Below are 288,358 nucleotides of genomic sequence, written 5' to 3'. Positions count from 1 at the left end.
AATAAATAAATAAACATGACTGGAAGTACAAATCATATTTCAATTGTAACCTTAAATGTTAATGGCCTAAACTCACCAATCAAGAGAAATAGGCTAGTAACCTGGATCAAAAAAACAAATCCAACAATATGCTGCCTTCGGGAGACTCATATGATAGGAAAAGACATACACAGGCTGAAGGTGAAAGGTTGGGAAAAATCATACCACTCACATGGCCCTCGGAAGCAAGCAGGAGTGGCCATACTCATATCGAATAAAATCAACTTCAAACCTAAGTTAATCAAAAGGGATAAAGAAGGACACTATATCCTGTTAAAAGGAACCATCCACCAACAAGACATAACAATTATCAATTTGTATGCACCAAACAATGGTGCGGAAACGTTCATAAAACAAACTCTCCTCAAGTTCAAGAGTCAAATAGACCACAACACAATAATTATGGGTGACTTCAACACACCGCTCTCGCCATTAGACAGGTCCTCCAGACAAAAGCTGAATAAAGAAACTATAGAACTCAATGACACAATCAATAACCTAGACTTAACCGACATATATAGAATATATCAACCATCATCAAGTGGATACACGTTCTTCTCAGCAGCACATGGATCTTACTCAAAGATAGATCATATATTATGCCATAGGGCAACTCTTAGTAAATATAAAGGTGTGGAGATAATACCATGCACCATATCTGATCATAATGGAATGAAACTGGAAATCAATAATAAAAGAAGGAAGGAAAAATTCTGCATCACATGGAAAATAAACAATATGTTACTGAATGATCAATGGGTTACAGAAGATATAAAGGAGGAAATCAAAAAATTCTTAGAGATAAATGACAATTCAGACACAACATACCAGAATCTATGGGACACAATGAAAGCAGTTTTAAGAGGGAAATTCATTTCCTGGAGTTCATTCCTCAAAAAAAGAAAAAACCAACAAATAAATGAACTCACACTACATCTCAAAACCCTAGAAAAGGAAGAGCAAAACAACAGCAAATATAGCAGAAGACAAGAAATAATTAAAATCAAAGTGGAAATCAACGAAATTGAAACAAAAAAAAACATTGAAAAAATTGATAAAACTAAAAGTTGGTTCTTTGAAAAAATAAATAAGATCGACAGACCCTTAGCCATGCTAACGAAAAGAAGAAGAGAGAAAACTCAAATTACTAACATACAGGATGAAAAAGGCAATATCACAAGAGACACTACAGAAATACAGAAGATAATTAGAAAGTATTTTGAAACCCTATATTCTAATAAAATAGAAGACAGTGAAGATATCGATAAATTTCTTAAGTCATATGATCTGCCCAGATTGAGTCAGGAAGACACACACAATTTAAACAGACCAATAACAAAGGAAGAAATAGAAGAAGACATCAAAAGACTACCAACCAAGAAAAGCCCTGGACTGGATGGGTATACAGTGGAGTTTTACAAAACCTTCAAAGAAGAATTAATACCAATAATTTTCAAGCTATTTCAAGAAATAGAAAAAGAAGGAGCTCTTCCAAATTCATTCTATCAGGCCAACATCACCCTGATCCCGAAAGCAGACAAAGACACTTCAAAGAAAGAAAACTACAGGCCAATATCTCTAATGAACATAGATGCAAAAATTCTCAATAAAATCCTGGCGAATTGAATACAAAAGTATATCAAAATAGTTGTGCACCATGATCAAGTAGGATTCATCCCTGGGATGCAAGGCTGGTTCAATATATGGAAATCAATAAATGTTATTCACCACATCAATAGACTTAAAGATAAGGACCATATGATCCTCTCGATAGATGCAGAAAAAGCATTCAACAAAGTACAGCATCCCTTTATGTTCAAAACACTAGAAAAACTAGGGATAACAGGAACTTACCTCAACATTGTAAAAGCTATATATCCTAAGCCTCAGGCTAGCATCATTCTAAATGGAGAAAAACTGAAGGCATTCCCGCTAAAATCTGGAACAAGACAGGGATGCCCTCTCTCACCACTTCTATTTAATTTAGTCCTTGAAATACTAGCAAGAGCAATTAGACAGACAAAAGAAATTAAAGGCATAAAAATAGGAAAAGAAGAACTTAAAATATCACTATTTGCGGAAGACATGATCCTATACCTAGAAGACCCAAAAGGGTCCACAAAGAAACTACTAGAATGTGATTCTGCAATCTGTATATGGGGTAAAAATGGGAGCTCATAACCCACTTGAATCAAATTGTGAAATATGATATATCAAGAACTATGTAATGTTTTGAACAGCCAACAATAAAAAATTAAAAAAAAAAGAAACTACTAGAACTAATAAATGAATTCAGCAAAGTGGCAGGATATAAAATCAACACGCGTAAATTAAAGGCATTCCTGTATATCAGCAAGAAAACTTCTGAAATGGAAATGAGGAAAACCACCCCATTCACAATATCCTCAAAAAAAAAAAAATACTTGGGAATCAACCTAACAAAAAAGGTGAAAGATTTATACAATGAAAACTACAGAACCCTAGAGAGAGAGATAGAAGAAGATCTTAGAAGATGGAAAAATGTACCCTGTTCATGGATAGGCAGAACCAACATCATCAAAATGGCGATATTACCCAAAGTTCTCTACAGGTTCAACGCAATGCCAATCAAAATCCCAATGGCATTTCTTGTAGAAATAGAGAAAGCTATCATGAAATTCATATGGAAAAATAAAAGACCCAGAATAGCAAAAGCAATTCTAAGTAGGAAGTGTGAATCGGGAGGTATAGCGATACCAGATTTCAAACTGTACTACAGAGCAATAGTAACAAAAACAGCATGGTAATGGTACCAAAACAGGCAGGTGGTCCAATGGTACAGAATAGAGGACACAGAGACCAATCCACAAAATTACAACTTTCTTATATTTGATAAAGGGGCTAAAAGCATGCAATGGAGGAAGGATAGCATCTTCAACAAATGGTGCTGGGAAAACTGGAAATCCATATGCAACAAAATGAAGCTGAACCCCTTTCTCTCGCCATGCACAAAAGTTAATTCAAAATGGATCAAAGAGCTTGATATCAAATCAGAGACTCTGCGCCTGATAGAAGAAAAAGTTGGCTGTGATCTACATATTGTGGGGTCGGGCTCCAAATTCCTTAATAGGATGCCCATAGCCCAAGAGTTAAATACAAGAATAAACAAATGGGACTTACTCAAACTAAAAAGTTTTTTCTCAGCAAGAGAAACAATAAGAGAGGTAAATAGGGAACCTACATCCTGGGAACAAATTTTTACTCATCACACTTCAGATAGAGCCCTAATATCCAGAATATACAAAGAACTCAAAAAATTAAACAATAAGATAACAAATAAACCTATCAACAAATGGGCCAAAGACCTGAACAGACACTTCTCAAAGGAGGACATACAATCAATCAATAAGTACATGAAAAACTGCTCACCATCTCTAGCAGTCAGAGAAATGCAAATCAAAACCACCCTAAGATACCATCTCACTCCAGTAAGATTGGCAGCCATTATGAAGTCAAACAACAACAAGTGCTGGTGAGGATGTGGGGAAAAGGGTACACTTGTACATTGCTGGTGGGACTGCAAATTGGTGCAGCCAATTTGGAAAGCAGTATGGAGATTTCTTGGAAAGCTGGGAATGGAACCACCATTTGACCCAGCTATCGCCCTTCTCGGTCTATTCCCTGAGGACCTTAAAAGAGCATACTATAGGGATACTGCCACATCAATGATCATAGCAGCACAATTCACAATAGCTAGACTCTGGAATCAACCTAGATGCCCTTCAATAGATAAATGGATAAAAAAAATATGGCATTTATACACAATGGAGTATTATGCAGCACTAAAAAACGACAAAATCATGGATTTTGCAGGGAAATGGATGGCATTAGAGCAGATTATGCTAAGTGAAGCTAGCCAATCCTTAAAAAACAAATGCCAAATGTCTTCTTTGATATAAAGAGAGCAACTAAGAACAGAACAGGGAAGAAGAGCATGAGGAAAAGTTAACATTAAACAGAGATGAGTGGGGGGAGAGAAAGGGAGAGAGAAGGGAAACTGTATGGAAATGGAAGGAGACCCTCATTGTTACACAAAATTACATATAAGAGTTTGTGAGGGGAAAGGAGAAAAAAAACAAGGGAGAGAATTAAACAACAGCAGATGGTGTAGAGAGGGAAGATGAGAGGGAAGGGGAGGGGGGATAGTAGGGGATAGGAAAGGTAGCAGAATACAACAGTCATTAATATGGTATTATGTAAAAATGTGGATGTGTAACCAATGTGATTCTGCAACTTATATTTGGGGCAAAAATGGGAGTTCATAACCCACTTGAATCAAATGTATGAAAGATGATATGTCATGAGCTTTTTAATGTTTTGAACAACCAATAAAAAAAAAAAAGAATTGGCTCCCCCTCCATATGAGTGGAACCCAGGGGAATCTAGGGGTAGAGGCTTCCAGCATGGACTATCCAGTAGTGGGTGCTACAGGTTTACTGATATAAAATCTCCAGACCAAGCATTCAACTAGAGGCTGGAGCCCACCCAAGCCTAAACCCTACCAGGAATTACACCTACAGAATTTCCTCTCTCACTCCAGCAATCCAGAGGGTGGAGCATTACACTCCAGAAGATCCCACCTAAAACTGCTGAGAAACTGAGAATATTTTGAATTCCAGCATAAAGAATTCTTCAACTTTTCATTATTTTTTTTTCATTTTTTTCTTTTAAATTCTTTTTCACTGTTTAACTGTGACCTTAATGGTACATGAACATTTATACAATTTTCTTTTTCTTTTTATTCTCATCTCTATCATTTTTGAAGTCAGTTATTTTTCATGGATACATTTTGTGTAAACTAGGATGTTTGATTAGTATATTTTACTTTTGTTGTGTATTGTTTTTTTTTATTTTAATTTTTGCTTTACACATATTTTTTTCTTCTACCTGTTTCTCTTGATTCTCTTCTCTTCTGCTAATAGCCAATTGCTATTGTTTTCTCTTTCACTCTTCCTTTAATGTTTTACTCTCCTCCTCCCTCAGAATCAGCACATCGTATATCACTTCGGTTCTCTCCTGGTCTACCATTGGAAATTTGTAAACCCTTTTGCAAACTTGCTGTTTTTATTGTAGGTAATAACTGATCATATAATTTCTGATTATTGTGAAAATTAATATTATAAATGTCATAGTAGAAACTATTTGGTTTAATGCTGTATATTGTTTGCATTGGTTGTTATTATTTGTCTCCCCCTAAATAGTGAGGTAGTAGAAACCTTCAGGGACACTATAAGTCCACAGCGTAGAAACCACTGACTCAGATCCATAGTGTTAGATAGGTAGGCACACAAACAACATGAAAAGGCAAGGGAACAAATCACTCCAAGCAAATCAGGTTACTCCAATAACAGAATTCATCAACACTACAGTGGAAGAAATGTCAGAGAATGAGTTCAGAATGTGCATAGTTAAATTGACTTGTGAAGTAAAGGATGTTATAAGAGCACACATACAGGTAGCAAATGATCACTTCAATAAAGAGATAGAGATTCTGAAAAACAAATAAACAAACACTTGAAATAAACCAAATTAAAAATGCAATGGAAAGTATCACCGACAAGACCACTTGGAAGACAGAACCTCAGGCAATGAAGACAAAATATATAATCATGAAAATAGAGTTGACCACAGAGAAAGGATGCTAAGAAACCATGAACAGAACTTCCAGGAACTATGGGATAACATGAAAAGACCAAATTTAAGATATATTGGATGGATGAATGCAGAGATACAAACCAAAGGAATCTTTTCAATGAAATAATATCAAAAAATTTCCCAAACTTGAAGAATAAAATGGAAAATCAAATACAAGAGGCTTACAAGACACCAAATATGCAAAATTACAACAGATCCATACCAAGGGACAAAATAATTAAAATGCCTAACAAACAGAATGAGGATAGAATTTTAAAGGACATGAGAGAAAAGTATCAAAAGTATCAAAAAGTTTCCCACATATAGTGGGAAACCAATTTGGATCTCAGCTGATTTCTTAACCCAGACCCTCAAAGCTAGGAGGTCCAAGAACAATACATATCAAGCTCATAAAGAAAACAGATGCCAAACAAGAATCCTATGTTCAGCAACATTAAACTTCAGATTTGAAGATGAAATAAAAATCTTACATGATAACCAAAAGTTAAAAGAATTTGCAACCAGAAGGCGTGCACTACAAAACATTCCCAACAAAATATTCCATGAAGATGAAATGAAAAAAAAAAGTGAAAATCAACAAAGGAAGGGACTACACTAAAGAAATAGTCTATCAAAGAAGAAACTAATTCAAATAAAAAACTAGAAATAAACCAAAATGACCAGGAAAATAAATGACATTTCAACAATAATCTTGAATATTATTAGCCTAAACTCATCAATCAAAAGACATAGACTGGGCTGGGCATAGTGGCACACACCTGTAATCTCAGAGGTTTGGGAGGATGAGGCAGGAGGATTGCGACTTCAAAACCAGCCTCAGCAATGGTGAGATGCTACGTATGCAACTCAGTGAAACCCTGTCTCTAAATAAAATACAAACTAGGGCTGGGGATGTGGCTCAGTGGTCAACTGCCCCTGAGTTCAATCCCCTGTACCAAAAAAGAAAAAAAGAAGAAAAAGACATAGATTGGCACATTGGATTAAAAAGCAAGACCCAATAATATGCTGTCTCCAAGAGATTCTTTGCTAAAATAGACCATATCTTATGCCATAAAGCAACTCTTAGCAAATACAAAAAGTACCCTGCATCCTATCAGATCATAATAAAGTTAGAAATAAGTGATAGAATAAAAATAAAAGCTACTCTAAGACTGGAAACTAAATAATATGCTATTGAATGATGAATGGATATCAGAAGAAATCAGAGATGAAATAAAAAAAATACTTAGAGGTAAACAAGAATAGTGACGTGACAAAACAAAGAAATCAAAGAAGACCTTAGAAGATGGAAAGATCTACCTTGCTCTTCGATAGGCAGAACTAATATTATCGAAATGACCATACTACCAAAAGCACTATACAGATTTAATGCAATTCCAATCAAAATTCCAATGGCATTCCTCATAGAAATAGAAAAAGCAATCATGAAATTCATCTGGAAAAACAGGAGACCCAGAGTAGCTAGCACAATCCTTAGGAGGAAGAGTGAAGCAAGTGGCATCACTAAACCAGATCTTAAACAATACTACAGAAAAAATAGTAACAAAAACATCATGATATTGGTGAAGCCAGATTTAAAGTTAGGTAGTCAGTGTAGTTAGGTAAATTGGGTCTAATACCAAGTGAAATCTAAAATGGAAGCCATGCTGGCAATGATTCCGGGAAACACAGGACAGCTCATGGAATGTTAATGAAGTCCCGAAAAGGCCCTAGGCCAAAGTCCACCTCAAAGAAATGTTAATGAACAGCCCCCAGCAAAAAGGTGCTGACTCAGAAGTCCTTCCTGACCAGATTACTTCTTTGGCCCACCTGTGTCCCACCCCTCGGTCCTTCCCACCTACATTCCATCACTGAAAGAACTATAAAAAGGGGAGACAACATCCCTTCCATGGATTCCACCTCTTGGGTCCCCTTCTTCCTCCGGGAGAAGTCTTTTCTGCTGTCCTTTAATAAACTCCTAATTTCTACTCTGACCTTGCCTCGGCGGGCTTCTTTGGTGTTATTCTTCAACATTGGGGAAGCAAGAACTCGTCACCGGTCAACAGCGGTAACATTGGCACCGAAACAGACTGGCTGACCAATGATACAGAATAGAGGACACAGAGACTAACCCACAAAATTACAATTATCTTATATTAGACAAAGTTTCCAAAAACATGCATTGGAGAAAAGACAGAATCTTTGACAAATAGTGCTGGGGAAACTGGAAATCCATATGCAACCAAATGAAATTAAACCCCTATCTCTCATCATGCACAAAACTCAACTCAAAGTGGATCAAGGACCTAGGAATTAAACCACAGACTCTGTGCCTAATAAAAGAAAATGTAGGCCCTAATCTTCATGTGGGATTAGGCCCCAACTTCCTTAATAAGACTCCTATAGCACAAGAATTAAAACCAAGAATCAACCAATGGGATGGAATCAAACTAAAATGTTTCTTCTCAGCAAAAGAAACAATCTTTGAGGTAAATAGAGAGCCTAAATCCTGGGAGCAAATTTTTACCCCTCACACATCAGATAGAGCACTAATCTCTAGAGTATATAAAGAACTCAAAAGGCTAAGCACCAAAAAAAACAAATAACCCAATCAACATGTGGGCCAAGGATCTGAGCAGACACTTCTCAGAAGAGGATATACAATCATCAACAAATATATGAAAAAATGTGCAATGTCTTTAGCAATCAGAGAAATGCAAATCAAAACCACTCTAAGATTTTATCTCACTCCAGTCAGAATGGCAGCCATTATGAAGGCAAACAACATTAAGTGTTGGCGAGGATGTGGGGGAAAAGGTACACTCATACACTGCTGGTGGGACTGCAAACTGGTGCCACCAATATGAAAAATAGTATGGAGATTCCTTGGAAATCTGGGAATGGAACCACCATTTGACCCAGCTATCCCTCTCCTCAGTGTACACCCAAAAGACTTAAAAACAGCATACTACAGGAACACAGCAAAATCAATGTTTAAAGCAGCACAATTCAAAATAGCTAAACTGTGGAGACAGCCTAGATGCCCTTCAGTGGATGAATGGTTAAAAAAAAAAATGTGGCATATATATAAACAATGGAATATTACTCATCAATAAAAAAAAGAATAAAATCATGGCATTTGCAGGTAAATAGATGGTGTTGGAGAAGATAATGCTAAGTGAAGTTAGCCAATCCCCAAAAAAACAAATGCCAAACGTTTTCTCTTATATAAGGAGGTTGACTCATAGTGAGGTAGGGAGGGGGAACATGGGAGGAATAGATGAATTCTAGATAGGGAAGAGGGGTGGGAGGGGAAGGAAAGAGGTAGAGGATTAGCAAGGATGATGGAATATGATATACATCATTATCCAAAGTACATGTATGTATGAAAACACAAATTGGGTGTCAACATACTTTATATCAAACAGAGATATGAAAATTGTGCTCTATATGTGTAATAAGAATTTTAAAGCATTCTACTGTCATTTATTTTTAAAAAAAATCAATTAAAAAAAGAATAGTGACAAAACATACCAAAATCTTGGGACACCATGAACAGTGCTAATAGGAAAGTTTGCTGCATTGAGCTCATTCATTATAAGAATAAAAACTCATTGAATGAAAGACCTAACATTACATTTCAAAACCCTAGAAAAAGAAGAGCAAATCAACAGGAAAAGTAGTAGAAGACAGGAAAAAATTGAAATCAGAGCTGAAATCAATGACACTGAAACAAAAGAAGCAATTCAAAAAATTGTCAAAACAGAAAATTGGTTATTTGAAAAATTAAATAAAATGTATAAACTCTTAGCCATGCTAATGAAGAGAAAGAGAAAACCTAAAATTTGTGATGAAAAAGAAAGTATCACCACAGACACTAGTAAAATATAGAAGATAATTTGAAACTATTTTGAAAATTTATACTCCAATAAAATAGAAAAGCTTGAAGACATCAACAAATTTCTAGAAACATATGACCTACCCAATCTAAACCAGGAAGACATACACAATTCGAACAGACCAATCTCAAGCAATGAAATTGAAGATGTAATCAAAAGCCTACCAACTAACAAAAGCCAGGACCAGACAGATTCTAGCCAAGCTGTACAAAACCTTCAAAAAAGAAGTAAAACCAAGACTTCTCAAATTATGCCATGAAATAGAAAAAGAGGGAACCCTTCCAATCTCATTCTATGAAGCTAATATCACTCTGATACCAAAATGAAACAAAGACACATCAAGGAAAGAAAACTTCAGACCAATGTCCTGATGAACATAGATGTAAAAATTCTCAACAAAATTCTGGCAAATAGTACACAGACATATGAAAAAGATAGTGCACCATGATCAAATGGAGTTCATCTCAGGGATGCAAGTTTGGTTCAACATATGGAAACCAATAAACGTAGTTCATCAATCAATAAACTTGAAGACAATGATCATATGATCATCTCAATAGATGCAGAAAAAGCATTGGAGAAAATAAAGTGTCCTTTCATGTTCAAAACACTAGAAAAACTAGGTATAGTAGGAACATACCTCACCATTGTAAAGGTATATATACTAAACCCAAGGCCAACATAATTCTAAATGAGAAAAATTGGAAGCATTTCCTTTAAAACAGGAACAAGACAAGGATGCCCTCTTTCACCATTTCTATTCGACACTGTCCTTGAAACTCTAGCCAAAGCAACTAGGAGAAAAAAATTAAAGGGATATGAATAAGAAAAGAAGAACTCAAACTATCACTATTTGCTGACATGATTCTATAATCAGAAGATCCAGAAAGTTCCACCAGAAATATATAGAACTAATAAATGAATTTAGCACAGTAGCAGAATATAAAATTAATACCCATAAATCAAATTTGTTCTTATACATCAGTGATGAACCCACTGAAAGAGAAATTAGGAAAACCATCCCATTCACAATAGCCTCAAAAAAATTAAATAACTTGGGAATCTAACAAAAGAGCAGAAAGACTTCTTCAATGAAAACTACAAAACACTAAAGAAAGAAATGGAAGAAGACCTTAGAAGATGAAAGGATCTCCCATGTTCCTGGATAGGTAGAACTAACATTGTCAAAATGGTCATAAAGCACTATATATATTTAACTCAATTCCTACTAAAATTCTAATGACATTGTTCATAGAAATAGAACAAGCAATCATGAAATTCATCTGGAAAAATAAGAGACCCAGAATAGCCAAAGTAATCCTTAGCAAGAAAAGTGAAGCAAAGGGCACAATACCAGACCTTAAACTATATTACAGAACCATAGTAACAAAAATGGCATGGTATTGGGACTAAAACAGACATGTAGACCAATGGTACAGAATAGAAGACACAGAAACAAACCCACATAAATCCAGTTATCTCATATCAGAAAAAGGCACCAAAAACATACATTGGAGAAAAGATAGTCTCTTCAACAAAAGGTACTGGGAAAACTGGAAATCCATATGTTGCAAAATGAAATTAAACCCCTATCTCTCACCCCACACAAAAGTCAACTCAAAGTGAATCAAAGACTTAAGCACTAGAACAGAAACTCTGTGCCTAATAGAAGAAAAAAATAGGCCACAATCTCCACAATGTGGGCTTAGGATCTGACATCCTTAACAAGATACCTGAAGCACAAGAAGTAAAATCAAGAATCAATAAATGGGAGCCAGGTGCCACAGCACATGCCTGCAATCCCAGCAGTTTGGGAGCCTGAGGCAGGAAGATCCTGTGTTCAATGCCAGCCTCACCAAAAGTAAGGTACTAAGCAACTCAGTGAGACCCTGTCTCTAAATAAAATTCAAAATAGGGCTGGGGATGTGGCTCAGTGGTGAATGCCCTTGAGTTCAATCCCCAGTACCAAAAAAAAAAAAAAAAAAAAGCTTGGGGGGGGGGGGTGATTGGCATCAAATTAAAAAGCTTCTTCCCAGAAAAGAAAACAGTAATGTGAACAAAGAGCCTACAGAATGGGAGAAAATTTTTTATCACATGCACCTCAGATAGAGCATTAATCTCCAGGATATGTAAAGAACTCATAAAACTTAACACCAAAGAAAACAAATAACCCAATCAACAAATGAGCTAAGGAACTGAACAGACACTTCACAGAAGAAATACAATCAATCAGCAAATATATAAAAAAATGTTAAACATCTCTAACAATTAGAGAAATGTGAATTTAAACTACCCTCAGATTCCATGTCACTCCAGTCAGAATGGCAATTATCAAGAATACAAGCAAAAATAAATTTTTACAAGGATGTATGGTGAAAGGTGCACTCATACATTACTGGTAGGACTACAAATTGGTGTAACCACTATGGAAACCAGTATAGAGATTCCTCAGAAAACTTGGAATGGAACCATCATTTTATCCCACTTATCCCACTTTTTTTTTAATCCCACTTATACCCAATTATCCCACTCCTTGGTTTATACCCAAAGGACTTAAAATTAGCACACTACAGTGATGCAGCCACACTAATGTTTATATCAGCTCAACTCACCATAGCTAAACTATGGAACCAATTTAGGTGCCTTTCAACAGATGAATGGATAAAGAAAATGTGGTATATATCTACAATGGAATATTGTTCAGCCTTAACGAATGAAACTATGGCATTTGCAGGTAGATAGATGGAAGTGGAGAATATTATGCTAAGTGAAATAAACCAATCCCAAATATCCAAAAACCAAATGTTTTCTCTGATGCATAGATGCTAATTCACAACAAGCATTGGTGGAGAATAGTGGTATTTTAAACTAAATAGAGCGGAGGAAAGGGAGGAAAGGGGTTTGTCAGGGGCTAGAAGGAAATTCTCTTTCAAAGAATAGCCTGACAGCCCCCTGGGAGACATCCTGCAGCTACCTATCTCCCTGGAACATCCTGCAGTTATCAGGATCATCAGACATCTTGCAGCTGGCAGTTTTACCACCCACATCCAGCAATTGCTGATTAGAGAGCTTCCCCATCCCCAGCATATAAATACCCCTGTGTGAACAATAAAAGTTTGCAGCTTGATCAGAACTCCTGTCTTGCTGTCATCTCTCGTGTCTCTTGTCCCTTCATTCCTCCCCACCTAGGTTCGCCACCCACGTTGATGTGTCCTGCCGGACGGGACAGGGGTTACCAGGGTAGGAATGATAGAAGAATGAATTGGACATTATTACCCCATGTGCATGTATGATTACATAACCAGAGTAATTCTACACCATGTAAAACCAGACAAATGAGAAGTTATACTCCATTTAAGTATCATGTGTCAAAATGCATTCTATTATGTATAATTAAAACAAATATGTTTAATTAATTAATTAAAAGAAAATATCTTGGCAAGCCAAATGGAGTATTCTGCAAAAGAAAACAGCCATGTCTGCTAAGCTCAGATACTAGGTGAGTTGTACCCAGAGATAACATAGCATTGCCTAAGATTCTGTGGGAAATTCTGAAGATGTCATAGCTCAAGTACTGTGTCATAGTAAATTCCCTCTCAAAAAGAGATCTGAACAGAGCTCAAACAGAGATCTGAACATGGCTCCACAGAAGAGTGACTATTCATTTTATTTGTCATGAGTTGACTATAGAGTTGCTAATGCTTCTGTCTCGTCAGATTGATAAAAGTACTCGTCTTTCATGGATGCCTTTGTAAATTCACCAGAGACCATCATGATGGTATGACTCATCAGCACTTGGTTTGGTTCAAATAAAAGCATTTCCATATGACCAGTTCCAACTCCTTCCTCAGGTGTTAGGTATCTGGTAGCACCCCTCCAGCTTCTTTCTGTTAGTGAAAGTTGCCAATTAGACTAAGATCTCCCAAGGCCAGTTCACTACTTTCTTTCACACTGTCCACAGCTAGTGGTCAGAAAGCATTCCCTCACAGTGTGCTCTGGTGACTCTTAGAAGGACAACTATTTTTACTCTTGAGTAACAGTAGAAAGTCAGCCCATGTTTGTACCTAAGCTCCTGGTTGTGTACAAGTTCTTTGAGACATACTACTTAGGTTCCTCCTTGAAAAAGAAAAGCTCCCTGTTTTACCCACGATAGGAGTGTGAACATTTACAAGTGCTCTGCTCCCAAAATAAGTCATCTTCTAATCTCCAGCTCTCTCTCATGCTTTACTCATCTCTTTTATAAGACAAAGATGGGTGACAATCTAAAAGTCCAGCCATGTGGTCCTCTTCTTCATATTCCCTGATTATCTATTGTTAGTTTAACCCAAGCCTAGATGGCAAAAATCTTACTTTTTAACATCTTCTTATAAACTATATTTTGTATAACCAGAAATTTCACTTATGAAAAAAGTGTATCTGAAGAGTGTTAGTAAAGCGTTGTATAAATGTAATGGAGATAAACCAAACATCCATGAACATGGAGTGAATAAAAAAAGTATTATGTTAGAACAGTATATATACCCATGGTTCTCAGTCTTTGACATTTCCATGTCAGAATGGCCTGGAGGCTTATCAAAATTCAACTGGTTGGACCTACTCCTGGAGTTTCCAATTTAGTAGGTCTAGAGTGGCACTCAAGAATCTGAATCTCTATGCAAATCAAAACTACACTGAGATTTTATCTCACACCATCAGATTGTAGTCATCAAGAATATAAGTAATAGGCCCACCGCCTGCGCCTGCAAGATATGCAGACCTGCGACCGACCAGCAGAACAGGACTAGAGGCCCACCAGCGTGGTAGACACGTCACCCCAATTAGAGGAGGGGCAGAGCAGAGCCGCCGCCCCGCCGCCCATGCCTGAAAGGAAGGCAGACCTGCGACCGACCAGCAGAACAGGCCCAGTGGCCCGCCAGCGTGCTAGACACATCACCCCAATTGGAGGAGGGGCAGAGCTGCCGATCAGACAATGAAGACAAAGTATTTCAACTTGAAAAGAACATAGACAGCTCAGCAAGACTGTTAAGAAACCATGAGAAGAACATCCAAGAAATATGGGAAAACATCAAGAGACCAAATTTAAGAGTCATTGGGATACAGGAAGGGACAGAGTTTCAAACCAAAGGAATGAGCAATCTATTCAATGAAATAATATGAGAAAACTTCCCAGACTTGAAGAATGAGACAGAATCCCAAATCCTAGAAGCCTACAGGACGCCGAATGTGCAAAATCATAAGAGATCCACACTTAGACACATTATAATGAAGATGCCCAACATACAGAATAAGGAGAGATTTTGAAAAGCTTCAAGAGAAAGGAAGCAGATTACATTTGGGGGAAAACCAATCAGAATAACAGCTGATCTTTCAACACAGACTCTGAAAGCTAGAAGATCCTGGAACAACATATTTCAAACGCTGAAAGAAAATGGGTTCCAACCAAGAATTGTGTATCCAGCGAAATTAAGCTTCAGGATGGAAGATGAAATTAAAACCTTCCACGATAAATAAAAGCTAAAAGAATTTGCAGCTAGAAAACCATCTCTTCAAAACATCCTCAGCAAAACATTACAGGAAGAGGAAATGGAAAATAACAATGAAAACCAACAGTGAGAGGTAGTATAGTAAAGGGAAAAAATACTCAAAGAGGAAAAACAAACCATGTTAAGTAACATAAATAAACAAATATGGCTGGAAGAACAATTCATATCTCAATAATAACCCTAAATGTTAATAGCTAAAACTCACCAATTAAGAGACACAGGCTAGTAGAGTGGATCAAAAAAAAAAAGGATCCAACAATATGCTGCCTACAGGAGACGCATTTGATAGGAAAAGACATACATAGACTGAAGGTGAAAGGTTGGGAAAAATCATATCACTCATATGGTCTTCGGAAACAAGCAGGAGTGTCCATACTTATATCAAATAAAATAGATTTCAAGCCAAGGTTAATCAAAAGGGATAAAGAAGGACACTACATACTGCTCAAGGGAACAATACACCAACAAGCCATAACAATCATAAATATATATATGCTCCAAATAATGGTGCAGCTATGTTCATCAAACAAACTCTTCTCAAGTTCAAGAGTCTAATAGACCACCATACAATAATTATGGGCGAATTCAAAACACCTCTCTCACCACTGGACAGATCCTCCAAACAAAAGTTGAATAAAGAAACTATAGAACTCAACAATACAATTAATAACCTAGACTTAATTGACATATATAGAATATACCACCCAACATCAAGCAGTTACACTTTTTTTTTCTCAGCAGCACATGGATCCTTCTCAAAAATAGATCATATATTATGTCACAGGGCAACCCTTAGACATTATAAAGGAGTAGAGATAATACCATGCATCTTATCTGATCATAATGGAATGAAACTGGAAATCAACGATAAAAGAAGGAAGGAAAAATCATGCATCACTTGGAGAATGAACAATAGGTTACTGAATGATCAATGGGTTATAGAAGACATCAAGGAGGAAATTAAAAAATTCTTAGAGATAAATGAAAACACAGACACAACATATTGGAACCTATGGGACACAATGAAAGCAGTTCTAAGAGGAAAATTCATTGCCTGGAATTCATTCCTTAAAAAAAGGAAAAACCAACAAATAAATGATCTCACACTTCATCTCAAAATCCTAGAAAAAGAAGAGCAAAACAACAGCAAAAGAAGTAGAAGGCAAGAAATAATTAAAGTCAGAGCTGAAATTAATGAAATCGAAACAAAAGAAACAATTTAAAAAATTGACAAAACTAAAAGTTGGTTCTTTGAAAAAATAAATAAGATCGACAGACCATTAGCCATGCTAAAGAAGAGAAGAAGAGAGAGAACTCAAATTACTAGCATATGGGATGAAAAAGGCAATATCACAAAAGACACTTCTGAAATACAGAAGATAATTAGAAATTATTTTGAATCCTTATACTCCAATAAAATATAAGATAGTGAAGGCATCGATAAATTTCTTAAGTCATATGATCTACACAGATTGAGTCAGGAGGATATAGACAACCTAAACAGACCAATATCAATTGAGGAAATAGATGAAGCCATCAAGAGACTACCAACTAAGAAAAGCCCAGGACCGGATGGGTATACAGCAGAGTTTTACAAAACCTTTAAAGAAGAACCAATACCAATACTTTTCAAGCTATTCCAGGAAATAGAAAAAGAGGGAGAACTTCCAAATTCATTCTACGAGGCCAACATCACCCTTATTCCTAAACCAGACAAAGCTACTTCAAAGAAAAAAAACTACACACCAATATCTCTAATGAATGTAGATGCAAAAATCCTCAATAAAATTCTGGCAACTCGAATACAAAAACATATCAAAAAAATTGTGCACCATGATCAAGTAGGATTCATCCCTGGGATGCAAGGCTGTTTCAATATACGGAAATCAATAAATGTTATTCACCACATCAATAGACTTAAAGATAAGAACCATATGATCATCTCGATAGATGCAGAAAAAGCATGCGACAAAGTACAGCATCCCTTTATTTTCAAAACTCTAGAAAAACTAGGGATAACAGGAACATACCTCAATATTGTAAAAGCAATCTATGCTAAGCCTCAGGCTAGCATTATTCTGAACGGAGAAAAATTGAAGGCATTCCCTCTAAATTCTGGAACAAGACAGGGATGCCCTCTGTCACCACTTCTGTTCAACATAGTTCTCGAAACACTGGCCAGAGCAATTAGACAGACGAAAGAAATTAAAGGCATAAAAATAGGAAAAGAAGAACTTAGATTATCACTATGTGCAGATGACATGATTCTATACCTAGCGGACCCAAAAGGGTCTACAAAGAAACTATTAGAGCTAATAAATGAACTCAGCAAAGTGGCAGGATATAAAATCAACACGCATAAATCAAAGGCATTCCTGTTTATCAGCGACAAATCCTCTGAAATGGAAATGAGGACAACCACTCCATTCACAATATCCTCAAAAAAATAAAATACTTGGGAATCAACCTAACAAAAGAGGAGAATGACTTATACAATGAAAACTACAGAACCCTAAAGAGAGAAATAGAAGAAGATCTTAGAAGATGGAAAAATATTCCCTGTTCATGGATAGGCAGAACTAACATCATCAAAATGGCGATATTACCAAAAGTTCTCTATAGGTTTAATGCAATGCCAATCAAAATCCCAACGGCATTTCTTGTAGAAATAGAGAAAGCAATCATGAAATTCATATGGAAAAATAAAAGACCCAGAATAGCAAAAACAATGCTAAGCAGGAATTGTGAATCAGGCGGTATAGCGATACCAGACTTCAAACTATACTACAGAGCAATAGTAACAAAAACAGCATGGTACTGCTACCAAAACAGGCGGGTGGACCAATGGTACAGAATAGAGGACACAGAAACCAATCCACAAAACTACAACTATCTTATATTTGATAAAGGGGCTAAAAGCATGCAATGGAGGAAGGATAGCATCTTCAACAAATGGTGCTGGGAAAACTGGAAATCCATATGCAACAAAATGAAACTGAATCCCTTTCTCTCGCCATGCACAAAAGTTAATTCAAAATGGATCAAGGAGCTTGATATCAAATCAGAGACACGGCGTCTGATAGAAGAAAAAGTTGGCTATGATCTACATACTGTGGGGTCAGGCTCCAAATTCCTCAATAGGACACCCATAGCACAAGAGTTAATAACTAGAATCAACAAATGGGACTTACTCAAACTAAAAAGGTTTTTCTCAGCAAAAGAAACAATAAGAGAGGTAAATAGGGAGCCTACATCCTGGGAACAAATCTTTACTCCTCACACTTCAGATAGAGCCCTAATATCCAGAGTATACAAAGAACTCCAAAAATTAGACAATAAGAGAACAAATAACCCAATCAACAAATGGGCCAAGGACCTGAACAGACACTTCTCAGAGGACGACATACAATCAATCAACAAGTACATGAAAAAATGCTCACCATCTCTAGCAGTCAGAGAAATGCAAATCAAAACCACCCTAAGATACCATCTCACTCCAGTAAGATTGGCAGCCATTATGAAGTCAAACAACAACAAGTGCTGGCGAGGATGTAGTGAAAAGAGTACACTTGTACATTGCTGGTGGGACTGCAAATTGGTACGGCCAATCTGGAAAGCAGTATGGAGATTCCTGGGAAAGCTGGGAATGGAACCATTTGACCCAGCTGTTGCCCTTCTCAGACTATTCCCTGAAGAACTTAGAAGAGCGAACTACAGGGATACAGCCACATCGATATTCATAGAAACACAATTCACAATAGCTAGACTGTGGAACCAACCCAGATGCCCTTCAATAGATGAATGGATAAAAAAAAATGTGGCATTTATATACAATGGAGTATTACGCAGCACTAAAAAATGACAAAATCATGGAATTTGCAGGGAAATAGATTGCACTAGAGCAGATTATGCTAAGTGATGCTAGCCAATCCCTAAAAAACAAATGCCAAATGTCTTCTTTGATATAATGAGAGCAACTAAGTACAGAGCAGGGAGGAAGAGCAGGAGGAAATGATTAACATTAATCAGAGACATGAGGTGGGAGGGAAAGGTAGATAAAAGGGAAATTGCATGGAAATGGAAGGAGACCCTCATTGTTATACAAAATTACATATAAGAGGTCATGAGGGGAATGGGAAAAAAAACAAGGAGAGAAATGAATTACAGTAGATGGGGTAGAGAGAGAAGATGGGAGGTGAGGGGATGGGGGGATAGTAGAGTAGAGGAAAGGTACTGGGACTGCAAATTGGTGCGGCCAATTTGGAAAGCAGTATGGAGATTTCTTGGAAAGCTGGGAATGGAGCCACCATTTGACCCAGCTATTCCCCTTCTCAGTCTATTCCCTAAAGACCTAAAAAGAGCATGCTAGAGGGACACCGCTACATCGATGTTCATAGCAGCTCAATTCACAATAGCAAGACTGTGGAACCAACCTAGATGCCCTTCAATAGACGAATGGATAAAAAAAATGTGGCATTTATACACAATGGAGCATTTCTCTGCATTAAAAAATGACAAAATCATAGAATTTGCAGGGAAATGGATGGCATTAGAGCAGATTATGCTAAGTGAAGCTAGCCAATCCCTAAAAAACAAATGCCAAATGTCTTCTTTGATATAAGGAGAGTAACTAAGTACAGAGTAGGGACGAAGAGCAGGAGAAGAAGATTAACATTAAACAGGGGTGAGAGGTGGGAGGGAAAGGGAGAGAGAAGGGAAATTGCATGGAAATGGAAGGAGACCCTCAGGGTTATACAAAATTACATACAAGAGGAAGTGAGGAGAAAGGGAAAAAAAAACAAGGGGGAGAAATGAATGACAGTAGAGGGGGTAGAGAGAGAAGAGGGGAGGGGAGGGGGGATAGTAGAGGATACGAAAGGCAGCAGAATACAACAGACACTAGTATGGCAATATGTAAATCAATGGATGTGTAACTGATGTGATTCTGCAATCTGTATATGGGGTAAAAATGGGAGTTCATAACCCACTTGAATCAAAGTGTGAAATATGATATATCAAGAACTATGTAATGTTTTGAACAACCAACAATAAAAATTTAAAAAAAAAGAATATAAGTAATAATAAATGCTGGAAAAGATGCAGAAAACAAGGGATACTTTTACACTGTTGGGAGGAATGTAAATTAATATAACCACTATGGATATCAGCATGGAGCTTCCTCAAAAGGCCAGGCATTGAACCACCATATGACCAGCTATACCAGTCCTAGTTATTTATCCTAAAGAATTAAAGTCATCTTACTATAGTGATACATGCACCCATGTTTGTAGCAGTATAATTCACAGTAGCCAAATTATGGAATCAGTCTCAGTGTCCATCAATGGATGAATGGGTAAGGAAAATGTGGTATATATGCCCAATGGAGTTTTATTCAACCTAAAGAAAAATGAAATTACGTCATTTTCTGAAAAATGGGTGGAACTAGAGACCATTATATTAAGTAAAACCAGTGAAACTCAAGGTCAAAGGTCTATGTTTTCTCTCATATGCAGAAGCTAAAGAGGAAAAAGGCAAAGAAAAATGGAAGTGGGGTACGGATCTCATGAAAATCAAAGAGAACTCAGTAGTGGAAAGGGACCAAGGAGCAGAAGGTGAGGAAGGAGGGGGAAAGTGCTGAGGAGTAATATTGGCCAAATTATATTGTTCTATTGTGTAATGTGTGTATGTTCAAATATATATAACAACAAATTTTATTACCATGTACAATTACAATGCAGCAATTTAAAAAAATGTGGGGGAAAAAGAATTTGCATTTCCAAACAAGTTCCCAGGTACCATCAATGTTGCTAGCTCAGGATTCACACTTTCAGAACAAATGTTACAAGACAACTAAATTGAAAAAACTAAAGATACTATCTGATTTACAGTGATGTTAGGGTCCAATAAATGCAACATAAGATGAAAATATCATGAGTTGAAGATGCATTTAATACACCTAGAGCTGAGCAACACAGCACACTGTATGCAGAGTATAAGTTGTTTTCCCTTGGGATACGTGACTGATCAGGAGCTGCCATTCACTACTGCTGACCAGCATCAACAGAGTACTATAGCACACATTGCTAACTCCAGAAAAAGATCAAAATTCCAAATTCCTTAAGTAGCATTATAAATAAATCTTGAAAACAATATTGAGCCCATTAAGCAAGTTACAGAATGATGCATATGGTCTAAAAAACAATACACAACATAGTACTATGGGCACACAAGTATGCAGTAAAATACAAAATATAGTCAAGAGGACACATGCCAATTTCATGGTAGTAATTAATTAAAAGTGAAGGTAGTTTGAATAGGAATAAATTGAAGACTATCTGTAGCTGATATGGCAAAGATTGATATTTTCCAATACTTTTAGGAAATTTTTGGTGTAGTACTGGTGATTGAGCATGTTATCACTGAGTAACATCCCTAGTGCTTTTATTTTTTATTTTGAGACAGTATTTCACTAAGTTCCTGAGGTTGGCCTTAAATTGGACAATCCCCCACCCCCCACCCCCACCCCCGCCCGCATCTTCCCCATTCACTGGGTTTGCAGGCTTGCACCACTGGGCCCAGTTGACATTTGCTGATACTGAGTACAAAAGAGTTTGTCACATTCCTTCTCTGTAGCTTGCTCCACATTTTAAATGGGTCCTTACAATTAACTTAAAATATGTTAATTTCCCCTAATATATTTAAGGAAGCTAATACATAACAAAAGTATATTAACAACAAGGATGATCATATTTGGTCAAATGAGTAATTACAGATTAACTAAAATCTTAACCATTTTTGAGGTAAAATCAATAAAACAGACGAAATTGATAGTTTTTGACAATTTTCTCAACAGTAGCTATTTCTATTGCATCATGATGATCTACTTTGAGAATTATTTATGCCTATATGTAAATATTGAAAATAATGTGAACATTACCATTAGTAATAATATTTCTTCTAATTAGTTATTGTTTTAAATCTATTTCATGGAGTTGGAAGAGAGAGGAAGCAAGTGTCACAGGTGGAATGTCTGTTTCAGATTATAAATTCAAAGACAAGCTTAAAGAGGATTTTTTAAATGTGAAATTATTTACAGATTCCTTAAGTTATTCAACTTAACTATCAATTTATGGAGCTGAAACTCTGACAGTAGATAATTCAAACTTTAAATCATTGACACACACTCATCTGCTACATAGTAACTTTTCAATGATGGACCTCATATGATCACTACTTGTAGGAATCCTAGACGATTATATGTCCCCGTGATGTCATTGCCATTTGAGATTATGTAAGAATACTTTGTGATGTTCACACACATTTTGACAAAATCACCTAACAATGCATTCCTCAAAACATATTAAAAAGCACATATTTGTCCAATAATTGGTGGGAAACCTGCATGCTATAGATCCAAGTACGTTGATGGTAAATAAAATTTTTTGTTTTAAAAGCTTTGCTGAATTCTTGCCTTAATGTTGCAGATGGTAAGAAGGAAAGGAGTCCAGACTGTTGAAGAGAGGGTAAAGTTGCAAATTTTGTTAATGATCTTCAAGTCTTTAATGTTTCTTAGAAGAGATTAGACATGAAAACCCCCTCTTACTAGTATCTTGTATCTTAGGAAACTAATTAGATCAATTCAGTAATGTCTGTGACATTAATAAACAGGTCTGTTATTCACAAATAAGAACTTAATAATTTTCTCAATTATAGCTGTTTCTATTGCACCATGCTGATCTACTTTGAGGATTCAATTTAGTAAACTGTTATAGACTGGCAAAATTAACGGTTCACCCCATTTGCTTAATGATTCTATTAAACAATGTGTTTACTGGCATCCTGGAGACCTGGTCAACTAGAGATTTTTCCAATGCTAGGGATCTACTTTTTCCACAATAAGAAAAAAAGTTCTTAATAGACATGTCATTTAAATTAAAATATACTAAGTACAAATTCCTTCTAACAGAAACAAAATTTTCATTTTAAAAAATCTTTATTAAATGATGACTTCTCATTCAGCTTTAGGTAAAGCCAAGTACAGCTACTAATCACAAAATCAGTTAACTTTATTAGTTACTATTTCCCTTCATATTATATTCTAAACCAATGATTCTAATTTGTTTTGTTTTCAACAGCTATGACTCTATTGATAACATTCATCAACTGAATTTTTCCAGCATTTTCCACTATTAATCATTACCCTCCTCTTTTTTTTCCCCCATCCTCAAATTACTAGGATGTTTCTTGCTTTTGCATTTCATACCAACACTAACTCAGAAAACAAGGCAGATGCACAATGGAGTATTTAATTCACGCTGGGGATAGAGGTGGGAGGGGAGTTTGGATTGAAAGTAAAAAAAAAAAAAAAAAAACGTGAAATCGTTCAATTGATTGTGCATCTAACAACTGCATTAATTAAAATCAGACAATTTCTATAAATTTGTTTCCTCATTGCAAGTGGCAGAGATACTATCAGACAGAAACTGGTGTAAATCCCATGCAAATGATTTTTATTGAACATGTACTGCTCACATTTTAGGGACTGTATTCTACCTAAATAATGCAGGAGCGTGTGATGCCTGCCAAATCCCACACAATGTTAAAACCTCAGTTACCGTTTTATCTTTAAAGAGAGAGCTCTGCATCCTTTTGGCAGCTGATGAGTTCAGATAGAAAACATGCCAGGAGTGTGGACCGATGCATTATCATGCACACCCCCCTGCCGCATAGCTGTGCCTCGTCATATGCCATAACATTGGCAAGCAGAGCCCAGAGCTCTTTAAGAACAAGAAGAAGCTCATAAATAATGGTTGAATCACACAAGGGATAATTAAATGAGACAACTGAATGCCAATGGACTCCCCAGCAGAAAATACTCCTCACTGAGGATCCTTCCTGCCGCTGGTTTACTTTTTTTTCCTTTCTCAGTTTTAGTTCTGACTAGCAGTTCATTACTGCGGATACTTTTCAAATGGGAGTGTTTAAAAAATTGTCAAACTCTGCAAAACATTTTGAGACGTTTTCATATGTAGCAACACTTCTTTAAATGTATATAAACATATAGACATCTTCTTATTTTAAAATATTTAAGCTTTAACCTCGTTATTCTAATGACATACCTTTTTTGACAAACCAACCACAGATAACACTCCCAAAAAGCAAAAGGAGAAAATTCCAGAATGTGCAAAATCTCAGAGTTGTGTGTCCTACAATTGAGTGAAATTCATTCATTCTTTTCATTTAGGATAAATATGCATCAATGTTATAGCTGCCTCCTCATTCTTAAAAAATGAGATTCACAATGAATTTCAATGTTTCTCCACCAACCTCCTCCGAATTCTTTTTCAGAAATGCTTAATGTTTCTGGCTTGACAGCTTTGTGCTCAAGGTTGACAGGCTATTTTTAGTATCCCAAGTATTTTAAAGGCTTGAACAAAAAAAAAAAAAGCTCTGGTTTGCTTGTTTATGAAATACATTTAGCAGACAATTACAGTTCATTTAATATGCATTCATTGCTGTCTAAGAAAAAAATGCCTTTGGCTTTTTTGGCAAAATGAAGAGAAATATGTATTTTCTCACACTAAGGCCATTCAGAATAGGGCAGATTCACTTGATCACTGAAAACTGTGCACTTATAGCAGTAAAAGGAAGAGGCTGAAGAAGGAGGTTATCCTAGTTCAGCTCTACTTTTGGATTAAGGAGGAAGGGCCTTTGGTCCCCATCCTGGCTTATTTTAATTTAGTAGCAACAAGATGACTCTACATATCTATGAAACTGCACCTTGAATTCAGGCAGGTTTCTGAAAACTTAGGTAAAAATCTATATTGTAATCTGAGTCAAATACTCACCTAGCACTTATGCCCACTGGGACGTATAACATGCCAGGCCCTGTGGTCAGCTCAGGAGCTAAAACTGCAAAGAGGACAGGCTGGTCACTGCCCTGCTGGTAGTCATTACCTACTTCGAAGAAAAAGACATAAAGAAAGGTGTGTAGCATAAGGTAAATTTAAATTGAATCCTATTAATCAGTATGAGTATATTTTGGTAAATATAGTTATGTCAAAATAAATCTTTAAAAAGAAATAAAAAATTAATGAAATGCCTAGCACAATGCAATATCACTTATGCATTATTTTGACTTGAAATGCAGAACATAAACCTTACTATAATGAAACATCAGAAAAAAAACTGAAAAAAAAAATTCTCTTTAAATGAAAAAGGGGGTCTTACTCTACAAAAACATCAATTTCTTGAAAAACAAAATGTCATGGAAATTTTCTGAACTAAAGGAAACTAAAGAGACAAGATAATTAAATGATTTAGACTGCATCCTGTATTATTTTTTAATAGCTACAAAAGGTCATTGGTATATGAATTAATGAAATGGTTTATAGGTGATACTTACATAAAAGTTGTATCAATGTATCAATGCTAGGTTTACTGGCACAGTAACTCCACAGTGCTTATGAAACAGAATGTCACTCCTCTTAGATCATACACAACTGAAGTATTTAGGAAGAAAAAGTTTTGATGTATGCAATTGGCACTTAAATGGTTCAGAAAATTATATTATATGTATTTATGTTTTCTATGAGACTGAGGGGGAGAGAGGATGCAAATGATGAAAGTGTCGGTATAAATATTAACAACAGGTGAATCTGATTAAGGGTATTCTATTTACTGTTCGTGCAATTTATCTGTAAGTTTGAAATTATGAACTTACAATTAAATTTTTTAAACATGTTTTTGGTTGTAGACGGACACAATACCTTTATTTTTATGTGGTGCTGAGGATTGAACCCAGGGACTTCCACATGCGAGGCGAGCACTCTACCACTGAGCTACAATCCCAGCCCCAATTTTTTTTAAAATATATTTTTTGCAAAGGAGTTGTATGGTATGCTATGGAACCTGGGAGGGCAAGGAGGGATATATCTTGGTCTCCAAGGAGATTTGCCTCAGAAAGCAACGCTTAGGATAAAACCTGAAAGGTAAAGAAGAGGTCTGGGATAAAATGAGGACTGTGAGGTATGAGAAAAATATCCTTAGCCCAAACATTTGTGTACCTCAGCCTTGAGTGTCCAAACCAGGAAAATCCAATATAGCTATAGCACAGAAGTGGCAGAGAAAAAGGACTGAAAGGACACAGCAAAGGGCTTCAGGGGCCTAATTACATGTGGTCCCATCCATCAAGTCCTAAGATCTGGTAAGCCTGAATGACCTGGTAAGTCATGTAATGTCATTCAAGGTAGAGGAAAGACACAAAACATTTCTTTTAACATGACAAAAACTGGAAGGAAAAAAGATCTTCAAAGGGTAAAGGTTTATTTTTAGAGTGAATTAAACCTGAGATCCCAAATGGTAAAGCTTCACCCACGCTCCCCTCTTCTTCTCTCAGAACCCAAAAGACTCAATTCCATTTCCATCCCATCCACTAATGAAGGTTAAAATAAGAAGAATCCCCATGTCAGAGAGGGTTGGAAGAAGCATCCAAGGAGGGGGATGCAAATGCATAATGGGAGCCAATGGGCCAAGGAAGAGAGAGGGTCAGCGAGAAGCCACGTGTTCCCAACAAGCCTCCATGGGATATTCTCAGAGAATAGAGATTTATGGCTTAAGGTCTCAGGCCCAGAGATTTATTTTAGAGAAAAGTCAAAGAGAATAATAAATCTTTCTCTTCTATTTCTGTGACACTGTTTGACTCTGATTCCATCTCGGAGTTTTAAGTGAAGGCCAATAGCACTCTTGCTAGTGTTCCTGTGAGTTTTGCTACCTAGAGGTAAGAGCTCTTTGCATGTCACCCTTTCTCCCATTATAACAAGCTTAGCCTGAAATTACAAATATGTTACAAAGATCTCTTGATCCTGGTGAAGGAAATGCATTGTGGTGTGGACTTGGAGAATGAAAGGGGAAGAATTGTGACTACAAGACAAATTAGAAGGCTGTTGGATTATCCAAATGACAACTATCAGGGCACTCCAGAAAACAGAACCAACAGAATATGTATAAATATAAGAGGGGATTTATTAAATTGACTCCCATGATCAGGACTAAATATTCCCACAATGACCATCAAAAGGACAGCCAGGTATACGGGTTGCTGCTCAGTTCAAGAAGCTGGAACCTCAAGTTCAAGAAGCTGGAACCATCACTGGGACCAGTGATGCAGCCCCAGTCCAAAGCTGAAGGCCTGGAAGCTCCCTGGAGAGGCACTGGTACAAATCTGGTTTAAAGTCTGAAGAATCTAAAATCTGAATCCACTTGTGACAGAAGCAGAAGCAGCAAAAAATAAATAAATAAATAAACAATTCACTTGCTCAAGAAGGGTTGAGCTTGCTCCAGGTCCTTGTCCCTTCTTCCCCTGTTTCATTCCATCTGGGACCCCAGCCTACTGGGTGGTGCTACCCACATTCAGAACACTCCAGTCTTCTCTGGAAACACCCTCACAGAAACACAGAAAAGTATGGCTTCATAATTTCTTGGAATTCCTCCTTCCAGTCAAGTTGGTAACCAGAATTAGTCATCATGACAACTATCCATAGATACCCAGATTGCATCCATAAAGGTGGTGATATTCTATTGTGATTTCTTTATGTCTTATCTATGTAAATATTTGGGAAGAAAATCTGTTCTCATATTCCAAATCTGCTTCAAATAAGATGTACATATTAATTAGCAACCTAACCCCTTGGAATTTAAAAGCCTGAAACACATTTACTTAGGTACAATGTTTTTGTTTTCTGCACAAAAACATACTTGTTTATTCACTAATTTCTGAAACTATCAAGCACTTTCACCATGCTAAACCTTGCGCCTTCTGTCTCACTCCTCCTTACAACAATCTATTCATCTTTCAACAACCACTAAAAATGTCACTTCCTTTGTAAAGCAAAGAACTACATAACAGTAAAAAAATCTCAGTTCCTCACCCCTTCCTGGATACTCATGCTTTCCCATGTAATCATGCAGTGTACTCACATTCTGCTTCTGGATCTGGCCATGAGATTTTATATATATATATGGCAGGTGAAAGCATTACAATTCTCATTACACATATAGAGCACAACTTTTCATATCTCTGGTTGTATACAAAGTATATTCACACCAATTCGTGTCTTCATACATTTACTTTGGATAATAATGACCATCACATTCCACCATCATTTCTAAACCCATCCCCTCCCTTCCCCTCTAACCCCTCTGTCCTATTTAGAGTCTATTCCTCCCATGATCCTTGGGTCTATTCCTCCCATGCTCCCTCTCCCTGTCCACTATCAATCAGCCTCCTTACCTGGATTCCTAAAGTATTCTGCTAACTAGGAGAAATTTTGCCCCTAGTGGAGACCAAAATGAAAAACCTGAACCACCTAAGCAACCAACCAGAGTGCCTCCAAGAACACCTACTTAACACATTTGCTGCTTTCCTTAAGGATACAGAAGAGACTTCAAGGTGAAGAAGTTGGCGTGGAGTGTCTAGGAACTGAGATAATCCTGACATCTTTTATATTTGCTTTGTATTCCACCAGGTACTGGCTCTAGAGGCAGCTCATTAAACTGAAAATATGTGCTAGATTGACAGTCTCTTTCTTTGAATTCCTTTGTAGAATTTAAGAGGATGTTTTATTTATCTATGGAAAAATTGTTTCTTTTAAAATGATAAGTTTTGATTCCTCAAACCAAAGAAACAATACCTAAATGTTAAGTCAAAATTTGATTCCTCAAACCAAAGAAACAATACCTAAATGTTAAGTCAAAATTAATGATTAAGCCATGAGTTAAAGGAACTTCCCTATGTTCTTAGAAATTGAATTTAAGAATTTAACTAGATTTTCCACAGTTTTTATCAGAAGTATGAAAACATGAGCATAATTTGGATATTATTAATTGCATACATGATTCACTAGGAATCACACGTTTAATCAGCATTGGAAGCCGAAACAAACACATAAATTATCCATGAATCTTTATGTGTGTTGTTTTTCCAGTTGCTTACCCCTAAATCACCATCAAAGATACATTAAGTAAGAAGAATGCAGGTGAAAACCTATATCTGGAGGTCAAGGATTTTTTTCTAAGAAACTTCAAATGGACTGAAAATTGTTTAATTCATCTGCACCACTTGCTTTTGAGACAGAAAAAATGTGAAAAGTGACTAATAGATGTCACAATGTGATAGTGAAACTGGAGACAGGGTAGCAGATCACTGTCTGAACTAAGATTAAACCTGGTTCTCATTTTCCTATGCGATTTCTGTCCATTGAACTTTGATTGCACACACATGCAGTAGTATCACTTTTAAAACCTGAACCTCTGCTCTTGGGTCATACCATATCTATCACATGAAGACTTTTGGCCCTGTCCCACCCTAGATCACCAGGTTCTGAGCCCTTCCATTGGAAACTCTTGAGCTTCTTCATTCAAGTGCTCCTGAGAGTTAGCCTCTATCTGGAAAAGTCAACTCTGCCCTGTGTAATCCAGATAACCTGAAGATAGTCAGCAACTCTAGGCCAGACATAAAGGGCTAACTGCTGGTGCCACAAGATGTGCATCCCTTTGGAGAGGACAGTCTTATTTAAAGTATCCTAAATAATTCAGGGAAATTACTGGTTCATGCAACTGAATATTCTGTAGGAGGGTTGGCTTCAGTTAATAGACCCAAGACTGTTCCTCAAAGCTCTCTGCCCTGCCATCTGTGGCTCTGCCTTCACTTTTAGATTCCAGAGACTACTCCCATAGCTCAGAAATTCCACCATCAAGTCCAGATCTCACAGTAATGATTGTGTTAGTTTCAATGTCTTCCATAACAAAGTACCAGAATGGGTGACTTAAAGAACATATTTTTGTTTCTTCAAAATTCTGGAGGCTGGGAAGTTCCAAGATCAAAGTATCAGGAGGTCTCATTCTGAGACCTCTCTCCTTGGCTAGTAGCATGTCCATTTTCTCCTTGGGTCTTCATATGGTCTCTGCCCTGTGTGTTTATATTCTTTTTTTTTTTTTTTTTGGCTCCAGGAATTGAACCCAGGATGCTTAACCACTGAGCCACAGCCCTTTTTTATGTTTTGTTTTGTTTTGAGATAGGGTCTTGCTAAATTGCTTAGGCCTGGCTAAGTTGCTGAGGCTGGCTTTGAATTTTCGATCCTCCTGCCTCAGTGCACCTAAATTGCTGGGATTACAGGCGTCAGCCACTGTGCCTGACATCTAATCCCTTTTTTATACAAGCACCAGTCAGATTGGATTAAGACCCACCCTGATTACCTTATTCAATCTTAATTACCTCTTTAAAGGCCCATCTACCAAATCTAAGGTTCTAGGGTTTTAGACATCAACATATGGATTTTGTAAGGACACAAGTCAACCCATAACCACTGTATTTGATGGGTGGTCAGTCAGGCCATTAAAATGTATGAATCTTCTGAGAAAGAGTGATGGTTCCCTCTGGTACCTCCTATGGCAGTGAGAATGTGACTTTTGCAGAAGTCTCAGCAAACCTATTGCCACTCATCACAAACCATAAAAACGATTGCCCTGCCAAAGATGGATGGATGGATGGATGGATGGATGGATGGATGGATAGATTAGATAGATTTAATTGTAGCCAGTTGCTATGGTTTGGATATGAGGTGTCCCCAAAAAACTCCTGTTAATGTAGGAATATTCTAAGGTAAAGTGATTGGATTGGGATAGCTGTAACCTAATCAGTCCATTCTAGTTTAAATGACTGGGTGGTAACCGTAGGCAGGTGTGGCAAGGCTTGAGAAGTGGTCACTAGGGGCATGCCCTGGATGGGTTCATTTTCCCTGTGGCAGCTTCCTCACTTCTTTCTCTCTCTACTCCCTGGCCCTTCTGCATCGTGATGTTCTGCCTCACCTTGGGCCCAGAGCCGTGGATTCAGCTGATCATGGAAAAGACTTCTCTGAAATAATGAGCCCCAGATAAACTTTTCCTCCTGTAAGTTGTTCTAGACTGGCATTTGAGTCACAGCAATGAAAAGCTGATTAACATACCACCTTAACCCAAATCAGCAGACTAGCAATCTATGACACATGGAAATCATAATCTCACTTAAACAGTCTTTCTGCCAAAAAAAAAAATATAATAATAATAATGTTTAACTTGGATCTAACTAAAAGTGAGGAATGGATTCAAAATGAGGGATATTTTTTAACCCAACTAGCCAGATGTTTTTTAAAAATGCCAATATCATGAAAAACACAAAAGAATGGAAAACTACTAGATTAAGGAGAACAAAGAAACATGAAAAAATAAAATGTAATACATGTCTTTGTTGGATCTTGAATCAAAAAAAAAAAACAGTAAAAGAAGTCATAAAAAATACTATTGTGACAATTGTGGAAATTTGGATAGTAACTATATATAAAATGACAGGATTGATGATGGTAAATTTGTATAATATAATAATTTATTTTGCTTATATAGGAGAATATTCTTGCTATAAGGCAATCCATGCTGAAATAGATGAGTGTGTATTTGAACAGTAAAAATCTCCTGTGTCCTAGTATTGGCTTACTCTTAGGAAGTAAAATAGATGCCATTCCATCAAAAATAATAAAGGCTTTGAGGTTTATTTTCTTGAAATTTTCAGTCTTTTACGATGTCAAATAGCTATTGATATACCTTTGGTTCCTTGAATTTTTCTTCTGCTTAAAAATAAGAATGTAAAGTATGAAGGATCTGTCACGGCTAAAATGTGCACAGCTTTTACAACATAGAGAATGAAAATTGCAAGAACCTTAGAACAAAACTCAGTATTTCTTTATGCAAAAGGAAGCTGTGGCAGTGAGGGAAACTGGAGCATCTATGCAAGTCTATCTAAGATATTTTTAAATGCTAAAGACCCAGCATATTTTTATTGCTTATCACCTTGTTCTGTTTTGTTTTGTTGTACTTGATTCTTTCCTTCTCCTCTAAAAAAAATTAAAAAATTCTCTGACCTCTTATATCAATTTTTCTATTGGCATTAATTACTGAATATCCTTGTGACTTCACAAGAATTTTTTTTCTATTTCCATGAGAAAATAACCAAGAGGAAAATGACTGAAATTGATGAATGATGATACTATACATTTAGCTATCAGATTGCTACAAAATGTAGTACATTCTGTACTTCTTGAAGAAAAATATAATTACTCTCATTCTCTAAACAGTTGCTTTATTTATGAACAATGGGGCAGAGTTTTAACTAAATAATTGCCTACTTTATTTTAAAATTCTATAAACATGATAATTTATAAATATTAAGACATTGACATGTTTCTTGAACTTAAAGAGGTGCTTTGTTTTTGAAAAAAAATAATAAAAAATAGGGACTCAAAGCCATAGCTAAGCTTCACAATGCACAATATCCACCCATGCTCACTTCTGAGTTTATAATATGTTCCTGATAACCTAACTCATAAATTGTGCTTGCTTTCTTATTAGAAAATATGCTAATTTGAACAAGTTTTAAGAAAAAGAAATATTCATTTGTTACAAGTCTATGCTTACATAATAGCTGCATTACAGAGAAGCCAGGCTATTTTCAATTCAAAATCATTCCAAGGGTTTCCATCCTTTCACTGCAGTCCACCTAATTTTTATTTACCCTCTCCTTCTTGAATCTGTATTTGCTTCTTTTTTTCTTAATATATGAAGGAGTGACAGAAACTCATCCAGGCAATCACCATTATATCTGATCACTATTTTTGAAGTCATATATATATTAATTCACTCAATTCTTGAATGCTAGTATTGTTTTGGTAATCTATAAAATACTACAAACCATGTTAAACTTTGTGGTTTTCAACACAAGCAACTTTTAATTCTTTGGCTCCATGTGGGATCAGTTGAGGATGCAGTTATGTTCAACCGGACAGAGAAGCCTGAGATGACCATTCAAGTGACTGGCAGCCAGTGCCTGCTATGGATGGAAATACCAGCTAGGGTTGTGTACTGATGTGCCTTCATCCTCCTCCACTTAGCCTCCCACACAGCTTGGATTTGAGGCACAGCGGTGACTGGCCCCGACCTTGAATGTTACACAACTTCAATTTGTCTCATTCTATTAGTCACAAGGATAGCTTAGATTAGAAGAAAAAATGGGAACAAAAAGCATAGTAGTTGCAATTACTATTATAGCTTTTGGGTTTACTGGAAAATACACAAGAATCACATTTAAGAAGTAGGGAAGGAAATTAACATAATTTAAGCATTTTGTGTCCTCTCATTGTGTGTTCACCCAAACAAAGGTTTAAAATCAATGAGCTAAGCACTCATAACTTTTTTAAAAAATCAGTAAATTATACTCAAAAGAAGTAAACACAAATAAAAAATACAGGTCAGACAGTAAGAAAAAAAGAAATATAATATATATATATATATGTATGTATGTATATATATATATATATATATATATATATTAACAAAATAAAAGCTAATTTATTTAAAAAATTAAATTAATAAATTTCTCAAGATATAAAAAGTGAACAAATGAACCAAAAAATTTAACACAAACAACCAAAATTACAAAGGGGCAAAAAAGCTATATCTCTTAAAGATGATCATAATATCTTTGTGTAATATATTTTAAAATTTAGATTGTAGAACCATATTCCTAGAAAAGCCAACTAAAATTGACACCCAAAATAGAAAATCTGAATAATTGTTCTAAGTTTGTTAAAGTTCTCGAATCTGTTTTGATAATTCTCCTATGCTCATGCAAATACACAAAACCTTCAGAGCTGTATGGTCACACTAGTAAATATTGAATATGTCATATATAAAATAAAAGAATTGATACCAAGTGATAAAAATGCTTTTAGAGAATTTTAAAAATTAGAAATAGTGTCTATCTCCTTTTACAAGAACAAAATAATCATAAAACAAAACATGACGAGGACCTTATAATAAAGAAAAATTACAGGTTAATCTCATTTGTGATATAGATTCAAACAATAAAAGTACTAATATACTACTTTAGAGTAAATATTTAACATGTAGCACCTGTGGTGTGCATAATAATTTTTTAAAGCCTTGTTTATGTCAGAAGTACAAGAATACAAGATAGGTTTAACTTTAGAAAATTAATCAGTATATTTCACTATATTAATAGAATAAAGTAAAACATATTTTGACCATAATAACAGAATAAACATAAAATCCAGTACTGTATAAATTTTCACATCACTTCGTGAGTAAAACTCTTAGTGACCAAAAAAAAGAAAGAAAATTGTTTGATCTGATGAAGGTTATCTATCTTTTTAAAAAAAAAACAACAACAACAACATAAAAAAACAAATGCTAATAGGTAAAGGGTACGAGATCCCTCTCTCAGCCTGGATACAACCCAAAGATATTTACTTTTACCTCCTCTATTTAATATAAGAGTGAATTTCTAGCCAGTGAAATAAGGCTAAATAAAGACATGACAAAGAGAATTGGGGATGAAGATTTGCAATGTTTTCAAATGATATGATTATTAATGCAAAATATTTATAGAAATATACGGAAAAAATTTTAGAATTAATTATGAATTTAGCGAGGCTCCAGGATGCAACAATACCAAATCTCAATTTTATTTGTATATAACAGTCAAATTTTTTTTAAAGAGAGAGAAGAGAGAGAGAGAGAAATTTTTAATATTTATTTTTTAAGTGGACACAACATCTTTATTTTATTTTTATGTGGTGCTGAGGATCGAACCCAGCACTCCATGCATGCCAGGTGAGGGTGTTACCACTTGAGCCACATCCCCAGCCCAACAGTCAAATTTTTTAAAATGAGATGTTTTGGTTATACCATTTATAATAACATCAAAATACTAAATATCTAGATGTGAATATAACAAACATATAAATACCTCTAACAAAATCATAAAACATGATTGAGATAAGCTAAAGAAGAGCCAAAAACCTGGAGAAATATATCATGTTAAAGTTTGGAAAACAATATTGTAAAATTTTTAGTTCTTATCTAACCGAATTGTAAATTCAATTCAATCACAATCAAAATGGTAGTAGTGTTTCTATGTGTCTTGATGTATCTGCAAATGTGTGTGCATGTATGTGCATGTGGTAAATGGCAAATGAATCCTAATTTTTTTTAATAGAAAAAGTCAAAAATAGATAAATTAAACTTAAAGAAGAAGAAATTCTAGGAAAGTATTGCTGTACCAGGCATCAACTTATTTTCAAAGCTATAGCAATTAAGACAGTGTGTACTATGTGTAAGAACAGCTAAACCAACAAAAAATAGGAAATAGAGACCAGAAACAGATACACATGCAAGAACCCTTGAATTGCAATAAATGTGGCTCTGGAGAGTGATAGGGAAGGACAGTCTCTTCCTTAAATAGTGCTGGGTCAATGAGATATACAAGTGGGGAAAGAGAAATTTGACCCCCAATTTATGCCATAGACAAAAGTCAACTTCAAGTAAATAGAATTAAAAGTAAAAGACAAGCAATAAAGCATCTGGAAAATAACTTATTGCAAAAGCTTCATGATCTTGAGATGTGAGAGTTTTTTCAAAATGATATTATAATCAGTATAGCTAAAGAAAACTCGAAGAATTGAATCTTATTAAGATTATGAACGTCGGGTTATCAAAATCACAAAATGATAGACAATAGATACAAGATAGTACTTGCAGGATATATAACCAAGAATATGTTTGTATCTACAATAAAATGAACCCGCAAATCCTTCAGTAATACAATTCAAAGCCTTGATGAGGCACTTCACAAAAGAAGTTATAAAAATGACTTATAAACATTTGTAAGGATACTTATCTTTACTAGTCATTAAGGAAGTGCAAATCAAAGCCAGTGAATGAATGAATGAATGAATGAATGAATGAATTAAATAGTAGAGCACAAACAGAAAAGCTAAAGTTAAGAGGACTAACAATGCCAAGTACTGGTAAAGAGACACAATGAACTATCACAAAAGGCTGTTAGTTAAATTGACACAACCACTTGGGAAATTGTTCAACAATATATTCTGAAGTTAAATGTAACACATCCTATGACTACTAGTTTCAATCCTAAAATATAACCATGTTAAAGCAAAATAAGCAGGAAGCTATTGGCCGGAGTCTGTCTCCATATTTTTAGTTATTACATAAGGAACCATAACCTAAGTTAGTACATTAAACAATAAGAACAACAAAAACCTGGTAGCTTACTTAATTGAATAGTTGTAACAAATAGCAGTGTTGCAGCCAATCACTAACAGCTGAGCTTCAGCCAATCACAGTCAGCCAATTGATCACCCAGTCTACATAAGGCAGATGTCCAACTGTAGCCAATGAGGTGATTTTCCTACCTTGTTTCCATGTTAAACCTATACAAAATCACTCCTCATAGAACAAGGCAGAGCTCTCTCACTGTGTTCTGGTTCTGAGTGTGCAGGATTCATGTATCATTCTTTGGCCAAATAAACTCTGTTAAATGTATTCCATCTAAAGATTTTCTTTTAACAGTCCTATAAATGCACATGTGCATCCACTAAGAGACATGTACAAAAATTTTATAGCTGCATAATTCACAACAGCCCCAAATAGGAAACAATCCTAATGTCCATCAACAATAGCATTGTCAGAAAAATTGTGGCATATTCATTTTGTGGAATATTATATAGCAAAGTAAATGGGCAAATATCACCACAACATGGTGAGTTTTGTGATGAATAGGACCACCAATAGAGCTGTCATGAATAATGAATGAGATTATTCTCATGAAGAGCATATTACTTAGACTCTTCAAAGTTCCTCATCTTCCAGCCACACTTTATTGCACAAGTATATCTTGGTTACATTTCTCTTACTTCTTTAGTGAAAGGTCCTCTTTGATGCTGTCTTGTGTAATTTCTTTGTCATTAACAGATGGCCTTTTGAATTGGCCTTGACCAAAGTGGTCTCCACAAAAGAAAAGGGACCCTGTGAACTTGATATGGTGCAGCTCTGAGTTAAGTTCTTCTGAAGCATCTGCAGTCTAAGACCAACCAAAGGGCAGAGACTGCTCCTTGGAAACTGTGGTTGTACTGCAGAATGATCTAACCACCAAAGAGTTAAAGGACACAAGGTATTAGATAGAAAGAGATGACGGAGCTGTATGGATAACACAGAGGCAGCCCACACTGAACATAGTCCAGAACTTTGAGGGAGGAACATGCTGTCCACACATGACATGTTTTCCTAGCTTTTAGTCTTGGAAAGGGAGTCACAGATAAGTTCTGGGAAATGTGCAGACAGTTGGGAAAGCACAGCTTTTCCACACACAGTGGGTTTGTATGGTGTATCAACAGCTTCTTTAAATGTGATTCTGACTATGGGTGACAAGTCTAAATGTTCTTTAATCCACAACTGGGGAAGTAAGATTCTAATGCAGGTAATCTCTAATACTTAGTCTGTTAAATGTTTTTTAATTAAAAATATAATTCAATAGGTGAGGCTTTATACTTTGGAGTCTAGAGTTGCATTTTGTCAGTGTTAGCTGTGATTTGGCTAAGTTAATGAATCTTTCTGAGGTCAAAATTTATCATTCTAAAATTAGTATCATAGTATCTATCAAACAGGATTATCATAAACACTATAAGGTAATGTACATAAATTACCTTGCATACTCTTTAGTAAAAATAATTGCTACTAAATAATGTCAAGCATGACATCACACACACACACACACACACACACACACACACACACACCACACACTCCAGTAGCTCCCTAAATCTAATAGGAAATATTAGACAGATTTGTCATCTTACCAAATCTAGAGACTGACTGGCCAGCCAGGAAGAAACTGTCATATTGAAGAGAATGGACATTTTGTGATTCAGAGACAATATATGCTAGAAAATAATAAATGCTATTTAATATCATAATGCTTTCCAAATGTGTTATGACAATTCACAATGTCATCAGCAATTTATAAGTATACAAGTTTCATAAAAATCATGGTTATATAAGGTGTTATCACTTTCAATGTTTGGACTATTTTTCAGATTTCCAGAAGATGTTAATTTTCAAAAATTTGGGAACTAATTGTTCCATGCTTTTTAGGAGATATTTAACTCGAAAGCAATGTGGAGTGGTTTGAGCAAATCAGTTTTCATCACTAGCGTGGACTGACAAGGCTTACTTAACAAAAAGTGTGAGAAAGTGTAAGAAAGGTTTGTTGCTCTCAAAATGATACATATTTAATCCAGAAACTCATGCAGGTTCAACGTCTTTGCAGAGCATTTGCAATTATCCACAAAATGTGCTTCCCAAGGGCATTTTGAAAACTCAAAATTGGGGGTTATTTTCACACTTCCCAATATTTTCAAGCTTTCACTGGTTTTTAAATTAATAGAAAAAGTGTGACAAACAAACAGAATTTTTCCTTTTAAGAACCTGTTTGAATGCCCATTGTGCTTTTTGAAAGTAAACACCAGGTAGGAGATTCAAGGATTTTTTGATGTCAGCACACACAATTCTTATTTACTCTTAGGAGTAATTGGTTAAGAAGCTTCTTTATTTGTAGCAATGAAATATGTCTAATCATCTCAAAAGCAGAATAATCATTATAAGAGACAATTATCTGACAAAAATAGATTAGGCCTTAAGAAATAAGAAAGCTGAGTTTAAATAGCTTGCTATAGACTTCTTGCTGAAGTTACAATGACTATATACTGAAATATGTTTGTGTGTATGCACATCTACATGTACATGCACATGTATGCATATATGTATATATGTATAGATACAATATATTGTATATTACATAATACATCTATAGTGACTGCTGTCATTGCTGGTCATAGCATCTATGATTATGGCTTTGATATCACAGATGTCTATCATCATATCATGATAGCATTTTCCATTACTTCTAATATGTGAAGTGTTCTAACAAGGACCCTCTATGTAACTGATAGCTTCCCAGAATCCGGAGTAGCTCACCACAATACTGAATCACTCTCTCATTTTTTACTTAAAAGGGGAGAAGAAAAAAGAAATAGTACATGAAGTATATCATCATGCCCTCTAAAATTTGTGTGAAACAGCTCAATACAATTGTCACCTGAATAATGTGTAACTCTCTCTGTTATTCCTGGAATGAGGCTATTTATTATACAGTTGTTTCTATGCTGGGATAACTTACCTATCATTCTGAAAAAGGTATCCCAGAGGATAGCTTTGGGTTTTAAAATAATGTCTCTTCCATACTTTGTTGTTGAGGATGATATCTGCTGTATCAAACAGAATCCTCCTAGTGAAGATATCTTAGAAAAATATCTTTCAAGCCTTGTGTCAAGAATAATGGGGCTTCTGGATAGTAACCTGCTTATTTTCATCTTATGAATATGGGTTTTACTCTAAGTAAAAGCTTGTGTTTCTTTCTTTGGCTTGGATCCCCACCAACTTTGTGGCCCACGTCTGGCAAATTACACTAGACCACACTACATGGTTGCTATGAATCAAACTTACATATGGATTTACTTTATTTTTCTTTACTTTAGTATTATTTTCTTTTTGAAATTGTAGTGTAAAATTGTCAAGCTCTCTTCAGTCCTTTTGGCAATGCATAGTAGGCACCAATAGAATAGAGCCATTGGATACACTGCAGATGTATTCCATTTGTGAATTCATATTGACAGGTCATCTACCTTCCCCAAAGAATTGTGAGAGATATCAAGAGGAATAAATACAGCTTCTTCCCAAGTTTGGAAAGAGAAACAAAACCAACACATAAATAAGCATAATTAAAGAGAAGTAGATAAGTGTATAAGTAACATTTTATGGGGATTGGGTAAAAAAAAGATATTAACTATCCTTGATGGAAAGAAAGGGGTAGGGAAAAGGTGGTAAAACATGATCAATGCTGCTCCTTACTAGCTGAATGAACTTGGACAAGTTGCTCACCTCCTTTCAGCATTAATATTCTCATGTAAAATGGGAATAATAATATCCTGTTATATTAAATCAGACAACATGATTAAATTAGATAATTCACTGAGCACAGAATCTAGCATAAACTAAATTCTGAATCTATTTTAGCTGATATTGATAAGCTTTTGTTCATAGTATAATAGAGACTATATTAGAGCTGGACTTTTATGGATAAGTATAATTTGGATATTTTGATATAGGAAGAAAAATGCCCAATATTATAAAAAATATAAAGTGAAAAGGTATGCAAGAGAAGAATTTGACTACATCTATGACCCTCAAAGAAAGTCAGTTGGTTTGCATTTATGTGATGGCTAAAGGTGTTGAACATTTGTTTCATCTAATCATTAGCCATTTATTTTTCTTTTAAGAAGTGTCTGTTAAGTTTATTTGCCCATTTATTCTTTGAGTTCATTTTTAGCAAGTTTTTTTAGTTCTTCATATATTCTGAATATTAATCCTCTGTCAAAGTAGTTAGAAAAAATTTTCTTTCATTCTAAAGACTCTTCACTCTGTTGTTACCTTTGCTGATCAGAAGCTTTTTTATTTGCTACATTCCCATTTGTCAATTCTTGCAATTATTTCCTAAGTTATTGGAGTCCTATTGAGGAAGTTGTTGCCTGTGCATATATCTTGAAGTATTTTCCTCATGTGTTCTTCTAACGGTTTCAAAGTTACTGATCTTGTATTTAACTCTTTGATAAATTTTGAGTTTATTTTTTACAGGGTGAGATAGAGGGATCTAGTTTTAATTTTCTGCATACGAATATCCTGTTTTCCCAGCACCATTTTTGAAAGAGGCTATTTTTTCTCCAATCATATTGCTTTGGTGTGGGAGAGATACTGAGGATTGACCCTCGGGGAGATATACCAGTGGGCTACATCTCCAGCCCATTCTATTTTCTTATTTCTTTTTAAGAACAGGGTCTTGCTGAGTTGCCAAGGCTAAACTTAAACTTATGATCTTCCTGCCTTGGTCTTCCAAGTGTCTGGGAATACAGGTATGTGCACTGTCACTGACTCTCCAATCTGTGTTTTTGGCAGGGTTTTCATGAATTAGATGGTCGTAGCTGCCTGGGTATTATTTCTGTGCACTCTATATTCTTCCACTATGTGTGTTCTATGTGTTCATGTTTATGCAAGTATCATGCTGGGTTTTTGTTTTTGTTTTACTATGGCTCTGCAGGATATTTTGAAATCAGGTATTGTGATACCGTCAGCTTTGCTGTTTTAGTACAGTCACTGTGGAAATCATTATGGAATTTTCTCAAAAAACTATAAATAGAACAATCATATGATCCAGCTTTGTCACTCCTTGGTATATATCTGAACAAATTAACGTCAGCGTACCACAGAGATACTTGTGTGCTTACATTTATGGCCTCACAGTTCACAAATAGCTAAGTTTTGGAATCAGCCTAGGTGCCTGTCAATAGATGAACAGATAAAAGTTGTGTATACACACAAAGGAGCTTTATTCAGTCATAAAAAAGAACAAAATCTCATGTCATTTGCAGGAAAATTTATGAAACTGGAGATCATTATGTTAAGCAAAATAAGTCAGACCCCAAAAGAGAAGCGCTATATATTTTCTCTCATGTGGATTCTAAAAAATTAGACAACATGAAAGTTGTTTGGAGACTATTAGGAATAAGGGGAAAAGAGAGGGCCAGGGAAGAGAGGAAAATGGGTGGTTGGCTATGATCAAAGTAAGTGTTATGCCTGTACGACTTTGCCATAATGAAACCCATTATTCTATATAATTAATAAGCACTAGTAGAAAAAGAAAGTCAGTTAGAAATAGGTTTGGCATTGTAGGTCTTGATGAAAAGTTTTGAATGGCAGATAATGAATTTGGGCTTTATTAGGGAGAAATTGGGAAAACTTTGAGGTTGTAAACAATGGTGTATTATGATCAAATTAATTCTAGGACACCAAATGAGTTATTTTAAGAAATAAATTTGAATAAAAAATGCTGACCAGTGAGATGACTGGTAACCTCTGAATTAAGGTATTTGCAGAAAGATGAGAAAGGACAGAATATTTGCAAAATTTTCATAAGCTACAAATGCCTCTGAACTTGGCAACCTTTTGGTTGGATGCCCCCCACCCCAAAAAATGGAAGTCAAACTGTGACTTTAAGTGTAGTTGGTAATCAATGCCTTCAAAAAAAATATATAAAGTTAAGGAAAAAAAGAAAAGAGGAGAGTGAACTGATTGACTTAGATTTGAATGGTTGGTGTTTGGGATGCTAATGGTATAAGACAGCTGAGGTATCAATAAAATTGGAAAAGGAAGCACTTGGAAGAGGCATAGAAGTAAAGAGAGTCATCTTCATTGTTAAGCTATTGAGCTAGAAAAGATTCATCAAAGAGGAAAAAAAGAGAAGATAAAAGAGATAAGGATATGTCTTTCAAGAGCAATATATTTAGGGCTGAAGGGCATAAAAGCACTAAGGCTATGTGTATCTTGAAGGATAATTACAGAAAAAACATTCCTTAGGTGGTCTTGTGCTCTAGGATTCTCAAAGTGAAGTTCAAAGGAGTTTATAATTCTACAACTCTGAGTCTGAGCTGGGCTTGCTAACTCCTGTGATGCCCCCAAGTGGTCCTTCCTGTTGTCCAGTGCAAAGTACTTGCACAGTGAGATGGGAGCCAGGGACAGAATGCTACAGTATGAGTCTGTAATGTCCCTAAAGGCTCATGTGCTCAAGACGTGGACATTGACTCTGCACTAATGAGAGGTGGTGGAATACTTAGTAGGTGGGTCCCAGTGGAAGAAAGTTAGATCACTGCACATACCCTGAAGGGGTGAACCCCGGCCCCTTTGTCTCCCAACCACCTAAGATAAGCTATGTCCTCTACTATGTGCTCCTGACACACTATACTGCCTCACCACAGGCCCCAAAGCAAGGGGGGGCCAACCAACCAAGGTCTAAAAATCTCTAGAAACTGTGAGTTAAAAAACCTTTTTGTCTTTATAAGTTAATTATTGCAGGTATTATAGTGGCAGAAAGCTAATACAGAAGCTTTATATCCTCTTGACTATAATCCCATCAAAAATCAGAGGTAATTCTGAGAAGATTGTGTCTAGATGTAATCACTTGCTTCCTTTTTCAGCCAACTTACAGCTGAGGGGACTCAAGCAGTAATAAGCATGAAGGGCATTTGGGGAAGAGATGTATGAGCATGTGGATTACATGTAATGCCTGAAAGGTCTGCAAACATCTGATCCCCTGGTTTCAACAGCAACCATGTGAGATTTGTAGGGCATCCTATGTTCTATGACACAATGAGAAACCAACAGAAGAAATCTGGTTTTAGCAAAGCATAGGGCAGAGAACTTCAGTCCTGAGGTTTTCTATGGGTTCCAACAGATTGATATGAGGATCCATCCTTTCATAGGAAAAGTATCCCAGCCATCTTATTTCGTAATCCTAGAAAGAGACTACTAAAAAAATACCCACCAGCTAATTGGAAAATAAACTGTTTCCTTTTTGCTCCACTGCCTACTAGCATAGCATGATTCAAGATGCTGAGTATAATCGCTCTAAATTACATAGATTGATGAAGAAAAATAAAACATAAATTATGTAAGGAAGTTGTGTTATTTAATTTTTTAAAGAGTAAATTTTGGTTATTTGATAAAATGTCAAAACTAAGTTCTCCTGTTTGCAAATATAAATGCATTTCACAGTTTTACCATTTGCTCTTTCAGTTTGCTTTCTCTGAGACTATTTACATAATCCAGATTGAGAGCTGATTTAACTTTGTTGACCGTATTTACAGTGGTCCACTTGGATAGTACTGTAGAGTAAGGTCAAATCTAGTCCAAATTGTGCATAGTCAAAAATTTTTTTTCCACCTCTTTGCTATGCAACTCTCTAAATTCTGGTATCTCTAGTGCTGTCCCTTCACTTGCCAAGGCATAGCTGTGGATGCCAGACCAACTCTTAGCAACAAGGCCCATTGACAACACTAAGCCAGTTCCTGGCTGCCAGGGCCCCTTTTCCCTAAAGGAGACAGCTAACTGACATTCACCATTGGCTCCTGGGTCCCTGCCTTCCACTTCTTCATGATGAGTTTTAAGCAGTGGAGAAAATATCTTGGGGTATCCAGGGAAAAAGCCTGAGGACCAAAACCATATTCTACAGATGCCTGAGGAAGGAACAAAAGGCCCCTGTGGAATCATGAAAATACTCTGCTGGCCTAAGTACCTCTGACCTTCTTTTACTGTAAAAGATGAACTCCATATTTGGTTCATTCACAGGTGAACTGGTCTTCCTGAGATTCATGAACATCATCCTCACTTATTTAGTGGAAATTCATAGAGATGGGGTAGAACTGGGCCAGATAGCAAGGTGGGAAGGGAAGACTGTGTGGATCTCTTGTAACTCATGTTGCAGAAGCAGTTAGTTCAGGAGTTCTTTCTCCCATCAGGGGAGAATAAGTGGGAATAGATTTCTTTTTCCTTTCCCTCCTTCCTGCAATATTCCTTAAAAAGAGCCATGAAAGAAATCCCAACAGGAATATGCAGTAATGTGCATATGCTATTTTGTCTGCCAAGCTCAATTTGTTTTGGGAACATTCTCTGGCCACATAATTCCAACAGGGATGACCTCCTCAAAGATCTCCAAGAACTTCCTCCATACCTACTGATTGAACCTACAATAACTGATTCAAGATAAGAATGTGATATGACAAGCTACATGACATCAGATATGAGACTTTTGCTATACTAGTATTAGAAATATTTTATTTGCATGAAGTTCATTCAGGTGGAAGAATGTAAGCTTGAACATCTGGGCCCCTGAGAAGGAAGTCAATCCAGAGAAAGGCAGAGTTGGAAGAAGGGAAGTGACAAAACTGATGATATTGTATGAGATCACCATCTGAGGGTGATAATTCTGGCCATAAATCAACAAATTCCCTGTTTTTTGTTTGTTTGGTTTGGTTTTGAGCTGGTGATTTTTTTTCTTATATGAGTAGTATTTAGACTATAACCCACAGGATTCTGACCATGCAGATATATCAGTGAGGATCCATTTTTGACAATTAGAATATCAGTAAACTATGAACAGGAAGAATAGATGAGGGCAGTTGTACAAAAAAAAATTAAGGTTCAATAATAATAATTGAATGCCAGAGGCTTTCACATATGATAGATAACTTGTGTCCTGTTGGGCAAAACAATGAATAATCTGATTTTAAAATGGGCAAATTAGCTGAATACACATTTTTAAAAAGATACACAAATGGCTAATAAGAATACATAAAAGTGGTCAACATAATTAATCATTAAAGAAATGCAAATCAAAACTACAATGTTATCTCACCCCATTTAAAATGACTCTAAGCAAAAAGTAAATAATAGGAGTTGCGGAGGATAAGGAAAAAGTAGAACACCTGTTGGCAGGAATTTAAGTTAGTACTGTCATTATGGTAAACAGTATGGAAGGTCCTTAAAAAAATAACAATATAGCTACCATATGATCCAACAATCAATCACACTAATGGGTTTATATCCAATGGAAATGAGTAAGTGTATAAAGAAGTAGCTATATGAACTCTTAGGATTATTGAATCACTGTTCACCACAGCCAAGATAAAGAATCAACCAATGAACCTATCAAAGGGTAAATGCATAAAGAAAAGGTGATATATGTACATCACAGAATATTATTTAGCCATAAAAGATAAACAAAATCCTGTGGTTTGCTGCAACATGTATAGAAATGAACACATATGGTAAGTAAAATAAGCCAGATAAAGACAAATACCACATGTTCTCATTTGTAGTGGAGGCTAAAACAATTGATTTCATAGATGTGGACATTTGAAGAGTGATCACTGGAGGTTAGGAAACAGAGGGAGTTTGGATAATGGATTTCAAAATACAGGTACATCAGAGGAACAAGTTCTCATGTAACATAGTCCAGTGGAGTGACTAGTTTACAACAACTTCTTATACAGTTAAGAATTAGAAGTCAGGAGTTTGAAGGTTGCCAACACAAAGAAATGATAAATGTTTAAGGGAGTAGAAAAGCTAATTACCCTGAGGTAATCATTATAATTATATACATGCATCAATTTGTGACAGTGTTTTCCATAAATACAAACTATTATTACTATTATTTTGTTTAAAAAGTGAATTTAAAGTGTCCTTTTGTATTGATGCTCCAGATGAGGAACAGGAAGAAGTTAATGACTTACTTCTGACTTTAAATCTTCACTCTTTCCTTGTCGAATTCTTCCTCTGGCTCAGAGACCTGCATCCTGCTACCGTATTAAAGTGATTGCAGAGCTTCCTACCAGTGCAGATTGAAATAAATTGTGAGAAATGTTAGGTTTTAATTAAAAATGTCAAGATCACAGAGGACATATTAAAACTTCCAATGCTCAAAACTGGGCCACTACTTCTCAAAAGAATGGCTGGTGGTGGAACCCCTGGATAGGCATGGTCATACCACTAGGTCATACCCTTCCCTATCCTCTCATTTTTGTACAACCATCAGTTGAAATATCATATGTTGGAGACTCCACCAGGGCAAAACCTTGTCAACATTTTATTACATGTTAAAATCATCTCTGTCTATTGAGCTATGATCTCTTATTGTTATCAAGAGGTCTTGTGTCCCTGGTTTTATAAGAAATAAGTTCCATTCCAAAATATCTTCTATATAGTAATCTCTACAAATAATTATGAATTTTAGACATAGATCATTTTATTTATTTTTTATTAGTTGCTCAAGACAATACAATGATCTTGAAATATCATACATTTGATTCAAATAGGGTATGAATTCTTGTATTTCCACGGAAAAAAAAAGAGAGATAAGTTTCACAGTAGAATGGGTAGAGAATAGTGACATAGATCATTTTAATCTGAAGTGTTTAGCAGCATTTACCTCTTTCAACTAAAAATAAACCTATAAGTTTATTTTCTTAAAAGAAACTTTTTAAAACATTGCATGACAAATGTAATTAACCTAAATTTCCAATAGAGGGAAATAAGTACACAAACTGTAATTCATCTACTTATTTACAGTAAGTTATATTAATAATTATATAAGATGTTATATTATTTTTAAAAAGGAACATATAAAATGGTATCTGAGCAATGACAATTATGTAAAATCCATATGCACTTGAACACAAAGAAAAAATATTTAAAGGAAAAACAAAAATAACATTAAGTGTGTCATGAAAAATATTTTTATTTTTTCTAAGCTTTATCTGTTGACCATTATATGTGTTTTATAGATTTAAAATGATCACATTGGGGCAAAAGAACTGAAACAGAAATCACACCAGTGAAAATTCATATGAATGGCAAATAAGCATATGAAAAGATACTCAAAAAGTTATTAGAGAATTACAAAGTAAAATAGGAATAAGATATCACTACACACCTATTAAATGGCCAAATCCAGAATGGTGACAACTGGTGAGAATGTGAAGCAATGAGAACTCTCAGTCCTTGCTGGTGGGATGCAAATGGCACAGCTACGTTGGAAGACAATTTGGTGATTTCTTACAAACTAAACATACTTGTACCATATAATCCAGCCATCACAGATTTTACAGCATTTACTCAACAAGATGAAAATTACATACACACAGAAATCTGCACATGGATGTTTACAGTAGCATTATTCATAACCACCCAAACTTGGAAGTAACCAACATGTCCTTAATTGAGAAATAAACTATGTTATATCCAGGCAATGAAATATTATTCAGCACTAAAAAGACATGAGTTATCAAACCAGGGGAGAATATGGAGGAAACTTAAATGCATATTACTAAGTGGAAGCAGTCTTTCTGAAAAGGCTCCATGCCATATGATTAGAACAAAAAGATGTTCAGGAAAAGGAAGAATGATGAAGACAGTAAAAGGATCAGTGGTTGACAGGGGTTAGGGCATGGAAAGAATGAACAGGATAAGCAAAGAGGATTTTTAAGGCACTGAAACTACTCTCTATCTGTGTGATACCACATTGGTAGATACATGTCATCATATATTTGCCAAAACCCATAAAATGTCCAACACAGAGTGAAACCTAATGTAAATTATAAATATTGGTTAATCGTGGTATCTTAATATTAGTTCTTTAATTTTAAAAACTCATCATACTAGAGCAAGTTGTTATTTTTTTTTAATATTTATTCTTAAGTTTAGGTGGATACAACATCTTTATTTTACATCTATGTGGTGCTGAGGACCGAACCCAGTGCCTTGTGCATGCCAGGCGAGCACTCTACCACTGAGCCACAACCCCAGTAAGTTGTTATTAATAGAGGAAACTGTTATGAAAGTGAAGGTGGTGTAGGGTAGATGTCAACCCTAAACTTCCTGCCTAATTTTTCTGTAAACTTAAAACTGCTCTAAAAAACAAGTGTATTAAAAATTCTCATTTAAATGTAATTCATGGTCAATTTTTCAAGATGGTGGAATAGAGGAGGTCGCTTTCTTGGCTGATCTGTAAAGTGAAACCAAGAAAACAGGCAGCTTCTCTGCAAGGTAGGTGAACAAAAAAAAAAAGGGGAAGAGGGATTTACTAGAATTTGAAGCTGGACATTCGAACCAGAATGGGGACACAGGAAGTTGGATATAATAAAATAAGGGGAAAATCCCCAGCAGCAAAGCCTGCTGCAGTGGCCAGGCTGGAAGCTCCAGTCAGAGCAGTTTCTCTGTGAGCAAGAGTGATAAGAGAATTAAAGGAACCCACATTTTTTAGAGGCCCAAGGTGTGTCTGGGTACTAAGCGTTTAGAGACCAGGGACATTGCCCAACAAACCTGAAAAATGCAATGCATAATACCCATGTTCAGGGAAAGAAGCTGCCATCTCTCCAGGTTGCATGCAGAGGACAAAAGAAGGAAACATTTCCCTTCTGTGGCACAGGGACCAGCAGCTGAAGAAGCCAATTCCTTGCAAACCTGAGTTTGGCCCAAAATACAGGCCCAGTAAACACACACTGTACAACATAGAGTGTGCTTAAGTGACCAGGATAAAAATCAAACGTGGAGAGGGTTTATACAGGGGACAACTGGTCATAGTAACCCACCCAGCACTACCCCTTTCCCTCCATTCCAACTGCTTGCAGGACTGGCTGGGAAAGATGCATCTGGCTAGGAACTCAGAAGGGCAGGAGTGGGAGAGATGGTTTGGAAACTGAACCCGAGACCAGGAAACATGGGGTCTTCAGGTGACGAATTGGTTCACCTATCATACAAGTGGAACCTAGGGGATATCCCTGGGCTACAGTCTTCCTGTGTGGAACAGCAAGTCCTGGGTGGTAGGGGTACGCAGATTTAAAATCTGTAGACCAATTAGCTTTCGACAAAGGGCGTGGAGCCCACCTAAAACTAAACCATGCCTCCAGGAACTCCACCTACTTAGGATCACCTCGCTCAATCCAGCAATCCAGAGGGTGGAGCATCACACTCCAGATAACCTCACCTAAAACAGCTGAGAAAAGAAGCTGAAAATAAATTAAATTACAAAAGAAAGAATTCTTTAAATTTTCATCAATTTTTTTTCTTTTCCTTTTTTTTTTTTAATTTTCTCTGTTTAATTGTGACCTTAATGGTACATGGCCATTTATACATTTTCATATTTTTTCTCATTTCTAGCACTTTTGACACCAGTTATTTTTCATGGATTAGTATTTTATGAACTAAGATATTTGATTAGTATATTTTAGTTTTGTTTTGTATTCTTTAATTTTTATATTTTTAATTTTCTAAAAATTTTTTTTGTTTCAATTAGTTATATGTGGCAGTAGACTGCGCTTTGATACATCATATATAATGAAGTATAATCTCTCATTCTTCTGGTTGTACATGATGCACAATCACACAAGTCATATAATTATATATGTACATAGCAAAAATATCTAATTCATTCTACTATCCTTCCTACCCTTATATCCCCTCCCTTTCCCTCATTCCCCTCTACCTAATCTAAAGTAACTGTATTCTTCCCTAGTTCGCCCATTGTGAATTAGTATTGGCATTCTTTTTAATTTTTTACTTTAGATGTATTTTTTCTGTTTTCCTTAATTCTCTCTTTTCTTCCAGTAACAGCTAATCTCTATTGTTTTCTCTTCATACAGCCTTTAATTTTTACTTCTCTCTCCTCCTACCTCATAATCATCATATCCTGTATCATTTCTTTTCTCTCCCTGTCCACCATTTGAAATTGTAAACCCATTTGCAAACTTGTTGTTTTTATTGTAAGCTATAACTGATCATATAATTTCTGTTATCATGATAACTAACATTGCAGGCATCACAGTAGGAACTATTGGGTTTAATGCTGTATATTGTTTGCATTGGTTGTTCTTATTATTTGTCTTCCCCTAAACAGTGAGGTACTGGAAACCTTCAAAGACACTATAAGTCCAAAAGGTAGAAATTCTACTGCCTCAGATCCATAGTGTTAGATGGGGAGACATATAAACAACATGAAAAAGCAAGGGAAAAAATCACCCCAAATGAACCATGATACTCCAATAATAGCATCCCTCAACATCACAGTGGAAGAAATGTCAGAGAAAGAGTTGAGAATATACATAGTTAAACTGATCTGTGAAGTAGAGGACAGTATAAGGAATAAAATCAGAGAGAAAATATAAAAGATCACTTCAGTAAAGAGGCAGACATTCTGAAAAATAAAAGCAAGCAGAAATCCTTGAAATGAAGAAAACAATAAGCCAAATTAAAAATTCATTAGAAAGTATCCCCCAACAAACCAGACCACTTGGAAGACAAAAGCTCAGGCTATGAAGATAAAATATATAATCTTGGAAATAGAATTGACCACAGAGAGAAGATGTTAACAAACCATCAACAGAACTGCCAAGAATTATGGGATAACATGAAAAGACTAAATTTAAGATTTAATGGATAGATGAAGTCACAAAGACATAAATCAAAGAAATGCACAATCTTTTTAGTGAAATAATACCACAAAATTTCCCATTTCATGGAAAACCAAATACAAGAGGCTTACAGAACCCCCAAATATACAAAATTACAAAAGACCCACACCAAGACACATTATAATGAAAATGTCTAGCAAATAGAAAAAGGATGGAATTTTAAAGGCCGCAAAAGAAAAGTAAAACATTACAAATAGAGGGAGATCAACTTTCAAAGCTAGGAGGTCCTGGAACAACATATATCAAATTTTTAAAGAAAATGAAAGTCAGTCAAGAATTTTATATCCAGTAAAATTAAGCTTCAGATTTGAAGATGGAAAAAAAAAACCCTTCCATGATAAACAGAAGTTAAAAGAATTTGTAACTAGAAAGGCTGCATTACAGAACATTCTCAACAAAATGTTCCATGAAGAAGAAAGAAAAAGTGAAAAACAGCAAAGAAACTATACCAAAGGAATGGTTAATCAAAGGAGAAACTAATTTAAATTAAAAACTAGAAATAAACCAAATGACCAGGAATACAGATCATATTTCAATATAACCGTGAACATTAATGACCTAAACTTGTCAATCAAAAGATATAAACTAGCAAATTAGATTAAAAAACAAGACCCAACAATATACTGTCTCCAATAGACTCACCTCATAAGCAAAGATATCCACAGACTGAAGGTGAAAGAATGTGAAAACACATATCACTCACCTGGATCACATAAACAAGCAAGGGTTTATATCCTCATATCAGATAAAGGGGACTTAAAACCAAAGTTAGTCAAGAGGGACAAAGAAGAACATTTTAAATAACTTAAAGGAATTACACATTAACAAGACATAACAATGGTAAATACTTATGCACCAAACAATGGAGCATCTAAGTACATCAAAACTTTCTAAACTTAAGAAATCAATTGGACCCCAACACCATAATATTTAGTGATTTTAACAAACATCTCTCACTACTGGATCTTTCAAACAAAAGGTAAACAAAGAAATAACAGAACTGAGTAATACAATCAATAATTTAGACTTAATGGGCATATATAGGATATTTCATCCATTAACAATTGAAAACACTTTCTTCTAGCATCAAATAGATCCTTCTTTAAAATAGACCATATCTTATACAACAAAGCAATTCTTAGCAAATACATACAAAAAAGTAGAGATACTACCTTGCATTCCATCAGATCATAATGGAATGAAATTAGAAATCAACAATGAAATAAAAATGGCAAACTACTCCAACACCAGGACACTAAATAATATGCTACTGAATGACAAATGTAGAGCAGAAGAAATCAAAGATGAAATAAAAAAATACTTAGAGGTAAATTAAAACACTGATACAACATATCAAAATCTCTGGGACACCATGAAGGCAGTGCTAAGAGAAAAGTTCATTGCATTGAGCTCATTCCTTAAAAGAATAGAAAGTCAATAAATAAATGACCTAACATTATATCTCAAAGCCCTAGAAAAAGAAGAACAAATCAACACCAAAAGTAGTAGAAAACAGGAAATAATTAAAACCCTAGCTGAAATCAACAAAATTGAAACAAAATAAAGAAACCAAAAATTGACAAAAATGAAAAGTTGGTTCTTTGAGAAAATAAATAAAATTAATAAGCCCTTAGCCATGCTAACAGAGAAAGCAAAAAACATTCAAATTACTAAAATTTGTGATGAAAGAGGAAATATAATGGACACTACTAAAATACAGAAGATAATCAGAAACTATTTTAAAAATTTATACTCCAATAAAATAGAAAATCTTGAAGACATCAACAAATTTCTAGAGACATATGACCAACCCAAACTGAACTAGGAAGACATACACAATTTGAACAGACCAATCTCAAGCAATAAAAATTCAAGACACCATCAAAAGCCTACCAACTAAGAAAAGCTCAGGATGAGATAGATTCTCAGCCAAGCTCTACAAGACCTTAAAAGAAGAAGTAAAATTAAGTCTTCTCAAATTATATCATAAAAGAGAAAAAGAAGGAGCCCTTCCAAACTCATTCTATGAAACTAGTATCACTCTAATATCAAAACGAAACAAAGACACATCAAGGAAAGAAAACTTCAGACCAATGTCTCTGATGAACATAGATAAAAAAAATTCCCAAGCAATTCTAGGAAATAACATACAAACAAAAACATATTTAAAATTACTGCACCATGATCAAGTGGGGTTCATCTCAGTGATGCAAGGTGGGTTCAACATGTGGAAATCAATAAATGTAAATAATCACATAAATAGATTTAAAGACAAGGATCATAGGAATATCTCAATAGATGCAGGAAAAGAATTTGACAAAATAAAGTGCCCTTTCATGTTCAAAACATTAGAAAAACTAGCGGTAATAGAAACATATCTCAACATTGTAAAAACTATGTTTGCTAAACCCAAAACCAACATCATTCTAAGTGGAAAAAAATTAAAAGCATTCCCTCTAAAAATATGAACAAGACAAGGATGCCCTCTTTCACCATATCTACTCAACATTGTCCTTGAAACTCTAAGCAGAGCAATTAGACAGGAGGAAAAAATTAAAGGGATACAAATAGGAAAAGAAGAATTCAAGCAATCATTATTTGATGAAGACATGATTCTATATTTAGAAGATCAAAAAAATTCCACCAGAAACTTTATAGAACTAATAACTGAACTCATCAAAGTAGCATGATATAAAATTAACACCCATAAATCGAATGTGTTCCTATACATCAGTGATGAAACTGAAATTAGAAAAACCACTCCATTCACACATACACACACACAAAAAAAAAACAAAAACAAAAACAAAAACAAAACCTTGGGAATCAATCTAACAAAAGAGGAGAAAGCCCTCTAAAAGGAAAACTAAAGAAAGAAATGGAATAAGACCTTAGAAAGTGGAAAGATCTCCCATGGTCTTGGATAGGCAAAATTAATATTGTCAAAATGGCCATACTACCAAAAGCACTTTACATATTTAATGCAATTCCTACTAAAATCCCAATGACATTGTTCATAGAAATAGAAAAAGCAATCATGAAATTCATTTGGAAAAATAAGAGGCCCAGAATAGCCAAAGCATCCTTAGTAAGAAAAGTGAAGCAGGAAGCACAATACCAGACCTTAAACTATACTACGAACCATAGTAACAAAAATGGCATGGTATTGGCACCACAGCAGACATGAAGACCAATGATACAGAATAGAGGACACAGAGACTAAACCCACATAAATATGGTTACCTCAAACTAGACAAAGTTGCAAAAAAAAAAAACATATTGGAGAAAAGATAGCCTTTTCAACAAATGTTGCTGGGAAACCTGGAAATCCAACATGTAGCAAAATGAAATTAAAAACCCTCTAACCCCACAAAAAACATCAACTCAAATTTGATCAAGGACTTAAGCACTAGAACAGAGACCCTGTGCCTTATAGTAATAAAAATAGCTCCTAATCTCCATCATGTCATCTTAGGAACTGACTTCCTTAACAAGATATCTAAAGCGCAAGAAGTAAAATCAAGTATCAATAGATGGGATGGAATCAAACTAAAAAGCTTCTTCACAGCAGAGGAAACAATCAAATGTGAACAGAGAGCCTACAGAATGGGAGAAAATCTTTACCACATGCAAAAACTCAGATTAAAGCATTAATCTCTAGGATATATAAAGAACTCAAATACTTAATACCAAAGAAAACAAATAACCTAAGCAATAAATGGGCTAAGGAACTGAACAGACACTTCACAGAAAAAGATATACAATCAATCAACAAATCTATGAAAAAATGTCCAACATCTCCAGCAATTACAGAAATGCAAATCAAAACTACTCTGAGATTTCATCACACTCCAGTCAGAATGGCAATTATCAAGAATACAAGAGACAATAAATGTTGGCAATAAATGGGGGGAAAGGTACACTCATACATTGCTGGTGGGACTGGAAAGCAACATGGAGATTCCTCCAAAAACTTGGAATGGAACCACCATTTGACCGAGTAGTTCCACTCCTCGGTTTATACCCAAAGGATTTAAAATCAGCATACTGCAGTGACAAAGCCACACCAATGTTTATAGAAGATCAATTCACAGTAGCTAAACTATGGAACCAAACTAGGTGCCCTTCAACAGATGAATAGATAAAGAAAATGGAATATTATCCAGCCTTTAAAAAGAATGAAATTATGGCATTTGCAGGTAAATGGATGGAACTGGAGAATACCCTACTGAGCAAAATAAGCCAATCTCAAAGAACCAAAGGCTGAATGTTTTCTTCTATTTGGATTCTAATACACAGTAAGGTGGAGGGCTAGGGAAGAAACAGAGTTAGTTTGGATTAGACAGAGGGGAGTAAAGGGAGGGAAGGGGGTATGGGGTTAGAAATGATAGTAGAATGAATCAGACATTATTACCCTATGTGCTCATATGGTTACATGACAGGTGTAATGCTACATCATGTATGTCCAGAAGAATGAGAAATTATACTCCATATACTAGAATTGTCATGTATGACTAGAACAAATTAGAAAAAGTTAAAAATAAAAATTAAAAAATGTAAATCATAAAATCACATTAGTGAATTCTAGTTTTGTATTTTATTTTGTTTTCTTATATTTTTGTTGTGGTCTATTTTCATTTGTAAGATTCTTGTAAACTTTTTTACACAAATTGTAAAGCAAAATTATAGGGCAATTTTTTTGTTTACCCGCTTATATGTATCTTATAATATTTCCATAATGATGGAAGGATTTATATTTAAATATATATGTAGTTGCTTCTGGTTGTTAACAATTTCCATTGTCTTTGTAACAGAATTTACTCAAGTTTTGACCTCTGTTGAAATGTTTGAGCATTGAAAGGGTAAATTTCACTTAAAAGCAAAAAAAAAAAAAAAAAAAAAATATATATATATATATATATATATATATATAATATCTAAGTATACTTACTAAATATATATACTTAAGTATATATATATATGTATATATACACATACATACATATATATATATATATATATTAATTTTTTAAAACAATGAAAAGCCCATCTGTAAATATAGTGATAACTTCATAAAATATTTTAAGCCATACTTTTTAAAAACAATTCCCTTTTTCCTCCCTTACGTTTCCTCTCAATCATTTGTAACTAAATCTTCCACATTTTTCTCTTAAGTTCAAGATGATTGCACCGGTAGTGAACTGGCCCACTCACTGCAGTCCATGGGGTGAAAATCTGCTTTCCTTTTCCTTAGGTATTTTAATGTTTCCATCACTGTCTTTTTGTTATTGCCAAGTTCTTTTAGACCTTTAGGGGAAAAATATTTCCCTTTTGGAGATTGTGGAGCATTCCAACAGCTCATATAAGGATCTATTATTCCACAGGAGAGGTAGTATTCCAAGATTATGATAATAATAAAAAGACCAATATGCAGCCAGGTTCCTAAAGACTCAGCTATTTCAACATTTAAATGAAACATGAATTTCGGGGGGTGGTGGGTGTGGAAAATATATGGAAAAAATATATGACACAATGTAGCAAGATACTCTTGGTTGAGGGAAATGTTCAGACAATGGCTTATCTTCATTTCCCTGATAGCTCCTTATTCATATATGCTTTACTTCAATAAAAACAAAATAAAACAACCCATAAGGCAGATGAGTATGGGTCATTACATCTGATTTTGAACTTAAATAGCTTAAAGTTAAAATTTTGACTTGAGGGTCTACAATTAGCTCCCCAGGTAATGGGAGAGTGCAAGCTGGTCCCTTTTATTGCCATCACTTCTGTTTGATTAAGTTCTCTGGCTCCTTCGAAGACAATGGATTTAACTGGTTGCTAACCAGTTCCTGCTACCAGCACTGCGCCCTCTGCTGGCGCTTCTCTTGCATTTTCAAATCGGTTTGAACATTAGGCAATTGCTCCGTTGGAGTAGAACAGAGAACACTGTGTCTATTGTCCCATATCCCTCCACTTACCCATTTCATTTATATCCTACCAGTATCCCCAGAAGCAAAGAAAGCAGATATAGGTATTCTAGGCAAGTCTCTACAACTCGTCATCAACTTACTCTCAAGTTTAAATACATGAAATAGCATCATTAGCCTTCTCTGGGGACCTATCTGCACATAAGTTAAAGTATGACACTACCAATCATTTTCAAAGCCTTATGTTTCTGTTTGGCCTTTGATTACATAACAGAGACTTGTGGGTCCCCAAAATGAATTATTTTAGAAAATGCTTTTATTCCTATGCCTGGTGCACTTTGAGAACAACAAACCTATATAGAAAGAGAGAGACAGAGAAAGGAATGAAAAGAAAGAAGACTCAGCTGTGTATGGTGGTGCACACCTGTAATCCCAGTGTCTCAGGAGGCTGACGATGCAGAAGGACAGAAAATTCAAAGCCAGCCTCAGCAACTTAGTGAGGCCCTAAGTAATGTAGTGAGACCCTGTCTCAAAATAAAAATAAAAAAGGCTGGGGATGCTGCTCACTGTTTAAGCACCCCTGGGTTCAATCCCTGGTAGAAGAAGAAGAAGGAGAAGGAAGGAGGAGAAGGAGAAAAGGGAGAGGGAGAAGAAGAAAAGAAAGTGGAAGGGGAGGAAGTTGGGAAATGAGAAGGGGAAGGGGAAGAAAAAGACTCAATTGAATGTATTATATCTTGTACCTTCTGTCAACTCACTAGTACTTGGAAAGAATATTTTTTCCTTTGGAGCATACAGCTAATATTAATCACATAGAACTAATTTTTATTATTTAATCTCCAAATAAGAAATATTAGTTTTGTCAAAATATTTTTTTGAAAAATACTCATAAAACAGATTAGTTCATGACCATATATTCATGTCACCATAGAGAAAATAAAGTTCTTCCTGAATCTTTTATTGGAGGACTAGAAATAGTGCTCTGTACTATTGGTTTCATACTTACATAATCTGCATTGATTTAATCCAAGTGGAAAAGGTCATTGCTCCCTTTCCTCATGATAGACCACTGTGGTTAAAAGACAAGGATGGTAGTTTAGAGGTGTGATTGTGAGAATACCCAGCAGACACAATCGCTCCAAATACAAAGAAACAAACAAAACCCAGGTACTGCCGCAGTCCGGCTGCAGCAAAATAACCGGGGGTTGATGAGCAACTTGTGTACATTGATGCAGCAGGAGTGAGAGCTGTTTATTGTAGGACAGGAGGGGTATATATACATTCCACACAGCTTATCTTAGTTAACATAAACTAGATACAGCAGTCAACCAATAAGGAATCTCCACACTTAATGGCTCACTGGTGTTACTTCACAAACCACTCCCTCTGCCAAATGCCAGGCGCCATCCTGACTTGTTTACAGACCCTAACATTGTACCACCCTCCTCAAAGAATCAGACAATCAAGTCTAGTCTTCAGTGATTAACTGCCCCTTGCAGAAGCCAATAAGCACAACTGAAGTTCCCCTGCCCCTTTGCCCTCTTCTCTTCTTCTTTGCCACCCTCCATTTTTATGCTCCAGCCACACTGTAACTCATTCATCAGTGATTAAGCTGAAATATGTCCCACTAATATACAATGCAAATCAGCTACCAACCCATTAAAGACATAGGAGTACTTTCCCTCTCTCAAGCCTTTTTAAATCTCTTCTCATTCCTTTTCCCATACTTTATTCCCACTTTTGGTCTCACTCTTATGTTTTGTTTGTTTGTTCCTTTTTTCTTTTCCCCCACCCCTTCAGCTTCTTATCCTGGCTATTGGTTTAACAGAATTTATATTCACACAAAACTTTTTTCATATTTACATAAAACTTTTTCTCCACATTTGACACCAGATAACTGAGATTATGAGTGTCCAATAGGGAATTTATATGTACATGCTAAATTTTGTTTGTTTGTTTAAAAAGCTTGATGATTTTATACCTTTACTTTCAGTGTCCCTTCAAAGAAGAGGATGAACTCCTCCAAAATTGGTTTAGATTGATAAAGTACTTGGCCCTCATTTAAAGAGTGAATCTTAAATCAACCTCTTTCCTTTCACTGAATGAATTCTGTAGGCCTCCTCATCGGCCTTGTCTGCTTCAATCCAGAAAATCAATTAACACAAATGCTTTCAATTAACACAAACATCTCCTGTCTCTGCCAATGCAATTGAAAATTTTCAAATTATGTATGTAAGTCGTCTATCAAAATGCTGTCTGGCCTCAGGTATGCCAAGCATTCAACTGGGCAATCCATGGATTCATTCTAGGGGAAGACATGCTGGTTGTAGTCTTGGTTCTTAAAGTGAGTTCACTTAGCTGTATATTCTTTCTGTTAACAGAATAAATGTGCTATTAAGTTCCAAGGATGAGATCTCACAACATCCTAGAATCTCAAGGGAAAATGCAGACCCTATTGCCCCTTTGAGCAATAGAGAAAATGAAAATAACATTTTGTACTAATAAATTATCTGATTTGGGTGAGTTGAGGACAGAGTAATATTTTTAGTGATTTTATATACATGCAATAATATACCAGTAACAATTTTGATGACTGGGAAATGGAATCACATAGGAAGTTCTTTAATCTTAATGGAAAATGCGAAGTAAATTTTGGTGCACATATACATGCCTTTCAACAATTTGTTTTCAAATTCAAATCTCCAAATATTTCTTTCCCTGTTTTCTTTGCCCATTCCACTCTTCCCTGAAACAGAAGGATAAATACTACTTGTGTGATCTGGATATGATTTGTCCCCTCAAAGTTCGTGTGCTGAAAGTCTGGTGTGTAGAGGATCTTTAAGAGATGAGAGAACATGGAGCACCACCAGTGGAGGAGAATAATGTTATTCTTGTGAGAGCAGGTTAGTTCCTGCAAGGGTGGGTTGCTTCCTTACTTATTCTGCATGTAGCCAGTTACCTTTTTGCTTCTCCCACGTGTTGTAATGCAGACAGATGGTGGCACCGTGCTATTTGGACTTTCTAGCTCCCAAAATTATGAGCCAAATAAACCTTTTTACTTCATATACTACCCAATATCAGATACTCTGATATAGTAACCTAAATGTACTAAACACTATTGTGAAAAGTACCATTTAGATCACCTAGAGATTTTTAAAAAATTTTTGCAACCTACATCCATAATCAATAGAAATTCTGGAGAACAAACAAACAATACAAAAAAAAAACAGATGACCTGGATATTGCAATTATCAAACATGAACTTTAAAGTTACTACAAATTTATGTGTTCAGGAAAATAGATGACCAAACGGAGGGTTTTTCCAGACAAAAATTAGAATGTACATAGAAGAACCAAATGGAAATTCAAGCATTGAAAATATAATCACTGAAATTAAAGTTTTGAGGGAGAGGATTAACAACAAAGAGGATGACTAGACAAAGTTGAGGAAAGGATTAGGAAACTAGAATTCAGGTAAGTGTGGAATATTCTGTTGTATTCTGGAAAGGAAGAAGGATGGAAACTGCATAGAAGAGAGAAAAAGACAGTGGGACATGGTGAGAGCATCTCACATCCTGCAAGACTCTCTCTCTCCAGAAGGGAAAGAGACAGGTGAGGGCTGTGCTTAACAGCGAACATCAAGAACACTCCACTTGATGAAAGGTAGCAAGCCATAGGATACAAGAAGCGCTCCAACTCTAGACAGTAAATTAAAAAGAAAACCACACCCAAGAACACCACAGTAAAAATGCTGAAAAACAAAGACAAAGAAAGAAAATCACAAAAATAGCCAAAAAGGAAGATGCATTATTTTCAAAGGAGCAGACTTACCAGTGACAGCTAACTCAAACAGAAATGACATGAGACAAAAGACAGTAGGCGGACATGAACAATGTATGAAAAAATGAAATCAGTGTGCAGTGGAAACATCTTTCCAAATGGAGCACCATAAATACTTCTAGACCATCAAAGACCAAGCATATTTAGCAGCAGTAACTTAGATAACAGGGCAACTATATCATTAAAGGTAGTTCTTCCAAAAGAAGGAAAATAATATTGAAGAAAAACACAAAATGCAGGAAAATTAGAAAAAATAATTTATCTAATGTTAGCCTATCCAAACTATTTTAGTCTATCTAACCTGGAGCAAATCTGAAGGAATACTGGATATACAAAATAAAAAATAATAGTAATAGTAATGACATCTTAAGGGGGTTAAGATATATGTTGAGTTAAAATGCATGACAATAGTAACTCTACAGGCACCGAGCGGGTTGGAGAAGGTTAATGGAATTGGATGTTTGAAGTCTTGGCATTGACTAGAATGTAGTATAAGTAATAATTTATATTATTCCTAGTAATCCACAGACACATATTTGGTCTCTAGCTGAATTCCTATAAGAATAGTGAAAAAGGTGTAAAACCAGCATGCCAATAGAAGGGAAATAAGTGAAATAATGACAATTGATCAATTAAAATAAGAAAGTGAAAAAATTGTTTTATAAATTGAGAAAAATCAAACTGAGAACTGATGTGGTAAATATTAAATTAGTTTATATTCTTTGCACTCACTGTTTACTTAGAAGTGTGACCAACAAGCAAAGTCTAATTGACCTGAATTGGAAAATTTGCTGCTGCTAATTCATGAAACAGATTTTCCCAAGCAAATAATAACAATGACCAGTAGCTAATAATATTTGCTTTAATCATAATACCCTGAGCAATATATAATATATTGGTAGATCTGATTTCATCCCTTTGAGTTTATTCTTATCTTTCCCTCCCTTCCTCTCCTCCTTCTCTCTCTCTCTCTCTCTCTCTCTCTCTCTCTCTCTCTCTCTCACACACACACACACACACACACACACACTGAAATTCAAACAGTGTCTCAGTATACTCAGTTTACTGCAACAAAATGCCAGAGACAAGATGTCTTTAACAATATTTATTTCTTACAGTTTTGAAGGCTGAGAAGTCCGAGATCCAGGTACTGAGCAACTCCATGTCTGTTGAAGGCCATCTTCCTATCTTGATGGCACCTTCATGCTGTATCATCATGAGTGGAAAGAGAAAACTCTGGTGTCTCCTCTTCTTATCAGGAACCATGAGAGCTCCACCCTATGACTTCATCTAAACTACATCTCCTCTCAAAGGCCCCATCTCTTGGTACCATCACACTGGGGATTAGAACTTCAACACATAAATTTAAATGGGATGCAAACATGTAGACAGTAAACACTAGAAGCTATGTTACAGATCACAGAGCTGAGAACTAAATAGAGTTTTTATTTGTGTTGATTTCACCTTACTCCCATATATCTGTCAATTGCCTTGAAAAGAAAGTATCAGTATTCTACCCATTTTTTTAATGTGGCCATGATATACAAATAAGTCATAGCAAATATGTGAAATGGGTTTCAAAAATAAAAAAGAAAGATTATCCACTTGAATCAAAGTGTGAAATATGATATATCAAGAAATTTGTAATGTTTTGAACAACCAACAATAAAAAATTTAAAAAAAAAAGAAAGATTATTTAATTCCTTCAATAGTAATAATTAGTCCAAGATAGCAATTCATTCAACAAATTTTTTGAAGCATGAACTAAGATATCATTGATCATACTAGGCACTGATAATAGAGTACAAAACAAGAAAAAAGTGGTCCTCACTTTGTGCAGTTAATATTAATTATAAATTTATTCATTCCCTTGATTAGATAGTAATAAAAGAAAATAAATAAATGATTATAAATTCTGATATCTGGTATAAAAGAAACATATTATGATAAAGAATTATAAGTGAGTATTTTTGAGGGTGGCATGATAAACTTCTTTGAGAAGATAACATTTCTGCCAGCAGAGTTTCATAATTAGGGTAGCTCTATCCTCTATTGCCCAAAGTAGAACACACTAGAAAATGAAGAGGCACTTTTAAGTATTTAGGATTTCAAGGCAAAATATAATATGTATTCACCCAATTTCCAAAACAAGATAAGGAGTACAAGTACAGATGAGTTTCTTTCTTTCTTTCTTTCTTTCTTTTCCTTTCTTTTTTGGTATCAGGGATTGAACCTAAGGGCACTTAACCACTGAGCCACATCCCCAGCTCTTTTAATTCTTTTATTTTAAGACAGAGTCTCACTAAGTTGTGTAGAGTTTTGGTAAATTGCTGAGAGTGGCTTCAAACTTGCAATCCTCCTGCCTCAGCCTCCAGAGTTGCTGGAATTACAGGCATGCACGCCTGGAATGAGTTTCTTAAAGCAATAGGAAGACTCTAAAGTGTTTTAGCCGGAGTGGGTGGGGGGGGGAGGGGTGTACTTGTTATCTGACTTACACTCTTAAAGATCTCTCCAACTACCAATTGGAAAGTTGATGGAGTAAAGAGCAAGAATGGAGATAGACAGATTTGAGAATAGTATACTCATCTAGGGAAAAGAATAGGAGCTTAAAAATGATGATACAGTAAAGACAGAGAAACTAGCCAATTCAAGATAAATTTCAGAGAATAATCAGCCACAACAGCAAAGGTATACAAAATATTGCAAATACATTTTAATTCATATTTTAACAAATATGAAAAAATTATGTTAAAGTTTTATCGAGTGGTCTGAAAAGAAACTACAAATATGAAAAATTGTTCACCTGTAGCAAGTACAATAAAGAGAAAATTTATCCACTAAATTATCTCCAATTTCTTCTCACTGACCTCAATTTTTTGATAGTTTTTGTTTAAGTCTTTGTTTGATTTTAAAGTTTGCATGTATTTGTTTATAAAGAATCTTAAACTTTTGTCTGTCAAGTGTGCAACAAATATTTTCTCCAGTGTGTTGACTTTGTTTTGGGGTCTTTTGTCATTCAAAATATTTACTTTTTAACCTATGTAAAGAAAAATATATCTAAATTTTTTATAGTGTCTGCTTTCCTGATTTAGAAAAGTTTCTCACTATCCACAGTTATATAAATACACACAAAATATAATCCTATTTTTATTAGCCTATTTATTTGCATTTAAATCTCATATTATTTCTCTTCTCTTTAGTGTTTTTGAATGTCTCATAAATCATTACTCTTGCTTCTAACCAATTTCAATCTCCAGTTCAGTATATGCAGCTCTCTGCTGTACCTTATCACTGATATATACCAAAACTGAAAATTAATCTCAATATTTCTCCCCATTTAAAGAATCAATTCCACTTTACTTATTTCTATAAATAGGATGTTTATTATTACTCTATGCTATAAAGAAAACAAAGAGAAGCTCTGATAAAGAGCTGTGAATGTATTCACTCATAAAGCTTTGGTTTGACATCCCCCTAACTTTTACCAACACATTCCACACAACCCCATGTATCATTCACTGAACACTGTAGCTTCTGTAGGCAAAATGTGTCCTGAGACTTTTTTTTTTTTCATTTTTACTGGTGCCAATTTAATTCAGGCTCACATTATCTATGACATGAAATATTTGTTACAAAAGTATTTTCCTAAACTTCATGATGGACCAAATCAGGCTAATATTCATTTCATAAATTTTCACAGTAACCTTTCATATCTGAAGTCAAAATTCACTGTTCTTTACTTAATGTCACTTGGTGCCTAGATTGTAGGTATGTAGTACTTCTCAATGGAATAGGGTTCAAATGTATTAAAGTCTTCTTTCACACACATACTTTAAACACCTACTTTTTACCTGGCAAGATTCTAGATTCTGTCAATTCCGCACAGAAATAAATAAAATCAAAAACATCCCTGCACTTATAAAATTTATATTTTAGTAGTTATATCTTGGTTTGAGTCCTGGACCCAGCATCTTGAGATTTCTGATCTCAGACAAGTGATTTAACTGTTCCAAGCCTCTGTCCCTTTATCTGGGAGTAAAAGTGATGGGGTGGGAAGGCCGGGGAGGACATATAATGTGTAACCTGTATGCTCTTGAAAGAAATAAAAATTAGACTGATTGACCACAGTTTCCTCCTGCATATTCGGCCCCTTTCCTGAGGTGGACCTTACTCATGTCTGTCCCATAAAATGAGGTTAACTTATGTTGGGCCCATGATACTTTTTCCAGTTTATTACATACAGTACAGACCACAGATTTTTAATATTTTCTTTTTTCATTTGGAACACTTGTTTAGCTTGTATTTACATTTTAAAATGAACCCAAACTAAAGTACCAATAGATTATGAAGACTCTCTACTTATGAATAAAGTTGAGAATAGCAATTAATATGAATGAAACTAAATTTAGCTTTCTTTTATAATTATGTAACCAATCTCAACAATTATTTTTGCTCCCCCTTTATTTCTCTCTCTCCTATTTTTCAGAAACGAAGACAGAAAACATCTTATTCAGATATTTGCCCCAATTTGTGGTTCAGTTCCCGCAGAAAAGTCAGTAGGAAGCTTTCTATCCATCAGTAATGGTCAAGTACCTATCAAGTACCAACCAGGAGCTCTTTGAAGCTCTGGAAATCCTTGCTCCTGCTCTCAGGGAGCTGACCTCCTCAAGTAGGAAGAAAAATTCTGGTATAGCTGCTGAGGCAGTGGTAACTTCCTAAAGGTAAATATATCTAGAGATACAATTTCTTATCTACTACAAAAAATCTATACTACAGAATTTGTTACTAATATCTTCAGCAACAGAGAGCTCAGTATTTTACTCCTTCCATTTCTAATAGGCTCAAATGTCAAAAATTCTGTCCTTCCCAATATTTAAAGGTAGCTTTATATCACTTTCTCAATTTTCACAACCACACAGCCTGCTAAACTAGACTAACTACACTCAAATCTTTCAGTCATTCCCAGTGTAGTACTGTTATCGTTATTGCCAATATCTCTCCAAGATTCACAATTATTTAAGATACTCCTCTATGTATAGATGGACCATCTCAGAATATAATGAATCAGGACTTACTCTTGGGCTTCAAATAATTGAAATAATCCTAAATACCACGAACACCCTACCTGGTTGGCTCATGTTAAAGCTTTGTCTCCTTGATGATAGTTCTTATCATTATACATGGCTTTGCAGCTAGACTGAGCAGAAGCAGGCAACACTTAGTTGAAATTACATCAATTCTTGAGATTGAGCACAGCCCTGTGTGACTGAAATGGACATTGAAATTAATCAGAATTCAACTACCAGCTTTGAACATTCTTCAGGTCCAGAGACAAAAGTGAAGTTTCAAGTTTACAGGAAATTATTCAAGTAAAATTAATGATTCTATAGGTTATGGCTTGGAATGACGTGTTCACCAGAAGCTCCTATGTTAATATAGAAATGTTTAGCCGTAAAGTGATTGGGTTGTGAAAGCTGTAACCTAGTCAGTCCACCTCAGTTTGAGTGGACTAAATGGGTGGTAACTGGGGTCAGATGTGGCTGAAAAGAGATGGATCACTGGGAGTGTCCCCTGGAAGGGTTCCTCTTCCCTGACGGACCTTCCCCTTTCTCTCTGTGTTTCCTCACCATCATGGACAAATCATCTCTCCTCACCATGTCCATCCTTCATGATGTTCTGCCACATCTTGGGCCCAGAACAATAAAGTCAGCCCACCACAGACCAAATCTCTGAAAGAGTAAGCTCAAAATAAACTTTTTATCCTCAAAGTTGTTCTTGTCAGGTAATTTGGTCACAGTGATGAAAATATGACTAATACATTGTCCTCATGTGAACAAAGATATTATATTATTATTACACCACTTGAAAATGAATATTTGCTCACAAGTAATAAAACAACCAGATGACATGAAAGTATTTTGTGATTTCTTAGAAAATGATGACTTCTTTCATTTAAATACTGAATATTTGCTTTACATAAATGTGAGTTGAAATAAATGTGAGATTTATTAGAAAAAAATGAACAACTCAGTTTTAAATTTTTAGGAAGATCCAAATGTCGTAGATAATCACATCTAAACCCCTGATCATTCTAAAAGAGAAAATATTTTCATATCACCATATATAATGCAATTTTGAAAAATTAAAAACAAATTATTTCTCATTTCTCATTAACAACTTCTTTTTAAAATGTTCAGAAGGAATCAAGAAGTATGCTCTAAACAAAAAATATTCTTTGTTGAATTCACAAAACAAAGGGCATATAAAAATGTGTAAGGGGTAAGTACTCTTCAGATATACTTACTATCATTTTCAAAGATAATAGATACTTCAGTTGTAAAAGCAAATTTTAGAATTCAATAAACAGCAACTCAAGAGGACGCAAAAGAGTTAAAATTTTTGAATTTTGAAATTTCTCTTTACTGTAATGAGAAATAGAAATCTAAAAATATTAACAATAATAATTACAATGTTTACAAAGGCTTTGAAATTTTTAATATTCCTGTGTCTCTGCTTGAAGCACATAAAATTAAAATGATATAGTCACAATTTGTTTCCTGACTATTTTATATGCAGTAATTTTTAATGAAGCAACTAAATTAGGCATAACTTAGTGCAGCTTTAATGTAGTTATGATGAATATATTTTACTTGATTAAAAATGATAAAACCAGGGAGCCTTAAATATTATCTTAAAAGATTAACTACTGTGTCAATTACAAATCTAGGAGAAAGGTATTTATAAGGGAATAACTATTCTGAACAGTAACTTCCTTTTGTTCACTTTATTTAATTAATGACTCAATCAACTTTCACTCTTAATACTAAAATTGTCTTAATTTACACAATGGCTTGCAAATGGAAGGGCACGCAGCAAGGTTGTGTCAATATAACAAGGGTAAAGATTCAGCAAGAAACCCATTTTTCATTTAATCAGGAGGGAAAAACTACTTAGCAGTGTAGAGTTATGTAATTACATCATATTTTGTGTTAGTTGACACGTTATGAATACAGGTAAGAATAAATTATCTGAGTACCTAAATTATGATGGAACCTGCCTAAAGGTACACTAATAAGTATATGTCTCAGTGCCTTAAAATTGAGTAAATCTGACAATTTTTTTCCATCTCCCTGTCTTTTAGGGTGACCAACTAACCAAAGTATTTAAGAAATTCCCTATTGTAGGGAAGGAAGTAGATGTAATCATTTAAAGGATGTGTTTATTTTGTCCACAGAAAGGGAAAGACTTGCAAAGGAACAGTTTTGATATATACATTAGATTTTTATCAGAATACAAATGAAGGGTCATAGATGACAAATTTTACCTATGGAATACAAATAACTTACCTATGTTTTATTGTCCTCTAAATAGGTAAACGTCTTCAGGGAGAACTAAAATCAACAGCTTCTTCCTCTTAAGTCCTGACACCTTCATCCACTAAAAAGAACACAATCCTACCTTTGCTAGGTGGCTCCATCACTAAGGGGACCACACTGCCAATATAGGCCTTTATCCTGGAGTCCAGTAGCCCACTACCATGGGATTCTTCAAATGCTAATAAAAAACAATTTCCTCGTCAAAAGCACCCTCCCCCCCCCTCTCTCTCTCTCTCTCTCTCTCTCTCTCTCTGAAAAATTCTTTCTTTCTTTCCTTCATTCAAATCTTTTTAAGGAAAAGGGAAGCAAGGAGCAGCTGAACAGTGTTTTAAAGAAAACTGATGACTACCTGCATGGAATTGCATTATAGTTATGCTAAAAGTGAGAAAAAAATGATTTTGAGTTCTTCTACCACTTAAATTGAAGCGTCCCGCCATGGAAATCCCTATCAAAAAAATGCGTTTATCCAAAAAGAACTCTGCAAAGCACTGCCTTAAATTCAAAACTAACTATGCGGGGCCACAGACATCTCGCAAGGGAGGGAAGGTGGGATCTGGAGAGTACCGAGTCTCTTTCCTCGGAAGGACTGCCCAGTGTCCCCTTCCATACTACAGGAGTCGGAAATGAATGTCACCTGCAGATCTGCCTGACCTTCTCAGTCGCTCCTTCTCCTCTACCCAGTCCGGATAGTCTCTAATTCCCAGTTGCTGCCCCGGCGGCCTGCGACTCCACTGAGTGTCACTAACTCCCGCCCTCTGCCTCTGGTCGCGTCCCCTCCCCCGAGGTCCCAGCCTCTCCAAACGCTGCCGGGAGCTGATTGGCGTCAGCGCTGACAGGAGGCGGGGCCTGGAAGTCGCGGCCAAACCCGCCCTCGCGTATAAGCCCCTTCTCAGCTCCCTCTCTCCATCTCTCTCCTCTTTCTCTCTCGCTCCCTTCCTCTCGGTAACTGAACAGTGAAAATTCACATTGTGGATCCGCTAACAGGCACAGATGTCATGTGAAAACGCACATGCTCTGCCATCCACACCGCCTTTCTTTTCTTTCTGTTTCTTTTTTTTCCCCTTGCTCCTTCTCCCTCTTCTTTGTAACTAACAAAACCACCACCAACTCCTCCTCCTCCTGCTGCCCTTCCTCCTCCTCCTCAGTCCAAGTGATCACAAAAGAAATCTTCTGAGCCGGAGGCGGTGGCATTTTTAAAAAGCAAGCACACTGGAGAGAAAGAAATAAGAAAAACAAAAGCAAAACAAAAACCCAGACACCAGCAGCCAGGACATTTTTTTCACCCTTCCCGAAAACAAACAAACAAACAAACAACCATCAAAACAGTCACCGTCACCAACACCAAAACTGTTAACACTGCGACGACGGCGGCGGCAGCAAACGTCACCCTGAGGCCACAGCGTCCTCCTAAAGGGATGGTTTCCTCGGCAGCGCAGCTCTTCGCCGACCACCTTCACTCGTGCTGAGCGGGATTTTTGGGCTCTCTGGGGTTCGGGCTGGGAGCAGCTTCATGACTACGCGGAGCGGGGGAGCGGCCACACCATGCGAGGTAAGCGAGCCTGCGGGCGCCCTGGGTCACCCGTCCGGCCAACTCTAACCAGATGGGGAGATGGGGGAGGGGAGGGCACCCAGCCCAAGGGGAGAGAAGTTGGCGAGGTGCAGTTTCCCGAGTTCGCGTTCGCAGGTGGGGTTGCAAATGGCCTGGGCGTAGAAAGTTGTGGGAAGAATTCGATGCCTCTCGGGAGTTCTGGAGGAACGCGGGAGGGCGCTTTTTTGGAGAAGGGAACAGCTCTAGTTGCTTCCTCGGGTTCTTGAGTTACTACCGGTAATCTTTTTTGCGTGTTGCTTGCGGGTGCGGAAACTGAGGCAGGATGGAGGGCGAGCCGGGAAAGAGATGTTTGGGGGTAGAGGTAACTGAAAGCGCACCGCACGCAGTGGTCGCCGGCCGAAAGTGGGCGTGCAGGGCGTTAGGGCGAACACGCTGGGGCACATTCACTTGACAGGTTACAAGGCCCACTAGCGTCCCAGCCAGCTGACGCTTCCCTTCCCAGGAGTGGTAGAGGGGTGGCGTAGCCGAACTGGACGCGGATGCAGGACGCTCCTTCGCGTCGCCGCTGCGCCCTGGCCAGTGCTGCCCAGGAACAAGAGTGACTCCCCGTACCGCCCCCCACCCCCACCCCACCCCCCCAAAAAAAAGTTGTACTGAGAAAGTTCCGGAGATTAGAGACCGCACTGCCCGCGGCGGTAGAGGAACCCGGAGCTTTCTCTTCGCTTTAGGAGGTGGTGCTGTGCGAGCCCTCCTGCCAAGACCCGGGTGGTCAGTGGCGGCGGCGGTGGGACCCCGGGGCAAACTGGCGGTTGTGGGGCAGCATGCGGGGACAGAGGCCGGACACCTGCTCTGACTGCACCCTGGACTACCAGAGAAGCTGACCAGGGGAGTTGGGGAGTCAGTTTGTCCGTTTCCTTTCCTGTAGTACCAGGGACCTCCAGGTTTCCTGTGTTCTGTGCCCTGGCCCCTTCTCCCTCACTTTCTGGTTAGCCACAACTTCACACTTTCTTGAAGAAGCGGCCAGGTGCCCGCCTGATATGGGGATCGGAGCACCTTTGGGAACCCATCCCTACTGCCGAGTCTGTCCTCCTGGCTACCCTGTGGTTCTTTGGGGGTCCTTCTCTCCCCCTTCACAAGTCCCTCCGAATCCTGACAACAAAAAGTGGGAAATGGTCTGCTCCGGACCTTCCTGTATCCTGAACCCAGAGAGACGTAGTCTAGGCAGGAAGCCTTTAGGAGAATGGGCTGCAAATACTTGCACCTCCCATCAGGCAATATTCCACTCCCACTCCAGACTTCAAGCTTCTCGAGAAGCGTCTCAAGGAGGCAGTGGGCATTACCTGCACCCAGTCTGTCCGCGGTGAGCCCCGAGTCTGACCCCAAAGGCACACACAGGGATTGTGGACTTGATGTGGCAGAAAAGGGGAAGAGGAAAAGGGACAGAGAAAGGCTGCCCATGGGATGCTAGGGGAAAAGTGTAGATGAGGGACAAGGATATTCTGGTGGGATGATCTTGATTGACCTGCGCGCTCTAAGTATGGGATCAACCTGTGTGTGCGCACTGGCTCCAGCTAATTGTCCCAGTTGGAGATTGGGCAGAGGCTCCACTATCCAGATTCTTTCAAGAAACTGTACTTGGGCAAATGCTGCGAAGAAAGCTTTTACTTAGTGAGAGACACCCCAGTCTTTGTTTTTCTTTTTGGGTCCTGTCTCACCATCCCATCCATTTTCCTTTCAGTTCCTCTTTGCATAGTCTGAAGCTGCCAGTTGGTCCTTCCCGATTTTTTTTCCCCTTAACAACATGCCCCCTACAGCTGGGTGAAGGTCTGAAACCACGTGCCACCTCAGTTGATACCAGGCAGTAGGACCTCAAGCATAAAAACTGCTCACTCTTCATACACTGTAGAATGGAGAGTGGCACAGGGCAGGTGTGGGTTGTACCTTGATCCCTTAGCTCCTGAAGGAGTAGTTTGCTGGGTACAGTCTGCTGTTCACTGCGGTGGTTGCTTCAGGGACGCCAGGAGTTTGAAATATTGAAAGCCAGGGCTAGTCCTCATGCTTACCTTGGGAAATACAGTGTGAGGCCATAACCTTGTTCCAGAGGGCACCAGCTTCACCAGGCTGGCAGGACAACTTATCAATGCTAATTTGAGAGGATTCCTTGGAGGAAGCCTGGAAAGAACTTTATGGAGAAAAAGTAAGAGCTAAATCTTTCTGGCACCCTCCCTGGCTGTGCTTTCTGGACCTCTTACTGTCTCTCCTCCACTGTCTTTTCACATTTCTAATGCCCTGCCCCACCATCAGGAGATGTTTGTTAAGGACAGAATGGGAACCAACCAGACTCCTCATGGGATTTGGGGTTAAACTTCAGTTTGAACTTGAGAGGTACAAGAGGTAAAAGGAATCACCTTTCCCTAATGCAGGGCTACTAAACTTTGGGGGGAGGGGCGGGTTTTGAACTTAGCCTTACAGCGTACCCACTCCATTTCTCCCATACACCCCTGCCTCCGACATAATCGTGCGCTGAAAACACACACACACACACACACACACACACACACACGCTCGCGCGCGCGTGTCCTCCCCATCCCCAGGTGGTCTGGTGGTTGCTTTGGCTCTACAGTTTGCAGCTGGCAACTGTCCTGAGTCAGGGCACTTAGTGCTACTCAAACGTGGTTCCCGATTGAGTAATTCCCCCTCCGGGCCAATCCAGCAAACCTACCCGGACCCCAGTTCCCCCTCACCCTGCCCCCGCTTCCGCCTAGGTGATTTAAGACTTTATTCCCTGGGAAGCTCCCTGGTAAGAGGTTAAGAGGCTCTGTTCTTTGAGTTCTTGTCCTGCCCCACCGCTGAACTGTGTTCAGGACGCAGAGCGTGGCTTACCCTGGCCTGGGGCGGAGGAGGTTGTACTTGGTGGCGCACAAAGCATTTCACCCTTTGTCTGCGAGAGTGTACCGTATGAGTTCTAGAGATGCTTCTTTGTATATGGCATTATCGAAAGAAATAACTTCTGAAGGCGAAAGGAAGGACTTTTAATTATATTCATCCCTAGGTAAGAAAGGAGTGAGCACAGGCAGGTGTGGGTTTCCAGGCTTCTTCCTGAAAAATCTGCCAGTTGTATATTACACAGAGCACGGGAATGGTCGGATTTTTCAGTCCTTCCTCCGCAGAAAACCCTGCTTCCAAAAACAGGGGCACAGATGTCGTCGCAATCAATAGGTGATTGTCGCTTGGGCGGATTAGAAATCTGGTTTTATGCTTGTTGTAAACAAGGATGGGGCTTGGCTTTTCTAGAGTCCAGTTTTCATCTATTATTTCAAGTAGTTTAATTTTTATTAACTGCAAAACTTTAGAAAAGAGGCAGTTTGCTCTGAAAGGTATGGCCATCCTTCAAAAGTATGGAGCTCTGAATGTCCTGCTAGGGGGCCTTTAGAAAAAAAATATATATATATGTATATATATATACATATATATATATATATATTTTTTCTTGAACAAGTTCTTGCTCTTAATTTCCTCCACAAATTCCAATTAAATATTTCCAATTAAATATTTCCAACCAACATTCCACCTCCCACAATTAGAAAACACTGCTGGAAGGACATCTCAGCAGTCCATTAATAATTACTCATTAAGTAATCATCAGTAAACTGTCTTTACTCCAAGAAAAGTAATCATTCAATCAGTTTAAAGAAAAAAAATGTAAAGCTGTATTTCAAGTATTGTTGAAAAACTACATAGCCAGAAAGATAAAATCTTTTCTTAAATGGTTACATCTAGTGACTTCCCCCACCCCTTCACTGGATATCCTGGGTGAGTTTCTACCAAGTACTGGGAAGCAGAGGTTCTTGACAACCCTGGGCTTCTGGACAGCCAGTAGACAGCCATGGCTTTTCTTTTTCTCAATTTGTAGAGACTCAGGAATTGAGCAACCAGGATTGAAATGTAAAGGAAGAAATGTTGAGCAGCAGCCTTCATAAACAAGGGACATAGACTTAAAACTCCTTTGTTAGTATTCATTTAAAACTTACAAGTCCTTAGATATTCCACCAACAGGAGTATAGCTTTTGATCATTAGAGAATCCTTTAAAGATGATTATTTTTTACAACATTATTAAAGTGGTTTTATGTGACAGTTTAACATTAATGTCAATTACTCATTAGTTCATACTCATAGCCAAATACAAATATTAACATTTACTTATGTTGGTAACAGTTTGCTAAATAGCAAACTATTAACAGCCTTAAAAGCTATTATTCATGTGTACATTTGCATAGATTGTACTTTAAGTGTTTCAAAGTCTTAAAACCTATTTTTACAGCAACGAAGGTTCTACCGCAACAAGAAATTATGAAGTTTTACTGTTGGATGTTTTGAAAATAATATTTGAATCCTGTAAAATATCTTCTTTTTTCCAAAAGTAACATTAACAGAAATGACCCTGGGATTTTAATACAGGAAGTTTTTCTATGCAAAAAGACAAGTAAAATGCTTTTTTTAAAGCTATTGCTTCACATTTTATTAACTTGTATTTACCTTTGAGGAATATCAAACGACCTGTATAATTTTTATACTTTTGCTACAATAGTTTTAAGAAGTAAAAGTGTGAATCACAGGATATTAAACAGATTTTTTTCACTGCAATTAACAATGGCCCTCAAATTTTAAAAGCATATTATAACATTTAATTGATAGTTTAAAATTATTCTAGTAATTTATTATTAAAATTATATATATATATATATATATATATATATATGAGTCACTGTGATTCTGCAAAATTGAGGTTTAAAATCAGAGCCTAGTCATGCATTGGTGAAGCCTAAGATTTACAATTAAATGTATTGTGAAATAAGAAAATTAATGCCAAAGTCATATTTTGTCCAAATCAAAATGAGCTTGGTTTAAAGGTACATGCACATATGTTATGAATGTAAAAATTATGAGCAACTGAAGTGACTTAAAATAATATTTTTATTCTAGTACTATAACAAGAATTTCTTAAGGATAAACTATTTCAATCTTTATTCCACAAAAACAAAAACAAGTAAAGACTTTTAATTATGTTGGCATCAATTTAATTGATATTAATACATCATGTTATGCTGCTAAATTACATAGGACAGTAAATATAAAAAAAGGAAATTATGCTTAATAATTAATACAAGGTTTTCGTTCCAGGTGTGGTTCTACTATTCCATCCACTCCTATCCAAAGGATAGAAATTAAACAGACTAATGAAACAGGTCTTTTTGTGAGGTAATGAATGATGACCTTTGATAAAATGAGCACACTCTACCTAAAAGTATTATTCCTATAATTTTATAATCGTCTTCCACTTTCAGCTTCTTGCAAATATTTATCTTACTTTGAATAGAATCTCTGACTTAACAGAATCCCTAGCAGATAATAGCAGTCTTTGGAGGCGTCTGTTGATACACACTGATACGCAATATGTATATGTATATGCCTAAAACCACCCACTCAGACAAAAAGAATGAATATTTGAGAGAGAAAATCATTCTTATCTTTGCTTTCACAATCCAGTCTTCCAAACTCAAACATATTTAGAGAGACAGAAGCAACTTTCCAGAGTGTTCAGAGGGAAGATATGAATACATGTGGTACTTGAGTTGAATAAAAAAGGGACTGTTAATAGCATCTATTTATAAATAATCTACACAAAACTCCATTATACTACCTAATGATAATTAGAGGGGAAGGGAATCAAAGAATTCAGAACTGCCAAATAAATAAAATATTCTCTCTCAAATTAAGCAACAAATTCATAGATAACAAGGCTTATGCCATGAATTTGAAGGATGTCTCCTTTGTAGCCCAAGACAAAGGGAGCATAGAGGAATAAATATTGATTGAACTAATCATCTGATGAATAGAAATGAGATTTACCAGTGCACCAATATAATAGGCTATGTTAACTAGTTCTTTCATGGCGCATATGCTGCCCTTTCAACCCCTGACCCCGTCCATTCAATTCTTAATGAGGGAAACCACAGGTGTTATAACGGCATTTATAGTGAATCAAGCTAAATATAATAACCATGTGGTTAACTAATGGCATTGTGTGCAGAGTCTTATAAAAGGAAATATTGTGTCCATAGTGTCACAAAATTATTGTATATTTCAAATCACTTGGAATTTTGGCTTGCTCAGGTAACCTTTAAAATATATGCTTGTGGTCACTGATATTTCAAGTCCAAGGTTTGGTCACATTACAGTAAGTGCAAATTTATTAATGTTTACCTAAGAAGCTAAAATGCGTTAGTCAATATATATATTTACCCATATTCTTGTACACCTTACAGAGTACACATTTTAAAATAACAGGAGGCATAGTATTCTATACTTAATATAGAAGGCATCTTTCTTGGTTAGTGGTTATTTTATAAATATCGGAAATAGATTATAGCTTTATAATGATAACTAGATAATAAATTTTATTTTAAAATAAAATTAGGATGTCCTTGATATAGGTATGTTCTTACAAAAGCCAAAATGAACGTGTCACTTTTTGCTAAAATATGGGACTAAAAATTTATTCAAAAGCATGCTTTTATAAAAGAGCAAAAGTAATTTGCTTTGACTTGAGTGTCTTCATCACTGCATAGTGAATATTTTATTAACTGGCTGGGTATGCTGACTTTGTAAATTACTTTATTAGAATGGGCATTCATTAATGTCACTTTTTATGTGATTATTTATCATGTTATGTGGTCCTGGGTTATATTTCTCTAATTGAAAGGAATCATTGACATCGGCAAAGAAAGAACACATTAATCTGGATATTTACCGTATTATGTTTTTTGTTACTAGCCTACTTACTACTGTATGTTCATGTAAACCAACACCCTGGCACCGTGGTGCACGTGAAAGACTTGGGATGTTTAAGGAAAAAAAAAAAAACCTATGAGATAGATTTTACCTCATAGTAAGTCTTTTTTCAAAATTAATGCAATGAGTACATTTTCAATTTTATTTAAAATTTTTATAAAATCTCCAATAAAGCATCCTTCTTTTAAACTGGTACACCATTACCTGAATTGCTTAGACTATGTTACAGTCATGTGACAACAGCAGATATGCAATATTTTAATATTGAATCAGAAGTCTGAACAGTGCTTTCTGAATTTTGGCATAAAATTATCCTTAAAAATGAAAGAGCAGTAGCTTTTCGAAAAGGCCTTGGCATTTATAACAAGAACTTGGAATGAACTAAATGAGTATTATTAGCTGGAAAAAAAAAGTAAGTAGATTCTCATCTTAATTTTTAGACCAACTTTAAAATACTTATTTTCAAATACAATTCCTTATTTAGCAATACCTAAGCTTGCCTCTCTCCTGATGTGAAAACTTCAAACTCATTGATCAACTCATTTCTAGGAACCTAAGTTAAATTTTAGTCTCATATATAAGAACGAGATCATCTTGCCGGAGCTTTTCCATTTCAGCTGTAATTTTAAAAGGTATAGGCTCAAAAATGTCATCATTTACATCAGTATACATAGTAATGGAAATACAAGTAAGTCACACATTTATTTAAAAATAATTGAGCATCCACCCTAAAGTAAGGTACAGCATGGAATCCCAATGATGCTCACGTTGCTAAAGCAGGGTCCACTGGTGCAGTAGAAGCCAGAACAAACTAGATTATAAAAGGGATGCTATCCGAAGTCAGAGTAGCTCTCACAGCCGAAGCAATACTTGATATAGGTCTCAAAGGATGAGTGAAGTCCCTTTTTCAGTTAACTTGTTCACCATAAATGAGGTCTTTTAAATTATTGTTAGTTGTATCCCTCAGTTGCCTTATATTGTTGGTACTATGTATAATTGAGTTTATTAAAGCAGAGCTATCCAGAAAAGAAAATAACCTGATGTAGAACAAGTACTTTTCTCAAATATGCTCAAGTAAAAATTAAAAATAAAAACAATAGCTGCAAGTCTAAGGCAATTCTTAGTTACAGTTAAAAAAAAATTCTAGAGACAACTGCTAGTATGAGGAAGAGTATAAATTTTTATTTTTAAAAAAGCATCATCAAGAAGAAATATGAAATACTTTAAAATATCCTTATATATTTGTTTTGTAAGGGAAATTCTTATTTTTAAAGTAAGGAAGTGGCTGATATATATTGATTTTATGTTGCTCCCTGCAACAATTTTCTTTAATGTTTAATCTATTATCTGAAAGTAGCAATATCTACTCTAGGGAGTATCTTAGATTACCAGATATCAGGGAGAATAAAATCCCTTGGAGTAATAGAGTATGTAGGCAGTGTCTGAGGCCCACAGTGATATCCTGCAAACTCTTCCATCCCAAGAACTTGGATGTAATATGGTACTCTGAAAATTAAGCTATAAAATCAATACACAGTGGTCTCACTGACATTTGAGCTATTCTCTCTCTTAAGCATATTTAAAAGGAAAATTCTGAAGACTCAATAATAAAAACCTGAGTGTGAGAGGTAAATATTGGCCAGGTCCATCCCAGCACTGTTTATGGGTAAATTGCTGACCAGGCTGAAACAAATGTCAGTACACTGCTCCTCATTTTGAAATAATAATTTGTCGTTCTGGTCATACTTATTCGCTCTTCTGAGCTTAGTTAACGTGGGTCCTCATGTTGATGTCTAATCCACTCTGAAACACTGGTGAGGTCAAGTTTCAAAGCTGAAAAAAAGACTGAGCTGAGGAGAATTCACAGAAGTAAATGCCACTATTTGAAACTTCCAGGCAGCCTAATTGTCACTGCTAGCCATAACCCTGTGCTTTAGCATGAGTCACGGTGAACAAGATCACAGTCATACTTTTTCAGTCCTGAAAAACTGATTCTTTTCTTTAATGCTGTTTATTAACTAGAATTTATTAGACTAAGTAATTGCACTCCCCTGTTATAACAACATTTCAATAACATACTAACTATGGTACTTGATCTCTTTATTTCTTGGAACTGGAAGGATTCAAGAAGTGGCTGAATGATCACATTTCTTGGGGCTTTTCTAAAAAGGCAAAAGAGTAGAAGGCCCCTATTGCTTTTATTAGCTTTGACTGAACAGTCATTTAATAAGACAATTGGTTTTTTGGACACGCCCAAGTAGTTTTACTTGAACTGTTACATGTAACATAAGTCTAGCTTTTAGAGAAATATGACTAGTACTTAGTAAACATTAAACCTCTATTTTGATCTTTTCATTAAAGAGACTATTTAAAAGCAATCTTATTAAATAGGATCAGAATGCATTGTTGCCTGTAATTAACTCTGAGAACATCAAATTCAGACAGCCGTGCTATTTTTATTTACCTAAACAGTGTAATGATAATAAGTGAAACCAGTTATTTGATAAGCTACATTTAAAATGTTTCATTTCACCTATTCAAGGCATGGATCACAAAAGTGCTTCATATGGGTTTTATAATTCTGCATTAGCATGAAAGCCCATACTCTAAACTTCCCAAGTAAAAATTTCATTATATAGCCTGAGCCCAGAATAAGCACTCCAATCATATTTTCCATCCAGAAGCTGTTGGTTTCTAGATTTCAGAATCAAACAATAACACACAAGTTTAAAGAACTTGGACATGCTGAGTTTCTAATGAATAATTGGCTATCATGATTATTGTCAGGTCAAATAATAACAGGAAAGGTTCTGTGTAATCATTTTAACTTGTACATAAGTTGTGCCTGGCACATGCAAAGGAATTAAACACTTTTAAAGAAAGGAGAAGAAACCTTGTTCCAAATTTCCACAGTTGTTGAATATGAGCAAATGCCACACAGTCTGGTAGAAAAGAGGAACATTTGCTCAGGAAAAACACATGGTATCATTAAGGTACGGTGCTTCCTGGCAAAAATTTGTTTAAAAAAAACAACAAAATATTTTAAATAAATTATTTAGAAAATTTAGGATCTCAATCTATTAGTTGGTTTGCTCTAACATTAAATTTAAAACAAACAGTATCCTATTCTGGGTTTTACTCCCTTTTAATGCTGACTACTTTTTAATAGATTGAATTCTAAGCACTTTCATTCCTTACACATGTATTTTCATTCTTATTATTAAAAAAAATGTTAAGTATCAAAGGAAAAAGGCTTTTGGAATAAATCTTTCCAAAGACAGCTAAAACTTTTAAATACTGAGAACACTAATAAGGTAGCATTAATATCCTTCTGTTGTGTTTTTGTTTTGTTTACTACTATAACTGAAGATTGGTCTGACTGCCACCCATGTCAGAATCTATTTAAATTAATATTATTGGTTTTGAAAAGTATTCTTTGATAATGAAATAAACTGATTCTGAATTTCTTTCTTCCAAAATTTTGTTGTATCCTTGTTTTCATTAATGATTTTTGAAAGGTTATCTAACATAGATGATGTGAAGGTTGAACTGGAGTCAGTCAAAGATTGACCTTTTTTTCTCATAATACAACAATTAAAAAGTGAAATTAAATATATGACAAAATTATAAGTGACACCTTCAATATTGGGTCAGATTTAAATATGACTCAACAAATCTTGATTACTGAGTGCTTACAATGTGCCCTATATGGTAATAATCTCAAGCACACACACACAAAAAAAAAAAACAACTGGTTTTCTTATAAAAATCCTAAAGAATTCCTTAGATAATATTTATTTCACATGAATTTTTCAGATGTCAAATATGGATCATGTGCCTATTTCTTAAATGAGACAAATAGATGACTTGACCATAATTATTTGTTGATACCTGAACTTGACTTGAAACAAGGGTTTTAGACTCAGTCCAGTTGTATTTTCAGTCATCTATGCTCTCTCCTAGTCCACGCCACTTTTTGCCATAGTTGACATTCTTACTCAATCATGGCATTGATCACTTGCAAAGTCCAGATGCAACCTTCACTACAATTTGGCTATTATTGACCCTTAAGATGAAACTTTTCACTCACACTCCCATGAGTGTTTTGACCATATTAAGAATAAAAAAGATATAATAAAACTATTAATTTAATCAAGCTGTATATTCATCCAAATATATGGACAAACAGAGTTCTCTTCAGTGTTTACTCCCCAAATAGCAATGATAGTGTTTACCAATCTCAGGAAAAGTTAAAGTAGGAATTATAGAAAAATCTACAGATTCTGAATAGGTACTACCCTGCCAAAGTCATATCTAATCCAAAGCCTAAATAGTAAAATTGTCTTACCATAAATATTTCCTTGAAGGTTCCACAATTTTAATTTCATAAACTTAAATTTGTCTTCTTTTATATATATTTCAAATTTTTGGTAAAGTTGCATATTTCCAGACTCTCCCCACGATTAGTTATCTGCATCTACTCTAAGGAAGCAATTTTATGGGAGATAGTTCTGAAGCCTATTGATGATTAAATACAAAATTATTCTTGATTCAATAACCAACATGCACTTTAGGTCTGTGATGTGAAGGCACTCATTTATCACTGCAACTTGCCCTTTCTTTCCTCTGGTTTTTATCAAGGGGAGGGCCATATATCTTTGATCATATGCATTTCAAGAAATGGGATGGGTGGGATAGCCAGCATACCACATTTACCCACCTGACTTTAATAATTGTGTTGAATTGACTGGGTTTGGAACTCTTGTCAGCACACTATTTATATCAAAGGCCTATAAACATCTTTCTGTGTTTTGTACAAGTATATTTTCTTATGGACAGAAAACTGACAACATTAAGAAGGTACCATGTCTAATTGTGCCCAGATTTATAAAGGAAAAAAAAATGAAATTTAACATTAATTCTCAAAAAATACAGAGTTCCACTCCTCCTTAACAACATTGCAGTTTAATTTGTTTTGCATTTTGGCTGAAACATAATATTCCTCACATTGAGCTATCATTTATATGGCTAATTTTTATGCTTTTAAAAATTAAGTCTATTTGCATTTCTTTAAAAGCATAATTATTATTAGCCCACTGTTATTGAATTTTCAGGCCTCTTCAGTGTAAGCTGTGCTGTACAAAACAGCATTAAATGCTGATACCACCCTGTCATTTATTTCCCGGTACTCAAATTGATCATATATAATGGTCCTGACTCCTGTTGGTCACTAAAATTTGACCACAGTTACTATCTGCAAGGAAATTAACTGCATTGGATGTTCCTCAACTCATATTTATATCCACTGTGTTTAATAATATCAGGTTGGAAAAGATCGTAAACCTATTTCAGATGATCCTCTTTGTTTTTCTTCATGTAAAACCCCCTCCACTCTTGCTCTATGGTGGAAATAATGGTCTGTTTCCACACATTTTCTGTCTGTCCTTGTACTGAAGTCGTCTTTGTACTTAAGGATAATTCTGAAAACATTTAAGAAAGGAAATATGGAAACCTTAGAGGAGCTAACAGATGCAGTCTCATCTCTTTACAAATGTATGAGCGGGAAACTTTTATTTTAATGCTTTTCCCATGTTCTGTGTTCTACAGTTCTCAGTGAGCTTATGTAGTCACCAGGCCCCATCTCGATCCACGCAGCAATCTTGTGAGATACACAGAACACGTGTGAGTAGGAATGGGCTCAGCTAAAGAAAACCCCCAAGTATAAATGGGGTGATTTTAAAAATGGTTTGAACTTGCAGTTTCTACATTTCAAAAGCATAAACATTTGGTTTATAAAAAATAACGAAATACAAATGACTGATAATAATTTGGTGGAAAACAGTCCAACCTCACTTAATAAAGAATTAAAACAATATGAGTGATGTTTTCACCTGTCAAATGTACTGCAAGTGTGATGAATTGGAACATAATATTCTGAGCCTCATGTGGAAGTGGATGCCTGTAAGTCCAGCAACTTGGGAGACTGAGGCAGGAGGACCTCTTGAACTCAGGAGTTGAGTTCAGCTTGGGAAATTTAGTGAGAGCTCATCTGGATGGATGGATAGATGGATGGATGGATAGATGGATGAATGGATGGATAGATAGATACATACATACACAGATATTCTCATATTCTACAGTAGGAGCTTATATTGGCATAATTTTTGAACATGTACCCTTAAAAATAATACTCTTTGGCCCAGTAATTCATTTTTTTTGGAATCTTTCCAAAGGAAATAATGACTGTGACTGTACCCTCATTGTGAGGTTTTTGATAATACAAGAGAAAGTTTTGCAGAAATGCTTTTCATAACACATTTTCATTTCATGTGTATTGCATAAGTATTTGCCACATGTTCAATATATCTCACCAACATTGTGTGTACATTTACCTAATACTATGTTTTAGGAACTGGAGCTAGAATGGTAAGCAATAAAATGTTATCCTTGACCTAACAAGAAAAACTAGAATGCAAAACTGTACACTATGATCTAAATAACATAAAATTACAAAAAGAAATTGAGGAAAACATAAAAATGTTAAAAGTCATCTCTGGATATTAAGATTTTAGATAATTATTTTCAATTTTCTTTTCTTTTCTTTCCAAATTTCCTACTCAGTCTTTGTAGATTAGTTTTAAGCATCAAAGTGAATGCTCATTTACTCTGGCATAGTAGTAAGACTGTATTTTATGACTCATTGTATTTTTGCTTAGCCACTTGCCTGAGCTCATCTAGTCTGCTGATAGGATGAAAGTTTAAAGTTTAATGGCTCATTGAGAAAATTAGCTTACTTGATGTTTGCACAACTACTTCTTCATTCATCCCTAAACATTTATTAAGGACTTGCTATGCACCAAGAACTAGCCTAAGAGTTGAAGATACAAGGTGAACAGGATTCATTCCCGTGTTCTAAAGAGCTGAAAGTCAAAGCTTCTAAAGACCACATGCTGTAATTCATAAGAAGCACTGGAAATAGCTGTAATAGGGAGGAGCCAGAGGAGAGGAGGAAGAAGAGAAGGAGGACGAGAATCTTGAAACACTTTGTGTATCACTGGGAGAAGCAACTTTCTGCCTTATTAAGTCCTTATTATGTCTGTGTTAATTCCACCCTTTTTGTCTCTGAAGTCTCACACTCATTTGGGAGAGGTATTATTTCAAGTGCTGGAGCAAAGAGCAGGATACTCATATAGAAAAGTTACTTAGTTTGCCTTCATTTTCCCTCTATACATGTAGCCCCTAACAAAAATAGTTTTGTCTATCCCCTGACAAAACTGGGAGGCTTTGCAATTCCTAGGGATGTTAAAGAATACCAACACTGACATACTCAGGTCTGAAAATAAAAGAATCTGGAAGATGAATTGATTCCTATTGGTGGAGTCATGGGAATATTTTAAATATTCTGATGCTTTGAGGTAGATGAGGAATCACAATTCTCCCTTAAGATAGTTGGAAACTCAACAGTATTTAGCATTTAGGGTCAAATTCAATATGATGTTCCCTGCAAAGGCACTGAACATACGTGGACACTCATACCCCCAGGACGGTGGTTTAGAATTGGTGATGATTTTGACCCCTGGCCCCAGAGATATTACTGGCATCCCATAGGTAGAAGTCAGGAATGCCACGTTAAATCCTATGAGACAGCCCACAAAGACAAGAACTGTGCTGTCCCAAAAAGGCACGGTGCAGACACTGAGAAACACAGCTGCAGGAGTTTACGAAGGGTTTCTCAATGGAATTGTGTACTGAACTTTCACTCATTTCAAAGCTCGATGTGTTTGTGGTTCCCCAAATGTAAAGACTTCCATTGCACCAAAACAGGAGGCAATTTGATTTTGATGCTGAGGAAATGAGTGATTTTAATAAATAAACAAAACATCCTTTTTCAAGTCAGATAATTACCATTTCTTTAATTTCAACAAAATTCAAGAAAATCCATTAATATTTCAGTTATAGAAAATTAAAAGAGTTTTTGGTAACAGGATGCTATGTGATTTGAAGCATAGGTTTCAGAAGGAATTTAAAGAAATAAATTCAATTGCTGTGATAAAATTAGTTCCATTTTCCTCTACATATTTATATGAATAAGTTTTTCAACACATGTTTCTAAAAACAAAAATAAAAATAGAATTGATGCTAAGCCCCATTTTATTCTAGTACCAAGATAATTAGTCAAAAATAAGTAGCACAATTAAGGGCGAGGGGCCATCATACTTAAGAGAAAAATTTCCTTTAAGTATTTATTTATTAAATATAAAATTTGTAGCATATCTGTTTCATTTTTATCAATTGTGTTTAATATTAATAATAATAATATTTCAAGAGAAATTTTATCTCAGAAACTATGTTCACAGAGAAAAAAGGTTAAATTTAATACACATTATTGTTGCAGAGAAGTACAACTTGGTGATTAATAAACGACTTTCAAACATGAAAATTTTGACCATAGAATAGAATTTTGTTGTGAAAATAAAAGTATGAATTCCAGGAGAAAATCAGGTACTGTAAAATTCCTTCTAAAGAAGAGTTTGTTTGTGCATTTTTCTTTTCAAATGTTTGACATGGCTATCAAAACATTTTGAGATTCAGATTCCATTAGTATATTTACAGAACAATCCGTCAGTTTTATTTTAAAATATTGAATTAAAAATGTCTCAGAAATTACATCATTTGCGGACATAGCATCCGCACTATAAAGTCAGCTTGTGCAATAGTTCCAGGAGGGAAGAGAAAGCCATAGGTAGCGCCCATGACTCCTTTCCCATGCTGGTCTCCCATATTATTTCGGGTTCATATTAACCTAGTATCCTAGTTGCTTTAGAACTGTATTAGTTGAGTACCTGGGCAACAACTATTTCACATTCTGAATAATAACTTATTCTTCACAAACTTTTCTTAGATGACAAGGCACACTCACATCTGAGAGATTTTGGACAATATACAGCTGCTTATTTTCACTCAGGTGTTTCAGGTTCAGTTTCTCTGTAGAAATGGTGCCTACCATTTCTCAAAATCGGCAACCCTGAGGAAGACACAACATGCTCCCCCGAAAAGAGTCTCCAGTACATTCAACTAGCCCAGGTGTCTCTAAACTTTTTTTTTTTTTTTGTAAAAGCTCAGATAGTGAATATTTTAATTATATGTTCCATGTGATATCTGTCACTTCAACTGTAGCACAAAATGTCTGAGTTGCACAAAAGCAGCCTGGTCAGTGTGTAAATGAAGGACCATGGCTATGTTCCAAAGGGGCTTTATTTACAAAAACAGGCAGTGAGCTAGATTTAGGTGGCTGGAAGTTTGCTGACCCCCACACTGGACTGTGAAATCCATGAGGACAGGATGTATGTCTTAATGCACTTAGTATTCTCATCATCTAGCACAAAACCTGACTCTCGATAAATGAGTGAGAGTATTCAAGCCTTAAGAGAATAAGAGTATATTTAAAATATGCTGAATTATAATGAAGGATAGAGAAAAAGAGGGAGAAATGTAAACCTAATAGAGCTTAGGAATTAGGCAAGGAGTCCTATTTCTAGAAAATACCGAGTAGCCTGGCCACAGTTAATGGGATGAGGCTGCAGTATATTATTTATGCACATCCCTATATTGAATAACTAATTAATATTCAAGTAAAACATCTCATATATTTGTTTTCATTATATTTTGAGCTCTTTTGAGATCAGACATCTTTGAATCCCCAATCAAATCTGTAGATTATTGCTAATAAGCAAAGAAATTACCTACGGATGAAGAAAGATAAATTAAAAAATAACCAACTTAACTAACAAATTAACAAATATTTGAGTGGTCTAGTTTGACTTCAGCTTTACATAGTTGTTGGAGGATAGTCAATGATGAAAAAGTATTTATTACACAAATTAAACTGTATAGCACTTAATATGTGTCATATTCTGACCTAATTCCTAACAAATATTAACTCAGTTAATCTTCACAGCAAATGTGTGGTAAATGAGTGTCATTTTTTAGGTTCCTTCCATAGATGAGGAAGCCAAGATACTGAAATGTGGGGAGCTGCTTTGAGTCAAGTAACTTGTCCAAAGTCACACATCTAATCAATGCAGGACTGGAATTTAGATCCAGATCTGTTACCTTATAGTGTATGTTCTTGCCCATTACAAAATGCTGTCCCTTTTCTTGAAAAAAATGAAACTCTAAGGCTTTAAAATGACAGATATAAACTGTTAACCAAGAGTACAACCCAATATGGCACTGCCAACTGACACCTGTGACCCATAAAAACTTGATGAGTTCAGATGGGAGGTATTACAGAGATTAAGAAAGATGTCATGGGAAGTCACTTAAACCTTCAAATTATATAGAATTTTATTGACAAAATATCATGGAGAAACCTTTCAGGTGGAAGGACAGAGTAGACAAAAGCTTGGGGGAGAAATTTTGTGTTTATACCACTCCAAGTGTAAGAGACAAAACCAACCTTTATCCTGACCCTATGTCAGATGCTGCATTTGGTTCTCCAGCCCCTAAGGGGCATTGAACGAGGCAGTCCAATCTCTAATACCCACTCTACTATTTCCTGGGTTATTGAACTTCTCTGAGCCTCAGATGTTTGTAAAATGGAGATAAATAATACCTGCATTGTAGGGTAATAATACCTGCATCATAGTTAATATTATAAAGTGCTTAGCCTAGTGCCTGGTTTTCAAGCCCTCCTTAGTTTATTGTTGTTCTTGAATTTTTATCGTCACACACAAAATGTTTTGTGTTGTACCTTCATATTGTCCATGAGAAAGCTGAGGCTCCAAAGTCACAGATTAATGTCTACAATATGTGCATCATTTTTCTAAGTACACTAGGCTTCTAAGGGAGTTCTCACTGGGATGTAGAGGTGTGGCTAAAGAATTGGAAGATGCTGGAATGACAAAGTAGGAGTTTTGTTGTATCGAAATACATTGAGAACCTTGGGGAGCTACCGTTTGATCTTTTGATTAAAAGAGGAAATAAATGACTGTTCCTGTTCTTGTTCCTGTTCCTCTAGGCATCATTCACCTATAACACTTGAGGCTGACTTCCTCCTCTTGCTCTCTCTTTGTCTGCCTCAGCAGCCCTTCCAGAGGCACACAATCTTCAAAGGCTTCACTGATTCTAGCTAAGCTAAATGGTCTGCAGTTCATCTTCTTCCATAAGTCATGTATATAATATTAAGAATTCCCTCCTCCGCACCATTAACTGAACATCTGTAATGACAGGATGACCCCTCAAAATCATTGGAAAGCATGTCTTTTTATTGAATGTGCATTGTGGAAAAAAAAAAAAATGACCACCAATGACCATACAATGCACCTGGCCCTGAGGCAACCTGTCTCAATTTGAGACCATGTGGCTCACACCCAAATGCAAGCAGAATCCAACACAATGGTATTCTGCTGTTGCACAAAAGGCAGACTGTCTTCTGGGGATTCAGTGGAAAGAGTTCTAGAATTTAAATCAGGAGGTATTTGCAGCCCTTAACTATGCACCCTGGGCAAGTCACCTCTTGGGCCCCACCTCCTCATTTCAATGAAAATGTAGGATGAAATTATCTCCTTTCAGCTTTCAGTCTAGAGATTGATGCCCTTCAGGATAAAATTTTTGTTACATTGTTGCCAGGATTGGTTTTCAGTTGTAGTTTTTGAGGAAACAGGCTTTTATAGACTAGATAACTTGTCCCAAACCAAACAGGTGTAAGATGTGCAGCTTGGATTCCACTTCAGGGCCATGATTCCAAAATCCTAAACTGAAGGGTCCTTGGTGATTCCAAAATCCAATACATTTGTCCTCTAAATTATGCCCACTTTCCACCTTGTGAGAACTATAGTGAGTTTCTACATAGTTCCATAATTTCATAAAACACCACTATTTATTATGACTATAGTAAGGTAAGGGTGACATAACAAAAGTAGATCTGATTGTTCTTGAATTGTATACTACAGGGAAATTTAACCTAATTCATTTGCACCCTGATAAATGAGTCTAATCCTTGGCCAAGAGCAGGTTTTCATAGGGATATAGGGAGAAAATTTGAAGCCCTGAAAATTTGAAAGATGCTTCCATCCCTTCTTGACAGAGATGAGATGGAGTGAGCACAGAAAGGTTGTGCTGATTTAAGATAAATATCCAACCTCCTGCACAATTTTGCTGAGGGTTCGCTGGAGTGTGGTGTGCGCATGCTCACACAGGAGGTATTTAAAGACGTCAGGGTGGGTAGCTTGTGCAGGAGACAGGGGAATTCAATGAAGGGAGACACTTTAGCCTCTCGTTCAAGTACATCTCCCTCCTGAGTACATTTACTTCCATCACAATGGACTAGAAGAGATCCTTACTCAGTGGTGCAGAACCCTTGAGACCTAATTTAGCTTTTATAGGAAAATCAAAAAGAGAGAGACGGCACAAGAGCAAGAGAACAGAACAAAGATATGAGTTTGTACAGGGAATATTGATACTCCTGGACTGCTTCTGTAACTCTTTTAAAAGAAATTTTCTAAGTAAATGCTGACTTAGACTTTTCTCTTCGTGGAAAACTGAGCTCCTCCGGCCAAACAATGCAAGGTCTGAAGCATCTTTACAATTCCCGACTGTCTGTCGTCTCCAAGGCTTGGGTTCATTGGTTTTTATGCGGTGAAGGTCAGAAAACATTTCGGAAAAATAAATTTTCTCTTTTAATTTCTTAAATGTGTCCTCCCAAGGATGCCCAGAAATAGAAAAGTTACATAAATGCAAATTAAAAACATGCCCAGTATGCTGTGCCTTCTAGTATGGTTGATCATTTTTTTATTCACATTTTACAGCAATTTCCAAGAGCATCATGACATGGTTTGTTCACTACATATCAATTAAAATACCCCTGAGAAGCAGGTACAATCATGCACTCTTTATTGTCATTTTGGAAGAATGAAAGGCACAATTTTTGCTAACTGCTCCTCCAAGCACACAGAGACTTTGAGAGAGGGTAGGGGGAAAAGCTTGCCCTTAAGTCTTTCACAGATGATGAAGAATGACAATTTTGCAATGCAGTCCAAACATAAATAAATAAATAAATCAGTGGCTTAACCAGGCAATCAGTGGGAGGGAGAAGAGCAGAACCTAGACATTCTTATTCTTTCTCATCTACTCCAGCCATGAAGTCTAATAAATTGTCTTTCAGGAGCAGTTTTGCCACATTATTAAATTGTTAGTGCAAGAGCCCAAATTACTTTTGTGGATAGCTGTAGCAGTTGAATAGCAGAAAGCAGAATTAAAAAAAAAAATCCCTGAAAACATTGAGCTTTGCAATCAGGTGTTTCTCTGTCCTACTTACATTTTGAGTCCCCTGGAATCATTTACCTACCCTGAGTCTCAATTTTCTCACCTGTCCAATAGGAGAATGGGACCTACTTAATTGGATAAGTACAAAAATTAAATGAGGCAATAAATATCAAATCTAGCAGGAACTTTATTGATTATATGATTATCTGAAAGACAGCAATGACATATAATATTTGCACTTTTGAAAGTTAGCCTCGAACAGGAACATTGCATTTAATATGCTATTTGTATTGCTGGGACTGGCTTTACTTTCTGCACACTGTGACTCTGCCTGTGGTTCTGTTGATCTTGCATCTTGCCTGATAACAAGCTGAAGCCTTATCACTAAAGGTAGAGTCTTTCACATCCTGTAGTCTATTTACTATTTATAGCTCCACACCACTACAGGCCTGCTAGATATGAAAACAAAATAAATGGTAAGATTCAGTGACTTGAAAAACTAATTAATCAGGTCAAGGTGTTAAATTGAGGCAATGATCCACATACAGCAAACCCTGTGTTTATTTTAGTAGACAACTGAGTGGTAACTGGCATTCCCTGCCAGCTAGAAACATATATAGACAAAACATCTTCCCAGCTTTGAAATGCTGCTGTTAACTAAAACTTGATTGTACCACTGCGTTAATATCAAACTTGAGCTGAAACTCTTGTTTTATTTATTTATTTATTTATTTATTTATTTATTTATTTATTTATTTTTTGTGGTGCTGGGAATTGAATCAGAGCCTTATACATGTAAGACAGACACTATACCAACTGAGCTATATCCCCAACCCTTGTTTTTTGTTTGTTTTTTTTTTTTTTAATTTGGGGAAGATGATTTATTTAAAATAATGTTTCACTTAAGGGTCTAATCATAAGTCCAAGATGATTCAGATGGTGAAGTCCAGCTGTAACAACAAAGGTATCATCCAGAAAAAGAACCACATGTATATTGAATCCCTTGAAAGTTTTCCACAACAGATCTAGGGGTGATAAATCATGCAAGCTCATTCCATAATTAACTAAAGTGTTCCTCTTCCCTCACCATAATCCAAAAGGATTGGCCCATGACCTTTAGTTGGATAAATCAGGGACCCATAGTTTGCTGTGCAAAATCAAATTCAGATTTTAAAATTGGAACAACAATAAAAAGTTCAAATACACACTCCAATGAGTCTTTCCCAAAACTTTAAAAGAAATTTTCAAGACAAATAAAAGTTTGAACAAGAGCTAATATCTCTGTAGTAAATAATGTATCTTAGAACTTTCAATAACATATCTCAGAACTCTTCTTTGGGAATCTCCTAAAACCAATTGGTCATGTCTTCTGGGGAAACTATTGAGTTATTGACATTTTTTTTTTTTTTTGAGTTAGTGATCTTGATAAGCGAAGAGAACCATATTCTTCCTAATGTCAAATTGTCACAAGGCTAACTTTTCACCATTTTTTTCTTAGCATGTAATAGAGTATGGACAACATGATTAGTTGTTGAATGAATGCACCAAGGAAATGGAACCCTGCCTTGTCTCCAATCTTTAGCTGTATGTTCACAGACAACCCCTTTGGGATGGTTAACTATAAAATTATAAGGACAGGTGAAACAACATTGCTGCAGTCCTCCAGTCTTGTAAATGCTCCTTGTACAGTATCTTCCATGTCTCCCATTTCTCAACTTTGGCATTAACAGGTTTTGGTGCTGTTCTTTCCTGGCTTTCATTTTCTGTTGTCACACCACTGGTGCATTCAATAAAAATGTGTTTATCCATTCTGTAAGAACTTTCTCCAACAAAGCAGAAGATGGATGGATGGATGGACAAATACCTTTCTCCAGAAAAGGTTTATAATTACTGAATTTTAGCTATAAATTCAGTCAAGGCCTTAAATTTCAATTTTACATGTTCAGCTATCAAAACTGACCATGGTGGAGGGGGGTTCCTGGGAAGGGGTTGCTGGGGTTGTGGCTCAGCGGTAGAGCACTTGCCTAGCATGTGTGAGGCACTGGTTTTGATTCTCAGCACCACATATAAATAAATGAATAAAATAAATGTTCATCAAAATCTAAATTTTTTTTTTTTAAATTGACCATCTCTAGAGAAATGTGTTGTGTTAAACCTACTGATTTCCATTAAGCATGTTGAGAATGCTCATCACCTGATTAATATAATAACTGGGATCAAGCATTTTTATATCCAAAGTCACTGACATAAAATTCCTCGAGCATTAAAAAAGTAAGATGTAGAATTCATCTTCTTGCCAAGATATACTGACTCCAACTTATTCTATTCAGTGAGTTTTATTCCATTATTTTCTAATCTATATGTAAGTCAAACAAAAGCCCAGAAGTTGAGCTCACATTACTAACCCGAGGACTGATTGCAAACTGGTAATTCTGCAATGTCTGGTTGTTTACCTTAATAGGACAGAGCCTAATTCTTTGATTTTGCTAAAAATAAATCATTTAAAATGGTGTGCATTGTCTGTAACTTGCTTTTCACAGGATAGTATTGATATTCAGTTTTTAAAAATGGTTACCAAAAAGCAGAACAGCATAAATCAGAATCCATGTAGCTTATTCTTCCCAAGAACAACTTGTAAGCTGAAGTCATTGTTTGATGTCCACTCTACCCAGATGATAAAGAGTGGAAGAAAGTGTTTTGATGAATAAAGGCATCACTGCAAATCACTATTAACCTAAAAATAGAAGCAGAATGTAAAATGCATGTAAATACTTCTTTTCTAGCTTCTAGCTCTATCTAATCCTTATTAACCTAGCCTAGCGCACTGATTTATAGGGTAGGAATAGCGCCATTTGAATTTAGGTGCTTAACAAGCAGTAATGTTGAGTTAATATATCTTTAAGTTTGACTTTTATAGTTACCTGTTAATTCTCAAATTTTCTCTTCTATACTAAGTTTCTTATTATATTTACTTTATCTCACAAATTTATATCTTTCCCCCTGTCATTTCTCAGTTTCTCCATTGTTTCATAGCTCGCCTTGGAACTGATTGGAAACTGTCATCTTTTGTTATATTGCTTTCATTTTGCTCTTTTTCATTTTATGTCACTAGTCTTTTACTTTTTTCTGATTTTTTTTCTGAAAGAGTTTGCTTAGCTCACATCCTCCTCTCCCTTTTCTTAATCAGATAATTTTCATTCTTCTCTTTAGATGCCTCCATCTTTGGCAAAAGTGTACCTAAACTACCATTGGATTAATGAAGAGAAGATTCTAAAATCTTCTTTTTGTACCTTCCTAAACTGGGTCAAATGCAAAGCATAAATCCATATTTCCTTGCTATGGATCTGATTTAATGGTATGTTTGTCCCACATCTGTGTTGTTTTACAAAGTTTGAACATCTCACAACTGGAGGACTCCAGCCAGAGCTTTCAAAATAAAATTATTGACCTGATTGTTAGTTCCCCATAACAAAAACATTAAAGGAAAAAAAAAAAAAACTACCCATAACATTTTCCAAACTAGCTTTCTAGCTAGACTCTTCATCTAGAAGAATGTTAATCCAAAAACTTTTAAAATTTAATTTGATTTAGTGAGGATGAGTAATCCTTTGTTTCCTGTTAAGTCTTCTAGAATCAGTATGAAGTGGCCTATTTCAAGGAACCAGTTATGTAGCTGAGGCTATTTGGGTTTATGCTTAGTCTTCAGTTCTTGAGCTATGAAATACTCTTCAGAATAACTCAGTGTTACTCCATACCAGAGTTGAAACTTTGCAACGTGGAAATTATATCAATGACTGCAATTAGTATATTAACCATACTTTCAGAAACTACTATATCCTAAGGCCTGCACTAGTTTTTAGGGAGACCAGAGGAATAAAGTAAAGATCTCATCATGTATAGAAAGACAGAGATACCACCAACCAGAAATGCCAAAGCAGTATGAGACACCAGGGTGGGGTATTACATAAGGGGCTGGGAGGTCACAGGGAGGGGACTGAGTCCACCTAGGGTGGCAGGTGAAAGGAAGCATGTGGAAAGTCCTGAGGAAAGTGGGATTCCTTCTATGAGAGCAACAGGTAAGGTCAGCCTAAGCAAGAGCAATGTCTGAAAGTGGTTTGCTCTTTTACTAAATGTGATGGATAATGAAATCAGGATAAGAATTTGCTTTGAAAGATTGATGCTACAGCTTTATCGTTATTATCTCTTAAACACTAAGTCTTGAGAGATCTTGAAGGAAACCTGAAGGTCTTGACTTCTGCTGAAAATCTAATTACCTTTATTTTTGCTGACCTTTTGATTTCCTTTCTAAAAGATGAGCTTCTGGTTTAAACGCATGCATGAAAAAGTTCAACTAATTTATAGAAGAAGATAATGTTTAAATATTTATCCTGTTGTTTGCTCAAACTACTCCCCTGGTCGCTTCTCTATTTGCATGATGTAAATACTTTTTTTCAACCACTATTGATTCTTCCCTTGTCTGGTAACCAAAGTTTAGATCAACTGTCATAACTCAAATATGAGAGGCCAACTTCAAAAAATTATCATATTTGTCTTTTATATTCAACAATGAAAAGGGAAAAATAAAAGGTAATATTATATAGCCTGCAAAGATCACATCTGGAAACCTAATATTTTTTCTTTAAACTTGAAAAAAATTTTGGAAAATGCATCTTTGATTTTAATTACCAAATGCCTAATAATTCTACACTATAGTAATCTAAGAAGGAAGACTTTTGCAAAAAGAAATTATTACTTTCACCTTGGATTTGCTGTAACACAAAGCTAAAGATCTAAAAGGTATTCAAAAATTACCCATTGAATTATATTTAATTTAATTTAATGTTAAATCTATTTACTGACCTATATCCCCAATGCTGGTAAATAAATACAAAATATTAACCCAACCCATATAATTTTTAGATTAAGAATAACAACGTTAAATTTCTGATTTTCCAAGTGACATTTCATTTTGTCAACTAAACAGAGAGAGAGGAGTGTGTTTCTGTGCCATAATCCCTCCTGTGGCTTACTAATTCCTTTGCAAGTAAAACACAGAAGGTATAAGAGTTGGTTATATTGATTTTTCATTACCAGCTAAAAGCTCGAATGCCATATAAAAATGGATTCTAACATCAAATCAGGGAGAAGTCATGTTTCCAAGATCCTTTTTTAAAAAAAATCAGTAGGAAACCAAACATTTGTATAGCCTTGTTAATAAAGTTAAGCAGTAGGGTGGTGGAACTTTACTTTCACACTTTCTTAGAGAAAGCTAGAGATTTATCTTTGTAATTGGACAAGCAGTGTTCTGTTTCCCATCCTGTATTTCACATTTTATTAAACCAGCCAGGATTGTCTTGCTGGGTCTCTGTTGAAAGGACAGGAAGATTCCATGCCTACACATTAGAATTTTCACTCTGTGAACACAAACAGCAGGACAGCAGGGTATGTGGGAAACCTGATTTAAGTTCAGATGTTCCCATGGGAAGATGAGTAAGTTAAAGCACATATATTTTCAATAATGATAGTAAGTATAGGATTCCACTGTTTTGCTTTGTATTCCTTTTTCCAGTAGCATGGAAGAATGTTCCAGTAACATGAAGAATGTTCCCGTTTGTTTCCTGAAATCTTCTACTAAGTTGGAATCTCTTTTTAAAATATCCCAGGTGATTCTAACATAGAACCAAGACAGAGAGATGCTGGAAAAACAAACAAACAAACCACACACTGAAGTTGATCCCTATTTTGAAGTAAAGGAGACTAGCTGGAAAAATGCAAGAATTGGGTATAGTAACTTTAAATTTGCTCCTACAAATTTAATGTAAAGGTAAATTTAGTGTAAATGTGTCTTCACACGTGCCCATTTTCACAAAAAGAAAATCAAAAGGACTGCTAAAAGACACCTAATTTGGAATTACTTAAAGTTTTGGTCAGCACCTGGCTTGCATCAAAACCACCAGGAAATTTATTCAAAATGAAAATGACTGAATCAAAATCTCTAACAGATGGGCCCAATGATTTAACAGAATTTCTACTTTCCAGAGACCTCAAAAGGATTGTCATGCTAAAGCTGAAGATTCATTACTTTGCTTGAGGGACTCTTTACCCTTAGAAGGACAAGGCCTTATGTTTAATTTTGCAGTTCAAGCAACCAATGAGGAAAGGTCTGTGAGACTTGTCCAGATTTGGTGGAAGAGTTGGGGACAGTGATGTTGGCAAGGAGCTCCCTCTTCAGGGGTCTCCTTAGGCTGGCACAATTGATGGGTCCATTTCCATTAAAGTCATGCAAACTAAAGCAGAGTAATAGGTAGAATTCACCTTCTCACCTGGAAATACTGACCCAAGTTATTCTCTTCTTTTTAAATTGATTTTTTTTAAAAAATAAATGACAGCGGAATGCATTACAATTCTTATTACACATATACTGTACAATTTTTCATCTCTCTGGTTGTATATAAAGTATGTTGACACCAATTCGTGTCTTCATACATGAACTTTGGATGATGATGTCTATCACATTCCATCATCCTTGCTAATCCCCTGCCCCCTCCCTTTCCCTCCCACCCCTATGCCCTATCTAGAATTCATCTATTCCTCCCAAGCTTCCCCTCCCTACCCCATATGAGTCAGCTTCCTTATATCAGATAAAACATTGGCTTTTGTTTTTGGTTTTTTTTTTTTTTGGTGGGGGGGGATTGGCTAACTTCACTTAGCATTATCTTCTCCAATGCCGTCCATTTATCTGCAAATGCCATGATTTTATCTGACCCAAGTTATTCTCTATGGTGATTTTTATGACATTATTTTCTGAGTTATTTGTAGGTTAAATAGAGGTCAAGAAATTGAGTTCACATTATGACCCCAACCTTTCAGAATTCCCTGGGACTATTTCAAACTACTGAGGGTGTATATGTGAGACATCCAATGCAAACTGGCTGTCAACTGCCAAAAAATAGTTTGTGCCAGAAATTTGGGGAAGGTGTACTTTGTTGGTTAGGCAATGAGCTGTGATGTGTGGCCTTGCTGCCATGATTTCTGTTTTTTTTTTTTAATTATGTAATTGTAATGAATTTCAAACACACACACATCTGCAATAATGTAAAAGAATCTCTAAGGCAAAGATGAAAGATCATCATGGCTGATCAGAAAAAAAGTAGGCAAATGTGCCTGGTTTTGCTTTGAAACAAACCAAAAAAGCAATAAAGGACAACAACAAAGAGAGCTGTGTTGGCTGTATCAATGGGCATGGAAGAAATCTTGGAATAGTTGCTTTTCAGGGTGGCTCGAAAATATAAACCTTTCTGAATGGAAGGTTGGAATCAAAGATCTGAATTCTGTCCAGTGCCAATATTCATGTATATGTACAGCTATTCACAAGAGATAATTTGGTAAGACACCCTAATTAATTAAAATTAGGCATAAAGCTCAGGAGAATTTGGATCTAGAAACCATAAGCATGAGCTGTTGACCTTTATCTGCTACTAGTAGTACATCTTTCATCATGAAAGCACTATGATTATCATTCAAATTTTGAATAAATTTTTTCTCACTTTTTTTTTTAGATAGGATGTGAAAAGCTTTAATTACCATCCTGTACTACAGAAAACAAGATGCCAATTATATGAGCCATTCATTCTTTCAGTATTTACTGAGCACCTATTAGGTGCCGCACAGTGTTCCAAAATCCAGAAATGTAGCAGTGACAAAAGAGATTAAAAAAAAAGAAAAAAAAATCCCTACCCAAATGAAACCTACATTTCAGAAATGAGAGACTGACAATAATAATATCTTAAAAAGTAAAATTAATGGTATTAGCGTAGGTGGTAAGTTCTACAAAGACAGAGCAAGAAAGAGGCTAGAGAGTACCAGCATGATTAGAAGTTATCGGGAATTGCTATTTTTCAGTCTATATAAGAAGAATTAAATTTTAGAATTTCATGTGCTCAGTACACCTTACCTCAGACCCCTGGTTTTACAGAACCCACAGCAGTTCACTTTCTGTCTGAGATTTCCATGGCATGAGTTCTAGTTCATTCACACATGGGCCAGTGCTTTGGATCCTGTATCTTATGCATACAGTTTTCTCTTATTTATTTTAAAACTATCTATGTGCTTTTAAAAGAACCCCCAAAGTTGTTACCCCCTTTTCCCTAAACGTCAGTAACATAAAACCTGAGGAGATCATTTTTCTTTTGTGTCAAGGACCAGAGAAGCCTGGAAGGAAGAGGAACAGTAATCACCCAATTTGAGTTAAACTGTAATCTGTGTAATGGGAGTAGGGGATTCTTAGAGCCCAAGTGTTGGAACACTTTTAAAGTGCACTTATTACTAGAAGTAACTGTGAAAATACCACTTTCCTAGGGCAGCTGCTCCCTTCATATTTGGTTTACTGAAAAACAGAAAAATGTTTATTATGGTTAGTACTGCAAGCCTCGGGCACCAAGTGTCTCCTAATCTCTGCTTTCACAGCCATCCGTCTGGCGGCGGGAAAGCAGCAGCCTGGATGTTTGAATCCAGGATTTAGTGTGCCAGGCTAAAGTCTTGTTACCCTTTGTACTTATAAACTATGAACAAATGAGAGAAAGACAGAGACAGGCTGTGGGTATCTAGAGTACTTTTTACACTCTGAGTATAATTGGGTTTCCAATACCATTTTAGGGCCAACCTAAAAATTATTTCCTCTGAATGTAACATCTTCTTTTGTAATGTTACTAAACTTATGTTCTTATTTCTTTCTTTATTACTTATTTTGTAATATTGAGCTAGCATTTAATAAAAAGTTACTTCCTGCTAGTTCTGTGTCCTTTAAGTTTTGTCGAATTGGTGAAATGAGTGACTCACGTTTGTTACGTTCCGACTCTATCCCAAAGTTTCAGATTATCTTATTTGATCCTCACAATAATCCCATGGAGCAGAGGCTATCATCGATGCCAGTTTTAGATGAGGGAATAAGAGCCTACGGAAGTTTAAAATTACATTCCTAAGGTTATGTACTACTAAATGTTGGAGCTGGGATTTAATACCTGAGGAATCAAATTCATAAAGACTCTCTCAACAAAATATTGATTGGCCTCTCTTTATGTGACCAGTTTCAAAGATGAATGCCACATTTTCTATCCTTGGAGATGGTTAAGGAATGAAGGAAGAAGTATTGTGAGGAGCAAATATTTCATACTTAAGAAAAATTCCACATGCTATTAGAGAATTGGGAAGCATGAACTTTCAGATAATGATCAACACTATTGGTCTCATGAAGAAATCTTGAATGTATGGGAACACTGCATTATGGAGGCTGCCTTCTTTGACACAGTTTTCAACTGGGTGTTGTGGTCCAAGCCTGTAATTCCAGTGGCTTTGGGGACTAAGGCAGGAGGATCTCAAGTTTGAGGCTAGCCCTAAGCAACTCATCAAGACCTTATCTCTAAATAAAATACAAAAAGGGCAGGGGATATGGCTCAGTGGTGGAGTGGCCCTGGGTTCAATCCCCAGTACCAAAACCAAAGTAACAACAAAAAAGAAACAGTTTTCAGTCGTCCTGAGTGAGAATACACCTTTAAGATAAGAGCTGGCAACATAAACATTGGGGTTTCACTGATTGTTGTACCAAGGTGATGATGAGGGCCCCGAGGGAAACACTAAATCAAGCTTTCTGTTTTTGAAGATGCAGCCATAACCACAAAACTGCCTACCTACAATGGGTACAAGAATCTACCTTCAGATTAGGCCCATGCATTCCATAATAAGAGCAGTCCTAAGCTCTGAGTTTCCCATGAGTTATGTCCAAGTATAAGGTGAAGATCTGCAAGCCCTGGGGAGTCCAAATTTCCCCTCTCAAGTGAGTTGACATTCCCATCTCAGAAATACCAAGCTGGTGGGTGCCATTTTATCCCCTTGTGAAATGCAATTCTATTATGAGATCAGTCTATAGGGCTCAGACATCTAGGTTCAGACATCTGAGTTCCAGATATCTATACATAGGCATGTGTGTGTGTGTGTGTGTGTGTGCGCGTGCACGCGCAAACCACATAATTGCTTTCTTTATAAATACAGTTACAATCAGGTTTTATCGTTATTTTTGGCTTCCTTAATATATAAAAGAAAAAAAAATAATTTTGATATTTTTATGTTGTCTTCTTTTGAAAGAAAAGTAAATACCAATGAAGTCAGAATAGCTTTTCTCTCTCTATCCTTTTACTGTAAATTTTGAGTGTAAACCTGCTAACCTTACATGAGAATTTTTTTTATAAAGATTGGTAAATCTTCTTGCAGATGGGGTGCAGTTTATATGGGAAGGGTGACGAATTCCTAGTCTTGAAATTCACAGCCTCAAAATTATTGCCATTTAAAGTTATGTCATGAAAATTTTTCACCAGAATTAATGCCTTGTGATGTTTGAAGCCTATGAAAACTTTCAGTGTTTCTTTTCATCTAAGTTGACACATTGTCACTGTGAATAAAAATAAAAGAACATGTAATTCTACAGAACTGTTTGCAATCAGGAATTTTGTTTCAAGTTTACCTATCCTTGATCAGCTATCCATGGCTTCTAAAGTTATTATCTGTTTCTAAGAATCAAAACCTGAGTAATATTTCTGTAATTCTTTCCTATGTTATTCAATACAAAAGGGAAATGACCAAATATAAGTGCAATCCTATTTCAACAGCACACTACTAGAGAAGTGTATGTGAAGACCATTTAAATCTAGCAGATTATCCACCCCTCTGTTCTTTTTTCTCAGTGATCAGGACTGATATTATCAGCCCCAAAGTGCCAGTCTAAAATTGATTTTTATTTTTGCTTTCCAACCTCATTCATTCTTTCTGTCCTTTATTCTTCCAAAAGTCCTACTGTTATGAAGGACCTACATTCTTCCTTGAAGGAAGAATGTAATGTTGTACTATAACTTTGCAATACCAGGGGAGAGCTACTTTCTTTACTTGATTCAACTACACATCACACTCTTTGGAAGTAAAAATCTGTATCTTCCACATATCCTTCATATCCAATGCATCCCTCAAAGCATCAATACTGAGCCTTATGTTGAGGAAATTCTTATGAAAATGGATGGTGTGATAATATACTCCACAAATTAAAAATGACAGCCAGTGTCATTGAGCCCTATATAGAGAAAAGTGTGTGTGTGTGTGTGTGTTTAGTTTTTGTTGGGCTCATTTTGAATAAGTTGCCTTCATCTTAAAACTAGAAAACTTTGCAAAAATCCATATTTCCAATTCCTTTTTTAAAAAATATTTTTTAATTGTAGATGGACACAATACCTTCATTTATTTTTATATGGTGCTGAGAATTGAACTCAATGTCTCACAAGTGCAAGGCAAGCACTCTACCACTGAGCCACAACCCCAGTCCCAATTCCTTTCCTTTTTAAAGGCAGCACCTTCAATCCTCAGTTTTTACAGGCCACACAATAACTGAACCTACGAACTGGCTTCCATCTTTGGATGGACATGCACAGTTTTATGATAGCCTGGTTGCTTACTGAACTTGCTCAGCGCGCTACACTTCCTGCCAGGCTCTAGGCATTCGAGGGCTAACTCTGCTCCATACAAATACTCTTCAAAGATTTTCTAATCCATTTTATAGAACTATCTCACAAATGCCACTTCCCCATGAGGTAAAATGATAGATGCTTTCCTCTGATAGGATCCAGTCAATGTCAAAATGTGTTCCTGTGGCTTTCCTCATATGTATGCAAAATTTTGCAGACTTTTTAGTTCTGCAGAGTCCTCATTCAGTTGCTCCCACTCTGAGAACGTGATGAGATCTGCATTGTTTGAAATGTTCTGTAAAATGTCCTGAAAAATTACTAACAGTGGCAGTGATAGTGGCATCCCCAACCTGGAGTAGTGCTAATGACAGTAAGATAGAAGCAAAGTGCTTTGACATGCATGTTTTTAACCACAATACAGTTCTCCAAGGTTAAAAAATTATAATTCCTATTTTGTTGCCTTTTTAAAAATCCACTCCCTTCTACATTTTTTAAAACTCAATTTAATATGGATGGGCCTGTCAAGCTTATTTAAATCGATCGCAGGGCTGAACATCAGTCCAGAGAGACAATGGCACCAATTTTCACAAGTTTGGCTTTGTTTCTATATCCATGAGCTATACTAGTTATGATTCTTTAATTAGGAGGAACCTAGAGAAATATTTTTAATTCTTTTTTAGTATGCATTGCTGCTGGAATTTCAGACTTTCAAAAAAAAACTGATTTTGTTCTCATACTAAAAAGTTAAAAATTGGCAACATTCTTGAAAAAAGAATTGCCCAATGAGGTTGGTAAAGGACCCATTTAAAAGAGGCATTGAACTATCAGTAGTGCAGAGAAAAATAATCCATCCATATAGTGGCTGGCCACTGTGCTGCCCAGGGAGCTGCTCTGTTGACAAGATTATTCATATCTCTACTGGGTGTTTGGCGATGGACTGAATCCAAATGTGACTTTCCTGATGAAGTTCCCCCTATTTCATAAGTATCCCTTTCCTGTGTTTGCTGTTTTCCTTCAATGGTTAAAATGGCCAGGTTCATGCAGGGATAAAGAATAAACAAAATGTCTTTTAGCACTCCCGTAGGGAGCTAAAAGAATTCTGAGAAACAAGTTTCTCTCAGATATGGAATACTGAATGGAGGTTGGTTGTTAAAGGGCACTAGTTAAATATGATTGATAATGGCCTGATATTATTTCTTTGATCTTATTTCTTTTTTCCCTCTTTAATCCACATGAATAGTAATGAACACAGCTGAGCGAATGAACACAAAAGCAGATAAGCCACTGTGAGCATTTTATACCCTCCAATCTAATGAGCACATTGTCTTTAGCATCATTAATGAGTTTTGCAAAATCTGTAATATTTTCATAGAACACTATTGCAGTTTGTTTAAGGGTCATTTGACCATATTTTGCCCTTGGCATTGGAGTGATGGCTTCATTTTTAATTACAGATGCTAATTCTAATTAGCAGACCTGGAAAACCAACACTGAGTTCTGTGTGAATCTGTCCATTCACTTCCATCCCAGATGCTAACTTGCACCCCAAAACCATTAAATATAAACTGTCTCTGCCTGAGAAAAGATGCTAAAGTAGTTGTCATAGCCCTGATGTTGGGTACAGAACCAGGGAATATTTTGACATAATGATTACAATAATGTGTTTACTCTGCAGCAACTGTACCCCAAAGTGGCTATGTCGGGACATCATTTCTTCTTTTTCTGTTTTTTAACCATAAAACCAGGCTCACAATTGGATTTGGCAGCTGCCGAGCTACCCTAATATAGCAGCAGACGAATCCAGGCAAAGAACAGATCTATCACTGTATCTGACTGATCTTTCTGCTTATGCACAGTGACAAATTCTCACCTCTCCATATAGATCAGCGGGCTCTGTAACCAGTCAGTCACGCATAAGTTGTGACAGAGCATCACAAGATTGGCAATTTGGAGCCCTGGAGAACAAGGTGAAACATGCAGTTATTTTACATGAAAACTACAGTCTTCCCCAGAGCAAATACAGGGGTGTGTGTGTGTGTGTGTGTGTGTGTGATCTTACAAAAAGTGACATATTGTTCTATTCACTTTATTAAAATACATAGAGAAAGGAGATGAAGAAACAAATCTTTGTGCTACAAAAGAATTTATACTGCCCATTGGATAAAAACTCCAGATCTCTACCCCGCCACCCTCTCTAAGTTACTCACAATGGCAAAGCAAGGGAGTGCCTGGCTAATGAGAATATGTTACATGTCTCTGGGATTCCAGGCCTATGCCTAGAATGACAGAATAAAAACATCTGGGGATAACTTTCAATCTCTCTCCTCCTATTTCTAGTAAAATATAATCTCAGGAGGTTTTGGCTTGCCTCATAAAATCAAAACCTTCCATTTTTTATCTCTCAGTATAAGAACATTAAGAAATGGTTTTGGTATTTGGAAAGATTTCAGAGGAGACCTCTGTCATTTTATGGTAAACATATTCACAAATAAGAGATCTGAATGCTTCAGAGTGTTTCAAGGTATAAGGCAACAATCATCTCCAGGAACTATCCAAATTCAGAAGAAGGTAGAAATTTGCTAATAAAAGAAACCTAGTAATAATGTGGTATTTGGAATTCATAGGTCAGTAGTACACAAAATAAATGTATTTTATCATTGCTAGTTTATAAAAAGTTTAATCTAAGAATAAATTACTTGATAATGATATAGAACTTTGGGGGGATTTTTTTTAAAATAGATTTTTAGTTATAGATGAACTCTTATTTATTTATTTATTTATTTATTTATTTATTTATTTATTATCTCTACCACTAAGACCCAACCCCAGCCCCAGGGGGAGTTGCTTTTGCTGTTGTTGATTGTCTACAAATTACAAGCATAAGAAATAGTAATCCATGGTTTTAGGACAATCTTTACATCACTCACTCAACAATTATTCTCAGCCAGACACAGTGGCACAAACCTGTGATCCCAGGACTCAGGAGGATTTCAAGTTCAGTTCAAGGCCAGTCTCAGTCACTTAGTGAAACACTCAACAACTTTGCAAGACCCTGTCTCAAAATAAGGATTGGGGATGTGGCTCAGTGTAAAGCACCCCTGGATTTAATCCCCAGTATGCAAAACAAAGTCTCATAATATAACAAATTTTTCTGCTTATATAAAGTATTGAATTCTTCCACTAAGTTACTTCTAGTAGAAAATGACAAGGTCCTTTTCAGGTGATGGTTTATTCTGCTTCTGATAGCTAAAATAAAACATTGCTTTTAGGCTTAAAAAAGGAAGGAATTAGTTGCTACACTTACTGTGCCAAAAAAGGGCTAAAATACCACCTTAAAAAATTGAGTGGGAAGGGGAGGGGAAGGGGAGGTAGAAAAAAAAAGAAGACACTAGTAAAATAATGTTAATCCTTTCCCTATAGGATTTAGGAACAGATCACTGTTTTAGCAAACTAGTTGTTTGAATTTATCTAAGTACTTGGAAATACATCAACTGAAATAAATCCTTCACCTCTTTTTAAGACATTCAAGTACCATTTGGTCAATTAAGGTTTTAAACAACTTGAAATCTCCCTTTCCCTCATTTTCTGGAACAAACTCAATAATCGACTATATTATTCCAAACCAATTGCTCACTCTGACTGTCCTGCAGTAATAAGACCATGTTGGTAACTTCAATGTTCCAAAAATGGATTGTGTAGCTGGAGTCATTTATTAAATTGTTCCCATGGCATGAAAAAGAAAAGAAAATTCTGAAGATATAGAAACTATAAAGGGGAAACATCAGCTGACGAGTTCAAGGTCACCTGGTGAAGACAGTGATAAAGACAGCAGTTTAATACTTGCCTTTCGAAAAGCTTTTAACTTGGAAAAAACAAAAAAAGGAAGAATTTTTAACCTTTCCTAAAATGCTTTAACCATTCCCATGACCCACATAAGGAAAAGTTCTCTTCTTTTGACATTGAACCTCCACACATGCAGCTTACTATTTAAACTGATTCCCAAAAAACATTTGGTAATATACATCAGACTGTGTAAGACCCATTTTGCAAATAAGGAAACTGAGCCCCATGTGGTTAAGTGACATAAAGTTATAGAACCAGTTAAGAGACAAGCTAAAAATAGCATGCAGACCTTTATTCCCCCCCAATTTAATGTTTCCTAGAATATGGGGCTGCCTCCTTCATTGCTGCCTCTTTCTCAATGCTTCCTGGCACAAAAATCTATTTCTGCTTGTGAACCTGAAGAAAAAAAGACTATGCATTCTCTTACAGTGTAGTTAATAGAGGCAACCAAAGCATTAATGTATTAAGCATCCAAAAGCCAAGAAAAGACTTTTCTGCATGGGGTTTTCTAGCTCTTAAATGTTCTATTTTTCTTCTACTCACTTTTGCCTGCTCGAAAAAAAAAATCCCTTAGCATCTCCTGAAACTTGAAAAGGCTAATTTGTTTTCTCCTCATGAAACGCTCAATTCCAGTTGAATAAAAAATTTCAAGCAGGTGTTTGTTTTCTTAAAAACAAGAATGACATTTAACTTTATTCATTCTGCTTCAAAAGTAAGCATTTTATTCATTAGTTCAAAATGAAACATTTTCAAAGAGCTTCCTTGCTGACTAGTTGCCTGCCATTTGAAGTTTCAAATGTCATTTGATGAGTTTAAGCAGCACAGACATAGAAATAATAAAAAGATTTTCGTTAACTGATGAAATACACAATACTCTTATTCTCAAGAAGCACTCTAGGATAATCTTAAAATAGTGAAAAGAAATGTTGTCACTACAGAAATTTATCTGTATGTTTCCACTGTTCACCTCCTCAATTAAAAAAAAAAGCTAAATAAAAAGAAAACTAAAGGGATATAGGGAAAACAGTTTTAAGAGGTTATCTATTTGGCACTATTTTTTAAAAGTTGGTGTTTTGCTACAGCAATAAATGCTGTGTACTACAATGAATAATTATGAACCTGCAAATAATTATTAATTAATCATTCAATTAATATTCAAATAAAATCATAGAATGCTGGGGGCATTTATTTATAGTGAATATATGTATGAATGCATGTATGCATGCATTATATCTGATGTGCTTTATAATATAATTTGGAGTAGTTTACAGCAAAAGACAAAGATGCAAAAATTAAACAAATAAATAGGGTTAAAAAAAGAGTTAAATAGTGAAAGGGAAGTAATCTTGTCATAATTAACAGCAAAGTCCTTGGAGTCAGATAAAACTGGGTTTGAATCCAAGCTTGTCTAGCTGTGTGACCTTGGACAATTTATTCAACCCCCCCCCATCCCTGGCTCCTCAATGGATAAAAGAAGCATAATAAATAATGTCCACCTCAAAGAAGATAATGGTGGCTGATGTTGTTTTTATTTCTGAAATGCCTTTGCTAATGGAGTCTTCTGCAATTAAACACAAAAACAAAATTCTGACCTACACTCTCTGCCCCACTCGTGATTATACAGAAATATAAAAACAAACGTTGAACTAAAGTTAATTAATTTTCTGTGAGGTTAGAAAGGTCAAGTTAAATTTTAAAACAAATCCTATAGAGTGGTATTCATGAATATACTTCACATGTTGAGCAATCAATTAAGAACCACATCAGAATATTTTAAGCAAACATAGGAGCTAACAACATATTTATGTGCTTCAAGTTATAGGTGTCTTTTGCATTAGATTCCATTTAGATGTTTCTACTTTCTCTATTTAACACCCCTCAAAATACAACATATTAATAGACTAATTCTAAAATGCCATGAAAATGAGTACACAATAGTTCATGGTTGGTATTTGGATGAAAACCAATAAAGGAAACAGAAAATGTAAAAAAAAAAATGCTCACTTTGAATGTAAACTGGGATTTTCTATTAATAACTTCCACAAATATTTACTGAACTTGGGCGGAATGGAGGCTGCTTCTGTGCACTGGGCAACCTTAGTGAGAAGCCAGAGAGTTCTCACCCTCATGGCGCTTCATTAGCTCCTGCCCTGAGCAGGCAGCCCTGAGCAAATCAGCCCAGCACAAAGGGCAGTTATTGATGAAGGCCTCTGAAACCACTGCAGCTGGATGATGGAATGAAGACTGGCAGGAGACCCTGGCAATGGGATGAAATTCTACTAAGAATTCTGCATAGGCAGAACTGAATGACTACATTCAAGCTTAATCACAGAAATCCTTACATTGTGTAGACAACTCACCAAATCACCTACCCACCTCAACCCTTCAAACACCAAGTTTCCAAAGAAAAATGAAGACATTTTCCTTCTTGATTCACTACTAAGTTATCTCCCAAATTCAAATTTAAGATGGGAAAGACTATTTTACTTGAATGGAAAGGGCTTTGTTTTGTTTAGATTTGCTTTTTCTTCAACTTCTTTTTCTTTGTCTTTGAGTCAGTGTGACAAATAGGGAAGGCTGGAATAAACAGAATTTACAATCAACTCTTTGTGCCTTTCTATCCCAGTAATATGGCAAACCACGTACTTTTTACTGAAAAAAAAAACTAAAAATAATAGACATTATAAAATATGTTTATGTGATTCATGTCTGGTATGGGGACTCTCATCTGTATTCCCAGTAATTCAACATGTTGAGGCAGGAGCATTGCAAGTTCAAAGCCACCATTAGCAACTTAGTAAGACCCTAAGCAACTTAGCAATACTCAGTGTCAAAATAAAATATAAAAAGGGATGGGGATGTATCTCAGTGGTAAAGCACCTCTGGGTTCAATCACCAGTACCAAAAAAAAAAAAAAAAGAGTATGTAATTAATCCAGAGTTTTAAAAACATATTAAAGAGCATATATATTGAGGCTCCTTGCTCATACCCCCTACCCTGCTTTCTACCTTTGCACCCAACCTGCTTCCCCTAGTTTACAATTTTTATAGTTTCTTTGTGTATCCATCTACTTCCTAGCTGTATGATCTTGGGCATGTTACTTAACCTCTCTGTGCTTCAATTACTTCATCTGCGAAAATAAGAGTAACAATATACAAATCAAAAAGTTTTATTAAGGACTAATTGTGGTAGTATCCATAAAATTACAAAGAAGAGTTCTTAACAAATAAAATATGCAAGGGATGTGCTTGCAAATAAATAAATAATGAAGAAAATATATTGCCAATTTCTACCTTTATCATATAATGATGGTTCAGTCCTTGGTACCAAAAAAAAAATGAATGCCTTAATGAAAAAATTCATAAATATATCATTTCGTAGATGTGCAGGACAATCTGTAGAACAGATTTCTGGAAATGAGATGGGATAGGATAATGTTAAATATTGCAGTTTCAAAGAATAAATGCATTTGTTACTTTATAAATATTTTCAAACTGCTCTCTGTAGTGAATGTACCAAGTTGTATCCCACCATCAATCTATGAAAGCACCTGAAAAAAATATCTTAAAAATACATTGTTGGACTGGGGATGTAGCTCAATGGGAGAGCAGTTGCCTGGCACACATGAGGTCCTGGGTTTAATCCTCAGTACTGCAAAACAATAAATTAAAATTTACAAAGAAAAATTGTTGAATGAAAAAGTAAAGATTTCTGAGAGGGAAAAATGTGAAATAGAATTAAGAGAAATGGGACAGATCATGCTATTATGCTTTAAAAGACAGTTTTAAAGGATAAAATAATTCTTGTAATAAAAACCAAGCATGATGTACATAGTAAAAAGGAAAATTGCCCCTGTGAATAACCATTCTGTCCTCCAACATGTCTTCATTTTCTTAAACTGCATCTGTTTAACCTGTGACTAATTCTTTCCCTAAATTCTGACTTGTGGTTTTAGAAATGAGGTAATCCAGGAAAATGTCTAGTTATAATTTTTATGAATGTTTAAATTGAGAGGAACTTTCAATATTTATACACAATGTAGTGTAGGAAAATAAGCTTTCCCTCTAATAAACCTACAAACACATCTAAGCCAGGATGAAGAGGTGGTAGCATCTACATTGCTTTATCCCTAGCCATCTGCCTGCCCACATGAGCTGCCATTTTTTATGGCTGTGGGGTATACAGGAGATAGGATGGTAATTTTAAGACCTTCCCTAAATGGAATTTCTAATGAGAGACCACCCTGGACATAAAGCTGAGGAAGATCAATAATGCCTCTACCTTGACATTGCAAGGAACAAAGATATCTTGAGAATTAATAATTATAAAGTAGACCTCTTATGAATTTGCAGCCAAATTTAATAATACTTATTGGGGGGGGGGGGCTTCAATCCCAATGTTGATTTAAATTGTTGGTAGAACACTCTGATACTTACTAGAAGCAAATGTAATCTTCTTTGCAAGTCTAAATGAAATTTCAATCCAGACTTTGAAGAATTTACACAAAGTTCTAAGGAATGTAAAATAACTATAAAACCTAACAAAGACATTAAAGGAAACAAGGGCCTGGCACAGTGGCACATGCCTGTAATCCCAGTGGCTCAGGAGGGTGAGGCAGGCCTCACCAAAAGTGAGGGGCTAAGAAACTCAGTGAGACCCTGTCTCTAAATAAAATACAAAATAGGCCTGGGTGGCCAAGTGCCCCTGAGTTCAACCCCCCATACCCCCCCCCCCAAAAAAAGGAAAAAAGGAACTAGAAAATCTAGATTTATGAAGACTTCAGATATTAGATTTATAAAGCCAAAATATGCAATTAATATATGTACTGTATTTCAAGAAATAAAAGTACTACATAGTAGGTGAGTGAGAAACAAAAGAAAATAAAAACAGCATTTTGAAAACAAACAAAAAATGTTTCAGAAATAAAAATACGTTAATTGAAATTGTCAATGGGCATATTGAATTGAAAACTAGACACAACTGAAAGAACCACTGAAGACATGTTTCAAGTCATTATCCACAATGCATCATAGGAAGGCAAAGAGCCAGGAAATACAAAAGAGAAAGGAAGAGAAATGGATGATAAAGCCTAACATAAGTTCTCAGGATCACAGAAAAAGAGAAAGCGAGACAGAGGCAATATTTAAGAAAGGTACTGTCAGCAATTTTTCACGACTGATAAAATATATTGCTCCTTAGATTCAGCAAAATCATTACTTACACCATGTTTCCTCTTCAATGTCTTTTTCCAAAAATTCTGTGCAAACTCTATTCACAACACTTATAATTCTAATATTATTATCCAAGAATTCCAGGGTTTCTCCCAAGAACTGGGAGCCTTCTTAAAGGTCAGCGTGATATTGTGGAAAGCCTGTAGGAGTTTAAGAACTTGGATCAAGGACTGGTATTTACATATCCTGTCTAGGTAGTTTCAGGTAATTTACTTAATCTGTCTGACATTCAGTTTTCTTGTGCTCGAAATGGGAATAATGGATTTCAACTTTAAAAGACAGAGTATGAACCTTAAATACTGTAGCACATACGCATACTTCCTGGCATGTTTCAGGTACTCAGCACCTGTTAGTTCCATTCCTACATCATTCATTTTAACAGTGCCTGACCCTGAGAGCCTGCAGACAAAGGGTCCCCTGTAGCCCTTCTGTTGAGTGCAGTTGCACCATTCATTCATTCATTCACTGATTTTTCTGAATCCCACCAAGGAGCCTGACAAGGATGAGAATGCCTCCTACCACCACATGTGGCAAGTTAGCAGTACCAGCCCATCCCCAAGGCCTGGTCTCTGCCCCAGAAGATTCTATAGACTGCAGGTGAAGCAGATACCAACAACAGGGTGGCATGGAAGGCCTGCTTGAGGAGGCTCCCCTTTGCCTCCTCGTGCTGCTCCCCCAATTCCTATTTGTGGGAAGGCAACAGAAGCCCATTTGTTCTAATTTCAAAGAATCTTCTTTGTTCATTATTCATTATTTATTCAAAAAAATATTTATTGAGCTAATTTTTTTAATATGTGCCAGACTAGGACCACATCAGGTCCAAGAAGTCAGGAGGTTGCTTCCAAAAGAATACTCCAGGTAAATTCAGAAATTAAAGGAATTTGGGTTTCAAAATAAAAACGTTAGCTTGGGAGAGGAGGAAGCCAAAGAGTTTAAACTATGTTGAAAGAAGGCACATAATGAAATGAAAACAAATTGTGTCAATAAATATTATCTCCTTAATTGTTTCTATCAAAAATTAATATAACCTGCTATCAATGATGCTTAAAAGAGAGCAGGGATATGTTTTGCTTTGTAGCTGTGCAAAGGAAATGAATATCAATCATCAGGGTACGAGAAGAAATTACTGGGAAATACACTCTCAGCTAAATGCATATAATATGAAACCTATTTTCGTCTATAGGTATAAACTGGGAAGTGATTGGGCTTGCTGTTAAATAGAACACCTCGAAGCTAGACCCAAGCTGCTAGAGTTCTGCTTCCAGTCCTCTGACCTGGGTTTAAATTGGATGGACTTTTTCAGGATACTGTACCAGCCATTCTCTTTGGTGGAGGAGAGCCAGTGAAGTACACTGTCAGCACACAATACCTTTCCACTGTCTTATTTTGTCTTCCTTACTCGGCCTTCACCCCCTCTTCCTCCAAACACTCTCAGGCTGGTCTTTTGCAGGTACCTCTGTTTGCTCTATTCTCTATCATTATCCTTCTGATTTGAGGACACAGCTATTGATGTTGATTGCTCTTTGGTCACGTGGCAGAGGCTGAAATGGCCCACACTGGTTTGGCTGGTTCTCTTTTCTTCACTCTCACACATTCCTAAAAACTATTTTTTTAGTTTCCAGCTACCGGAGGATGTCTCTGCACACAATTCACTACTGAAAATTGTGAAGACCAATGGTAGGGGAAGGGATGTGCTCCAATGATTGTGGTTATCATTTTCACATTTGCATATCATGGATAAATAAATAACCTAATGCAATCTGAGAACTGCAATCTAGTCTAGAGCTCTAGTTCTGTGTTAAATCACCACTCATCTTTAGAGCCTAGATGTCTTTTCCCACATCCTTTTATTCTCAATTTTTGCCCTCTGACTCCTGCTCGTGCCCACCCCGACTCTCAGGCATTGCTGTAGTTCATGGAGGTCCCTGACTGGCACCCATCACAACCAGTTCTGTTCTGTGTTTTTTTATATCCTAGCAGAAACTGGCACATAGATTCTTCTCTTCTGTGTGCACAGGACTGCAGAAAGGAGAAGGTTTTCCCCACCCAGCCAGCTCAATCAGCTGGGCCAAACCCCAGCTGCAGAAGGACCGCAGAGGCCATAGCCAGGTCCCCATTATATCCAGAGAAATAAACATAAACTTTGGAAGCAAATCTTTAGAACTTGCATTTGGCATGGCTACTAACCAGTAGGGTGTAGTCTGGGAGTCATTTAATTCCTCAGCGGCTCATTTACCCCATCTTAAAATTGGGATTAGCAATACAGGATATTGCAATTTAAATGTGGGAATGTATTGAAAGTTATATGGAAATTATTATGTGCTAGGTAAATATGAATTTGGCCTCCCCTCTACTTCCATTGCTGTAAGAATTCTTTGCAGCATTTATTTGGGTACAGGCAGAGAAGAGGGGCACTCCTGTTTTCCAAAGTGATAGTTAGTGTCATGTTGGAGTTCATAACAATTTATTTATTAGCCCCTCCCTTCAAATTTTGTGCTTCAGAAGAGGTTTTCTGGGTACAGTATTGAAACCCAAAAGGTTATTTCAATCATGGGATTTCAGAGGCATTGGTAGTTCAAGTTGGAGTAATTTTGTAGCCATCAAATCTCCATTATTTTACTAAAAAAATAAATATCCTAGCACACTTTATAAGATAGTGTAGGTCTACATCAGTAGTAAATAGTCTATCATTATCATAGTTAAGTCATTATCAGTTTACATTGGTGGATGAACTCAATTACACAGTTAAAGTGATTAGGAGAGGTAGTTGTAGAACAGGTAATGTCTGAGAAGAGCATCTGAAGGTAACAGAAAGAAATTGAATACCATCCAGAAGAGAAACAAGCAAGGGTAAAGACAGAGTGATGAGAAGATTGGAGATAGATTGTGGAAAAATAGTCGGGTTAGGCTGGAGAAATTCCCCTGTAGGGAAAATACATTCCCACACCGATTAAGTTTAGAAACACCTCACATACTCTTTGTGGAGACTTATCATCATGGATATTAAAACATTAATCTGCAATATGAAAAGTACAGTTTAATTACCTGATTTTATCTTAAAATAGCATTTTTTTAAAAAAGAGACATGTATCTATCAACTTTCCACTACTGTAACAAATACTTGAGATAAATTATGAGGCGGAAATGTTTGTTTTGGCTCATGGTTTCAGAGGTTTTAGTTCATAGTCCAGTTGCTTTTGGGCCTGTGGCAAGGTGGTACACCATGGCAGAAGCATGTGGCAGAGGAAGCTGCTCACTTCATGCCAGCTAGGAAGCAGAAAGAGAAAAGGGGGTAGGGTGCTAATCATCCCTTCAAGGACACATCCCCACTAGACCATACCACGTAAGGGTTCCTTTCAATAGTGCCACAGGCTAACAAACAAGCCTTTATAAATAGGGGACACTTTTGTAACCACAGCAAGACAAATGCCTATTTAATTGGAATGGCCAATTATAGATAGATTATTGGTTGAATTTTTAAATAAAGGCAGGGCACAGACAAGATTTTGATTCAGAAGTTGATATCACAAAGTGCAAAGACAAAAGGGATAGAACAGGAATTGGTAATAAGAAGAATACTTGGAGGCATTGTATTAGTGCCTAAGAGCTATAGTAATGAGCATTTTCATAGTAATAGAAAAACGGACAGATATTAAGAATAATAGAAGGAAAAAATTTAGGCTTTAGTCTCTGATATTGGGAGATGATTTTGATAAAGTAATCTGACAGTGACTGGGAGATCTCAAACCATGGCATTGGGACCAATGAGTTTGATTTTAGACAGAGTATTTTAGAGGTTCCAGTGGAAAAATGGTAGAAATTTGGGTTTACATCTTGAAAGGAGAGATATGTCAGTTTGGAGGAGCCATCTTTAAAGAAATCATTGTTGAAATTGCCAAAGCAGCTGGTATTTCTCGTAAAGAACTTAGAGAGGAGATAAGGGTTGGGTGAGATTCTTAGAGGATGGTTTGTCTTCAGGAGGCAGAAAGAAGATGGGGTTATAACAAAGAATGAAGTAAGGTAGAGAACTAGTGTAGTATACTCTCAGAAGTAAGTGACATTGGTCTTAGAAGCATGTAACTAACATCATCATAAGCTGATGAAGGTGTCAGAAAGTATAAAGCTAAGAAAAAGCCATTGGTGTTAGTGATTAGAAATTGAATCACTGACAAGATCAGAGTGGGAATTTCTAAAAAAAAAAGAGGGAGCAGACAGACTGCTAGGAGTTGAGTCAGTGATTCTGGACAGGTCTGCTGTGCATCTGAGTTACCTGAAGGTTGGTGATGATGTTTTAAGGCATGTGCTACAAAGTGTTACCTGGAGATGCTGGTGCAGTTGGGTTAGGATGGAGGCCTAAGCTCTTGTATGTCAGCTTAATGATGTAAAACAAAAGAACAGACTATGTTTTAAGATTTTGACAAGGAGTGATGAGAGAAGAATATCCGGATCAAAATTGGTTGGAATGTTTTGGTTTCTTTAGCTGAGAGATCTCAGTTATGTGTAGGTTGGGAGCCAGAATGAAAACTACTAGACAATATCTGTGAGAGAGATCACTCAGAATTGCCCAGGCGAAGGGAGGCAGGGGAGAGATTTGAGTTATATAGAACCTGGTTTAAAATAAGGAAGAGAAGAATTGATCTTCATTGGAGGGAAGAAGGATGAAAGGAGGAAGTGTAGGTGAAGCATATTATGATTAATAGAGGAAAGAAAAATAGGTGACCTCAACTTCAGTGATTAAAAGCCTGTCAGGTAACAAAGCACAAAACATCTTCCAAGGAGATCTTGCTTAGAGTTGGGGAATCAAGACTGAAGATAATTTGAAACTACTGGGAAATTCTAATAGCACATTCGGGAACCTTGTGGTTTTAAATAGGGCATTCGGGGAGGCCTCATTGAAGTGGTGTTATTTGCACTCAGCTTTGAAGCTGGCGACAGAGGGAGGGATATAGATATTTGCTGCATGTCCCAGACAGAAGGAATAGTGAGTGCAAAAGCCCTGGAATGGGAGACAACCTGTGTGTCAAAAGAATAGCCACGAACAAGGAGATGAAGTCATAGAATTAATAGGGAAAAGAAAGGCGTCCAGTGATACCCGACTACATAAGATCCCATACTTCATTTAAGAAATTTACCTTTAGCATGAGAAAGAGGGGAGTCCATTTGAGGCTAAAGTAGAAAGGTGACATGATTTGACCCAAGTTTTAGATGAATCTTTCTTTCTGAGGAAGAAGCAGAGGAATCCGCTGACAGGCTACTGCAATAATCCAGGCCAGAAATTAGAGTGACTTGGACCAAAAAATGTAGCTCTGAGAAGGGATTGATTGATTTCTTTCTTTCTTTCTTTCTTTTTTTTTTTTTTTTTTTTGATGTTGAGATATACATAATCAACTTGTGAAAATCAATAGCTTCCCTATATGCCAAAAATAAATTTCTTGAAAACAAGAAAACTATTTCATTCACAATAGCCTCAAAAAACAAATCAAGTAAAATACCTAGAAATAAATCTAACCAAGAAGATGGAAGACCTCTACAATGACAATCACAGAACACTGAAGAAAAAAATTGAAGATGACACTAGAAGACAGAAAGACCGTTCACGTTCACAGATAGGCACAATTAATATTGTTAATATGCTCTTAATACCAAAAGCAATATACAGGTTCAAAGCAATCCCCAATGACATTCTTCACAGAACTAGAAAAAAAAACTAAACTAAAATTCAAGGTAGTTTTTAAAGAAAGGGTCATCAGGATTGCTGATAAGTTGAATGTGGGGTAGAAATGATCAATTAAGAATGATGCCCCTCCCCCTCCTTTTTTTTTTTTATTATGAGCAGCCACGGAAATAGCATTACCAATGATATGGTATCTGTGAGGACCTATCTGATGCAAAGCTAGAGTTAATGTGTATAAATTGGCTAATGTTATTGTGCTTTTCTTAGGTTCCCCCTCTCTACTGCTAGATGTTACTTTTTTTGCATTAAATGGTATTGCCTTTATTGAGCTAACAGGTTGGTTTTGGTTTCTTAAATCAAAAAAAGTATTTTCACAACTTCATCTTCTCTAAAACAGCAGTTTCCTTTGGCAGAGAAGTGTAAGAAAAATATAATTCCAAGAGAACTCAGGGACAAACCCTACATTGGAAATGAGCTTTCTGGTTACAGAAGATTTTCTTTATCCCGTGGAATTCACTATTTTTTGTTCAGATTAAGCCTTTTTAGTGTTTCTTATTTTGCAATTTACTTTTTCAGAATAAGTGGATTTACAACATAATCTGGGCTGCTGCTTACAGCTGCACAAACAACACACTGCACAAGTCCGCTTACATCGTAACCTCTCACTTCTGGAGAGTCATGATGCAACTATCCTGAAAGCAAATATGAGCTTCAAATTAAAAACTGGTCATTGCAGAGAACATTGAAAATGCAGAATCACACAAATAAAAATTTAGCAATAAGTTAATGAACATTAGTAAATATATTGGTGGATCCTCTTCCAGCCTTCTTTTCTATACATATGTATAAATACATACTTTTGTTTTACAAATCTGAAATTATATTGTAACCAAATTTTTATGTAAAATGTTTTAAGGATCTTCCTGTATCTTAAATAATTTTTTCCAGTAAATAAAGTATTTTCAACATGCAAGATGACCCATAATACGGATAATGGATATGTGTTTAATAGTTACACCATTATTGGATATTTATGTTTTCACAAATACAATCTATCAAAAATAATTCTATTCCAGTCTTTCATCTAAATTTCCAACCCTTTAAGTCTTTGACCATATGAAAATGGAAATATTTAATCAAATGGTATCAGTACTTTTTTCTCATCCATATTCTTTAAGACTGCTTTTCTCACTCTACCACTTTTAGGATCATGTGCTATTTCTAATTCATTTTCTTCTGGCCACACCAAGTAATTGTATCAAATTAGAATGCTTTTAAAAGTATGATTAAAGAAAGGTCACTTGCAAGTACCCAACTATAGGACAGTAAAGAACAGAACTCACTCTTTGGAGAAATCTTTCTCTCAGCTCTAACTGACTATAAGTGGTTGAGGATCACCTGACTCTATTTCCAGAGAATCTCATTTAGCAGATCAGAGGTGGGGCTTAGGTAACATGTAGCTTTCAAATGGTCGTACAGCCTAGCCAGGGTTGAGAAATAATTCTCTATTAGTTCCCAATGGAAGAAAAGTTATTTTTATTTCCAGCTCTCTGCAACCTCCTGTTAATTGGCCAGTGCCAACTTTGGTTCCTTCCACTTTTCAGTTACCACTTGACAATACATTTGACAGGAGAGGATTTCACTCCTCTTCTTATATAGCTACTCTTGAAGAAAGCAATTGTCAGGTCAATTCTATATGTTGGTGGTCATAAGCAGCAAAATTTAAAGGGCAGTCCAGGGAATTAAAGGATGTTGGGCATTGTCTCTTCCAAAGAACATTGAGAGGTGCACTGTCCAACATGATACCACTAGGCACATATGGCTATTGAGCAGCAGAAATGTGGCCAGTCCACATCGACACATTGCATAGGTATAAAGTGAAAAATGAATTTTGAAGACTGACTTCAAAAAATAAAAATGTCACATTAATTTTTATGTTTTTTGCATATTAAAATAATTTTTGATGCTAGATTAAAGTACATTTTTAATCTCACCTGTTTTTCTTACTTTCTTTTAAATGTAGCTTTTAGTCTTGCATTAGATTCTATCAAACAGACAATCTAGAAATACAACTTGCCCACTGAGGCAAATTAAATTTGTTTTCACATTATTAGAAATTAATTTTAGGTATCTGAAATTACACAATATAATTAGAAATTTAGAATAGTTTCATTTTATGTCTATTCATTGATGTATTATAAAAATCTCAGTTATTGCTACACAAAATGTTTGTCTTGCAAAATAAAATTATGGCATTTTCAGGAAAATGGATGGAAAGAGACCATCACACTAAGGGAAAAAGGCAAAATCAGAAGGTCAAGTTGTATGTTTTCTCTCATGTGCAAACACTAGAGAGGAAAAATAAAAAGGTGGTGGTGAATTTCCTAAAAATCAAAGGGAGATCAGTAGAGGAAAGGGAACCCAGAGTGGAAGGTAGGCAGAGAGAGGTAGTGCTGGGGAGTGATATTAGCCAAATTATGTTGTTACATTGTGTGCATGTGTGAATATGTGACCACAAATCTGATCATATGTGCAATTATAATGTACCAATAAAATATGGGCAAAAAGCTTTTCTAAAAAAACTTTTGAACTTATTTCGTAATTTTTAAGTGTGTCTTAGAAAAAGAAACTTACATAAGTCACCATTTGTTTTATTTTCAAAAGCTTATTGTGGAGTGCTTTTCCACTCTCCCATGTTGATCAGACCATACCAGACACATTATATGCAAGACTGAGATGAAAGTTTTAGGTAATAGAGAATAGATAGGCTTATTTGGAGATGAAAAACTTGTATAGTACAAAGTCAACAACTTGTTCTACAAAAGAACCAGGATGGTTACATTAAAGAAAAGGCTTGGAGAGACTCATGGAGGGCTACCACACAGAAAAAGGGCTAAATATGTTCTGGAGTCCCTAAGGAGCAGAGCTGGGCTTAAGAATGGGGGCAACTTTGGGAAAAAAAAAATGAAGTCAAAACAAGGGAGAATTTCTTATCAGAGTTTGCAGTGTAAGAAATGGGCTGATTTAGGAATTAATGAGAATCACATCAATGGAAGTGATTAGGCATACATGGGGAAATCATATGGCACAGATTTTTTTGGGGGGGTGGGGGCATTTTCAGAGTTTCATCTTAACATTTATAACATCATGACTAAGAGCACAAACTGAAAGTAGACAATCCAAGTTTGAATCATGCATTTCTGACCTTGAGCAATCAAGTACCTTCTCTCTTCCTCTCTTTTCTCATTGAGAAAATGTGGAATATGATGATGTACTGAATCTTAAGCTCATTTTGAGAGTTAAATGTTAATATGTTCATAAAACACTTTAAAAATGTGTAGCATGTGATATGTACAACATATAGCTAATTTAATGCAAGCTCATGTTTCTATATAGAGTAAAAAGACTTCTCATCATGTTTATAATATTCATTAATTCATTGGTTCATTCAACAAAGAAATATATTGAACACATATCATGTGCTGTACACTCTGCTAGGTGCCAGGGATAGAGTGGCCATTACAGAGAAGATTCCTGCCCTTGTAAAATTTACATTCTCCAGGGGAGATGAGAACAGAGATGAACAATAAAAATGTAAATACACAAGAAGGAAAATATTTCGTAAGTCCTATTCAGTTATCACAGGATGAAGTGATGGAAAGTGATTGGGGGTTGGATCATAAAAGGCCTCTCTGAAGATCTGAATCTCAGAAGGTGCTCTTGGTGGAAAGGCCATGAGATGGAAGTACGTTTGGAATGTTCAAGGATCAGAAAGAAGGTCATGTAAAGTTTAGTAAGCTGTGGGAGGACTGCCTAGGCATGTGAGGCTGGGAGGAGAAGGAGCCTTGATGCAGAGCTTAGGTTTCACTCTGAGGCAATGAGAGGCTGTTGGAGGGGTGGAGAGCAGAACTGAGCAGGAAGGTCAATTCTGAGCCATCCTGGAGGTTGAAGATGGACGTCTACAGGTTATTTTTTTTTTCCCCTGAGTCTTGAGCCACCAGAAGAGAGTTAGTTTACCTCCTTTTTCATTTATATTTTGATTCTGTTTCAGGAGCCAAACATTTCATTTATTTATGCATTTGGAATTTCAAAGTCATAAATAGTATTAATTCTGGACAAGAATGCTCTTATTCAGATAAGAATTAGAGACCCAGAGTAGTGAAATCACTTCTCCAAGACTGCATTTTTTGTCAATAATAGAAAAATAACCAGAGTTAGAATCACATAATTTACCAGCAACTAGACTGATCACCACTTATAGACCAAGCACTAAGGCTGGCACTCAATAGGGGGGATGAAATTTATGTCACACATGTCATTTTTAGATGCAAGAAATAAATAGATTTTTAAAAGGAAGCACCGATTCCATCAACATGTATTTAACTAATGAATTTCCCATTACATCCAGTTTGTGTAACTATTGACTGATGGATTATTCGCCTATTTAAAAAGAATTGCTTTTCACTCTCAAGTAGATATTTGTCGTCACCCTCTGCTTTATCTATCAAGCAAATAACTTCCAATAAAATGGGAATTTGGTGATTTGCTACTAAACCTGGAGGAGACTATGAATATGAGTTGAGAGGCTGTCCCTCAGTCTTCTCAACCCAGGCATGGGCAACATACATCAGCCTGGTACTACAAGCAATGATGTGCAACACTTCAGAACTCAAAGATCCATTGGAGATCAGGGGCTGGGTTGTGGCAGAGCGCCTGCCTCGCACATGTGAGGCACTGGGTTCAATCCTCAGCACCACATAAAAATAAATAAATAAAATAAAGATATTGCATCCATCTATAACTAAAAAAAAAAAAAAAAAAGTTAAAAAAGATCCCTTGGAGATCACATAATTCAACAGTTCTCAGTGAATGATTTTCTGACCCACAGTATCAGTGTCTCCTAGGAAATTGATAGAAATACAAATTCTCAGCCCCCAGTCCAGACCTGCTCACTCAGAGATGTGGCCCAATAATGTGTGCTTTAACAAGCCCTCTGTGTGAAAGTGACCCATGCTGCAGTTTGAGAACCACTGGTCTCCAAACTCTTGATTGCCCGGGTGAGACAACTGAGAATCAGAGAAATAAGGTGATTTGCTCTAGATGACCCAGCTTAGCACTAAAAGCAGGTCTAGAACCTGGGCCTCCTGGCTCCTCATGCCATGTATTTACATCCTGAACTGTGCTTCCTCCTTTTCTCTGCAATCGCAACCCGAGAAGCCCAGGTTGGCCCCAGTAGTCATTGCTTTTTGTTTGTGTCTTTTTATCCCTGCATCAGGGAAAGGCATGTTTCACTGAAGCACCTGGGCGCTTTCGTTTCTTTTTGGACAGTTGCAGGAGTTTGTTGTTTGAAAGATGCATAAATAATGAGCAGACATAGCCAGCCCTGTTTAGCTATGGCTAAACCTTAGAAAGGAGCACAGAACTGCTCAAAGTCCAGCCTCTTCCAGATGCAATTTGAATAACTTAAAAAAAAAAAAAAGAATAAGATCCACTATCTATTTTCCCAAGCATTTATCTGATCATAGCTTCAATACAAGCTTTCTGTTTGTTTATTTGTTGAGGAATGAATTAATACAAAGGTCCCAGTAGATGTGGAAAGACAGTTGAAACACTAGCCTGAAAATTCAGATGACCAGTGAATATTTGGTAGCACCAGGCCATAGCAGTGTACCCCCTTGCTTTCTTTGCTAGGAAGATGGTATTACGAATTCAGTTCCCACTAAAAAGAGATCTTGTCATCCTAGAACTTTACCTGGCATCTCCTTTCTGCCGTTGTTAATATGGCCAAATACAATACAGTTACCCCAACATTTGGATGGTTGTTTCTGGAGTGTAGGAGTGATTGAGAGTGTTTCTGTGTGCAGAAGATAAAAGCAAAGAAAGACTTAGAAAAATGGGCAGAGAAGCAAAATCAATGTTGGCAATTGGCTATCTGAAGAAATAGTCATTAAAGCAAGGCACATGCTATTTGCATGGCATGGTCCCCATTCATCCTTCCTCATAGCCCCTCCTATTCCAGTTTCTTCTCCTAGCACTGAGGGTCCAGCCTGGCTGGCCTCTTATGTAAGTCTGAAATCAGATCTGGCCTGTGGTTTGTTTTAGCCTGTCACAGACGCAGGGTGCTGTGTTGCCCTGGACAAGGCTGTTCAGCATAGCATATGACTGCAAATCTTCTTTTTCATGCACCACAGTGGGGACCTTTGTCCTAGCAGTGATTTAGCGGCTTTTATTAGCCTGAGAAGCAGCCAGTAATCAGGAGACATTTAAAGTGGGAGCTTGCTCATTTCGGTACAGAAAAATCTAGAAACCAATGGCTCTCTAAAAATTATTTTTGGTGAAAGAAAAGTAAAACCTTAATAAGTCTAAGTACCTGGTATGTTTCTATTTGTAATTTGTGATTGCTCAAACCAATTCACATATAATTTTGCAAGGACTTGAAGTCTCAACTGTTAAACAGTTTCTTTAAAACTCTGCATTTGCCAAGTCAGGAAGCACAGAGGTTTAGTTAACTCGGAGTTTTTGGAAGTATGCATTTTTTTAAAAAGCATATGTCTTAGATAGTGGCTCTGAGTATGTTATTCAGATTCTGGAGTGTCCACTGCTTTTAAATTCACTGTAATTCCAATTAGAGCTTGGGCTCAGGGGTTGGCAGCAGCTGCAAATAAGAACTAATAATGTTTCATTCCACTACTTATGTATTCTGCAAATGCGTCCTTGACATGGTAGTTTGCATATGATGTCAGCGTGGGAAAATAAGAAGGTATTAGCATCTGTAAGACCGGCAGAAATTTCTCAGAGAAGTCACTTCTCAAGCTCATGTATCTGATTCCACAATTCGGGCTGTGTCCTTTTTTTTTTTTTTTAATGTATTTTTGTGATTTTTTTTTTTTTAATTTTTACTGGTTGAGTTATAAGATATTGATGGTTCTTTATGTGTGTATACTTCTTTAAAAAAAGGTTTTTATTCACTCCTCTTTAAGATTAAATTTTCCAGGTTGGTCTGCCATTGTATTTTTAAAATAGATACAAAATAATGTCAGAAATATAGATGTGTGTATAGCCATCAGTGCAAAGACTTGTGGTTGAAATGCTTTCTCTGAGTTCCTGAAACTTGTGGAAAGACAGAAGAGGCATGATATGGAATCAATTCCTTTACATCATATACTTATTATTGATTTATATAATTGTAAAGACACAAAAGCCTCTGCTGTAGGTCTTGGGACTCTCTTATAGTGAAACAGTGTCATATGACACTAAAAAAGTAAAATGAGCCTTTCTAAAGGAACTCTTGCTTTTAAAATGTAGCATAAATGATCTTATCGCTACAGCAAGGAGTTTGATCCTGATTCACAAAGAGCTGGAGTTATGCAGTCAAAGAAAAGTGGAGCCCTGTCCATTTATCTGAGGATTTGGGGACCATCCACAGTGACCAGGCAGATTGTTCAGGAAACAAAGCCCACCCTTCCTGCATTATCTGATGCGATAGATGGTCTTGTATTTCCCAGATAATTGCACCACACAGTTTTGCTTTGCTGGGTCATAGCAATTGGCTGATCTGCCATGAGATAAACAGGGGGAAAAATCACCAGAAAAGTCATTCCTTTAGAAGTATTTACCTGTATTGGGTGCTTTGTGTGCTGGGGAGTAAGTTACCAGGGTGGGGAGGAATACTGAGGATGGAGCTGGGTGAGGCCATTAAAATATTTTTACACCATCTCACTATTGTCCCAGTGGCTGAACCCAGAATTTTTGTGACTTTCTTCACAAATGATTTGTTAATGTCTATCCCTGAAATAGATTCTAGATGTTCTGACTCATTATCTTGAGGATTTTTTTCTTCCCTCGTATGAATATACTATCATATAGTAGATAATGTTCCTTGCCTCATCAGTATTTATTGTCCCATCTCCTTTCTACTAGAACTCTCCCCCACCACCCTTTTTTATTTTTTACCCAGGAACAAACCTTTTCCCCTTGTAGCTCTCTTCCCATCCCTATTATCAGATTGAATCAGTCTGCATGAATCAAAGCAGCCTTCTCTGTGCTTGTCTGAGATTTGTTCAGGAAACAGACATTAGCCAATCATCATATGCCATTCTCAGACACCACTGATGATTCAGGTAAACTGAAGGAAAAGGCTTTTATCCACATGCGGGGGAGAGGTTCTCTTGCCTTTCACAGACATGAATAAGGAAGCAAGTGGCCCCCTTGCTGCTGGTATACATCCTGAAACAATACAACAAGCCAACTTGAAGAACAAGCCTCACAGTTGCAAGAATGTGATGCCTAGATAACAAGCCAAACCCTAATGGTATTGTGCTTTAATCTCTTTTCCTGACCTGGATGTTTTCAGTGAGTTAATAAATTTAATTGTTTCAGCTGATCTGAGTCAGGACTTTTGTGACTTGAACTTGAAAGCACTCCACCTGGTGCACCCTGATGTGCTCAGATATGTAAATATGCCCAGACAAGTGACTTGGACTAGGGAAGTAGTTCTACTTTACAGAGGACCCTAGATCATTGGTAAGGTGGCTTTCCACAACTTTGTCCTGATTATGGTAATAGCCAAGAATGCTTTGTAACATCACTCAATACTCAAAGCACAAAGACAAAACTGTTAGGGGCCTCTGTGTACAAATTGCAACAGAAATAAGCCGAGAAGCAAAAGTTCTGTCTTGTTCTTTAATGGGTTTGGTTTTGATTGCTTGACCACAAGAAAATATCACGTTTGATTTTTTTTTTCTAGTTGTCTAATATTAGGCTCATTTATTGGTTCATGTTGTATTTTCCATAAACTTTAAGCTTCTTGAACTTAAGCTATGATAACCAACTACTATATAAAATTTAGAAACAACGTATCATAGCCTATCACAATCTCAGTTGCCAGAGAAAACCATTGTTAGCAGATGATTATGTAATATGCTTCTTATCATCAAGTACAAATTTTCATTAATATTTACATGCCTGCTATTCTTTGAACTGCTGTATTTTTCACATGCTGCAAATGTCTTGATTAATGTTACATTCCATTTTAATTGTACCATCTCTCAGAGCTGCCCTTCCTTTTGTGGCTGCTTCTCCTAAGGTAGCTGTGACCAGCTTGTATACCTAGGATTGAAAGGATATTCAGTTGAGCCTGAGCAGGAGGGGACAGGTGTCACAGCCTGGGAGTATTATTCCTCATGGAGAATCTGTTGTCCTTGCATTGGCACCTCTTTGAGAGATGCCTATCACCACTGCCAGTTTGCCCTCTTTCTCTATCTTTTCATCTAGTGCTCATCCCTACTTCAGTATTAACATTAAACTAACACACAGACTGACTTTATAACTGAAGTGAACAGAGATTCACTTTTTATCATGCACTGAAATCCCTTGTTCATCCTCCACTAAGCACATACTTATGGGACACCCTAGCAAGGAATGAATGGATCAGCATACCCTACCTTCAGGGTTTCCAGTCTATTGGAATGGACAAATATATGACACAAGAAGCGAAAGATTAGTTTCCAGAAGAAATAGAGAAAGAAACAATGAGCATCTGCAAGCCCCACTTCTCTTCAGCAGCTTTTAAACTTACACGATATAGTTTTTCATAAGCCTTAGGACTGGTTATTTGTCAGCTATCCTGGGACTTTATTTCCAGAAAGGATCTGAGCACTTGTCTACTATTATAAAAATCCCCCTTGGAGAGAGTTCATTACAAGCAGACACATGTAAGTGGTCATTGTTAGCAACAATTATGAGAAGAAAATTCTAGGGAGAGTGTGACTGGCCCATTTAATTAAGACTCTTGCACTAGAGCAGAGTTGTCAACTTTAAGAATGTTATATTTGGTAGCCATATTTTGCTGAAGGCATAGAAGTGATAACCTCCATGGTCTAGTGGGGGCAGAATATATGAAATTACTGTTTTGAAAAATCCAAAGCCCAGGATCTCTGTAAACCATATTTCCTTGTATATTTGTGTCTTTTATTTCTCCCTTTCCTTTTCTTTTTTTGCAGTGCTGGGGATCAAATCCAGTACCTTCTGCATGCTAGGCAAGTACTCTACCACTGAGCCCTTATTTGTGTTTTTTTAACAAATAATTTTATTTACTTCTACATTAGAATGATTTTCAGACTTCTTATATCCTTCAAGAGGTAGAATGAGGGCTGGGGCTGGGGCTCAGCGGTAGCACACTTGCCTGGCATATGTGAGGCACTAAGTTCGATTCTCAGCACCGCATGTAAGTAAATAAAATAAAGGTCTATCAACAACTAAAAAAAAAAAAATTAAAGAAAAAAGGTAGAGTGAGTCTCCATACATTGCCTCCCTTGCTCCAAGGTGCAGAAACTAATGAAGGCAGACAACTCAGAGCTAGCTGCCTCTGCCAAAATGTGAAAAGGAGACTTGCATTGTGTGGAGTTAGTGGGGGACAACTGCCTTGACCCTAGCCCACAAAACGTAGTCCCAATAACCTCAGCCACCATTTTTCTTTGCCTGTTTTTATGTCTCTGTGAGTTACTTTTCTTTTTAATATAGCCACAGTATCACCTTTGACTTTCCACATTATTGAATGAGCTAGAAATTTGATGAGATTTAAAAACAAATCCAGATATTTCAGTCTGGATTTTTATACATGAAAATAAGACCTCTGGGCTTTAAAGTTCACTCAGGCTAGATGGGATAATAATGGTAATATCTGGTTTTCTATCACATATTTTTTTAACCAAAGAGATGAATGTACCCTGATAGTGATATTGCAATATTCATAACATTCCATACAGTAGATGTAATATTGTTATCCTTCCTTGTTTATGAGAAAACCAAGGTCTGCTCCTTTTAAGACATTGTTCAAGGTTATGTGGGAAGTGGCTGAATTGGTATTCTCAAGGTCTTTACAGAAGGATCTAAGAATTTCATGTAAATAGCATACAACTACATTGCAAATCATTTATACAATCCCATTTGTATGTATTAACATTAGGTAGTCATATGAAATGAATCCTGCTTGAAATTCACATTCACGTGTCTCAAAAAACTAAAGCAAGGATATTCAGAAAATATTAAGACAACTTGAGCAAGTGTGTCCTCTAGAACTCACCCTTTTGAATTCACTATTCTTTGGTGACATATGAATAGAAGCCTCCAGGCTTCTCATACAACATGTTATGTAAGAGTGAGAATCTGTCTCTAGAAGCATCCTTTGGCTGTATTTCTTACAGGCTGGTTTATGAAGTTCAAATTGCAGGCCACATCTTCCAGTACAATGTATGTTTAACCTATTGTGTGCTTTGAGTGTGGTTTAATTAGGGTGCTCAGAATCTGAGGAAAGGCAGAAAGTTCCTTGTAGCACAGTCTCTTGAATTCTCTTGCAGTGTAAGAGTGTTACCCTACCCAAAGCATATCAAAGAGCATTGTGACGCCTCAAATTAACAATTGCGATTCCCAGATCACTCTAACTCCAAGCAAGATGATTGAACCGAAAACACCAGGGAAGAAAGTATGATGAGAGTTGCTTATTCATAGATTTAAGAAAATACAGAGAGAGATTCTCACAAGTTTTCAAATTTGGCAAAAGCATATGAGCATCTCTCTAGAGAGAGACTCAAGATTGTTGGATTAAATATTAAAGCTGATTCAAAAGATCTTGGGCATCTTTTAAAATTTTATTTGACAACAAATCTAATAGTAATTTATCTAATAACTATATATAATAAACTTAAGTTTCTTTTAGTGTTGATAAATGATCTATAATTTCAGAATTACTTGCCCAACTAAAAAATCAAAAGTAAAACCTGTAATTGCTTCTTTCCTACAACCACGTGGGTTCTGATTCTCTCACATGGTCCTCTCAGAGGCCTGGAAATGTTCACTGTCTGCCATAATGCCAACTGAAAGTACTTTGTATCAAGAGTAAGCCTTGAAATTCATCACGAGGCCATAGTCTTAGCTTTCAGCCCACAGGATAGATAGGTAGCTGTTATTCCTTCAAGTTCCCACTTCAAATTAAAGATGTTGCCTCTAATAAATTCATTTTTCCTTCCATTTCTGTGTAAGAAAATAAGCCCCACTTTTCTACAGATTCCAATGGATGGAATAAGAAGAAATATTAGAGTCAAGTTGCAGCTATGGAAATTGATGCTTTCAACTGAAACTTTTCTGGAGTTGAGGAATGAACTATTTGAGCTCACCTATTGGCACCTCCTGTGTTGTCGGTTTCTGTGTTGTGTGTTCTAATGTCAATCAAAATGAGGATTGAAATATCAGGGGAAAAATAGTTAATAAAACACCACATTCTCTTGAAATATGCTCAAAGTAAATATCTTATTTTTGTATTAACAAAAGTTTAAACAACCATACTTTGGTATCTGTCTGTAAGTTCCAACTACATGAAGATGAATTTAAAATTTCAAACCTTTTATTTTTAGTTTAAAATAACATTTTAAGGGGAGGGAGGAGAAGAGAAAGGAGAAATACTGAGGAATGATATTGGCCAATTTAGATTATTATATTGTGTGCATGTACAAATATGTAACAATAAACCGTCCATTATGTGTAATTATAATGCACTGATAAAAAATATGGAGAAAAAAGAACAATAACAACAAAATATTTTCAGAAATTTTTAAAAAAGGGACAACTGATTGATGTGTTGCATTTTTTCACAAAATTAGAACCACTGAAGATAAAAATTGTCATAGTTTTATCAAGGAGGATTAGTTTATTTTTTATTTTGAATTAGATTTATAAAAAGGTACAAAAATAATATAGAAATCTCATATATACCCTTTACTCAACTTCCTGTAGTGTAATAACTTACATAACCAGAGTGCTTTAAACAATACCAGTAAATAAGCATTGTTCCAATACTACTAATTTTCAGGTATTACTCATATTTGACTAATTTTTCCTTTAATATTTTCTTTCTCTTCTAGCCTCCAATCCAGAATCCCACATTGTAATTAGCTGATGATATTACCCTTTAATCTATGAATTTCTCAATCTTTCTTGTCTACCATGTCCTTAGCTCTTTTAATGAGTACTGTTCAGGTATTATGTAGAATGTCACTCAACTAAATTTGGGTTTGGCTGATGTTTTCTCATAAGCAGAGTGATGATATGCATAGTTGTCTTAACACATAATCTTTGTCAAAGATGCATCTTTGATCAGAAAAGCAATGTTGTGTTCTTTCCTCTGAATTCTATCAGAGGGTAGTACTTATTGATAATTCTGTCATATGGATGGCATTTACTCAAATCATTTGCTTAATATAGGGCCTTCCAAACCACTGGTAATCTTGAGACCAATATCTTTGCGCCAGTGAAAACTTCCATACCAAAATGTGCTCCTGCATATTTAAGACTAATATTCTATTGTTCACCCAATTCTGATGAATGTGACATCATACATTACCCATAAAGAGATGCTAAGATATTACTCTCAGTATCTCAAAATTAGATCCAATGGAGCAGGAATTCAAGTAAAAGACTTTGTAATATACTGTTACCCCTGCAAAATTTTCAGTGTGTGTGTTTCAATATATTATTGCATTTGTGATACTTGATGTTATTTTGATGAGTTTCATGCCAAAATTATCAAGAAATTCATAAATTTGCATTTGTTTGGAAATCCCCTTGGAGAGCAGGACTAGAGATCTGAATGCTTTGAGAGAGCACCCCCTTTGCTTTGCTGCTAATTTGCTCCCTCTTAGGCATGATGTGCCCATTTTCTTTACTCCACCCCTCAGCACAACCTGGTGCTGACGACTCAGGTGGCTCTAAAGCTATGAGAGGGTTAAATGTTAGATTCATTTCTAAACAGGTATCAGTTGATAAAGAGATTGCAATCCCTTTCAGTAGGGATCTTGTCAAGAAAGACAGGGTCACTCAGCTAGAATTTTTGAAAACTTTTTAAATATTTTATCTTTATTTTAAAATAATTTTTATTTACAGAAAAGTTGCAAAAATAGTACAAAATTCTCATGTGTCTGCTTTACCCAGATTTCTCTATCGCTAACACTTTATCACTTTCGTTTTCTCATTCTCTGTGTCCCTCTTTTCCTCTCCTCCCCCAGCTCCATGTATGTCTGTGAGTATATAAACAATACACATTATTTTTTTTTCTGTTTCATTTGAAAGTTGGGTAAAAACATGATGTCCCTGTACTCCCTTAAATACTTCAAAGTGCATTTCCTAACAATGAGCACATTATCTCATATAACCACAGTACAATCGTCAAAACTAAGAAATTAACGAGGATATACTACCATTTCCTAATGCACAGACTTTTTTGTATTTCATCTTCTTCGTCAGTAATGATCTTTTTCACAAAAGATGAGATTCGTGTGTGGAATCCAATCCAGGATCACATGTTGAATTTACTTGTCCTGTCTCTCTAGTCTCCTTTTATCTGGAGTATTTCCTCAGTCACGTTTTTATTTTCTTTTATGACACTGACATTTTGAAATGTAAAGGCCAGTTATTTTGTAGAAGGTCCCTCACATTTGGATTTGCCCTATGTTTCCTCATGGATAGACTGAAGTTATGTGTTTTTAAGTGACATGTCTTGAGACACTCATAACAAGGGGACTAAGTATAAAGGTCTGGGAAAAGCAGAGGAAATCAGCAGGGGACACAGGGACACTCAGAGCTAGCAACAAAGGAAGGTCTCAGGGGAGTCTGTTAGAAAGTCAGAGGGGGCAGGCGAGGGAAAGGGGGACAGAGAAAAGCAACAGTTTCAGAGGGATACAGAAACTTCCAGCACCGTGGTCAAGCTCAGTATGAGTGGGAGCAGATGTCTCTCAGTGGTTGAATATAATGAGAAGCCAGAAGACCAGGAGGACCAGTGATATAGTTCAGCCTCCCCAAGCCAAAGCAAGGCAAAGAAGAGCAGAGAATGGATCTAGTAGGCAATGGAGAATAGCTACTGATCTTAATATTCCTACTTTTTCATTTCTCTTCTAATTAGCACATACCATCAAGCTATAAGGTATAATGTAGATAATGTTCTACACAGTAAAATATAAAGAATTCTAAACTATGAAATGGAAAACCTGGGCTCAATTGCCAGTGTCACCTCTTTTGAACATGTTAACTTAGGCCAGATACTTAGACCCTCTTGAGTTCTTGTAAAGACACATCCTTTGATTGTCCATCTCCTACATGGTGCAGTGAGAAAGATTATCATGTTCTGCAATAGGTGTAGAGTTATGAAGTTAGTCACTATTCATGAACTAAAAGCAAAAGCAAATGAAGCATCATGATTTATGTTTATGTCTCATAATCACAGGAAGAATTTCCATGCCTCTTTAGAAGATTTACCTTCTAAGAGAACCTTTTTCTCATGTAGTATACCTTTGTGGTCTCTACCCCTTTACTACTTGCTGGGGAGTTGCATCAGTTGAAAATGACTGTATCTTGTCATTTTATCACATTTGAGGATATTTCTGAAGAGAATTGTATTTGATTTAGCTGGTTTATCTCTTGATGTCTCTGTTTTTCTTGCCTCTTTGTGTTTCTGCCATCATTACTTTGTAATGGTTGATTTATGATTCTTTCAATAGTAAGTAAATATCCAGTTGGTGTGAGGTAGATAGAATGAATTTAAGTATGGTTTTTAGGTATGTTTCTTTAAAAAGCATATACATATTGAATCCTCTGGGTTTAAAACTTAAAAACGAAAAGAGGTTTTTGTAGTTGTTGTTTTAGTGTGAATGGAATAAAGCACTGGCAAGTGGAGATTTTAACAGGATCTCAGTTCTAGTAACTTAAAAAAAGCAAGATGTTAACAGGAGCTTAGCTTTGAATTGTAGAACTGAGAAAGTGCAGCTTTCTGATTGGCAGCAAACATTCAAAGCATCTTTCCACTTCCAACCTCTGTGCATGGGTTGAGTAAATATTGGTTTGCTGGCATGGTTGAGCAGCGGTGACTATCACAAATTGTCTTTAATGTAATGGGCACTTGTCAGATACATGGAAAGAAAATAAATATTTCTTCAAGTTTCCTATTATATCGCTAACTCTCTGTTATAGTGGTGGTTCCTATTTTTTGTTACTTGAATCTAGTGTTGAAGACTTAAGGATATGAACCCCAGGTAGCAGGGTAACTCTTAACTGGAAACACCCATTCTTTCCAAGGATACAGCACGATATACTCGCTTAGCAGAGAGCTCCCTGTGCATAAACCATTTATTCATAAATGTCTACAAATACTATTACAGTTTGATAATTGACAGAGAAAACCAATGGGTTGATTTCAACTGTTTCTCTTTGCTTTAAATTTAGTAACCTCTTACAAGAGAAGAATAAATACTTGAGACTTATACACATCAAAATCAGTATGTTGATTAAAATCATATAAATGACAATTCTGGTCACTGTCCATTGTCAGCTTTCACTTTGGCTGATATCAACATCAGACTTTTTCAAACACATTTTATACATTTGAGGTCACTGTGATTTTGCTTATTTTTAAAGAGTCTTCCCTTCTTAAGCAGGTATGTGACCTCGTAGCAGTTCAATTTATAGAATGTAAAGTTAAGCTGAAGATTATTTATCTGTACTTATTCAAAAAGCAGAATGTAAAAACCTGTCTTGCTACCTTAAAGCATGACTTTCTTTTAAAAGCATCCTTTCTTCATGCATTTTTATTTGAGCTTTTCTGCTTATGTGTTGACAAAACAAATTTTAGATTATGTATGATTATCCTGTGGACATTTGTCCAGTGAGATTTTCTAGAGTGTTATCATCTATCTCTGCCATAAGTCACACAGTTCCCTTCCTGTCTTTAGATGAATATCAGAATTGCCTAATTTGAATGAAACTGTCCTGATTAATGACAAGTACTCTTTGAACAAGACGTTCTGATGATCTCCAATCCTAAAATTCCCTGTTAAAAGGTTATATAAAAATACTTCATATACTGCAATTTGCTCTCATGCACTGACAAAATATAAATGAAAAAGACCATAGGCATCTGTGTATTTGTTATATATTGAGAGAGATGAAAAATCTGCTTCCTTCTTCTCTCTTTTACCAACTCCTGTCACCTCTAATGATGAAAGGATGCGTGAGGAAATGATAAAATCCAAGACCAGGGAAATCCATTAGCTAAAATATGCTCTCCATTAAAGCCTTTCATCAAACACTTTTACAGCTCTTCAACTATCTCAGCTTTATGAAATCTAAATTTTTAAAATTAGAATCGCAAAATAATCCTGCTTCCTATAGTTATTGGAAGGATTTGAGATAATACACATACATTTCTTCTCATGTGTTGAGAACCAATTATTTATGTTATTTTCTATTATTTTTGTGGGTCTACTACTATCAATAGTTTTATAGTTCTACAGTACTCCTATACCCTTCCTTAAATCTTTACCTTTTGTAAGATGACTCCTTCCTAAGTTATCTGGAGGAAGTGGTTAGATGTGAGGCTGATAGCCAAGTTAAATCAGAGAAGTTGGTATTTCAGTTGTTCAGCCTTATTGACATTGCCATTTGATATGAATCGTCTTCCTAAGGAAAAAACTCAAAAGCTTCTGCTTAAAGGAATGTGTTTTAAAGCTGTTGTTTCTACCTGACTCATTTGGGCAGACTCTTGTCCAAGGAAAGCTGGATGGTTCCAAAGAAGAGGAAGGAGAGATGGACAAGAGACAAAATTGAATTGGACTTTCATGTTTTTTTTCTTGGTCATTGAGCTCACATAATCACAGTAGGAAAAAGAGAAGGAATTCAGAGAAGGTATTAAATGGCAATATCATGGCTTTCAGGGAGAGGAACAAGACAAAATGTGGGGGGAAGTGATGATGAGAAACCATAGTTTTGATGGGTGACATCTTTTCCAAAATAATGAGACTTACCATATCCATTCATCACACAACCTCCCCTCATTCTGAAACTTTGCTTCCAGGGATGAGGAAAACAGTACGACTCATGCACACTAAGGCTCAGCAGTCCTACTTTCCAAACTGAAGCAGCACATTCCTTTCCCAGAGTGAGCAGGTGCTGTCATTCAAAGGCACTGAAAACATCTGTTTTTCCTTTGGAATACAAGTGCCAGAAAAGAAAACATATTTTGACCATTTAAACAGCAAACATTAAGAACTGTTTGGTGACTTCTCTCAGGGTGCTTTTAAGCCTAGTCTCATTTTATTTTTTCAAGTCAGATTTGGAGCAACTCACAGGGGTTTCTATGTGTTCATCAACCATAAACCTAGAATGTACGTGGATAAATTATGATGCTTACCAATCTAACACACCATTCCCGATTCTTCCTTTTCTCCACCAAATAGAGTCCAGATGTTCCAAACTTAGTAATATTTTACATGTTAAAAGTGTGCGGTTTTGCTGAACAAAACAAAATAAAATAAAATTCAGCACTGGACAGCACTCCCCAATGACAGCTGCTTGATTCAGGTGGAAAGGGCCCTGTCTCCATACTGGCCTGAAGCACCAAGTTATATAAATTTTCTGAAAAATAGAAGCCTAACAAAATTATTGTGATCTTTTTAGGTTATTACATCGGGGATATAAAGAGAAGTCCCCTACAGTGATAAAAATTAACAAAATAGATGATTATAAGAGTAGCAATCACTTCTTTTCAAGAAGATAAACTAGAAAGTTGTCTTAAAAATGTCATAAAGGTTTGAAATAGTATTATCGCATAGAGTGACTTGACACTTAAAATCTAAATCTAAACCTGCATTCATGAGTATGAGCATATATTAAAATATTTGCAGTTTCCGCAGTCTATTTACATTGTCACAGTTGTATAGCTATAAATATCTTTCATCTTTTACCAAATGTTAAAAATCACAGCTTCAAAAAAGTTTCCATTAGAAGAAATCCTCTTCTAATAACACTCAAGAGATACATCCCTACCTGGCTAGTCATATTAGCATGAAATGTACAAGTGTTAAAGATTTTATTCACAGGCTGTTGCTGGGATGAATATAAACCATCAAGATGTTATTGTGTAAATAAAGCATATGTCAAGCTACTTCTGTCACAACACACAGTGGGAAAAAATTTTAGTAGGATGAAATTATTGTTATTCTATAAGCCCAGTTTTTAAGTTTTATTAATTAATACAATGAACTATTTTTCATTTCAAGCTTTATTTGATAAAGTTTGCATTTATTTTTCTTCTTAGTTTTGGAGAATATATGAAATGATTCTTTTTTAAAACATTTATTTTTTAGTTGTAGGTGGACACAGTATCTTTATTTAATTTTTATGTGGTGCTGGCAATCGAACTCAGTGCCTCACGAATGCTAAGCAAGCACTTTTCCTCTGAGCTACAACCCCAGCCTCATGAAATGATTCTTTAAAAAAATTATTGTTAAAAGTGCTGTATTCAATGACCTTAATAAAGCATATATACTAAAGTACATAATGTACAGTATGATCATAGGTGAGTTTATTAAAAATGTCAATGCTGTTTTTTGGTAAAGATCATTATGACAGCTTACAAAGTTGTGTTGATGCCAATTCAAGAGTGTTTGTTACACACAAGGAGGTAATAAATATTTTTATTGTATTGTCTAATGTCTGAAGACAAGATTAATTCACAAATTTTATATTTTGCATTGAAACAACAAACAGAAAGGCCAGTCACAGATATTGTGCTTAACAGGTAAAGTGGGTGCTATTTTCATAAGCCCTATTCAACATTGAAATAACTTGGTGACTCCCAAAATAACCTAAAACATTAAGAAATTTTGATATTTTTGTTTATAAATAATTTAAAATACCTCTGGGAAATTACAAATAGAAAATATTATGTGCTGCATTTTTCATAAATATGACTCTCTGACAACTACAATATAGATGCAAATTTCTCTTTCTTTGACTGTATACAAATAAGGCCTCACAGCCAGCATATCCAGTGGGGGATTCAGCTATATGTTTTCTTTGCCAAATATCTGGAAACATTTGACAGTTTTATTCCTTTTTTAAACATCACTAAATATCTGTTTAGGATCCTATTTTTTTTTATTCTCCCTCTTTTTACCATGCACCTTAAAAAAGAACAGCATACACATTTTAACAGTATAAAACTCCAGCTGATATTATTTAGGATTAAGAAAACTCTGCCAATCTTCCTTCTTCCTCTGAAATCTTTTGGGGAATGACACAGAGAATAATTGATAAAATAAATGTAACTTTTTAGAAATTGGAGTTATTTTTGATGGAAAGAATTTCTTGATAAGCATTTGTCCAACAGCATTGTTCCAGTCTTTATGTTTTAGTATTTATATCATTACATGCCATTATTTGTTAAATTAATAGAATGCTGCACACAGGCATATATGTGCTGAGTGTGTAAATGAATATGTATTTGTCATCTTTAATGTATTTGAATTTGGCTGATGTACCCATAAAAAAGCCTCCAGCATATTTGCATAATTAAGCATAATATTATGATAAACCATTTCAAGGGAAAAAGTTGGTCTTACAATCACAATATGTTTATTTTTTAACCTTGTATGCTCAGAATACATCTATCAGAAGAATTGGAGGTAGAAAAAATTGGCTTTATCTTTGCAAAGAAATGTGAAAGAAAAAATGTTATTTTAATTAACGTTGTTTTCCAAAAAGAGTAATTATATAACACAAATATTAAACATGACTGATTCAGTTTCAGGGACAATTTCAAGATTGTCCTATTTTTCCAAATTTTCACCTAAGAAAAGGATTCTAGAAGGTGATATCAACTAGGACTAATGTGTACTGCAGCTCTTATATTTGTGTGCCTGTGTGTGTATGTGTGTGTGCATGTTGTTATTATGATGTGTCTATTTTTGCAACCATCACAGGGCCTGAAAAACAGTGTTCAATACATATCTTTTGACTAATTATTACTCCATCCAAATTACATCATCTAACATATATGAATGTTAACAAACCATCTTGATAGGCTAGTGGTTTGAATAAACTTTGAAAATGTGTAAGTTTTGGAAGTCACATGATGGTTATAAATTAATAATAATAGTAATAAATTAATAGCAAATGTGGGTGAATTTGGTAGCCCAAAAGAAAATTCATGAACAAAACAGAACATAGTTTAACCTATAGGGAAATGTATGTGTTCATTTCTTCCCCAAGGCTCTAGGTCGGTACTGTAGTTATTGGTGACATCGTGTGGTTGCTGTTGGTATCTACAGCAAAGTCAGCATTTCCTAAAAAAAAAAAAAAAAAAAAAAAAGCAATCAGCAAAATAAAGATTTTAAATGTATATTATTTGAATTAAACTTGAAACAAAAAAACTTCCCTTATGCCATGCCATGACTAATCATTTTTACTTCAAATTCTGAACTTATTTTAAACTATTGTGATATGCAGACATGTAAAACCTGATGAGTTTTAATACTAGCTGGCAAGTGAGTCCTTGGGAGCAAATATATTTTGCTATAGTATTTGCTATTTTCCATTTTAAAAGCTTAATAGCTTTAATTACCAGAGTTGAGGAATAGTTGTTCTCTTCAAAGGAGTGTAGAGTTCTCTATTCACTGACTCATGTCTTTACTAGAAAATTCTACTCTTGTGGAAAGCATTTTAAAAACTAAATTTGTGTCTTTTATTTGACTTAAATTATCTATGGTGTTTTGGGATGTTTGTTTGTTTGTTTGTTTTCACGGTGCTGGGGATGGGTGAAACCCAGGGCTTCATGCATGCTAGGCAAGTGCTCTGCCACTGAGCTTTATCCCCAAACCCTATTATCTCTGATATTTTAGTCAAATATTATCATTGTTGGAGGGAACCTAGCAATACTCAGAGTTAAGAAGTGTTTTGTCATAATTCCCTTTTCAATTCATAATAGAAAAAAAGTGAGCAAATAAAAAAAAAAAACTTGACCTTTATTTAGTAAACAAGAGTGCTGCTTTCTAACACCATAAACTGTCTTCTATGAAGTCATCCCTGTAGTCTCATAAGAGGGGAGTTTACAGTCATAAATACAGCCCAGTTCTGCTGGAGCAAAGGCGGAGCTGACAGGCAGCCTTTCCAGCACAGTGTAGAAAATGCTCTATAAGACATCTTCCTCACAGAACTAAAAGGTGTTAATTCCTCAGTCACATTCCTGGTGAGTACCATGTCTGCAACTCCTGAGGCTCTTACCTAGTTTACACCTTATGCTATATCACATAATACAGAACCCTCTAGGGAACTGGCTTTCCCTACCTGGGGGAGGACTGCTAAACTCTAACATATCACCACCCGAGATATCAATTTGCGACTTTTGCTAGGGTTTAGTGAAAGCAAGTTCCCTAGAGGAACTCCTATTATACCATGCGATACTAAATGAAAAGCTCTCTCATTCTCTCTTTCTCTCTCTCTCTCTTTAAAATTCAGGCTGCTAAATTCAATGGGATGGAGAGGCACAGATAACATTTATTTATATAGGCAATTGTCACTGGTCTTAAAGGAAAACGGGGATGATAAGGGCCAGTATTAAAGAAAATATGATGGTCAGTTATGTCTCAATACAAAAGTCACAGGAAATGCGATCTTTATTTGACTATGAACATATCCCAAAGAAAGCAGAGAGATGAGCTCTTTTTTTCCTGAGCTTAGATGACTGAGGGAATCTGGGAATGAGCCTGGCACTGCAGAGCAGGCTATTTTTGGAGAGAGCCAAGACCTGCAGTTGCTTCTCATCGAGAAAGATGCCCCACTGTGATAGCCGGCTATTGAACTGGTGGCATTGGCAATTGATGAGGCGATGGTATCACCCTTTAAGTGCAGGTCACAGGAGGAAAAAAAGGGTGCTCTTGAGGGTAATGAGATACAAAACGGGCAGAAGCACACTGCCATTGCCCAGAGCTAAATTAAACCTGGTAAGGAAAAACCCCTTGGAATATGTTTTCCTTCTACACTTGGGCCCAGTCTTGGGACTAATTAGCTAAATTCAGCTGAAATTCCCTTTTTCCTCAGTAGGTTTTACTTAATTACTTCATATGTTTCCTCATCCAGGTGTAACATGACAATGTAAGTTAAAATGAGTCCCAGTGCCACCTCGTGAAATACATTCCCAGTTTTCCTCTCATGTGTGGCAAAAAGGATAAGAATGTAAGGTAATTGCTTATCAAATGACTGTTCAAAAATGAGCAAATTGGAGCTGAATTTGAGAAGGTAATTTTCACCCTTTACAATCTTTTAATTGTAGATCACAAGGATCTTGTCTCTTCTGTCTTAAATTAATCTGGTGAGCAGTCAAGTGCGCCATTTTCCCAACCTCTAAAGTATATAATTTGAGGTAAGAGTAATGAAAGTTTCACATTTATTTATTGAAGTTTGGCAAGTTTTTCCACATCTTAAGTCCATTGGTTTCACTTTAAGCAAGATACAACATGGTACCATTTGGGGTATTTAACTGATACATCTTGTAAAGAACTTGGGCATGATTCATCCCTATTGTGAGGGAGTTGCACATCACACACTGATAAGGAGTCCATCAGCCACTTGTGCATGTCATTTACACAAGTGGACTTTCCCATTCAATTTTGGTTCCACTCTAAGGACAACTTCAGTGTTTGAATTTATTCTATGAAAAGCCAGGGCCATTGAGTTCCCTGAGCTTGATGTGACAACCTTCAACCAAAGGCAGAGCTTCCGTTGTCTGAAAAACTAGGCCTAATGATCCCGGCAAACAGGGATGCGATTTATTGGTGTGCTGTATGTGACAGTGACAGTGTTGATGTGAAATCAGATTCAATTAGCATAGGCTCACTAATGACTTACACTGCTTCAAAAACACACAAGGACAAAGCACTTGGCCAAAATCTCCCAGTTGCAGTCTGGTTTCCAACTCCTTTTGGTTGCTTTTCAGAGCAATAGCCAACTGCCAGATTGTCTCCATAGATTAGTGTTGAAGGACTTCACTAATGAAACACTTGACAAGGCCTGTGTGTGATGAGAGGGAAAGGGTAGGGAAGGCAGAGGGATTTCTGTCCTCAGGTGCTCTTGAAGCAGTTTCTGAAGCCACTGTCGAGCACATGGAGGGAAACAGCAACTGCGTCTCTGGAGGATACGTTGGCTGGACAGGGTATCAAAGCAGAGAGGGGAAATAAGGTCTGTGGTCAGGATAGGGTTTCAGTAAAGCTAGAGGCACCCTCTCGGAATGCGTGGGAGGCCCGGGCCATTATCTGAGCAGCATTTTAAAGAAACAGAAGAGCCATTATGATGCCTGCACCACCCCAGCAAGATGAAGACGATGTCCATTCTAGATTTCCACAGCTTTGATTGACTGCCTCCCCATGGCTTCTTTCCTGATCGTCTGGCAGTTTCATTATCATTCCCTGTCCTCCCCGCAAAAGGAGCAAGGACAGCTTTGCTTCACCTACAGGCCTCCTGCCATCTGATCCACAAACAGACACGGCACTGAGTCAGTTTCAGAAGCCCTCTGTAAACACAATGTCGGATAAATAAAGTTCAGTCTTATTTTGGAGAGAGTTTGTGAGGGTAAAGAGAACCACTATTCTCCCATGGTGCTGTGTCATTTTAATACTCCAAATGGGCTTCCTTCAATGCTTATCCTCAAATTATCTTCTCTCTATTCCCTTATAGATGTTTTTCCTTAATATTGCTTTTTAAAAAATTAATTTAAACATACTGTTAACATCAATTGCATAATGACCATAGCTTTAAAGAGCTCCAAAAGGAAGTGAAGCATGAAATCTGCAGAGGACATGCTTACCCGTGTGTTTGGGGGCATTTACCATCCTCCACACTATGGTGCAACCAGATTATTGTAAAATCACAAAGCCCTACAACGGTAGAATTGGGCCAAAACGTCAGCTTTCCTAGATCATGTATAACTGATAGGTAAATTTACCATGTGAACCTGGAACTTGAAAATACATAAAAAGGCCCTGTACTAGTCATACAATTGAGCACTCAAGCCAACAGTTCTGTGATTTTGGTATTATCTAGTAAGAAGAAATCCTAGAATTCTAGTAGTTTTTGGAATTATAAACAACAACAAACAAAAAAAAATAGGGAGAAACTTGTCATGAAGGAGTACTCTTGACATGAAAGAGCCCCTTTGTATCACCTATGCCAATTGCACTGTTCATGTAAAAGCTTGGCACTGTCAGGGTAAAGAAGTATTTGCTTTGGAAGAATACAGACATAAATAACCATATAAATTTAAATTACTTGCAGTGCATAGCAAACACTTGAAAAAATGTTTGAGCCATGTCAAAAATGAGTATGGACGCCTGGAATATTTACTAGCATAGGAAACGTAGTGTGCTTCTCTCTCAATGACAACTGCAAGACCATGTTATTTGTGCCTCAAATCTAAAAGAACAATCTTGTTCACCACTATAATCATCCTGTAAATATTAATCCTTTTGTCTTAGAAGTAAGGACAGTGAGTCTCAGCCCCATTGGTGACTCCAGAGTTGCTCATTTCAATTTGAAATGCTCCAAAATCCAAACCTTTTCAAGTGCCATCATGATGTCATGAATGGAAAATTCCACATCTGATCTCCTCTGATGGGTGGCAATCAAGACACAGGCATACTAAAAATATTTTATAAAATTACCTTCATGGTATGTGTATAAGGCAAGTGGAAAACAAATGAACTTCATGTTTAGACTTGGGTCCCATCCACAGCAAATCTCACCATGTATATGTGAATGTTCCAAACTTCAAAAAAATCTGAATTCAAAAAAATTTTGGACCCATGGGGGAGAGTAGGCAGGGAGAGAAAGGGGAAATACTGGGGAGTGATATTGTCCAAATTATATTGCTATATTTTATGCATGTTCAAATATGTAGCAATGAATCCCACAATTATGTACAATAATAATGTAACAATAAAAAATGGCAAAATTTCCTGGTCCCAAGCATTTCTGCATAAGGGATTCTTGACCTGCAGAACTTTTGTGGGGGCAGAGAGTGGATACTGGGGATTGGACCCACTGTTGTTCTACCACTGAGTTACATCTGCAGTGCTGCTGCTTCTTTATTTTTTTATTTTTTATTTTTTATTGTGAGACAGGATCTAACTTGCTGAGGCTGATCATGAGCTTGCAATCAACTTGCCTCAGCCACCAAGTACAGTAACTTTACTATTACAATCTTCCAAAACAATTGCAGATACTTGGACCTTCATCCAGAAATGGGCTATTTCAAAAGATTCAATCATTAAAGATCTGATTACCACAGCTCACAAAGCAGGTGACAGAAAACAGTTGTGGTTTCCTGTGTGTAAGATTTGCCTCTTCAAATCTTGCATAGATTAAAAGTTGGAATGGGGAGGGGTAAAAAGCAGTCTCCCATAGAGTGTTACAAGGAATATTATGCTCCACAGAGTAGGAAGGACAAGCCAAGCACAGAATTTTGTGAGGATCAAATGAGATAAAGCATGTGAAGCACTTTGTAAATGAAAAAAGCCTGTGAAAAAGTGAGCTGGCATTATTAATATTTTCAAACAGCGTTTCTCTGCCTCCGTTCTTAATAAAATAATGGTCTTCTTCAAGGTCCCTAGAAGCCAAACCAAAGGAGCGTGTTTCCAGAGAAACGAATGTAAAGGTAATTGTGGATGTTCAATAAATATTAAACAGTCTCTCTATTTGCAGCAAGCTTCAAGTACATGATTAAGTTGCAGGTGATAGTGAAGGAAACCAGCATGATCTTTAATTATAAAATACTTGTTAGGTTTGATTCCAGTAAAATGCAATTACCTTGAGACTTCTGGTTATCTCTCACAAGAGGTTATGTTCTCAACATGAAAGCTTTTGTGGACGTGCGTTAGACTCCATTGTTTGTGACCATCTATACCAGTCCTGGCTCCTGTGTGTAGCAGCTAATCACCATTAACTTGGGGAGCCTTGCAGGCAATCCCAGTTGTATGCCAGCCATTCTGTGGCCTGCCTTGAAGTATGGAAACATCACAGAAGTGGGGCTAAGGGCATCGGTGGCAGACCACAGCACTAGCTAGGCCTAGGGAGAAAGGGACTTGAAGGGAATTCAAGATTTCATTGTGGACAAAAGAGGACTCAGTAGGAGGGAGAAAATGGAATTGTCCTTGTCCATGTCACCATGATTATAATGCAAACTTTTTTTTTTTTTAATCAAGGAAATCTCTGGATTTCGTTTTGGAAAACTATCCATTAGTCTGTATAGCTTCATTTTAAATTGAAATTTTTAATCAGTGTGTAGTTTTTGAACCTACCCATGGAAGCAATTTATGAGCTAAGGAAAAAAAAAATTTAAATGTCTTTTTATGTTTGTTCTGGGAGGGTTCCAAAAGGCTTTTGTTCAGAACATTCTTATGTAATAATAATAGCTAACACTTAACTAGTGTGTACTATATGCCATATACTGGCAAGTGCTTCATTATGTTGACTCAATTAATTCTTGTACTGGAGAATTACGAGACATAGTTTTGTAATTCAGCTTCTCTATGGTCACACAGCCTAAAATGGGAGAATTTAGTTTTCATGTCCAGGTAGTCTGGATACAGATTGCTTGCTCTTTCCCACCACATCTTCCTGCCTCCAAAGATAGTATGGTTAAGGTTTCAGGTGTATGGAGTTTATAAGAAAGATTGATATGTATGTGTGTCTACATGTTCTACTTAAATGGTAGGCTCAGAATGAAAATATTTACCCCATAAAAACTATATTGTATATCTTTTTATGCACTAAAGCTATTTAATTTTGCTGGTTTCTTTCTGTCTTTCAGTTTCTGCTTGTACAATTAATTCTACCCATTGCATTTAGTTTTCTTCATTGATGTCAAAATAGTTCTGGAAAAGAGTGCCTTTAAGAATGAACTTGGTATCTTTCCTTTGTCTTCCAAGTTATTGCTACATTGAGTTACAGCCAGGAGTTTAAATGCAGAGTGCCAGTCGGTCTCCATTTAGGAATCTATTTGGTTTCATTTGTTATGCCTTACCATAAGGAGCACTATAAGGTATCAAAGGACATGAGTCCTCAAATGGGAAATGCTAGACAGTAAGAAAAGTAGTGTGCATAGTTCTGTTTGAAAGAAATAGGATGATACAGACACTCAACTGCAATGCTATCTGACTTCAAAACTGAATCAAGTAAAACACTTCTGCAGAGAAAGTTGGTAGAGGGTAACATCTGTTCTGGGTACAAAGTTAAACTGTGCTGAGACAAGAAACCAAACAAAACTGAGTTTTCCCCAGCTCTCCTACTTCCCAGTCATTTAGTCTTGCTGATTCTCATTGTTCAACCCTGGAAAAATGCAAGCAGTTACAGTATAGGTTTGTAGTGAGAACTGACTGAGAACCTGTATAAAGTTCCTGGAGCATAGTAGCTGATTAATTAATTATAGAGCCAAGCAATAAGTGCATCTGTTCATTTTGGTCCCTTGACTAAAAGGAACGTTTTGACTGTCCTTGAGGATGGCCCTGTGGCACCCATATTTCAACTCAAAGAAACTTAAGTAGCAGAACTTAAACCCCCCAAAGTATCAGGCCTAGACTGACAAGGTATTAATCTCTACCCACTCTATATGGATAAGGAAACCGATGACCTGAGCCTGTAAGTGGCTTGCTCAAGTGATAATGATAAAATTGGAACTAACTACTCTGGCTCCTTCTGGAACATTTTCCATAGTGCTTACTTCTTTTTACTTTTCTTTCCTTTTTTGTATTGAAAGTCTTAGACCAGTAGGGGTCAGCCAAGAGCAATTCTCTTTCTATGCAGTCTCATTTCCAGTGACCACCAAGATCCTAAAACAAAGTATGTGTTCTAGAAAGAGCATAGGGTATATTTGGTCATCAATGGCTCATGTGTGAAAGAGCAAAAATCCTTTCCAAAGTGCATTATTAAGATCCAAGTTGAATTTATTCTTAGGGATGGTCTTTTTGAGGCACTATTTGGTTCAGTGAAGTATGTTTGGGTCCAGAGCCTGAAGAACTCAGGAAAGCCAATTATTAAATCCAGGAGATACAAGTATCCTACCAAAAAAACTCTTAAAATTGTGTCATAAGATGATATTTTGAAAAATCTTATTTTGAATTTTCAAAGTTGGCCGTGTTCCAAAGACTTGGTTAAAATCATGCAATCCCTTAGTCTTTTTTATACTATTTCCATGTCAAGTCTGTTTGGGTTAGATCACTTTGGGAGCTTTATCTTTCCTCTGAAAGCCGAATGATTCATTGGCATGAATTTAGATTGTCAATCAAACACTCTGCCAAGTGCTGTGCTTTCGTACATCCTTCTCCCCTTCCTTCTGCCAGTCCTGCCTGCTTCACTCACCACTCAGCAGTTACCTGCATGTGAAGGGAGAGCAACTCACTGACCTTGATTTTCCATAGGGGAGTAGATGGATACCTTTCCCCAGTGAACCAATTATATACCAAATTCCGTATATATATATATATATATATATATATATATATATATATATATGTATATATATATGACTATATCAGTTGATCATTAAGTTCTTGGTTTCTTGTGGTTTTCTAATGTTTATTCTATTATTTCTTCTTCTAGATTCATAAGTAATAATATACATTAAATAAGTAATGTCTAGTCCTTTAGGGGGATATGGTGGTACTTTTTTATTTTGAATCAATTATTTTAATTGTACAAACAGGGTAAAGTATGATAATTTGATATATGTATTAAGGGTATAATGGTCAACTTGGGGTAGTTACCATTTACATCTCCTTAAATATTTAATTTTTGATTAAACGATTTCATCTTACAAAAGAATTCCCATTTTATAGGATTTTTAGTAAATCAAGCATATGAATGTTGAACTTAAAATTACATAGATAATAAATGCTGAACAAATCATAGCAAAACTACTATTAATTATTTATTTGAACTACAACAATGATTTACATATTGCAGATTGTACTTTTACTTATTTTTCTTTCTTCCTTTATTTTTCTGTTTTAAATTGTTGGCAACATCTTTGAACAGAGTGAATGGACTAAATTCCCAAGAGTTTTCCTCCCTGAGTCACTGCAAGACCAAATGAATTCTACAGGCTTGGTCATTCCTTGTTGTTTTATTAAAAGCTACAGTGTCACAGTGCACAAGAGTTTGTTGACACAAGATTAAAATATTGATGGTAAATAAAGCTTCTAAGAAGGCAAGAAGTGACCTTCAAAAGCCCCAACTGCAACAAATTGAAAATACTAGATTCCATTTTTGATTCATCCCAATCAGCCTGAGCTCTCTTCTGTCAGTTTTCTTTTGGGACATTTGTTTGACCACAGAACATTGAGGGTGTGGGAGGGTAGTTCATGAATAAGTCTTAAAAGATGTAGTAGGCAGATTTCCTTCACTAAGACAAAACACCTGGAATAATTAACTTTCAAAAAAAAAAGGGGGGGGGGCTATTTTGGCTCATGGTTTTGGAGATTCCAATCCAAAATGAGGTGGACCCATTGCTTTTTATCTCTGGCAATGGTGGGGAGCACATGGTGAAGAAAACTATTTACTTCATGGCCAGGAAGGAAAATTATGGAGAAAGGTGCCATGGTCCCATGCTTTAAGTGCATGACCCCAGGTGATCACAGGCTCCACTTCCAAAGGTTCTACAACCTCCCCAGTAATGTCACTCTCAGGACCAAGCACTCAGCATATGGACCACTGGGGGACATTCTAGATCCAAACTATAGCAAAAGTTGTTATTGAGGAAGAGTAAAATCTGGAAATCAGGTGTATGATGCCTCAACAAGGGTGTGACTGGAGGGATGAGGGTGTCATTAGCCAGCTGAAGATAAACTTTCCTGTGACAGAGTCTCCAAAACAAGCATGAAATTGATTTAATGCTCTTCTGTGGTAATTTGCTAAGACACCATTACCTCTTGTTAAGACTGGCATGAGTATTCATGAAAGTAGTATCCTGATGGGTCTTTTCTCTTTTGGGGAGGAGTGGGGGCGCAGGGCAGAGACCCAGCATTATCTTTCCAAGAGTTATTGTTCCACAATAAAGAGAAGTCAAGTCTCCTTGATAAACTAATTTATGTTGGCCATGGGAAGATTAGAAAGAGAATCACTTCTCATCTGTCACTGCAGTGCCCCTCAAAGAATTCTACAGTGATTTTAAAGGAGCATACTATTTTTCTTCAAAGGGATGAAGCCCACCCAAATGTGTTCCTCAGGGATTGTAGAATGAACAACTGGTTCTGTCTTCCGTAGACTGCCAATCCCAAAGAGTTCACAGAAATTAGCCCAGTGATGTGTCAAAAATACTCTGCCAATGGTTTATAGCGACATAGCCTCACCAAAAAGAAGTCACTGAAATAAACCAGGCCTTAGATACTTTGACTGTAGAATGATAATTCCTATAACATTGAGTTAGTGCAGAGGAAAATTTCTCTAGGAAGTCCACACATGAGTAAGGGAAAGTGCTGGATCTTTTAAAATCTCCTGATGGGCATGAAGATTTGCCCCCTGAGGCTGGGGAGAGGAGCCAGAGGTGCAGATGGAGAGGCGCTGACTCCTTCCCTGTAGCTTAAGGGCTCATTCCTGAGTAATCCCTTGCCCTGTTAGTTCAGAACCATAGAGCCTTCCATTATTTCTCTGTGTCCCTAAGTTGAAATAAGAAGTACTTATAACTTCCCTCTTCCCTCATTAAAAAAAAAAAAAAAAAAAAAAATCTCCTTGAAACTCCTCAAACCATACCTTCTTCAAGGCCCAAAACATCAGAGAAAAGGCTCCGTGCAGTCTCGGGTACCAAAATTGTGTCCATGACATAAAAAGGATAGTGATAGGAGGTCAGGGGCATGAAATAAGATCCACAAGGGCTACTCTTCCTTGAGCTGTAAACAAACATTCTCCAGTGAGCTCCCTTCAACATCAGCTGATTAATAAACTAAGACTAGTTTCAGGAGGGAGATGGAGAAGAGATCATTTACTAAGGAAACAAAGTTTGTTTTGTTTTTCATCTCTTATACCAGGAACTTAAGACCTAAGGAAGGCTCATACTAGCAGGTGAGGTTTACCAGAAATGAATTGGTTGTCTTCACAGCCTCACCAAAATGACAGGCAATATCTCCGAATGCAGAGAGAAAAGCAGGCAGGCTTCATGTCAAAATGCAAAGGAGAAAGGGGCCTCCACCAAAAAATGTGAGCCTAAATATCCTCTTCAAATATCCCAGTCTCTCAACAAGTGTCGAGTATCTGCATCCACAATCCAGAGACCCCAGTCTGTGTAAGGCAGCAATGAAATTCTCTCATAATGAATTGATTCCCCCTGAGAGCCAAACATCATTTGATATTGAATTCATGACTACCAGTAGGTATTAGAACATAGGGGCATCCCTCTGATGGATTATTTGACCATATATTTTACAGCACTGTTTCTCCAGAGCCTTTGAAACTCAAAAGCACCTGCTATGTACTTCTTACATGTGTAGATTATTATTTTACCTTTTTAAAAAGGATAGCATTGTTATTATACTTTAAAAAGTCTGTACTCATGAAGTGAAATAAAGAATTCTCATCCAGATCAATCAGTTCAAAGAGAAAACTGATTCCTTGGGTTTGTAGTGACAATATAAATATTCTATCATCTATTCAGTGTCTATTTATATCTCTTCTTGAACTTAACAGCATGGATAAAATATTGCATTCCATCAGAAGAAATAACACCCAAAATAGTATTATACTTTAAGTAGAATAGAAAAAGTATAAGACTAAGCAAGTTTATAACTACACTTAGCTAGTTAAGCCATCATATTCATAAGACCAAGGTTTAGAGTTGATATTATGAGCCAGTTAGCATTTCTAGAATAATTATCTCTTCCTTGTCTGAAGTAGCAAATTTTAGCTGGCTTTTGGTATTTATACAAAAAAAGAACTGGCCGAGAAAGGAAATGGGTCAGTGAAAGTTTTTACCTGTATTAGAAAAATGACTCCAAGTCCATCTCCTAGAAATGGCAGATAAGGAAGGCAGTGTCACTCAAATGTGAGCAAATCATTAAATTAAAGAAAAACCTACAAAGGTTACAAATGATAGGCTGCCTATCAAATAACTTTCACAATAATGTTTTGTTTGGCCTCTGCAGTGTTTTAAAAACACTTGAGCCAGTTACCAACATTAAAAGATCTGAAGATGTCACACAAAAATCTAGGTTGCCTGATAAGTCCAGGTCCTTGCTTAGCAACATTCAGCTGGATTTGAGCAGCCGCAGCTCCTCTGAATGGTGTGTGATTACTGTTTCACCCAAGTCTCCACCACACCCTTTGTCTTCTGCTCATCTCCCTGCAACCATACACATTATCTACCAAAATCTCAGAGGACTCTTGAAATTGCAACCTCCTAAAATTCCTAAAGGCACAAGACAAAGTTGGAGGATCTGAATAGTCTTAAAAAAAAAAAAAGATCCACTCATTTCTAAGGGTCAAAGTGCTTTGAAGGATTAAAAAAAAAAAAAAGTGAGAGCTATGATATGTTCAAGAGACAACTCCAAAGCTTCAACCAGTGTCAGTCTCCTGCTCTGGTGTCTATCTGGGATTGTTCATCCTAAGGGTTCTACTCATGCATAAATCATCTGTGCGGCCTGTGGACTGGATCCTGGCATGCACAAATGGAAGTGTGGAGATCACATGTCACTCCCTGTACCCACCCCCCTCCCTAAAAGTCTGCAAGGCTCACCACTTCAAGGACTGACACGAACCCACTTTCCAGCTTACGGCTGATTTAAATATTTCTCTGTACAAACTTACTATTGCCTCAGTAGCTGGTTATAAAGGGGCCTGTGAACTAAAGAGAAATCACATGTATTCATGCAGACAATTCCCACAGCTGCACATGCCAAGCATCTTCTAGAACAACTCGTCAGTCCTGACAGAAACATTGGGTCTATTTTCTATACACAGCTTGGCAATTCTGCAAAACAGATAACTGCTTTACCTCTCTTTTCCATGTTATTTATATTTCCAAATGTTTATAATCTCTTTTGTTAACCAAATAATTGTTTCACTCAGGAAGCACTTTCAATCCAATAGACTTCCAAAAGTTACCCCAGGGTGATGATTAGTCAGTTCCAGAAGATAAGTGATTCAGACCACAAACCAGCACTCTTCCTTCTTCAAAATTCAGGCTTGAATTTTGCATGGCTGGACCACAACACTGAAGCAGTAAACACAATTTAGCACTAAGCCCTCAGCTTCCTGAGATCCTATAGCTCAGTGTTAGTTCTGTGGGAAATCTCCTAAAGATGTTGCTTTCCTGTATACAGCAGAATTCATAACCTGCCCAGCCAAGATAAGCTTACAGGAAACAGGCTTGTCACTTGGATGGTGCTAGACTTTGTGTTGCATAAAAATGAAACTTGTATGTGAGATAACATTCAGAAGATCAAGTTCTCTCTGTCTGTGTGTCAATCTTGATAAGCCATAAATGTTCTCTCCAACCTTGATACTTTGGTTAGATGGGCCAAGAATTAAAAAAATAGTAATATCATTTAATGCACTATAACTGATAGGTTCAAAGCAGCAAATCATACAGTTTTCTTACCATCCCCTATTCAGTCTTAGCAATTAAGTGCTATATGTATACATATAACAACTACGTGTATGCATGTATGTAACAAATATATATAGTTGCCACTTCATTTCAACAGCACTTGTAGATAGTATGAGATATGGTGGAGTGGTGGAGTTCCTTTAGAGCCAGTCAGTCTGGGATTGTACCAGCTGTGTGACCTTGGACCACATAACCTCTCTGGGCCTCAATGCCCTTATTCAGAGTGGGTCTGAAAATAATGTAATCACTTACAAGGTTGTTGTGAGGATTAAATGAGATGATTCATGAAATAGGATTTACTACAGTAATTGGCATGTAGAAAGCACTTCCCCCAAATGTAAGTTCCTTCTTATTCTCTAAGAAGTATGATATACTTGGCACTAAAGAACAGTCTGGGGCTTTCACAGTACCATTCATTGCATCAGAAAGGGTTTCTATTGATTCTCAAGAGTCTGGAGTCTAGGGTTCCCCACATCAGCTCAATATCACAGAGGACAGAAAGCCATCAAGAACAGACTCCGCTAGACTTCAGCTTAGTCTGTTTAATGCCATTGTTCATTGGTAGTGGAGACACAGGGTCTGCAACAGTATCAGTTCTCTCTTCGGTGGCTACTGTCACAGACCCTCAGACTAATAGAGCTATCACCAAACGGGAGGCAGGAGCAGCAGGATGAGTCTAGAAGCTGACTTCAGAATGAATCAACAGGTTAGCAAAAGCTCCCAGCCCAGGGAGTGGCTATTGGTGAATGGAAAGTTAGGTTGTTGGATGAGAAGCAACCATCTAGGTCTCCAACCCCTTCTCAATCTCAGCCCTAATACAATGGTCCAACCAGACATCCTCATGATAACAGCAGAGCTAACCAACAACATGGCAGCAATGGCATCTGAAGTCTGAATAAATATCACTTCATATAAATAAATGGGACCTTTTTACAAATGAAGATGGTTTGGTAAGTGCATTGGTAGCATTTTATAATTGTGAATCCTCCCTATCAACAGATTCTGAAAGTACAATTTAAGATAAATCTGAAAATTGGCCTACTCTAAAGCAGATCTTTTTATTCCAAATTTTGGAAAGCTTTCTCCCTAGTGTTTTTTAGAGAGAATGCAGCTGACAGACAGAGTCCACTGTTTTTCTTTGTCCTAACCTTTAGAGTATGAAGAAGAATAGCCTCATTGGCACCATATTGTCGACAAGTCCCTTCTTTCTCACCCATGAAAAGCTAGGCACTTGGCTGTTCATAGTTTCATTCAATTCTCACCTTATGGAGTTCATGAGCAGTTAGATGTTTAAAAATAAGCTGCACAATGCTCTTTTTTTCCACAGAGGATATTAAAACATAAGCTACCCATAAATTTACCATAGTGTTAATGGTCCACAGATGCCAGTGACATATGAGATTCTAGAGCTAACAGACAACTTCAACTGTAGAGAAATGTAGTTCATTTATTTGTATTCTTATTATTGTTTCAGGTAAATGTCTACATGTAAGTGTGTGTGAGAGAGTGTGTTTTCAGCATATTTTACTTTTGGAAACTTACGTCTTCTTCTGATTTATACTATTCCACATGGACAAAGCCAGCATATTTTCTGTGAATCTGGCAAAGGTTTTTTTGTATTTTGCATGTATTTGAACTTAAAATAGACTGTGGCGACGACACGACTAATGTGTGCTAGTTTCACTCAGGAGGTTGGTCAGATTTAACAAAATATGTAACTGATTCAATCATTCAACTAACAACATAGCCCTCTCCTTCTGTGTCACTGCAGGTGCATGGTTCAGCTTCTTTATCTAATGCTCCATGATAAAAGCCATATCTGATGCCCACTGAGGTCCTATCCCATCTGTCTCTTCTCTTGGTACAGATGTTAGCTGCTATTGCCTTGCAGAGTAGATTGCTTAACTTTGTGTTTCAGCATTCCCTGACAGTAAAGTGAGCGACTTCATGTAAACTTGTAGTGATATAATAAATGATAGAGTACTTATAAATTAATAAATATCGAATAATGGAAGTTCAGCTTCACAGACACTTGGTGCTCTGAACTGATGGTTTCAGGATTTGGAACTGAACTGGTCACAGTCTCAATGTTCCTATCAGTTTCATTCAATCTCTTTCCTGAGTGCCTCCCAGGGCAAGGCACCAAACCCTATGTTAAAGTTACTGTTGCACAAAACTTTTAGCACCTCTAAAGATGCATGAATTGGGATGGTTTATCATTTTTATAATAATTTAACAATCGTTAGATTACCAAATGAACCTAAAATCACCCTCTTGCCTATTTTATGTTTATTTTTTTTCTGTATGCTTTTCAATCACATGTAGTAATGCCATCATAAAATACAGCCAAGTATATCAGTTAGCCTCACTGCATAACAAACCACCCCAAAACTTCAGTGTTTATAAAAATAAATATGTACTACTAACTGTGATTCTGTGGGCCAACTAGGTAGTTCCTCTTTTCTGAGCCAGTGTAGCTGATCTCTAAGATTGCTGGAAGACTCCACAAGAGATAGATGATACAGAGTGACCTTACTCACTCACATGTCTGGTGGTTGGAGGATGGATGGTGGAGGGGCCACAGCTGGCAGGACTTTTCTCTCATGAGTTATCCCAGTCTTCTTTCCAAGAAGTCTCTGTGTTCCAAAGAGCAACAAGTACTGGCAAGTCGCAAGTGTGTACACATGTCAAGCTCTGCTCCTCTCAGGTTTGCTGTTGTCCATTGGCCAAAGCACACCTTGTGGCCAAGCCTAAAATCAAAGTGGGAGGCACTACTGGAAAGTATGGATAGAGGGAGATATTGAGGGCCACTGGCATGGAGGGACATTATTGCAACAATCTACCAGACCATGCTAGCATGAGAATTCTGTTCAGTTAGAGGACTTTCTTTTTTCGGTATTTCATTGAAAAATCATCCTGCTTGCTTTGTCACTGGATTTTGATTATTTCTCCCCCTTCACCCATGGTTCAAGATTTTAAGTTGCTCATAGGAATTTCTTAAAAATAAGATTTCTCTGGACTTAGAAGAAAACTTTCAAAATACTTAATGAAGCCAAGGGAATATTGTGGCAAAAATAGCAGAATAAATCTAAGCAGGCCTGCTTTTCAACCAGCATCATGTGGAGCAAGTAGAATAATTAGGACAAGTTCCTCACTTTCAATGAGACTCCATTTTCTCACCTAGAAATTGAGGGATTTGGGCTAAACCTCCTTCTGATTCTTGCATTCTAAAACCATAAAACATCTAGAATATGTGTAACAGTAAAAAATTGATTCTGTGATTCAATAAACATATGGATATATTGCCCTATGAGAAAAATATTGACCTTGACAAACTTGGGTCAATAAATTATGATATTTGCCTCCAAAGGAATCAATATCTACTTTTTAATCTGCACATAAAATAATGCTCTTAAAAGCCAAAGCTAGTGATGGAAATGAGTCTACCTCTCATCCTAATAAATGCCATTATATATAGTATAATAGCATTATAGATCATCATTCATTATGGTTGGGTATTCTTTGATTTAAAACAAGGGTATTATACTCTTAATTCATCATCCAGTTAACTTTCCTTCTGAAGGAAAGATAAAAAACATTTCTCATTCTTTTTGGGCCATTAGTACATGAAATAGTATATTCATTACATAAGAACTGGAGCTTTTAAGCTATCAATGGAATCTTGTTTAGTCAGCTAAAGCACATGTATTACCTTGTTGTATGGGTACAAAGTGATTCAAAGCAAGATACTTTAAATCCTCTGAGGAAAACAGTTGTATATTTTTCTGGCCTGTTTTCACTGTTAACGTTTCTTATTTCTTTTTGTTTTCATTTGGCTCTACTGTTTGATGAATTTTTTTCTTTTCTTTTTTTTTTTAACCCAGAGACTCAGAAATAAGTGAAAGCTTTACATGCAGATTTGGCAAAAGTGATTTGAACTATAATTTTCCTCTAGAAGGAAGCATGGTGTTAATATTCATGAAGTAGCACAGGTAGTGCTCACTGGACATAGATGACAAAGCCCTTTAGAAACCACTTTCAAAAAAAATCATTCAGTTTGAAGTCAAAATATTCCTTGGTCTCATTTCTTCACACTTAGATTCAATCTAAGGATTAGTGATTTTGCAAATAGATAGGAAAAGCAGGAAGTGAAATTAAGGAAGTAGGGAATTTCAATGATCAAATGAAAGAATTTATGAACCTAAAGGAACGTGTAATTGGGTTTCTCTGTCTCTCATTTCTTCCACTACTAAAGTATGACTACAAAAGTTCCTGGTCCAACACACACACACACACACACACACACACACACACACACACACCATGGCTTAGAGCTTTCTCCTCAAACAGGGTCAGCGATAAGAGACCAGACCAGGAACTGGTTCAAATTCTGATTTTGACCTATTTCTTCTGTGGCTTAGGGAAAGTCATTTGTAAGCTTCAGTTTTCTCTTTCTTAAAATGATATCAAGACTTATCTCATGGGACATTGTGAGAATAAAAAATCATTTATTGTATAAAATGCATTTAGTTAAGTGTCCAGTACTCAATAAATACTAGTCTTTTTTTTTCATACTTTGCTTCCTCATCTCCACATCTACAAAAACTAAGTTAAAAAGAAAAAGAAAAAAAAATTGAATGAGACAAATTCAGAGGGTTCCTCCCAGGCCCTCAGGGATTTACTGAGCTGGCTAACTCTAAACCAAACCAAAAGCATCACATCTTTCTTAGAGAGGTGTTTTCAAACCACTGGCACCAGATTACTTACTCCCGATTCTTCTTTGCCACAATTTGCCACTCCTTATTAATTCATTCATTATCATTCTTGGCTTTCTGTGGTGGATAAGAACGTGGACTTTGGCAGCAGTCTTGGATTCAAATTCCACCTTCTCCATTCACTACCTGTGTGACTTTGGGCAGATACTTAGTATTGTTGCAGTTTCCTTATCTGTTGTATGAATGTAATGTTATCACCTACTTCAGTGAGGTCAGTAATATATATAAAGCACTGAATGTCCTCTAGTCCTGCTGCACATAGTGAACTCCAAGTTTTACTGTGGAGTAATGGTAGTAGGAGTTATAGCTACAGCAGCACTAGTACTATACTCTTACTAGGATTACTAGAAGCATTAGTACTCTCTACTGGACTGGAATCCACATTTCTTTTATCATTGTATTCTCAGTGCCTGGGTTTGTTCCTGGCACACAGTAGGCACTCAAGTACATTGGTTGACAGACAATTTGGATCAATTATAAGTCCTTTAAAAATGTAGTATAAATTATTTTATTGGTTGTATACAATTGTCTGAGCATATGATCTAAGAGCTGTAGTTGTTAAGACCCTCTACTCTGAGACACAGAATTCATGATCATGTCTTTACAGCCAACTTTATTTACATAGATTTATATTCAAGAATTTGGATAATTAAATAACATGAATATTTTACTGTCCAAATATTTCCTTTGTCCTACTCTTATTTGCTTTTGGCTAGAGCAATGTATGACCAAATATATGTCAAAAATTTTTGTTGAATTTTGAGCTACTTTCTGTATGATATGAAGAGTTCAAAATTAAAGAGATCTTTAACAATGTTTTTAAAAGAACAATCACATCTGTACTTTGACTTCAGCCTGTCTGTGGTTCAAGTCCTGATTCTTCCACATAGTTGCTGTGTGACTTTAGGATATTTACTTAGCCCCCATAATCTTCTATTTCACCACTTATAAACGGGAATTTTCATGAGGATTAATTAAGATCATGTATATAAAATGCTAAGTATGTGGGCTTTCACACAGTCAGCTTTTGTCATGATTTACTGTCATGTCAAGGAAAATCTCTGGCCCAGATAGCTCTGTGTTCCGGTCTTCACAGGGCACCAGGAGGTATTTTGCAGAAGTGCGTTATTGCCCTTTAAGGATTATTTCAGTTTTCATGAAGAACTGTTAACAGATGAACTTAGACCATGAAGTCCTGGTGACTTTTCTGATTATTCATCTTACTGCAGTAATGTAGTATGATTGAGATAATAAATAGGTGCTTGCATGAAATTTGAAATTGTTTTTCATATCAAATATGTCTTTCTCAAAATTGGACTTACCTAAATTCATTGACTAGAAGCCAAATGTGTTCACATTAAATTGTTTACATCCTAAAAATTCCAGTAGATAGATTAAGGGACATTTCATTTATTAACATACAGCAAGTAGAACAGACCTTGACCCCCTTTTTAAACTAAAATCATCAATTCTAGTCCTCAGAATGTTACTGAGAGGTTGTGTATATGTATGTGTGTGAGTGTTATATGAGATGATCATCTGTATTTGTTTTGACATCGTGTCATTATTTATTCATGACTTTTGGTTTTGGGAAAATAAAAAGTAGATTACTATCACAATGGCCCATATTTTCATAATTCAAAAACTTCTCATAGGTATCTATATGCAGTTTCCTGGAACCCTTGGTCTCCTGCTTTCCACATTCACACAATGCTGTGAAATAAACAATGAAAATGCCAACCTTGAGAAACATCAAGACAGGATCACATTCTTGCTAGAGAAAGTATAGAACTTGAAGTAGAAAAATTTATCAAAAATGCTAAACTTTAAGGCCCCATCCTGCACCTACTGAACCAGAATCCACCATTTTAAAAGTGATCTGTAGATGCATTACTGCCCTAGGAGATTCCCTGACACCGCTGGTCATAGGGTTCTTTAGCATATCCGAGGGACATTACTGTAGGCCTGAAGAGTAATAAATTGCCAACAGAGCGGAGAAAAATTTCCTCTTTTACTACTCATTGCCTGGACCAAATTTCTGTGAACAGATGACTTAAGTGCAGGTGGAAAGTAGAAGAATTCAAAGGTAAATAGATGTTACTCTCACTATTCTAAGAAGCCAGACCACACTGGGTGGTAACGGTCAGCAGCAGGTCCAAAGCCTACAGTGGATGATAAATAAGAAAGCATTCTGAGCCTATGAGGAAAGGTCCAACAACCATGATTCAGGGATGAAGTTAGACAGAAAACCAGGGAGTGGGGTCAGGGACAGACCATGAGGAACTTTCTGGACAAAGGTCTTTCTTGTGCCTATAAACTATTTCTTGGGCTGATGAAAGTCACGACAGCTTTCTACTAAAGTTGCCATCTTTGCCCATCATCACTCAACTATCTGGGGATGTTGCTCCTCAGATGAACACCAGAAATTAGGTATCATTACATTCAAGCAATATTGCATGTTCCAGGTACTATAGTCATAACTCAAAGGAGAAGGAGGAAAAGGAGGAGGAGGAGGAGGAAGAGGAAGAGGAGATAGTCAAAATGGTCAGCAAAGTTTGCTATTAAAACTCTCTACTCTTCCATGTTGGACCTAATGCTAATGTCCATTTTTATTTTATGTATACCGGCAAGCTTGGTTATCTGGTCTCCAGGACTTCCATGAGAGGAATGAATTGGAGTAGATTAAAAAGGACAGGACAATAAATGCTGTCACTGCAGGAAAGTGCTCTCATCATCCAGTCAGAAAAGTAATAGACTGTCAGAAAATAAAGGGATGGAGACCTATCGGTAGAAGACACAGAGCTCAGAAAACACAGCACTCTGGGGTCATCTGCGTGATGATACCAACATTTCTTACTCACCTCACAAGATCCAGGGCCTGAATAGAAGCTGAGTCTAAAAAGCACATATTCAGAACAAGACATTCAAGAAAAATAAAAATTATGTAATATATTTTAGAAAGATCTCTAAAGAGGTGCCAGTAGAGAAATCATGGTGCTTGAAATAGCGACCACAGTACTTTTAGGGAATTTGCAAAGGCTCAGTGTATAAAATTCTGAATAGCTCAGACTCAGTGTGTTTTTAAAAGGGCAAAACTCTCTCGGTGTAATATCAATAGACTGAAATAAGGAACGCTCGTTCAGAGGGACCCTAATTTATCTCTATATCTCTTGCATGAGCGAGGCTTATGCATTATCGGCCCCAGTTGTACATTTATGAACAGTGCCTGGCGTTTCCTCAGGATACATCTGAGGTCTCACAGCTGTCACCACACCCTTCTCATACTTCAGTCCCTGTTTGCAGATCTTTGACGGTTAATTCAATCAAACTTCCAGGAAACTGTAGACAAAAGAACCATAATGCTTATTTGCTTACTCCTTAAGGAACATTTAAAAATGACAATACCTGGGTATAAAATGTAATATAAATCATATATATATATACACACACAATCTATATATAATATGTATGTTGATGTATTTAATACAGATATATATTTTATATTATCACACACACACACACACACACACATATATATATAAGAGGCAGAGAGAGACAGAGAGTTGGGAACAGCCATGGGGAAAGTCCATAAAAGTAGATTCTATACTCTTAACAGTGATTTATTTTTCTCAAAAATAGAATGACTTTGACTTTTCCTTTCATCCTACATCTGTTTGTTCAATGAAATATTTGTAAATATCATACACACACATATGAACTTGCAAACATACACATAAATATGAAACTTCTTCTCATTTGGGAGGAGAAAAGAAGGGAAGGGGGAAGGAAAGGAGGGAGGGGAAAAGAAAGGACTGGGAGAGTGAAGGCAGTTGGCCCACTGGTCTCCCAATCGCAGCGCATCCTGTCAGGTGACCCTCATCTTTCTCCACACCTGAATATCCTGCACTTTTATTTGTATGGGGCTTTACTGTCACTGGCATTGACAATTCTACATATCAGTCCCTAAAGATGTTCCTATTCGGTAGACAATTAAATCCAGTCTCTAAGGATAAAAACCTGTTGAGTCTCAAAGTGAGCCTCAGGCACAGTCGAGGATGGAGACCTTCCACCAGCCGAGACTAGGCTCCCAACAACCTGAGGTCCTCCGTGAGTCTTGGGTGTATCCCATAATGCAGTTAGGTTGCTTTCTAATACAGGAACTTGTCTGTGAACCAAAAAACAAGACTTGCTCACAATGGTGGTCACCTTGTCTCAGATTGACACAAATTAGGATAGGCCATAGAAAGTGAAGACCTTGGATACAGACTAACTCTGGTTCTAGAAACTTCTCCTGAAGCTCTCTGCTCACCAAGTAAGAAGGGCCTGAGTCACCTACAGAAGCAATCTTTTTTTTTCCTCTCTCTCTCCTAAACCTGCTCTTTTTTTAGTATGCTGTTTACATCTAAACGGTATAAAATGGGATTGACATCATGTAATTACTTGCCTTTTACACCATGCTAACTTAATTTGCTTTTCATTCTCAGGTATTTAAGAGACCATTATTTTCCCATCAGACTTTACTGTCTGCCAATTAAAGCATTAGATCGATGAGGTAGAGCAAGAACACTGCTCAGGAAGATTTCAGGTGGACATATGGAAAACGACAGCTTTGGATCACCTTGCCCTTGTCAAAGAATTATTTTGCCAGTTTACAAGATACCCTCCATTCATAATATGTTGGGTTTTGTTTTTACTTGCAAATAAAAATGACTTATCTGTGGTATAAGTTTTACAACTAAATACAAACTACATTTTCTCTTTGAGGAAATGATAGATGGAAGGGTACCAAGCTCAGGAGGTAGGGTTGTTTGGGGGTCACACTTACCCTCTAAGGGGATAGGCTGCCCAGAGGTCCCCCAGACCTGTGCAGCCTCTCTCTTGTACCAGGTAAAAATTTCTTCAAGAACTACATCCCAGCTCCATGGTGCCCACTTCAATTTCATGATCAAATATGATTTGGTCCAGGAAACTAAGGGTTTGAGTTGGTTTAAGTAAGGTGTGATGACCTGAACAACAACAAAAAATGCAAGTCATTTTTCTTCTTATTCAGTCTTACTTTAAGTAATAAGAGCTGTGGCACTGAGGGCTTTCTATCTCATCCCTTGAAACCCAGTCATTTTCTTTTTCTCTGTGTCATTATGGAAAACGCCTGTACTTTGGAAGTGCAGGAAATCATAGTAATTGCCCAAGAACAGTGGAGGAAGAAAGGGTCCAGGACAAAGGTGGAGACATTTGTCAGCTCCCGAAAGCACTTTTTAGAAAAAAGAATTAAGGAATAAGAAAAGGTCACCATAAGCACAGCCAGATAGTCTGTACCATTAATAAATTAATAGACTGCCAGTTCTGATAACTCAGGGGTCAAAAGAAGAAAACAGCTTATGTAATTTTTAATTACAAAATATGATTGTTGTGAATTGTGGCCTCCTTGGCAAGCAACATGGTTCTACTTCTGACCTGGAAAAGTAAGTCCGTGGGTCTTCATCAGGCAATGGGCTACAGGTTGTTTTGATCACCCTAATCCTGGGTTTACAACACATCTCTCCCTTCTGAGAGAGAAGCTCTGGAGCAGACAGGATGATTACCTAATCAGTTCTGCCTCCAAGTTAACCCTGAACTCACTCTAACTTGGGATCAATGATGTCCCATCACAATAATGGAGCCCTCTGCATTTCCTACCTGTTTGTGATTGAGTTTCATTAGACACTAGGCACAGGCAGCTGCCTACATTTATATTTAAGCTAATTAAAATTAAATAGATTTTAAAATTTAATTCCTTAATTGCACTAACCACATTGCAGTTGGTCCATAGTCATCTTCCTAGTGGCTACCGTGTTGGATATATGCAGATATAGGACATTTTCATTATCTCAGGATTGAACCCAGATGCATTTTACCACTAGACTACATCCCCAGCCCTTTTCATTTTTTGGAACAGTGTCTCACTAAGATGCTTAGGACCTCACTAAATTTATGAGGCTGGCCTTGAAGTTGCAATCCTCCTGTCTCAGCCTCCCAAATTGTTGGGATTAGAGGCATGAGCCACTACACTCCCTTGGCATCCCTTTGCTTCAAGGAAAATAGGACTCCTTCAGACCTATAGTGGTAGTTCTGACTTGAGCATGCATCAGAATCACTTGGAGAGCTTGTTGAAACACAGATTGCTGGGGCTCAGTCCCAGAGTTTCTGACTCAGTAGGTCTGGAATAGGGGCCCAAGGCATTTCTAATAATACCCTATGTGATGCAGATGCTCCAATTAAAGGACGTCGCTTTGAGAAGCACTGTTGTATAAGAAAGAGTAAGCCAGCAGCCATTGCCAACATGTGACCAGTGAGCACCTGAAATATGCACAGGAAGAACTAATGTCATTTCATTTTAATTAATCACAATTTACATTTAAATATTAAAAAGGCATAAATTTTTTTCTATGAAGCATAACTGTATTCTTTTGACAGGACTATATTTTACTTGAACCATGGAAACTTTAACACTGAAACAAACTGAGAAAATTCAAATGAAAACAATTTTAGTATTAAACAAAAGAAGGCAAAATATCCCATTAATTTTTATGTAGATTACTAGATGGCCTAATAATATTTGAGGGGTACTGGGTTAAATAAAATATATAATTTTTTTACCTGTGTATGTTACTTTATAAATGTGATTAGTAGAAAAATTTAAATTACATATGTGGTTTGCATTATGTTTCTATTGGCTTGTGTTAACCTAGAACTTAACCACACTCTCTTGGTCTATCAATTGCCCATCAATCAACTGGAGCTCTGGCGTTGAAGGGGAAGAGTAGATTAGTTATCTCTAAGGCTCCTTACAGCTCTAAAAGTCTGTGATTCCTAAGAGACAACCTGCTAGGAGATAATCCTTTTTCTTCTGTTTTTCCTCCAAACACTGGGCAAACCTGACAATTATTCCCCTCTGGAGATCATGACAGCGTATTCTACTTCTGCAGTTCAGTGAAAAAGTAAGATGATGATTGAATCTCCTGAAGCCACAGAGGACTGTGTGCCAGGCCCACACACACTATTCTAAAAGGACTGCACTTCTGAAACACATAAGTATACACCATGTGAGAATGCACTTGCTTTTCTTCTCTATAGCATTGGTCTCCCAACTCCAAATATTCTTTCCACCAGTCACAAAAATGCCACAAATTAAAAGGCCAATTTTATTCAGTGGCCTCCAAAGTTAAAAATATAGACTCTACTTTGACCAAGCAAAAATAGCATATTTTGAAAAATTAAAACAAACCCACAAATTATCTAAAACTATGAGTTTTATCCACTATCTCTTCTACTGTCACTAGATCACCAAATCTCAGCGTGTCACTAGTTATTATAGTAATCCTAACAATAATATTCATTTTGAAGTTGCCCAGTATTTTACCAAACATTTTTAAATGAAGTGCTTTGCTTTATTCTGCTAACCATGTTGTAAGTTCTGTATATAGTTAAATACATTGAGAAGTAAGGTTCAATGACATGCCCAACGTCAAAAATGTGAGAAGTGGCAGGACCAGGACTCTGCCTCCAGGGTCTGGTTCTACCTGTACTATATCTAGTCTTCATAGGAGGTCCAAAACCCTGAGCCAGACTATGGGACCAACCTCAAACAGCCTGCAAAATCAAGCCATTTTAGAAACCAGTAGCTATGAAGCTTCCCATAACCAATTAATAAACTGAACAAGAACCAGTGTTGGGCAAAATATGATATTAAAATTTTCTTTAGCAAATTTCTAGCTTCCCATTTTATGTTGCCATCTCCTGCCAATCTTAATTCTTTTCCTTAGATAACCAACACTTGGCCACTGCTTCATCAAGACTAGATGCCAGTCAAGGCACTCAGGGAAGCTCTGGACATATTTCTCCCCTTCCTCCATTGAAATTCCTCAAAAGTTCAAAGCCAGCCTCAGCAACTTACTGAGGCCCTAAGCAATTTAGCAAGATCATGTCTCAAAACAAAATTTAAAGGGCTGGGATGTGGCTCAGTGTTTAAGTACCCATCGGTTCAATCCCTGGTACCAAAAAAAAAAAAGGTAATATCATGTTTGTTTATCATCTCATACACATTTTATGCATATGTAAGTTCTAAATTGTGTAAATTGAAGTTTGTTTTCCCTTGAGAACAATATATTAAATTGGCAGCTTTAAATAAGATAACTAACTCAAGTCTTATGTCCCACAATAGTGCTTCCTATTAAGTTTCCAAACTTTTCAATGTAGAAGGACTTCATACAATATGACATTGCTACAAATCCTATTTGCCCACTGGTTGAGAGGGCCCTGTTGAATAGGAGCAAAAGAAATAAAGAGGTATAGTCATATGAATACTTTCCCATTAAACACCTAATAGCTGATTCTGTTCTCATGAATGGATGGGAATGAAAGTGATGTCTTCTCTCTAAGCCTAGTCTAGAACCAGTCACCCACTAGAAGAGATGTGCACAATATGCAAGGTGACCTCCCAATCTTGGTACTGGCTACAGTGACAAAGAAGAACTACATTCTCATCTTAAAATCAAAATAAACCTGAATCTAGCATAACACAAGTCAGCAGTATGTGATGGTCACTCCAGGACCAACTGTTCCCACTCTCCTTCATGCTAAGGCAAAGGTCTTGCCCTTATTCATGGGGTAACATACAATTTCCATGGTGGTCCTCCATCAGTGATACCTCTTTGCTCTCCTTACAGAAAGCTTCACAAACTTTGGAGAGTAACCATCCTCTGCCATCTCCCCAGACAGGTTAAAATATCTTCCACAATGACCTTTCTGCTGAGATTCTGTCTTCCTTCCTCACATTAAAATCATAAGATGCAAAATTTGTTATACAAACTGTTTATCAAATTTCTAAACCTAACACACAATAAGCATTCAATAATTTTCAAAGGGATATCTAAATGAATGAATTCTGTATTGTTGTTTCAAAGGACAAATGTTAAAGATGTGTGCATGATACCTTTTGTTACTGAACATTGTATTAAATAAAAACAGCTCAGGTGCAAGACCTGGTATTGAGAAAAGAAAAACTTCTGAGCTTCTGCTTGAGGAAGGTTTGGTGCAGTGTTTGGTTCCAAAACACCAATGACCTCAGGATGTGTGAGTGTGGTTCTGCACTTAGCCACTGGACCTCACTCACAGACCCTCATGCCCTTTGGCTTGGGGTGGGGGGAATGAACAACCCTTGAATTAAATGGTACCCACCCCCAATGAACTCCAATTTAGTCAACAATTACTTTCTCTCTTTTTGGTTATTTAATACCTTTCATTGTGCCGGGCTGAGAAATTCTTCACTATGTAAATTGGTTACATTTTACAAATAGTGAAACTTTTCAAGTTAAAAAATATACAGTGCCATGTAAATATAAGGTATTATTATTTATGATAACTATTATTGCTGTTATAATTAGTATAAGAATGATAATGTTTATAATGTTCTCCCAAAATAACAGGCAACTAGTGAATGTAAATGAGCAGGGTCCTGGGCCCTTAGTGTACGTTTGATAAGAATTTATTGCTGAGTTAATCAGTAGGTGTATTTCCCTGTCATGGAACTACAGGAAGAGAAAGCTATCATGAGTCGTTTCTGAGGGAAGGAATGCATGGTCTGAGGGCAACTCTGCATGATGCATGATCTGGCAGAAGACTTTCAAGCATTTAACTCCCAAACACCACACCAACTATGTCATCCCTCCGGGAGGACTCTTAGCCCCCGGTAATGAGGAAACACAGGCACCCAACATGTCTGGGGCTGTGGCTCTTTTCTCATGCAGTGGCAGTGAGCTCAGCTATGGGGTGGCAGTTTCTATGCTTAGTGAGGCCACCCTATACTGACCACTTTCTATGTACCAGACAAGGGTCAATCACCTTTGAACAGGACTTCATTTCATTCTTTTGGCAATCCTATGAAGTAGGACTCATCATACCAGTTGGTTAAGTGGGAAACCTTCAACACAGAAAGGCTGATCCATTTGACTAAGAATCTCTTCAGTGGACTAGTCAGAAAATGAGTACAGGTCAAAAGCTTGTGCCACAAACCAGTCTTTCCCAGTGTCTCATCCAGTCATGGGAAGAGTTGCAGGTTCTTCCAGACCAGACCACAAATAAATATTAAAAGCCTTTTCTTAGGGTCTTATAATATGCAAAGGACAATTCTATTGCATTTCATTTTTACCTAAGAATGAGGATCAATTCACTAGAACTTATTTAGTTGATTACTAGAAGTTATTAAATGTTGGTATTCACAAACTAAAATTAACATGCTATTTGATAGCTTATGGCTTCTATTTATTAATCCACTAAGAATTCAGGCTACTATGTCACTTTGTAAATTTTTATTGTAAAGTTTCTACAGACAGTTGAAAATCCACTAGAAAATGGGGGTGGGTGGGGTGGGAGGCTTGTGCTGTCTGCCTTGCTTTAGTGTGCTGCAATAAATTTTTTTAAAAATGTTGAGTACCATCATCTTCACTACTATGCTGAAATGAAAGAGGAGAAAGGAGTTTATTTCCTTGTATGTGTATGGAAGATAGAATGATCATATTATTTTAGAATTAATATTATTTTTAAATAGCATTTTATTTTTCCCATATATCTAGCATTTACACAGAACATGATCCCTTGAAGAATGTTCCATTGTTAGCTTCTGAACTAATGATCTAGAATCTCAAATAAGGCAGGGCACATCCAATGCTCATGATTAGCTGTGTCTCAATCTTATGTCAATTTATTTTCTGAGTAAGTATTGTTCAAATCCTTTCTTGTTTCAAATATCCTAACCATCCTGCCTTTTTCATACCCTAAGCAGTATAAATTCCTCAGTGAGGCCATTTAGTGTCTCTTCAAAAAATCAGAATAAGCACTTTTCTGAAACATACCTAAGGTGGCTGCTTCTTCAACACATCACCCTGAACTGCCTTTAGCAAACAAAAGATGATTTTTAGATTCTAAGCACTAACTATTCTTGGACCCATTAGTTGCAAGGGCATGGGCAAATTTGATTATTCACTCTGTGAGTGTTTTTGTCACCAAGTAGAAGATATATATCAGCTTTTATTTATTGAAATTCTCCCACAGCATTCATGCCTTACTCATCTGAAAAATTCTTCAGTCATTAGGACACAGTTCTTAATTTTCATCCATAAAACAATAATTCCATGATTCTTCCTCCAGAATCATCCTATCATTATCTGTTAGTAAATGTGGTGATGTTAAATAGCAATTATTTCTACTTGGCAATTTTTATCTTAGCACAGGAAAAAAAAAGAAAAGTTTCAATAGGGTTAAAGAAAAAGTCTTGTAAGTTGTTGGTATGACATTTATCACTGAAAATTCCCCAGGCTTTGTTGACCCCCAAAGCAGCTATGTTTTGATAATGCTTTTTAAATAGTTTGAAAATAACTTTAATTTACCATTTAATAGTGCTAAGGACAGCAACTTGAACACCTAATAAGTTTCAAAGATAAGAACCAAAAATGAGTAAATACAATGAGATTGCAGATACCACACATTCACTGAGTAGTTTATCCATGTTCAGTATTTTTTCCCCTTTGTTCCAACAAAAGAGTGTAAAGCCTCCAAGTTTTATAAGGCAGCCCTGTTATCTTAGAAAGCAAAGGAGAGAGATCATCATGAACATGTATTTCTTTCTTTTATCTTTCTTTAGGAAGAAGAGTTTAAACTTTCCATTCAGTTCCAGAAATAATACTGAGTATGAAATGTCACAGGTACTCATGACAATAAGTAAAAATACTATTGAAGAAAATGCCAACCCAGTCTAATGTGTCTTATGTCCATGATGGAAAAGGTAGAAAAAGAGGGCTGGGGGTTGTAACTCAGTGGTACAGCACTTGCCTAGCATGTGCAAGACCCTGGGTTGTTTCATCCCTAGTACTGGAAAAAAAAAAAAAGAAGAAGAAGAAGAAGAAGGCAGAAAAAGAAACCAGGTCACAAATCTAATTCTCTTTCAGAGACACTGATTTGTGACACAGATAGTACAATTTCAGGAGAGGAAGGAGTGGGAAAAGAGGTAAACTTAAAACCCAAAACTCATGGTGTTGTAGGTCAGTAACTTCACATAGAAAATAGTGTTCCAAGGGAGACATTTGGGGAAATTTTAATACCAACAACTACTGTCCACAGTACGAGCAGTCCATACACCACGGCAATCACTAAATTGAACTTGGGAAGAGACTATTGCAGTGTCTGTCTGCTCCTTTTATTCAAGAGGGAAAGACTTGTGTAACACGCAGGCTTTCTTTGGTTTGTGAGAACCTCCCGAGCCCTGCTGAAATTACAGGATTTGGAAAAATAATTCTTCAAGATTTCTTCAAATAGAAGAAATAAGTAACATGTAGTATTTAAACATTTAAAAGTATATCTTTCTTGGAGTGCTTCTAATTATCATTCACTTTTGTGAATAAGTCTGTATGTTGTGAGAATGGGCTTAAAAGGTTAAACAGTAATCCACCATTATTATGTAATCTAAGTCATTTTCTCAGATCTTAGCAGGCATGAGAGTCAGCTGGAGGGCTTCTCAAAGCAAAGATTGCTAGATCTTTTTACTCCTTGAGTTTCTGGAGTGAGCTCATCTCATTAGGTCTGAGGTGGACCAGAGAATCTGTACTTCTGACAAGTATGTAAAGGTAAGAGGTGATGTTGCTATTATTCCACACTTGGAGAAATAACTCTAAAATTCTATTCCTTAGGCTGCCCATGCCTCAGTTTCCTCACCAGTTACTTTAGAGTGTTAACAGCTACCTCCCAGAGTTGTCGTGATAGAGAAATGAGGTGATTGGTTTAAACCTATTAATTCAGTGTCCTGAGCACACGAAGTTCTCAATCTATGCCAGCTGTGATTACTGGTTGATTCTATGTACCCTTGAGGAGTATGGAAATGAAAAAAATAAATACCTTGATATACTTTCTTTGATTGCTTCTCTAGGTTTTCTCCTTTTAATCTGAGATCAGACTAAACTCCTGTTTTGAGTTAGAAAGATTTTGTTCTTCAAGGATCTACATTTAGTTTTGCAACATGTGATTTGTTTATGTGGTTTTATAGTCTTTATTTGTTTCTCACTTTGTTCAGTAAAATATTCACAGGTTTAGTTGACTGAAAGATGCTGTAAGATACCCCAGGATGAGAGGAAAGAACAATGCACAGTTCTACCTTGTAAGATACTTCAGGGACAGATTTCTTCCTGCTAGTGCAATCTTGGGCTGCATACAGAGATAGTGCTACCATTCTTGAACTTTTCTACATTTTTAAGTAAAGTTGCTGGCTTGGTTGTTTCTTGGGGAATATATTCCTTAAAAGATATAAGATGAGCTGGGGTTGTGGCTCAGTGGTAGAGCATTTGCCTAGTATGTGTGAGGTACTGGGTTCGATCCCTGGCACCACATAAAAATAAACAAATAAAATAAAGGTATTGTGTCCACCTACAACTAAAAAATATTAAAAAGAATAAAAACTTTTTTAAAATTTTAAAAAAGATATAAGATGAGAAAGTCAGCTCTTTTGCTGGTTTTGAAGTAAAGCTGAGTTGGTTTAGCACTAATAACTGTACCTTAATTCTTTCTAACTGTATTAGCTTGTTCTCATGTAAATGAGGCTATGTTGTTGAAGCCTTTGTACAGATAGAAAAAACAAAAAACAGAATAGAATCTAAGCAATAGTAATAAATGAACCCAACCCAGATATATCAGGTTAAAAAAAATCACTAGAGTTTTTCAAGAAAGAAGTTGTTTTTGTTTTTGATTTTTATAATTGTTGTTGTGTTGTTTTTGTTTTTGTTTTCATGGCCACAATGGAAGAAGACTCTTGAGAAAGTAAGAATGGTTCTGAGCTAATGTGGACGAAGCTCATGCAAGAGGCATATAATAATATAGGTCCCAAGTGCAGCAGCTGATGGCCATGTCTCCTGACCAAAACAATCCAATCTCACTCTGTGATGTGGCATGTTCAGCAACACACAAAATTACTTCTGTCACCTGCTGACACAAGATGATAGTAGTCTTAACACATATGAATTCCTTTAGAGGTCAGCTTCCCAAGTTAAGATCCCTTGGGAAGGACATATGTGTGTATGTGTAGTGCTAGGGATTGACCCAGGGGGCACCTTACCACTGAGCTATATCCCCAGCCCTTTTTTAAATTTTTATTGTGAGACAGGATCTCACTAAGTTGCCTAGGCTGGCCTAGAACTTGAGATCCTCCTGCCTTGGCCTTCTGAGTCACTGTGATTACAGTTGTATGCCACCATGCCTGACTTTTACGTATTTTTAAGAACTATGTCTCCTCTGCACAGAAAAATGACCTTCAGACTGGGAGTCACATGGTGAAGCTTGCCACTTTGGGTAAACTCAAGTCTCCACATGTAAAATACATTGGGGACTACAGATTTGTTTCTTCCCACATGGCAATCTGAGATTTTTAAAGCAATGAAATGTTTTGAGAGAATTAGAAATAAGTAGCATGTTCCACATTCAAAAACAAGTAGAGAGGAGTAAATTATATATAAATGTGAGTATGCTATATAGAGAGATTTGTTTATATTACATATACATAAATAAATGTATAAATATATATATATGTAATATATATATATATATATATATATATATATATATATATATATATATATATATATATATACATTATAAAGGCTCAATAACAAGGCCCTAGGACAAATTACTAACTAGAGCCATAGGACTCTGGAGGTAGAGCAGTTTCACTGGTGGTCATCTTGGTCACACAAGAACCTGAGTAATAACAAACTAACCCCTGGCACTTATTTTTTGTTTGTTTGTTTTAATATTTATTTTTTTAGTTATAGGTGAACACAATATATTATTTTTATGTGGTGCTGAGGATTGAACCTGTTGCCTCACACATGGTAGGCAAGCGCTTTACCTCTGAGCCACAACCCCAGCACCAATCCCTAGCAATTCTGACAGAGTTTACTATATTGATAAGATCAACAGAGTAACACTGATTTTTTTTAACTTCAGCAAAGTTTGTGGGCATTCTATGGTCACTTGAATTGGAGGGAATCATAGTGATATATGAGTGATTGATCAGCAGAAAAACACCATATGGAAACTGGTTGTCCTGCAAAGTGCTGAACTCCCCATCACTGAATGACACTAAATAGATGCTGAACAAGAACCAGGCAAATCCATTCCTCTTCCTACACAATTAGCTTATAGGCTGGAATTTCCATGAGATGAGGTACTTACTTCATTTGCTGAAATATGCACTCAACAAACAAGTATTTGCTAAATGAACAAATGTCAAATTTAAAAGAGTGACTGCATTTCAGCTGTTTACTAATACTTAGATCTATAGTCTTAAATAGCTTGGATTTCTGCTGAGTTAGAAAATATTTGCTTAATATCAAAAATATTCAGCACTTTTTATGCAAATAAAAATTGTTCCTAAACATCTGCCCTATTTTTTCTATATAATTACTCATAGAATGAAAGGAATGTATTTTACTTGATACTGTGAAGTCACTCCTGTTAATTTTCTTAAAGTTTACAACCTGCAACATTGGAAGGAAACTGAGAAATGTGTTAATGTATTAGCAATCAGGGATCAGGATTTCTGCTGTTTGAATCTGGGGATCTTTTCCTCAAGTCATCCAATAAAATACTTATTAGTCTCTTAGTTTTCTATTCTATTACCCATAAAATTTTACCTGAGATGAAAAAAATAGGCAGGATAATTATAGGAAAAGTGCTTGAAAACCTCAAAGGCTTAAACCCATAATAATATGGGTTTAAGCCAAAATTACAATATTTGCAAATTCAGTATTCAGAATAATTTAGCTTTAGATTAATCATAACAACTATGTTGTTCCCAGGGCATACTCTTTTAGACTTCTGGACATTATACAGTTTATACTGCATCAAATTATATATTTAATTTTACTAATTACCCTTCAAATATCTCATCTTATAGATTCAATTTGGCAGGAAAAATGCCATCATGATTGGAGAAATCTTTCTTACAGCTTACATACCCGTTTGAATGAAATGATGTCATACAAATTCAAGATTGGTGAAGAATGTGAACCTTGTGTCCTACTATCCTCTCATCTACTATAATTTTGAGGGAATTAAATACTTCATGAATGTCTACCACATACCAAGATTCTGGTTTAAATGCTTTTGCATGAATTATCAGACTTAATTCTCAACAAATCATGAAATAGAAATTATTTTCCGCAATTCACAAATGCAGAAACAGTAATTCTGGGAGATTAAATTCCTTCTTAAAATTGCACTGCTAAAAAAAAAAAAAAAAAAAAAAAAAAGGATGGAGATGGAGCCCTGGTCTAATTCTGATACACCCTTGCTCTTTTTTATCTGTCTGTCAGTTAAAATGTGTATAAGTACTTAGTCATTCTGATTCTCTACTCAAAGGATAACTAAGGAATAGATACACAACTTCTATGTGAAGACCTTAAGAGAAGATTTTTTCCAATGGTTTGGATTCAAAATGAGATTATCAATACATACATAAATGATAGCTAACATTTACTGAATATTTACCATGGTGGTCAGTACTTCACATATATTCTATTTCTCAAACAGCAAAACAGAATTTTGCGAGTTGGGTACTGTTACCATCTCTACTATGCAGGAGATTAAATTGAGGCATGGGTCAAGGACAAAGTAACTTACTGTAATCATACTGTTAAGAGTAAGGCCTGCCGGGTGTGGTGGCACAAGCCTGTAATCCCAGTGGCTCCGGGAGGCTGAGACAGGAGGATTATAAATTCAAAGCCAGCCTCAGCAAAAGCATGATGCTAAGCAACTCAGTGAGACCCTATCTCTAAATAAAATACAAAATAGGGCTGGGGATGTGGCTCAGTGGCTAAGTGCTCTTAAGTTCAATCCCTGATAACAAAAAAAAAAAAAAAAGAAGTAGAAAAAGAAAAAGGCTTAGATTTGTAGCCAAGCACTAAAACTCCAGAACAGAGATTGTCACCTGAAGACTATGTTGTTCCCAGTGCATATGTGGCAATATTTTGGAGATCTTCTGCATTGTCACAAGTAAAGGGAGTAGGTGATGCTGGCCTCTAGTGGATAGAAGCCAAGATGTTTAAATTCCACAGAATAGCTCCCCAGAAAAAAAGAACCATCCAGCCTGAAGTGTCTGCAGAGGGAAACCTGTCTCTAGAACCTGTCTTTGGGCATTTCTCTGTACTTTTCTACCACTGAATTTAATTTGAGCAAAATCATGGACAAAATGAACAAGACGTTACACATTATCAATGATTAATTCTTATCTGCACTGAATCTCTCAACTCTTACAGCAATACTGATTATAATACATTACAACATTATCTTATGCTGTAGCATCAGAATCATCTTGGTATCGTCTATAAAAATAGAAATTCCTGGTGTCAGTTCCCCAAATCCTTACTGAATTAGTCTGTCCTAAGGTTCTTGGAAATCAGATAATTTTTAAAGCTCTCCAAGTGATTTTAATGTCCTATCAGGTTTTGAGAGCTGTATAGAGAAAAATTGGCAGACACTTTTAAAGTATGCAACACTTTCTAGTCTCCACTAAAGTAATATCTTAGCAATGGCTCACAGTCACTGAATGCTTACTACATGCCCAGGATTGCACTAAATATTTTATAGAAGGTATCACACTCTAAATTCTCCAACACCTCTATCAGGTAGGTAGGTGTTCTTCTGCTTCTATTAGTCTACTTAGGCTGTTATAATAAAGTATCATAGACCAGGTGGCTTATAAACAACAGAAATTTATTTCAGATAGTTCTACAGGCTGGTTAGTCCAAGCACCAGCAGATTGGATGTCTGGGGTTCTCTCTGGTTCACAGATGCCACCTTCTTACTGTGTCCTCACATTGTAGAAAGGATAAGGCAGCTCTCTGGAATCTCTTCTTAAGATCACTATTCCCACTCATGAGGGCTTTGCTTTCATTATCTAATCACCTCCCGAAGGACCCCATCCCCTAATATCATCACCTTGGGAATTAGGATTTCAACACATGAGCTTTGGGGTGGAAGGGGGGACACAAACATGCAGATTCACAGCATTGCCATTTTACAGATGATGAAACAAAAACATCTGAAGATCAAATAACCTATCCCAGGCACACAGCTAGTGTGTGACAGAGCTATGAACTAAATGCAGCTCCTTCTGACTTGAAAACCCATGCTGCAAACCAGGCGCTGTGAAACATAAGCGTGCAAGAGAACCATCTGGAGAGTTGGTGAAAACACAGATGGCTGGGCACCACCCCCAGAGTATCTGAATCAGCAGGTCTGGAGAAGGGCCCAGGAATCTGCATTTCTAACAAGTTCCCAGTGATGCTGTTGACCCTGCTCATCCAGGCACCACATCATAAACTGTGTGCTCAACTAGAACAACTTCCTATGAAATCAAGCTGTTTCTTTCTATGATATTTCTTTTGTTTAAGGAGATTCATTCCTTATTTCCCTCTGAATCCTGGGGGAGTTTGGTAGCATTTTTCTGTCCCATAGCTTTATGTCTTGTGATAACAGGGACAGTCCCCCATGTTGATGTAAAGAATGTACAATGATTGCTGCCTTCAGTGGGGTAGGGTCAAAGGAGAGCCACTCAGAAGAGACACAAACTCCCTTGACCTCCTAACAATAATAACCATAACCAGAGAAAAAGAAATCTATTGACAGGACAGAAGAAAGACTTAGACCAATGGTGCAACCATTCTAAGTGACAATTGGATGTCAAAAGGGATGAAAGGAGAACTAGTGGATTAAGATAAACAGGAAATCAAGAGGAAATATTCTGTTCCAACCTTGTTCTTACACAGGAACAAACCAGGATTAAATAAAGAGTAAAAAAGAGCAAGGACTTTTCCTTCTCAACCTCACCCTCTTGTCCACTGTAGAGTAATAAGCAAGCAAGCAAATGCACCACAGAGATAAGCAGAACTATCAATGTGAAAACATGAGTTAGGGGAAATTGTATGCGGAGGCAATGAGACTCATGTATGGTTCCCCCAGGGTTGCAGTTAATCAGCAAGTATGTTCTCAGCCCCTCATGGATGCCATATATTTTATTGAATCCCTGCTAGATACAGGGAGACACACAGAGAGGTTTTTATCCCTAAGGAGCTTACACTCAAGGTGAAAGGTAAGCATATAAATAGGATTAATGAAGAATGCCAGGACTGAATTAGTGGTAGACATAGGAGTCCAGGGTAAGCATAAGTCACTGTGGGTGGAGGTTCAGGGGATGCTTCGTGGAGGTGGTGAGAGTTGGATTGGGTCCTCAAGAATAGGTTATATGTGGGTAACTGGGGTGCAGTGTAGAGAGGCCTTCAGGGGGACATTGAGAAGGAAGAAGTGACGTGAAAAAGGAGAGGAGAGGACATCCAGGGTGGCTCAGGGGAAAAGATAGCTTGGGCCTAGGATCACATGTGAGTGCACTGAAGACAGCTGACCAGGTGAGTACGAGCCCAGCCAAGGAGGAGCCTGGGTTTATCTTGCAGACTAGAGAACCAAATAGGTATTAGTAAAAAATAAATAAATAAATAAATAAACAATGGTGCAAGAAAACTACCAACCATTTCCCTCATCTTTCCTGAAAACAGGCTGGACATCCCCTCACACATGAGCTCTTAGCTCCCTCCTAATCCTTCATTTCTAGGGAGAGGGTGCTCGGCGTCTCAAGATTTTACCAATTCTGGTTTAACTAGGTAGCCAGGGTAGGAGCTGGATTTTTTTTTTCAAGGTTCAGTAGGCATGAGGAGGCTTAAGTTTCTACTCCTGACATTTGCTTTTCAATCCACTATGAACAGTGCCTGTAAATTCCACCCAAACAAGATTATAATCTTCAAATAGTTTGCAGGGACTAGTTCTGTCTACACATTTAAACTATAACACATGAAACATTCGGTATTCCCTAAATGTTTTTTGCTTTCTACAAAAAAAGGAAGTTCATTTTATAGTTCTTCTTATTTGTCCATGTTACCTACAGGTTTGTAAGAATATATACATCTTTTAGGATTTTATAGAATACTAACAATGACAATGAAAGGATTTACTGGATTAAATCCATAGATTTTAAATATACCCGTGACTGTGAGCCTCATCGTGTTTATTTTCCCATGTGTAGTATAAATAGCATTAGTGACTTATTAGTGAATATTGAATGAATAAATGTATGAGACTATGAGTCCAAAATCTAAATGCATACCCCCGAAATAAACAGAGGAAGGTAGTCTCAGTATTCACCTGTATTTACTGAATTCCCAACATATTCCAGTACGTTAAGCACTTTTATGCTTACTTCTTACACAACTTGATAAGTAGGTATACTATTTTATTTCAGAGATATACAGCCTGAAGCACAAAAATAGTTAAGTTCCTTACCCAAGAATTCACAACCAAATGTGCCAACTCAAAGTCCAGGGTCCATTCCTCCAGTTTTCTCAAATGAATCTAACCGTAAGGAGTACCTAAATACTTAACACCATAGCTTCCCAGACCTGGCCTCAGAGTTCAATTCAGTGGTTGGTTGTTACCAAACCAGGCAGGTTTTGCCTGCCACCGTAGTATGTCAGTCACTGAAATGATGAATTTTGCATAAGAGAAAGAGTTCATTCACAAAGTGGCTACGCATAGAGACAGGAGACTGAGTCTCAAATTCATCTCTCTGAGAATAGGGTTTGAGGATATTTATCAGACAAAGGGGTGGGGTGATTTAAGGTATAGGGAATGGTAATTAGAGCTGAAGTAATCAGTGGTCTGCACAAAAAACATAATCAAACTCCATGACACTGCAAAGGACACGTTCAGAAAACAGCAGTATTGACATGATCTGGGGTGGAGCTCTCAGCGCTCTGATGTCAAAATGTGGCCCATCAGACATCCATAGAGGGCCAAGTAAGGGGTCAGTGATTTCAACAAAAGCTGCCTTCAAGTCCATGAAAAGTAATCTAGGCAACTGGTATCATCATGAGTCGAACATCAAAGGTATCCTCTATGGCAAAGCCAGTAGGGGCTAAAAATATATTGCTCAGCTGCATGACTTTCCAAATTAGTGATTTTTTAAAAATTTACTAAAATCAAATAACTGAAAGCATGTGAAGCTAGAGGGTTTCCTTCAGTTTCAGCTGATGGGGTCAAGAATATAAAAAAATATGTCTCTGGTGATTCTGAGGAACATTCCAGGGCCATCAGTCCTGGCTGCCTATTAGAATCACTTCAGAAGTGTTTAAAACTCCAGAAGACTTGGCCTCGCACCAAACAAGTTAGAGAAGGGTTCAGAGGGGCATCCCTGGGCAGGAATGTCTTTATGCTCACTGGGTTGCTTCAGGAGCGTCCAGGGCTGAGGACCACTGGGCTCAGTCGGCTCTGCTACACTGACAATCATATTGAATGGACTATCCAGCCTTCACACCCACCTGGCCACCCCTTACCTTTCTTCCCATCAAAATGCAGCTCTACTATAATATTGACCAGATAAGAGCAGAACTTTCAAGAGAAGAAAAGGAGGAGATCAAGAAATTATTTGTAAATCATAGAATTTACAGGGAAATGGATGGCATTAGAGCAGATTATGCTAAGTGAAGCTAGCCAATCCCTAAAAAACAAATGCCAAATGTCTTCATTGATATAAGGAGAGTAACTAAGAACAGAGTAGGGACGAAGAGCAGGAGAAGAAGATTAACATTTAACAGGGATGAGAGGTGGGAGGGAAAGGGAGAGAGAAGGGAAAGTGCATGGAAATGGAAGGAGACCCTCAGAGTTATACAAAAGTACATACAAGAGGAAGTGAGGGGAAGGGGAAAAATAATATAAGGGGGACAAACGAATGTCAGTAGAGGGGGCAAAGAGAGAAGAGGGGAGGGGAGGGGAGGGGAGGGGAGGGGAGGGGGGATAGTAGAGGATAGGAAAGACAGCAGAATACAGCAGACACTAGTATGGCAATATGTAAATCAATGGATGTGTACCTGATGTGATTCTGCAATCTGTATATGGGGTAAAAATGGGAGCTCATAACCCACTTGAATCAAATTGTGAAATATGATATATCAAGAACTATGTAATGTTTTGAACAGCCAACAATAAAAAATTTTAAAAAAAAGAAATTATTTGTAAATAAGTGATTGATGGGAACAAAACAAAAGCTCTCACAAGTGGTAGGTGGAGGTAAAGGGTACAGAGAAAAGTTTGGGATTCATCACTGAACCAATGTAGCAACCCTAAGCAGAAGTTAAATAAAGCTGATACTTATGTAAGCATTTTGCTCTCGCATAAAAAGCATGTTTTTTTTGCTATGGAAGTCAAAGCAATTTTTACATATCTATATATTTATCCTTCCTAGTGACACGGTTTGGGATCAGAACTTTCTTTGTGTGTCTTTACCGGTTCTTATTTTACAAGTGAGAGTACTGAGGCACACTGGAGGAATGCAGTCTTTAGACTTCAGGGGGGTTGCCAGGTCCAATCTGGTATTGAGTCCCCTATTGGTTCCCAGGCTTTGTTGCCTCTGTTGCTGTAAAACACACATTTTTTTTCAACTGTAAAATGTTTATGTGCTCTATTAAGTATTGCATAGACTGTTGTGATCCAGCATTTGTAAGATCTGGAAAATGCAAGTCTTCCACACTAAACCTCAATAAGAGAGTCAAAAATAACTGGGGAGAAATAATTCTGAAGGAAATCCATGTTAAATATTTATAATCACAAGAAATGGCTCTTTTTTCTCTTAATACATTTATTTCTATTTATTTTTATCTTTATGTGGTGCTAAGGATCAAACACAGTGCCTCACACATGTTAGGCAAGCACTCTACCACTGAGCCACAATCCCAACTCAAGAATTGACTCTTTTTACTTGGCATATACATATAGGATCTGTTTTCAATAGGATGAAAACAAAGGGAGGTTTGAATGCAGAAATAATATGTATCTATCCAACTCTGTGATGGTGTGTGATGTTTTTAAACTGCTGAATGCAATTTAGCAAACGTTGCATTCTTTAGCAAATAAGTAGTATCACAAAGGAAAACCAATATTGTCCCTTCTGCCTTCCTCGCCCAAGCAGCCTTTCGCCCTTACTTAATGAAATGGAACAGTGATGCCTTTAACTCCTCTTTCATTTAATCTCATTAATGCAGTCTGTTGGGATCTGGTTGTGGAATAACATAGGGGCAGTCATCAGATCTCAAGTGAAAAGTGTAATATTTTTCAGTTAGACTTTTAATTGCAACGTCAACATGTGTGAGAACCAGCTCAAAACTAAAGCTGATGCCACTGGTGAGTTTTGCATGTTTTTTTTTTTTCTGTTTCTCTTCTGACGTGAGAAAAGAGGCACAGCAAAAGCTCTAAGCAAAATAAATTGATAGCAAGGTGTGGGGACAAATCAATTGTTTCTGACTGGGAATGCATACAGTAAGCCGGTTACTCAGGCTTCATCCTACACTGGAGAAGGTATTTATATATAAATATTGTCATATCCTGAGTTGAATTATCACATGCATACCTTAGAGATTAAATTCAAATAGTTGTCAGTCATACTAACATTTGATTAACACTATGGATATCCTTGTCATGATTTTATAGCTTTGATTTTAGTCATTAACAATGTAATAGTTATTATAATTTGACTTTTCTACTTTAAAAAAATAGTTTAGTTCACATAGAAGTTTATTAGTATATATATATGTGTTGTGTGTGTGTATATATATATATATATATATATATATATATATATCTTCTCATATGTAAGAAATCCATTTTTTAAAAAAACTGGTGCTAAGATTATTGACAAAGAGATGAATTATAATATTCTCTCCTAAGTTTTTTACAACTAAGTACCCATTATCTCATTTGAGCATTTGTTTTTAAAAATATTTCAGGGTAAAATGATTTATTTGATTTTTTTGCTAACACTGGATAGTTATAAACAGCAATTAGAAATATTAAAGTATAAAATGATACAATTTTTTGAATGATATAAACCTTACATTTGTTCCCCAAAAGTTACTAATTAAGCACAAAGTCCTTTAAATCTATAAACTCAGAATTACATCTTTCCAGCTTCAGCTTCCCAGTGCTTATATTTTTAGAAAAAAAAATTTTCTATGTAATTACGTATTTCAAAATATAGGTATGTACGTAAAGATTTTATTGCTGAAATAAGCCATGGCTAACAGATTGCAGTTCTGACATCAATAGCGTCTTTAAACAATGATTTATCCTTACTACTGGATAGATTTACTCTGGATATTGTTGCTATTGTTGTTTAGAAATTAATAACACCGAATGTATTAACATCTATGTGTTTAATCCTCTTTGGGTTTGAATCACAATTAACAGAGGCTCACAGGTGAACAAAAACGTTTCTTTCTCCCTGATTTGGAATTTTTAAAAAAGCAAGCATGTAGTTACGTTCTATTATAAAGTTACATAAAACAGCGTTTGATTTTAGGGATTTATGTGCACATACAGACATATAAAAATCATTTTTAAATGAACTATGAGAATGCATGCTTTTTTACACTTTGCAAAGAGCACTACATATTTTCTCTTTTCTCTAAAATATCAGTGGAATTAAAGGGTTATCCTAATTTAAAGTTGCAACTTTTTAAAAGTTACCACAGAATATATGGTGTTATGCTTAGCAATTTCCAGTTTTCACCACTATCTTTTCCTCTAATATTTTCTAAAAAAAAAAAAAAAAAAAAAAACAAAACAAAACAAAAAAAAACTCTGTCATTTTATAAGTAATTCAAACCTCTAAACAAGTGAGAGGAAAAAACACAAAAACAACTCATTTGTACCAGTTCAATCCACCTGGTATCATCAAAATGCCTTTAGTAAAAAAAAAAAAAATGTATAGGAAACATTAATGGGTTGACCATAAACACCTTCATTTAAATAATAATTATATTAAGACTGTTAAACAATGGTTAGGAATGTTCTCCTTATAGGAAAAAAGAAATGATTTAAAAGAAGGACATTTGTTCAAATAGAATTTGAAAATCATCATACTTATTCTTACTACAAATTCTGTGTCAATTACACAGAGTGATGTTGTCCCTGGCAGTGAGAAGGTGTGGTCATCATGTTCAACAACGTCATGAGCTTACATCGACACCAAATAAAGCTGTTAGGGATTATGTGCAGCATGCTGAATCTGATGAGCTCAAAACTAAGATAGCTTGGGTCCTGTAATATTTAGGATTATGCTAGTAATCTCTTTAGAGAAAGTGTGCAGTATCAGCAGAACAGGCCCTTCAGTCTCTGAGGGAGCTGGAACTAATTCTATATGTGTCGGTGACTAAACCTCTGCCTCAGTCCCACACAGACAACAGGCCTTTGTGAAGTTCAATACAGGGTGAAAAATATAAGACAGAGCTTCTGAAGTGACATTTGGAATGATCGTTTTACCCCTGAAATAATTTCTGGTGCTGCATACAGACAAGAATACTTTCCTTTAAATTCTATATGTCTACTTTTTTAATAAGACCATACATGTAAAGATGGACTAAAACCAAACATCTTTCTCTGACCGCTGAAATTGTCTAGTCTCTAGAGACGAAATAGGAATCCAAATTGTCTCTTGAATTCTATAATTTCTTTTCATTTCAGGATTCAATGCTGAAGCAATGGAGACTGAATAGCAAGCTTACTAGACATAAATGATATAGTAATGTATTCTCTCTGAAGAAGTTTGCAATATATTTGGCCTTTGTAGCATTATCTATGTTAGAAACAATTGCAGCTCTCACAGATAAACAGAAAATGAGTTCCTAAAATCTGAATTCTTATTGACATCATTGGTGTTATTTTCTCTCTCTTTCTGTGTGTGTGTGTGTGTGTGTGTTTCTCTTTCACATATACACACCCATGCATATGTAAATATCTAGTTTGTAAATATGTGTAGTTTGTTTATATATTATTTACTGCACATATGGCTAAGGGCACCTTAAAAGTGAATATGAGTGTAAACATGAAAAAGTGACAAATAATACTACTGCTTATCTTTCGGCCACCCAGACAATCATAAGATATTATGAGCCAGTTAAATAAATTATCACTGGATTAGGAAAAGAAATGTAAGCATGCTACTAACATTCTGATCTTATGTGGACATTTTTCTAATGTGGAGCAATAATTTACCCAGATACCTTATAAAAGGACATTATGTCAGTTTATGTTACCAGGATTTGATTTTTAAGATCAAAGGCATTGAAATTGGATTCTAATAACTATATTTTAGAATATATTCTCCTCCTTTTCTTTGCAGTCCTGGCTTGTCTCTCTCTTTTTTAAATGTACTTTAAGAGATTTATTTTTTCTTTGACACCCATCAAAAATAGACGTGCTTTCCTTATTTTCAAACTCCCAATCAAGTGCTGGGAACTTAGGAATGGTCATTAAAGCTCTGTCAAACAGGAAAGTGAGAGATAGCACTATGTTCTTGTGTTTCTCTCTCTCTCTCTCTCTCTCTCTCTCTCTCTCTCTCTCTCTCTCTTTAATGGTCCAACCTTTGAATTGTCTGACTCCAAATGTACAATTTAATGGCTTTATTTTTATACTCATCATAAGTGTTCCTATACCTTTTATCTTTTCAAATGTTCTTGAAAACCCTGAAGTATAGGAACTACATATTAGAACATAGTGAATACTACAAGATTGAGTCATATGATTGCAAATGTCTACAAGTTTTGCACAAAAAGAAGGCAATTTCATCTGAGTCAGCTTGACATATGATAAGTTACTGGATAAAGTCGGCGATTGTGTAATAATTCTAGATGCATCTTCCTACAATTTACTTGTGTTTAACTCCATTAATGAGATCCTCAAAATAAGTTCAGATACCTCATCCGGAAATTCACGCTTGTAATTGGATTTTCCTCTTTCACTCTTTAGCCACCAACTTTAAATTTACCTTTTCCCTACTTATAGCCTACTTACTGGCTTTCCAAGACCTAGCTCAAAAGCCTCACAGCATCAAACCCAAGTTGCCCACAATTGAAGTTATCATTTTCCTCTTGGAGATTCTTTCAGATGTTATCTGTCTGTTCTGTATTCAGGTTATTTAGGTATATGTGTAGCTATACAATCATAATATTCATTTTGAAGATAGAAACTTGATTTTGTATTTATCTATGGTCTAAGGTAAACAGATGCTTGCTGACTTGTCTTTAAAGTATCTTTGTCTTTGCTAGATAGTCTCAGATAAACCTACTCCCTCCAGTTAAAGAAGCACATCGGTGCAATTCATATTTTGAAGAGCTAATAAACACTTGTAATACAATTTTATATTTAAAAAAATGATTGAGCACACATTACATAGTTATATACCCACTAGTCCCCCACATATAACCTCTATTATTAATATTTTGCATATAGACCAGTTTACATTTCCTATAGTTTTGGTGAATATTTCGTGACATATGTCTGTCATTACAGTATTATTCAGTATAGTTTCATAACCTCAAGAATTTCCTGTGCTTCACTTATTAATTCTCCTCTCCTAGCACAAACCCATGACAACTATTATTATTATTATTGTATTGTCTCTATACTTTTTCTTTTTTCAAAGCACGTGTAGTTGGAAACATATTGGCTTCTTTCTTTAGCAATACACACTTAAGTTTCCTCCAAGTCTTTCCATGGGGTACTTAGCTCTTTTTTTGTTTTGCCAAACAGTATTCCTCGTATTGCACTGCATAGCTATACCTCAGTTGGTTTGTCCAGTCACCTACTGAAGGACAACTTGGTTGGTTCCAGTTTGGAGTGATTCTGAATAAAATCATAAACATCCCCATGCAGGTTTTCATGCAGACACAAGATTTTAATTCATCTGGTAAACACATAGGAGCAAAATTGCTGGTGAGACTCAGCTTAGTTTTGTAAGGACTGTCAAAATGCCTTCCAAGGTGGGTGTGTCACTTTTCACTCCCACTAGCCACCAACAAGTATTTCTCTTGCTCTGCGTGCTCTCCAGCATTTAAGATTGTCAGGTTTTCAGATTATAGTCGTCCTGACTGGTATGGAGTGGCATCTCATTGCTTTAATTTGAAATCCTGTATGATGTTGATCATCTCTTAATATGCTTCTTTATAATTCATATATCTTCTTTTATGAAGTGTCTGTTTAGATATTTTGCCCTTTTTTTTCAACTTAGGACTTATTTGTGTATTTTGCTAACACATCCTTTATCAGATACATGTTTTATAATATTTTTTTTCAATTCTGTGACTTCTCTTCATACTTTTTGTGCAATTTGATTTTTAACATAGAAAAGTGTAATTTTTTTCATTTTCTGAAAAGAAGTGGACTCGCTCTTTTAAATGACTGCAGAGAATGAACTCTGGATGCAAATCTCGAGTCATCTGTTGGTCCGGATTTGTGAGTCCCGCCATTGCTGCCTTCCTTCTGTGAAGGTGGTAACTCATACATATAAACCTCCTGTTGAAGGTTTCAACTAAACAGAGACCAGGAAAGGGGGGTCAGAACAAAATAAAGATCTGCAAAGAAACAAGTTTTACTGAAGCAAAATAATTGCTGTATCTTTCTTTTATAACTGGAAAAATCAAATATCAAGTACTTGTGAGGATTTTTTTTACTTTTGTTTTTTAATGGAGTTTGAGTTCTCACACACAGAGATAGAGAAGACATCCTGTGACGTACATTGTAAAAGTTCTTGCCTTTCTCTGTAAGAGAACTTCAAGACTTTACTGAGATTTGAATCACACTCTAGTTTTTATGTTACAGATTCTGATTAGTTAGGAACAAAGATGGACCCAAGTGTCTTCAGGCTTATCAAGCACAACTGTCACATGGGTGCTGGTGGTCAGGGGCCACACTTTGAGTTGGCAAGCCTCAGAACAGCTTTAGGACACGAATGTCTTGAATATCCATCATGACTGCTAAATTCTGTTAATCTGCTTCAATGAGATGGGGTAGTTTTTCAAGTGTTGCATTTCCAGAATCACCATGGGTAGCTGACAATGGATTCATCTGTAAAGAACTCCATAGCTTGAGTGTTAAGTACAGCAATACAAGATGTTTCTAGAATATGCTGGCTTCTCTTTCTTCTGCCTTGTCAGTTAGTCACCAGAGTTTTGAAGAGGGTTTTTTCCCCCTCCTAACTCTCCAATTATCCTACTGTTCTTATGAACAAAAGAAAGTGCCTAAAAGTCAATAGCAGAAACTGCTTCCCAGAATCCTGGGAAGTTTTTTATCTTAATGTCAGGGAAATTTAAAAAGTCCATCAGTTCTCAGAATAGTCACAACTGTGATCACCTGAACATCATTGAACAGTGCTTTTCGTACTTTAAAACTGCCCAGGGGAGCTTGTTAGAAAACAAATTCTGCTTCAATTGATCTTAGATGAGTGTTGACAGTCTGCATTTTTAATATGCCCCTGGTCAAAACCAAAACCCCTGGTCTATGGACCACACTTAAATGGTCATTGAAGACATTAACTGCTCTCAACCAGAATGTTGTCAAGTCTTACACACATATTATCTCATTATGATTAAAACATTGACAGAAAATGTGTTTAATGGGAATCAATTCATAAATTAATCACTACAACATATAGATGTGATATAACTTGATGATGAAGGGAAAATTTAGCTTATTATTATCAATAGAGTCATGCCCCCTTATGCATGGGAGATATATTCCCAGACCATTAGTGGATGTGTGAAACCATACATAATACCAAACCCTATATATATATATATATATATATATATATATACATATATATATATATATATAAACCCTATATATAATATATATATACATAAGTATATATATTGTTTTCCCAATAAAAACCTGTAATAAAGTTTAATTTATAAATGAAGCACAGTAAGAGCTCAACAACTAGTAGTAAAATAAAACAATTATAGCAATATATTGAAACTATGACAGACAGATATGATAACTGAGATGGCAACTAAATGACTAACAGGCAGGTAGCATATACACTGGACAAAGCTATCATTCATGTTCTGGGAAAAATGAAGTGGAACAGTGCCATATTTTATTGTGCTATACAGTGTCATGGGATTTAAAATATCTGAATTATTTATTTCTGAGATTTTTATTTAGTGTTTTCAGATCATGGTTGACCTTGGATAACTGTAACCATGAAAAGCAGAACTGTAGATAGGGGTGCTATTGAAATGGCTTTAAACGACTATACTAATTGCTACCATTACTATTTATTCATTTTCTATTGTTTCAGTCCTCTGCAGAGTCAGAGCAGGCAGGCAACTCTTCAGGATAAATACTCATATATAAAATATAAATCAGTCCCCATTGTGATCACCCTAAAAATTATGCCTTTGGGAAAAATCAATTTTTCCCTTATCACATGGTAGTAATATTTTTTTAATCTGGCTTCCATTAACATACAGTGTAGGGAATTATAATAACAGAAAGCTAAATGCATTGCTAGGTGATTTAGAAGCTATTTATCAACTGAATGAAACAGAATACAACACCCAATGTATTGCAGAGAAATGTTTCAGAAGATATGGAGAACACAGATGTCGATAGATGTCAGAGTGTTATAGTAGAAATCAAAGCACACTGCTGGGCATGGTGGCACACGCCTGGAATTCCAGTAACTCAGGAAACTGAGGCAGGAGGATTGTAAGCCATAAAAAAATGGCTGGGGATGTAGCTCAGAGATAAAATGCCCCATTTTCAATTCCCAGTACCAAAAAAAAAAAAAAAAACCACCAAATTTTATATACAGTATTGGGCATTTAGGCAAGAAGATAGCATTAAGATACGTTCTATTGGGATGAGATAAACAAGGACAGCATCTTGACCCAATGTCGGGAATCTTTTAGAATCCCCATCAAGCATGAATCAAGCATGATACAGTACTCATAGCTCAGGACTCTTCCTTTTGTCCCCTGGGAAGTTCTCCACACTTCCATCCCATCCCATCCAATCCTGCTGGCTTTTGTTGGATGAATCACAATCACAGTTCTACTGCATCCTGGAATACTTGCTTCAACACAGTCCTTGGGCTTTTGTTAAGTGACATCAGAAAATTTTGTACCTACAAAGGGTAGGTACATATCAGTCTGCCAGTGAAAAAGGGAAAGAGTATAAACAGAGATCTTTAACTTGGATTTGTCACAGATGGTAGTTGAGCTACAACTTGGGCTACTGAGACCATCTGCAAAAGGATTTTTAACCAAAATAGTCATCTTTATTGGAAATTTTTATATGTGTAAGTTTTGCTTCACTCAGACATTAAGAGATTTAATTGCTCTGTCCACTTTTAGCATAACTACAAAATTATAGGAAACAGAAACAGGCAAACCCAATGTCCAGGAACATATCTTACATAGTATCCAGAAACACAGTGTCCGGTGGAGGACTCATAGGCTGGTAGGTGCTTTCTATTTCCCTTAGGCAAAAATAAGTAATACACAAAAAGCAGAAAACAAAAAATGGTGTGAGTAAAGCCCCAAACCAAAAGTCAGGAATCCAAGTTACTCACCATTTCTGAGTTTTCTCAGATCCGGCCTGTCCCCCCACCCAGGTTTTCTTACCATTACAGGTGGTTTACTTGGTAGAGAAAATTACTAGCTAATAACTTTATTCATTTAATTCTCAATGGGAGTCCTATCATATCAGAATCACATGGGGGCTTTTTCCAAAATATATACTCCTCCCAAATCTCAAGACTCAGATTTCTTCTTTTCACCCCAAATGTGGAAAATCAGTATTAGTTAAAGCCTCTTTTATAAAAGGATGTCAAATCTCTTGTTTGCACTAGAGGAAAGAAAAAGAATTTTAGAAAGAAAGGAATTTAAAAAGTCTCCTCTAGACAACATTGGGAACAAAAAAAAGAAATATGACCTTATCCCTGTCCCAACTGAGAAGGCCAGAATATAAAGATAGATGGGTTAATTTGTAAAAGTTGGAACGGTAAGCATGGAAAGCCACAAGAGCACGTGCAGTAAAATATTTTGTCCAACCAGAAAGTACCTGAAAGGTCAATGTCACTGCCATCCCCAGTGAATGATTTTACGAGTTCAAGTATTTACTGCATCAAAGTGGTGCATTTTCTAGTTAACTCATTAGCCTGGATTACTTTATCTAACCTTAACACATGCCATCACCAGTGGAGGTTTGAAGGAAGCAGAACTAACCCTTTTGATAAACAGAAAGAATTGAGACTTGGTGACTTCATGTGAAGTTGTGACCAGAGACTCTAAGCAAAGAATACTCGGGGGAAAGAATTGCCATCTCCAAAGAGGGAGAAAATTTTATTTCAATATTATTGAATAGGCTATGCCTAACCAAATCATGGGATATTTACTGTACTTTATAAATTATTTTAATAGTATATACAGCATCAATTTATTTCAAATATTTCATGACACCAATGCTGCAAAAATATTATTTCAAAAACAAAAAACCTACATGTCATTGCTTTCAGAAATAAAAACATTTAGTTAATAGTTTTTAACTATTGCCTACACAAAGGATTATCAATGGAAAACTATAAGAAAGAGAAATCTGTAAAGAAATGGAAAAAATGATCAAATTTAAACCGCCTCTCAGGGTATTTCAGCTCTGCCAAGTTTTGATCTCCAGGAATACTATTGTAGAATAAATCCATGAGTCAAGAAAAATACAAAGGACAAACTCCCTCCTCAGTTCCCTTCATCACCCTCCTTCTCACAGCTGGAGGTCCAAGCCATCAGATCTTCCCAGGATGTTCAGTTCGGAGCCAGAGCCATGATATGTAACATCTTACCAGGGCTATATACACTGCAAGATAATTCTAAATGACTGTATGGCAAGACATTTAGAAAGGGCAGATGTTGGAGCAATATTGGGATCTGTTGTCCCAATTAGTGTCTGAAATACACTGTCTTATAAATCTGCTTTATAAAACATATAGTATGAACCATAAAGGTGTGGCCAGAAGCATCTTAATTTGTTTTAATGGGAGAACAGGATAAGGACTGTGACTTTACATGATTTAAATTTGTACTTACCTCTAATAAACCTCAGATGATTTATTCTGCCATAATGAATAAAAACAGTCATAAGATTTTCTAACCGATATCCCTTTCCCACACTAGCAACATATATACGCTTTTATGTGACTTCTTTCTCTTTAAAAATGCTGTTGAAGTGTTTATAGCTCTTCAGGATTACATGTTGAGCCAGGATTATAAATATGTATAAATATGCAGATGCTCCACTGAATGTTCCTTATCTCATTTGTATTTCTGAAATTGTATAAGATAACCTTTGTGCCTTTCAAAAACATCTTCTCACACCCCAGGGGGCAAATTACCTCTATTTTCATTTCCTTTAAAGTTAGATCATTTTATAATTAAGAACTTATTGAAGCAGATTCTCCCCACGTGTATGCTACTCCCTGGGGAGTAATCTATGCAAAGGGAGTCTGTGACTTAATATCATATAAGCTAAAAACTGTACAATGGATACCTGGGATTTTTTTTAAGTCAATTTTGTAATCATTTTAAATAATCCATTGTTTAAAAGGCTATCATTTTAAGAAATCCATAATACAAATAACTTATAGTATCATTCATTAGATTACTTTAAAATGACAAGATCTTTAATAAATAAATAATTTAAGGTCAAATAAAGAATTTATTATTAATAAAAATTATTAATCAAGAATAATTTCTTGTCCAAAAGCATTGGAAAAACCAGTTGATGATGATGATGATGGTGAAGATGATGATGATGATTAAGTTGTTTTATAGCTCTTTACTATTTACAAGGCACTTCCACATAAAATATTCATTCAATCCTCAAATATCTATGAAGTAGTAGTTAAGGCTTATATTTATAAACCAGAAAACATAAGATCATAGATTTTATCTTGGCAATGACCTCAATCATTAATAGATTAAGGACTGAAATTCTGGAGAACAGAACAGAATGATATCAAATCTCCTATCTTTCCCCCATCACAAAATCTTGAAAACAAATTCTAGGAAAACTAAAAGAAGCAGGAGCAAACAGAAATACTGAGTCTAATAAGTACTTTAGGAAATTGTCTCCTTTGATGTTTTTATCATTAGCTTTTTTATCTGTTGCTCTGCACTAATATAAGAATTCAAAATTGTGTTCTTACTTTGGTTTGTAAAAGGCATAGAATGGGTTACTAACCAAAGCATTAGGAAATGTGCCTAATTGGGGTTATCACTTCTCACCTCAACTGCAAAATATCATTGACAACCTGGATCCTCAGTTTTTTCTTATAGCATTGAAATTTTTTTGCTTTCTAAAATGATTTAAAGTTTATGTAATATATTCAATTTTGAAAACCTTAATGTGCTACTCTAAAGCTAAGTATTTTTTAAAGTAAAACAATAAAAAAGAGGGTTATGTCTTGCATTTATTTGTTTTGTGTATTTAAGAATGAAGAACTATAGAATGTATCCAAGCGGCAGATTTATGTACAAAGAATTTTGAAGTATATTTTACATAATTATTTTAAATTGGGATAGGAAATAGCAGAACTTCTTAGTGTGCGTAATTGTAACAACTCTTAGAATACTATCAGAGACAGAGGAATTGCTATATTCTAGATAATCTCTATAAACATGACTTAAAATCATTTTTCTAAGAGAAAATGTATATATATGCATATATATACACACATACATACACACATATATGTACATATATATATGTATACATGTCCATACACACATACACTTCCCACAGACTTGCCTGCAAAACATCACACCAAATTGCACACATGCAAAATGGAAATCCCACGCTCCATCAAATCCCACAAACACCCCATTTTTGTCAAACCCAGGAAGCTGAAAGTCACCTGTGATTCTTGATCAATTTATGTCCTTTCTGTCATCATATAATCTGACATCTTCCCTTAAACCATCTTTGTTCTTGCTTCTTCCTCTCCATTTGTTCTGCCACTGATGTGACCTATGCTTCAGCTCCACACCCACTTTCGGAATGACCTTTATTTTGTCTGGTTAGCCTTCCACATTCACCTTTCTGAGTGCTTAAATTACCACTTTCATTATTTATCCATCTAGTTCCCTTCTTTGTTCCTTATGGCAAGTGGGATTAGGTAAAAACTCTACCCAACCCCAGGAACTCCAAAATCTGGCATCACCCCTCAATACAACCACATTTCCCACATTTCCATTATAGCCAAATGCTATGATTTTTGAGACACAATCACCCCAGACCTCCAATCTTTTTTATTGAATGCTCTTTGCCTTTCCCTTTAGCCTGACCAAATTCCACATAATTTCCAATGAAACTATTTCAATTCCTATTAAATTCATTCTTAACATCAAGTAATTGACATTTTCTGATTTCTCCACATATTCACATTGTTTCACTAATTGCATTACTACAATTGTTACTTTATTTTTTCCTCTGTCATCAGCCTTCAGTATTCTAGTGGATAGATAGAACATGATCACTAAATGATCTGATTTCTTATTGGTATTTTCCAGAGTGAACATCCAGCCACATAATGGATAAAGCCACATATCCACACCCTAGTTTTACTTTCTTTTTTTTTTTTTTTTTTTTTTCAGAGTGGAAATTAGAAGTTTATTAAAGGACAGCAGAAAAGACTTCTCCCAGAGGAAGAAGGGGACCCAAGAGGTGGAATCCCCTAGTTTTACTTTCTTTACCTCTTTAAAATATTATTGAGATAGAGCCATGTGAAAGCTGCTCTCAGTTTCAAGAGGAAAATAAGAAGTCTAAAGTCATGGATTCAAGAGATTTTTGTTTTACTCTATTTTAAGGTCAAGTTTTAAAAGGAGACAACAGTGAAAACAAGACTTTAGAAAACTTCTGATCTCTGGTTATTTATTTATTTAGGTTGTTTAGTTATCCAAAGTACATGTATGAGGACACGAATTGGTGTGAGTATACTATATGTATACAACCAGAGATATGAAAACTTGAGCTCTATATATGTAATAAGAGTTGTCATGCATTCCGTTGTTATATATAAATTTAAAAAATAAAATAAGAAAAGCAAGCAGTGGCAAACAGATGCTGTAACACATAGAGAAAGACTATGAAGACTTTCAAATTGCAGTGGGTGACCTGCACGCTACCACTCCCACCCTGGGATCCTCAAACACAAACATTATGGCTGGGATAGGAGGAGAAAGAGATAAGAAGACTGAAAGAAAGAAACTGTGTAAACTCAAACTGTTTTCCCCTTTCAGCACAAATTGAAGTGATACCATGCAAAATTTGTGGCGATAAATCCTCTGGGATCCACTACGGAGTCATCACGTGTGAAGGCTGCAAGGTAGGAATGGTCCCTACTTTATTTGGTGCATGCTTCAGGCCCCTGTGCACCCTACTTAAAGAAGGGTGCTGATGGACACTCCTGTCTCCTCTGACTGGCTTGGGGGTGGGTGGACTGATTTTCTGTTCTTTCGCCTTTTTCTTGTTTTTGCCTATCTGGTCAGCAGATCCTTAGAAATGCATTCTTATTTGAAGGCTTGAATTAGTCACATTTACAGAGATAAATACAGAGTCTTAGTGTTTTAGCAGTCTTGTCCCCAGTGAACTCCAGAGCACTTATTAGTATATGTTAAAACTAAAGGATAAAATAAAGAGTGTAAGCTAATGGTATGTATTTATCTAACTGCTTAAGAAAGACAACATTGAGGTAACAGCCACAATATACATATGGCCATCCTTTACCTTCCAGAAAAGAAAAGAAACCTAGAAGCATGGGATGTTGGAAGTAACCAAATAATCCCCAAGTATATTAAAAGTCACCTCCCCCAACTTCCACATTGTTCAGTGAGGTCCTTCCTGTTGGATAAACAATATCATATCCTTGATTAGTATCATTGATTCAGAGAGTAAAAAGCTGACCATAACACTAGTTTTTTTCAGTTAGTTCAGTATTCCTTCCCAGGACAGATTTCACCAACCCTTCTCAACAGCAAGTACATACCAGAGAGGAAATTCCTTCTAACACAAAAAGCTGGGAGAACAGTCAACCATGGCTTAATTTGAAGCAAGAGAAATTTGAAAATCAACAGTAACTTTTTCAAATCAATCCTTAGAAGGAAAGAGTGAGAGACTAAATAGCAAGGAGAAAGCAAAAAGTTCACAAGTGATTTTAAAGGGCCACATGTAACAAGAACCAATAAAACCCACCTACAATTTTGGGGTAAATGGCAATGTGCTGGCTTATTGACAAGAGCAATTATGTTTTTGATCAAAGATGTGAGCAAATGAAACCTTAATTTAAGGTCAGTGAACTGAATAAGATGTAATACAGTCATAGATTCAATCTTAAGAGACTTTCAAAAGTAAACAAGGTAAAACATACAGTAGCAATCAAATACTGATGCTGTGTGAAAAACTGACAGTGTCTTAATTAAGAGTCTCAAAAAGGATGATTCCTGCCATTGAAAACAGAGAGAAGCAAAGAAAAGAGGAACAAATGAGAATGGAAGAGAGAGGGAGATTAACATACTGATCTGCTTTAGAGATGATTAGTGATAATCCATATGTGAACATCATGAGATGTCCCTTGCATTCTGTTCCTCTACAGAGCTATAATTAAGAATTGCATGTTATCCACGTTAATGCAATTTTTTCAACTCATTAAGAAGAAACAATGTAGAAAAATTATAAGGTGGCATTTTTTTTACCCTCCTTAAGTTATTACTTTCTCTGGGCAGGAAGGCAAACTTTTCTTCATAAACACTAGTAATTTTGAAAACAGAAGAACCCTCTCCACTGAAGGCATTTCTACCAGTCTGTTGACTTGTTCTGCAATTTTAAGAGCTGCAGTCTAGTTTACATAATATCCACTAAAAAAATTTTTTTAGATCAAAGTCAAAATGAAAATATTCAGTGTTTCATTGGATAAGCCTTTTTTGGAAATTTTCTATTTTCAAAATATGGAGATATATTTATGTTAAGGAGAAAAACATTTTAAATAGTAACTTGTAAAAGCTTTAATTACTAGACAAATATAATCCAACAGGTCAACAGCCAGGAACAAGTGTTTAAGCTTCTGTCATCTTTTCTATTTAGAAGAAGAATCCACAATCAAGGAAATTATGCAGTTACTATGAAGTATACTCTGATGTTTTAGTTAAAAATGACTGAACACCACACTATTTTTATGGAAAATTTTTTCATGGAAAATCCACATTTTTAAATATACTACATTTTTCTCCAAATAGAAAACTCAAAAAATCTCATTTAGGATTAGATGTCAATATCATCATACTCAGAATTAACCTCTGAATTTTTATGATGCTGTTTTTGAGTAAACATAAACAACTTATTTAAAAATAATATCAGTTCAGCTCACACACCTACTCAATTCCTATTCATTCAATAAAATTTGAAACAGAATCTCTGTCTCATGTCATAAACCTCATTTGCAAAAATAAGCAACAGATAAGCAATAAATACCTCATAATTAATGTCAAATTGGCCTTAAATTAAGGCTTGTAACTTAAGGAAAATCTTTTCTTTGGACTCTTTTGCTCAGTAGCACTATAGTACCCAAAGATTAAAAACTGGAAATTCTTTCTTAAAAATGTAAATTTCAAGTCATCTTTAATCAGGTCTCATGTGCTGAGGCTATACTGTCTGACAGGCTCATGGTATATCATGGTATATGAAGTACGTCCTTTCAGTCCCTGGGATTTATCATGATCTCTGTTTTAAGGGGTTCTATAAATTCAATCGAACTGGACAATTTCATTCTGCTGTCACTCGTCCAGTAGATAAATAATGCACATGGAGATATGGAGATGAAACTAGTTTTTGTTGAATGACTTTGAGCTTAAACCTCACAACCAACTGAGACTATTTCTCTAAGAGATCCTTGGACACATGTCCATTCCTGAGGTTCCTGCAGTTTGGCCAAGTTTTCTTGACATTGCCAAACTGGGCCACGCTGGAATCCAAGGCAAAAGGAAAATTGATAAGATCAATCCTGTCTTTCTTTAAATTATTGGTAATTTTCTGCATTGATATTTATTTTCATACATTGAATTAAAATATTATTTTAATAACTACCAAATGTTTTTGGTGAACCATAACTTTCATAACCAAGGTGACTGCCACACTAGCTTCACCTAGTTCCAGCCCTGCTTCTCCTCCTGTGGAACACAGAAAGTATTTGACAGAAGTCAGAGGAACGTTTTCAAGCTTCTCAGCAAGATAGGCATTAAGCTTATTTCATTCCTGGGCTTTTTAAGTACTCCTCCCCCCAAAACATGATGCTGTTATCATTTCCTAAAATTTCTCTTGGTACATCTATTTTAGATCATCCTTTTGCTCGTGGCAATTGCACATTTGCTATTTTGCTGTAGGCAATTCAAAAATGATAAGGGAAACTGATTATGTAGGGGAGTGGATGGATAAACAACATTTCATATCTCTGGAGAAATGATTGTCTTCTTTCATAAGGTTTCCTTTTTTATTTTTATTTACTTTTTCCACATTTTTAATGGTGCATTGTAGTTGTACATACTGTTGGTATTTCTGGTTACATATTCATAAATGCACCCAAGATAACAATATAATTTGGCCAATATCACTCCCCAGCACCTCTCCCCTCCTTCCCCACCTCCTACTCTTTGGACCCTTTCCTCTACTGATCTTCCTCTGATTTTTAGGAAATCCACCCTGACCCTTCTTTAACTTTTTCCTCTCTAGCTTCCGCATAAGACAGAAAACATAGGACCCTTAACCTTCTGAATTTGACTTATTTCGCTTAACATATTGTTCTCTAGTTTTATCCATTTGGGGGCAAATGACATAATTTTTTTTCTTTATGGCTGAATAAAACTCCATTGTGTATATATACCACATTTTCTTTATCCATTCTTCCATCAATGGATACCTAGGGTGGTTCCATAGTTTGGCTATTCTGTCAAAATGACTTTGACTTTGTGAATCGTGCTGCTATAAATGTAGGTGTGCATGTATAACTATAGTAAGATGCCTTTAATTCTTCAAGGTAAATACCGGAAAGTGGTATAGCTAGGTGATAAGATTCCATGCTTAGTCTTTCGAGAAGCCTCCATATGATTTCCATAGCAGTTGTACTAATTTATAGTCCCACCAACAGTGTTCCTTTTTCTCCACATCTTCTCCAGCATTTCTCAGTAAGGTTTTCTGTAAGATACTAAGGGAGAGTGGTAGGCAGAGAACTGAAAAATAATAATAAATTCAGCTGCAGATTTATTTAAAGGGATAGTATATGGTCCATGACATTTCATTTTGTACCAGAAGGACCCAAGCATACTTCTATGAAGACCCTTATATGCTATAACTTAAGGCTAAGCAGAAATCATTTGTTCAGTTTTTACTTATTGTTTATTTTCCTTTACTCAAGATGTGTTTTATTATAGACAATATATCACTGGCTTAAAAAACAACTTTCCACATATGTTCTGACCACATTAATTTTTTTCCCCAATGAAGCCAAATGCATCTTAGAAACTAGGAAAACAGCACCACATACTGAGCACACATTCCTCAGTGATGAAGCTGCCACCAGCACTCTAAGTTTCTCACCACCACTGAGTTTAGTACAAGCTCAGTCCTTGTCCCCATCAAGTATCATCATATTTGGTTTAGCAACAACACACTTCTTTGTTATTTTCCCTCATTGCTCTTTTTTAAATAATTTATTTTTATTAGTTCTAATCAGTTATACATGACAGTAGAAAGCTTTTCAATTTATTGTACACAAATGGAGCACAACTTTTCATTTCTCTGGTTGTACATGATATAGAGTCACACCACATGTGCAGTCATACATGTACCTAGGATGATGATGTTTGTCTCATTCTACCATCTTTCCTACCCTCTTGTCCCCTCCCCTTCTCTCTCTCCCCTTGGCCCAATAAAAGTTCCTCCATTCTCCGCATTCTGCCCCCCCCCATTATGGGTGAGCATCCACTTATCAGAGAAAACATTTGGCCTTTGGTTTTGGGGGATTGGCTTCTTTCACTTAGCATGATCTTCTCCAACTCAATCCATTTACTTGCAAATGCCATGATTTTATTCTCTTTTAATGCTAAGTAATATTCCATTGTGTGTGTGTGTGTGTGTGTGTGTATATATATATATATATATGTATATATATAAATATATATATATATATATATATATATATATATATATATTTCTTTATCCATTCATCTATTGAAGGACATCTAGATTGGTTCCACAGTTTAGCTATTGTGAATTGTGCTGCTATAAACATTGAGGTGACTCTGTACTATATAATATGCTGATTTTAAGTCCTTTAGGTATAGACCGAGGAGTAGATAGCTGGGTCAAACAGTGGTTCCATTCCAAGTTTTCTAAGAAATCTCCATACTGGTTTCAAATCAAGAATCAATAAATAGGATAGATTCAAACTAAAAAGCTTCTTCTCAGCAAAAGAAAAAAACAATGAGGTGAAGAGAAAGCCTACATTTTGGGAGCAAATTTTTGCCACATGCACGTCAGATAGAGCACTAATCTCCAGGATATATAAAGAAACTCAAAAAACTTAACACAAAAAAAACACACAACCTAATCAATAAATGGGCTCAGGAGCTGAAGAGACACTTCTCAGAAGAAGATATACAATAAATCAACAAATATATGAAAAAAATGTTCAATATCTCTAGTAACTAGAGAAATGCAAATCAAAACTACTCTAAGATTTCATCTCACTCCAGTCAGTATGGCAGATATCAAGAATACAAACAACAATAAGTGTTGGTGAGGATGTGGGGGGAAAGGTATACTCATATATTGCTGGTGTAAATTGGTCCCCAGTGCTCTTTGGGGGCAGACACTCTGTTGCCTTTGCAGAGGACAGCACAATTCATAAATATCTTTAGTACACATTCATTATGTGAATGAAGGAATGAATGATGCCTTCTTCTCTCTGCAGATAGCACATATTTTCTGCATAGAACATCTGTAAGCTATCCAAGGAGAAGTACCTAAATAATTTTTTAAAAAATACGCTCAGTTATGTTCAGTGTAGAAACTGTAGCAAGTGTATAAGTTAATGCTTCCCTTCTTTCTAAACCTGCTTCCCTCCCCTTTTCGTTTTTCCCTCTAGGGATTCTTCAGGAGGAGCCAGCAGAACAATGCCTCTTACTCCTGCCCAAGGCAGAGAAACTGTTTAATTGACAGAACCAACAGAAACCGTTGCCAACACTGCCGACTGCAGAAGTGTCTTGCCCTAGGAATGTCGAGAGATGGTATGGTGACACCTTCCTATTTCTTACTTTGGGGTCTTCAAAGGAATGCCTCTTTAGAGGCTATGTGAGCCACTGGAAGGATTTAAATGTGGAAATTGGGAATAAGAAGAAAAGAAAACCCTAGTTCTGGAAGTGAATTAAGAAGTAAAGTAAGAACATATAAAATATACTATTGCCTCAAGAAATGAGAAGAAGGGGGAGGTTTTACTGTAGCTCATCCATCAGCCTGTGTTATTTAGGTTAAGTGAAAGCAACATAAGCATAGATGGAAAGTGACCATCCATCCAGGTTTACTTGTAAAGAGGGGTCTCCTGGCCTGTGAGACTTTCAGAACTAAGACCAGAAAGTCCCTGGTAAACAGAAGCCATTGGTTCACTGGGGAGGTCTGCCTGGCACACAAGTTTCTTAGTGTACAGGTAGATTCTAAGGAGCAAAATATGCTTCTCTGAGAAGTTCAGAAGCTTGGATACCCAAATGAGCATCTGGACTATTCTGAGCCATGATGAAGATTGCAGAGGCTACAGCAGAAGTCCAAGTCTTACAAGGGCTGTGTAGGTGGCGTCCCACTCGGAGGAGTATGATGCAAGTGTGCGCTCCAACCAAACTGGGTGGCCTAGCTCCTAGGAACGAATTTCTTAGGTTAATGAAAGAGAACAAATAAAAAAAGATGAACAAAGAATTTCACCTAGTTTTTCTTATATTTTGGGCACTCACATACATTCATTTTTTTCCCTGCTGAGATTGGCCACAGCTTTCCTGTAGCAGATTATAAGTGTCCCTGAGCCCTGAGGCCATTCCTGTCCTGTGTCCACTGTATCCTGAAGGAGTGATTCAAAGCAAACACCTTGGGCTGGGATGTGGCTTGGTGGGAGAGCACTTGCCTAGCAGGGGCAGGGCCCTGGGTTTGATTCTCAGCCTTGGGGAAAAAATTAAAATTAAATCAAGCATGTAAATGTTTGCTAAATGACCTACTCACAGCACTTTCTTCTCAGACTACCTGTAGTTTGAGACATAGCCATTACTTCTGACACTTATTTTCTTGATGTGAATCACTCTAGATTCTGTGCCTATGGTCACATTCTCTCTAGTCAAGTTCAAATTCTCAGCAGATGGATTTAAAAAGTAAGAAATGTCCAAGTTTTAAAAAACATAGTCATTTGGTATTCACTATCACTGAGTACATTCAGGTTTAATCAGTTATTAGATTTGTTTTTGTTGTTGTTGTTGTTTTCACCTTTTTTTCTAATTCCCAATGAATCTAAACTTGTGATGCACAAAAATATACCTGTAAGACAAATTTATCCAAAAAATATATTAAAAGAATCTGATCTTTAGCCCTTTAATTTCTAAGTTCCTTCTAAAGTTGCAGAAATCAAATATTTCCTATTAACTAATTTTTTGTTATTTATTTTTCTGGGCTCACTAAGCACATAAATTTACTCCTAGGGTAAATTTATAGTACTATATATTTCTATAAAATGAAGGCAAATTAAGTGAATAGAGAGGGGTTAAATGGTATTCAGGATTTATTTAGTGAAAAGTCTACGGGAATTTGAGTTGATGAATTTGTACTTCATTTCTCCCATATGGAGGCAGGATATTAATCGATATCTTCTGAAACACCCATTAATAATTGTGCAAAGAGATAAGCCACTGGGTGTATTCATATGTTGTATTTCTTCCTACAATCAAGGAAGTCTGTCTTCTAAAAGCATGAGTCTTGTGAATCTGGAGAACAGAATCATGAACAAGAGATGGGTATATTTTCCAGGAAGAGTCAGCATTCTCAGTAAATCAGCTCAAAGTCTAGGAGATTGACTGAATCCCATGACCTAAAAGACAGGTCCTGGCAGGGTGAGGGTCATTTAATGGATGGAGCCTCAGTCTGTTCTCAAGGAGAAAAATCTCACTGCAGCACATATACCTCTAGGCAAGTAAAAGCAATATAGAGTCTAAGGATACTGGGGAGTAAGGACATGATCCACTTAATCCTCTGCCCACAGACATACAGGATCATCTTTAAAATGCCTCCTAAGTATGTCTTATGTCAAACCACTCATAAAGATAAATATTCAAGTGGTGGGAGTGGTGGTTGGGAATGCAAAGAGGAAGGGGCTCAAGAAGATGAGAGAGAGAGGAGAGAGAGAGAGAGAGAGAGAGAGATTCTAAGGATGAATAAAGCTTCCTTACTATGTCATATAGAGGAAGTTGGTCAGAATTAATTTTAAAGAGTTCCTTACACAAACAAAGAATACCAATATCAGGAGGCTGGCTAGGTTTTCTCTGTTGTTGATAAGTAATGCCCAGTATGTACTTTTAAGGAATTTCCAAAGAAAGCCATGCATAATGGCACACACCTGTGATTCTAGCTACTCTGGAGACTGTGGACAAGGGTTGAAAGTTGGAGGCCAGCCTTAGCAACTAGGCTAAACCCTGTCTCAAAATAAAATTGAATTTTTCAAAAAGGATTTCAAAAGCCCCGAAGTTATGGTTGGTTTGCTATGTCTAGTCAGAATGAGAGATGGAGTTTCTACTGCCACTAATTGATTATACTACCATTTACTGACTAAGCAAATATTTTTAAAGTACCTTAGCAGTAATACCTAAGTCAAGGTACAATGTCCTCACAGCTGACTCCTTTCTACAACCCCCTACCATTCCTCAGAGATAAAGTGACATTTTCATTTCAGTATACGTGTTTGCTCTGTCACTTATGCTGGCTCGGGGAATGTCTCCTTCTTATCTGATCACTGCAAGTACATGGCTATAAGTTGATATCTTAGCATAACAGTTTAACTCACTGGATGTTCATTCTCTCCTGAATTCCCATCATATACTAGTTTATTAGTCATGGCACATTTGAGAGTAGACATCAAACTCAGAAATAACAACTTTGTTCAAATTTACCTTAAACAAAGAATGAAAAGGCAAATCCACTTAAACACATGCATGTGTGTCTGTGTCTATAAAGAGGTGAAAGTGGGCGGGTGGCAGGGGTGGGGTAGAATGGACAGCATGCTATGCCCACAGAACCTTCTCTACCATCTTTGTTCATCTTCCTTTTAGTGACCTTTCACAAAGGAATCTCAGGAAAATGTTTGATATCAGTAGAAAAATATCGGCTCTCAAAAAGAAAACACAATACTCACCTTGCAAAGAATCTAGATGATAAAAAAAATTATTATTATTTTTAAAAATCTAGAATGTATCCTCTTAGAAGGTGTGTCTCTATGAAAACATAGAAACTGCCCTGTACAGGTTCAGGCTTCACAGATAAGGCTTCTTCTATCCAGAACTGTACTGTTTCTATTTAAATCATTTAAATTTCCATGAATTAAAATTAAAAGAAACTTGACGTTCAGTTCTTCAGTCACACTAGCTGTATTTCAAGTCCTCAAGAGCTGCATGTGACTTATGGCTGCCACACTGGGAAGCACAGAGAACCCTCCATCTCTGGAAGCTCTGCTGGAGAAAAAGTAGAAGATAAAAGAGAAGATTTTAAACTGAATAGAGTTAGGTGCATTGAATCAGACTAGAGCACTAAAAAAGGGGGGCAAACCTCTAAAATTGAAAAGAATTAAATTAAGATCCATTTGATTGGTAAGCAGCAATATGTAAACACAGAAATGCTTGAACCAACAATAGTAAGATATAATCATTTTCAGAATGACTATAGAAAGGCATAGATATTCGTTGTATAAGTGAGTTTTCTTGAAACCAAATGTTCATGTCTTATGTCATGAAGTATTAAGCAGAAATCTTCAAGGAATAAATGACTTTATTTTTCCATTATTCTGAAAATTTCCATTCCATTTAGAATCCTGTAATACAAACAAAAATGAAGTGATTTCTTTTTTTAATTTTCGGCGGACACAACATCTTTGTTTGTATGTGGTGCTGAGGATCGAACCCGGGCCGCTCGCATGCCAGGCGAGCGTGCTACCGCTTGAGCCACATCCCCAGCCCCAATGAAGTGATTTCTGATACTTATGAATAAAATTATTCCTTGCTAGTGTGAAGTACAAAGGAGTATTAACAGGTATCATGAGCAAATAGCATCATTACTGAGTATTTATAAAGTACTTGTAACACATACATAATTGTGCTAGTTTCCTTAACAGTCAGCAGTTTAACAAGAGGATGCCTCTATGCTCAAGTGAATGTCATTAACAGAATAATTCAAGTCTGAGGGGACAAACTCTTAAAACATGTGCCTTCTCATCAATGGGTAGTGATAAGAAGACTGTCAATACTTGAAAATATTGTAGTAATATAGCCTTTGTTAAAATAGGTCAATGAATACACCACGTGTACTTACACATAGTGACTAGGGATAATTTATAGGTCAGAAGAGTTCAGTAGGTTTATTTTTGGGCATAAACTGTAATTTTTCCCCAAATATGTCAACAATTTTATTGCAGGGAGGAACACAAACCTGAAACACTGGCTTATCATTTTTCTGAAAAGAATGGAAAATTTGTTCTAGAATAGTATTACAGTTGTTATCAATGAAGTCCTTGATTTAGGATAAAGACTGATAATCCTGAAAAGAAGTGGAGCTTTAAGCTGTTTCTTTCTAAATATTTTAGTTGCTGGGTGGCCTAAGAAGTTGATCTCTCTTAGAAAAGAGCCTTTCTCTGCTGCATTTTGAGATGTTCAACCGAGCACAGCTCTTGACAGCATACTTTTTTGACATTGTTAATTTAATGATGAGGACTCTGGTTAAAAGTACAATTCTGCTTGTGCCATCTGCAGGTCAGGTCTGCAACTCTGCTGACCATAGCTGGCCTTGCCTGAGATGACAGAGGAGACCACCTCAGCTTCATGTATCTCATTCTTCAGCAGATTAGCTCAGGCATGTCCTTCCAAGCTGAGGGCCCATTCACACAAGCCCTTTTCAAGGCTTTGTCTGTCTCACATTTGTCAATCTCCCATTAGCCTAGAGCAGGTCAGTGACCAGGAGTCAAGGGGTGGGCAGCAGGCCTGCACAGAATGAAAGGGCTCTGCAAATAGACACAGAGAAGGGCATGGAAGGGAACAGGTGAGAAGAACTGATGATATTAAGGCAATCCATTCACCATACATTTCATCTAAATATAGAGCATATAGAAATCTAAAGCAAGGATTAAAAGGAAATTAATTTTTAAAGAGACTACCTTTCTACTTCCATATTAGATGAGTTTCTCATTGACAATTTTTAATTCTTATAAATTTTAAATAAATAAATGCAAAACTATTCTACTAAAATGAGTCAGGAAATAAATCTCCCCTTGGACAAAACAAAAAAAATGTAATCCATAGGAATAGAAACCGTGCTTATATTCACCTCTTTAACTGCAACAAACAGCGTTCTGAAATTAAATAAATGCAAAAGGACAGAAGAACAGCAAATAAACAAGCATGACACATGATTTTCTTTTTCAATCAATATTTATTATTGTTTAGTTATTCCTTATACAAAAAAAAAAAGATATAAGAGAAAGGTTTCCCTAAAAGTTATTGTAGAATTCTGTCCGTAGACAAACTGGAAATATCACTGCAATTAGTAAGCAAATAAATGTGTCTCTGAGAAACAGAATCTAATAAAGGCAGCATCTCTACAAACTAAGTTAAACACAATGATCTAAATGATTCAAGACCCTATAAAAGCAACACTGAGATGGAGAGATTGATGGCGATTAATCATCTTGCTTGTCTTCATTCAGAAAAATTACTGGATAATTACCACTTCATTTTCTTACTTATGCACCATCAGAAAGCCAGAATGTAGGGCTATTTAGTAAGACTGAGAAGAAATAGGAAGACTTTGGGCCCAGCCCTCACATGCACAGTCCAGGAGGCGAGGAGGAAAATATGTGTTTCTCAACCTGGAAGTAGATGGGCCACCTCTGTTTACTTCCTGTCAATCAGAACTTAATCACATAGCCATGCCTCTCAGGGAGGGGAGCTAGGAAGTATGGTGTTCATTCTCAACAGTCCATGCTCAATAAAAGTTGGTAGCTCTATGCCATTGCAGTGGGAGGAGAAAATCAATTTTGGTAGAATATTGGGGGAAGTGAATGGAACTTCTCTCACAGCAGGAACCTCCTAAGTGGGCCCTTTGAGCTACAGAATTCTCAAACATTTCACCCTTTTGTTATTCATGGAAGAGCAACAACTCTAAGGACTGAATCCAGGAATTGAACCCTCCACTTCCTTCTTTCTACATTCTTGGAACTCCCACCACTAACAAGTAGTAGGAACACTGTCACCAAAGAAAAGAAAACGGAAAATCAGAGGGGAGCCTCTGCACTTGTCATATTTCCCACCACTAATGTGAGCTGAAAGGTGCTTGATGATCACAATGGGCAGTCCTGAGCCCCGAATATGCTGGTAACAGGATGTTTACATGCTAAAAAGGAAATCAACAAAAGCCAAAGTGAGGAAAAATGTCAATATCCACAGCAGTTCAGAAGGCTTAGCTCCACGAGTTAAGAAACACATTGAAATGGAGTCACTTTGTATTACTGGTGACCACAGCCTCTTCTCCTTTTTACTCAAAATGGCTGAGAATTTCGCTGGCAGAAACAGGCAAAATAAAAGTTGGGACTGGTAGAATGAGGAAAGTAGTCACTGTTGGCTCATTTGCTAGGCATTGGATGCACAAAATTGCTGTGTTCCAATATTTTTATCATTTGATCCCTAGATTCATCTGGAGATAAATGATGTAGTTTACTTTAAATGTGTTTGTCACCCTGCCCCACATCCTTGGTCTTACCCAACACACTAATTACACAATAGATCCAATAGTAACATAATAAGGTCCTTTCCAACAACCCAGTAATCCTAATGCTTATTAACTAGGAAGTTAATAATGAGTCTTGTAGACATTTTAATAGCAGGTATAATTTGGTATCGGGGGGTTAGGGGTATTGAGGAGTCTCTTGTTTGTTTTGTTTTGGTTTTTGTATAAGTGAAAAAGAAGCAAATGTACCTTCCAGCTTCATGGCAACAAAAAATGCAAATATTTGTTTAATTTCTTCCAATCTCAGTGCTGTAGTTTGGATCCTTAATATTCCCCAAAGGCCCACGTGATAAAGGCTTGATCCCCAGCTTAGTGCTATTGGGAGGTAGTGGAAACCTTCAGAGGAGGGAGGTCTCAGGTGATTGGAGGTATGCTCCCAAAGGGAATAATGGGTCACAGGCCTCTTCCTCTGCTTCCCTTTTGCTTTCCTGCCATGAGGAGAATGGCTTGCTCTGCTACACACTACCCCCCCATAATGTGCTGCCTTACCACAGGCCCTAAAACAATGGGTTTACATAATATGGCCCAAATCCTCCAAATCATAAGCCATACCAAACCTTTTCTCTTTATAAGTTGAGTATCTTAGGTATTTGTCACAGTGCTGGAAAGCTGACTAACACATTCAGATTTAGTTCTCATTGTGACCTAAACCAGTATAGGCCTGCCCCAAACAGGACCTTTCACCAATCATAAAGTGTAAATGAATGGATGCTTAGGTTATGGTGCTAAGAATTTGTCTTATTTGACGTTGAAAGGACAACCATCATGATTCTTAGACTTGCAGTAGTTAAGAGTGATAACCACAAGTGCTGTTTTGTGCTTTTCTCTCCGACCCAGCTGTGAAGTTCGGGAGGATGTCCAAGAAGCAGAGGGACAGCCTGTATGCTGAGGTGCAGAAGCACCAGCAGCGGCTGCAGGAGCAGCGGCAGCAGCAGAGTGGGGAGGCGGAAGCCCTTGCCAGGGTGTATAGCAGCAGCATCAGCAACGGCCTAAGCAACCTGAGCAATGAGACCAGCGGCACTTACGCCAACGGGCATGTCATCGACCTGCCCAAGTCTGAAGGTTACTACAGCGTAGACTCCGGTCAGCCATCCCCTGATCAATCAGGACTTGACATGACTGGAATCAAACAGATAAAGCAAGAACCTATCTATGACCTCACATCCGTACCCAACTTGTTTACCTATAGCTCTTTCAACAACGGGCAGTTAGCACCAGGGATAACGATGACAGAAATCGGTGAGTAGGAGTCTCCTCCAAGTTTCACTTTTGGAAGTTCTGCTTTGACGTCACCTTGGTCCTATCTAAATAGGGTCATTTTCTTAGATGTAAACTGAATGATTTGCCCTTGTGGCTTCTACGGAGAAAGTAAAGTGACCTTGAAAGTAAAGTGACCTTGAAATACATTCTAATAAATTGTCATTGTTCCCTTGCCCTCATAAAAGTTTATTTTGAGCAAAGGAAAAAAGAAAAAAATATAAATAGAAAGATGCTATCTATAAAGAAAGAACAGATGCTATCTGTTTGAATTCAGGTTCTCAGTGATAAAAAAAAAAAATGTTATTGGTATAAACAGAAGTTTTAGCATGGATCCAAAGCAATGCTCTCCAAAGCCATATAGCCCTAAGGGATGTAGAGGCAATGTGTAATGACCAAATGAGCAGGGGTCCACTCTCCCTCTTAAGATAGTTGGGGACAACCTTGAGCAATCGGTCCTTCATTTTCCTCTTTGTAAAGACTGGGGGTAGACAAAAATACTGCTAAGATTATCATAAATATGAATTCATGAATTCCATATGGGATTCTTAATGACAGCCAGGAAGAGTGTGGTCTGGAATGTTACAGAACATGAGTGACAAATGAGCTCATCACAGGCGGGCCCCATAGCATCAGCAACCTGATCCGTTGGGGGCACCTGTGCCTTTCAGTTCCCAGGGAGTGATCCTCCAGAGGCCCCGTCCGTCTGAGGCAAGCTCACTTCTGACCTGTTGCCACTCTGCTTCACCCTGTTAAGCTCAAGAGTCCATTGATTGTTTAGCTGGTTAATCTCGTTAACTAGCTGCCATAAAAATATTGACACGGACTTAACACATGGCCCTCCTGGGTACCAGAGTCACACTTCCCTAGCAGATTAGGAGAGTGAAACCAACAATGGCCATTCCAGGCTCCAAGGTCGTCATTTACTGCACTGGGAGAAGCAACATAGGGCTCCAGAACTTTTGAGTCTCCTCCCTTCCCACCTAAGAGGTGGCAGAGCAGAGGGTCTACCAACCAGGCTCCCTGAGTTCAAATCCTGTCTCTGTGGCTTATGACTTAAACTAGAACAAGCACTTCAATCCCAGTTCACCCATCTCTAAAAGGGAAAAAGCATTAGTTCATAGCTTCTGGGGACGTTGTGAGAATTACAACACTTGGCAAGTGCTCGAAAGCTCTTAGAATTTTATTATTTATATCCCATTATTTATTCATTATTATTATTACTTATATGCCATGTGCTCAGTCACCTTCCAATGGGTTCATAAAGCCCACAAGAGCTTTAAATTAAGTTGTTGTGAATGCATAGTGAGATCCATGGTCATATTCTTGGCTAGCTGTGCCATCTGGTTGAAGAAGGAGCCATGTGACACAAGTTACAAACCTGAAATGTTGTTTCTCCCTTTCAGCAGCTCAGAGCATGGCAGTGAGTACAGCTGTTGACAGAGCACAACTGAGGCAGGAAGCCAAACATCAACTGCAAAAGCAAAGTTTCTCGGTTTCCTCGTTATCCTTAACTTATACTGCATCACAGGCACTTCTCAAATACATAATTCTCACAAACATCTGAAGAGATAAGTAAAAATGTTGTTCCCACTTTACTGTGGAAACAGAGGCTTAGAGTTGTCTTGTGAGTTCCCAGGGTCCTACTATTACTCTCTGTGATACAGCCAGGGTAGCCAGGGTAGCCAGTGTCCACCCCAGGCAGTCTGAAGCCAGGGTCCTCATGTTCATTCATTAACCTGCTGCTTACTAGGGGTTTAATGTGCACAATCTGTATTGTCAACTGAAAGGGTCAGCCTTTTTAAATGAACAATTTTTTTTTTGTTGTTATTTTCTTTTTTACATGCTGTTCCGAAAGGGCTTATAAAAAAGAAAATAACAAAGTCACCACTTTTTATACTATTACTTAATATGTAGTAAGTCCTGGAGTCTATCATTGGCTTGGAACATGTTTAAATTCTAAAGAAACAAAAACTCACAATTGTTAGGCGATCTTTCTTCATAGACATGGACACACAGAATTAACTAGAATATATTACCCTTGATTATTTCAACATATCATTAGTTTTTACAGATCTCTGCATATGCTCTAAATTTTGGAGGCATCTTTCATCAGACTTTAAGGGGTGCATTTAGGTTGTCCTGCGAGTGCTTTCAGATTTAGCAGACTCCTAAGTCTAAATATTGACTTGGTTCACATTTTATTAAAACAGCAATGCCACCTAGTGGACACAAACCCATGCTATGCATATTTAATCTAGGTACCTATGACAAGCCGCTGCTGTGATGCAATATTTCCTAAACAAAGTATTGCCACTCATTTCACTAACTCACTAAGTCCATAATAGTGCCATCATGCAGGGAGGCATCATTAGTTTATTGTGGTAATTAAGAAATCTGGCTCTGGAGTTACACTGCCAGAGTTCAAAACCTGGTTATGCCTCTTCCCTTGGGCAATCTGCTTGATCTTCCTGTCAACCTGGGCCAGTAGTAGTCCTTGGGAAGGGGAGTTTAAATGAGCTAATATTCATGACTCTTTAGGACAGCATCTGTTATACCTGTAATAAAATAATTGATATTATAATTACTAAGATCACTGGTTATATCAGGAAATATAATGATCTTTTACTGAGCACCAATTCTGCTAAGCAAAGTCCTATATTTAATTCTTATGTCAATCTTAGTATGCCTACTCATTAGTCTACTCATTTTACAGATGTAAAATTAGGCTCGGGATTTACATAACTTGGTAAAAACAAAGAACACATGTCTAGTAATATCCAAACCCATTCTTTTAACCATTGTAGTATATTTCCTCTCATCATAAAAAGGAAACCGATCACAAGCTAATTGGCATTCCCACAGCAAAACATGCTTAATATTTGTTGTGTACCTGAAGTCCTTCGAGGTGGAAGGAACTGGAGCTTACTGAGTCTGCCTGCTGACATGTTGACTCAATTTGATTAGTAAATATCTAAGCCATGCTGGTTAGTAGCAAGCTGTTATAGAAAGAACCCTGTGCAGAGAAAACAGGAAATCTGATTTTTAGCCACATTCTGACTGGGTGAATGTGAGGTTGTATCGCACCAAAGAATTGTTTAACATCGTTCTTGGTAACTAGAAGTCCTGATCTACTTCTTCTGGTTTTGGAAAGAATGATGAAATCTGCACAACTAGGTCATTATTTTAAAATTGAGTCATCTATAAAACAGATCTTTTAAAAAAACAGTGTTTAGATAAGTGTATGCAGAATAAGGTATTACAGTTTTGAAATTTTAATAAAAGTACATGTTAATAAACCATAACACAATTACATAAGCAACTACATTCAAATCCCAAGACGTCAGTTACATGAATGTTATCAGAGTCAGGAATATCTGCCAAGAAAACAACTTCTTTTACTCCAAGGGCACTGAAGGAATTCAAACTTCCTAGGTTACTGACCCCAGAGATTACACTGCATATATAAAAGGAAATAAAGAAAAGTCTTCTGTGTCCTTTAGTCATCTTGAGCTTTACATCAGCATGTCAGGTCAGCAGTGAAGAAACCATCTCATTGTCCAGATGAAGAAACTAAAGGTCAGAAATAGTGAGAGACTGTCCTTGGGCACAGAATTAGCTGTGTGCTAAAGTTCATTCTAACTGAAACCATTCCACTACCCTAGACTGCCAGGCATTCTTTCAAAACCTTATTTTTGAAATGTGCCACACACTCAACACAAGCAGAACATGGTTTCTGCCCTCACCACCTGAGAAATGCACAGGAAAATAAGTAATTACAATTCAGAGTGTCATAGGTCCTGAGTCCTGGGGAGTCCTGGGCAGTCCTGGGCATCCTGGGATGGCATCCTTCTGGAGATGAGAGAGTTGGCTCAGGAGAGTTGGTGGGAGCTGGTTACTCTGAGCCACCTCTCTCATGAGGAAAGTTTTATTCCTGAAATTCTGAGAATAGAAAGCAAAACGTGAAACATTCCAGAAATTAGACACCTGGGTGTTTCAAAATCCCAAAGGAGAAAGAAACCGTGAAATAAGAGGACAGACATCAGCTGTCAATTAATATTTAGTCAGCAGTGTTAATCGGGCTCAGCTGGAAATTTTCTTCAAGCTCTCCTATGCATGTGTTATATGTTTTGAGAATAAAAGGAGTTTGCAGTGCTTGGTGATAGAGGAAGTTAGTTAAAGAAGACTCAGCAAACAAGCAGACAAAGAAGGTGGAACCTCTTTTCTTGTTTGCTTTCCTCCATTAAAGCTCTTGAGGTGGTTTGTAGGCTTCTGCAGGTCTAATACTCTTAATGAAAGCTCATTTAAGCTGAGATGTGATTGACAATTTATCTAGAGATACCAGACAGCAAGACTATTCGAACCACCAAAAACATCCTTTAAAGAAGACAAAATATCCATCAAATTCCCTGTAATGCTAGGGGATAAGTTGCCTTTTACACATACCACATGAGTTTGGTGCTCTGCCGAATAATTTTCTCTCCAGATAAAGACAATGGAAAGTGAACTCATTGGTCTCCTCCTATACAATCTTAAACCCAGATTTATTTTCATATGCCTTTGTGTTCTATTCATGGAGTTTGAAATTTTAAGTATCAAAAGTAAAAATAAAAACCTCATTTTAAATTCACGTATTGTGAAAGCTAAGGATTAATAGTTAGAGGAGATTACAAAAAGGCCAAAAAGTGATGTAGTCCCTGAAATATATTATTTCATTCTGTCAGGGCCACAGAAAAACACATAAGATATTACCAGTAGTGTTTATTTGGCACACTTCTATAGAAGTAGATGTTGTGATTGCTGCTTATTAAGAACCCCAAGCAAGTGCTATAGTCTTAAAGGAACACTTTTAATGATATGTGTTTTTACAAGTAAATATTTTATAGCTGCTTAAAAATATTATACATAGTTAACTATTCATGCATAAATGGTAGAGAGAAGTTGACTTTTGCTATGTATTTTATATGTCCTTTCATTGCACCTGGAACAAGTAGGCATTGAAACAAGTAGGAGGAGACTAAACTAGTGAGAAAAGAATCATTCAAAATAGTGTAAGGAAAGGAAAATTCAGCATCCGATTTTTCCTTTCATGCCTTGAGGGAGAATACCTTATGACCTTCCATTGTTCTCCAAGCCCCCACCCCACCCCCACCCTTACACACCCTTTGCAGGCAGGTTAGGCAGAGTACACTGAAAATGGGAGCCCAAGTTCCACAAGCTACCTGCATAAGCTTACTCAAAATTAGTTCAGCCTTTTCAGGCTTGGTCTCATCATCTGAAAACTAAAACAGTTGCACTAACTGATTTTGAAGCATTACAGTTTTCTCATCTCCCAAAGATCCTTGGTCATGTAAACAGATATTCCCCCTTGTTATGGTCACTTTACAAGAAGCCTACAGTGGTAGTAGAAAGGAGGGGACTTGTAGACTACTAAGCAATCCCGAATGATGCTGAGCAACTTGCCCATGACATATACAGCAAGCCTCTCTTCCAAGGAGTCAGAAAACACTCAGGGCTTTTTCGATGGGTGAAATGACCCTGCCAATCCCAGAGTTACTAACCACTACCAAATCTCTTCTTTCCATCTACCCTCCTAGGCAAAATAAAAGGGGAAAGATGACATTAAAATGAAAATCAAGATCAACCAGGAGCAGCTTAAGGACAGGGTGGTAACCAGGTGAAATTTTAACACAACCGTATTCTTTATCACCCACAGAACATCTCCCAAAGGCTACTTTGTTCCAGAATGCTGTTTTCTATCTCTAAAAGGAACTCCCTGAGTGCGTGGGCTGGCTTGATCAACCCAGTTTGCCGCAACCCCTTTGATCTCTACCATGATTACAACTATGACACTTACCAGTGCATAGCCATGATTCGCTCTAGAGGGGACCCATGACAAAGGCTCTGCATTTCTTTTTTGGGGTCATTCACATCCAAATCTTTCTGGGTATCTTTTAATAACCTCCCAAAGGTGATCTAAAATCACCCAGTAACATGCTCACAGTAGGTCTCCTGGCATGCTCAGTGCATTGACTTCCTATGACTGGAGTAAGTGGTATAACATACAAATCATGCTGTGACCAGCAAGGCTATAAATAAATGCAAATATCATTGACACCGCATGCAGTATACACATATATGCTCAATTCAAGTTCTTATAAGCATACATCTCTATTTACAGTATGTAAGTACGTGCTAGTCACTAGGTGCTTGTATCTCTGCTAATGCAGCTTTCCTAATGTGCTAGCATTTACAAGATTAGGTAAATCTTCTGAAACACCTTTTCTATTTTGGGTTGAAATTGTGCAAAATTGGTCTTCCTCAGGGCACTTTCCCTGGAGTTACTAGTTTGGGATTAATTTTTGGCTCCGGATTCAGAACTTCATAAGAAGATTCTAAAATCTAACAGTCCAAAAAAAAAAAAAAGTTATTGAGAAGCTATTGGAAAACCAATTCCATTTTATACCCTCAATTTCAAAAGCCATAGTAGATACGAAATATGCTGCAATAAGGGAAAGGAAAGGCACTTTCAGGAGGTGCTGCCTGTGGTTTGCAAATAGAGGGAATGTTGGTACTTATAAGTGGCCTTCAAAACAGCCCCTATTGACAGTTTCCTGCCGTGGAATTGCATTTCAAAATGTTATACTGAAGCAAGTCGTGTTTTTAAGGCATTGCAAGCTTTAACATTGGCTAGGAGCTCTGAATTGCTTTGCCACTGGTTGGGGTGGATATGTACTGTTTTGGCTACATTTTCAAGCACCCGATTTTGGAAGAGCTGGTTAGGGTTAAAATACCAGATGGACCATGGAACACAGTGAAGCCAACTGATCAGTGGGTTAATAGAAGTCAATGCACTCTGGCCTCATTCACATGGTAGAGAGAAAGCCTGCATAGGAGAGCTTGAAGAAATAAAGCCTGTGCAGGTTAGGAGAGAAAGCCTGTGATGTTTGCAAATTGAAGAACCTGTTGGAAAAGTTCCCCAATGAAAGGTCTTTTTTCTTTTCTTTTATTTGATTTATTTCTAGATGTAAGCTTTCTTTTGACAATAATACCTCAATACTAAAGAGAATAAATTTACTATTTGAGCCATATTTATGAGGCTTACTGAGGAACTGCTATTTGTTTTTCATACAGGTTTGTTCTGGAGTGATTTGGTTTGGACTATTTAGAAAATGCTTCTTTTAAAACATTAGTCAATTAAATGCATTATTTAAGCACTCAAGTTTTAGGCTATGTGTTGGAAATATAAAAATGGCCTCCAAAGATTACTCCTAAATTATTTCTTCCTAAAGGTCAGAAATACATTGACTAAACTTCTGAAAGGGTTGTGAGATGGGGGAGAGATTGCTTCTTTTAAATTAACAATCAATCCCTATGTCAACAAAATTCACATAGTAAAAATCAATCCTAATGATGGCCCTGAGCAACTTTTATAATTAGGTTTCATCATCTGTGACCCACGCGTCCTTTGGGCAGTATGTGGAGGTGCAGTTTTAAAAGGAGAGTAAGCAACATTTTTTAATGGGCTCTAGATTGTATCATTTTTGTTTGTACTATCTAAGACTCTTCAAGTGCTTTTAAGACTAAGCTGTGCGTTCACCCTCTGTAACCCTGTAAGACTTCTCCCATATGAGTCCAAACAAAACAAAATTCCCATGTAGCCGCTCAGACGCTCTTGCTTAGAAAACATCGCTGCTGCCAAAATCCTTCTGTGGATGGAGAATCAAACCCAAAGAAACCAAGACTTTTAAAGGTTAAGTGACTGTCCCAAAGGCACAAACTAAATGTCTGAAAGGGGCCTTGTGAGATTTCCTCCATCTTACCAAAAAGCTCCCTCAGAACTCATCTATTCCAGGACACTTAAATGCATTAATCTTCCCTGATTGTTCTGCAAAGGCAGCCTTTTACTAAGAAAGTTAACTTTGAAATGTAGTGTTTTCATAATAGATTCTTTCCCAATTTTGTCAACTAGTTTCAAAAAAGGAAACTCTAATTTCCCAAAAATTAGACATGCACTATTGCAACAAAACACTTGTGATCCAAAACAGCTTTCTGTTATTCAATAATAAAGAAAGCATCCTCTTAGTTAATTTGTTTTTGCTGCTTGTGATTTTTTTTTTTACCCTTTTGGATATACTGGGCTTAATCAGATTCTTTCAGTTCTTCTTCTTCAATTCTTCTTTCTGCTTAATTTCCTGCTTTTTTTTCCTGCAATAAAAATGTTATCTTACACAAGCTTCCTGAATTTGAGAACATCTTAACCTATTATTATTATTACTTGCATTAATTATTATTTTAATCTATTATTATTACTTGCATTAATCTGATTATTTAAATTATTTTCCTCTAATACATATTTAATTCAATTGTGTATATCACATTTCAGCATTTTTAAGTTAAAAATATTATCTTATATCTTGATAAATTTTTTTTCTGAAAAATGCTTAAGAAGATTTCAATCGTGCCATTCTCTGATGTGAGTTGACAACAGAAATTTTATAAAAAGGAAACTGAAAGCTATTCAGATTCATTAGAGAAAGAGAGTAGTGAGTGTTTGAACCAGCCAGGCGCAGTGGTGCATACCTATAATCCCAAGAACTCAGGAACTGAGGCAAGAGAATTTCAAGTTTGAAGCTAGCCTCAGCAACTTAGTGAGCTCCTGTCTCAAAATAAAAATGAAGAGGTCTGCAGATGTAGCTCAGTGATAAAACACCCCTGGGTTCAATCCCCACTTCCAAAATGAAAGAAAATGAGTGGGTGGACCATGAACTGAGTCAACAAGTAAGGAACCAGTTACTGATGCCTCCACCCAATTCATACTGGAAAGAATTTGAAAAACATAAATATTAAATCTACTATTTTCTTTGGAGTTTAATAGCTCATTATATATCCTGTGTTAAGTTTAAATGTTATTGATGGTTTTATTGTGAAAACACAGTTCTATTTATGCAAAAAGTAAAGGTCTCCAGAGGTTTGCAAAAATCAGAGAGGTCTTTAAATGACATTGTCTTCTCTGACATTGTCATCTATAATACACATACACCTACTAGATTTGTCCCACTTAATGATAGAAAACTTATAAAACTGGTGTCCAAGCAAAATGTTCATTTGGTTAATGTTTTCCTTTTAGCCAATTGTCTTAATATATCACAGTTACCGCCTCAGAGTGGGGATTCTGAGGAATCTTGATATTAGGAAAACCTAACGCAGGCACTTAAAATATGCCTTGAGCAAATCCGTAGAGATATCCTGGCATTAATTCAAAGTGAATCCCCTCAGAATTCTACATTCACACTAGTAGTATAAACTAAACAGAGAATTCAGTGGTTCTGTAGATCCTTAAGGCAAGTGACAAATTAAAAATTCATTAACCATTTGGATTGAGGCTGAGATATAGTATTTTAGGAAGAATATTTCCAAGCTTTAAAAAAAAATCCCTCATGGAGAAAAATGAATAGAGGGCATAGTTCACCAAGAAGAAACCATCCATCTTTGCTTGGGGGGGTGGGGAGGAAGAAGGTGAGGTGAGAATTAGGAAGTTCAGATGTAACACCCCTCGCACTATGTATAGCTTTGAATCTCAGCTTTCTCACCTTGGTGCAGTTGGGCCACGGGTGCTCTTGGTAATAACACTGAAAGCAGCAGTTTTAAAGATATACTTAACTTTCCCCACTCGCAGGATGTGGGATTCTAATGAAACCACCCGTGTCTGGGACACTGTAGCCTTTGGAGCGCGCGCCATTTGCTAAAATGTCTAGTGAGAGCTAAAATAAGCCCCTTTGGTGGAAAAAAAAAAAAAAACCCGCTGAGTGGTTGAAATCAGAGCTGCAGAAGGTCACTTGCTATTTTAGTAGCTACAAGCTGGTCCTCATTTTATAGCATCACAGTTATAAACAAGAAATTGTCACCTTGCTTGTCAGTTTACTCCTTTCTCAGTGAAATAAGCAGAGGTAGCCTGCTTTCTACATCCCATTTAAGTAATTGGATAACTTGTTTCTCAACTTTGGTTTATTATTGGATCAATATGCAAGAAAAACTGTTTTCTGTGCAGTTCTTTCAACAGTACTTCAAAATATTTTTCTTACATCTTTTTACATCGTCTGATATGACTGACCTTTAAAATTCCACTGAGCTACGACAACTTTGCCACATATATATCAACCATGTTGTAAATGCCTTAAAGAGAGACTTCCTTCTAGGATTATTTAGATAGAGTCAATCTGGAAGTGGAGGAAGGAGGTTATCTCCAGCCCCAGGGTTCTGTAATTATTGCACACACCATTGAGAATTACCACCAATTTTATTCCATTTCTCTCTTCAAAAATTTATTTTCTCTCTTCTTATTGCCCACATCATAAGTGGAATTAAGATTACCCTTAAGAATTTTAAGGAAGTGTGACAATTTTCACAACATTGTCTTACTTTTTTTTTTCATCAAAATGATAGAGAAGTACTTAGGTCAATTAGTTTAAAGCTATTCTCAGTTATTTCATTTCATTGGAATCTCACATTGTCATTTTTCGTCCCCAAAAGTTAGTTGATATATGAAGTTCCAGATTATATTACTTGAATGTAAATCTTGGGTTTCAACAAGGCTTACCCCCAAGACAAGATAGAACCAAAAGACAGACAAAACAATTATGGGGGGGGGGGTAGTTTTATATGTTTACCCATATGGGTCCACAGAAGGGAAATGGGGAGGGGAGGGAGGGAGAGAATGAGACCAAGTTATTTTTCATGAAATTACTACATAGAAAACAAGGAACACAGCCTTGGTGTTTACCTGTGATGCCACCCAGCTTTCCCTTTCCTACATCAATACTGACATTGGTCCTCCCCATGGCTGAAAATGAAGTGGACTGAGCATATGAAATTCTTTTTCTCCTTCCTCATCCTTTATGAACTATCAAAGCAGCTCTTGCCCTCTTAGTGATCTGGACAAACCTTTCTGTAACTAAACGTGTACAGAATCTTTACTGAGGCACTTTAGTGGTTCTCACTCCAGGTTCCCTTCCACGTCCACTTAAGAAATTACCAGCCTCATCCCTGATCTCAGGTGGGCCAGAGTGTAGCCCACAGAGTCCACATGCATCACCTCTAGAGGCGAGAGAATTTCCCATGATTTCATTTTCTCCCCCATATTCCTGTCGGACCCATTATCTCAGCCCAGAGCATGCCAGCTCCTTATTCAACATGTATTGTCTGCAGCCCAAGCAGTGAACAAATCCGACAAAAACTCAGCTCTGAGAAATAGTGCAATCCAAGTCAGGGTTAACGGATGAAGGGTGTGCGGTTGCCCCAGTAGATTCCATCTCTTCTGCTCTTTTGCCTCAGTCTCTTTGTCTGGACTTTCTCATGTGGTTGGTCCCTGGAGAGGACTGCGTTTACTATTACCTTTTCTATTTTTTCCAGGCAAGGACTCTTGAACGTTCTTTTGGCTCCCAGCAGGAACTTTGCATACTGTATTCATTGTCTCTCCCTTTGTCCTTTCTTTTTTAAGCCCTTCTTCCTTTTTCACAACTGCAGACTCTCAGTCCAAGCAAACCGTCTCCTCTGATGTTCAAGCATCTTTCTAAAGGACAGAATGAGCCCTCCGGCCCTGCTCCCATGAGACCAAGTCTGGCTTTACTGTATGCTTTATTGACCTGAGTCTCAAGAGAGTCAAAGTTGGGTTTTGCATGTAGCTCACCTCTGCACTGCAACAGTGGGAGAGAGCAGAGGGGTCGATGGAATCTGCAACTGCAGCTACAGCACGTTGGCCCTCATGGCCACGTATACATCTTATATCTCAAAGAGATTTCCGTTTTATTTTTTACCACAAGGGCACAGGAACTAACAATGCACATTTAATGTGTTGACTTCAAAGCTTTTAGGGCCAATCTTAACTTTCTTTTTGAATAAAGCAGAAGGTGGAAGGATGTTTGCATAGATTGATAGACATTTTCAGCCTTATCTACACTAATTCAAAATTGGTCAAGTGCCTATTCTATTTAATGTTTTCTCACTCTCTGATTGTCACATCGACTGGTCCTGTGCATTCTCCTTCATAACTGTCTTGCATCCAAACCCTCTATCTCATCTCTGTCATTATCACCTGGTGGAGTATCTCATCATATCTTACCCAAATTTTCACAACAGCCTGATTAATTTCATTCATTTGCTTATGACATCTCAATTCTCTCACCGTGGCCAAGATCATTCTTCTAAAAAAATGACTATGTTAGTGTCATGACTTCATTAGCTCCCAGTGGACTACAAGATAAAATACAAAGATAAAATTTAAATCCTAGACATTGGAATTCCAGGGCATGGTTACCTGGCAGTTTGTGTTCCAATCACAGTTTCTAACCTCCCCTCATTTCTCCCCAGGCTCCATGCACCCTGTGTTATAAACACACCAGACCTCTTGCTGGAAAACACAGACCTAATTTCAAAGCATCATTTGCTAACTCTGAAAAGACTGGTCCAGAGTCACTCCCTCTTTCTGAACCTCACTTGTCTCCTCAGGGAAAGAGGGGTTGGTTATACAAAAGTAAGGGTTATAAAGATGTAAGATAATTCTGAAACTACCCAGCCTACAGTTAGTTTTCTTTCTGTGCCTTCAGAGTATTGTTCCCTCTCCCTGAGCTGCATCTCTCTCTCTTCCATGTCACAAACTCCTGTACATCCTTCAAGACCCACGTCATCTCCTCTGTGGTTATATTTTTTTTGCCTACCCCAGCTGAGCCAGACCCTCTCTTCTTTGGGCTCCCACAATACCTCAGAGCACTTATTACATCATGATAGGATGTGATTCGAAGCTCCTTAAGAGTGAAGGCAGTGTCTTTTGTTTCCTTGACCTAGTATATAGTAGTTGTTCAAAAAGATACTTGTTGACTAAACATTTGATGATACCATGCTGGACTCTACCATCCAGTTCTTGATGAGCTTGCAGTCTTGAAGGATCTGAGCCAAACAGATCCACAGAAATCATCCCAGAACAACCCTTTCCAGAATAATGACTCAAAGGGTCGGATCACAAATGCCAGCAGGCAGTCCTTCTGTTGGAGGTCACAGGGAGGCAGGGAAGCCTTCACCAGGAATGGACACCTGACCAGGAGCATGTGTGTGGACTTAACTTCCAATTTTGCTTAGCCTGCCTGCATATTTATTATGCTTGCTCTTCTTCATACCCTGTAGGTCCCTAAGTTTTGGTGATAGAAGGACAGAGATTTCTTCACTTTGGTCAGTAGTTCCCAGAAGATAACCAAAGAGAGCAGATAGTTTTTCATAATGCAATTTTGAGTAGCAATTCCAGATTTGCTTATAAACACTGGAGCCTGTAAATTACCAACAAATCAGCATATCCTTGAAGATGAAAACAAACTGTTCCACAAAGATAAAAGTTTGAAAGCCATACAGCTATAAAATCTTGTGTTTTCATTATATGCCTACCAGAAAGCAGATACATTTTTTAGAATCTAAATAATTAGACTGCCCAGATGAAATTGAAAAATGATGAGCTATGACTTGACAATCTATTTTTATATGATGTATACAATCATCCCTGCCCTTTTTTATAACACTGAGAAATATTCAATAAAACTTTGAATATAAGATTTTTTTAAAGAAAGGATTTTGTAATATGATAAGCAATGAAAATCTAGAAATGCCCAGTGCTGAAACTAATAGACTATGATCTTAAGTTAGCATTTTGTTGCATCTTCTACCTCTCTCCATTTATAGTTTTGATGAAAAGCTCTAAAAGATATTGAAATGTCTTCTTTTGGTAGTACTGATTGCAAAAACAGATATCTGCTTTTTCTCCCTTGCAGTCATCACATTTCTTCCCTGACAACAAACTGCACAAGATGCCCTAATAATGATAATTTGGGCTACTATTTATTCAATGTATACAATATGCCAGGCAATCATCTAAGGAGAGTTTTATTTGGGAAAGTTCATCCAAAGTTTAAATGTACATTTCTCATTCTTCATAGCACAGCAACTCAATTAACTTCACACCACATATAGAGGGAGTTTTATGAGGTCAAAGGAAAGTGCCCAAGTACTTCTTTGAGGGCTGTCCTGGAGAAACAAAATACAGCCATCTAACAAAAGAAAAAAACAGAAATTGCACATGCAAGGGTACAGCCTGAAACACAAGAAAGATTCCATTTCTGGGTGAGCCAACAACCATTTTCAGGCAGATGTGGTCATCTTTGTTCTATGCATACCCCACATACAGAATTCCCAAGTATTTTGGTTTCCCAAGCTGTCCCCCTTTCCATGTATTCAAATAGCAGATGGGAGTATGAAGGCCCTCCTGCCAGCTCTGTGCAACTTCAAGGGACACAGAGCAAGTTTGTCAGAAGAGCTCTCGCATCTGGTTCCATCACTCAACTCTCACACCTCCAAAGCCAAAATGATTGGTGTTTAAGATACAATGTAAAATACAGCTCGTTTAGGATAGACTGCCTGCAAAGATTAATTTAGTTTGTTACTACCTTACTATAATCATTTTCTCTGAAACTTTTTTTTCAGTACTGGGGATTGAATCCAGAACCTTGTGCATGCTAGGCAGGTGCTCTACCACCAAGCTACATTCCCATTCCTCTCTAAAATATCTTAAAGGAAGATGTCATCATACAAAAAACTATAAAGTTGAATATAATGGCTCTCATGAGCCAGCTTAAGTAATTATCAACTCATGGTCCAAATCATTTCATCTTAAGATATATACGTGGTTCCAAAACCAAATCTATAAAACTAATATCATCAAAGTTTTGCTTTCATCTCTTGCCTTCCACCCTATTCCCTCTTTCTGTATAGTTTATTATTTAATCCTCTCTTTTTTAAAATGTTTATTTTATTTTTTTTTACTTTTATTTTTTCACAGTGCTGGGGATTGAACCCAGGCCTGCATGTGCTAGGCAAATGTTCTATCACTAAACTACACCTCTAGTCCCCATATCTTCCCATTTTTCAAAGATGAGCAAATGCTTTTATATTTTAATTCCTTAGTTCTGTAATAAAATAGAATTTTAGTGATTTTCAAAACGTTTGAAAAAAAAGTATTTGGAGTATATGTATTAAAACTATTAGTGGACTTTTAGGCCCCAAAGCAAGCAGTATAGTTATTTCATGTGTGTGTTAATATTAAATAGTTATTTGAATCCTTAACAATTTGTAAGACACCAAGGCTGTGGGCAAGAGGGGGCAGAAAAGAGAAAAGGCAGAAAATTTTGATCAGAGAACTGAAAATTGGGGAAAAAAAAAGGCAAGATTTGGGAGATTTTAAGATAGATAGTAATATTAAAGATACTTTGGTGCACTCGGAGAATCTCCAAAAGGCATTTCTATAGTAAACATATAAAAACAATTTTGATTGAATAGAATTATTTTATTCACAAACTCTGGAACTGATATTCTTTCTCACAGATCGAATTGCACAGAACATCATTAAGTCCCACTTGGAGACATGTCAGTACACCATGGAAGAGCTGCACCAGCTGGCATGGCAGACCCACACCTATGAAGAAATCAAAGCCTATCAAAGCAAGGTACTCTGAGAAACAACAGGAAACTTCTCTGTGACTACCCCATTTCTGATTTTCTCAGTCTCAGCACCATCAACATTTTAGGCTAGATTATTCTTTGTTGTGAGGGTTGTTCTGTGCATTATAGGATATTTAGCAGGATCCCTGTCTAGGTGTAGATACACAGTACCACCATCACACAGTTGTGACAACCAAAAATGTCTCTAGATGTTGCAGTGTTCCCCAGGAGGCATAACTGTCCCATTATAGTGACCAGAGAGATTTGACTTTCATCAGGTGATTTTAGGACATCTCATGTTGGCTTCTTGGATTCAGGCAAAGAGCAGGAGCCATTGAGTAATCAGAGCAGCAATAATCATATCACACTTAGCAACAAAAATGTGGAACATGGCATCCTTAAACTTTTTTTTAGCTTTATAGATTAAAGAGGACCCAAGGGAAAAGGACAAATCTCCCCATATTATTAGTATTAATAGAATTTCTTTGTGTACATTGAAGAAGATTTTAAAGGAAGGAGTTTATTCTTACTATTCAGTATTCATGTTACTGGACTTTGGGATTGAGATCTTCAATCATAAGATGTTGTAGGTGATGGAATTTTAACACAATATGTACATGTGCATCTAAATATATGATTTAAACAAAATACTTATTTTTCTCTAACATAATAGCTAACTCTTACTACTTTTATATAAATATGGAAACAAAGACATAGATATTGCTATGGTCAGTAAAAAGCAGAATTAACACATATGGAATTAGATTTCTCAGTTTAAAGAAAATAACTTTGAGATATATTTTGGGGCTTCTGTATTACTCATGATTAGTGATTTAATATCATCAGATGCCTCTTACCTTGGAATTCTTCTTACACAAAAAGCAATCTCAGACTGGGGATGTTGCTCAGTGGATGAGCATTTGCCCTGGGTCCGATTCTCAGTACTACATACACCCAGACAAACAACAACGACATTCCATACGTTCTAGAAAAAGAACACAACATAAAAATATTACAAATTTAATGTCCATCAACTACCTGTGAAAATGGCATTATGGAAGGAGGGAGGACCATGAATTAAATTGCTATTCTTCAAAGCAAGGATTTACTTTTATATGATGGACCAAGACTTGAGTTTAAAAAAGGAGGTGGGGGGGAATTAGTAAGGAAAATAACTATCTTCACACACTCTACCAATTTAGCCTCAGTACTTTGATCATTGTGGCATATTGAGGTTCAAATAAATCGAACATAAATATAAAAATAATTTGCCCTCCTCTTCCTAATCTCCAACCTTGGGTCCCAAGTGACAGGTAACCCATAAGGCAAACTTGAGTGTTTTTTTGATTCTCCATGGAGTTCCTGGCTCTACTTACATGTTCTGTTTTCTCTCTTGAAGTCCAGGGAAGCACTGTGGCAGCAATGTGCCATCCAGATCACTCATGCCATCCAGTATGTGGTGGAGTTTGCAAAACGGATAACAGGCTTCATGGAACTCTGCCAAAATGATCAGATACTGCTTCTGAAATCAGGTAAGCAAGGAGTAGACTCATGGGGGCTTTTTAATTTTATTTTTATTATTATTAAAGCTTTATAGTTAAACATAGTAATTGAGTTCCCTCCCCTCTTCTCCTGTCCTTCCTCTACTCTTCTAGACTTCCTTCCCCTCATCTATTAATTTACATTTGATTGGGTTTTTTTAAATGGTATCCTATCCTTCCTTCCTCCTTTCCTTTATTTTACTCTAGTTTCCCCATATGAGAGAAAACATTTGACCTTTTGAGTTTCTGAGTTTGGCTTATTTCACTTAGCATGATATTCTCAATTTTAGACCAGGACGTGGTCAATCTTTAGCTCCGTGAAGGTTCTAGAAAATTCTTTCAATAGATAGCCCGTTTTTTACCACCCACATTGTCAGCTAACTCCCAAAGGAAACTCTCAGTAATGCAAATACCCTGATCCCCATTCAGTCCACTTTGAAGTCAAATACAATTTTGCTTATTGAAAGTGGAGCTATTAATTGTGTAGGTTGAGATACCCACCTTGACAGGCAGTGCAAGTAATTAGTGTGTCAAGGTGGCTGAATTGCTGAGCTGGCGCTAAAACTTACTCCTTGCTTTCTGTGAGGGGAAAAAAAAAAATACAGGCTAGCTGAGCTCTGCCTCTGTGGTCATTTCCAATCTTTTTAATGAGGATAGCCTGCAGCCACTGTATGCTGGGAGAATCTCCAACGTGCTCTAATCTTTTCCACCCCTTCTCTGGTACATTCTCACATACACACAATCACTTAGGAAGTAGCTCAAGAAATTCTGCATATAACTGACTGTGCAGATGCTATTACTTAATAGGAAAAATGATGACTTGTCTTACTCAGCTCCCTTTGAAAACAGAAAATAAGAACAATGTGGTGTTTGTGATAATCTTCATGACACAGTAATAATAATAACATCCTGTTTTACATGTCATTATATATGTATGCATTTTCATGTTTACTTATGACATCGCATTTAGTCTTCTGAGATTATTTTCATCTTAAAGCAGAGGAGGTAAAAATTCAGAGAAGTGAAAGACTGTGTTCATATCACAAAGCCAATATGTGGCAATCTGGTGTTTGAACATGAGTTAAATATGATTACTATTCTACGATGTTGCTGCTTCTTTACCAAATGATGCAAATTGAGGAAAACGATGCTATTTTGAATATTATCAGTTTTCTAAAAACCCTAAAATTTAATTAAAACAGCAACAATCATTTATTTTGCCCTTAAAGCTACAATTTGGCCAGGATTCAGCAGGAATGGCTTATCTCTGTGCCATGAGGTGACTTCTCTGGGGAGAGAAGTACCTACTTTCAAATTGGTTGTATCCTATGGCTTGCAAAGTGTGCTTGTTGACAGCTGGAGTTCAGACTAGGCTCTGGGCTGGGGGCCTCAGTGACTCTCCATGTGAGCATCTTCACAGACTGTTTGGCCATCCTGGTGACATAGTCACTGGGTTTCCAAAGCTTGCAGCTCCGAAAGAACAAGACAACAGTGCATAGATCTCTCTGAGTTAGCCTCAGAAATCACATAGTGTTACTTCCACCATACCCTTCAGTCAAGACAGTAACAAAAGCCTACCTGGTCTCACGGGTAGCAGAAGTGGATACAACTTCTTGATTTGGTCAGGTCTAGAAAAGCATGTGGAGTGGGAAATATTTTGGTGACTCGCTTTGAAAAATAAAATCTATCCCACTTATTATATGACTTTGAACTCACCTCTCAAGATGGTAGTTTTCTGATTTGTAAATTAAAGTGGTTACTAGAAACAATCAATTCCAAATTTGGAGTTGTATCAGGAACACCAGAAGAGGTTGTTGACAGTTCAGAAACAGCCATCATCACAAGCCAGGGAATCTGAACCTCCTGGAAGAGAGCCCCATTCATTGTATTTCTAAGACTCAGGTATCACCAATCCATGGACTGACATTTGGAAACCACTGACATTATGTAATCTTTAACATCTCTCCCTGCTGTAAATATGTTGACTCCAGTAGAAAAGACAAGCTACTTAATATCCTTAAAACTTCTGTAACTCATTCATAAAACAGGGATAATAAAACTCACCTAAAATGGTTATTTCAAGGAGTAAGTCTGATACCAATTGTAAGAGGCCAAAGAAAGTGCCTTCTATAGTGTAGAACAGCAGTAAATGGTAAGCATTTTTACTGGTGTGGGAAAGCCTTGCTTCAATAAATTTTTGCAAATCCTCTCATGTGTGGAAGCAATGAGAAATTAGCATAGCAAAGGAAATAAAACTCAGACAAATATAAAGTTGTGCCATAAGAAGACACCAAGGATGTAGCCAAATTATCAGTAGGATGCTGTCATGCATATTTGAGGCTTTGGAGTCTAGTTGTCACTTTCTAATACACTATGGGACAAAAGCCCATCTCTCCAACATATGGGGAAACTGCAGCAATAGTTCCTCATGATATCAATAAATGTTCAGAGGGAAAAACAAATTTAATAAATATCATTTAGCACCTACTATGTGCCAGGGACTCTTTGTGGTCCCAGAGATGCAACAGTGAATGCAATGACCTCAACTGCCTGTTGCTGCAGGCAAGGTTCCTGCCCTCACTGAGCTGATAGCAAACTCAAAAACATTCTAAGTTCATTAAGGTTAATCAAACTTCTTCAAGTTGGAACTTCTCAGAGCCTGTGATCTGGGAATGTTGATTATATCTCTCTGGAGTGAGATAATTTAGCATGTTGCAAAAACCTATCTGCCCGAGAAACATTCATTTCAAAGAACATTAGATGTAAATGGTGTCTCTCACGAAACACACAGAGTTTCTAGTTAATATCATCCTGTGCTGAAATAAGGAGGGAGCTTGTTAGAAACTCCATGTGGCAGGTGAAGTAGAGAGTAATGTCTCCCCAATAGCATAACTTCTACAAAAGACAATAGATAAAGGCTGGGGCTTTGGCTCAGTGGTGGAGCGCTTGCTTAGCATGTGTGGGACACTGAGTTCGATTCTCAGCACCACATATAAACAAATAAAATAAAGGTCCATTGACAAGTAAACAATATTTTTTAAAAAGACAATAGACAAGACTCATTTCCTGCAAAGTTCCTTTCTGAGCCTTTTATCATCCACTGTGAATTCAAGAATTGAAACTACCTATAATATCAGTCAAAAAATAGTAATAAATGCTTCCCCCAAAAAAGTGTTGTTGGTGCCCTCTATTTCAACTTTAAAGTATATTTTCTCTTTAATTTCCTCACATGATTATCAAGAGAGCCTTATTTCTAAAATAGTTATCTTAGGGAAAAGAATCTTGAAGGGTTTCCGTATTGGGGTGTCTGTGTGCATCTGGGTCTGTGTTAAAGTTCTTGAACATCTCCACTTACACTCAGTAATAACTACTTCATTACTGGATGCGTATACATGGTTTAATTTCTTTTAACTCTTAGGTTGCTTGGAAGTGGTTTTAGTGAGAATGTGTCGTGCCTTCAACCCATTAAACAACACTGTTCTGTTTGAAGGAAAATATGGAGGAATGCAAATGTTCAAAGCCTTAGGTAAGCTTCCTTTTGCCGCTGGTACAATTTTATTAGCTACCATAAACTTCTCCACTTGGACTTGAACTGCCAAGTGAAATGTCTTGATTCTTTAATGTGAGCTAGTATCTCATTATTCAGTAAGAGTAGGGCACAATGAGCCTCTGAACTTCATCCAACTCTGCTGGTCCTACAATTATGGCTAATCTAATAGGAAAGGAAGAAGAGAACTGTGGACCCTATTGAGTCTGCGCCTAAAACTTCATGAAAATAAAGATTAGCCATAATCTGAAAAATTGGGGAGGCACTGTAGGTCATTCTTTGCTGTTTACTGCTTCACAAATTATATTATATGGTGGTCTATGGAGGTGACCTCCTAAATTTCTTAGTAAATTCATAATCACTAGTCAAGATAATTAAAAGAGAAACTCTTCACTTGTTTCTCCTCCAGAGTAATGATGTTCTCCCTGTGATTTGTGAAACTCTGGGAGCACCTATAGAGTTGGGGGTCAAAATGATTCTCAGACCATTGTCATGGGAGGCACTGATAGAGTCGGTCTTTGTTTGGAAGGGCCGCGTATCATCGTGTCCAGTCATCAGTGTACAGCAGGGATAAGAAGAGCATTAACAAAGATGGGCTGATGCCAGGAAAGGTTTTAACCATTGATAATGCCATTTGTTCCATATCCTGTCCATGGACACCAAAGAAGGACACTGCTCTTTCACCTCCTGTGCTGTTAGCTGATACGGTAGTCAGCAACCAGCCCATCGAGGCTGGCAGTGTTTCCCTTCCACAGCTGACACACATCCAAGTTGTCCCCAAGGCTAGATTTTCAAGAAAGTAGGGAAAGCCTTGGCAAGCGACTTTAGTATATTTCCATCTTCATCAAATAAACATTTACCAGGGATAAGTGTAGAGAGGCATTATTGTCTTGGCAAAATTTACAGTGGCTAAGCTACTGACCTGTGTATCATGCATCAGAAGGTCAAAATAAATAACTCTAGCTCCTCAATCGGATAGCCAGAGAAATTACCAAACTGACAGAAAGCTCATTTCCATCCTGTGAGAAGTGTCTTAAATCTCAATTGAAGCCCCTAAACACTATCTATTGCTTAGGTTCAAATGGCACTAATACTGGCAGTCCTTAGCCCCTTTATGTAATGTCTTGGGTTTTCTATGAATGCTATCTCTATTATAAAAAATTCTCAAGTCATTTATTTGTAATTTGTTAGATGGAAATAATTTCAGGTTTATAGGATGGAATTCGGGTCATGTATTCCCATACCACGTCCATGTCCCCCTCCCCATCACCTGGCCAAGATGTCGCCAAGTTTCCCTATTCTATAGTTAATATAAAATTACTATTTATGGCTAGGTGCTTAAAAATGTCTTTTCTACATGTCTAGTATCCAAATCCTTGAATAAGTTTTTGATCTTGAGACTTTTCTTACTCATCCACCTTCAGCCATTTCCTTAAATTTTCCTTCTTTCCTTCTAGGTTCTGATGACCTAGTGAATGAAGCATTTGACTTTGCAAAGAATTTGTGTTCCTTGCAACTGACCGAAGAGGAGATTGCTTTGTTCTCATCTGCTGTTCTGATATCTCCAGGTACGGAGGCCTCGGATCCCTTACCTTTTTAAAAAAACCTGCTTTACTATGTTTAACATCAATTACACCCACCCAAGCCAAAGGGTTCAGGAAAAACTTTGAAATAACTGTATTTTCTTTAGCAAGGTTTTGATATTTTCAGGTAATGCAAAGAGAAGCGACCTCAAGTTTATTCAAATGATGAATTTTGCCCTCAAAACAAGAGTAGGACCTATGGTAAGGATCATTCCAGATAAGCAAAATTGTTCCTTAGTAAATAAATAAAGATAGATAATGACCTGAGTTAATGGCTATGTTTTATTTTGACCTTAATAAAGGACACAGAAAAAAAAAGTCCAATAGAGTGAAACTTACAGAAATATACCTAAATGAAAGACCCAACATAAGGACTAAATGAGTAAAAACCAAAGGACACTTTCTCATCATTTATCCTCAAACACTTAACCTCTCAGAGCTTTAATTCCTTCATCTACAAAGTAAGGGGATTGGATTCCATAATAAAGGAAATGTTCCCTAGCTCAAAAATGTAACAAATTGCCAAAAAGTTTTAAAGAAGTTAATATGTGATATTTATGGATCAACTAGAGCAATTGAAATAATTTTTACGTATATGCCAGCTTAAAATGTAATAATAAATAGCGTAAAACATGTAATCATGATAATATAATAAAAATAATATAATAATAAATATGTGCATCCCTTTCAACCAGAAAGAGAATTCAGAGTCCCTCTGTAGTCTGTTCAGTGATGTTCCTGGTCAAGAGATAGCAGCAGCAGTATTGACAACTCTGTTGAGAGAAGAGCACATTCCTGTCTAGTTTTTAAGATCAAGAGATTCCTTTCTTTTTTAACAATTTGTCTCTGGAGGTAGATCACTTTTCCTCATACACTAACATAGTTTTCAGTGAGGCTGGAAGAAATAATTCTTACATGTCATATTAGACTACACCTTAGGTCTTTGACATGTTATTCTAGCTAAAATTGCCCATAACCAACCTCTATACTTTTTAAAAATCAGGCTCTATTATTCCTAACATGATTCCTTAATGGTCTTATCAGAGTTTGATTTTCCAGTTTTTTTTTTTTTTTAACTTGCTATAATTGGTTATTTAACCACTTTTTCAAAAATGAAAATTAGTTATCACTTTTACCAACAGTTACTTTTATGGCTCTAAAATCATGTTTTTCCTCTGGGCCTTTTGTATATATTCTAGAAAGTTTCACAGGCCTGAAAGCACAAAGATAGATGGAAGAAATGAAAGGAGACATTTATTTCTGGGAACAACTGTATTCCAAATAATGTTCCTTTTAATTGTATTTGGTTGTTTTCATTGAGTATAGTTCAATAGGAGACTGAATCTAAGTCTGGATCTATGAGTGAGGGAGATGGTTTCGCTATGGTTTCTGGTTGCTCAAAGGAAGAGCTTTAAAGGATCTCTTTCCTCTTTGCATATGTTTGTGTTGAAGTCAGTACATTCCTAGCAAGGAATATTTAACACATGACATATCAAACTTAAATGAGTTGTGAAAATGATTGCCCAGGAGGGGGGCTAGCCTGGTCTTTATGAGTTGGAAATCAGCTGAGCTATTTAGCCTTTATCTCAAAATAACATGCTCTCATCGAGTTTTATAAAGTTTGGAAGCAGGAGATTTGGCTATCTCTGCCTAGTGTGGAATCTTTCAGCTCTGAGAGCAGACCCACACTCAGAAGCTGCACAATACCAAACACCCTGATTTGCCACTCTGGCTTAGCGCCATGTTCAAAACCAGGGAAGAGATTCCAGTCTGTGTCTGTCTCATGCTTATCCCAGCTTTTCCCCAGGTTCTTGACTTAGTAGTCACCGTCTATTCAACTCGAAATAGCTGAGGGAAGGGGAAGGGAGGGAACTTAATTTATTCTGATTGAAAATTGTCACTGAAGGCCTTTGTGCTCACTTACGTAAGAGTTTGCTTAACTCTTGGCTAGACTTGTCTTTGCCCTGTCTAGGGTTACAGAATTGGGTTTCTCACCTGACCTGAACTGTGTTCAGGAGGATCATGCCAAGTTATTTTCCATAAGTATTTATTCAGCATTTAGAGTTTCTAGGTGTCTCTTCATTGAAGGACCAAACTAAGGCATTGATGCTAAGCTGCATTTTATCACTAGGGTGTATAAAGCTTTTAGGCAGAAAGGAAGGAAGGAGTAGGAAGAAGAGTGAAAAGAGAGAGTGTGGGAGAGAGAAAGGGAGGGAGGGAGCAAGTAAGGAAAGGACAGATTATCCTGTTCACCATTTAAACATTCAGTATAGAAAAAAAATAGGATTTTAAAAAAGAAAACAGGATTCAGGGTAAATTTTTGAAATCAACTCATGTTTATGTTGCATAAAGTATAACATAACTTCAGTTCTATATGTGATGAAAGAATAAGCTGAGAAAAGGAAGGGATCCTATATACCAACAATATTCCTGTATAATATTTTTTTCTCACTGCTATCATTGCTTTTCTTCACAAATCACTAATATCTACTGTGAAAGAAATTCAAAGCATCCAGAAAAGAGACATGCAGACTATCACAGACAATAAGAAACAAAAAGGAGTTTATTTGAACCATTGTCTTTTCCTCCAAATGTATGCCCTAAGTCATTCATTATACTATGCATTACTGACTTCATGGTATTATTGCTTATAAAATATTTATGTTTTATGTATAATTATACATCTTCAGAAGCAATTTAGAACTACATGATTTGAAATGAATCTAAAACTCAGCACTTGTATATGTAGGTGAAATAAAACAAAGCTATATCCTTCCCCACCTTCTTACCCTTTTTTTTTTTTCTTTTGTCAGACCGAGCCTGGCTGATAGAACCAAGGAAGGTCCAGAAACTTCAGGAAAAAATTTATTTTGCACTTCAACATGTGATTCAGAAGAATCATCTGGATGATGAGACCTTGGCAAAGGTAAGTCCCTCAGATCACAAACCCACTGTCACCAAAACAGAGTGCAGGGTTCTTACAAAGCAAGGGAACTTTCTCAGCAGCAAACATTTCTGAAAGTTACCAAAAGCTGCTTAACTTTAGAGGTGTACATTTTTAAAAGGAGAACAGTAAATTATGGTAGATGGAGAGGAGGATGGCTTTCTTAGAGGAGGAGGATACTGGCAGGTCTGAACCCAGAGTGCAGGAAGACAAAGCAAAGGAACTGTGGGTGTTTCCTCAAAGGAAGACAAGCTTGATGCAAGGAAATAAGTGTTTGAAATTCATATGTAATGAAAGAAAAGACTTTGTGCCAGGTCCTGAGTCAGATCTGGGCACAATTAAGAGTAATTGGATTTTTATTGAAAATTAGGAATCGGTGTCAAACAATGAGACTTGTTGAACAGGGTGGTGGGGGCGACTGCTTTGTGAAATAGTGAGCTCCTTGTCACTGGTCACATTCTAGTAGAGACGGCCTGGTCGCCTCTCAGGCATATTGTAAATAACAGTTTTCTGCCCAAAGTGGAAGATTAGTCTGATGACTTGTAAATTTCCCTTCAACTCTAATCTCTTCATGCAAGACTTGCCCTGGGGTTCTTTCAAAATGGTGAAGCATCCCAGGAGCAAAATACATGCAACATGACATCAATTTCTTGATTTAGCTTAATTAAGAATGATGATCTTTAAGAAGAGTAGTGAGAAAAGTTGTTTACCAAAGAAACATATTCATAAAAGGAAGAAGTAATCTTCAATGATTGATAGCTAGCATTATTTTAAATCTTAAAGTATCTTTAATTTCTTAAGAACTAAAAAAATTTAGAGGGATATTATTTTCAATTTTGAAGTATCTCTGATTTCTTAAGAACTGGATTTTTTTTAAGAGAGTAAGAAACTGGAAAATTGAGCTTATTCTTGGTTAAAGATAATAGGAATCCTACTCTTTATATTTTTATCATTAAATTCTCCCACTCTGCCCTTGAAATTCTTTATTTAAAAAAGGGGGGAGGGTAAAGACTCTATTTGGAGACATCATCAGATTTTACTTTGCACATACAGAGAACTGCTATAAAAAACCTCCAAGAGTTAAATGTGCTACTTCATTATGGTAACATTTTGTTAAAATTAATGCATCACTAGGAAGAACGTTTCCACACTCACTGTGCAGTGATAACTCTCTTTGATGTAACTTTTCACTTATTATGTGATCAAGGACAAGCCACCTGCTTTCTGCACCTCAGTTTTCTCCCAGTCAGGAGAAAAAATTAACTTGCTTTCAGATTCACTGGGCAGAAAAAAATGGTAACAGGATCATAAGCGCATGTCTCTGTCATTGCTTGATAACATATATGCATGAACACACCTGGTTAATTAATGTGGAGATGTGTTTCTTGCATTTGAGATCTCCTGAAGACTTTGGTCTCCATGTTTACCATTCTAAAGTAAAGTTCTTGAAAAGGAAAATTGAGTTAGATGAAAGCTCTTGCTCTTTTACTTGGTGAGATTGTCAGTTTGCCTGAAAACCCTGGTCTCTTAATCTACAGAAGGAGGATTACACTTTTTTGCTCCTATAAAGATGTGTTGTGGGGTTGTGGTTATTCTCCCCTTGGAGGGTAAAAGGTTCATGTGGACACCTTGTTATACACCCTGGTGGCCTGTGGGGATTTGAAGTATTTGAGGTTTTAGAAAAAAGACAGAGAAATTGAAAAGTAAAAGACATTTGATGGCAAGAAAAAAACTACAGCAATGACTATAGGTTAGCTCAATTCTCCTTTTGCCATCTTTAGGAAAAAAACACACAATTTTATCCTTTATTTATAAAGAGATAATGTTATAAAGTTGGGAGCCAGAGAAAACATTAGAAGAAGTTTTTTTGTTTTGTTTTGTTTTGTTTTTATAAAATTCCCTGGAACCAGTTCACAAAGAACTGCTTCCACAAGCCATATGCAGATATTGGGTTTTGTATGGACCCCTCTTTGTAGCAGTCATAATTTTAATAGGATGCTATTTGAATTAAAGTGGAAGGACTATAAAATGAAATGAGAACTGGACTCTCTTTTATACCAGTTCTGAATGGTGTGGACTCAGATATGAGATTCCATTTGTGTGAGCCTCAGATTTATCATCAAGGCTGGTGCCATTTGTGAATCTCTCCAGTTCCTGACTGTTTTAACATTCTGAAGACAAATACACTCTCAGTATACAAAATATCGTATCAGCTTTCTGACATTGTGACAAAATACCTGATATAAACAACTCATGAGGAGGAAAGGTTTGTTTTGGTTCACAGTTTGAGAGGTTTCAGGGCACAGTTGATTCGCTTCATTGTTTTGGGGTCTGTGGCAGGGCAGACATGGTAACAAGGAATATGTGGTGAAGCCAAGTTGCTCACTTTATGGCAACCTGAAAGCAGAGAGACAGGACGGGATTGGAGTCCCAATATCTGCTTCATGGGCACACCCCAAGTGACCTAACTTCCTCCCACTAGGCCCCACTTCTTAAAGGTTCTACCTCCCAATAGTGCCATAGACTTGCAAACAAGCCTTTAGAATCTGGGCCTTCAAGATGCATTTAAGATCTCAACCATCACAGATGCCCTTTCATTGAACTCCCCCAAAGGAAAAGTTTTGTTCAAACCTAAGAGGAACTCTTCCACCCACCTTTCAAGAGAGCTTCTTCTCTCTTCAAGTCATGGACCTCCTCTACCTCCATAATATCCCTTAGACAGTGATGACCCTTCTTAATATTTGTTATTCATAGAACCCCTGGGGAATCTGGTGAACACTATAAAACCCCTATCTAGAAAAAGGCACACATACACAAAATGTTGTATTCAAGTCTGGAGGTTCGAGTTGAATGCCCAGTAGATGGGGAGGGGTTAGCATTTAGATCTCCTTTCTGTGTATGGTATAAAAGGCTATTTATACCACTGACCAGTTTGACCATGAATAGGTGCAATAGACATCAGGATAAGATACTGGGGAAATACAGTCAATAAACATCATTCTGAAAGAAAAATGACTCCAACACACTTTCTATACACCCACTTCCTGAAATTAAAGTTCAGTGTTTTGTGCCTTTGGCCAAATTTAAACTTTGAAAATGCAGGGATCCTGTACCCATAAACTAAGAAGCTTGAGTTCTCATATATTAATTAGCTTTTTTGTTGTTGTTTTTTGTTGGGTGAATTGGGGACTAGAGAAAATATCATATTAAAGAATTTAGTTTCCTCTCTCAGCATAATAATGATATGTAGCATATTTATATTAAACTGTCAGAGTCACTTACTAGCCAAGTGATCCAGGACTCTGATTTAAACTCTCCATTTCCTCATTAATACCATATGACTAAAGATAGCACCAATGTCAAAAGGTTATTTTGAGGACTAAATGAGATTAAATATAAGTAATCTGCCTAATCCATAATAGGTAACATGTGAACACTGTTGATGTTATTGTATTAGTTGTTGGAGTTGACAGAGGAAATCTCATTTCATCTGGAAAATGTTTATCCAAGAGATGGAATATGTTGGCTAATCACTGAAGGATGAAAACTTTTCGAAAGATGGAAGTTGGGAGGTTGGGGAAGTAAAGAATGGCATTCCACGTGATGGGGGCGATGGTATGGAGGTAGAAAAGTATAAGGTATGTTCAGACTATAAATAATAGTTAGATTTGGCTGGATCCCGGATTTGAGAAGCCAGGAAATGAGATAACACTGGTCACTCTCACTAAAGCTCATGAAAAAAAATAAATATACATATATATTTTTAAGCCCCATATGACTAGAGGAGGCAGCCCATCTGTTCTCTGGGCTTCATTTTTCTTGTCTGGGAAATGAGTAGGTTGGACTGCCTGGTCTTTAAGGTCCCTTCAGTATAACATCTTTCATGCCCAGAAGAGAAAAACAAAGGTTCCTTCTCACAGCTTTTGCCCTCCAGTTCAGGGTACTGTGTGATTATTTAAGGACTCTTTAGATGTTTTGCCATTATTAAAAAAAAAAAAAAAGTGAAGAAAAAGACGGATTTTGCCATGTCTTGCTGATTCCAATTAGTACTCTGTGCACCCCGATCATTTAGTTTGAGATGGTCTTCTAGCCCCAAAGCTGCATAGTGTAAAATGTTTATAAAACCAAAGGCCAGCATCTCTGTCAGGATTCCAGGAGGGGCTCCGTCTCCTTGGGTATTTAGTGCTGCCATGACTCATTTTGATGGAGTTTCTTCCTAGGTGAGGACCTGTGGTAATTCAGAACCTGGTACTCTTGCTTCTCTCAGTTGAGAATGTCAGGGTCCCTGCTGAGGCAGAGAAAAGGGTAGAAAATCACTGGGAACATATGAACTGTAAAGACCATTGGTGTTTCAGTTCTCTGGCAACTTCATTACCAGTCACTAAACCTGCCCCTCTTGTTGCCCTGACTGAAGTTGCTGAGACAGGAACTGGAGGAGGAGCCCGGTCCTCAAGCCAGGCTATGGCAAAGCACTGGCTGTTTTAACATTCTGAGGACAAATACACTCTTGGTGTACAGAATACTGTGTCAGCTTTCTGCCACTGTGACAAAATACCTGATGTAAACAACTCATGAGGAGAAAAGGTTTGTTTTAGTTTAAGGGCAAAGCTTGGATCTGTACATCTTGCGTACATCTTGCCCTCAGGTACATGTTTCCAACTCTTTTCGAAATGTGGTCTTTGGGTCAGGCCCATAACTGGAGGCAGGTGTGATGTATACTTCTCAATTAAGCCCTTCTTTTTGTGCCTCCTGGATAACTAGAGTCATGAAATATTGTTAGGTAGTGTATGTATTTTTCCCAGCATTCCGGAAAAGATATAGAACACTCTTGTGTTGTGTTCTTGACCAAAGTTATATTGAGAAGTGTAAAGTAGCAAACTAAGGAGAAGTTTCTGGAGAAGTACCTCAGACTTCAAAGCCCACTCAGTCCTCCATGTGCACACCAAGAGGGAATTCTGCTTTTCATTTTGCCACAGATGTAACACGTGAGTGAATCCATGCCTTCCCTTCACATCTCCAAATCTGTCTAAATCCTTGTGCCTTTCCACATTATATAGATGCCAGCTTTCCAGGAATCCTGGGACACACCATACTTCCCCATACTTCTAGTGGCTTTACACCCACAGTTGTATCCTGATAATCCTTTCTAATTCTTCCAGCATGTGGTAGTATCTGTAGTAATTTTGCTGAAGATCAGAATCTCATTCCTATCTTTCTTCCTATTCCTGGCTGGCCAGAGAGTTCTTGTCTGTCCACCCTCTCTTTTCTGGTTAGTCTTCTTAAGCTCTTGCTGTACATGAGCATGTGTCAGCCATGTCCCTTTATGCAATCATTTCCCCAGTACAGGAAAGAAGAGAAAAGGGTGGGAAGAGAGGGGCACTGAGAGAGAGGAATGGAGAAAAAGAAAATGCAGTGGAGATTTAAGGTTAGTTGTGGCCAAGAAGAACTGGATCAAGTGGTGACAAATCTCCTCCTTTGAGGTTTAACTCCATCTCAGATATTTTGCTTGGTTCATGACCACTGCCAAGTGGGCTACCGTGGAGACAGCTGCTTCCTTTCAGCACAGCCCCAGAGAAAACACTAGAATTTTTTCCTGATTCCCCACAACATCACTGCAAAGTCCCACTTTTCAAATAGACAATAATACATATGGACTGTGGCATAAGGGGGATCAACCTGAATCCAAGTAGTCAGGCTAAATGGTCCAACTTTACCCAACACAGCATACATGCACTGCTTTCCAGGAGGCCTTGAGAGGTGAGGGAGGGGCCTCCCTTTGTTTTTTGGTCTTTTGACCTATTTAGGCATGAACGCCTTAAACACCTACATTGCAAGATACACAAGATCGCCTTCCTTGGCCTCTAGGCCTACGTTTACACCGATCTTAAAGACCTACAATGTAAAATGTCTCATTTGTACTTTCTCTGTTTATATGTTGAAGTAACACTTTGGTATTTTAAGTTAAATCAAATTAATATCACCTGTTTCTTTTTACTTTTTCTAGTGTGGCTGTTAGCTATTTATAGATTACTTCTAAAGCCTGCATTATATTTCTATTCAGCATCACTAATCTGGACTCTCTGAAGTTCAGACAAGAGGGAAGTTTACCCCTCCTGCCTACTTCACACATAGCCTCTTGAGGCCATCATTCTGTCTGAGCAAAAATCTCTTATCTAGGTAAGGGTCCAGAGCACTGCCTTCACCTTCCAGGTGAGGCACTCTCTAGAGAAGACAGCCTCAATTAGCCACAGCTTTCAAACTGCAAAAGAAAGACTCACGTGGAAATAGGTAAAGTAGGAAAGGTTTCTAAGTTTCATCCATTTTAATTACTCAACAAATATTTATTGCAGTTCAAATATGCAAAATATATAAACGTATAGGAGCTATAAATTTACGTGACCCAGAGAGAAAATACAAAGTATCTCCATGACTAAAATGAAAAGCAATGCATGAATGAAATCATATAACTCATAAAAACAGTGGTAATAATGCATTTACCATGGATCATGCACTAACTATACTGATGGATTCTGAATGTACTGATATTTAACTTTCAAAACTCCAGTTTTTTTATCTCATTTTAAAATAGAGAAAGTTAAAAATTCAAGCAACCATGTATCTTGCCCAAAGTTAACTAGCTTGAAAAGGTAAGACCAGAATTTGAACCCAATTAGGCCAATTTCTGTACCTGAACAGTTAATTCGTGGGGAGCTGCTCCTAAATGTTTGAGAGGCTCAGAAAGAGTCACTTCTGCTCAGGTATCTGGAAACTTCCAACTTCCCCCCAAACTTATAGTAAATCAAGCTGGTAAGGTACCTGCCAACAGGTTCACTAACTCCTTAATTCCTGTCCTGGCCTAAAGATAACAAAACTGTTTCATCAACATGAAAAGGAAGCTTGTCTTTCAGTGAATGATAATACCAAGTTATTGACTCAAAGCCTAAAAGATGGAAGGCTTCAACAACCCCATGTATATGTGAATATTTGAAATTTTACTTGAAATGACTCACCTTGCCACTCTCATATTAGTAGTTCTCTTATGATACGAATAAGAAGAAAAAATCACGTTGCTCAGAGACTCTATGGAACAAACACTGAGAGATCATGAAAACTGAAAAAGGTCATTTGCACTGATTTTCAATACTTTCTCCATGAGATCAAAACAGACCACACTGTGATTAATAATGGAATGTTTATGCCTAAATCCAGCACCTTGCTTAATCTTCCTGAAAGGCCCTGGATGTTATATTAGAATTTTCAGTAGGTGGGACTAAAGATTCTGGTTTAATTTCATCTCGAAATTAGTGCAGTCTAATCAGAACTTGAGGAGCCACTTCCCAGATGATGTGACTTGTGGTCTCAACCTCTTCATTCTGTTTGCCAGGAATGTGTTTTATGTGTTAAAAAAGTCTATAGGGCTGGGATTGTGGCTCAGCAGTACAGCGTTCACCTAGCACATGCAAGGCCCTGGGTTCGATCCTCAGCACCACATAATAATAAAATAAAGATATTATGTCCATCTACAACTAAAAAATAAAACATTTTTTTAAAAAGTCTATAGTTCATTTAGAATAAAACACATATACTGAAAAGTACTAATATCATTACTGCATATCTCAGTGAATTGTTACAAAGTTAACCTACCTAGTAACCACTTCTCAGGCACTCCAGAACGCCCCCCCTCAGGCTTCTACTATATAGTAAATACCCATTTAAAAAAATCACAAGAATAGGCAAAATTATAGAAAATAACTCAACAGAGCCCCCACATTTTTAAATTTCAAATCTATACTCAAGAAACCCAGCTCTCCCTGGGACAGTTTTCTACTTGAACCTACATTCATTGTGAATATGTACTATATGCCAGGTACAAGGAGAAAATGGTGAAGGATTCATGGCAGTTTCCTTAAAGAACACCAGTGAGGGGCTTGATTATTTCAGTCTATTTTAGCAGTTGACAGTTTGCTAGCATACACTATATGCCCAACACCCTAAAATTCCAAGGGTTGTCCATCAGATTAAAGGTCTGTAAATGAGAAGAGAGGTTTGGGTATTATTCCGCACTCATCAAGTTGCAAGTGAATACATTCATTGGGATTCTTTGGTTACAAGTAACAGGAACCAATTCCAGCTAGCTTAAGCAAAATAATAAAATAACAAATAATGAAGAATTTATCACAAAACCTAAAATCAAGCTTTCGACATCCCCCCCCCCCCATTCAAGAAGGTACTAAATAAAATAAGGAATTGAGAAGCCTTAGGAACTCTGCATCTCATACATATTTTCCTACTTTAAATATCTACTTCAGTGTTCCTCCTTTCTGAACACCAGTTTTCTCTGGTCCACATGGTGAAATACAGCCAGCCCTTGGCTCCTTAGGTTACTTGCAGTCTCTGCTACATTTAGAAAGTACCTTACAGGCTCTGTCTGATTCCCAGTTCCAGCCCCGGTTAAGTTGAAGTGTCCACTTCCACTTTAGCCAACAATGTCCAGGGTAGAAAGAACATGCCCCATAACACGGATGCCAAGATTGGTGTAGGGGTGGTGGGCAGAGGGCTAATGACCTGGAAATGTATCTCAAGTTCAATATCATAATTCGAATCCTAGTGTCTAGGTTTGGTCAAACAAAAATCACAAAGAGCAATGTGAATGGCCAGGCGACATGGATGTATTCAGCCTCACTTCATGTACCCTGTTTTTATCGGGGCTTCCGAAGTTTCTTCCACTTTGATCAAACCATTGCTAGCTTCCTGGCTTCCTGGTGGCCTGGAAACCCACATGAACAAGATTACTAGTTTTACCCTCTGCATGTCCCATTTTTCCAACGTCAAATGTGCCAGTTATAAAATTGTGAGTTTTCTCATGAAACCACACTGTGGAGAGAAGCATAGGATTATTATCTCTTCTCAAACAGCCGCTTTTTCTTCTTGTAGACCCCTGTAGGTATAAGCTGAAGCTTCCTTCTTATAAGAAATGCTTGTCATAAGAAAGAGATGAGTGTGAAAATGGCTTTTTATAGACCCTCTGTCTACTTCTGCTATGGGGATTATTTAAACATGAAGGAATTTCATGATGATTTGAAATTGACTACCCCCTCCATCTCCAAGTGCTTCTGGATCACCTCCCCAGCTGTTTAAAAAGTTGTTGAGCCATTAACTGCTGCTGAGGCTGCTCTGAGCTCCCTTTGAAATGGGGGTCCCCCAGCTGCAGTACATAATATTAATGAGCAATAAGTGACTGCCTGCTGTCTTCCCCACCAGGCCCTTCTGGGCTCTGACAAGTGCTGCCACTGCCTTCGCATGGCCTCCTGGCCCTTCATGCTGCTGTGGTGGATGTCACTATCAGCACTTCTGTACCTGCAGCTGATTGGATGTCTCTCAACCAGCCTCTTCTGGTACTGCAGAGGTTGAGGAAGTTTTGCTTTTTCAGCGCACCTTGCTGAAATTGTCCAGGTGCTCTTTGACCATTCGACCCATTCTACAGATGAACAAAAGGGACGGGATCCAAAACCCATAAAAAATGGCAGAACCAGGCTCTTCCGAGACAGCAGCTCCCCCTGCCCCAAGGAAACTCAGTATTTAAATTCCACATGGAAACATCAGATATGTGCTTGGAAATTATCTCATCATTGTTTCAAGACACCAACTTTTAGCATAAAGGGGCAAGAGTCCAATATTCACTTTCCAAAGTGAAACACACTGTTACATATTTCCAGTCAAAAGAGCAATCGCTGAAGAATCTCAGTCATCCTCTTTTGCATTTAATTTCTCATACCTTCCCTTCATTAAAGGAGAAGAAAAATGCTTGAAGAACTATAGTACATAGGATTCTTCTTTATAAATCACAGTTAATAAAATGAGCAACTTGTTTTATTGCTATAAGAAAATGGAAAATCAATATGATTTTGCTTTTTTCATTTTTATAGAAGTAAGTAGCTGATTTCCCCATGCACTAACACATAATAGACAAAGACTCGATTTTTAGAGGTTGGTTAGGGCTAAGTTGGTTTCCTGCCCCTCTGAGTTATTTGACTGAATTAGATGGCCTTGGCGATTTCTCTCCTTGAAAGAAGGATTCTGTAGGAATGGAAGCATAGCAGTTGCTTGTGTGTGACACCACTATGTGCCAGGCACCACTGGAAAACTTATGTGTTGGTTCATTAAATCCTTCAATATCCCTCTGAGGGAGGTAATGTTACAATCAGAATTTGACCAATAAGATAATTGAGAGGTTAAGTGACTCACCCAAAGTCATATAACTGTAAATGGCAGAGCTAGTATCCGAATCCAGTCTGACTTGAAAACCCATGTTCTTTATCCTAGACTACTTCTCTTTGTGTGTCACAGGGAAAACTCTAGAAGTTCATTACTTGTCCCAGGGCATATAATAGAACTTGGAGAATGCAATCTTCCCTCTCTCCTTTTTTTGGGGGGTAGGGTTGGTGCTGAGGATTGAACCGAGGGCCTTACACATGCTAGACAAGTGTTCTACCACTGAATTACATCACCAACCCTCAACTTTCTCTTTCTAGATTATAATAATGTCATCATCTGCCTTCTGAAAAAGAGATTGACACTCAACTACCAGGACTATTTAAAATACAATACAGAGTTTACTTTCCAGTTTTGAAAGCCAGTTGTAGATTTATAAGATACAAGCAACTAAAGCAGTGTTGCTCAAAGTCTGTTCCATAGACATGAGTTTTGTGGAGAATATTTGTGTCAAACGTGAATCTGAGTGCTACCCAGACTTACTGATACCGAATCCCCAAGGAGTAGATCCCAGCAATCTGCCTTTTTAGGAAGCACCCCGGTGATTCTTAGGCACACTAAAGATTGACAGTCATTATAGAGTTGCATCTGAAAGTTTCAGGAGCTCTGCACATCAATTCAATAGTAGACGACTATAGAAAGCTTTCAAAGCCTCTCTGCATTCAATAGCTATTTCAGGGAGAATTGTAATGTGCAGGAAGTGTTCCTAAATTGTTGCAGTTTCCTTCTGGGTGAGCCAGCTGGTTAAGAGAGCTTGAATGATTTCCCAAGGGACTCAGTTAAGTGGACACCCTCACACTCTAGAAAATAAAGTTTTCCACCATGGTCTCAATGTGAGATTGCAGAATGGGCTTCTGATTATCTTTATTTTTACTTAAAACTCTTTCAAAGACTACAACATAGACCATGAGGGCTTCCATAATGTGGCCATGTGCATCTCTCCATCTTTATCCCCAAACATGCTTACCTCCTGCTGCAACGACCCTGAGCTGCCCTCACTTCTTCCAAGGCACTAAGTGCCACAGCATCTTTGCCTGTGATTTGGGGGTATATTATGTGTCTCCTCCCCATCACCTACTTAGCTCTCACTGTTCCTTCAGAGCTCAGATCCACAGTCACCTTCTCAGGGCAGCATTCCCTGGGTCTGCCACAAGAAGGGAGAGCATCCTATTATCCACCGCCATGCCGCCGTTCTTCTACAGCGCTCCACAGTTTTTCCATCTGCGTTTGACAGTGTGGTAACTTTATTCCCATCTGTCTTCACAAGTAGACTACAAACAAGAACCATAACTATTTTGTGCATTCTGGTGTGTAACTGAAGACCTGTCACATAGTAAACATGCAATTAATCGCTGTGGAGTATCATGAATGAAAAAATGTAATTCATAATGTTGGAAAGAAAGTCTGCATTCTCAATCAAAAGTTTCACATCCATTCTGTAGACAAAGATTCCACAGTTTTCATTTGTATCCCTTTTTAAAGAGAAGTGGAGATGGCTAGGTTGGAAAGTCTGAACCCCCAAACATCTTTATGGATTCTCGATCCTTTTAGTGTATCAACAGCTTTAATCCCAACGCCATTTTAAAATTGTTCATAGTATGCTTAGTCAGTCATTAGTTGTTAAAAGGAACATTAATGAAAGAGTGCAATTTTCTAATGTTGAAAAACCATAAAGTAACTATTTCCTCTTTTACTTCAAAGGCTGAAATGGATTTTTGTCATTTAATGGGACAGGAAGTGCAATGAGCTTAATTGGTGATAAGATTGGTTTTATTTAATTGTATTTTATCATCATCATTTTCAAGGGTATCTTAGTCAGCTATATAAACCATCACACTTATAGAGTGTTCTGTATAGAAGAACATACCTCATTCCTCACGGTAATATGACCATGAGGACATTTGTTTAAGCTAATTTTACACTAAAGGATAGATTTGATGTGCTCCTAACATGCAGGATGTTAAAAGCTAGAATTGCTCATCTCCTTAGACCTGCCCAGCATTTAACAAACTATAGACCTTCTAAATGGTTATAAAACATTGTCTTAGGGGTAGTTTAACTCAAAAAGTTACATCCTACACGAGACCTATACATCAAAATCTAGCAATTTCAAGTGAATATTCTCCCACTCATTTTTAAATACCTCCCTAAAGTTGCTAAATGCCAGTGACCTCCCACAATCTTTCTTGATTAGGCATAGGTTTCATTTTATTCCTTATAATAGAAAGGGATTAGAGAGGCACAGGTAAGTTTAGAGAGTTGGAGAGTCAGCAGTACAGATAATTATGGATTTTACCTCACACCATTTGTCAAACTTACCTAACATTATCACCTTCTACAGCAAAACATCTAATATTCATGTCGTACAAGTATGTAGGAGTTGAGAGATGATAACAGTATTATCTAATAATTATGTTCTGCACCTACAGCATTCTTAACACTTTTTTAAGAATTAACTTGTTCAGTCCCCCCAAGAACCTAACAAAGTAGACACCATTAGTAAGCCCATTTTACAACAGCGAAAACTGAGACAGAATTATGTCACAGCCACAGTATCATTAGGCTATTTTGGAAGCAGGATTTCCATTCAGGCATCCCGTCTGCACAGCACCCACTCCTAACTACTAAAGCAGACGATTTCCCATACATTCTTTATTTTCAAACAGTGAATCAGGAAGCTTGGCCCTGCTTTCTTTTCTTCTCTTAATTTTTCCTTAGGAGATGCGAAGAGAGGTGTAGTTTTGTTTTGTTCTAAAGAGAAGCGGAAAGTGAGCGTTCATTCTTTCTGAACATCTTTTTCCAAAGCCATTTACCTTTTTCTGGGGCTAGGAAAGACTGAGAAGACAGAGCACTAATGAGTTCTCCCTTTGTCTCCCTCCCTGTTTCTCCATTCTGCAGTTAATAGCCAAGATACCAACCATCACGGCAGTTTGCAACTTGCACGGGGAGAAGCTGCAGGTATTTAAGCAATCTCATCCTGACATAGTGAATACACTGTTTCCTCCATTATACAAGGAGCTCTTTAACCCTGACTGTGCCACCGTCTGCAAATGAAGGGGACGAGAGAACTGGCTCACAGTCGTGGAGTACACCACCATTAAGACGAAAGCAATGTGTTCATGAAGACTTAAGAAAAATGTCACTACTGCAACATTAGGAATGTCCTGCACTTCATAGAGTTATTTTTCACCGCTACAGTTTGAAGAATGTAAATATGCACCTGAGTGGGGCTCTTTTGTTTGTTTGTTTTGAAATGACCATAAATATACAAATATAGGACACCGGGTGTTATCTTTTTTTTTTTTTAATTTTATTCGGGTATGTTTTGGAGACAACTGTTTATAGAATTTTATTGTAGATATATACGAGAACAGAGCGGTACTTTACATGATTACTTTTCCTGTTGATTGTTCAAATATAATTTAAGAAAATTCCACTTAATAGGCTTATCTATTTCTATGTTTTTAGATAGTTGATGCATGTGTAAATTTGTAGCTGTCTTGGAAAGTACTGTGCATGTATGTAATAACTATATAATATGTGGAATATTATATATGACTATTACTTATACATGCACACGCACTGTGGCTTAAAATACCATACCTACTAGCAAGGGAGGTTCAGTCAGACTCTCTTATATTATTTACCTTCTGTGTTATGTGTTACTTTTATGTTAGACAATCAGGGTTTTGTTTTTTCAGCCAGAGTTTTCATCTATAGTCAACAGCAGATCGGTACCAGGTCAGAAATAAGTTTACAAAGAAATCCATGTAATGCACAGCCTCTGTATAAAAACTCTTATTTCTATCAGTGACATCAAAGCCTTGTCAAGATGGTCCATACTGAGTTGGGGGAAAGACTTTGGAGCCATTTTCCTGTTTTGAGAATTGGGCTGCAGATAATATTGAAAGGCATGGGATGCTTTTTGACCAAACAATTAGACATTTCCTGTTTTATACCAGAACATATAAAACACTGTTTTTCTTAGGGTTTGGATTTCTGGTTGTGACAAAAACTTGATTTTGGTGCTCAGTGTCTTCAACCAATACGGTCTGTGCATTATTACCACCAGCCATTTGCTCTAGAAAAATAACAGTAAAAAAAGTAAACCAGTTCCCAGTGTCCATCGCCATTTGGGGTAAACATTTTCTCTCTAATCATTTTTTGACAAAGAGGCAGAAGTAGAACATACAAGGTTAAAAAGTATTTCTTGATATTCATCCTTATGTATTTGTTAGAAAAAACAACAATAAAATGGGGGAGGCAGAGCTTTCTATGTCATTCTAGCCTGGGGCTTCTAATTTTCTTCAACTCCAAAACACTGTATTATTAAAATATAGCAAAAACTTGACAGATTAAAAAATATGTATTTATTCTATGGAAGGAATATACCCAATGCCACAACTACTTTCTCTGCAGTTTGAAATTGCATTATCCATCCATCCTAGATTATATTTTTAGGAGCCCTTAAACTTACAGAATGCAAGAGTGACATCAAAATCAGAGAATTTGGGCATTCTTGTATAAGTTCTCATCTCTCAGGTAAAATTAAGCATAAATTCCAAGACATTTGTTTTGTCCATGTCCCTGAGGCCTATGTCTTTGGTATTATCTGAGCCAAAGTAAGATTGTTAAAAATGGAAACTATGAGAGAAATTTACATTAAGACAGTGAAAATTACAATCTCCTTAAGTGTAGGCCAGACTGTGCATAAAGACCTGCCATTTTTCCCTTATCAAACACACAGCGCTCCCCCCTCCTTTCTCTCTCTCTCTCTCTCTCTCTCTCTCTCTCTCTCACACACACACACACACACACACACACACACACACACACACACACCTGCTTTGTAAATTTCAAATCATGGGGACCTTGACTGTTTTTCATTTCCTATGATCTCCTAAAGTTCATGGTCAAGTGCCATCTCCATGTTGCCTCAGAATTCCTGATTGGTGATCAAAACAGTAGTGTTAGTCTTTTCCTTTTAGAAAACGAAGGCTTTTCTTACCTCATGATTGATGAATTCCAAACCAATGGGGAAAAACAAAAAGGCTTTAAAATAATGAATCTCTTTCTCGACTAGTTATATTCAATTAATTTAACTACATTGAACCAAATTACCTTTGGTTTAAGAAGACAGCTGTAGACTGCTTATTATGCTGCTACAGGGACTCAATTCTTTTTGGTATAAATGTCACTCCTGCTAGCTCTTTGTATAAAGAATTAATTCCAAGAGTCATATTTCCTTCTAATGGAAAGATTACTTTACTGATTGCTAGGAAAGCAGGGTAATGGAAGGCACTCAATTAAACCAAGCCGTTTCCAAATGCAATGTATGTTTTATGATTGGCTTGTGATAGGCGATGCTTAATGTGTCTACTTGGTGTTTCCCTTTGAGCTTTGAACTTATGTCAAACTTTGTTTTCATTGTTCTGTTGGCCTAGTGCTTCCCATTGTTAGCTTGTAATTCCTGCTCTGTTGCAAAGGGAATCATTCGTTGCCTCCAGTTTACCTTAGAGGATTTAAATTGGCTCAATTGATGAAGTAGCTGAGAATTTTTTCCTCCCTTGTCCCATGGGTGGTGTAGGAAAAAAGATTGTTCCCCGCATTTGTCTCGGGAGATGCTGGTTTTGATTTTGTGTCATTTCCACTAGTGCAAGCATTTCATTGGGACTGCACGAACTTTTTGAAGCCAGGGACACAGGAAACAGAGCTAGCAACTGAACCAGAACAATGCAATGGAAACCAACCAGTACAAGCTCAGCCCACTTCAGTTGAGAAAAGAGATTTTCAGTTTTGGCTACAGTTGCCAAATTTCCCCTGACAGGAGAATCAAGTCATGTTTTTCATAGTAACAAAGCCTAAAAAAGCTGCCCTTTGAACATCTCTTATGACTACATGTCAAGATATTTTGAAAATTTGGTTAAGAACAACTTTCTTTACAACATACAATCCCAGCACTTTGTCCTTTCCCCCTGGGAACTAACAAACACACTCCTGACAAGGTGTGCAATGGAAGAAGGAATCCATAGTCTGTACTCCTCACTTCATGCTTCGTAAACGACAATCACTGCAGATGTTGCACTGTCTCTGCTCAGGGATGTTTCATTTAAAAAATAAAATAATAAAAAATATATATATACATCAAGAAGGAGGGGAAAACAGGAAAATGACTACAAAATTTCAATGGCACAAATTAAATATGCCAGTGAGAGAACCTCTATGACAAGGCTTTCAGACCCATGTGTAATTATTTCATGTCATAAACTGAACTGGCCTCTATTATTTGGACTTACCTAAAAATTGCAGATGAATAAGGAAAACTTACTTTTATTTTCTAAAATCTTCTAAGAGTCAAATAATCAGGTGCTCCATTTTTAGGAGTAGATATGCCCCAGAAAATCCAAGCTTCCTATGCAAATCCTAAGCAAGAAAAAGAAGGGAATCTAACTGGCATTGGATGACATTGACAAGGGAAGTAAAGCTGTGCAGATTTGAGTGCCAGTGTATCTGTGTCCATAGAAGAAAGAGCAAATTTTGAAAGGAAAATAAGAGAAGCCTGGCACAGTGGTGCATGCCTATAATCCCAGTGGCTAGGGAGGCTGAGGCAGGAGGATTACAAGTGAGGCCCTAAGCAACTTAGTGAGACACTGTTTCAAAATAAAAAATAAAAAGGGCTGAGGATGTGACTCAGTGGTTAAGCATCCCTGGGTTCAATTCCCAGTTCTAAAAATTAAAAAAAGAAGAAGAAGCAGAAGAAGAAGAAGAGAAGAAGTTCCAAATCTGCTTTCACTTCCTACATGACAACTTGCGTCATTGCAATAGCCCCTTTTCTGCGGCTCTTTTATTCTCAAAGATTAAAATCTGAGGGAAGAGATGTACTGTAAAAATGCTCTTCTGGATTTCCCTTGTCTTAACACTGTCTTCAGGGTTCTGGATAGGTACAAAGAGGAATATCATGATCTCTGGGGTAAGTAGATGTCTTTGGCAGAATCTAAGAGACCCTAAATTGTAATGAACTCTGTATGTCAACAAGACATGTGAGAGAGATATCAGTGTTATTTCCTTTGTGGCTGCCTGGTTCAACCCCTAACTTCCAACAGTCCAACTAAACTGTAGAGAACCAGGCAGATGGAGAGGCAATGCACATTCACTCTACCCTGTTACGTGTACCTGGCCTGAGTGCAAAAACAATTCTTATGTCACAGGGTCAACAGAAAACTTACAATCCCCCCCGCCGAAAAAAAAAATCAGAGGCAAATAATGTCAATGTCATTCCATGTTCTTTGTTTCTGTTTATTAAAGAAACAAAGAAAAATTCTACTGCTATTGGAAATTAGAGAAAATAATTTCTTCCTGATTCTTTTTTTTTTCTCTTTAAACAGTTGTTTCCAATGAAGTTACTACAATAGGTAGTTAACTCAGACAGGGACGTCTATAATTGAACACAAGCACCAGTCAATAGAACAGCAATAACTATGGAGCATGCATCTGGAGTGAAACTTTGCACAAAGTCCCTTTATAAAGAAGAGGGAAAAGCTGTCCATCTGTTTTAGATGAAGTGCTATCTGATGTTATGTTGGCAACTGCTAGTACAAACAGCAAATAGAAGTGAAGGCCTGATAAGGGAAACCAGGGGGAGCTTTCAGAAAAGACTTGAAATCTCTTAGCGGGTAAGAGGGTGCAAGTCTCAGGCCCATGTCCATTTAAAGCAGAGGTTATAAATTCAAAAGCCTAAAAGGACCAGGGAGTGGATGCAAGTGAGAGAAGCAGTCCAGCAGCAAGCTGGCAAGGAAATAACCCACCTAACAGAGGACATCCACTGTGAGGCTGAAGCTCAGCATTGCTAGAGCTAGTCCTGTAAAATGTCTTGAGTTGTAAATAATGGCAGTTGATGCAGAGTGTAGACCAAACAAACATACCTGGGAACAGAAGAGTCCCCTGAGACTGCCAGCTGCAACCTCTGGTTTAAATCAAAATCACAGTCTAGCAGCCTATTCGTCTGTAGAAAATGTGGCCAGATTCATCCAAGGATGACATTAGAATAATACTAGTGTGGAAGGGAAAGAAGGAGAGATCTTGCCTTTCTGGCTTTCAGTTAAGTTTCCATATGGAAATATCACTACTCAAGGATATAGTTAGAGGTTAGCTGAACAAAATGTTGGTATAAAAATGAAGACAATTCAACTTACCAATGGCTAATAAAAGATACTTCTATTTGTCTTGCCCAAATTTCCATCTTGGATAGCCAGGGGGCTAGCTTTCTTGCCACTTTTTTTTCTAAAAGTCAAATGCATGACTTTCGTGTTTTCAAGTCTCAACCTGCGTGGTTCACTGTGTGGCTTCAATATCTGCAACAAGTTCTTACTTTCCCTCAGTTGGATGCATCTGAAGAATTTATTCTGTAATCATTGATAGTGTGGTCCCCCCACATTCTGAGTGCAGACCTCAGGTTCCTATGCAGCCGGTGGGGGTTGTCTGTGCACTTTTTTCCTATGATATTGAAATTGTTCTGAATCGAATGGGCCATGGTCATCTTTGCCTCTTGCATGACCATACGCATGACCTCCAGTGGATCAGAGAAAGCAGCTCAGTGATTATTCTCACAGCCAAAACGAAAGCACAAGGGTTACTGGAATTGAATAAGCCCAGTTCAGGAACACAGGGTGTCTGCTCCCCAGCTGAGCAGCACTTTATCTCTTATTCAACTACTCTCTTCTGGCTGTGGCTGATGGTAAGCACTGTCGTGCCTCTGTCACTACCATATGTAGACACACGTGAGGTATGTCTGAAGAGCTACAAATCCCACATCCAGACACGGTACCGTCTGCTTCATCTGATTAACACACACACACAAGAATGAAAACTACACCCACAGAAAACTGAGTATGTATTGTAGAAATGTAGAGGAAAAATAAAATATTTTTTCAAATGTAATTACTTTTAATATATGCTTGTGGAAGGTCTAATACAATGTATGCTGTCTCTAATTTTTGCTGTAAATAACTGGAGGCAGTGAATACACTGATTTTTCTATGTCTCTGTTTAAGCATAAGACTTTGTAACAATTTTTTTAGAGGGGGAAAACAACAAAGAGCAAATATGTACTTGCTTCCTTTCTGAGTGTCATGTACTTCTCAGTTTTTTAATGGAAACTGGTTGTAACAGTTTAAGCATCCTGACGGGTCATCCGTGTTAAGTGTATGCTTCTTTTTGTAATACAATGGAGAAAGGGACAGGGCTGTCAATTAAATCTGCTCCAAAGAATTTGAATTGAAGATTGGCCTAAGAACTGCAAACTCTATCTGAACTAGATGATATGAAAAAGAAAAGTTTAAAAAAAATCATTGTCTGAATTAAGTCATCTTTCCTTGTAGCAAATGGCTTTGTCCAAAACCTTTCTGCATGGAATAGCTTAAGGAAAACAAACTTTGCTTTCTGATGAACAAAATATTTTTGTACGCGTTTATTTCTTATTAATAATCTGAGGTCAGACCACTCATTCGCTGAAGCCATAACTGACCTTCACCAAATAAATGCTGTAAAGAACCTGGGGGAGGGTGGGGAGAGACTGAGAGGGAGGAAAATCCAAGGTGTCATGAATATAGAATCACAGGCAGGAGCAAGTCCAATGAAATTGATGCTTTTCCTGCATCCCAAATATGACTTTAAAAGGCTAGTATTTTATGAGGATCGATTTATAATAATAATAATAATAATAATAATAAAAGATATTTAGATTTAAATGAGACTTTCCAATATTTTTTAAATCCCTGACAATGCTTCCTTGCGTTTAGGATTGAGAGAAATGATTTTCATTACTTCCAGCGTTCAGAGATTTAATGTTTTTACCTTAGCTCCAGCCTATACTTGCAAAGTGCAGAGGAACTCCATGTCCTCCAGTGATTGACACCATGGTCTGTCTGGGGCTAGGCTGTCCCCACTAACCACCATTGCACCTGCAGGGGCAGTGTGGAAGAGGTACAGTTTGCATCTCATTAGCATGCACACCACTCTTGGCAATGCACCAAAGTTGCATTGCCATGAGTATGTAAAATAAAAGTCTTCACTCTGAAATGCATAATAATTATATCTTTTTAAAAGAATAATGCCTCCTATAGTCAACCATTGATTTTTCTGGAGTTTAATTACATCATCACCATGTATTCTTATCAGCCTATAGAGGCAAAAAGCAAACTACACTTAAACCCAGTGACATATATAGTTTTTAAATCTACAATTTTCTTCTCTCTCTCTCCTTGTTTAATATATAAGCCCTAATTTCTGTGTATGTGAGTAAAACTGCAGCCTGAGTCATTTAGGAAGTAAGCATTGAGTTTTTTAAATTATAAATATACTAGATTAAAACAGCACTCCCTAACAATTAAAAAAGAGTTTTATATTACTTTAGAATGTAATAGGTTTTGTCCTTATTTTATGTCCTGTAAATTATTAGTTGAAAACTGTTAGCATTCCCGGATAATGCACACATGATTTCTGAATGTTTTCTGTAAATGACAATCAATGTTTATGAAGTTCCCTCCTTTAATGCTGAACAAAATTAAAAGAAGAAAAAGAAAAAAAGTCTTGCCTAGTGGTTTTCTTAACTCCCAGAGAACAAAAAGGGGCTGAAAATAATAGATGGATTTACCTTTATAAACATGGTCCCATCATAGATTCTTACCTACAATTATTCTTTTTTCAGTAAATGATTTGTCATTTATTTTCTGAAAATTCTTTAGTCCTCTTGGACTTGGCCTGAGTCAAAGTGTTCATTGAGAAAAGATCCAGACTTCATTCTAGCCAAATACCTTAACAAGTTGCAATTAAAATGAAAGCACCATCTTTCAAAGATAATAAATATCCTCATCTCAACACTGTCATAAAAGGAAGTCCCAGCTATTGGAGCCCTAAGCAATTCCCCTGCAAACACTTTGCTGAAATAAGCTACAATGGGTTCCAAACAAATATGAGGATCCCAACATTTGATGAAAGCTTTCAGGCAATAATTATGTATCAGGTCTCTGGATCTTTTTGTAATAAAGCACCACTGAAATCAATGCCACCTTCATGAATCTTATTTGGAGCCATCCTACAGTGGGTAACAATTGAAGATAATCACAACCTCCCAGTGATTTTGAAGAAAGCAGTTCTAAAAGACGTCAGCAGTTTCTCAGGGGCTTGGAAGTTTCTGCAAGTTGGGGTCCCCAGAGTCAACATGCTCCAACAACAGTAGCTTAAAGCAAGGTTTAACAAATTTGAAAAGTGGAAGCCCTGGCTCAAACAGCAGGATGAACCTGTAGAAGCCCACAGAAAGTTTCTTCCAACTCGGCTTTGGAGCTAGTGGAAACCCTTGTGGGATGTTTCAAGCACTATCTTTACTATAAACATTCAAGTCCCACATGGCTCTGCTCAGAGGACACAGAAACAGTACTGCACTGATGTTTCTGTGACAGTACCATTTATGTCCTTGGGTTTCTGATCAGCTCTTCCAGTAATTAATCAGCTGGCAAACAAATTATCAGAGCCTATCCTAGATTCATATCAATTGTCACCAATGACTAATTACAGAACTCTTCACTCTAAAGTCGTGTAAAATTTTTCGGAAACCTAGATCCAGAAAGCAGTGAGATACAAAATGAAACTTACCAGTTTGAAACTCAGCTCATACCATACACTATCACAAGTACTAACCTTTGATAGAATCACAAAAAAATATGATTTAACCCCTTTGGATGCACAAATTTTGGGTCTAGTCATAGATTCTTTTCTTTAAGGACAAGAACTGGAACTGTGTTCCCATAATCACACCATTGATGATGCACTGGTGTGTGTAAGCCATGTCAGGTACCAAAGGAATGCCCAGGGTTGGCCCCCTCTCCTACATGGCAATAGCTCCTTGACCCAATTGGAAAAGAGCAACAAGTGAAGCAAACTCTTTAATTCTGTCCTTACAGGTAGAGTCTCCAAATACAAAGCGACCATGCTATAAAAATTTTCTCTCCTTGTTTTCTGGATTTGAACTTGATAAGTTTAACTGATTGAATAAATGTTATTCTAAAAGACTATGCAATTCTTGACAGCTAGATCTCATAGACCTTTAAGCCAAATGAGGTCTTGGCATTAGCATAAGCCTTCAATGAGCTACATGTGTTGGGGTCTTTTTCTAATTTTAGTTGCCCAACTATCTATTTGCTGTCATATCACTGGTTTCACCCTTGATCAAATCATCCTTTAGCACAGGCACAATTCACAGACATGCTTGTCACCATAAGCCGTGAGTAAAGAGGGTAGATATTTAGTGATGAGCAGGGAAAGAATGCTCTTTCCCTTCCCTCCTCCAGCAATTTAGCCCAGAGCAGTAAGACAAGGAGACTGAGTAGCTGGGAGAGGAGATATTATACAAATCTTCTCAGAGTTTCACAGAAGACTCAGCTGGCAGGAAACAAAGCAGGGAGATCAGAGAGCCTAACGTGTAAAAACAAACATAAAAGTGTGGTCTCAGCAGGTCCCTTTCAGACCCTCCAGTGCGGTTTGATCAAATCATTAAATCTTATTCAAAAAGAAAGAATTTGGAGAATTGGTTACTTCATAAACTGTACTGTTGCATAAGTAAGAAATCTTAAGAGAAGGTCCTATTTTTTTTTTAAGAGATGGAAACCATTAGGGTTGTAGCCATGTGTTTCTGTTGCAGCAGTCAAACCAGTGGGTCAAATGCGATCTTAAATGTCATCTTAGTCACTAGATGATTTGAATAAGGTTAGGATATGAGGGGAACAAGAATGAACTTGCAGGATTACATGGCAGATTTACATGCACAAGGCCTACCCACATTTCACCAATCAGAATTAATCAGATGGCACCACCTATCAGTAAAAGTGGTTGAGAAGGGCTGGGGATATAGCTCAGTTGGTAGAGTGCTTGCCTCACATGAACAAGGCCCTGTGTTCACTCCCCAGAACCACACACACACACAAAAAAAAAGAGTGGTTGAGAAATGTAGTCTAGCTATGTGTCCACAGGGAAGATAAAACAGGGTGTGGGGACTAGTTAACAGACCTGTTCCAAATATAAAAGAAATTCTAAAAATGTCTCTAATCCTATTTCATCAGATATTTCAATAAACGTCTATTCAATTGATTTATTTAACAAATATTCATTAATCCACTACTATGTGCTAGTCACCAAGACTACAGTGGTAACACAGGACAGGTATAGATTCTGTCTATGGAATCTACACTCTAGACATTAAAATAGAATGCTAAGAACAGAATTCAAGAAAGGTGTGTAAAAAATTAGATGGCAAATTCATAACAAATAATCATAAATCTAATAATAATTTTCACCAAAAAATCATAGAAGTCCTTACATATTGTCACTTATTTTCTATTTTACTCTACTTCTAGGGATCCAGTGTGACATGAATCACATGTCATGTTTTGGTTATCACCTCCATTTTATCTGCCAAGTGAACTGCCATCCCACACCCTATAGGACATACAAAGTCTTTCATCAACCAAGCATGGAATACCAGATGTGGCTGCTCAGGCAGCTTCTTGACTGACATTTGACAGGGTAATAGTTTTTGAGAAAAGCCAAGTACACTGCTGTTGGCTGCAGCCCACCTTTGTCTGGCTCACCATGTAAACCCCTTCCTCCTGCCTCAGGGTACAGAGATCCTCCCGACTTGCTGCCAACCAACACATACTTCTATTTATAAGGTTCCAATAAATTGAACTTTGGGAAATCCTGGATATCTCTGCTTTTTCCCTCAGTGTCACAACCCCTTTCATCTTTGGCATCCTGTTCTCATACACTAGAATGGGGGATTTCTGAAACACTCTTCTTGAACTCATTATCACCCTTCATAACCAATTTGGGTTTTTGTTTTTTTTAAACAATGTTGATTGTTCAATTAAGTTCTTAGAAGAAAGACAAAATCTTCCTTCTCATACCTTTTACCTCCACTTATAGCTAGATCTGGTCATTGAGATCACACAGAGCAAGAGCATACCCAGACCTATCTTTGTGATGGCAATACCTTCAATAAGGGGCTGGGGATATAGCCCTGTGGTAGAGTGCTTACGTACCATGTGTGAGGCACTGAGTTCCATCCTCAGCACCTAAAATAAATAAATAAATAAAGGTATTGTGTCCATCTACAACTAAAAAAAAAAAATTTTAAATTAGTCAATAAAATAGATACGTCTTTCAGTCCTCACTCCCACTTGACTTTTTGCACACCAAAAATTTTTGGTTATCCCAAATGTCTCTACAATTTAATTTTCTCACAAATCAGTTTATTTGGAAATCATTAAAACAACCAGTAATACATATCAGTGACACACGCACGATCAGTCAGGGATCCTATCTATGTCAACAGTGTCGTTCATATGTGCATGGAGAACATGGCTTTTGTAGGCATTTGTGTCTAAAAATGTAGGTTTTGTTACTATTCAGATATGGTGAGGTCAAGATATCAGAAGACACTTACCATTGAAAAGATAGTTTGTGACTCACAGTTCCTGAGAGGGCATGCCACATCTCCAGGGCCATGGAAGTACCACTGGGGCCAGTCAGGACGCAGAAGGGACAAGAGGAACTGTTCCTTCAACAGAAAGGAACAGGGGAGGCATGGTATGCAGGTTAAGGATTAGCCAATTTGGATTACTTCAGTCATCTCTGGGAATAGGGGCTGGCTCTGGTTATCTAGACCCTTAAGTGGTTAGGCCAGGAGGGTAGTGGCACCACATGTAAGAACTTAATAAAGGAGATAGGGTTTGGGCTCTGTATTGATTGCTTTGCATATGAAAAGTGGGTTTACAAGCGAGTCATTTTCTATCTCTGGGAATTTTCTGGCCCAGAGAGGGGCAATATTTCCAGGGCTAGCAAGGCCCCAGAGGTCAGAGTTTCAGGACAATAGAGGTGCTTAACACAAAGTGATCTGTGCATATTGATTCACAGTGAGATAATACTTGATCCATGCTGGCCACAGTGGTGTGCACTTGAAATCCCAACTACTGGGCAGACTGAGACAGGAGAATTACGGCCTTGGCAATTTAGTAAGATCCTCAGCAATTTAGTGAGATTCTGTCTCAAAATAAAAGTTAGAAAGGATTGGGGATGTGGCTCAGTGACAATGTGCCCCTGAGTTCAGTCCCCAGTACCAAAAAGAAAGAAAGAAAATATTTGATCTCATACCTTATATAAGAAAAACAGCAATATCTGCCCATCATGGAAAAAAAAATTTTGAGATATTCTTCCAAAATTTTTTGTATTTTCCCTCCTTTGGGTGCAAATTTATACCTAAGGCTCATTACAACTCCTAATCTCAAGAATGTTTACAAGGTACAAAGCAAACTCTCTGACTTCTGAGCTCTCTGCCCCAGCAAAAGTTACACTTTGTCTAACACAGGGGACTAAAAAGGAGAATTTCCTATCTTCAATGTTTGGATCATGAAGAACCGTGCCATGATGATTCTAGAACACAAGCACTTAATCTCAATTTCTAGGAATGAGAGGCCTCCCTTGTGAGGGACCCCAGTTCACTAACTCATTCAGTGCTTGTTCATTGAGCACCTTCTATGGCCAAACAGTGTATCCATAATTAGAGTATTAGTTTGCTAGGACTGCTGTAATAAAAGATCACAAACTGAGTGGTATAAACAACAAAAATATACTATCTCACATTTCCGGATAGAATCCAAGATCAAGATATCTATATAGTTGATTCTTTCCAAGAGCTATGAAGAAGAACTTGTTCTATGCCTCTCCCCTAGTATCTGGGAACATTTTGTTGTTATTTTAGTAATCTGTAGAATTTCTTGGCTTATAAAAACATTACCCCCAATCTCTTCCCTCCTCCTGTGTGCACATCTGTGCTCAAATTTTCCCTTGTTATAAGGACATCGGTCATATTGGATTAGGACCCACTCTAATGACCTTGTTTTACATTGCTCATCACTGTGCAGACCTCCTAGGACCTCTAAATAAGATCACATTCTGAGGTACCAGGGGTTAAGACCACAATATATTCTTCCACAGACAAGCTTCTTCCCCTCTCATCATGTGCATTCCAGGGATATTTTGTAATTTCCCCCCTTTCAATGAGATGATGATATTTCAAATTGATTTCAAGAAAATAAAGGTCTTCTTTGAACATAGGCATTTATGGACTGATAATCCATAAGTCACACAGCTTATTCTGAAAGGGTAAGAATCAAGCAGCATAAGAAATTAACAAGGTAGAGGGAAGGGACAAGATCATTTGAGGAAAGCTACAAGTGACTGTTGAGATAATTAATTGGATTAAGTGGAAATTCTGAGACTCCAACATGACTCCCAATTCGAAGCCTCCCCTCACCCTTCCATGGACATTTTCTAGGGATCGAATGCCCCACTATGAACTCAAGCATGAAAACAAGAAGATCTGCAACACCTTCTCACATCCAGGTAAAAATATTTAACCAGGAACTAACAGCCCTTTGACAGCTCCAGCGGGGGCAGAAGAGATGTACCAAACACCAGGCAGCCTGACCAGAGCTGTGTTCCACGCTCAGCTAACCACTTGTTGTTCTCCAGACCTGGTCAGCAACTTCCCCATCTGTACTTTCCATCCCCACCACACATTAGGGATCTAACTTCTTGCAGTCCTCAAATGTGTTCAGATGTAATGCCATTTGGATAACCCTCCCTTTAAAATGATAAAACATCATTTTAAAGTGGGATGGGGCAGACTCAGGGTGAGGGTGGGGGGTTAAGTGAGGAAAGTAAAATCAGGAAAAAATTTTCTCAAAACAAATAGTAATTCTCATGCCCCTCAGTTCGCAGAAACTTCCTCTCCCAAACCACACATCCACATCATTGGCCAGGAAATTCTTGTTCATTAAACCTTGAAATTCCCTGACACACACCACACAAGTTAAAAATATAACTAATGTAGAAACTTGATTTTTGTTGTCTTATACTGAAAGCCAGTGAGCCCTAAGATGTTCATGGCCTTGAAAGAATAATTCACCAAAATGTTTACTATTAAAGTAATCCCTTTGGAACACATCTTAATTCTATATCATCCAAATAATAGAAAATCTTCACCTTGACGATTTTTTAAAATCAAGACAAGTTGTTTTAGATTAATGGGGGAGGAAGGTGCAAAATTCTATCTCTGGACATCCTTAATCTTTCTCTCCAAACTGTCATTCCCTATGAAGTTAGGATTTATTTATTTATTTACACTGGGGATTGAGCCCTGGAGCTTTCTACCACTAAGATACATTCTTGGCCCTTTTGAAAAATTTTATTTTGAGACAGTCTCTCACTAAGTTACCCAGGCTAGCTTCGAACTTGCAATCCTCCTGCCTCAACCTCCCAAGCCACCCACCACACCCAGCAGGATTTGAATTTCTTTTTTTGTTTTTCAATATCTTTATTTTACATTTACGTGGTGCTGAGGATCGAACCCAGAGCCTCATGCATGCTAGGCGAGCACTCTACCACTGAACCACAACCCCAGCACCGGGATTTCAATTTCTAAAAGTAATTTTTTTCTGAACTTGTGGAGACCTCATCTCTCAAATGGTTAAGTGGCACCATCCTCAGGGAAAGACTCATCTATTTCTCTGCAGAGTTTAAATGTCTGATCCAGACAGGTTCAAGGCAGAAGTCAGATTACTCTAATTCGCATTCCAGAAAAGAGTCTTTGATATTATCTAGATGGTTCCATCCAACTTCCAGCTTTTACCTAACTCACACATATCCTTCCTTCCTGGTGAGAACAAATGCCTGCCAAATTTCCCTTGATCCATTGCACAATAAAACAGCTTTAAAAATAGACTCTTAAAAAAAAAGCACAGACATTTGCTCAAAACAACAAGTAATTTTTTTTCACAGTAATTTTTGACATAGATTGTATCAGTTATTTTTCTGCTTATTCTCAAAGATCAGGGATAATAATTTCCAAAAGTCAAGGTATTGTGATCAAGTGTAAAAGAGACACAAAGCCTTGCCTTTGGGCAAGAAGAATCTGCCAGGTAGAGCAGAGAGATGTGAGTTCAAGGACTCATGGCCCATCACCCATTCAACAAACATTAATTGAGTGCTTACTATATGCTAAATATTATATCAGGTTCCCAGGATAACAGACGGTAAGCATGGTTCCTGTCTTTGAGGTTTTCATAGTGTATGTAGCAAAGCAGATAGAACAACAAACAAATAAAGGGACACTCGAAAAATGTATTTTCAAATACATTTAACTGAAAAGGAGTGATTAAGGGTATTTTTGAATAGCTATAGGGTAGAATGGGAAAACAGAAAGACTGTTATTTAAACAAAGCTCTGAATAACATGATGTTTATCAGAATATTTAGTGGAAGAAACATGAGAAAGAAAGGAGAGAGAGAGAGAGAGAGAGAGAGAGAGAGAGAGAGAGAGAAGTCTAGAATGCAGAGTAACTGGCAGCTGAATTCCAATATTACCCCAGACATGTTTTGTTTGGTTTAGAACTAATTAGGAAATTTCATATTAAATCAAAATTTCCAATGTTTAAAAAAAAAATCTGGCAACAATTTCCCATGTTGACACATGGAAAAATTGACTAGTGCCCAGTCAAGACTGCTCCCTTTAAACAAGACACATTTTTCTCTAACTTTCCTCTCAACTTATTTCTTACCTGCCTGGTTTCATAGGGAGTTGAGAACATGGTGAACAATGATGGAAGACACACTGAGAAAGGTCAAAAGTAGACTGTTAGAAAACTTTGGAATGCCTGCCTGAAAGGTTCATTTTTATCTCAATATTTCTACAACTCTGCCCTCACAGAACTGGTCATCTACAAGCTGAATCAGAGTCAATTTGTTTTCTCTTATGGTTCTTTTTTAAAACTTTAGAACAGTTACCACTCATCTATATTGGTGTGCTAAGAAAAAAAGATCTGTTACTTATACTCACAACTATCGACTCAGGAAGACAGTTACTACTGCAGAGAAAATATTCAAATCTGTTGAGACTTGATAGCTTTGAACTTAGATGTGCTGGTAAAAAAAGAACCCAGAGTTTCTGAGTATATCAGTGAGGGTCTCTAGAGGAACAGACCCAAGAGAGTGTATATATAATTATAAAAGGGGGGGCGGGTTATGAGATGGGCTCACACAATCAGAAGCTAGATGGTCTCACAATGGTCATCTGCAGGCTGGAGAGCCAGAGAAACCAAGAAGCTGCTCAATCCAAGAAGCTGAAGCCCCAAACAAGAGAGGCCGATGATGTACCCTCAGTCTGAGGCTAGACATGGACAAGGTCCCTAGACAGTTGCTAGTGTGAGTCCACATTAAAGGACTGAAGAAGCCAGAGTCTGATATTCATGGAAGATGGCAGAGCTTCCACACACTGGAGGGCTTCCTCCTATATAGCTTTTGTTCCATTTGGGCCTCAAGCCTATTGGACAATGCAGCTCACATTCAAGGCAGATCCTCCCACTACAGTTTGCTGTCCCATGTGCCAATCATCTCTGTAAACACACTTACTGACAAGTCCAGAGTATGCTTTACTAATTTCCCAGGCATCTCTCCATCCAACTAAGTTGACACAAGATTAACCATCACACAGAGGCTCTCCAAGAGGAAAGAAGTACCTGAGGAAATGGGAAGGAGACCTCAAAAAAGGAGCCAATGAGATTGTGAAACTGGAACCTGAGTGGGTCAGTGGTTCCATGGGAAACTGTGACAGGATGGCCCAGATTTTAGGAACAGGGATGACTAATGTATGGTTTTAGGTGATTTCCTGCTCAGTGAACAATATGGCACCCACACAAACCCCCAAATTTTCAATAAAGCTAACCTCATAATAGTTTATGTGATGTTGAGGATTTAAATACTACTTGACAGAAATCCACAGAAACCTATAGAAGAGATTTAGATGTCCATAGACATGAAATTGTATATTTAAGCTGAATCTCATAGGAGAAGAAAATCTTGGCTAAATACTATTTACATAAGAATTTAACTGCTGATGAAATAATATTTAAACCAAAAGTATCATTATTTTATGATGAATATTAATATTTAAAAATATTTTTGTATTATTGTTGTTTGAGAGGAGCAACATAATCCCCAGAAGCTCTAACACCTGAAAGCATCTGATTACCATGAAGCAAGGGAAGATTATCTAGGCTCTCTGGTTCTCTACTTGGGAAGTGATTTATGGAACTCAATCTAAGAGAAATTAGAAGGTATCTCCTCGAAGTATCCATTTGCCTGATAGAAAGATTCTTTCTTCCTTGTAGGCAAAAACCCTGGCAAAGTCTTTGCCAGCTCGTCTGTTTGCCCTCTGTTAATGAATGCAACTCTACCTGGATTGGAATTAAATTGCTAAGTCTCACCAGCTGGTGAAACAGCTTTGGTCTACAATTCACCTCCTGGCTCCTGGTCCTTGTGCCTGATGAATGCAAATCCCCAAGCTTCCCATTCCATTCCGAATGGTGCCTATAGTAAACCCTGGGTCTCACAGTAAATCATCAACTCATAATCCTGCCTTCATCTGGGATAAAATGTGTTCCTCAAATTTCCCAGTCTAGAGGCTCTTGCCAAGTCAACAATGGCCTGCCAGGTGGCTGAGGCTTGAGCAAGCATCTGCTCAGCTTCGTATGTGACCAAAATGACCATGGGAAGCATGTATTGCACAGATGTGCTGTCAGAATCAGCAGCAAAAAAAAAAGACCCCAAAGTCTGCCTTTAAAAGGAAGCTGTATGTCGTAATTCATTTCTAAATAAATAATCCCACATATCCAAAATGTCCCTGGGCACAAAATCTCATATCCCTTTTTAACAAGGCATAGATATTGAAAAAGGAAATATGTGACGAAGATGGCTATGTTAGTTAGCTTTTCATCACTGTGACCAATATACCTGACATAAACAACTTAGGGAAAAAAGTGTATTTTGGCTCACAGTTTCAAAGTTTTCAGTCTGTGTTGGATGCTACATGCAGAAACATTGTGGTGGAAGGATGTAGGAGAGGGAAGGTGCTCAGCTCATGGCACCCAGGAAGTATATATAAACAAAGAGGATGGGAACATGGACAAAATTTGTCCCCAAGGACAGGTCTCCAGGGACCTACCTCCTCCAACCATGCCCCCCCATAGTTTTCACCCCATAGTCCATTCAAGTTATTTTTTTTATTTAATTTTTTCTTTGTTCTAATAAGTTATACATGATAACAGAATGCTTTTCCATTCATTGTACACAAATGGAGCACAATTTTTCATTACTCTGGTTGTACACGACGTAGAGTCACATCACATGTGCAGTCATACATATACCTAGGGTAATGATGTTCATCTCTGTCCATCATCTTTCCTATACCTATCCCCTTTCCCTTCCCACCCTCCCCTTTGCCCAATCAAAGTTTCTCCATTCTCCTCATCCCCCACCCCCCCGATTATGGGTCAGCATCCACTTATCAGAGAAAACATTCAGCCTTTGGTTTTGGGGGATTAGCTTGTTTCACTTAACATGATATTCTCCAACTCCATCCATTTACCTGCAAATGCCATGATTTTATTCTCTTTTAATGCTGAGTAATGTTCCATTGTGTATATATACCACATTTTCTTTTTCCACTCATCTATTGAAGGGCATCTAGGTTGGTTCCACAGTGGAGGTATTGTGAATTGTGCTGCTATAAACATTGAAGTGGCTGTGTCACTGTAGTATGCTGTTTTTAAGTATTTAGAGTATAGGCAGAGGAGTGGGATATCTGGGTCAAATGGTGGTTGCATTCCATGTTTTCTAAGGAATCTCCATACTGCTTTCCAGATTCTTCTCAGCAAAAGAAACAATCAATGAGATGAAGAGAGAGCCTACATTTGGGGAGCAAATTTTTGCCACATGCACATGAGATAGAGCACTAATCTCCAAGATATATAAAGAACTCAAAAAACTTAATACCAGGGGCTGGGGTTGTGGCTCAGTGGTAGAGTACTTGCCTAGCATGTGTGAGGCTCTGGGTTCGATTCTCAGCACCACATATAAATAAAGGCCCATCAACAAATAATAAAATATTAAAAAAAAACTTAACACCAAAAAAAAAAAAACCCAACAACCCATTCAATAAATGGGTTAAGGAACTGAACAGACACTTCTCAGAAGATAAATATAATCAATCAACAAATATAAAAAAAATGTTCAACATCTCTAGTAATTAGAGAAATGCAAATCAAAACTACTCTAAGATGTCATCTCACTCCAGTCAGAATGGCAGTTATCAAGAATACAAGCAACAATAAATTTTGGCGAGGGTGTGGGGGGAAAAGGCACACTCATACATTGCTGGTGGGACTGCAAATTGGTGCAACCAATCCATTCAAGTTATTAATCCATCAAATGATTTCATCCACCCCACAGAAGAATTTAGAGCCCTCATGATCCCATCATTTCATAAAGTCTCCACCTCTAGACATACTTCATTGCCTTCAACACTAGAGCTTTTCAAGAACATTCCAGATCCAAATCATAACAGTGGCCAAGTTAGGTATCAAATAGAATTAATTCATGCTGATTAAATGCCAACTATACTAATGGAGACAGACTGTTGTAGAGTTCTTCACATCGTGTGTCTTTCACATACATTCTTCATTTGAGCACTATAACAGCCCATTAAAAGAAAAACAGATAATAGAGAAGATCAGTATTTATAGGCAGTACTTCCAAAATCCAGCTATGGGGTGTAATTTCCCACTTAAATGAAGCAAAGTATGAATGAAAAATATAAGGAAGCCCTTCAGATTTTAATAGTCCTAGAAATTCAAGATTAAGACAATTTATAAAGTTATGAAAATTAATCCTACCACTAAAATATATTATATGCCACACTGCATTATTATTGTAGTACATTATCCCTTCATGATCTGCATACGATGATAATAAAAAGTACTTCTTAAAAGCTCTAAATTTCCTACCTAATAAGTTTGCATTCCAATAAGTATTGTATAAGAACAAATTGTGGGAGAGAAGCTAACAATTTTAATAAAAGCTGCCAAAAAACATTCTTAATAAAAACTGTTATTGGTAAATGACTAGAAGAAAGCTACATTTGATAAAGAATTAATGAGAATAAATATAGAAAAAGGAAACAAAATCATCTTTATATTGTAAATGATATAAATTGTATATGTAAAAAAATTTTGTGACATGCAAGACTACTTTTCACAAATCTATTCAAATTTAAAAGATAATTTAATTATAGAGCTGTATATGAAAAATCTATAATTAAAGTACCATATTAGTAAGAAGTGAAATGGAAAAAGAAAACCTATACTACAGGGGGATCCAACATGGCGGCGAGAGGGGAGGCAGCGCTTTCAGTACCTCCTCAACAACGGGGTCAGAGAGACGCATAGATACGCTTAGATTCGACCTGCTGAGAAACTCCTAGCAAAATTCCACTAAAGAGAGACCAGCCGGGAATCGGTAGGATTTTTGGAGGTGACAGTCTGCGCTAGACGAGTGAATCTCCGCCACGCAGCGCAGAGGTCCAGACCCGCCAGCCGCTGCCCGCGCGACTCGGCCACTGTCGGCTGCCTGCACTCGGCCCCCGCGTCAGGGCGGATAGCCTCCGAGGCGCAGCGCAGCAGGAGCGGTGCAGGGACTCTAGGAAGAGGTCTCTCACCAAGCCTTCATGAAATAGCGAACCGGGAGCTGAAACCAACCAGAGACAGACCAGTCCCACCCCTCCCTTCGTACACTCAGGCAAGGAGCCTGGGGCCCGCCATAGCAGAGAGGTGACATCACCAGAGTTCCGCTGACAGAATTCCTTCCCAGCGGAATCCATGTTAGCAGGTGTGTGACTCCCACCCCCTCCAGATACAAGCAGCCAGGAAACCTCGGGAATCTCTCCGGGGGCGTGTCTGTAGGGAAGCAGAGGGGATTCCAGATCCCCACCTCCCCTTAACACCAGCGGCGACACCCAAGATCTTAGCTGCCAGTTTCTGGGGGCGTGCCCACCAAAGGGGTCCGGAAAAATTAAACTGTTGGTTCCCAGATCACCCCACCACAGCACTGGGGCTTAGATGAATGACAGAGAGGGTGTTCATCGTTCGGGATATAGGACACGCGGTGGGGCTGCAAGTGTAATCAGATCCTTGGGGAACCGCCTCTGGTGAACAGGACCTGGCTGGCTGGCTGGGAGGAGGAACGGGGGAGGGGCCGGATAAGTGAAAGGGCTCTGGACTAACAGGATTGAGAGACTCCCAGGAGCCACTGTACAGGGATTTCTGTCAGCACATAGAGGGCAGAAGCTCGGCTCAGAGGGCACAGCTCCGCCTATTGGAAGAGAAGAAAATGGGATTCAGCCATAGAACAGGGGATGCCAGCATGGCAGAGATCTGATGTCATCGGAGAGCGGCCGAGGAGAGAAATTCATCGGTGCCAGCGGCAACGGAAACAGTTGGTCCCCTGGTAGGGAGGGTGAGTCACAGATACCCGAGTCTCTCTCGAGCCAGAGGGGAGGAGCGGGGCCGCCGCCCGCACCTGCAAGGTAGGCAGACCTGCGACCAAACTGCAGATCAGGCCCAGCGGTCTGCAGGCGTGGTAGGAGGGGCAGGGCAGAGCCGCCGCCCGCGCCAGCAAGGTAAGCAGACCTGCGACAGACCGGCGGATCAGGCCCAGCGGCCTGCCAGCGTGGTACACACTTCACCCCAACTGGAGTAGGGGCAGAGCAGAGCCTTCACCCGCACCCAGATCAGGCCCAGCGGCCCGCCTGTGTGGTGGTCAAGTGACCCCAATTGGAGTGGGGGCGGAGCAGAACTGACACCTGCCCGCAAGGTGGGCAGACCTGCGACCAACCTGCAGATCAGGCCTAGCGGTCCCCGGGCGTGGTAGGAGGGGCAGGGCAGAGCCTTCGCCCCCACATGCAAGGTAGGCAGACCTGCGACAGAACGGAGGATCAGGCCCAGGGGTCCGCAGGCGTGGTAGACACCTCACACCAATTGGAGGAGGGGCAGAGCAGAGCCCCCGCCCGCACCTGCAAGGGAGACTTTTCAACTATACAAGAGCAATATAAATATATGGGGGGGGGGGGGAATTTCAAAAACACAACAGTTTCACCAAGAAGAAAGAAACACAAGTAGTATGAAACGACAAGGAAAGAAAGGACTACAAGCAATGCAGGTCAACTCAACTTTAGAAGAGGTAACAGCTGCAGCAGATGGAATGTCAGATAAAGAATTCAGGATATATATGCTTCAGATGATCTGGAGTATCAAGGAAGACATTAGACAGCAAAATCAGACAATGAAAGATCACTTCGACAAGGAATTACACAAACAAATCCAGGAAGCGAAGGATCAACTATACAGGGAGATAGAGGTTATAAAAAACAAACAAACAGAAATCCTAGAAATGCAGGAAGCAATAAACCAACTTAAAAACTCAATTGAGAATACTACCAGCAGAGTAGAACACTTAGAAGATAGAACATCAGACAATGAAGACAAAGTATTTCAACTTGAAAAGAACATAGACAGCTCAGCAAGACTGTTAAGAAACCATGAGCAGAACATCCAAGAAATATGGGATAACATTAAGAGACCAAACTTAAGAGTCATTGGGATACAGGAAGGTATAGAACTCCATACCAAAGGAATGAGCAATTTATTCAATGAAATAATACGAGAAAACTTCCCAGATTTAAAGAATGAGACAGAATCCCAAATTCTAGAAGCCTACAGGACGCCGAATGTGCAAAATTATAAGAGATCCACACCTAGACACATTATAATGAAGATGCCCAACATACAGAATAAGGAGAGAATTTTAAAAGCTACAAGAGAAAGGAAGCAGATTACATTTAGGGGTAAGCCAATCAGGATAACAGCTGATCTTTCAACACAGACTCTGAAAGCTAGAAGATCCTGGAATAACATATTTCAAACACTGAAAGAAAATGGGTTCCAACCAAGAATTGTGTATCCAGCGAAATTAAGCTTCAGGATGGAAGATGAAATTAAAACCTTCCACGACAAACAAAAGTTAAAAGAATATGCAGCTAGAAAACCATCTCTTCAAAACATCCTCGGCAAAACATTACAGGAAGAGGAAATGGAAAATAACAATGAAAACCAACAGTGGGAGGTAGGACAGTAAACGGGGCGGGGGGGGAATAATCAAAGAGGAAAACAAACCATGTTTAGTAATATAAATAAACAAATATGGCTGGAAGAACAACCCATATCTCAATAATAACCCTAAATGTTAATGGCTTAAACTCACCAATTAAGAGACACAGGCTAGTAGAATGGATCACAAAACAAGACCCAACAATATGCTGCCTACAGGAGACACATTTGATAGGAAAAGACATACATAGGCTGAAGGTGAAAGGTTGGGAAAAATCATATCACTCATATGGACTTCGGAAACAAGCAGGAGTGTCCATACTCATATCAAATAAAATAGATTTCAACCCAAAGTTAATCAAAAGGGATAAAGAGGGACACTACATACTGCTTAAGGGAACCATACACCAACAAGACATAACAATCATAAATATATATGCCCCAAACAATGGTGCAGCTATGTTCATCAAACAAACTCTTCTCAAGTTCAAGAGTCTAATAGACCACCATACAATAATCATGGGAGACTTCAACACACCTCTCTCGCCACTGGACAGATCTTCCAAACAAAAGTTGAATAAGGAAACTATAGAACTCAATAACACAATTGATAACCTAGACTTAATTGACATATATAGAATATACCACCCAACATCAAGCAGTTACACTTTTTTCTCAGCAGCACATGGATCCTTCTCAAAAATAGATCATATATTATGTCACAGGGAAACTCTTAGACAATATAAAGGAGTAGAGATAATACCATGCATCCTATCTGATCATAATGGAATGAAACTGAAAATCAACGATAAAAGAAGGAAGGAAAAAGCATACATCACTTGGAGAATGAACAATAGGTTACTGAATGATCAATGGGTTATAGAAGACATCAAGGAGGAAATTAAAAAATTCTTAGAGATTAATGAAAACACAGACACAACATATCGGAATCTATGGGACACATTGAAAGCAGTTCTAAGAGGAAAATTCATTGCTTGGAGTTCATTCCTTAAAAATAGAAAAAACCAACAAATAAATGATCTCATACTTCATCTCAAAATCCTAGAAAAAGAAGAGCAAAACAACAGCAAAAGAAGTAGAAGGCAAGAAATAATTAAAATCAGAGCTGAAATTAATGAAATCGAAACAAAAGAAACAATTGAAAAAATTGACAAAACTAAAAGTTGGTTCTTTGAAAAAATAAACAAAATCGACAGACCCTTAGCCATGCTAGCGAAGAAGAAGAGAGAGAACTCAAATTACTAGCATACGGGATGAAAGAGGCAATATCACAACAGACACTTCAGAAATACAGAAGATAATCAAAAATTATTTTGAATCCTTATACTCCAATAAATGAGAAGATAGTGAAGGCACAGATAAATTTCTTAAGTCATATGATCTGCCCAGATTGAGTCAGGAGGATATAGACAACCTAAACAGACCAATATCAATTGAGGAAATAGAAGAAACCATCAAAAGACTACCAACTAAGAAAAGCCCAGGACCGGATGGGTATACAGCAGAGTTTTACAAAACCTTTAAAGAGGAACTAATACCAATACTTTTCAAGCTACTTCGGGAAATAGAAAAAGAGGGAGAACTTCCAAATTCATTCTACGAGGCCAACATCACCCTGATACCTAAACCAGACAAAGACACTTCAAAGAAAGAAAACTACAGACCAATATCTCTAATGAACCTAGATGCAAAAATCCTCAATAAAATTCTGGCCACTCGGATACAAAAATACATCAAAAAAATTGTGCACCATGATCAAGTAGGATTCATCCCTGGGATGCAAGGCTGGTTCAATATACGGAAATCAATAAATGTTATTCACCCACATCAATAGACTTAAAAATAAGAACCATATGATCATCTCGATAGATGCGGAAAAAGCATTCGACAAAGTACAGCATCCCTTTATGTTCAAAACTCTAGAAAAACTAGGGATAACAGGAACATACCTCAATATTGTAAAAGCAATCTATGCTAAGCCTCAGGCTAGCATCATTCTGAATGGAGAAAAATTGAAGGCATTCCCTCTAAAATCTGGAACAAGACAGGGATGCCCTCTCTCTCCACTTCTCTTCAACATAGTTCTCGAAACACTGGCCAGAGCAATTAGACAGACGAAAGAAATTAAAGGCATCAAAATAGGAAAAGAAGAACTTAAATTATCACTATTTGCAGATGACATGATTCTATACCTAGCAGACCCAAAAGGGTCTACAAAGAAACTATTAGAGCTAATAAATGAATTCAGCAAAGTGGCAGGATATAAAATCAACACGCATAAATCAAAGGCATTCCTTTATATCAGCGACAAATCCTCTGAAATGGAAATGAGGACAACCACTCTATTCACAATATCTTCAAAAAAAATAAAATACTTGGGAATCAACCTAACAAAAGAGGTGAAAGACTTATACAATGAAAACTACAGAACCCTAAAGAGAGAAATAGAAGAAGATCTTAGAAGATGGAAAAATATACCCTGTTCATGGATAGGCAGAACTAACATCATCAAAATGGCGATATTACCAAAAGTTCTCTATAGGTTTAATGCAATGCCAATCAAAATCCCAATGGCATTTCTTGTAGAAATAGAGAAAGCAATCATGAAATTCATATGGAAAAATAAAAGACCCAGAATAGCAAAAACAATGCTAAACAGGAATTGTGAATCAGGCGGTATAGCGATACCAGACTTCAAACTATATTACAGAGCAATAGTAACAAAAACAGCATGGTACTGGTACCAAAACAGGTAGGTGGACCAATGGTACAGAATAGAGGACACAGAAACCAATCCACAAAACTACAACTATCTTATATTTGATAAAGGGGCTAAAAGCATGCAATGGAGGAAGGATAGCATCTTCAACAAATGGTGCTGGGAAAACTGGAAATCCATATGCAACAAAATGAAACTGAATCCCTTTCTCTCGCCATGCACAAAAGTTAATTCAAAATGGATCAAGGAGCTTGATATCAAATCAGAGACACGCCATCTGAAAGAAGAAAAAGTTGGCTACGATCTACATACTGTGGGGTCGGGCTCCAAATTCCTCAATAGGACACCCATAGCACAAAAGTTAATAACTAGAATCAACAAATGGGACTTACTCAAACTAAAAAGTTTTTTCTCAGCTAAAGAAACAATGAGAGAGGTAAATAGAGAGCCTACATCCTGGGAACAAATCTTTACTCCTCACACTTCAGATAGAGCCCTAATATCAAGAGTATACAAAGAACTCCAAAAATTAGACAATAAGATAACAACCCAATCAACAAAGGGGCCAAGGACCTGAACAGACACTTCTCAGAGGAGGACATACAATCAATCAACAAGCACATGAAAAAATGCTCACCATCTCTAGCAGTCAGAGAAATGCAAATCAAAACCACCCTAAGATACCATCTCACTCCAGTAAGATTGGCAGCCATTATGAAGTCAAACAACAACAAGTGCTGGCGAGGATGTGGGGAAAAGGGTACACTTGTACATTGCTGGTGGGACTGCAAATTGGTGCAGCCAATTTGGAAAGCAGTATGGAGATTTCTTGGAAAGCTGGGAATGGAGCCACCATTTGACCCAGCTATTCCCCTTCTTGGTCTATTCCCTAAAGACCTAAAAAGAGCATGCTACAGGGACACTGCTACATCGATGTTCATAGCAGCTCAATTCACAATAGCAAGACTATGGAACCAACCCAGATGCCCTTCAATAGACGAATGGATTAAAAAAATGTGGCATTTATACACAATGGAGTATTACTCTGCATTAAAAAATGACAAAATCATAGAATTTGCAGGGAAATGGATGGCACTAGAGCAGACTATGCTAAGTGAAGCTAGCCAATCCCTAAAAAACAAATGCCAAATGTCTTCTTTGATATAAGGAGAGTAACTAAGAACAGAGTAGGGACGAAGAGCATGAGAAGAAGATTAACATTAAACAGAGATGAGAGGTGGGAGGGAAAGGGAGAGAAAAGGGAAATTGCATGGAAATGGAAGGAGACCCTCAGGGTTATACAAAAGAACATACAAGAGGAAATGAGGGGAAAGGGAAAAATAATACAAGGGGGAGAAATGAAGGTCAGTAGAGGGGGTAGAGAGAGAAGAGGGGAGGGGAGGGGAGGGGGGATAGTAGAGGATAGGAAAGGTAGCAGAACACGACAGTTACTAGTATGGCAATATGTAAATCAATGGATGTGTAATTGATGTGATTCTGCAATCTGTATATGGGCTAAAAATGGGAGTTCATAACCCACTTGAAGCAAAGTGTGAAAGATGATATATCAAGAACTATGTAATGTTTTGAACAACCAACAATAAAAAAAAGAAAAGAAAACCTATACTACAGTAATGAATACCACAAAATACCAATAAATTTAACAACAAAATATAGGTTCTCTATGAACAAAATTATAAAAATTTTATCCTAAGGCAGAAAAAAAATATTTAAGAACATGGGGAACACACTATCTCTGAAAGAAAAGGAAGAAAAGAAATAATAGGTACATAATATACTGAAACCAAAACACAAAAATAAGTTAATTCATTTTAGTAATTTAAAATATGTGCGATTCCACTTTTAAAAATAGTCACAAATTATGTTTTTAAACATCTAAATATATAATGTTTTAAACAAGAAACTTAAAGCAAGTTGACATAGGAAAGTTGAAAATAAATTAATTTTAAAAATTTCTAGATAGTACTAACAAAGAAATATCTTCTTAATGATGTAGAAATAGTAATTAGACAAAATAGAACTCAAGAAAACTAAAGTGTGCACTATTTAGTATTTCAAAAAGTTGTGAAACCACCTAAAGTATTCACTAGTCATCTACTTTTTTATGTACCCAACCCTGTAGTTTTTAAACATAAAACAAAATTAATTAGAATTCTGAGGAAAAGAATAAAATACCACAGAGAATAAGAAGCCCACAGAGCTCAGATTCTAGAAGACCAAATAGTTGGGGTTTTTAAAAATTTGTTCTGATCAGTTGCACATGACAGTAGAATGCACATTGATGCATCATACTTAAATGGAATATAACTTCTCATTCTTCTGATTGTACATGATGTAGAATCACACCGGGCATGTAATCGTACACATATATATGGTAATAATGTCAAATTCATTCTACTATTCTTTTTGTCCTCATATCCCTCCCCTCTCTTCACTGCCTTCTACCTATCAAAAGTACCTCTATTTTTCCCTAGCCCTCCTCCTTATTGTGAATTAGCACATTCACATATCAGAGAAAACATTCAGCCTTTGTTTTTTGGAGGGATTGACTTATTTCACTTAGCATGATATTCTCTGGCTCCATCTATTTACTGGCAAATGCCATAATTTCATTCTTCTTTAAGGCTGAGTAATATTTCATTGTGTATATATACCACGTTTTCTTTATTCATTCATCTGTTGAAGGGCATCTAGATTGGTTCCATAGTTTAGTTATTGTGAGTTGAGCTGCTGTAAACATTGATGTGGCTGTGTCACTGTAGTATGCTGATTTTTATCCTTTGGATATAAACCAAGGAGTGGGATAGCTGGGTCAAATGGTGGTTCCTTTCCAAGTTTTCTGAGGAATCTCCATACTGCTTTCCATAGTGATTGCACCAATTTGCAGTCCCACTAGCAATGTATGAGTGTACCTTTTCCTATTTTTTCAAGAAAATTTAGACAAGTTTTTAATAACACAGCTAACAAGTTTGATATAATATATAAGTACTTGACTCTGTGCCCAATAATTTTAAAAATGCAAGTTATTTTCAAACTCATGGAGCATTCATAAAAATTGATGGCATATTGGGTCACAAAGAAATTTTCAATATATTCCAAAAATGACAAATTATTCACCCAATGGAAAAATTAGAAGTTGAACAACAAATGAAGACCCTAGCATTGCCAAAAAGAAAAATTGAAGAACTTAAAATTTTAAAAACAAACTTTTAAGTAACTCTTGGATTAAAGAGGAACTCAAAACTCAAATTACAAGTGACTTTGAAATTAAAAAAATGTGAATACTAAATACTAATACTGATGGAATGAAACCAAATAGAGCTTAGTAGAATCTGTGTTCATACATTTTAGAAAATAATATTTAAACTGAACTAAACTTTTAGCTCAATAAATTAAGCTCACATAAAAATCAAAAGAAGGAAATACTGCAGAGAAAAAAGCAGAAATTAATCCAAACTAACATAGTGTTGATCAATAAAACAAAAAGTTGACTCTTCGAAAAACTATGAAACAGACAAACTTTTAATGAATCAAATTATTGGGCAGGGTGGAAGCGAATGAGAAAAAGACAATCCATTTTCTGTTGCTAGAATAAAGGTTTATTTGGCTCTTGGTTTTGTTTGTTTGTTTGTTTGTTGTTTGTTTTGGTAGGCTGGGAACTCCACAAGCATGGAGCCAGCATCTAGAGAGACCCTTATTATTATTTTTTTCCCATAATGGGGAATAGATCCCAGAGCCTCACACAGTGTAGCCAAGTCTCTGTCACTGAGCTATATCCCCACCTCTTATGAGGGTCTTCTTGATGTATCATAAGATGACAGAGGGCATCACATAGTGAGACACAGCAAGAATAGTCTCATTTATAAAACTACTAATGCTATAAAGGGGACCCACCCTCATGAGCTTATCTTATTCTAATTACCTCCTCCAGTCCCACCTCCAAATATCATAAACATACGATCTTGGGGATAAGTTTGCAATACATGAATTTCTGGGGCACACATTCAAACTAGATCACAGACATCAGCATTTAGAATGAGAATTGAATTACACATTTATCTCTGCTGGCAATTTTATCAATTCTTCTTGTTATTCTGAGAAGCGTAATTTTTAAATTGATTTATGTCTGTCTTTAGGCGAAGAAAATTCTAGAATCCATTTGTTCCTACCCATTTCTCTCTATATATGAACTTGAATCCCAATAGCTGAGTCTGCTTGAACCTGTTTGCTGACTCAAAGAGGAGCAGGTATAGGATTAAGCATGACCTTGACCTTCCCTGGCTGTTTGGCCAGCCCTGGTCCAGGGTTTCCTTCTGCCAGGATCCCTAGGCCTCAGTATCCCCGTCTACTGAATGTTGAGGCCTATGCTATCATTTCCCTCCCTGTCTCCAATCTCAAGACTTCGGTCTACCCTGGCTTAGAAACAACCATTTAATTGATTATCCAGCACTGAATGATTCCTTTGGTACTGGAAAAAAATGTAAATTTCTGATTAACAGGATAAACAAAACAAAGAGATGAATGTTGGAAGCACCTAGAGAATGCCAGAGAAAGAATGAAGAGATAAAAATGATTTGAGAAATGATAACTGGATGCAATGAACAAATCAGAGATCTCTGGAAAAAGAAGGAAGAAAACAGAACAAATCAAATAGGAGGAATGATCGAGGGTAATCTGAGAAAATAAAAAGATTTCAGATCCAGAGGGCCCATGTGATACAGGCAACTTGCTAAAAGGAGATTCACAATTAAATAAATGCAATAAATGTGTATGTGTTAAAAAAATCTTCAAGCACCCATCCAACGTTCGGCTAATCCTAACTATTTTTCCTTTAAAACATGATGATCCCTCCTCCCGCCCGGTGGCAGCGAGAGCATCTCCCTGGAGACTTGTCGTATCCCGCCGTCCGTCCCCCGGAGTCCTGCAGCGGTGATGCTTATGTTTCGGAGCAATGATGGAAAGAGAAAAGCCACTGCTGGTGGCAAATGAAAGTGGGGAGAGGTTGCTGCAGTAGCTGGTGCTGCAGAATGTGCGAGTGAAGAACTGAGCCCGGCCAGATTCTCCATCCCGCTCCTTTTTCATTCACTGTTTGCAGGAGGGAAACCGGGGAAACAGATGCCCTAACCAAGCGGGTGCCACCCTGGATCTATAACTGTGAACTCCTCACTGTGGAAAATGGTAAACAAAGACATGAATGGATTCCCAGTCAAGAAATGCTCAGCCTTTCAATTTTTTAAGAAGCGGGTTCGAAGATGGATCAAGAGCCCAATGGTCAGTGTGGACAAGCATCAGAGCCCCAGCCTGAAGTACACTGGCCCCTCAGGGGTCCACATCCCCCCTGGGGAGCCAGACTTTGAGCCTGGCTTGTGTCAAACATGCCTGGGTGACCATGATTTCCATAGAGGGATGCTCCCTCCAGAGAAGGAATCCTGCTCATGGGAAGTCCAACCTGGGTGCGAAGTGAAAGAGCCATGTAGTCACGCCAACATCCTGACCAAGCCTGACCCAAGAACCTTCTGGACTACTGATGATTCAGCTTTCATGAAACAGAGGAGGATGGGCCTGAACGACTTTATTCAGAAGATTGCCAATAACTCCTATGCGTGCAAACACCCTGAAGTTCAGTCCATTTTGAAAATCTCCCAACCTCAGGAGCCCGAGCTTATGAATGCCAACCCTTCTCCTCCACCAAGTCCTTCTCAGCAAATCAACCTTGGTCCATCATCCAATCCTCATGCTAAACCATCTGACTTTCACTTCTTGAAAGTAATTGGGAAGGGCAGTTTTGGAAAGGTTCTTCTAGCAAGACACAAGGCAGAAGAAGCATTTTATGCAGTCAAAGTTTTGCAGAAAAAAGCAATCCTGAAAAAGAAGGAGGAGAAGCATATTATGTCGGAGCGGAATGTTCTACTGAAGAATGTGAAACACCCTTTCCTGGTGGGCCTTCACTTCTCTTTCCAGACTGCCGACAAACTGTACTTTGTCCTAGACTACATTAATGGAGGAGAGCTGTTCTACCATCTCCAGAGGGAGCGCTGCTTCCTAGAACCACGGGCTCGCTTCTATGCTGCTGAAATAGCCAGTGCCTTGGGTTACCTGCACTCTCTGAACATCGTTTATAGAGACTTAAAACCAGAGAATATTTTGCTAGATTCACAGGGACACATTGTCCTTACTGACTTTGGACTCTGCAAGGAAAACATTGAACACAATGGCACGACATCCACCTTCTGTGGCACACCTGAGTATCTTGCACCCGAAGTACTTCATAAGCAGCCTTATGACAGGACGGTGGATTGGTGGTGCCTGGGGGCTGTTTTATACGAGATGCTGTATGGCCTGCCTCCTTTTTACAGCCGAAACACAGCCGAGATGTACGATAACATTCTGAACAAGCCCCTCCAGTTGAAACCAAATATCACAAATTCTGCAAGACATCTCCTGGAGGGCCTCCTGCAGAAGGACAGGACAAAGAGGCTCGGTGCCAAGGACGACTTTATGGAGATTAAGAATCACGTCTTCTTCTCTCTGATTAACTGGGATGATCTCATTAATAAGAAGATAACGCCCCCTTTTAACCCAAATGTGAGTGGGCCCAGCGACCTGCGGCATTTCGATCCTGAGTTTACCGAAGAGCCTGTCCCCAACTCCATCGGCAGGTCCCCTGGCAGCATCCTCATCACAGCCAGCGTGAAGGAAGCTGCTGAGGCATTCCTGGGCTTTTCATATGCACCTCCCATGGACTCTTTCCTCTGAACAGGCTTAGGGGTGGTTTTGAAGGATTTCATGTGTGTTTTAAATGTTTTAGTTAGCCTTTGGGCAGAGCTGCCAGCTGACAGGACATCTTAAAAGAGAATTTGCACATCTCTGGAAGCTTGGCAATCCTGTTGCACACTGTTTCCTGGAAGCTTTTCAAAGAGCACACTCTCCTCTCAGTGAGCTCATGAGGTTTTCATTTTTATCCTTCCTTCCAACGTGGTGCTATCTCTGAAATGAGCATTAGCGTCCCGCCCTAGACAGATGCAACGATCTCCTTAGGAGGAAGATGCTGATCTAAGAAGGATCTTCTGTGGGTCTGTCTGGGCTGTGATAAGGAATATTCTGAAATGTGCCTTTTCTGCTGAGATCGTGTTAGCTCCAAAGCTTTTCCTATCGCAGAGTGTTTCAGTTCTTTATTTTTCCTTGTGGATATACTATGTGAACAATGGTATGAGTGTGGTATGCCTGATCACAGATGGATTTTGTTATAAGCATCAATGTGACACTTGCAGGACACTACAATGTGGGACATTGTTTGTTTCTTCCATATTTGGAAGATAAATTTTATGTGTAGACTGTTTTTTTGTAAGATATTGTTAATAACTAAAATTTATTGAAATGGTCTTGCAATGACTTGCATCCAGATGCTTAAAAGAAAGCATTGCTGCTACAAATATTTCTATTTTTAGAAAGGGTTTTTATGGACCAATGCCCCAGTTGTTGAAGCCGTTTGGTGTTTTCATTGTTTAAAATGTCACCTGTAAAATGGGCATTATTTATGTGTTGTTTTTTTTTTTTTTTGGCATTCCTGATAATTGTATGTATTGTATAAAGAAAGTCTGTACATTGGGTTATAACACTAGTATATTTAAACTTACAGGCTTATTTGTAATGTAAACCACCATTTTAATGTACTGTAATTAACATGGTTATAATATGTACAATCCCTTCTTCCTACCACACAACTTTTTTTTGTGTGCAATGAACCAATTTTGGTTTGCAATAAAACCTTGAAAAATATTTACAAAAAAAAAAATAAATAAATAAATAAATAAATAAAACATGATGATCCAAGTCAGGGATGGTGGCGCATGCTTATAATCCCAGCAACTCAGGAGACTGAGGCAAGTTTGAGGCCAGTCTTAACAACTTAATGAGACCCTGTCTGAAAATAAAATTTTTAAAAAGGGCTAGAGAGGTAGCTCAAAGGTAGAATGCTCCTGGGTTAGATACCCAGTACTATAAAAAAAAAAAAAAAGAAGAAGAAGAAGAAGAAGAAGAAGAAGAAGAAGAAGAAGAAGAAGAAGAAGAAGAAGAAGAAGAAGAAGAAGAAAGAAAGAAAGAAAAAGAAAAAAAATGTGACAGATACAGTAGATATCCCCACCCCCATCTACTGTCCCACCCAAAACCAGGGACCATCACTTTGGCTCTTCACTATTGCAGTAGTCTCGTAACTGAGGTCTCTGCTTCTTCCCCTGCTCCAGGTAGAGTACTCTCCATACAGGACTCCAACAGATTGTAGCATGTCTTCCCTCTGCTCAAGTCCTTCTAGGAGTATCACATCTCCCTCAGAGAAAAATCTCAGATATACGAGGTCACTTGTAGGATTTGCCTTTTCCCAGCCCCTACTGACATTCCCCCTGCTACTCCCCATCTCCCCAAAAGGCCACACCCTGCTCACCCATCTTTAGCTAAAATGAGCTCCTGTTCTTCTTGACCACCTGTGCTCTGCCTCAGTGCCTTTAGTCTTGTAGCTTCCTCTGCCTGAGATGTTCTTCCCAAATATCTGTATAGCTGGCCACTCCCTTGCCACTCCAACAGTGACATTTTTGTTTGTTTGTTTGTTTGTTTGTTTTTAGAATATGCTTAATCCTATAATTATCTAATCACCAGTATCAAAATCATATGATTAGGGACTGGGGTTGTGGCTCAGCGGTAGAGCGCTCACCTAGCACATGGGAGGCGCTGGGTTCAATCCTCAGCACCACATAAAAATAAAATAATAAATTGTGTCCAACTACAATTAAAAAATATATTTTAAAAATATTATGATTAGTTTTAGTTTTCCCTTTTGAGCAATGAGTTTAGTATATTTGCTTTGAAGATGTGTATTACTCCATTTCCTTTGTTTTCATTATATTTTTCTGGAGTTCAGCATGATATCTTTTGAGACAAAACAATCTTTTTCTTCTTTTAGCATTGAGTAAATAATAAATGAAGTAATCACTTGGAATTACCAATATCAATTTCTGTGAGTGTGTTTAAAGGCTTATTCGGGGCTATAGATCATAAGAGTTTAGTGTGAAATCTGAAGTCTGACCGTTGGGGTTCAAACCCTGGCATCCCCTCTTACATGCAGTATGGGTTAGAGCAGTAAGGTAAGAGAACCTCTCTATGCCTCAGCTTTCTCATTAGAAATGGGGAAAAATAGTGTAAGGCACCTCATTAGTTTGAACAAAAAGAACTAAATGAATTAACATACAGACCCAGAAGAGTGCCTAGCACCATCAATTATTATTATCATTTTCTTCTTTGTGCTTTACTCATTTTTGACTATTCTGGCAAATGTCTTTGAAGACAATCTTTTTCTTTATCCAGAAAAAGTATGCAGCTGTTATTCTTTTGCAATCTCACACATTTGAATCTTTTTTTCATCTTCACATAGGTACAATAAATTGGTGAGATATAGAATTCTTGGATAACAATTTGTTTTCCTTCTCTGAAAGCTGGTAAATAGCATTTTATTGTCTTATAAGCATTTATTGTTGCAAAAGTCAATGCAGTTTTCGTGCCTTGAAGGGGAATTGTTTTATCATCTTAGATTAATTAATCAATTCAAAAAATATTTATTGTGCTGATTCTTTGAATAAGACAGCCTGAGCCTATCTGTGAAATACGTAAATATGTGTGTTATGTGTGTAAGTTTCTATAAGCGTATATGTCTGCAATCTGTATCAGACTTAGCAGGTGCCTCTCCATCAGTGCTGTAAGACTCCGTGCAAAAGAACCCTGCCTTTTAATGAGTTTACCATTAAAAAAAAAAAAAATTGGGACACTGCCTGGTTCCACAGTGTTAAATGAAAATAACATTCAGAGTTGAGTTAATGTGATTGCATGGGATCTATTTTCCCCCTTGCTGCAAATCAGAGCCGTTTTCCACTAACAAGAATGGGTGCCCTACTTGAACGGGCAGCAGGCACTGCTGCTAGTCAGAGCGGCACTTAGCATTGCCATCATTACATCCCCAGGTTCGAGGCAATGAAACTCCAGGAGTGGCAAAGTCAAATCAGTTCAATTGTCTGATTGTTCATACTCATAAAGTGGGGAAGCTGGCAGGGGTCCGGCATAAAACTTAGAGTTCTGCAGTGGAGCTCCTTTAAGGTAATTCATTGCCCTCTGCAGTAGCTTAAATCAGAGGGGCCAGCATGGTCACAGTAAATGCAGCTCCCCATCCTGCTGGAGAGCAATATCGCAGATAGCCGGCTGCTATGCCAGATGTCAAAGGTGCACTAAAAGCACTTGGTTTTGATCTACCCCATTCCCGAGAAGTACAATGGATGGGCCTTTAAGCACTGCCATAAAAAAAGATTGTGATTAATGAAGCAGCACAACTTAATAAACCAAGTTGACTCCCGCTTCCTTCTCCTGGGCATTCTCGCTGTCCACAAAGCAGTTCTTTTACTTAGCAGCAGGGACATGTAAAATGTTAATCATCAATCTGTGGGCCATTAAAGAAGTTGCTTTCCCTTTCTCAAGTTGAAAACCAAGGGGGAAAGATAATAGGTTTGGTTAACAGAGCTGTTCACATAATGGAGATGTGCGGAGAAAAGCTTTGATGGAGTCAGCGTGGGAGCCCTTGAGCACTAATCCATCCTGCACTCTGGGACCACGAGTTCAAATCTTAGCTCGGGCTGGGAGGCTCAGAATGGAGGCTAGGGTGAATGTCTTGATCACGGCTAGACCAGCGGGAGGGTACCGTACCTAAGTGAGGCCAAAAATAAGATGAGAAGCACTGAAGCTGTCTGTGTCAGCAGACAGGGGCAAGGCCTGCTGGTACTGCCTGACCTTCTACAGCCTTCTTCCTCCCCGAGAGTGGGAAAGCATCCTGCCCTGGTATGCAAGTGGCTGTGGGATCTTCCCTTGCCCAGCAACAGCACAGAGTTTTCAGCTAATTTTCTAAAGCCCAATAAAATACTTTCCTTCAGGATTCCAAAGTACCTCATCAGAGAGGCCCAGTTTAAAATTTATTCACTACTTAGGAATTGCTTCAGAGAGGAGCAAGGGTCAGGAGTCAGAGATCAAAGGATCAGGCAACCAATCAAAGATGTTTCATGTCAGTTTGTTAATATTGGCAGGAAGAGAAACTACTGGAAGTGTCGGGTTAGACAGGACATTTTGAAATGTTCAGGGTTAGGAAAGGTGATAAAATTAAGGACAGTTTGTTGTGTCTCTGTTTGCTCCTTTAGGCAAACTCTTGGTCTTGTCTTGCCTTGGTGAACACTGAATTCTGGGCAGAACTAGCAGAGGAGATGTGTCCCACTCCTAGAAAAAGTGTGTGTCCCAAGACCCCAACAAGAGGAAGGCCAGTGGTCCCTGGCATCCTGAGAAATCTTATATGATCAACTGAAATGTCACTTCTCCACTAGAATCTTTAATCTTCAGTTTTCTCTGCTGTCTCTAAAAATTAAATAGAGTCAAGGACATTTTCCACCTTTTAAAATCATGCACACCTACAATCTTTTTCGTGTTTTTCCCCAGTGTTCTTCTCCGGAGTCCCAGGTTCAGACCTGTGGTCCAGTGAAAGTCAATCCATTAATAATCCAGATGGTCCATTCAGGCCAAGGGAAACCAAAAGTCAAATGTACAACACTTAACTTCTTAAACCAGGGCATGAAGGTCAAGAAGGAGATACCAACAACTTTGAAAAATAGCCTCACAGATCTCACAGATGAAATGTTTGGCAGTTTTCTTAGTCCATTTTCTGTTGCTATAACAAAAAAAAAAAACTGAGACTTGGTCTAGAAGCTTTTTTGATTCACAGTTGTGGAAGCTGGTAAGTCTAAGAGTATGGCATCAGCATCTTCTCGGAATCTGGTAAGGGCTTTCCTACTGCATGACAGCGTGGCAGAGGGCATCTCATGGTGAGACAGGAAGTGTGCTAGCTCGAGTTTCTCTTCCTCTTCCTCATCCCCTGGACCTCATCTAATCCTAATAACCTACTACTAATAGCCCCAACTCCACGTATCATTAATGAATTTAGGAATTAAGCTTGCTATCACTTATGGAACACTGGTAAACTCTAGCAGCAGTTTATACTGGGGTTACAAAACAGTATAAACTTTGTCATGCATGTATATGTGTGTGTTCCTAAGGATTGAACCCAGGCCCTCACATATATGGGGCAAATACTCTACCACTGAGCTATCCCAACCCCCATGAGATTTCTTGAAACAAGAGCAAGAACTTATGAGAGATCTCAGTTGAGTCAATAATGGGTTTCCCTTTTCCCTCCCAAATCTTACTTGAATTTACTGGATGATTGTAAGGGAACAGGTGTTGGCCAAAAGAGCCTGAATACCATCTTCAAAACCTTTCAGTCATCAAGATGTCTTGAACCTTCTCCCATTCTCAGCCTCTAATATCTCTTCCACAGAGGCAGCCAGCAGAATCATTCTGGAACACTTGATGCCCCAGCCAAATCCAACCATCCCTTGTTGCCTGGATTGTTCTCTGTTTGAAATGCCCCTTTTTTCACTACCCCAACACCTCCTCCAGGAAGTCTCCCCCCAACTACGTACTAAGTGCTACAACTAAGTGCTACGTACTACAACTAAGTGCCCCTGCTTTCTTTCTTTCTGCAATTACCACCTGGTGCTATAACAATTGATTTGAGATGTGCATCCCTCAGGACACACATAGTAGCACACCTCATCTCAGTATACAGTAAAACCCATCACAGCTACTCCAGAGTAACTACACAGGACAGATGTGGGAAGGAGGCAAACAGATTGGAAAGTGTGGACTAGGAATCCTTTCATGCTTACATAATAGGTGCAATGCTTTTAGATAGTGTTATGCTATAGATCAATAAGTGTGTGCTTTCAAAAAAGCACACTTTGTATAAGATTGAGAGAACTTCTATTAGTCCTATCAAAGATAACATAAATGGTGATATGAGGTGAATTTGGAAGGGGTTGATGGTATGGAGCAATTAAAACCCTTTTGGAAAAAAAAATAACTCTGAGAGCCATCTCTACTAGTTGTTATCATTCACTAAACTGCAAGTTCCTATGGGCAGGGTCTATATCTTATTCAGTATCATACTTCTAAGGCCAAAAATTTGTATACAGTTGGTGATTAATAATTGTTGAATTAATCAACTAATCTACCTAGAATCATGTTTAAAATATATGCTAACTTCCCTGACATGCATGTTCAAACTTAACACAATAACGTGAAAGACTTTTAGCAACTTTACCTGCACATTCTTCCCAGTTGTCTTGTTACCTCCTACCTTATCCAACATTTGCCTCAATCTAGCCACGCAGCTACTCAACATTTCCCAAACACCTCTCCCAGATGCTGTTCCCTCCACCAGGTAAACTACTTCTTATCGTTCTTCAGGAAGCCTTTCCTTTTCTCTCCAACAACATCTTGCAAAGGTCTCAATTCTCTCTCTTGCTGGGTGGATGGAGGTTTGCATATATGTCTGTCTTCTCACAGACCTACCCAATACCCATCTTATGATCTTGGCATAATACCAACAAATTCTAGGCACAAAGTTTATTGTAGTTAATACAATAAATCAATGAATCAACCAATAAAAGAATCAAGCAATCCCCAGGGAGTTTCAGAAAGATCAGAAGCTCTGTCTACCTAAGCTCTGTCAGGGTTCTTGGGTGTTTAAAAAAGGTAAATCATGAATAAATTTTCATAGTAGAAATGTTTCTAATTTTAAAATTTGATAAATCAAAATATTTCGTTAAATTATTTCAATGTCCCAGTCACTTCCCTCCAAGAAAATATCCAGGATGAATCTTAAAAATCATTTTCAAGCTTATGAATCCAACTTTCACATCTTTTATTTTGGGGGAAATGTACATGATGTTGAACGCTCTTCATAGAGTTTAGTGAGTCCCCATCCCTCCGGTATATCCAGTCTTTCCATCTCCATCTTAGCTCTTGCCATGATGAAAAGTTACAGTGATCAAGGCCATCCAGGGTAGAAAATGAATTAGCATTCTCCACAGGACCCTCATTTGTATAGTATATTAGTAGGTTCATATGTAAATTACTACTCTTACCTCAGAGCTTATTTGTCAGCAAGCTGGGTGTGTGCAATTTAGAAAGGAGGGCAACATGATGGTTGCTTGGAGGGACAGAAAGAGGGCAAGGATGGGGGGTCAAGCAGTGAGGGGGAGAGTGGCAATGGACATATTTTATAGTTGTTACTGAGCCAACAGTGTTCAATAAAACCAGCTCTGTTTCCAATTAGATTTCACTTTTTGTGTCCAATAGATTTTGCCAGCATAAGTGAATTATGGAAAAACAAAAACATATATATATATATATATATATATATATATACACACACACACACACACACACACACATACACACACATATATGAGATTTCTAAGATATGCAAGAAGATATGGAAAGTTATTCAAAAGTGTGCCTAAATACAGAGAACTTTTTATTAAGATGTATTTTCTTGGAATACATCTCTCAGAAACCATATTACACTTTCAACAGTCCCAGTAAATCAAATGAAGAACTGGACCTGTATATGCAATCCCCAATTTGACAGAGATTGCTAACTGTTCATTGAAGTCCTTCTTCTCTTTTTCTTGGACATACATTCCCTAGTCTCCTTTGTAGGTGGGCTTGACTCAGAATGAGTTCTATCTAGTGGTATGTGAATAAAAAGATGTGTGCTCCTTGTAGGGGTTCTCATAAGATCTCCCATGGGTGCTCCTCTACCTTTTTAATCTCCTTCTGTATAACAGCTGAGGAGCCCCAGGGCTATGTTGGATCCATCTTTGAAGATGGTTGAGCCCTGTCAGTCTGGATACCATAAAGACTAAGTGGAGCAGAAAATCCCCCAACCCCCACTCATCATAGGCTGCCCTGGACTTTTACGTAAACAAGAAATAAATATCTACTGTGCTAAGTCATCACATTTTCATGTCTGTTTATTTTTGCCTAGTTTCATGCTAGTAAAGAACCCTTTTAGTTGTGACATTGCAGCATCTGTGTCATGAACAATCTAGTTTCTCACATGAAGCAGCTCCAGCTCCACCAATCTTGGGTTGAAGATCATTTGGGATGAGACAAAAGAAATATAAACAATGATTACTAACAATTTCTCATCAGGTCTGTTTGTTGTATGCCAGTCACTACACCAAGTGCTTGGAGTACATTCTAATTCTGAAAATGATCCTGCTTGGTAAGACATTATGTTATAAATGTGATAAATTTCCTCCAAAATACTCAGGTGCAAAAATGCCACCTTCTCGTATATTCTAAATCTAGACATATGTCTCCTCTCCACATGATAGAGTCAATATAAGTCATATTTTGGGATTCTAAAATGTGTAAGAACAAAGATAAGACAGTTTTCAGGGGCTTGGAGAACAGAAAAATCTTCTACCTCTGAGGCCATCAGGCCCACAATCCAGGCCTATGTGATCCATTCACAGCAGCTCTCTCGGTTTGCTCCAGGACTAGCAGGGACACCAATCATTGCGTGTGACTTCTTAGGCCATAGTTCCAACTTAGTCCTCTTAACAACCATGAACTAGCCCTCCACATCTAACCAAAAACACTTTCATCTTCCCATCTCCAGGAATAAGCCTCTCTTTTCTTTCCCAGATAGTCTTCCTGTATCAATAGCAACTCCAAGTTATAGCCCCATCAATTTTCCCAGAAGTCTTAGAAGAAAGTTGTCATTTAGGGACCTCACAACTTCTGTGAAACGCAATCAGCGTCCCAAAGCACCAGCATTCACCTACCTTCATGGATGGCAATAACAAGAAGAAAACACAAGTCAGTATGTTAATAGATTGTCCTGCCATCTTCAGATGATAGACCAAAATTTAACGATGCCAAACAAGTTGCCCAAGACTGGCAACTGCTCAATGGCGGAGCCTCATTTCAAACCCAAATACACCAACTCGAAGGCCTAGAGAATTTTCTACCATTCCATTTGGACTCTTCTGCGAACAAGGCTCCACAGACCTAAGAGACTGTCGTTGACAATGGGAAATTTGTTAGTTTCCCATCACTATAATGAAATACCTGAGAAAATCAACTTAGTGAGAAAATATCTATTTTGGCTCATAGTTTCAGAGATTTCAATGGGGATCTCAACATAGTTTTAATCGATAATCACTTGGTTCCATTTTTCTGGGCCTGTGATGAGGCAAAACAACATGGCACAAAAAACTTGAGAGCAAAACTGCTCACTTCATAGCTGCCAGGAAGCAGAGACAGAAACAGTGTGGCTGGGTTCACATCATACTCTTCAAAGGCATGACCCCTGGGACCTATTTCCTCCACTATGCCTCACCTCCTAATAGCAACACAGGCTGGGGACCAATCCTTCAACACTGGAGCCTCTAGGGGCATTCCAGTTCCAAACTATAAAAGGAAATAATTAAAAATAATTCAAATAAAATTAATTATTTGAACCATTCACTGAAATCCAAGTCTTAGACTTTTCATTTAAAAGATTCCATGGTCACCCAAATAGCTACTTTCTATTTATGTAAACACAGACACATATACACACACACACAACACACACACAAATGCACACAGACATGCAAATAAGCCAAGAAAACCGGTAAGATAATTAATATGCACATATCTAATGAATTAGTCTCACTGAAAAGCAGACAAAAAAAAATCTCACTTGACTTCATTTTAATCACAAGTTTTCCCAGTAAAACTTTTAATCACAAAATTTTAATCTGGAATTTTTTTCAAAACAAAATTTCGAAATAAGAGGATATAATTTGTTTACTGTATTAATGTGATTATTAAGCTAACTGATAGTGATTTAGGAAGCCTGAATTCTCTCCTTTAACAATAGTTATGTTAACTTTGGTGAAGCACATCTCTTTTAATCTCTTGGTCCTCATCTATCTTTATTTGGCTCTCACATTTTCTAAATCTACAATTCTGGGAAAATCGGTGCCTCATTTGGAAAATTAATGATATATCTTGGATCACCTTTGTAGCCAGTGTGTTATAAAAAGATGTGACAAAAAGAGGAAATTAGAGAAAAGAAAGAGAAAAAAAAAGAGAGGGAAGGAAGATACAGTGAAGAGAAAGGATTTAAAAAAAGAAAAAAATACTTTCTCATCATGATCCATGTTTCTCAGGGCTCATCTAAGAGTTGCTTGAAATTCTGCTGCATCCTTTAGAATCAAGCTGAAGAATTTCAGACTTTGAATATTCTACTCTGACTGGCAGGCCAGCAGAAGATGAGATGAACAGAAGTCTTAGCCAACACCATTAAAAAGTTGATTGATCTACCCATCTTTGTTCTGATTCCAAGCAACCTTCTTATTAGAATCCAGCTTCCAAGACCTGGAGAGACACTGTGTAATGGCCAGTTTGGTAAAGCTTGCATCGGTTCTATTTTTCACTATAAATTGATAAGCTAGCAGGTCACTAGAAGATATCAAATGGTAAGTATTGTTGTGTTGACCAACAAATATCTAATTGTCTAGGAAAGCCAAAGGGAGCCATGACAGAAATAGAGGTGGAGGCAGAAAAAAATTTGCTAGCAAATCCAATGCCAGCCTCAAAGAAACTATTTTCCTACTCCTACCTCAAGACATGCCAAGGGGAGTGTCTTTGCTATGGACTCACAGGGTCCAAAAATGGCATTAAGGAGCAAGAGAGATTTTCTTGATATAACAGAAGCAAAGAGGACACCAGGAAACATTCTACAATACCCAGTTTAGATTTTTCTTATCTGATGGTCAAAGTTAGGTCCCAACTTTCAAATCTCTGTTTCCAGTCATTGTAGTCGAGTCGAATTGTAGTAATTTTAAGTGTGGTTGGTCAAGATCACATTGTTCTCTATGTCACTGATTAGCTCCAGCACTAAATTCCAGCTCCTCCTTGGGTTGCTGACTTTGTCAAGTTACTTAACTCATATGCAACATTTTCAAATCAATATCAAAAGCCTCGTAGAGGTGGCCCATTAAGTTGTTGTTCAGATTGAATGACTGTGTACAATATGCACTGAGCACAATATAGAGGAGATAGGGAGCACACAATACATGTTACCTGGTAACAATGGTAAATCAACATATAGTGAATTCCTGATTTGTCTTGGAGAAGCTTGCAGCAGACATATTTCATCTCACAAATTTAACCTTAGCGTCAGGACATCATGGTAAGGCTCAAAAAAGTTTGTTGGATAGAAAATGAACACTTCCACAAAGCTAAGAACTAAACCCTGAATCAATACTACACCTCTCTTCCCACCCTATACCATAAAATATCCCCAGAAGCCCCGGAGCAGTAGGCAAACATCTCATCCCACAAAGCCTAGCCCATGTTTGTTTGCATTTGCAATGTGCTTCCAGAAAACACCACTCCCTACTCAGTAAAATACATCACCAATCCTGCCAACCA

The 288,358-nt window shown here is 37.1% G+C and overlaps 2 protein-coding genes and 1 non-coding gene across 3 annotated transcripts; 2 read left to right on the top strand and 1 right to left on the bottom strand.

The window, feature by feature from the left end:
• The first annotated feature begins 69,079 nt into the window (after positions 1–69,079).
• On the top strand, positions 69,080–245,934 carry Rorb (RAR related orphan receptor B). Its single transcript, XM_058584003.1, has 10 exons — positions 69,080–69,719; positions 191,579–191,664; positions 197,473–197,614; positions 205,236–205,637; positions 221,076–221,197; positions 222,592–222,724; positions 226,152–226,259; positions 227,738–227,848; positions 230,677–230,789; positions 243,978–245,934. The coding sequence occupies exons 1-10, from the start codon at positions 69,713–69,715 to the stop codon at positions 244,131–244,133; spliced, it is 1,380 nt and encodes a 459-aa protein (XP_058439986.1). The 5' UTR covers positions 69,080–69,712; the 3' UTR covers positions 244,134–245,934.
• Positions 240,369–240,448, bottom strand: LOC124103031 (small nucleolar RNA SNORD121A). Its single transcript, XR_006855058.1, has one exon. It is a non-coding gene; the product is annotated as a small nucleolar RNA SNORD121A (small nucleolar RNA).
• Positions 245,935–274,874: 28,940 nt separating the features above from the next.
• On the top strand, positions 274,875–277,723 carry LOC124102972 (serine/threonine-protein kinase Sgk1). Its single transcript, XM_046459441.2, has one exon. The coding sequence runs from the start codon at positions 275,120–275,122 to the stop codon at positions 276,698–276,700; it is 1,581 nt and encodes a 526-aa protein (XP_046315397.1). The 5' UTR covers positions 274,875–275,119; the 3' UTR covers positions 276,701–277,723.
• Positions 277,724–288,358: the final 10,635 nt, after the last annotated feature.

Source organism: Marmota monax, unplaced genomic scaffold (assembly GCF_021218885.2).
Source record: "Marmota monax isolate L192 unplaced genomic scaffold, Marmota_monax_Labrador192_F-V1.1 WCK01_AAM20220418_F8-fsc00059, whole genome shotgun sequence".
NCBI classification, from domain to species: domain Eukaryota; kingdom Metazoa; phylum Chordata; class Mammalia; order Rodentia; family Sciuridae; genus Marmota; species Marmota monax.
The sequence above is the reverse complement of the archived record's forward strand: the minus strand, read 5'-3'. Positions and strand labels throughout refer to the sequence as shown.

Excerpts from the sequence above, each read along its gene's own strand:
- Rorb (XM_058584003.1), top strand. Across the intron at positions 205,638-221,075 it reads GATAACGATGACAGAAATCG|ATCGAATTGCACAGAACATC; the intron begins GTGAGTAGGAGT and ends TCTTTCTCACAG. Across the intron at positions 226,260-227,737 it reads GCAAATGTTCAAAGCCTTAG|GTTCTGATGACCTAGTGAAT; the intron begins GTAAGCTTCCTT and ends CTTTCCTTCTAG.
- LOC124102972 (XM_046459441.2), top strand. The coding sequence starts at position 275,120 with ATGGTAAACAAAGACATGAATGGATTCCCAGTCAAGAAATGCTCAGCC.